Raw genomic sequence first — 288,358 nt, 5'->3', positions numbered from 1 at the left:
TATGTCTACATAAACATCGAGTTTGACGATGCGGCATGTACCTTCCATGGGATTTGACTGACCGGTTCTGAAGTGAAATGAAGTCGAACCTAACACCCACAAAGGTATCTTGAGAATAGACAGAGATAAATAAATATGGTTACATAAAATGTCATTTCTACAGAGGCAGAATCACGCTTCATGATGGTGAATGTCTCTTCATAATATTTAGCAGAGGGTTAACTGTCAGCAGGATAATTCAAGAACGGAGTAAGCTATAGTTTAGAATTTACTATCACTTGTGGGTTTGGCTAAAAATTCTCATCTGTTTGTCTTTCACTTGATATCTAAAGAACGGAGGAATACAAGGATGCCTCTCCATAAAAAACTATTGTCAAGCTTTGTTTTAATGTTGTACAATTCCTGAGATACGAACTTAGGTTTGTCTGAAAACTAGAAAAAAAGTATCTTATATATTTATGCTTTAGTGCTGTTGGTATAATATCTGGAGAACGAAATGAGCAAGATTTGTATTTTATATGAAACTACAGCGAAGTCTGTTTTGCACCAGGCGGTCTGGCGCTGTCCCACCTTGTTATGTATTATCAATAATGATTTTATCCAAAAATGGTTTTTGTAAATATTAACTTTAAAAAGTAAGATTCGTTGTTGAATCCAGCATGTTGACAAATTTCTACAGTTTTTAATTTAACTTTAATACAGTAAAACTTATTTAACGAAGAGTTACATTTTATCAGACAAGAGTAGGGTTAAGATGCCCACTTAAATACAAGCTTGAGATCAAAAGATGACTATAAAATAAAGATGAGTTCCCAACCATCTCTAACGGCCCGGGATGGAGTTGTTTGTAAGGATAGGATCGCTCAGTAACGAATAACATCGTTATATCTCTATATCAATATCTCCATACGTTTCAACTAAATTCCATGTAATTATACAGTAGACGTTATCAAAGATGATCTAAAGTTAAAAACCAACTCAGGGATACTAGCTTTTACAGAAGGGGCAGGTGTAATGGGAATATACGTAGTAATAAATACGTTGTATATAAAGATTAAATTAAACAACATAATATTTAGTAGTAATTGAGTAGTATCTTTGAATTGTGTTGATGTCTTTTTATTGAACACTATTGGCTTGCTTTAAAATAATTTTTATCTAGTTCTTTTAACCAGTACGTGTGATAATTATAGATATAAGTAATTTCACGGCCCAGGAAAATTTTTTGGAGTCATATTTGTTTGCAAAATTATATGGCATTTAAAAACATTTCATATTAAGGAAATGTGATTTACCTATATATAAATATTTTCTTTCATAGATTTATTATATGAATTAAACAACATAATACTTAGTAGTAATTTAGTAGTATCTTTGAATTGTGTTGATTTATTGAACACTATTGGCTTGCTTTAAAATAATTTTTATCTAGTTCTTTTAACCCGTACGTGTGATAATTATAGATACAAGTAATTTCACGGCCCAAGAAAATTCTTTGGAGTCATATTTGTTTGCAAAACTATATGGCATTTTATAAAATTTCATATTAAGGAAATGTGATTTACCTATATATAAATATTGTCTTTCATACTTTACTATTATGATTTATTATATGAATTAAACAACATAATACTTAGTAGTAATTTAGTAGTATCTTTTAATTATATATATATATATATATATATATATATATATATATATATATATATATATAAAACGGTGAAAGTAAAGCAGATACGGTTGCAAAGTAAGAAGTGAAGGTTTCCAATATCTCTAACTACACGTGTGTGGATAAGTTTCCCTTTTCTACTGTTATTACAATGTTTTGAAGAATCTAATAACACTTTCTATGAAACTAATATGTGACGTGTCTGATACTTTTTTCTACATAACATGTCAAGTACCTGTGTAAATACTAGTATAACATTTTCATCGTTCAACGTAATCGAATGTTACTAAGTTTCATTTATTACTAACGTACTAAAGAATTTCATTTTAATGCAAAAACAGACTGTGTGGCAAAGACGTGCAGAAATTACAATTTTCTATTGTTTTACACACCTAGCTGTGATGTATGGCTAATATATTTTTGTAATTTTTTTAATAGAGTAGTGTAATTGCTAAAGCAAACGGCCATTCCGTTTTGTTGCTAGTTCACTTTTGATATCTTTGATACCTGATTGATATCTTTGGTATAGATAGAGATGTGGAAATTATTCTTATTTAGCTTTTCTCTTATTTTTGCCCTATCGCCAGCTGTTAGTGAGATAACTGAAAATCAGAAATTGTAAAAAACACTTTCATCAATGTTTAAACCGAATTATAAATGAGATAAACGGCTTAATTAAAGTTGATTTGAAACCATGACTAACGGGCAGGAAGGGAGACTAGGATTGCTCTACGGTTACCCATCGAAGCAGCAACTACTTTAACTGTTGCTTGACTGAATATAGGGCATTTAAACATCTGTAGCCACTAGCACAAGCACAGTAACCCATTCCCCATTCACTAAATAAAATATTTACAAAATCCTCTTAACCGTTTTAAAATGGTGGACGTTAATCGGTTTTGAGTTATTTTGATGGAATAATTTAAAAGTCCGCTATTTTGAAACGGGTAAAAGGATTTTGTTAATATTTTATTTTCAAAATGGTGTACTAAATTTTTATACAATTCTCAAGTTTCATAACCTTATCTTTACTGTTTCAAAAAATATAATGTTTTAACAAAAAAACATGTAGACAGATAGGCGGAAATCTAAAGGCTTTAGGGCATACCTATAACACTACATGTTTATATGTAGAACTAAATCCCAAAGTATTGGAACACTTTTACTGAATATTACACACTCTGTATATTAGTGTTTGTATTTAACTTATAATATATATCACTTATCAATAGACTGTCACTGATAAATACTGTCTCACTTATTCCCATCGTCCAGAATATATATTCTTAGTTACGAGGAAGGAGTACAATACAAACTTGTCACATAACAGGCTTCGTCAAGATTGAATGCAAAATCTCAAGCCTATAGGTACATGTGTTGCCATGTCAAATAGAACGATCACAAGAACAATTAAAAAATGTTCATGTTAAAGGGGCCAAATCCCGTAGAGTTCCATGCACCATAGCCCTTTATAAAAATTAAGCTTCATGCAAAACTTCAAGTCTATAGGTCAATTAGTTCTCGAGTTATTGTGGGGACAGACAGAAATAAGATATATCCAACCTATTGAGTGTAAGTGCAACTAACGTTCAGCCAATAAAGAGTGTTTTGAGAATTCCGCACGTATGCATTGTATAAAGTTTCTTTCGTGTTGGTTCTATTTTTTTACTTTAATTTAATGTATTAGCCTACTTTATTGCATATGATTGATTAAAGGTTTGTTGTGGGATATTCACAGTGTCACATTATTTAATCGAAGTGTTAAATTGATTAATTTTGCATAATGAAGTCAAACAAGGAAAATTGAAACATAGGGGTCTACTAGAATGTATTTAACATTGAACGATATTGTTATACAGTTTTACGAACAGAAATATATTATCAAATAAACAAAAACGAACAAATATTTTTTAGAAATTACAATTTATACTATTTTAATAAATTTTGTTATTTTAATCTCCTCCTTCAGAAACAAAAGAGCCTTGTTGGATTAAAATAAGCCTAGAAACATTCTTACCAACGATAATGAGTTGCCTTTTAATAAATGTATCTATGGTAACATGGTTTTAAAATGTTATGAACAAAACATGGAACTTATTAAAATTGTATAGGTTTCGAAATTGATTGTTTTATGTCATTTTTAATATTACTTTTTGCTGTGATAAATAAGAAGATTATTAATAAATCAGTCAGATACCTAAAAGTAATTAATATTAACTCAGGATGGAATCTAATATGTAATTGCTTCAAAGCGCGGAGCATCTCAAAGGGAAAACGGTGCTGAGGAGTGATACACAACTAATGACAGATTCCCTGCCACAAAGCGGGTAGTCATGTCTTGTGACTGTTCAACTCGAGTCTGCTCCTTAAACACGGTCAACTACTAGGGTTAGTTGCTTCCATTACTTTGGTTATTATGTATACGACAGCTTGAGAGGCTTGCCTTTCCTCTCTTTGGCTTTAGAGACGCAACGGTGTATCATCAAGCTCATTAAGATGCGAGCGTTTCTTACACACTCGTCAACGTCACACATTTATATTTAGAAAAGTTAACTAAGTTGGAGCTATTTAGTTAACCCAACGCTCTGTAATAAGATCCTAATTAACATAGAATCTTTTTTAAAAATATTTACAAATCTGTTTTTCTGTAGTAACTATTTTTTTGTTAGAATAATTTGTTTTATAATTGAATGTTTATCTATAATACTCAATGGGTTGCCTGCACTGGCTGTGACGTATAACCAGGTTCTTGGACCCTATTGGCGCTCACTCCTGGTCACTTCATTATAGGTCTCCCATGGTTGGCATACCTGATCCCAACCTAAGTGAACTTCTCTCTAACAGGCTGAAGCAGTAGTAGCTCGTCCAGGGTCGCCACAAGCGATTCCGGAAAAGTTGGCGCAGGGAATTCCTACACACCATTCTTAAGCGCGTGAAGTGGTGCTCTTCAACCCCCAACCTTGAAAGAAGGCAACCTTGAACTGATGCAAAAGGACACCCTCTATTCGTCTCTTGCTCGAGTCACCAAGGTCATCCCTGATAGTGACAGTGTATCGCGTCTGGTTAATCCAGGGAGAACCCTTGCCAAACTTGCGGTCAAGGTGTTTCCAGTTCCCCTCAACTAAGCTCTACGCTGTGAAAACCCTTCTGTAAGTGCTTTTAAGTAGCTTTTAAGTGGGTTTGTACTTTTCGTTCTACGTACGTTCATGGGGACCGGTGTATAATATTTACAACTCTGTTCCCTTGTTGTATCATATATAATTTCATTGTTAGAATAATTTGTTCTAAGTTATACTTTTTATCTATAATACTCAGTGGGCTATCTGTAGTGGCTTTAAAGACAATGACATACAACCAAGTGTTTTTGGCACGTTTGCTTTCTTCCTTCGCAATTTTTAACAGATTTATCTCGTGTAATTGGATATTATTTATACATTTTGATGCCGGAGGACTCTGAGTATGAAGTGTTATAGACGGTTTTTCGACCCTGTGACTGACTTTTGGGAGTATTATCTCAGCGTACCACCCTGTGCGTGTGGCTGGTAAAAACAACCTCTGTGAGAGTCTTAGTTCCCTTATTAAACCTTCTTCTCTCTATGTGCACTTTACTGCACTAGTAACCTTAAACCTTGAGAATTTTGAACCATATTTTCCTCTAGTTAATATTAAATAAGTTATTATAATTCCTTCTACAGATACATGTAGAGTGATTTGTTTAAACGTTTCTCTGATTTTCCAAAATATATTCCGTAACCAGGGGTAGTTCCCTACACATTTATGACTTTTATAGACCTAAATAAGAAATTACAGAACTTACACTGCCATTGTGCCTTACCATTAATCCTACTATGTATATTCCATTAATTCATGTATCAAACATTTTACAACAATTTTATCATCAGAATATAAGGTTGGTTAATTTACTAAAAACCGTATTAAATCTTATCCAAACGCAATTACCGCTCTGTCATAGTTTGACATTAACTTTAATTGTTGCTTTCTTACTTGGAGTTTGCATTCAGCGCTTTGTTATATAATTATTCCGTTCAACATTTCGATATGTGTACATATCGAAATGTTGTACATAAAGACGTTTGTAATGTTATAAAATTACAAACGTCTTTATGGAAAGTAATTGGATATATCATTGTGTATTTGAAAGAACATGAATTTCGTACATCTACAATTTCATATAAAAACGCCACAACTTATACATAAATATAGTCCAAACGTACGATCAATCAATATATGATATATCCAGGACTTTAAATAATGAACACTAGTGAAGTAATTGAAGTAAATTTATAATAATAGCCGTAAAAACCATTAGCAAATGTAATGGAGTGGTGAAGGGGTGATAAATGCTAGTAATAGATTCCCTGCTATACCGCCGGGTAGTATATCTTGCCTTGGCTGTGCCGAGTCTGCCTCTTAAACGCGGTCAACTATTCAGGACAGCAGTTACGGTGAATTTAATTATCCTGTGGTATGAAAGCACAACAGTTTTGCAAGGACAGTTTCCTTTTTATACGAAGTGTTACTACATTTGTGAGAAAGTGAGCGAATTCGCAAGATTTGTTTGTGAAAGGATAATTTATTATTCAAATCTATATGCCTCGTTCATTTAAGGTGTCTATAGATGAGGTTTGCTTCTCTTGAATTGCTGAATAAATTATATACATTGAGAACTTGGAATCAAGCTCTAAAGGCAAGCGAGTTACTTGGTTGCCGTGGTAACGCTTGTAGTATTCTCTCTGTAGTATTACAGAATTGTAACAACAAACTCACCCAATAGTCATTTTACTTTGCATGACTTGTTATTTCTTGGAAACAACACTCATTATTTACTCAAAACTTTTATACTGAGAATTTATTTATTTTAATAACTTTATTCCTTAGGGTTGTCACAAATCTTTATTTGGACCATAATTGTGTACTGAATATTAGTTCAGCGTTATATGTGTATTATATTTTGAACCAGAAATAAAGCCTTGATTATTATTACCAGACATTTGTTAGTTGAACTTTAAATCTTAAAGCTTTTGCTACTATTATTCAAGGCTAACAAAAATCAATGTAGAAGTAGTTACTAAAATATATTATTAAGAAATTTAATATTTACGAAATTTTTACAGCAAAAGAATGCTATTATTTCTTATGCTAAACTTTATGCCTAAGTAATTTTATGTGTCTAGTAATAAAAAGTTTGCTTATCCTGAATAACTGAAATCAAAATGTATAGAACAAGGAAGGAGTACGCCAAACCAGGTATTGCGTAACAGATTTTGCTTTGTTTGTATGCAAAAGTGTATATCTCATTTCATTCTTGAGGTGCTCTGCGAATAAGTATACATACATAAAAAATATATTTACATCCTCCAGCGTAAAAAGAAAATAGAATAATGGGCTTCAATGATGCTAAGCAAATTTCCATAGTTTTGACATGTATCGTCGAAGAACTCATTCTTGACAATGCAGAAATTAAATTTCATGCAAAATTAAACTTCTACATAAAGAAATATTTCTCTAGATGTCTTGTCACTGGATACTCTCACATTTCTTTTCTTTAAGGTGGTTTTCGTAGTATTGATAAAATTGGACAATTTTTTTTACTTTCACCAAGTGACGAAAGCTTATGTATGTATGTCTGTTTTGAGGTAGTTAGACTCTATATTTTGTTAATATGTCAGATATTAGGATATAATATGATTTGTTTGTGTGAAAATATACTTATTCTTTTATTTTATCGTTGCCATAATGGTTACCCATAAAACCAGTTTAAAAAAAATAAGGCTCGCCAAATCTCATGAAGTTAAATGCAAAATCATCGAACTCAGAGTTGCGCATATATTATCAAAATTTCTAGTCTTTAGGTCAGTTCGTTTTCAAGATATCGCGTAAAAAGAGAGACAGAATGAAATATTTCGATACCATCGAGTGATACGCTTCACTATCACAATATATACGCTAAATATCTCGTTTGCAACAGTTATTACATACATTTCAATACATAATGTCAGACAAATAAAAAAACAATATTGCCTGTCTATCAATTGTCGTGACTGTCTTAAAGTACACTAATCCTTCTATTCGTATTGCCTTTTTATATCCTTGATTATCGTATTAGATTTTTCATACTTTCTGTCTGTCTAAAGACAGCAACACTCCTAAACTCGAATCATGTGTGTGGGTAAAAGGAGTAAAAATTAGAATGAAATCTATGAGTCTTCTATAAGAGCAATTAAACTATTAGAGATAAAGAAAACAATATATCAGTTAACATGGAAAACTGCAATTATTTTTAAATTCTCCAAAGTAAATCTGACCCGTAGTAAGTCGTGACTACCATAAATGTTTATGTGCTTGTCCTTTATGGAACCGTACACTATTTGACCGATCGTTATGAAAATTTGAATGTATATGTACTTTTCGACGGAGAAGGTTTATATGCTATACTCATTTATAAAACTCACTACGAGTTGGCGCTGCAAAATATAAAAGTTTTCAAAGCGCCTGCACATTATAAACTGCAATTACGAGACAGTTACGTATATTAATTTGCCAAAGACTATTTGAAGGCACTAAGTTAGAATATATGTTTGTCTTTATGATAAATATATGGTTGAACTTAAAGCTTGACTGTAGACCGCTTTATAATAAAGTACATGTACGTGTATAATAATGGCTATATAATAAGCATACAGAGATTTTCTTGATCGTGACAACAAGGCAAACTCTACATCGGTGTTAGAAATATAATGCACTTGAACCAGAAGTGCAAATGCATGGCCAAGGCTTACGTAAAGCGTGCGAAACCGCGGGAAACAGCTAGTATTTAATATTTATGCTTACCTAATTACGAAACATAGAATATCATAAACAAATTTTATGTTGATACAATACAGTGAGGATACTCATCTTTGTCATGCGATGATTCTGTAGCAATTAATTAATTTCGTACGATTGTAATTGTGACAACTCTGCTCTAATTAGTTCTGATGCTGCCGGTATGGATTATATTATAGCAGATTTAACTACTTGATTGTTAAATTTCCACGAACAGAAATTATGTCAATATTTTATACACGTAACATATTTATTTAACTGTATTTAGCTAATTTAAATTGAATATTTAATACTAGCAAGAAAGATTAATCTATTACCGCTAGTAATATAAACGCTCAGCCAGGTACGAATAAACAAACTCCATTTTTTTTGTCTGTCTGTACACGGGATAACTGTGGACCGAGTTGACCTAGAGAGTTAAAGTTTGATGTGAAACTCTACCTCTACTACCTCTACATCGCTATTCAAACTAATAAACATCGGTCTATCGATAGTTTTGATTACTGATTGTGAAAAAGTCACTCTTTTAGTTGTTCTTATTGGTGGTTTATTTGGTGCTTTACCTTGGCATCGAGAAAATACAGAATAAACAAATTAATAAACAGAGTATATTTTGAAGGTTATGTAACACTTATATAACATTGATTAAGTTGGTTTGGTTTTTTTTGTAACAGAGGGCCAGGTTTCCTAGGCCTGGTAGTTGCCTCTCAGCCATCCGGCTTATTGTGCACCCTCTCCCAGGTTTAAGCTGTATCAAATCCCAGGCCTTTACAAAACCATGAGATCTTCTGAACAATGCTTTCCTGTTCCAACCCCTCTTCTGTATACATAATAACACCTAGGGATCTTGAGCGTTTGCTCTGTAATGCCGGACATTCAAATATAACGTGCTTGGCTGTTTCGTCAGCCTCGCCACATTTCCTGCACAGTGTTTCCTGAACTGGAATACCTATTCTGTTCAGGTGACTTCGGAATATCCAATGACCTGTAATAAAACCAGTCACCTTTCGGATCTCCGTTCTACTCATTCTAAGGGCATCTGCTGCAATGTTCCTTGATGGTCCCTTGAGCATCCGCTTTGCTTGTACATTCCCCTCAGTATTTCTCCAATGTTGTAGGTGTTTGTTAACCATCCACTTGGTAACTGATCTACGTGCTAAGTTATATGAGACCCCACACGTTGGTTCAGGACCGGTAAGAGGACAGTTGGCTCCCAAGTTAGCGCAACTGTCTGCCCCTTCATTACCTGTGATTCCTCTATGTCCAGGCACCCAAGTTAGAATAACTTTATTGGTTTTCGCCAGCAATTTCATGACCTTATGGCATTCCCAGACTGTCTTCGAATTACAGTCATGGTTGGCCAAGGCCTGCAGAGCAGCCCTGCTGTCCGAGTTAATGTAGATGGTTTTGCCTTTGTAGTCCCTTTACACATTAACTCTTGCACATTCTGCAAGGGCTGTAACTTCAGCCTGAAAGACAGTTGCCAGTTTACCTAGGCTAAAGCTTAAGTTAACCCTAGGTCTGGCTCCCCAGACCCCTGCCCCAGTACCCTTCAGAGTCTTTGACCCGTCCGTATACCAGGTTAGAGCCTTCTTCATGTAGTCAGGCTCACCTTTTGACCATTCCTTCCTTTCAACAGTGTTGACTTGAAATGGTTTTCCCAGTCCGTAACCTTTGCCATTCTGTCAGACATCATTTCTAGAATATCCAGTTTGAGAATGTCAACGATCTTGGAGTGCTTACTAGCATGGTGATGATGCCAGTTCCCATTGCACTTCAGTCTGTAGGCAGCCATCCTAGCCTCTCCTATGACGAATATGTCTAGGGGTGGGAGGTTTAGCACTACTTCCATAGCAGCGGTTGGTGTTCCTCTCATGGCGCCCATTGTCCCCAAGCATGCCAACCGCTGTACCTTTGACAGGTTTTTTGCGGCAGTCACCTGTTGGACTTTTGGCCACCATACCACTGAGCCACACACCATCATTGGTCTGATGACTCTGGTGTACAGCCAATGTGACATGTCGGGTCTAAGCCCCCATGTGCATCCTACCGCACGTCTCACCATCATCAATGTAGTCTGAGATCGGCTGATTATGTATTCCAGATGACAAATGACAATTCCAGTGAGTTTTATCATCTAGTTTGGCTCCTAGATATTTGAACTCCCTGCTTATCTGTATCTGGCCCCCACATAGGACTGGCTGTGTGATTTCCAGTTTCCTCCTACTTGTAAATGGTATCATGACGGTCTTCGAAGGATTCACTGCAAATCCTTCTTCTTCACACCATCGCTCCACAACGGCCAATGCTCTCTGCATCATTTCCAGACACGTAACCATATGCTTGCCTCTTATGAGTATGACAACATCATCTGCATAGCCTTGAGTATACATACCCCTGTTCATTCAGAGTCCAGAGTAAGTCATCCACAACTATGTTCCACAGGCTTGGTGATAATACACTTCCTTGTGGACATCCTCGCTGCGTTTTGACCTCTCTTGTGACTCCGCACAGAGATGCATGTGCTCTTCTGCTCTTAAGCATGTTATTTATCCATCTAACAACAGTTTTCTCCGTACCCCTGGATTTAAGCTTAGACACTATAGAGTGAGTACTCGTATTATCAAAAGCTCCTTCTACATCCAGGAATACTGCTAAAGCTATTTCCTTTTGTTTAATAGCTTGCTCAATCTTGCCAACCAGACAGTGTAGGGCTGTTTCACAAGATTTACCTTTCTGATAGGCATGTTGATTTGGATGTAAGGGACGGTTGATGAGGACTGTGTCCCTTAAATGCCTATCCAGAACCTTCTCCATGGTCTTGACGAAGAAGGATGTTAGGCTTATTGGTCTATAAGCCTTTGCAACCTCATAGGAGGGTTTACCTGGCTTCGGGATAAATATAACCCTAGAGGTCCTCCAGGATGAGGGTATGACTCCTGTCGCTAGACTAGTTCTAAACAGTCGTAGAAGCAGAGGTATCACCAAGTCCCCACTTTCCTGCAGTAAAGCAGGGAAAATTCCATCGGTACCTGGTGATTTGAACGGCTTAAAAGACTCCAGGGCCCTCCCTAAGTAGTTGTTAACGGTCTTTGCACAGTTCCAGTCCTCCTTAGACGAGCTATCTCTAGGTTCTCGCCGCCATTCACTAACAACTGTTTCACTGGTTTGAAAAGATCCTGGGAAGTGTGTATTCAGTAAACACTGAAGAGTCTCCTCAGGATCCTTGGTGTGAGTCCCATCTTCCCTAAGTATAGTACCCACCACATTTATGGGGCTTCGAGCTAGGACTTTTTGGAGTTTTACACAGTCAGGTACCTTATCAATACTCTGACAGAATTCTCTCCACGAGTTTCTCTTAGGTCTTCTCACCTCTTTATTGTACTCTGTTAGGGCAGCAGAGTACCTATCTCAGTTCCCTGCACGTTTGCATGTATTATATGCTCTGCGAAGGTTTTTCCTCAAGGTTTCCAGCCCCTGCTTCCACCAACATGCTTTTTTCCTTGAGTTCTTTTCTATCACGGGGCAGGCTTTGTGGTACGATTCTTTCATGGCGTTTTGCAAAGAGTTCGCCATATCCTCGACTCCTTGCCCCTGATACCCATTTTCCCTTACTAGATTGCTTTTTAGCTCTGCATTGAAAGCTACCCAATCTGTTTTCTTTGGGTTTCTATAGGTCTCATTTATTTTGTACGACCTCATGTCAAAGGAGATATACCTATGATCTGAAGCAGATGCTTCATCTAGCACACTCCAGTTTAAAACTTTAGTTGCAATATAGTTGCTAGCCAGAGTTATATCTAAGACCTCTTCTCTTACCCCTGTACCTCTTCTTTGTACAAAAGTTGGTTTATAATTCATAATAACTAAGTTAGGTTCTACTATAAAATTCAAGAGGCACTCACCCCGATTGTTGATTTTGCTGCTCCCCCAAGCGGTGTGGTGGCATTCGCATCACAACCGACAATCAGGTGCCTCCGCGTAAGAGTTCCGAACTCCACAATCCGCCTCATCTCCGCAGTTGGTGGTGGTTCTGGAGAATCGTATGGGAGGTAAACCGCTGCAAACAGGATTCTGATGTTGCCATTACCTGTCTGCAAGTGAACCTCTGTCACGGCTGTGTCTCTTTAGCGGTGCTCATCCCCATCACACGACTGCCAACGGTCCATGGTTCTTGGATCAGGACCACGCCTATGTCGTCAGCCAGGATCTTCTGGCAGAGTGTTGCCGTTGCTGCTCTGCTGTGGTGTAGGTTTATCTGGAGCACCGCTGTCATCCTCTATTGGTCGTTACCTCCCTGCAGCTTGAAGGAGATCCTGTCGCTGCCCAAAAATGGGCGCATCGCCAGAGTCTTCAGCTTCTTCAGGGAGTCTTCGTCCACATGAAGGACCAGGAATTCGCCGTTGGTGCTAGATTTCCCTCCGACAGCAGTCCATTGGTCCGTGTCAAGGTCATTTTGGTTTTTGAGGGCTTCGAACAACTCTTGCTTGCTGTCCACCTCGATGTCCTTAGGGATGAAAAATAACACTTTAAAAATCTTTACCAGGCTTTTAGCTGGACCCATTTTCAGCTGAACTCCTTCAAAAGGACTCAGCTCCTGGACCTGCTTCTCCTGCCACTCCTTAGTTTCTGTTTTTACACAGCCAACCACAATCGCTCCACCTTCAACATGACAGCTGACATCCTAACGTTTTTGCCCTTAAAGGCGCGTTTGCCAAGCACTTTCTTCAGGTTGTTGGCTTATTCCATCGATACTTTTACTTCTGGGTGTTCGAGCCGGACAATAGCCAGCTTCTCCACAGAGATCTTTTCGGCACATGTTTCGGGTGTCTTCTTAGTGACACCTCCATCATGCCCCTTCCTTCTTTTCTCCCCTCCCTTTGCTTGTTCTTCAGGTGTCAGCTGCGATCGCAGCCTCTTCACACCTGTATAGCTTGGGGTTTGTTGTTTTTGGGCTGGTACGGAATGAGTTTTCCCTTGCTCTGGGGCCCCGACAACAACCAAGTTCCCTTTTGAGGAACCGGCTTCGTTGTGTGGTTTTATCAGAGCTCGGTTTTTCTCTTCCCACCTCTTCTGCCTTTCTTTCCGGGGGATTATCGGCTCACCTCTAGCGACAGCCTCTTCAATCCTCCGCTTTCGTAGTTCGCCTCTCGAGAGTCGCTTCTTTTTTGGCTCTTCCGGCCGAACTTCGCCTTCTGACAAGAGAAGTCTGTCTTCCTCCATTGGGGTCATCTCAGACACTCTTAATTGCTCAATCGGTAGCTCTTCTGGTTGAGTTTCGCTTACCTCTTGAGTTTCAGTTTTGTTTTTATTTTCTTTTTCATTCTCCATTCTGTTCCCACGAGAACCGGGTGTTTGCAGTCCATCTTCCCAGTGACCCGATTAGGAAGATAAGGGTAATTACGACTGGGTGTCCCCTGGTTCCCAGAAGGCTCCGTTGAAGACACTGAATATACCCCCAGTGCCACGAGACTCTCAGCACGGGTCGCATAACACCTTAGTCTGGGGTTGTTGGTAAAGTAGGGGTAGGAACATCAGGAAAGGAAGGGATATGTAACTACTCTCAATTTCAGGGCCAAACCAAGAGGGGGGAAAGGTTTTCTACCCTTGTCGGAATAATGACAAGGGAAGGTGGCTTCCTCCCCTTGCCCTGCTACTCCCTTAGAACTTGCAGCACACAACGAGGATGGTACATCACCCACGATCCCATTTGGGACAGTGGCTGATGCCGATGAGGATGCTAGTCTCCCACGGGTAAGTTGGTTTGGTTGGTCTCACATAAAGTTTGCACATTTTAACTTAACCTGCAATGTCATCTATATAGCAAGCTAAACGGCATAGATCTTATTTATGTTCAAAAGTTTTTTTAATTCGCTTTTTATTAGTTAATTACAAATATTTTATTACCTTTATATAATAAATACTTATAGTCTTTACATTTAAACATAGCTCAAAATGGATATCAGTGCCATAACATAAATTTAACGATTTTATAGTAGACATTCGTACATAATTATACGAGTATTTTCATATTTATATGATAATATCTGTGTAACAGAGAGAAGAGGGGATGTCGCCACTGGATAATAAAGTTTTTATTTATTTACATGGTTTAGCAGACGAAATGAACTCGGTATATGTATGTTTGTGTATTGAAAATGTAGAAGGAAATGTTGTAACAAATTTATTAAATATGAAATCTACGTTATCTGTATAGTTAAAAATAATTTAAATTGAACTACCACGAAATTTAATTGGCTGAGTGGTTAACGTAGTCTCTTCCACCAGTTTATATCATAGAGTCATAAAACTCGTCATAAATTCAATCTCTAAGAGTGATACAATTTATACACATGCCATTTATACAATTTATATATAAACTATTTATTTAAAAAAAATAAAACGATTTCTTGTACGTGTTGGTAACATTGCATATATATATATATATATATATATATATATATATACAATTTTTATATATATATATACAATTTATATATATATATATGCTAAAAGTTTTACACCAACGCCTAATGTTGCCAACACGTACAAGAAATCGTTTTATTTTTTTACATAAATAGTTTTGATCATTGAAACACTTCTTGAGTCTTAGTATTTTAAATGTGACGAGAATATAATTTATATTAGACGGACAACTTACTAATGAATAGTATAAATGTATTATACTAAATAACCTATAGTGTTCAAGGAAAGTGGTCACTTCATCCGTTTCATACTTTTGTGTAATTTCGAGTCACTATTTTGTTGATAAAGTATCCTCTATTCACATAGTACGTGAACTTTGAACTTGATGGAGCAGTTGATTGTGGAAACAGTCATCCCACTGAAACAATCTGTTTAACATGGCGATGGCGTATTACATGGCTGTGCCACCATTATTGCCGACCTAATACCACCTACTACAGAGGTACTGTGTCCAATTTGGTAATGAACATAAGAGCTTCATCAGCGAACTTTATACATTTTAAGAAGATTTTCAGACAAATAGATTATTTTCACTCCTTGCTATTGTTTCGTTTATTAAATGTAAGCCGAGTTTGATTCAAATAATTACCTGCATAAATATTAATTATTCAATTACTTTTACACTAAACTAAAAACATATATTTTACACCAACCATTTTGAAACTAATATCAACTCTTTAAATATGGATTTATAAATAATTGTTGTGTCGTTTTCATACTTTCAAGTTCGTGTTGACAATAAAGCAACAGGATTATTGAAGCGAGAAAAATCTGAAACTCTTTTAATATCTTAAACGCGTATAACTAAATGGTGAATTTTATAAATTAATTTCATACACGTAAAAATAATTTTTAAATTTCCCATATTAAATCTTAAAAACCATATTATGCTTTCACTAGCGCGTGTATCCCGCCTTCTTTCTGTTGTGATGGACCTAATTTGTAATTTTGTTTAATATTTTATTAATAAAACTAAAGATAGTCAACACAAAGTCTCTTATAAATAACAGAACAGCTTATTTGATATGACGAAAAAATATGGTACAATCACCTTAATGAAGTATTATTTTCAAAACTTTAAATATTTGAAAAAAAAAGTTAAACATCAACTGTGACTGTTAGTGTATTGTAACCCGAATTTGTGGTATATCCAACAGCTTACAAGTTCTTATTTTAATTTTTATGAGATGGATTTCATGAGGATTTTACATTAGAGATCTATTTTACAGCAGGTTCACTACTTATTAAAAAGTCCATTAAGTCCGAAAATTATAAAAGGAACAATCAATTCAGAAAGTGTTTACCTCTTTTCAGACCAGCTTAAAAATTCTCAGATTTTAATTGAAACCGTAGAAGGATAAAACTGACAAACCCCTTAGAATTCATAACAAATCCATAGCTCTTGCTTGATAAAGAAAATAATTAAAATTAAATTAATTGAAAAACTGTAACGATTTCCTCCGCACGCATGTTTAAAAAGAATCTGTTCAAGAATTGAGAAGTTAGAAGTCAATATTGTAATCAGGAGTCACTGATTTATTAGATTTATAACACATTTAATTAGTGAGCTTTAGAATCGTGATAGCAACATTGCAAGTACAATACAGCATTGTTTTAATCAAAATCGTGGCTCGACTTCCAAATGACAGACCATACATTGAATGCATTTCAACCGATACTTCAGACCTCCAATTACTGTTGTAAATGTTTGAAAACTGCGATGGCCAATTAAAGTAAATGAGTAAAATAAGATTATTAAACAGTGTACATTTCCTCTATTTCTCAATAATAAAACATATTTCATGAAATGTTAATAAAAAAAGATTTAAAAAGAGCTTCTCTAGACATGGTAAAAGATAATGACTAAGAACAGACAGAGAGAGGGTGGTGGCACTCAGCTGTGTTACTATGTGTACAGGATCTTTAATTCCTCAGAGATCACGAATCTCCAAACAGAGTAATTTGGATTTAGGTATTAATTATGTGTGTTTGGTTACAGTACCTGCTAACCAGAGTTAATTAGGCTATTATTGGTAAATATACCAATATAACAATTATAGAAAGTGAATTTTGTTATAACTTATCTTTTTAAAGGTTTTGAATATTTCTCCTAAAATATTTACTCTGTCTACAGCACTAATTATTGTAAAACACAACTATGAATAATGTATGTTCTCACTGCAAAAGATTTGGATTTATAGAAATGTTTTCGCAATTATCAAGAATGTATTTAAGTGTTAAATGTTATATATACATTTGGGATGGGTCCTTTTTACAACACAACTTTTTAAATTTCAAAGATTTTTGTTATGTTTAAATGAAGTCGATGATGACGACGAGGTTCTCCTAATAAAACACGTACCTGGATACTGATGGTCTTGTAATATTTCAAATTTTTGATGCACTGCCCATCTAATGTCGCCTCAGCAAACTATAATGAGTTATTTACAGTAATGTTGCCATTTAGATGCAGATCCCAAGGGATCATGCCTCGTCTGGAGTAATGAGTATTATTAAACTACTGCAATGATAGTTTACCACCAAGTTTGCAGACGATATTTCACGCGACTGATAGAAGTAGCCAAATCTTCTAGAAAAGGCATTCCATATTTTTGTATATTCATCATATTTTAACAAAATCATCGAATATTTTATAAAAGTAGTTGCATATTGAAGTAGAGTCATCGGAAACTTCAGCAAAGTCATTTCCCTATTAATGTATTAATATAAAGTATTATTAAATATATACTGTATGCAAATCTAAAGATGCCTCTGTGTGTGTACACGTAAAAACTACTTAGTCGATAGAAGTGAAATTTACATGAACGTATTGAGAGAACCTGGTTAACAAACAGCCTATTTCTATTTCGAAAATCCATGTTAAAGGTCAATATTATTCATCTATTAGCTCAACTATACTAGCTGCCACCCTAAACATGTGAAAAATTACATTAATATTGGAGCTAAAAATCATTGTAACAATGAGCCGGATTTCAAGTTATTAATATTGCAATTTTATATAAGGATTAGTTAGAATTATAAAAACATTTTACAATAAACTAACCTAAGTTTATTACCAAATTTTACCCTTATTAACTAAATAAACCCTATAATAAAAGCTACTTTTCTTTTCTCTTTTTATATTCTAGACATTTTTTAAAACACCTACATAATATTTAAAATGCCAACAAATCTTAAAAATATTTTAGTCCAAATCAGTTTTTAAAACACAAAAATCGTGGAAAATAATTTAACGGTTGTAAACACTATCACAAATGATGTTACGGTACGTCCACACTACTGGCTACACTGCTTGCGAAAGTGGCCAGTCAATTAAAAAAAATATACTGTTCATAATTTTGTTTATATTCATTGGAAATAAAATAAATTCATTCATTTATGTGCAACATCATGCAATGTATTCAAAATTTTAGCAGTAACTTAACTAATAAAGTATATCGAATTAACGAGATTATTGATTGCAACGTAATATGGCAGGTCAATAAGGTATAAATAATGTAGCATTCCACATCAGTAAAAATTAAAATAACTGAAAGTTTTATATATTTTGAATATTGACCTTAGCTCCATTTCACCAAGCGTCGTTTACTGCAACGTGTAAAATCTGCCACTGTCACTGACTGGAGTCCTGGAGTCTGGAGTCCACGTCCGTAAGTCAGATCCAACAAGACCACGACAATAGGGTACCTCAGTAATACTACTTAACACTATATAAAAAATAAAGGTGATTCCTAAACCTAAAGGTGATAAAAAATAATTTTCTACGATCTCATAAATGCCTTAAAATGAAAAATTGAGTAATAGGTATTTGCAGTTAATGAAGAGATAGGAAATGTTAAAAATCTGGCACCACAATCATTTGGAAAATGATAAAAAAATTAAACCACAATACGATAGTACAATGTGCGCTAGGTATATTACTTAATTTAAAACTAAATTTTTTACGAAAGTTAAATTGAAGAAAAGTTTTTTTCTCTATTTTTAATATAACTTTAAATTAATACTAACTACTGCTAGTACTAAAAAAAATTACGTTTTGTTCAAAGGCAACGAGATTGTCGTCAACAAAGCATGGCTATAAATGTTGGTGTTGTAATTTAAATAAAAAAATATACACGCAATAATTTAAGATAATGTAAAATGCCGTAATGATTAAAGAAGTTATTTTAAGTAGGTTTTTAAATTTAATATTTTGGAATAACCATTCTACAAACATTTTCACTATAATAGCAAAAGAAGATTACCGTAGCTTAACAATAAAAAATAAGATGGTACTTGGAGGGTACCAATAAGGTAATTTAAATTGCTAATCATAATACAAAAACAAATTTTTAAAAACGCTTACCTCTGAGAGCTTCTTGAAAAATGAAACAAGCACTTCTTTAAAGTTTCATCAGATCAGTTACAAAAACACGCTTTACAACCCTTTACTTTCAATGGCACTTTTTAAGTTTTAGTTAGACGAAATATTGTATATTTATAGTTCTTTTTATTTAAATGTTGTTAATTTCTATACTTTGGATACATTTGATTTACTAACGGTAGCAGTTACTATCAATGTGTATTATAAAAGTAAGGTACTAAACAATATGAAGATTTGACATTAAAATGTAAATATAAATGTTATCGTTCATTAGACGACATCTGTAAAAATGTAAATATTTTTATTATTAGTTTTTAATAACTGATGTGAGTAAACCGGAATTATATCATATGACTAGCCCTCCTTTGTGTGAGTTACCCACAGCGCGTGTACTTAAGTGTACAATGTCACTCGTAAAACATGTGATGTTGTTTTGTAAACAAATAAACAGGGGTTAGGAATCAATGTAGAATGAAATTTCTGAGGGTGTTTTACATGTATATTACATGGATAAAGATCTTCTTCTAAGAATTTTGTTTTGGCTCATCATAGTCGGTGCAATAGTGTTCTTCTGGTTATTGTTCTACCTCGTGTCATGTCTCTGTCGGGGTGACAATCCATCCACCAGCCAAATCTCGGAAATTCCATCACAGGCGCAAGGGAGTCGACACGGGCGGAGAAGGCGAAGACGAGAGGATCCAGAAACTGAACAGTCGAGTTCAGAACAAGGAGAAGAGGTGCCAAGGGAAAACAGAAAACAGAAGAAAAAGAGGAAAATTGCTTGGAAAAAGGATGCTGAGGAAGGGGAGGCAGATAGTGAGGCAGTTAGAGTTGTGTTGCCACAAACAGAACCGAGTAGGACAGCAGTGCATATGACCTTTCTGAATTTATGAATACTGCCAGTGACTTATGTAGTATTTATCGTATTAGTAATTTATTCTTCATAAAATGTGAACAACCTATTATTATTTAACCTATCGATAAACTCCTTTTAGTAATTATCTGTTTTTCATTACTTACTTTAATGTACACTTGTCCTTCAGTATTCATTCATTATTTCGTTTTACGGCTGCAGCATAACAAAACTATCTGTTATGTGTATCTATAAAATGTAACAAACAAAGCAGTTTAATATTTAGTTATTTTTTACTGTTTTTAAGGGTATACTATGATTCTACTGTGGTGGTGGCCTCTTATTATACTGCAGCCCGTTTTACAAATTTCTTGATTGTTTGAGCCTAATTAATTGCAAACATTTCTATCCTTAATTTCACAACAGTTTAAACCTCAGTATCTTAAAATTGTCTTAGAATATTTTATCTCAGGTATGCTGAACAAACAACAAAACTGCCATTTTACATTTTAAATCAGAGGTTTTAAAACAGCTTCTGACACCTATAGGTACATTAAGTCTGACCGAATAAACTACCAAGGCATTAGTTATGCGGTATATAAAGTAAGTTATTATTGGCAGACTGGCCTTTTTGAAAAAATACACTTGATTTGAAATCAATGGATTTATTTCAAGGTACGTTACTGCCCTCTAATTTGTAATAGTGTTTGTTGACGTTCACTAGCGACAGTTGCAGCTTGTCCTTGGTCCTGCAGTTAGGATCCTTCTCCTCAGCGACAGTGGTACGATGACAAACACCGACACTACACGGTATGAGCGCAAAGACCGGGCACATCTCAGGACACGTGCTCATGAAGCACTGTATCACTCGGTACAGAACCATCAACAAGATGACCGCAGCCATCGTGATCAGAAAGTACACAAACCAAGGGAAAAAATAGTACCATAAAACATACGATTCGCTGGCTTCCTCCACACTCGGGTTTGTGGCACCACCTTGGTTGCCGTCATTGTCCTGCTGACTTTTGTCAGCACTACCTTCTGTCGGAATATTCTCGTTATCACCCTGTCCAATAGTGTTCTCGTTATCTTGTCCATTACTGTGGTCACTTATTTTAGTAGTGATCTTCGTTTCATGAACGACCAAATCATCACAGGTTGTTGTGGTTTTGTGTGTAGACTCATCCTCACAGTCGTTGTAATTGACAATATGCATCGATCGTCCAACTGTTCTGCCTACCGTACAAACACTGAGACAAAGGATAAAAAATTTTATGACCATTTTAATAATTTTCAATTTGTCATAGGAATTTTCATTTCTCGGTTTTATTTTCAATATTTAAGATGGTATCCATAGCTACTTTGTGATTTAGAACAAACTCACAAAATTATAAACTAATTTTTTGTTTATAAGGCGGAAAGCTTAGAGGACTTTGCAAACTGCCAGAAACTGCCTGGAGTTTCTTGCTGCATAAAAATTGGAAATTTAAGCACATATAAGCTAGTTACAGTGCACTAACACGTCTAATCCATACAAACCTTAGACCTAAAAGACTTTACAAGCCACTAGTAACTTTCTGGAGTTCCCAACCACCCCAATATTAGAGCTATTGGCTTATAACATTTGAGTTAAAGTACGTAAAGTGAAATCTTGAAGTCGAACATTCTAAGTTGTAGAGAATACTGGGATGGCTTAGATATAATAAAGGTGTGCCATTATTTGGTTTATAAACAGTTTTGAGTTACAGTAACTTAACAAAAGTCATTAACTTTTGATAATGTTTATTCAATCATAACTAAAGCGGATAATGAAGGGCCACAGACTATACATTAGCTTTTCCCTGTCCAAACCAATACCATTCTGCCATACGATAGTTTTTTTTTTTTTTTCTAAAATTATTAATATTTAAGTTACCAAATATTTAAGTCCCCTTATACAAGATGTTAAGATCCAAGCACAAAACCACTACATTTTCAAATTCATACACTGTTATTTCTCGCAATAAATAAGCGGAAGATTTATCTCCTTAATTTAGCATTTCGAGTATCTTACTTATTTTCCAAAATTTATTAGTTTTTTTACTCTTTTACAATATAAGCATAATTTTAAGGCGCACTCACATTGATCTGAATGATAAAATACAGAACTCGAGAACTAGCGTGTTCTGTCAAAGTGACGAGCATAAAGGCATTTAATTTTTATCGGTTACCAAAGTTGTCTGCAACAGAAAGGATGAAATAATAGAGATGACTGCACCAAGAGAGTTGAGCACGAAACACCGAGCAGGTCTGTCTGTCTGTCTGTCTGCATGTGACAGCTGCTGACAGATTACTGAATCGCAGATACCGTCCTCCACTGTTACTGCTATCTTCTTCTTGCCAACTCAATGGTGGCACAATACAAACATTATTTTCTTGTTTCAACTCTTTTAGCTGTACGAAATTCATTATTTTCATACATAAATTTAATTAATATTAAATAAAAAACACACTTAAATACACGACTTTATTAAACAATTTAAATAGTTATACGTTTAAGTTGTCACCAACTTAAAATTTAGAAATGATCTAAAATCCTTAACTGTGTTTCTTTCAATTTCCAGTGTTCGTTTTAGCATTATTCCCATATCTCTTCTTCGATCAAAGACTGTTATATCTCCACAGAATATTTCATTAAGGTTATTTAGCCCTAAAACAGTTCCACACGTTATTCTACAAACCAAACTATACAGCAGGAAGCGTGGCGCGGGATGGATGACAGTCTTCCCACAACCTCACGCAAATAGAACAAGCTCTCGCGGGTACAGTCCGCTTCAAAATCCAGGCGCTATTGTCATTACTAGTAATACTCGCTCCTAACAGCATTACTTTTGTACCATATAATTTCATGTGAACTGGAGGGGAAAGTATGGCCCGTGCGCATTGGCCTTGCTTCAAGCCACGTGGTTCGGTCTATACATTGTTAACGACTAGTAGTGTTATCAGCGTTATCAGTGATACTATCAAAGTTCCATTCTATATGTACAAGAAAAGGTAACGATAACTAGTCAGTCGGTCCTGGAACTGTACAAGTAACTGTAGGTTGGTTATAAACAAAGGAGTCAGGATTGTAGCGGCAGCCCTCTATCTTCAAGCATGTTATCAGTCAATTCCTCATGAGTTTCAGTTGATATTTATATATTCTAAAAATACATAAATTGCACTTTTAAGGACCTGACAGTTCATTTTTTTAAATCATGAGGTTGGTTGTCTGTCCGACAAGCTTGTCGTCCGACGGTTGTTCGAGCGACAACTTTTGATAGCATATTAAATAGGTGGTTCTTGGTTCAAGGAAACCTATTGACTTGTGGGTCAAAAGATATTAATTACAAATAAACTCCAATATGTTTACATTGTCTTATGGGTAACGATGATTGGAACGAGAAAATCGCACAATAGACAAATGTTTATAACTGAGGACAATTAATGTAGGTGGGAATGGTTGATTCAATGTGAGTGTTGATATTAGCTCCAATTCACCTTCCTCCAATTGTGCACCTGGTGAGTTTCTTCGTCGCCGAAATGTTATGAATCTCTTCAGACTAGCATAATTCCAGATTCCACGAGTTAAGTTTGTGAAAGCGTCGGACCCCAGACGCTGCACTAAGAGTAAAGCCAATTGGAGCTAATCTCAACATTCACATTGCGTACAGTTATATGACATTTTATCGTGTCACGTAGTGCTCACGTGTGATGAGGTTACTTCGTCGGATTGGCGGTACGACTTTCGTTACGTTCTGTCGAGTGTATCCGTGTGTTTATACATAAAATGTTATAAACATCAATTATATTATTGTTATTAAAAACTACAACGTAATTAAAGAAAATCGTGTTCAATGTTATTATATGTTGATCTTAAAAATAAATAAGTTTAAAAAAGAGTTCAAGACGAAATGAATGAACGTTAAACTAGTATAATTCTATAACTTCTGTAAAGCATGGCTTGGTTCTGTGGTGACGGGTATAAACTGCCAGTGACAGCTTCCTGCTACACAGATAGTTTCATCTTCTGACGGTTTACTCGAGTTCCCGCTTAAACACAATCAGTTACTCGGCTCAAAAACTTTAATTGCCTTATTAATAAGATGCACTACATATAACAGCAGTTGAAATATACTGATTTATATGTAAATAAATTTCCTCGTGCAGTGCAGAATCACGTACAAATGTAATGTAACTCTTATTTTTGTTATTTTGTTAAAAAAACACAATTGTAATTAAGCAACTGTTTAGTTTTAAAGTTAAACATTTACATTGGTATATATAAGCACCTCATTTTTGTGCTTAATTATTCTGTCCATTGTAATGAAGTTCTAACTACTACTAACAACTAAAAATTATAATAATGATATTAATAATAGTAACAACACGTTTTTACAGTCGTATAATAATTTTAAATTGTATGTCAAGCGTCAGGATAAAATATTTATTAAATTATATAAAATACTCGATTGATACAGGCTCCAATGAATATTACAAAAATACAATTCAAGCTTAAGTATCGCTAGAGTATTATATTAACCATTCATAACAACAACGAAAACATAATCAAATATTTCACTCCCCTACTATTCATATACTCACCACACACTGTACAATACTTTAAAAAAATAATGTTTAACACTTTTTAGAGTGTTTTGGAGCAGCTATAAGCTTAGTGTGGTCAGGAAATTTGTTGACAAAATTCACGCCTTAACCTACTCGTTCTTATACACAGCCTTGAAAGTCCAGCTGGTCCCTGTACCTTCGTCTTTGTCACAATGTGCATTGATTGTAAGTTTTGTCAATTCTTATATGTTTTTTGAATGAAATATTCAAACCAAATAAAGAAAACTATTCCAAATAAGATGTACTTTGATAATAGCGAAGCTACCATTTATATATATATATATATATATATATATATATATATATATATATATATATATATATATATATATATACTTTTTTCGGTTCGACAAATACTTTTACTTAATGTAATGTACTTTTATTTGAATGATTTTTATATATTGGGTCACACTGTTTTTCCTTAAATAAAGATATTCAGTACAATAAATTCTAATACGACTGGCTGAATGTAAATAAAAGTCCTTTGACAGGTATTTGGTCTTCCGATCATATGTTAGTTTGGTTATTTAAACGCATATGTGACAGATACGGCCAAATACATAATATTTGAATCGTAAAAAGTGAGGGCTTTGTGGTGTAATGGTAGCACATGCACCCGTCAAGTGAGAGATCCGGGTTCGAGTCCCGGCGGAGCAAGTACTTTTTGCGATTCAATGTTTATTGAAATTAAATAAGGCTACTGCCATTTATACAAATTTAATGTATATACATATATATATATATATATATATATATATATATATATATATATATATATTAAACCTTTTTTGACTATACTAAATTCTTCATTCCATTACCTTATCATATTTATGCCAAATATGGAATATTTTAATTTTTTGACAAAGGTAAAATAATTTATAGAATTACGTCAATAATTAAAAAGCTAATAATAATTGTTGGCTATATTATTAGAGCAGCTCTCATAAAAGTAACCCGTTGATGGTTGGTACGTCTGAACCCCCTCTACCCCTCACACCCATTTATGTTGTCAGTTATACGTGACCGAAATTCACTAATTCGTATTAATATCTGCTACAATAAATAAACATCATATACTGTTCCGATAAATATATAATTAATTAAATTCATCTATTTCGCAGAAAACATGTAAATCTAGCCGGCGCTATGAGACCACACTCACGTCATAGCGGAAACAGCTAGTGGTTAACAGCGAGCGATATGGCAACTTCGTATTGTGTGTTATAATAATACAAAGATTATTTATTTAATAGAAAAATTATATCTTTATAAAATTTAAAAAAATTTTATTTGGATGATTTTATATATTAGGTCACACTGTTTTTCCTTAAATAAAGATATTTAGTACAATAAAGTCTAATACGACTGACTTACATTAAAAACGTAAAAAATGCAGTTAATTTTATAATGAAATTTTAAAACTTAATTTTTATAATCGAATAGGTGAGGATTTTGTGAATTTTAACGTTACAATTTTAACACGCCACCATCTTTAACATCATTTTCAATTACTGTATATGATCAAAATTTCACTCTTAGGGATTTTATCCTTAACGAGAACATTTAAAAACACTACTACTATGTGAAAAATTCAAACTGATATATAGACAGTAAAACAAGTACTTTACACCATTAGAACATGAATTTATATTAACCTTTTTTAATGTGCTAACTACTCGTATTTCTCGAAGGCTGGTGTCCTGTATTATGACAAATATATATATATATATATATATATATATATATATATATATAATGTATAGCAAACATGTTATCTTCTTCTGTCATATTCCATGCACATAATAAATTACAGTTATGATGTTAACCTGATTTAAATATTCCCCATTCACTACCATAAGCGTTAACAATTCTTTGAAAAACCAAAATAGTGATATACTATTTTTCCTTCGATCAGAAAATATATCATAATTGGTCCCTACAACTTAAATGTTATAAAAAACTACTTTACCGAAAATTAATTGCACTACGTTAAAGGAAGTTTCAGCATTTGGCCTCCAAACAAACAAAATTCCTGTCTCTACAGCATTATCTTCTGGGAGATTCCAGCTTCCAGAATCTCTAGGCTTTCAGAGCATCCAGTCTTTACGGGCTCCAGGTCTGTCTAAACTTCCACCTTCTGGAAGTTTCTTACTTCTGAAAGTCGTGACTTCTGGGAGAAGCCACGAGCTAAACAACTTTCTATACTCTTGAATCATCAGGCCTCTATGTGCTCCTACCACTCATTATTCTTGCCGACTTCTTAGTTCTTAGCCCTTGCTTAAGATCTCTAGAAGCTTCTTCTGATCAGGAAGATTTAACCTATAGAAATTTGTAGATCTTTAGAGGTTATTTTATGGATCGAGGGTCAGGCTTCTCGGTAATGTGCTCGCGGTTTCTGCGATCTAACCTCAAACATAATTCCGTTTTTTTTTTTAAAGCTCATCGTTCATGTATGTTTTTAATCACCACATTTTGAAGTTTTGCGAACTTCCAGCCCCTAAGAACTTCCAATCTCTGGAGTACCCGAACACTGGAACCTTCCATCTAAGTAGAGCACACGTTTCTGTTAGCATCCTCATAGTCTAGAAGCTGTATAGCTTTAGAAGGTTGTGGGGCTAGGAGGCTCCTGGCATCAGGAAGATTACAGATACTATATGGTACTGCTCGTATTAAATGTAATGTTAATTCTGCTATCATAATGTACCAAGCCTTCACTTAAACGAAATTTTTACGTAAAAACACATTTCTGAACCTGGTAGCTCATAATTATTACCAAGAATATTCTCTTTATGTACAATTTCGTTGATGGAGAGAGAGATCTGGATTCCGCTAAAACCGTTTAATGGCCTTTAATCAAAATGTTAAACAAGCTAAATCCACCTTAATGTGTTCTTTTAACACAAATCTCGTGTAATATTTTCTAACGAAACGTCTGGTATCCATTGGCAATTTCCTTTAAGCATTAGTTTTGCTAACGATTATACAAGCTGTCATCGATTCAAAGACGTGGAGTAGTTATTATTATGAAACTTTGAAAATACGCTTTAGAAAGGTCGCACATTATTAATTCGAATCAGTAGAGGTGTATGATAACTATTAATCATAAGAAATCGTCTCACATCATCCTAACTGTCTGTAATGTGTCAAACAAATTCACTGCATCTGAAAGAGATGTCATTGGAACGATTTCCACAAGGCCTATTGAGATTTTTCCACCATAAATTTGGCTACTAATTTCTATCTCCGTTATACATACTTTCTCATGGTATTCGGCCTATGTACACTAACTTGTACAAGCCATTGGTCCTGGTGCAGGATGTCTTCAAGCATTTTTGACATTCCTTGGCAGGAACTCTAACCTGTAAAACCCAGCCTGTCATGCTGTATCAGTCCCGTGGATTGTGTTATCATGTCCTTAGAGGGGTGTTACAAAGAACCCCATACTTTGTCTACAATTGTATTTTCGTTTAGGTACCAAGTACACTTGAGGAAGTCGCGTGTCCAGTTGCGTAAATCTCTGTATTACTCATCTCTAATTTTGTACACTAACGCTTATTTGGAGCTATAACAGGAGCGCTCTTCGAAAGGTCGCAAAAACTATAAATTTAATTTAAAATTAATCCTTTCTTCTGTAAGTTGAAAACTAACTTCAAACCACCAGCGAACCTAATAAGTCTTTTGCGTTGTACTTAACATAACATTGAACTGTTAATGTATTTCATTTCACAAGTCATTAATATTATAGAACCAAATATTCATATTATAGTATTTTATTATTTCCCCCCATCTATTGTTGCCTTTTAATTGACTTTTTCTTACATAGTAAACTTAATTTAAAAAGAAAGTTTTTGCTAAAAATAAATAATTAAAAAAACATTCTAACAAACTTATATTGAATACTCCATTATTCTTTGACATTATGTCGCCCACTGCCTGCAACAGGAACGTTACTCATACTATTACTATGAACAACGATATGTTTCCTAGAATTTATCATGTAATGTGTGGGCATTCTGAGAAAACTACATCTCGTCATCTTATTCCTTCTCGTTACTCTGTACCGTTGGACGATAACACATGGGGGTGGTGACTTCTGAGGTCGTAGTAATAAATACTAGAAATGCAAAGTTTACTTATAAGTTCAGTTTAATTACGAAAACTTACAAGCACCACTTTTAGATAGTAAAGGAAAAGTATGTAATACCACGTTGCTGCCAATTAGAACACAAGAACTAAAAACGAATATCTTCTAAGTGGGCCTAAAATATCCAATGTTCTCTGGAATTACGCCTACGACGTTCTACTTTATAAAGCAATAAGATTTCACTTCCCTTCGCAATATGTAGACTCACAACCCGGGTGTCGGCGTTATGGCACGAGACATTGAAGCTGCAGTCTAAGAACGGTTATTTCTAGAAGAGGAGTAGAAGTTGGGAAACTGGTAGCCATCTACTCAAACAACACGTGAGATACATCAGGTACGTGGGCTAAGTGAACTCGCCTAAAACAAATTCGCGACGGTATTAGCCATTTAATGATACAAATTACTTATTTTCACAACGTGTTCGCCATTAAGGACGACGCCACAACTTTTATCTATCTCAATCAAGCAAATAAAAGATTTTCAAGGGTAAGTAACTTTACGTTACATTCATTTTTATATGTTTGGCATCAAAGGGCTAATTTAATAATACGAAAAGATAAATTTTACTTACGGACAAAGCGCGCGAGGTCTGATCGGTCACGTTGTTGGGCTGCTACAAAGGGTAGAAGAAAATATTCATCCGCGTGCCAATTAGGTAGTTACTCCCCCGATAATTTAGTTCCGGAACATTGGATAAAAATAATATTAAATTATACTGGCTGACTAGGTTGCGAAATTTACATTATATGAAATTTATTTAACTAATTTACGGTACAACTCCATGTCTTGTTTCATTTAAAAGACTCCTACAGGAGTATTATCTGGAGCCTAATTTAGAATTGGAAACTTGAAGTGTCTTAAAATTATTTGGACAAAAACCGCAGTTCCAAAGTGATTTCATTGTAGAAATACTGATCCAATCTTAAATAAGTGGGACCAATCTGGGCTAAAAAAAACCTTTAATGAAAATCGGTTCAGTAGTTTCGGAAATATCTGTGGAGATACATAAAAAGGCACGTAGAAACAGGCCAAATTTATAAACTCCTCATTTATGAAGTCAGTCAATTGTACCGAATGGACGAAATACATGGAGTTGGATATAACTGAGGTCATAGTAATAAATACTCGATTCGCAAAGTTTTAATTGTGGCAATTAAATCCTACAAGCACCAATTCTAGATGTTAAAATAAAATAACATATCGTCACGTTGCTGCCAAAATAGACTAATAATTAACTTATATCGTATCTTGGGGGTAGGCCTAATGTTTCCAATGGTTTTTGGAATTTTGCCTACGGACTTAATAATTTACCAAAACTTTAAAATTGACTTCCCTTCACGTCGATGTCGACTCACACGCGCGGCGTCAGCATCCTGGCTCAACATTGCAACTGTAGTCAGAAAAAAGTGAAGATTAGTAGACTATAAGTCTAAAACGTTAATACTGGAAGTACTCGAAGTTGTACTCATGGTTAAAGAGCACTCATAAACTCGCTTAAAAGAAAATCACGACGGCACTGGCCATTTATCGAGACGTAGCCATTTAACGGTAACTTATAATTACTACAACGTCGTCTCGTCAGAAGGTCATCACTATAACTACTATCCGTATTAATCTTCCAAAAAACATCATCATAGGTAAATTACTTTACCATTTACAATTTTACTTTATATTACATTCAAATTAGATATCGCATGTAAGGACTAGTTTATTGAACGAAAATATAAATTTTACTTATGGACTAGGCGCGCTAGGTGTTGATTAGCGACAAGATGTCCAGCAACAAAGTTCGAAAGAGAAAAGATTAATTACGCATGATAATTATGTTATTAATCCACTAAGGATTTAGTTCCAAGAACATCAGATTAAACTTAGCTAACTAGTAATGAGTAACAGGGTTGCGAAAATATGTATTATATAAAATGAAATCAAATAAGGGTACACAATAAAATAGCATTACGTTCACTCAGGGTTGGTTATACTGTGTATCATGTAACAGACTGAGTTGTCAGTTACTCAATTACATTAATGTTGACCGCTGAGAGGAAATATAATTACTCCCTTTAATTACTCTCAGGTAGCCTTCCCCAGATGTTTGAATGTTGTTTAGAAACGCTTCTCTCGTTTGAGTTTAACGCATCCAGTTAGTCTTAAGTAGCAGCTGTGTAGTTAATTCAGTTTTAATTTGAAAGAAATTTCTTTCACGCTGTTATACAAATTATAAATAATATAAATGAAATTAAACATGCATTTTTACCATAGTAGCCATAAAATTAAATTTAAATCACAACAAGTTTTAGCTAAAGACTAAAAACTTATTGAGAAATAAATTTGAAACGCGCGGTCTAATTTGGACTTACCTTTTTATGCAAGAAAATAAAACAGATAAAGGTGCATTTAAAATTGAATGGCTTTGACTATTTTGTGTTACGACCAATGGGGCATAATATAACCGTAAATATCTGTATGTAAAGAGGGTTAAAATTACTAGATAACCTCATTAAAGGTTTATTTTTTCATGTGGTATTTTTTGAAGACCAAAGTGTAAACCCATTTTCGTTTATACTTTTTTAAAAATAGAGGTTTCTCAACTTCCATCCGTTTACTAATACATAATTACGTACAACACAATTTCTTTCATTTTACATCTACAAAATGAGGTTCAACTGTCCTCATGTTTGAACGTAAACAAACAAATGCAAGCCAATATCAGCATTCAGATTAACTAACTAATTTTCTGGTGCACACAACGTCAAAACTTTGCTTTACAAATAATTACAATCTTGAAATAGTTTAATTCGCTATGGAAAGTCAACATCAATCAACATATTTTTACTGAAACAACATTTGCAACAACAAATGCCTGAAACAATCTTAAATGCCTGGGCGGATATAAACTATCGGTTTCAAGTGTGCAGGCAAAAGTTTCATACATACTAAAGTGTCCTCGCCTATAAAAAACAACAGGAACTCACAAATTTAATAGTTTGGGAAGCTTCAAATTTGACAGTTAAAAATAAGTATGAACGGTGGCCGCAAAGGCCCTTGTACAACTAAATGCAAGGTTTTAACTCAACACTCAGGTAAAATAACTCTAATATCAAAACGTATAAAAGGTTTATTAATATAAATATGTGTTTATTACTACATACAACGCAATATACCATCTGTAGTAATCATTTAAGTTTTATAGAGTTATCGTTCAATCTTTTTCTGTGACATTTGTTTAATTTGGTCTCTTCCTGCATTTGCGGTTCAATTTTGTTTAGCTTTAATGCAACTTGTATGCGCTGAAAAACGTACAAGCAAAGGTTTTTCAACAAAAACAAGTTATAATATTTTCCCATGCACTTCTGTCTGGATGTCTGTTATACCAAGTCTCGTAGAATTCAAGAGAATTTTAAATAAAGTCTCTGGAGTAAATTTTTAGAGCGAGATCAAGCTCTCAAGCTCAAACTGAGAAAGCTGTAACACAGCGATAACTAAAATCTGTAGCCTATCTGTGTCTGAAGGGATGAAACTACGTCGAAATAATCTACTCTTTTCCTTTTACATGCACCGGTGGTTCACGGAATGCGCTCATCTCGTAGTGACGATGCCAACCGAAATCCATGTCAAAGGTAAGACGTTCATGCACAGTAGAGTTCACAGTCACATCTCTGGTCCAGTACATCCGTTTACCAGTCGAGTATTCTCCTGGCTGACTCCTTGTATGAACAAATGGTGGAGGGCGATCCCTTTTAATAGTTGGCGGGGGAGAGGACAATGCAACGATTGCTGGCACGACCTTACATCAAGTGGTTACACAAAAGCTAACCCTCTAAGTATGAGGTAAAACTATGCCGTCTTGCACGGGTAGTAGTGCAATTCACCGTTTCAGCTGCAATCGCAGCCGGCTCGGTGGCCAGGCACTATACTGAGCAAGGACTCAGATGGGTCGCCGCATTTCTATTTGTTTCAAGACGGCTGTTTCTCGCCAGGTGCGCGAACAAGTACACGACGCTGTACTCACGCTTGTTTTGTCTCAAAAGTCTCATTTCAACAACAGGTCAAGGTTTTACTGAAGTCAATTTTAAGGTTCTATTTATACATAATGTCTTTTTTTATCCGAGCAGAATGTCCAAGTCACTGATTTTGCGACAGTTATATTTCACTTATATTACAAGCTTTACCCATTCGCGTAACAGTTACAATTTCATATTTAAAACTGTGTTGTACTAATACAGTTAAGGCTACCGATTTCATTTATACTACACTCAAGTTATAATTAGTCGCTTACGTAGGTAACTGATTTAATTTTTAAAATTTAATTAGATCTGTTGAAAATGACGATTGAACTGAAATGTTCATTAGCAAATAGGACGACAAGACAAACAATACCTGTGTAGTCGGTATTAAGTTGGCAACAATGGTGACACAACCATACAATACGCAATGTCAGACTGTTGTCACATTTGAATGAGTACACGCTATAATTAACTGATTGATTTGTCACAGTTGAGTTCAAAGTTTCAAGTGCTATATTGTACTGCCTATTTTGAAATGAGTAGTTTATTGTAACGAGTTATTTTTTTTTAAGAAAATTACTTAAATTTAACAAAAAATATTAAGTTATAATATTATGTAAATGCCTGTTGAAGTAAGAGTCTAATATACTGAAATACAATATAACAAACAATTAAAAGCTATAGGGAGCAATACAAATTTCAAACTAGCCAAAATTTTTAAATATGAAGATTTATTATATTTATAATTTTACTATATTTAACCGGAAAGTCTCGGGACCGGAAGAAACGTTCAAAGTATCTAAACATTTTAATTAATAATCATCAAAAAACGACTGAATAAGGTTTGAAACAATAAAAAATTACTCTCTAAAACTCTTATGGCAATACAACCAGATCTGATCAATAGACGTTTCATGGATGAACATTAACTTGTATTGGTACAATGGTGGTTAATGTTTGATTTTCAAACTATAGATTTTATTTTGTATAAATGAATAACCATTTAAGTTAAGAAACCAGGGTTCGATACCTCAGTGGATCGAATTTAGTGTTAGCATGTTCAACAGAGTTGTCCGGAAGCAACCCATTTGCACCTTGTCTTTTGTGAAAAAATACAGGAATTTTCCCTATAAGTGAAATAAATCGTCAAATGAAAAATGTTTAAATAAAGGTAAAAATACCAACTTTAAAGACGGGTCACATAATTTTTTCCTTTACATGTTCAAAGTATAATTTTTTATATAGAATGTACTACTTTAGTTGCAAGAGTTTAATATTGAGGTCTGACTTTCTGGTGGGTGTGCGCCGGGATACGCTTTGCATTTAGATACCAATGGATATTTGGATGTACGAGTACATAAGTGGTATACTGATCGAAAAATTCATATCTCAAATACATTTGAATGTCTAGTACAAACATTGCAGATACCACACTGCCATGATTATGATGCTCGGAGGTACTTTCACAATGATTGCACTGATTTAATTGAAATTGGCTTGTAAACATTCCAGTAATTAGCTGTATTTACAGTGCACATATAGCTTCTCGACTAATGAAGTGCAAGATTGTCGAACTCTTTGTTTAACAGTAGTTTTCATCACTGGAAACAAAAGTGGTTATTTACGGTGCGTAATCGTGTTTTACGAACGAGGGGAAGGCGAGGTCAGATATACGATTAAACGTATAAACAGACTTTAAGCTCCTTACCATGAACAAAGATTTTCATTAGACGGGAAACAAAATTATAACTTACAGGTTTTATTTAATTTTTATTACATGACACCTCAACATAGTAAAAACATATGTGTCTATATATGTACTGAAACAATAACAATGTTGGAGGTCAGCGCACTGAAAAACTTGAATTGTGGACCAGCAGATTTTCCGGATCCCTGTTTTAAGATGACGGGAAACAATCATAGATCTACTTAAACAGCAATTATTAGCGCAATGTGATAAACATGTGTTATTGGCGATGAGTAATTGAGAGAAGATTTCGGACGTTTCCTGTCGTTATTTTACAATAATCCGTAACATTAGAAACGTTTCGATAATTTTAATACTTCTCTAGGTTTCCAAAACCCTAATAAATAAAGTTAAGGGAGCATAATCAACATGGCGTAGTATTTTTTACGATAAACGTTTTTTATGAAACCCCTCACACTTTAATCATTAACTTAATTAACCTTAATTTTTTACAGTTCAAGGATTGTTTAAAATCATTTGTTTTTAAACCAGCACATCAACCAATTTAATTATTAAGGTGAATGATATGTATAACGGGCTCTTATGTGAGTGTTCACACTGCACAAATGTGTTTATGATGTAGTGACTGAAATATGTTTCTCACTGTGTTAATCTATGGTGACACTCAAGATAATTTTAACATAACAAAGTTACAAACAGTAAAATGAATTGCCATATACTGAACAGATGAATTAATTAGTCAGCTGTAACGTATCTGCTATAAGAAACAAGGCGAGAAACGAGTCGGTAAATCCACAGTGAGACCTCGCTGCAACTGTTACCATGGAAACCAAGTAACTCGCTTTTCAACGTTCTGGTTTGGATAATTAATTACAACTCAATCTATAAACTTAACTTAGCATTTCGAGAAAATCAAATTCTACCTGTCACTTTTAATGAATGATTTCAAAACTAAATCACATTGTAAACTTAACATATGCCACAACCCAATTTTACACATCATTATGCAAATATTTTAAAAGTTATACGTCTAAACTTACTTAATTTGCTTTGAGGTTGAGGCATGGTAAGGGAGTAGTAAATTCTTTTGTTGCGAGTTTAAAATGCTTTGAGAAAATCTTGAACCCTTATAAAGTATACGTCACGTAAATTATTTAAAATATTAAAACAAAAATTATGAACTCAGTTTATTATATTAGTATTTACGCTCGAACAGATCAGTTCTTAAATTATAAAGGATTCGAAAGTCTTTATTAAAATTGTAGTATGTCTATCATTTGTGCGAGACCTCTTGATAGAAATGTCCTAGTATAAACTTGTATTGCAATTCGCTTGACTTGTATTTCTTAATTTCTTTTTGCTTTATTTTAATGTCTTTTGTTTTAATTTTATTAATCTTATTTTCGATAATTATTTTAACTTGAAGAATTTTGAAGGTATGTAAACTATCGATTTTAATGTGTTGCGGTTTATGTGTGGTTTCTTATGCGGTCATTTTTAATCGTGTAGATATTTTTATCAGCACTAATAACTCTGTAATACACAAATAATTGATACAATCTTTAACCACAGCTTTTTAAACTGATCGTTCCATGTGTGTATTCAAATATTTAATTATTGCGTTTAAAAACATTCCTTCAATCCATTATTTATGTTTCTGTTGTAAGAGAACTATAGCATCCATATCCAGTTATTCCATCAATGAATAATAATCAATGGGTTGCACTGTCAAGTGGAATATAGCTTTGGAACACGATCTATATTGCTCAGCTCACTACGGTTTACAGCGGTCACAGACTAATAATCATTGGATGAGTGCAATCTAGTGTTAGATTTCTCAGCACAATTTATGGTAAAATCTCTCCCTTTAATTTACTAATTCTAAGCTTCTCACTCTGATAGTGACTACAGAGCAGCTATTATGCACCGATGGTAATACCTCTCCCTGGAATCTCCAAATTCAAAACCCCTCACTCTGATAGTGACTATACAGTAATTATTATACACCGATGGTAATAAATATTTGTAATCTCCCAATTATAAGCTCATCACTCTGATAGTTACTACAGAGTGATTATACACCGAGTATAATATCTCTCACTGTAATCTCCAAAATGCAATCTCCTGTCTCTGATAGTGACTATACAGTAATTACTATACGCCGATGCGAGTAGCTAACTCTGTGATCCCCCAACTTTAATTCCTTTCTTTGATAGTGATTCTAAACTCATCTCTCTAACAGTGACTATACAATATTTATTGTATAGCCACTATATATGGTGTATACCCATGGTAATAACTCTCCGGAATCCCTCAACTTTAAACTTATTTCGCTAGTAGTTACTATACAATAATTATTATACACCAATGGTGTAATAACTCTTGGTAATCCCCAAATTCTAAACTCATCCCTCTAATAATGATTATACAATAATTATTGTACATCCATGGTAATAACTCTCGGTAATCTCTCAATTCTAAACTCATCTCTCGAATAGTGACTATACAGTAGTTATTATACATTCATAGTAATAACTCTTAGCAATCCCCCAATTTTAAACTTATTTCTCTGATAGTGACTATACAATATTTATTATACACCCATGGTAATATCTCTCCGTAATCCCCAAATTTTAAACTCATTTCGCTAATAGTTACTATACAATAATTATTATACACCAATGGTGTAATAACTCTTGGTAATCCTCAAATTCTAAACTCATCTCTCTAATAGTGATTATACAATAATTATTATACACCCATGGTAATAACTTTTGGTAATCCCCCAATTCTAAACTCATCTCTCTAATAGAGACTATACAATAACTATTATACACCTATGGTAATAACTCTCGGTAATGAAATGAAATGAAAAATGTCTTTATTGAATACAACGTAAAACATACTCAATTGGCGAGGTTAGGCTTATTAAGTCCTTTCTTACACCTAACCATAAATTAATAAACTATAGTATTACTGTAAAACAAGAGCCACAATACAGTTTACATTACTATTTTACATTCAAAAATTACAATCTATATTTAAATAAAGTAAAAAATGAAATGAAGGTTTTCTATGAAACTAAAAATAAATAAATAGAATAAAACTTACAAGGAAATTAACAGACATTCACCCATCACCATTCATACAAAACCACCGTCCCATACCCTATGCCACGATATCGTCAACCCGACGAGGCCCGAAACAGATGGTCCCTAAGGACCCCCCCCTTCCGAAACCGTTCCCGACTACGAATACCTCTGATATGATCCGGGAGATTATTCTAGAGTCGACAAGCAGAGACTGTGAATGATTTACTGTAAATAGAGGATCTATGAACAGGAATAGATAACAGAGAGGCTCCACGTCGAGTATTACAATTGCTTGTTTCAGAAATGAACGAAAAGCGTTCAGACAGATAAGAAGGGGAATAATCGTTATACAAAATAGAATGTAACATACTAAGAATGTGGAACTGACGGAGTAGATTCAACTTTAACAGATGTAACTGATTGATGAAGGGTGATTTATAGTCATATCGTCTAAGGTTGAACCCAATAATTTTGAGCACGTTGCAATCTGTCCGAAAGCTCAACCGTCATGTCATTTATAACTTCGCTACAGTAATTGAAATGGCAGAAAATTAGGGTCTTCTTTTTCAAATTCAAGGGTAAATAAATAGCAAATTGCTTAAGACTATGAATACCAGCAAATACCCTGCCACAAGTCTCAGTAACATTATCGGCCCAACGAGAAAGTGACTGTAAATTTGCAAATCGTCGGCATACAGGTGAAAAAATGAGTGTTTGATCATAGCAGTCAAACTGTCGATGTAAATTGAAAAAGAAGAGGGCCAAGGACAGAGCCTTGTGCACCGAGATTCACAGGTTTAAAGTAGGAGTCTTTGTCGTTGAACCTAACACACTGCTGACGATCTGACAGTACGACCCAAACCACTCCACACAGCCATCAGAGAATCCGATTTTAGATAATTTCAAAAGAAGCAATGGGTGGTAAACGCAGTTGAAATCTTTAGAAAAATCAAAAAGCGTTAAAATGGTAACAAGCCTTTTGTACATTGCCGAACTTATATCTTCATTGATTTTTAAAAGAGCACTGGTTGTACTGTGATTAGTACGAAACCCTGATTGAAAGTTGGACAAAATTTTATTAGGTAATCTCCGAATTCTAAGCTTCTCTCTCTGATCGTGACAGATAGTATTATGATAATCATGTGATTGCAGCGTTATGTGATCTTAATTTAGAATTCACTACATCACCGTGATGTGTTGAAAAAAGTCCATCAGTTGTAAAGAGTAACGTTACGTGTAGATTTAAGTAACAATACAAAATAAAATCTAAGTTTTAAAAACATACATAAATATCCTGCCGATAAGTATAAATTAAATTGTCTTACAATCGAAATAAATGATTAAAAGTGAACTTTTCTTTTTAAAATACTGGTAAATAACTGTCAAGCTATAATACTTGTGTTTAAATTGCTTTACTTTTGAGTCCTCGAGCACTGGCTTTGAAGCAAGCATTAGTTGCCAATATCAAAGGCCAATAAGTTTCCATTTGCAGCATGTAAATAAAAATACAGGTTGTAAAATGTTGTGATAGCATTTTAATATGAATATGACAGCCGTGTAACAGGCTCAACCACTGTAGTGTTTGCAGATCACTGTTACAAAGGTTACCATGGAAACCTCCTTCTTCCCCCCACCAACGACTTTGCTACCACCCACTAACCCCTCCCTCCCCCTCCAAACAGCACTGTGTCACTGAACCATAAAAGCTTTCGTTCAGTTATTCGTATCTTTAATGTTTACTTTAATTTTGACAATGAGTTCAGAAAATAGTTTGATAAAATGTACTAAATGTAAATGGATTTTTAACCGTGCATGTGAAATATGTCAATTAGAGCCTTGGTGACTGAGATATACAGTTACTGTTTCTAAAACGTATCCATTCAGATAATAAATTAATTTAAATCCAAAGTAATCTCGCAGAGGTCAATAAAACTTATCAAGTGGAATATTGGAACTTTTCCTTCAAAAACGTTTAGTGTAATGAGTTAAAATTCTATTGGTGTAAAACATCTTCAGAACCATAGAACCATTCAATAAATTTAATCATTGAATGGACGAAAGTATAGAAAAGTATAAAGTGCAATAGTTCATCTATTTCTTTCTGCAGTTTGCTATCTAACCGATATTGGATAAAGAAAATTGAAATTAAATTGTGAATAAGGAAACTTTTGACTGTTCAAGCTTTTCTTCTATTTAAATCGATTATTCGATTACTTTAAGATTTTACTGATTTAACAACTTATAATAGGTTCTTAATGTAACATATCATACGCCAGTTGTTAAGGAAACAGGATTTTTTCAGACATTTGCCAAAGTTCAGTGATACAAAATATCAGTAACACTATGTTTCAATATCTGCAATCTGATCTCTTCCTCAGATGAATAACTAACCTAACACACTACAATTTAGTTTAGTAAGATCCGGGAAATCCTACGTTTTATGTCCTGAAAAATCCTGTTTCTTTCTCAATCCTTCTATCGTCTATAGCAAACTACAAACAAAGACTCAATTCAGTGCAAATGAAGTCACTTATTATCTTAATTATAAATAGCTGTATATTTAATTCCCTGATTGTATATTTTTGGAGAATTTAACAAACTCACTTTTGCGCTACATTGATTGAAGGTTTCCATTCCTCTTATTCTGCATATACAAAGTGTGTTTTGTATATACAGTCAAATATATAAAAAAGCAATCTGAATAGTTTAAATCTATATACTGTATATAATCTTGTGTATAGATTTAATAGATTGCCATACACAGTGTATATAGTAGTTAATATGTAAGTAAATGAAATTGTATCGTAAGCAACGATAAGTTTGGAAAAATCGTTTATGCAAGAGACTTATGATAAACGTTTAGCCTAATTTAGAAATGTTAAAAATATTATACAGAAAACTAAAAAGATTCCGCTTAGTACGTTTCCCCCACAAGACTAAGTGCATAAAGACATAAGAACTATGCAGAGGTTATTTACTTCCAATTAATACATGTTATCTATAGGCTATTGATAAAGACGCCGACTCCACAAAAGTAATTCTAATGATAAACACACCAAATCAAAAAGATGTTTATAAGTACAAAACACGAAAGAAGTATTGTTAGTTTTAAAAAAACTAGTTGAATTCAACGGTTATAATTCATTGAGAATTCTTTATCAGAATTTTAACGGCCTCAGAAGCAAGCTGTGTGATCTAAATATCTCTTTAGGTACTTGTCACGCTGACATTGTTGTACGTACAGAGACTAACTTACTTTTTATTCTATTAATTATATTACTTATAATTATTAATGATTTATTATGTTGTTCTTCATATTTATGGTAAAGTATGCATTAACGTAAATCACACCTTGTTATTTGTTTTTATCATCTCACTGTGCATGTTATATAATGTAGCAAGTATTGTACCATTTCTCAGACTATTCTCTTATAATGGCTTGTGAAAATGGTTATGACCGTTGAATAAATAAATAAAGTATGTAATTTTATAAACACTAAAGATTATACAACTTGGAAAGTAAAAGTAAAGGTGATAACTTCTTCAACGTTAAGGCAAGATTTAACGTCTGAACTCCCCAGATTGCAGGCATTATTAAAGCCCAGGAAGTGATTAACGAGTCATGCGATTGAACGCCTTCAATTTACTTTACGGCAATATCGTTTCCTCTTGTTGACAGATTGTCAATTTACAAAGAGTTATTTAAGTTTGTTGTTAAGATTTATTCAAAGACAATTTATGCCCTTAAAATATTGGAGGATATTATTGTACTATAATGTTAATTTTGCTGGATTTAATAAATTTGTATGTAATGATGTCTTTTATTTTAGTCGTGAAACGATATTATGTATTTACTACTCCTTTGTTAAGAATAATACTTAGTGTGAGTCAAAACAATCTGTTTCACAAATATGCACACTGGATGAAATCGGTTCGTAAAATAAATAGGTACATTTTAATCACCCTAGTTAAAACGTTACTTATAATATATGTTATCTTCGTGTTGTTTTAGACTCATACGGCCACGAAACAAAAAGATATGAAATATATTTTTAGATTGTCATTGCTCCATGACAGTATGTATAATTCCTTTTAAATGTATTTTAAAGACTGGATTTTATTTCATACGTAATTATTACTTTTTCAAGAAACAAAAATACTGCATAACATAGTTTTTTTGTATAAATTAAATGTTTTATGTTCGGTATGTAAAACTATTTTTTCAGTTTTTGTATTTGATAACACACTAAATTTACATAACAATTTCTTAAATCTTTGATTCAAATGAAAATAAAAGAAACCGTTAATAGCCAGACGTATTACAAAATTCTTCCAGAATTCCGAATTAAACCAATTCATATCAGGTATGTATAGGAAGTGGGTTGGTGCTAATAAAGTGTGTTAAACACTTTAACCAAACTGTACCATAAATTATGGTTTCATTTTTAAAGAAATATTTTTTCACAACTCATAAGAATTTTCTTAAACCTAACACGAATTATAGGCCTATAGTTAAGCGTATTTTCGTATATCAGTTTTTGAGCATATTCTGATATATCGGTTGTTGCCCTTATTATGGTATATCAGCTTTTGACCGTATTCTAGTATATCAAGTGTTTAGAGTGTTCTGGTATATCAGTTGTTGAGCCGTAAGAAGACAAAATCAGACTCAGTAAAAACTAAGACTATAGTCTTTGGTATTGTATCAGGTTATGTGAATATTTTACATCCAATGCAAAAGTCTTTTGCCATTTGAAACGTTATACGTGTGCGCTATTATTGGCAAAGGAAAGAAACTGCAATTATAAATATATGATAGAAAGATATGAAAAACATGGTATATTGAGTAATCAAAAATTCATTATTTAAACTAACAATTAAATTAATTACTATACGATGTAAATGCATTAAAGTTCGAGCTATCTATGGTTTAAAGAACAAAACTAACTTTACCGAACAAAATTTTCGCCTCAAATTCCGATATGGATGTAAAGTATATTCGCTGGAAAGTAAAAGCCATAGTAGATTACTAGAGGATTTTATTTGGCCTTTTATTGGTATTTAAAACTACATTGTTATTAATAGAACTCTCTGTATTATATTATTATGTTATACTATTTCAAACATTTTAACGTATAAAATCATGTGCAAAACCAAAGAGCACTTGCATAGAAATGTAATACTAAATTAAAAAGCATTGGTACATTCAAAATATTGTAGGTCATTGTGTAAACGGTTTCTCTTTAACCGTTGATGAAATTGAATTAAACACAGTTAAGAGATGAACAGCAGCACGGTGAAAGCTTTTATGTGTCAGTGACAGAGCGGTGGGGTGGGGTGGGGCAGATGGGTGGTTGGTAGATTGTGTGTTGGAGTGGTGGGGGGAAGAAGGAGGTTTCCATGGTAACCTTTGTAACAGTGATCTGTAAACACTACAGTGGTTGAGCCTGTTACACGGCTGTCATATTGTTATTATATGGTATCACAACATTTCACCACATGTCAGTGTGTTGGCGTGTTTCATATGGTAATTTATTTAAACATTAATATTCGTAACATAATGTTAGTTTTCAAATCCCAGTCATATATTACAAGAATCTTCTAAGTCTGATCGTGCAATGTAAATTTATTATTATTTTTAAATTATACTAAATAATGTTGGTTCAGTATTACAAATTAGCATGTTTTTGAGCATGCTCGCAATCAGCAAGTTTTGTGTGTCACGAATCAAAATACCCATATCAAATACTAAAAAATGTACTTTTAGTTAACTAAATACGTTTTTAAAATAAACTAAATAAATTTATGAAGCTCCTACACGAGAAACTGTCACTTACTTTTTATTATACAAATTGTTAAATACAAGTTATAGCATTCATAAAGGAATACTCCCTAAGTTATCATCAATTCCTTTAAAAAAATAGAATCTATGTTTCTACTTAAAACAAGTCAAATTTAATCAGAGTAAATTCTACAAATTGGAGAAAGGCAGTAAATAAGATACAAGCATGTTTACGTCTGTGCATTTGGAAATATTGTTTAAGAGATCTGCACTAGCTTTAGCTTGATTGGCATTAGAAGATTTGAGGACCAGTCCTTGAAAATCGTATAGCTCGTTATTCAGCCAGTTTGACCGTTCCATGCGCAAACTAGTATGAGAAAACCCGGGTTGCCAGTTGTAAGTTTGTTAAATATTGGTTAGATACATTGGGTTCATTCAAGATTGTAGCCTGGAATTTAGTCTATTAATAAACATTGCAGTTTGGATCTTGAAAATGAATTTGTATTGTAAGAAAAATACTTTATGACATATTAATTAAGGTTTAATTGAGAGATGAAACTGAAGATATAGATATTAACTGAGTTTTCAAGATGATATTACTTCGTTCATATTGAAGTCAGTATAAGTGAATGTTTAATATTTTAAATATTTTAGACTTGTGTACATTTTTCAACCGCACATGTACAGAATAGCCTGTTCGAACTATAACCGGTCTGAAACAGTATTTTTTATTTATTAATAAAAATTATTATGTTTGTTTATAATTATATCATAAAAGGAACAATCTAATTTATGTATTGCCAGAATAGTATAAAAGTAATATTAAAACATTACTTTTGACCATTGTAGGTTAAGTTAAAATATTCCATCTTTATAAGATACCAACCACTCCAACAAAGTAAATTCATCACATTTGTAGGTAAAATACTGCAAAATGGCATATGACTGTACTGTACTAGCCATATTCCTGTACAGTATGCTTTGTTTCTTTACTAATTTCTTTATTCTCGAAACGATCTTGGTTACTCCAGAACTACTGTAAAAATGTTAGAATTTTTCCCTTTACTTTTTTATCCTTTAGCCTATAACAAAGCAAACCATAGCATTTTGTCTTGTACTAAGAGGAACTTATATATCAAGTTAAAGAAACACTAAGGCCTTTCTATCAAGAATCATCACACTGACGGACGAACATGATTTGAAGAATAACCTGCAAGTTCTTAATAAAAAAATTTGTATATGAAGGGAAATAGTTTATTGATTGTACTTATTCCTGGAGCTTGGATTAGAAAACAGTATTTAAGGTACATGGTAATATAATACCCAGGTATAAATAAAATTAGATTTTTTATGAAAATATTTAGGAGTATTTATATGAGTAACAATGAATTACTCAAATTTCCCTACACACTTCCATAGTTTGAATGAATGATCTAACAATTTATTGCATAACTCATTTGTGAAAAAATAATTCCAAGATCTCCAACTGTATTTGCAGTTATAATAAAACACAAAGAACTCCATCATTGCAGAGTATAGAGTACGATATTGTTGCACTGCATAAAGGCAACTGCAGGCCATCGGCAGAGCGGCAGCTGCTGCTGGCTAAAATAAACAATAGAATGGCAATTGGATGGAGTTAACTAAAGAAAGTTGGTTTATTTAATCCTTTCCACCACACTATTAATGCTTACTTATAAATATAAAGTTTTCGATCTTTATCCTCATATAAACCTTCCTTGGAATTTAAAGAATGTTAGGAAAGTTGATTCAGTTATTCTCGATATTAGCACTTAGCCACTCATTTAGTGATTCATTTTATTTATATAAATATTTTAAAATATATCTTTTCAATTATATTTAATTAAAAAGTATAACTTTCTTAATCTAAAATTGAATAAAAAACAAGACATCTCCTGAAGCCATAACTCATGACTAACAGAAGCTTTCAAATGATTAATGGTGATTTTAAACAAAACAAGTCCTATTACCGATCCTTGGAGAACTCCTTGTAACACAGGGATGTTGCAAAAACTGAACCGATCAGAGTGACTGACACAGCCAGAGCCCCCAGAAAATGTCCGTTTTATCAACCATGCGACACCTTCCCCTGAACCTCCAACCACACGGAAAACACCCTAGTTACTACTGGTAAAATCAACCTGTTCACTTGTCAAATTATTATTACAAATCAAGTAATCTCATAGATAATTTAAAAAATAATTTAATACTTTCTATAAACACTTGAGATGATTAAAATTGGTTGCTAACAGGCAAATGATGAAATGTCACCTACTTGAAATACTGGTACCAAACTGGTTTTTATCTACGATGATATCCGGAAACAAAGAAGTAATAATTGTATACAAAAGTTTATGAATGGCGAAGAGATATATAATTGCTATAATTTGTTGGAAATATCTCCATCTTAACATGAATGTTTTCCTAAGTATCTAATAACATTATAACCTCAAACTAACTCAGAGTACGTAACAAGACAGGATATTCTGTTCTCACAAAGGAGTGGCGGCAGTAAGCGGATTTGTATTCACCTTCAACTTAGGTTATTCACAAACGCTGCAAAATAGGTATTCAGAACTTCACATACTTGATATCCGTCAGTTACTGTTTCTCTGTTGGTATTTAAACACATATTAGTTTCCTTCACGTATTAGTACTAGACTGTTGAGGTGTTTTAAAATTAATTACTTTTCGTAGTTATTCATTAGAGTTAACATTCTTCTTTTTCCTTTTCTTCCTTGATTATAGCTGAAATTTAACTAAGAAATGTAAATTTTTATGGTTTAACTATAACTATTACATTGTTTTTATCCATTTCTGAGAATGAATATTCAGTTGTCACGATTCATCGCTGAAAACTTCCGGCCCTTGTGTGAACACATTGCACATGCTTGAATCGTGTATGTTTGGAATGTCCTTTCGAGACATTTTATCCCCAACTTAGGTACTTTATTTGCCAACTACTAAATGGTGAGTAGAGAGCTCCACTCCACTTGGCAAACGGGTTTAAAGCCATGGAAAGTAAAAAACGTCTCAACATGGTAAATTTTACTCTTTCAGGAATTCTAAACTGGGAAAAGATAAAAAGAATACGGTAGTTTGCCACCGTTATTTATTACAAAACCAGCAGTTACCCCAACTCTGCACGCAATTTCTTAGGCTTTGTAAGTGTATGAGCACTTTTGGTTGGAGTGATTATATTTCCAACACCAATGTTACGTTTGCCTTGTCAAAAAGTGTTTATTTATTGTCACTGTAATTTACTTCGGTCTTGGTATTTTTTTCTATAGTTGATTTTACTTTGTTTCCCGATCAAGAAAATAATTATACTGTCTTACATTGACAATTAAGATGGGTTTTATAACAGTCTTTAAACTTATAGCGAAAGTTAGATAGTACCATTACCTTTTATATGTGCATTACATCACGGACAAAGCAATGCGTACTTAATATTTGCTCAAATGTGCAGTTAAAATTATATTTTTACCATAACTTTTAATTTTATTTTCTTACTCTGTGCTCAACCGCGGTTGAAGAAAAGGTTGGAATAAGAAGTGTTGTTACTATCAAGCTTAGTCTATACTTTCATGGTATAAATGTAAAAAGAATTGAAAATAGTGGATGAAGTAATTAAACGTATGACGGTGCTGTCATAAAACAGTTTTTACACAGAACAGTTGATTACGTATAACAGGCTCATACAATTAATAATATTTGTTCACTGTAAAGCAAAGTTATGGGATTTTCGCTACTTTAGAAATCAGTTTGGCATAGCCCGGAAGTATTTTCGACATAGGCTACTATACCTATATTCCTACCATGGATCATAAGTATATCCATGTAAAAATTTTAGTGATTGCGGTTGAACAATTTACACGAAAGCGTAACAACCAAACAAACTCACTTTCGCATTTATACTGTTACTTAGATAATGCAGGATATGACATCGGGATTGCTGATGACCAAACGGTCTGACAAGTACGACTATGGATCTGAGCTAGAGATAGCGCAAGTTTAAATCCTGTCTGTGACCGTAGCTCTTTTATCAATACAATTGGTCTTGTTCTGTATCGACTCTCCCATTTATTCTCCTTGATAAGAGCCTCGGAGAGGCCACTGGTTCTTATAGTCAGTTGGTAATTGCTGATGACCAAACGGTCTGACACGTACGACTATGGATGTGAGCTAGAGATAGCGCAAGTTTAAATCCTGTCTGTGACCGTAGCTCTTTTATCAATACAATTGGTCTTGTTCTGTATCGACTCTCCCATTTATTCGCCTTGATAAGAGCCTCGGAGAGGCCACTGGTTCTTATAGTCAGTTGGTAATTGCTGATGACCAAACGGTCTGACACGTACGACTATGGATCTGAGCTAGAGATAGCGCAAGTTTAAATCCTGTCTGTGACCGTAGCTCTTTTATCAATACAATTGGTCTTGTTCTGTATCGACTCTCCCATTTATTCTCCTTGATAAGAGCCTCGGAGAGGCCACTGGTTCTTATAGTCAGTCGGTAATGTATACAGCCAATTAAAAAAAAACGTTAAAGCCATGAGCTCTATAAAAGTACTACATGCAAAACTACGTCTTATTCCGAGATCATTTGCCGTCGAGTTTTAATTTTAAAGGTCAACCCTAAGAGTGTTACTTCAAAGATTTCGAATGTAACGTTTAAAAAGAGGCTAATTGCTACTAGGCCGGTTGTTAGTTGTTGGTTATTAAGTGCAGCTATTTGTACTTTAGTTCAATTGATAGTAATGAGTGTTTGTTTTACTTAAGTATATATCTTAAAGATAGTAAGCATGGAGCTGACTGACATACGATGCGTATATCATAATCGTTGTGTGGATATCAGAACATTTTAGTATAATTTGTTTATTTTAAACACTACTTATCAGTTAGGTGATTTGTGGACCTGAAGAAGACGTCATATTGCAGATCTCGAAACATAGCGTTACTAATTTTTATATCATTGAAAGATGACAAATGTTCGAAAACTTTTGTTATCTTCACAATTCTTCCATTTCAAATAATGAGCTTACAACAAAAGAAAGAGATTGCCTGTTAGTCTAAGAGGAAATACCTATACAAACCCTCAGTCAATAGCATGTTTAGTTTTTAGAGCCAGTAAATTTATATTTAATAATAATCATTGTAACATTGTTCAACTTACAGCTTAAGTTTATTATAAATAAATAATAATCTATCTGTACCATATTGATCGAATGTAAGTTTTATACACCAAGTTGTAAAATGAGTAATGAATGCGCATACATTAAAAGTCCAATACATATTGTTTTACAGTATACAAGCTAAGTGTGCTGTAAATCAAACTACCATATGACTATATAATATTACCATACAACTACGACAGCCGTGTAATTATATGAATATGACAGCCGTGTAACTGGTTCAACTACGCATTGTTTACATGTCACTGTTACAAAGGTAACCATGGAAACTTCATACCCCATCAATCTCGCCTCGTTATATCTGTGACTGACATATAAAAGCTTTCATCGTATTGTTTATTCATTTGATTATTCTAATTAAACTGTATCAATGAGTCAATCCTTTATCTTTCTTCCTTTAAGAAAGAAGTTTTATTATATAATAATCCCTGAATAATCATGTTGGTTTTAGTTTACGAGTAGAGTTGTATAAATATTATGTTTTGTTTTGTGTGTGTAAATTATGTGAATCCTTAAAAAGGTTTCTATAAAATTTAAATCTCGTGAAAATGTTTATGTTAGATATTAATGATGTGTTCTCAATTTTACAATCATTAAGTGTCAAGTAAAAAAAATATAAAATTTTGAAATTGCTGTGTTCCCTTAAACCCTGTAATCCATCATTGAAAAAAATAGTAGAAATAACATATTACTGCAGATAGTTTTTTTACACCACACCATTGTTAAACTACAGTATTTTAAAAATGTATTTTACATTTTATATCTTTTTATTAAACAAAGTAGTATAAAACAAAAGTAGTATATTTTCTAAAAACCTTTCTCTATATTGTAATGAATCATTAGCAATCTCATAATGAAACACAAATAGAATTTGTTGCTTTTTTTAACGTATATTAATAGAGTCTACAAGTTCTTTCAACCTTTTGAATAAATTATTACAACTTTATTATAATCATCAGCAGATTCTATCAGAGTATATGATAGAGTATAACACAGTGAACCTTCTCTTCAGAAAACAGGACGCTGATGTTTATTTAAATCCTCCGAGGTTAATGACAAAGTTTATTGCTGCCGAGAACTTCAGCTCTGTTATAAAGATAAAATTTAGAGAGAGACAACGACTACATCAACAAATTATATCGTTATGTGGGGTATCCATCATGAGTTTGATTTCGAAACCAACGTACTTAATGCATTATTACGTAGTGAATTTGTAAAAAATAGGTTCATTCTGTATCTAGCCAGCGTTCACTTGTCTGTGCCTCATTGGATGTGTTATTTCTTGTGTAACTAATACAATCAAAGGTTTCACTTCACGACCAAACATAGGATATTTGCTTTCAGTACCAAAATACAAAAACACTTTGATAGGCAGCATACAAACAAAGTGGCAGGAAGTGAAATGGAGTTGTAACACCGTATTGTATCAATATGACAGCCGTGTAACAGGCTCGACTGTAGTTGTGGATCACTGCTGCAAACTCCCCTCCCCACCATCCCCTCTATCAACCTCCCACCACCCACAACCCCCTTAAAGCACTGTGTCATTGAAACATAAAAGCTTTCACCGTGCTGTTCATCTCTTTAATGTTTTAATTCAATTTCATCAACAAATTAAAAAAGACTGTTTACACAAGGTACTAGAGGAAACTCTTATAATTTAGTAAAGCACTTATGTACAAAACTGGTTTCATTTTATACCCAATTACGGCTTGCAATCTCAACTGTTTAATTTGGTCTTAATTAAGTATTACTGACAAAATACATGTTGAACTCAGCAAGTGTTACCATCGCGTAGCTGTGTGTTCATTTATTAATGTGGTTTTTATGGGACTTTGGTACATTATAATTTATTTAACTACTATCACTAAAAGTTTTTAATGAATTTTTATACAAGGAAAACTCGCTGATAATGTTTAGCTGGGCGTTAGCGAAGCCTTTCGCTAGGGTGTTTCGCATATTTTCACATCTGTCTGTCTGTATGTCTTACGATATCTCGAAAAATAATTGAGGTATAGACTTGAAATTGTGCATATTATGCTATCACTCAATCTACTTACAACAATTCTTATCTGTCCATCTATCCTTTCTCACGATATCTCAAATATGAAAAGAGCTATAGACTTTACATTTTAAATGAAGCTTCATTTCTAAATACAAACATGATCTAGATTAATTATGTGCATTTTCGTCCAATGAATTTGACTGAGCGTTAGCGAAGCTTATCATTCAAGAGCAACATACTTAAAATTTTAGATGATCTTAATTTCTATACAAGGTAAGTCAGATCACCCGTACGGTATGTATACTTATTATACCATTTAAATGTACTTAATATTTTTTTATTCAGTATACTCTCTTCTGAGCCCAGAGAAGTCAATAAAATTATTTTCAACTTTATAATTAACCCAGAATGAACCAATATGGGATTTTAGGATGATTTCTGAAACAATTTTAAAAGAATACATGTGTTGTGTGATGCACAATTTGAAATGTCTCATTGCAATGAATATTTCAGTGAAAACCAAATGTAATGATCGTAAAAAGTATTTATAGAATGTAACAATACTTCTTAATAATATTGAATTTTTTAAATATTGCATTATCCTCACTGCGAAATAACTGCTAATGAAATTGATATATTGTATTAATTATTAAACTGCAAATATTCTCCTCTACTTTACACTTTAGCCATATAATTTCCTACAATTTCCAAAACCTGAAAATCTCCTTGAGGTATTTACTACAATCTGGCCAAAGTCCACAGTTAAGAAACGCCAAAATTCTGAAAAATAACAAAAATATATATTACATAAAAATTTCTTTCATCCCTGATTTTTACTTTATAGTCATTGGAGTATGTTATCTAATAAACAGATTGCTCTTCTGTAGTCAACAGTATATAACATTAAAAACCTTCTAACTGTTACATGTATTAGTATGATGGTAAACTACAAAGTTTTCATTTAGATAGGGTCAAGCAATATTTTAAAATCTGAAATCTATACAAACCACACTACTTCCGTAAATAAGTTTAAGTTAGGGCCAAAATAAGTTTATTTGGAGCCCTTAGTTAATTATTAAGTGATAACAGTTTCTATTTACTACTCAGTTATATAAGGTAACAACATTTAAACAAACTAAAACTATTACCCATATCTTAAATTATTTTATTTTGGTACGAAATGTTACTACTTCATCACTCGTTGATTTTCCCACGTAATATATCGATAGAAACGTTGTAAAATGGAAAGAAAAAAAAAAAAAAAACAAAAAAAAAAAAACAAGTAATTACAGATGTCAGTAATCATAAGAGAACCAGTTAAGAGTTTTCATGAATATCCAGGTACAAAAAATAATTTATTGTAAAATGCTTCAAATGAAAATGTAATTACTCAGTACACATTGGCTTAGTTAAAATCTTATCCTGATATACAGAGTATCCAGTAACTCTCTGGACAAAGGTATACCACGTTATTGCTCAGGTCAGACTAACGTATTTCACCATATGAATATGTGTCGCCAATGCTTAGTTTCCTATCTGCCTGTTTGTATGTGTTTCTTATAAAAAATTAATATCTCAAAATATAATTAAAATATATCAAATTTGGCTTAAATGTTTATGATAAGAAGAGAAGTTAGAGAAAACAATATCATTAAATTATCTTTGGTATTTTCAAAATAGCGGCCATTAAAACTTTTAAACTTTGAATATTTAAAAAAAAGTCAGTTTTCCTCAAGAATTACAATAAAAATAGTTTTTTAGAGGATTTTATCACAAATCTAACCGACATTGACAGCTACCGTTTATTCCGTTTTTGTGTTGTTGGCTATTCGCTGAGAACCTTAATGTGGACCATGTCTTGCCAAAGTAAATTTGCTCCAAATCGGTTATTTTGAACTAACTTTAGTGTCATTAGATTTGTGATAAAACCCTCTAAAAACTATTATACTTGTAATTCTTGAGAAAAACTGCTGTATTTTAGATATTCAAAATTAGAAGTTTTAATGGCCGCCATTTTGAAAATACTTAAGATATTTTTGTATTTTCACTAAGTGACCTTGTCATCATAAAGATTTGAGCCCAATTTGGTATAATTTAGTTTATTGGTTTTTAAGATATTAATTTTTTAATAAAAAACACTTTCAGACACACAAATGGGAAACTAAGCATTTGGAAACCCATGTTCATGTCATGAAATATGTTTGTTTTGAACTGAGCAATAACGTGGAATACCTTTATCCAGAGAGTAAGGGACACCCAATATATACAGGATTAAATTGTTAACAGCTTTTTTTCCATTTTAGAAAATATGTTATATTATGTATAAACAAACTCATAACCAGAGAGCGTACAAGCTGTGTGTACTAACTACATACTAATTATTACTTCTTTCCTTCTTAAAATAGGTTTTTACGTTCAAATAAGCTGGAAATTTTGAATACATTTTTTACATAGTTACCTTATACCTGTGTAAAAATATTTACAATAAACAACACCAATAAACTAGTTATGACTGGTTCAGAAATGTCATCTGTCAGGAATTGGATTTTCAAGTGTAACAGACAACATGGAAAATAATTCAACTGATCTTTGACGCTAAGGAAAGATTTAACGCCTAAATTCACCCGATTACAGACATTATTAAAGAGCGGGAAGTGATTAAACCGTTAAGTGACTGAACGTCTTCAATTTACTTGGCGGAAATACCACTCGGCCTTGTTAAAAGATGAGCACGCTTGTTGTATTGCTGTTAAATTTACTCCAGTTCAACTGTTTAACTGTTTGTTAAACATCTACATTAAAATCGATTATATTTCAAATACGAGAAATTAGGTCAGCACAGTTCTTCTTACAACATTATTACTATGCTTGTTTATAAAGACATATGTGAACAGCAGGTGTTATAATATAAAAGTAATGTATATCGGTTCTGAGAGTACCCTTTTATAATATGTAAAGCACTTAGTATGATGGATAATTATACGCTCTTAATGAGTAATCGGTTTTCTGGCACAAAAATAGATCTTGCCTCTACTCGTGTAGTAGGATTAGTCACACTGTTCGCCATTGTTGGAGTAATTCTAGAGACATAAGACAAACATGTACAATTATCATCAAAAATAGATAGATTAGGGAGAGAGTGGGAAGCGAGGGAGATTGAGATGGCGGAGAGTGAGAGAGGGATGCGACGGAGATTGAGAGGACGATGAGAGAGAGAGAGAGTGGGGGGAGGGAGAGAAACAGGGGGAGGGAGATAGAGAGAGAGAGAGAGAGAGAGTGTGTGTGTGTGTGTGTGTGTGTGTGTGTGTGTGTGTGTGTGTGTGTGTTGTGTGTGTGTGTGTGTGTGTGTGTACATTTTTTTTCTCCTGTCCTGGTTTAGACCTCAGGTCCACTCTTGCACCAGGACAGGCCCAAAACTTCACAAATGATTATACATAAAGTTGTGGCTTTATACGTAATTATAATCACGGAAGGAAGTGTCCCTGTTAACCTTAATTTCGTTAGTTGTTTTATAGATAATAAAGATGTCCAAGACCGCTTATGAGATGCTGACAGATTTTAATCAATACAATGAGAATACTAACTTGAAATAACATTTGTCTAGTTATTTGTTCGTGGAGCGCATGAGAACTCGACTAAACAACCTACGGCCAGGTAAAAAAAGGAAAATATGGCGCAAATCTTTTATCGGCTAGAAGTTTACCTTACTAAATGTTACTAATTTGCTCTGTAATGGCCCAGTCGTTAGACTCTGACTGCTGAATGATTGATTGTTTTAGCAGATATAGAGATGTACAAAATAACTAAGATGCATACCAATCACCAAAAATGAGCACTTACAATGCAGACTCCATATGTTTTTGAATTAGGATCATGACGTCTAAAAACAATAACGGTAAAAGTTGCTGGGAACCATAAAAATATGAAGTGAGAGGTAACAATTCATTGCGAGGGGTCACACATGTTGGGACAATCCTGCTGGCAGTGAAAAATATAAAATGATGGATGTACATAGGTCGTGAGCTTCTCGAGCTGTCACCGGGGCGCTTCGGATCATTAATACTGCTCTCACCAGACAATTTATTTATGCGCACTTTTATTTAATTTCATTGAATTGATCATTTTATATTATTAGTTTAATATCGCTTTAAAGTTTGTTGTAAGTTGCCAGGGCTGCTATATTTATAAATGCCAAAAAATACGGATATTTTTATCTGTATTAATATGTAAAAAGCACAGCCATCACAATAGAGAATTTTTTGTTACATCCTTCCATGACTACAAGACCAATGAATCTCACACTGGGCGGGGGGGGGGGGAGTTAATGTACCTCCTTTAGGGGAAAGAGTCATGCCGAGAGGGAATAGAGAAAGTTTGCAACTTTTATGTTACAGATGTGAATTTTCCAATTGCTATCATAAAGATCGTTGGTTAAGATAATTGTGCCAGAAATAATAATCATAGCAAAACATCCATCAGAATATTGAGCATAACCAATTCTGAAAAAAATGTGTTATTTACGTTTCATAATCAAAACCTATCCGGAAATAAACATCTGTTTACACTTTCAGATGAAGTTCGACAAATAGGCTAAAACATCTGTTTACATTTAAAGTTTATAAAATGTTAGTTGTAAAATGTTTGATCATTGATGTAATGCAAATAGCAATACAAAGTTAATATTTAACTTTTATTCCAGATTGCACTCATGACGAATTCAATATATCTAGTGTATTGTAACTATTGTTTAAATACTGTTATAAGCCGACCTTAACGAACAACGCTGTGATTTATTTTACGACCGTTACTACAAACAGATGACCTTTCTTGAAATATGACATTTTAACAGTGGAGAAATTAAAACTTACATACTTCGATGGTCCATACTTCAGTCCAAAAACAACAAGACTTCACAGCGCAAAATCTTATATGTGATTATTTGGTAAACATACATGAACTTAATAAGAATTGTTTCCTACACCGGAAGTAGATAGGATTTTCCCCAGACCATTATAATCTCCTCAGTCTTACGAATGTATGTACATTTCCTTCAACGGTACATGACAAACTCAACTAAGGCACTGGAAATACCTTAGATCAAAAAGTAGATTACAAGAGCCGGAAGTAGTCGATTTATGGCCGAAGTAGATTTCATACATACGTATATGATATAGTTTTATCAGAACGATAAAGTAATTGGAATGGCTGGATTTACGCACCATTTTACCGAAGTTAGCTTCTCAGCCTTTCGCATTTATGTATGTTTTCTTCGTCGGGATACGAATACAAACTCTACTATGGCACTAAAAATATCTTAGACCAGAAGTGTATGACAAGGATTGAAATAAACGTTTCTTGGAAGTAGGTTTCCGAGATCTAAGTATTACAAACATTTAATTTATCATTGCATTCGACATACTCAACTGTGCCACCAGAAATTTAATTAATGCCAACCAGAAATGAATGATACTGTACTCTTGAATATGAACCAGTACAAACTTTATCTAACTTTTGAATCCTAAAAATTCACACTGAAATAATAAGTACCAGATATACATCCCTATTTCTGTTGGAAACCTTCATAGGGTTTACATTATATTAAAATATCACATTATATTATAAATGCTTTCTCTTAAAATAACTAACGAAGTGTCTGTTCTCAACGTTTAAAATCACTTCTAGCCATATATTTACAGTATCACAATTAGGTTTGCCTTGTTACTCTGATCAATAAAATGTATTCATATTTTGGTTTTCAAGCCGTACTTCAGTCAAAAAGCGTCTTATATCGACTCTTATAATTTACTTTCCTTTTATTATATTGCTGGTGCTATAATTGATATTAAATTTTACCTCGATCAAAAAAATGTACATACGTAAGCTTCAAAAGACTACTTCAGTCAAAAAGAGTCTTAGTTTTATCGCTTCTGGTATGCTTCCAATAAAAGAGGAGGAGTGGAAATAATTTAAACTAAGTTCATTCAACATTTCAAAATAATCATTTATAATACATTTTGGGTAATACAAGTATATTCTAAGGATTGTAATATGGAAAAATGTCTCGTTGAAGCATTTTAGTGTCCATCATCCTGTTTTTCCTTAAGCCACTGTATAAATTTATGTATTATGTTCAAATATTCACAGCTTTCTTGATTAAGGTTGATTTGAAAACTTCATCTTTGCAATCTGCATTATACTAATAATGAAGCACTACATGTTTAATAGTTTCTGAAATTTAAAAACATTTCATTATATAATGAAATGTTTTTGCCTCGTTGACGAGCTTCAGATAAAGTTTCAAAATCCGTTTACTATAAGTAAAATTTGGATCATATCTTGTAAACACTAGCATTATTTTCCAAATATATTCCGAGAAAATTTTCATATGTTTCTCCCTATAGCAACCTATTTTGGTATTCTTACACCAATAATTAACAGAATTTGGTCCAGCCGTTCTCGAAATTCGCGCTCAGAAACCGCTATTTCGTATTTATAAGATTTTATCAATCGTCTGCAGAAACTCAATTTTTTGTAAGCATATGAAGTCGAATGTTTGTTTACAACAGAATTGAGGTAATTGTAAATACCATATAAAAATGACTGCCAAACATATGATCGACAAAACTCTACTAATTTAAAGTGGAGAATCCCTTTACGGCTCCCTAACTGAGAGATCACGGGTTCAAATCCCGGAGAGGTCCTATTACACAGGAATAGCAGCCACAGTGAATTAAAACAAGCCAGTATAGCCGAGAGCTGAGACTTTAAATAGATTTTTAAAAAATCATAAAGAGGTAATAAAAACCTGAAAAACACCGCTTTAAAAATTTTGATATTATAAATATAGAAAAAGTCCAATATATTAGTATTCATGTACTATATATTTTGCATTACGCTTCATCAGGTACAAATTTAGCAAAATTAAATACATAAAATAACAAAAATTTACAAACAGATAAATAAATGAATAAACATAATATTTTTTAAATATAAAACACATGTTCAAACTATGGTTGTACAGATGTGACGAGTATTCAGATGATTTAAAATAATTATTGAAGATTCAGTCCATAAGGAAGTTTTGATTTTGTGACAATTTGATATGTTTGTTCTAAATTTCTTAATTTTGACGTATTTGAATGATTATTAATTGTTCGTAGGCCTATTGGTTTCATTGAGCTGTAACTTTTCATTCAATAGTTTCTCAGTATAGCCCCGTTTTAAAAACTCAGTATATATGTCACTACAGTAATTTTTATGATCTTCACTATCGCTGCATAATTTTTTTGCTCGTGTAATCAGACATTTAGGAAATAATATTTTTACGTATACAGGATTACAACTGTTGTAGTGAAGATATTGAAAAGTTTTATAAGATATATTATATATCTTATATTTATACAATTATATATATATATATATATATAAACACACATAAAATTAGTAGATATGTATAATTTCGCAAACATAATGAAAAACATATTGTTTTTGAATGGTCTCTTTTCACCGTTCAAACTTGTGACAATAGCCCTAATATAACAGTTATGAGGTGATTATGATATTTAACAGGTTGATGAGGATGTTGGCCGCTGTTAATCAGCAGCCGGTGTACATGGGTGGGCGAGTTAATTAGCAATTACTGACAGAAGCTCTGTCGTTAGTAGTTGTGATGGCGAACAATTCTGAACTGGCAACACTTCATATCAATTATATACACTTTGAACATTATCGGCTAATTGGTTTATAAATATATATATATATATATATATATATATATATATAGACCATATACAATATATAAAATAGATCGTGTAGATTACAAATACTGCCTTGCTAATAGAGTTAATTTCAACCTGTAAAAATAAAAAATATACTACATTTCATAAATTTCAATTTTACCGTCGATTTATTACGATGTATTTTATTTTCGGCTTAGGAAATAACTTCGCAAACGCTTTTTATACTTGGCTATTGAAATTAATTCAGATATTATAATAAAAGGCAAACCATTTAATCCAAGAGATTTCAAAGTCACAAGCTCGGACATACTTATTTTATACATGCGTTAAAGCCTAATGTGTCTAAACTAATGTGGCTTTAAAACATCCCTTAAATCTGATACTGGTATGTTTGAAAAATAAACATAAATTTACAAAACTTCATGCACCGAAATCTGTTTCCCATTATTACAAATGTTTTTATTTCTCTTTTTATGTATTTAAATTTCATATATTTTAATGAACAAAATCTCAAAGAGTAAAATATATTTCTTTAATGAATGTTAAATTGAAAATTAGTAAATTTATGTAATCGCTTCATCATATTTTAAAACTAGTAAAATTAATAAAATATAACATAAAAATAGTATTCCAGTTTTGAAAATAATGGGGCATAGAAAAAAGCGTTCGCAGGTAATGTATGAAGCTTTCTGTACAGTTGATAAAATAAACTCACCGAAGTAAACTCTCAGTGTTGCCGCGGTAGGTTCTGCTAATTAAATCATTTAAAGTTTCCTTGAACTACTAAAGTTTCGTTGTTTACAGGAAGTATTTCTCCAGTTCTTGTAAACAAAACCGTTGATTCTTGTGTCGTATTAACTTTTGGTTTTATATGTTTGTTATTATGGTGCACAGTTTTACTTTATACACTTTTCAATCGGTTAAGTAAATATGATAGGATGTTAAAGAGAGATAAGTAAAGATTTATCAGCAATAGAGAAGAGCCACTGTGTAGGCGTTGCCATGGCAACCAAGTAACTCGCCCTTCAGCGTCACGAGCTTGGCGGAATAATTACAACTTCTCAATCTAAACTTTACTCGGCAATTCAAGAGGAGCAAATTCCTTTTCTTTAAGTCAGATATTCATCTTGTATACTTTCAGAATACGGAGTGTAAATATCCTCTATAGGAATATGTTACATTAGTGAATTGTTACATTATTACATTTAGAAGTCATTAATTTTCTTATGGATCAGTTTTTTGGTTACTAAAGCGGAACACATGAAAACCCCTCGAGTATGGTAATTACTGTTAGCACGGGTTAGGATATTTACCATCCTTGATAACAAAATCCGGGCTAGAATCATAGATTGAAGGTGAGAAGATTAAGCAGTGTTTCCAGTAGTATAATATGCGTCATGTATCACAGACATATATATTAATTTGCAATGAGGTTCCTATCCACAAGGTTAACTATCAGAAAAATAAACAACGAAAAAGAGAAAATGTGGAAAGAATCATGTTTTCCATGTTTGGACTGCCCTCAACATTTTGGATAACAAGTGACGCAGTCACCTGGCACGTGCCACATAGTGACAGCGTCACGTACGGACGACATGGTGCCGTAACAGCTTGTGCAACATTATATTTAGAACGTGTTTAAATGCCTAATAACAACGTTTTTAGGCATATAGTAAATATGGCAGTCTATTCGTATGCCCGCTACCCAATTACTTAATCCTAGTTACGCCTGTGGATGACCCACATGTAAACAAATAAACTTAGGAATTTAACATATTTTATGGCGTAAAATGCTAAACTTTCTTAACATTATTCTCTCAAAAACTTTAATTTATTAAAAGTTTTGACTAATTGAATGAAAAAATTCACTACTTCCCTCTTGGCAGTACGTATCTTTTTCTTTCCCTCACCTTTTCCTCAAGTCCCTACTTTCCCTCTTACCATCACTTCCTTTCCCTATTTCTCCTATTACCCCTAATTTTCTTCTTCTCATATTTCCTCCCTTTACCCCTCCAGTGTTCAATTCTAGGCAGTCATATAGAGTCAGAAGCAGTTAGGATGTTATGAGGTGAGATAGTGTGTCTCTGTTGCGTCCAAGTATATATTATATGATAGTTTCTTGTAACGATATTTTTGTATAAACGGTTGTCAAATTTGACTAGAGCTACACATATTGGTTATTTCAACTTACAAAGTTTAAAACTTAAGCTTTCTTATAGGCTACTTACGTCGCAAATACTTATAACATGAAATACTTAAGTAAAAACGTTTCTGATTGACTTACAAATATTTATCTCCCAACTTTCTCGACGAAACCAAAAACTAATATACTTAAATAACTTAAGAAAAGTATTCGATGTCTACAAATGTTTAAAATACTCTTGTAATATCTTTATGCAGTCCGCAATTCAACGATGATGAGGTCTGTATCAAGTGCGCAAACGATACTTACGTTTCTAAACAGAAGAGAACGAGGTAAAGCCGTACGAAATCCCCTCTGACCTTTAGTTAAACATTCCTCCTGAGTTATTTAAATGAGATGCTTTGTTTTGGTACAAGAATAATAAATCGTTCTGGAATATCTTTGTAGATTTTCTCCTCTAGAAAATCTGTTATCGACGAAATCTTGAATAAGAAATCTCCCGAAGGACCGAAATGAAAATCGTAGTGGCTCTCTCTCTACTTTAATACATCATAAAGATTATTTCCAAAAATATATTCTGTATGAATTTATTTCATAAGCTATTGAGTTATTAACGACAATGAGAAAAGAGAACCTTCTTTCTGTCATTGATCTACTATTAGTAGATTGGTATGAAAGTTACTTTAGTAACAACAAGAATAACCGGAATCCATCAGATCCATCCTAAACAATGGGCGCTGATTCTGCGTATGATTAGTGTAACCCTCCATTCAAGTCACTAAAAGCACTGACATAGTCAACCAAATGCGTACAGCCAGGACATGACTGTGTCCTTCTACAGGAAGAAGTCTCTTTTTGGTTCTGAAGAAGCCTTTATACTAAAGAATTTTTATACTGAACAGTTCATTAAAGTAAGGTATAAAGGAGAGAGAACGTAATATTTTTTATTTTGATCTATCACATTAAAACGTTACATACATTGTTTGGTGCTTTAAATTGTTAGGATCAACGCCACTAAACTATTCTCCGTGTTGGAAAACGGTAATAATAAATATGGCAGTCTATTTATATGCCATCAATCATTATCATTAGTATTATTAATTACTAGTAATCACTTTAATACCACAACGTTACAATGACTTACATCAATGGTTGGTGAAATCAAATTATATATAGCACCTTAGTGTACAACTAATGGATGTTTGTTGAATTTTATAAAAATAATTAATTACAGATATTTTGAGAATCTATGTACGTAACAAGGTAGAAGTACGCCAAACAACATGTAACAGGCTTTACTGAGGTTGAATGGAAAAGTTCAAATCTGTAGCTCATTTCAGATGTTCTGCGGATTGATAGACAGACAGACAATAATAAAAATATGTTGACAAAAAATACGACAAAATCAATCGCAATCACTTTCTAATCGGTCTTGTAGAAATGAAGTTTCGTGTAAAACTTAAGGTTTACATATGAACGATTACTCCATATATCTTGCCACATGATACATTCAGGTTTTTTCTCATTAAATTGGGATTCACATCAGTGTTTAAATAATAAAATTCTACACACCAAGTCACTTAAAGTTATGTTGCATGTGTGGAATAGTTAGGCTACATGTGTTAAATATGTCACATGTTTGAATTTATTGTGGGTGTATTGATTTTTCATATTTCCCTACGCTACTATATCCTCGTTGCCATCATGGTTAAACAAAAACACTTTAACAAACATTTTCGCTAACGCTCAGCCAAATCCTATGGAGTGATATGTACCATTATCTAACTCAATGTTCCTCATACATATATGAAGCTTCATCCACAATTTCAAGCGTATAGGTAAGTTCGTTTTAGAGATATCCTGCGGTCAGACAAACAGACAAAATGAAATTTCTCTAGCCCCACGAGTAGGCTAATAGTCTTCGTTAAAGCTTAAACAATAGATGTATCAATGGTGTGAGCTATATAGCTGAAGATAAACTATGGCATTTAATAACGAAACCTGATATAACAGAGTATCGAAGGACTCGGAACAATGTAACAACGTTGCAGGATAAGTTAACATGGTACTTCTTTATATAAAATCAAATATCATAACGAAGTAGATTCATCACAGGTGTTACTAACTTACTGAAAAATTGCATAATTAACTTTACAGTACACTCTATTTGTTTATTCTGAGTATGGGTTTATTATGATTATGGTTACCCAAAAGATTAATGTTAAAATGTTAGAACCTTTTTACTCTGCTGACCTTTGACCTTTTAATCCCAAGATCAATAGTGTTCTACCTTACACCAATACTATGAACGGAAGTTTCAATTCTCTAAGATTTTTATATCAAGAGTTATTGCAGAGACAAGACAGACAGACAACTGCACGATTTCATAACGAACCTTTCGGATTCTTAACGACTGAATTTTTCTGAAAAGGTTGACTAACTTCATATAGCACAGTATAATGTTTTAGTTTTAACACATTATTTTAATCGAATAAATTTTTAATATATATTTAACTGTTAACAAATTTTTCAAAATTAGAGAACTTCGTGGTTGTTGTTCTAAAGAAAACTAAAAAATAATTAATCCTAATGTAAATCATTATAATACTGTAAAGTATGTACAATGTTTCTATTTAATATTGTGAAAGCACGCTTATAAAGGGCAGGAAGCGGTTAAAAGTTGGTGATCACAAGCTGAGGATTGTTGTGTTACTAACTGTTATCAATATGACAGGACTGTGTAACAGGCTCAATCACTGTTACAAAGGTTGCCAAGACAACCATACCCTTTCCTTGCCCCGCCCCACTGTTCCTTATTTTGTAACACAGCACGGTACTCACTGTGTATTCATTTTTATTGGAGATCTTTAATAGAAAAGTAACACTACAAGTATTTAATGCCAGAAATAATATTTTGAATTAGTATGATTACAAACCGATAAATGATTAACTCAAAATAAATTGACTTCTTATTATATATAACATGTACTTTATAGTGAAATATTTTCAAATAATTCTTTAAAGCCGAGATCGACATGATCCTTAAGCTGTTCTGTATACGACATAAAATTATCGTAAATATGATTTTCTACTATTAAGTATTTATTATCTTAACTTAATATTAGTTGTACTTAATACTTAGTATTTTAATAGTTCATTACTTAAACATTCAAATCCTTTTAATAATACATATATGTATTACATATAATACGTATAATGACCATTAAATAATGAAACATGTATGAATGTAAATAATACTTAAACATGTGATTTATTTTCAGTTATAATTGTACTCTTGTCCTTAAAACATACTGTCTTTAAAAATATGGTTCTCTTCTAAGTACATGTAAGTTATATATTTTCTATTATATATTATTTTGAAAGCACTATTATTTTACTGTAATAACTCAGCCAAAATTCCATGGTTGGGCATTCACTACAATAGAACTTATTCTTTTCTATATAGAAATAAAGTTTCATAAAAGATTTTGTCTAAGGATGAAATATTTCTCGAAATTACATTGTTCATATAATAATAGTTCCGCTCAGCTAGCGAAGTTACTGCAACAGATTACCCTGAAATCAAATCGTGTCACCGACTTTTACCATTGGCTTTCCACTCAGTTACTTTTTGTTTTTACTCTATGAATAAAAATGTCACATGTTAAAATCTTATATTATTTTATTCACTTTTGTAGAAATCTATTTATTGAGCATTTTTTGTTGACATCGCGGTTAATAAGACCAATGAAAGATGTTCGTCCTCCTCCGTAGACTAATGGTTAAAGTCTCGGTTCTCTAACTGAGAGATCACGGGTTCAAATCCCGGGGAGGGCCAATAATGTATAGATACAAAACATTATGTGTACTTTGAAAATAAACCAGTGTACATCGAAGCCTACATAGCTGAAGCTGAGGATTAAAAGAGGACCAAAATATATATATATATATATATATATATATATATATATATATATATATTCCCTAACGCTCAGTCAAATCCCACGGAGTGAAATGCACCACTATCGAACTCAGTATTCTATATATATATATATATATATATATATATATATATACTGTATATAAATTTAATTTCATGCAAAATTTTAAGTATATATTTCAGTGCGTTCTCAAGATATCGTGTGGACAGACAGACAGATAGAGACAGAAATTACATTTTTACAGCCTCTCAAGTGATAGGCTTCGCTAACGCTCAGCTCATAATTTGTGTGGGACTTATAGAACTAGTATCACGATTGTTTTAAAGTAAGTATAAAATAACTGTAAGTATATTAGGAATTGTTATTGCCATTACAAACCTGAAAACGCATATTTGAGTATGTTTTTAATTACGAGCAGCCTATAAATCATTAATGTTTATACGCACTACATGCTTGCGACTTGGAGGTCGGACGCACAATAAAAGTAGCCACTAGAAAGATAAACTATTCGTAGTGGCCTAACCACGTTCCAAACGACTGACATCTTCAAGGTCAGTCGACGGTAAATAGAACCGATTCATTGTCAATACCCACGTATTTGGACGCTAACCAAAACTAGCTAACTACTTACGCACAGACTGACACTTCATTCCAAGTACGCTCTCAATCAAGGAGCAGAATATTGCGTAAAAAATAACTAGCTATTCTACATGTAGAACATTTTACCTGAATGTCTTTCGAAGCAAATTATTTTTATACTGTGAGTAAATCTAAATGTGTGTCCAAAGCCTTAAAGGTTTGAGCCAGTATCCGGTTGCTGTTGTAGCATGAATATATTGAGATATAATGCATGTTATAATTGATTTTTGATATTTTCTGTTACTAATAAAAGTTAAATTGATAAGCTACGGAACGTAAGCAAAAGGCGGGAATTAATCGTATATAAGAGTTGTATGCGCTTAATGACGATTATCACAGGCCTATAATCCGAGTGAATACACGATGTTCTGTGGTTCAGTGATACAATACTGTACTTAAAACGGTTAGGAAATATAAATTTTATAGACAATTAAATACCATTTATTAAGAAATTACTGACATTAGAGATAGTTCTTTCTATCTTGCTCCTACCGACTTCGGTGACGTTTGTCCCTCAGTACTTTTTTTGCTCTCTCAACATCGTTATGATGATGATTTTCACAAGTTAATTTTATTTTTATTTATAGGTCCGATTCAAAGCAGTAGCCAGATCAACTTCAATATTTCGAGTGTCTCTTATTCTACCTCTACAGTCTCCTCAGTTATCGCTCTCTTCTTTTCGGTCCTTCTGGGCATTTATTTGCTATTCTCAGTATTTTCCTTCTTTCCCCTCATAGTGCTAGTCCCTTAATCAACTCCTAGACTTAAGTAAAAATCCTCGAGAAACACTTTTATGGTACTTTTCTTTCCTAATCTATTTTTTTTTTTTCACTTATATTTTTTCTCTTTAATAATACAGACTACGTAACTAATAAATCATCAATTATTAACGGTACTATATAGAAGAAGGTGTGTTGTTCATGGGAGCTTTCAGACAATCGCTCAAACATCATCCTCTAGCCTAGACTTTGGAAATCGAACTAGCTCTGCCTTCTAGGACAGTCGTAGGAATTGAAATACCCATAAAGACGTCAGGGTCTTGAGCTTGACTCCAATAATTTAATTGACGATTTTAGAGTAATCATGCTACTCAATATTATTGTAGTCCCGAAATTACCGTCACTAACAGCTACTGCAAGCTTAGCTTACGTCTCCACTGTGCATCACGATCAGAGTACAAGGGGTGTACAAAATACATCGGCAAAGAGGTGGTCCCGGAGAAGGCCTTTTTTCTTTGGGGATTCCCCAATCCACCTTCATGAATCTAAAGGGACAAACCCAAACGCTTATATCGTTTAACTTAAATAACATGTTACACAACATTCAGCTAACCAAGTTCGTTTTCCTGACATGGCGGTGATACTCTTATGCAAGTACGGAATACCTATCACTGTTATCAAAACTGAAAGGGTAACATGTATTGCCCAGGTCTTACAACAAATAAGTTATATTACGTTTCCTTGTTATGACTTTGTATATTGTAAGAATGTGCGTTTGACATTAGATACAGAACTGAAGAACATTAGGGGGTTTGACATTAGGGCATCCTTCACCTGAAGAATATAAGATAAAGTAGAGCAAAGAAGAAGTATGTCTGGGCCAGAGAAAAGATTTTGAACTATTTTCAACCCTTTCTTCTTCCTTTTACATTATGGAGGATGTTAGTAAAAATTATTATAACACCGATCCAACACAGGAGAGGTGAACAGGCATCAGACGGTCAGATATAATAGGCATCTAGATCACAACACATCTATCATTTCTAGACACAAACATCTAGAAGGAAAGATAGATAATATTTTAGATTCTGTGTTTTACCTTCAGACTTAAACGGAAACTGTTATTTTTCTATTTATAATGAATAGCCCAATAAAATCAATGACAAACATATAAATCCAAGTAATAACCAAACCTATCATAAACAACATATTTATATGTCCTACAATGTTGAGAATGTTTGTTGTGTGTTCAAATAAAATACAACATTCCGCCACTCGAGAAGAAAGGCAAACACACAGTAGAGGAGAGGGGAAGAGAACAGTTTACATTAAAGAACCCAGGCAGGTCCTGGCAAGATATTACGGGTCTGAACACGTCCGCTCAACACTGACTTCGTTCCCTTCCTTTGAATATCCTATTATATCCAACCGTAAACGTATATTTATGTAATTTAGTCACTTTTGATACAAACCAAATGTTTTTTTACTTCTTCATTCGGAATATATTTTTCCAATACTACTATATTCCACTATGTTCTCGAATTTTCCTGATTCGTAAAGTAAAAGATATTATTTGGTAGTTTGATGAAATTGATATATTCTCCGTTACACACATGTTTCTTAATCCATGTAGCTGAATTTATGAAATTTCTATATTGATTTGGAAAAAATAAAACAAATTATAAATAATCGAAAAGAGAGTTTCTAAAATAAAAAGAAAAGCGTTTTCAATGCAATTTTATTACCAATAAAAACCCTAATACTGACATAAACAGCATTTTAAGATTACGTACGAGTATTTTGTAACTTAAGTATGAATTTTGTTTTTTTTAGTTTGAGATTGCAATTAAGTAGTTTCCAACGTTTTCTCAGAGGTACAGTGCAGAAGCCGAAAGCCAATGTGAACTGAATAGGCATACATCCTGATTTCCTTAAAATCGATAGAGAAAATTCTCTAAATGTATATTAACAACCATCAGTCAGGCTGGCTTTTTTAGATGTCAAAATATGAATTTATAAAATATTATTAAAAATATAAAATGATATTTTAATTAAATTTTATTCTCAGATCATATTTTTCGCTTGAAAGACATAAAACCTTCTGTCAAAGACGTACGTAAATGTTAAATCAGCGTCATGTGACCATGCACAGACCCTCAAAGTGACGACTTTCAGACTCTTTGTCTGATAGTCTGCCGACGATATAACTATAATTTATGGTCTTTGTTTATACTTTGTATTAACAAACTAAGAGCTGTGAAGGAAACACAACTCTCCTGACATTTTACATTTGTCCACTGATACAAACCATCAGTAACAGTAAGTTTCAAGATCTGCAATCTATCATTGAAACTGCAAAATGAATGAAGAAGGAAACCTAAAATATCAAATAGAATAAATATTTGTAATTACCCAACGCGGAGTCACAATATGGTTTTATTAAGTTCTTCTAGAATGAATCAGCAATTAAAAAGGCCCATCCCGTTTCCTTTTTTGCCACCAACTTCTCTCTGAAGTAACGATCACTATTTACTATTGTTCTCTGGTCAGTTCTTCGTGGTTAGTCGTTCGGTGCACACCTATTGTGATCTGTATTCTGTAGTTCAGTTTTAATAATTGGTGTTTTCTTTTTATTAATTTTGATGTTTTAGAATAGCGTGCGTGCGTTTGACGTAAGAGATGGTTTGTTCCTAACTTACGCGTGTCATGACGCTCTGGTATGATTTGTTTATTTTAACCTATATTTTTGTATTGTGTTAGGTTAGTTATTCACTTGAGAAAGATATCAGATGGCAGATCTCGATACGTAATGTTACTTATTTTTTCATTCACTGAATGATGATAAATTTCCGGGAAAAATCCCGTTTCCTTCATTATTTGTGTATCTTGCTGTTGGTTTTGAAAGTATAAAACTTGGAAAATATAAGTTGAGAAAATATTATTATATATTATTTGTAACCTTTACGAAATCACACATCTCGATCTCCTCCCAAGTTAGCGCGGGTGAAAATCTGTTTCTTTAATAGAAAAATATGTATAACGATTTAAAGAAACATTATATAATGTGCTTATACAATGCAAACTGGCTCCCTACTCTTAGGCTAGAATATTATAGGTCTGTGGTTTTATTCAATTTTAAAGGATCGATTTTGTTAACTGATTTTGTGTCAGCAAAACAGCTGATTACTAAAACACACGTGTTACTCCGCTAAACAACTAAACATCAGCTCATTCCTTTATGATGGTTTACACTCATTTTTATTACTGTTATTTTGCAGTGACAATTGAATTATTTCAATTTAATGTATCACCTTAAAACCTTTAACCTTTAGGTAAACCTTAAAATATGTATCCAAGACATCCTTGAGAGATTTATACTTTTAGATTTTATATGCGTTGGTTGTATATACGATCGATAAAGTGTATTCAGGTTAAAGTGGATTAGGCAATAACCTGGCAACACAGAACATATACGTCTGCTTCTGTATTTTAATGGTGTATTAACTAACGATCCTGAGGCACAGGTGGGGAAATCATACAATGAAGTTAGATATTTTTATGATAATCATTTTCTTGGTATAATCGACAGGATACGTCTTGCTTAGGATCTTAACAGAAATAGACGTTAAAAAAATGTTTCAAATTGAAAATTTTTCATTAGATAGAATACAAAATGTCGATAAGTGTCAAAGTGTGTCCAAGTGAAATGCTTTGATGAATCGGGGAAAGTATCACGGATTTTATACGTGATACTATGAGTTTCCCGCGGTTTCGTACGCGATTTCGTAAGCTTAGTACGTGGACGAGCACTGCTGGATCGAGTGAATTATATCTCCAACGAAAATGTTGTGTTATAAAATATCTAAAAAAAGTGTACATGTATGGCCATTGTAAATTACTCTGGCCCTAGTATTTTTTATGCCATAGTAGATTTTACATTGTTTCCCCGATCAAGAAAATATATGTGTGTTGTAGAAACCTACTTCTGTTAAAAACAACTAAGATGGGTTTAAATTTATAGTAAAAGTTAGATAGTAACTTTCTCTTTTATATCTGCATTATAGTACTGACCAAGCACTCCATACTTAATACTTGCTATAATGTACAGCTAAGAGTATATTTTTCTTACTATGTGCTTAACAAGTGCAGAAAAAGTTCTAATAAGAAGTGTTGTTACTATCATGATTACTCTATGCTTTCAAATATATGTACTAGATTTAGATTTCCTAGTAAGACATAATATAGATGTTGCATGTGTCACTGAAACTCACTTCCTGCCCAATGATAAATTTAAAATAAGTGGCTATTCTATTTACAGACAGGACCGAGTGGCTCCTCATGCCTCTGGGGTGGGTGTCGCAATTTTTGATCAAAAGAAACATAAAACACCACGAATTTCTTGCTCCCAGTTACAAAGTTTTAGAAGCTGTTTCCATAAAAAATAATTTTACAAAATGGACTCAACTTTTTCATTAGTATCAGCATACTTACCTCCTAACAAACGTTTTGTTGATGAGGATTTTAATAGGATTCTCTATAATAAATAGTCCTACTATTTTAATGGGAGATCTAAACAGTAAAAACACTTTATGGGGATGTCGCACTAATAACCCAAAGGGTAATAAATTGAATGACTACTTGATGCGTACAACTATTAATATATCTGCTCCTGTAGAACCAACATTTTATCCGTGGCAGAGAAACCAGCAACCTGGACATATTAGATATTGTTTTGTTTAATAATTTCAATGAACCGATAGTACAGCAAACCTTATGCGAGTTAACGTCTGACCACTTACCAGTAATTGTAACTTTTTTCAATTAAACCCGATTTTACCAATCCTCCATTGAAAACTAATAAATGGTAAAGTTGACTGGGCTGTATTTCATAACGAATTAGAAACTAATATTATCTTGCCGAATTGTTTACAGTCTTTCGAAGATATTGACAACTGTGTATACTACAATTCACTGAGCTGATTAAAAATTCGGTTAAAAAAGCAGAGTCGCAAAACAATCACAAACCATGTTTTGTCCTAATCGCCCTCCGCAAAGAATTCTTAATTTAATTAAAGAAAAACATGTTTTTAGGAGACGGTGGCAGAGACACAGGCATCCAGAAGATCGCATGCAGCTTAACAGGCTCATCAGGAAAATAAAATCAGAATTAGATATTTTCAAAATTAATTGACTATCAGAAATATTTGAGTGAAATAAACCCAGGCGATAGTTTCAATGTGGCTGGCAACCAAAAGAATTCTCAGAACGCCTTCTACGATCCCTCCCCTTCAACAAGGCCAGGAGACGTACCAGAGTGGACTCTGAAAAATGTGAGGTTTTTGCGAATTATTTTGAAAATGCTTTTTCCCCTAACCCTACTGTTAATTTGCAAACTGAAGATGAAGTCAACAGGTTTTTAAATAGCACAATCTTATCTGCTGAGCTTCCCACTCAGTATATCTCAACATCTGAAATTAGAAATGTTATCCAATACCTACCGTTGAGGAAAGCTCCTGGGTATGACTTGATAACAAACTTAATATTAAAGGAACTCCCGCCAACAGCCCATCAGCTATTAAAAACTTTATTTAATGCATGCCTACACGTTGGTTACTTTCCTAAATCCTGGAAACATGCTGAAGTTATTGTTATCCACAAGCCGGTAAGCCTGTTAGAAATCCCTCTAGTTTACAGACCCATCAGCCTACTACCCACTCTGGCAAAAAGTATTTGAAAAGCTAATACAGAAGAGACTATGCAGATTCATTGAAGATGCTCAATGTATTCCTCCCCACCAATTCGGTTTTAGGGCAAAACATTCTACTACGCAGCAACTTGCGAGGTTAACACAAACACATAGTGCAAGGGTTTGAAAATAAAAGACACTCTGCTGCTTTGTTTCTGGATGTTGCTCAGGCCTTTGACAAAGTATGGCACAAAGGCCTTCTGTATAAAGCTATTTCAAACTGGACTTCCAAATTACTTGCAAAACATCATCGAATCATTTTTAGAAAACCGGACTTTTTTCAGTAAAAATAAATTCTACTCATTCCACTGTTCGACAGATCCGGGCTGGTGTGCCACAAGGCTCAATTTTAGGACCTATCCTGTTTAATATGTTCATGCATGACCTACCCATTCCAGCTCATTCTACGCTTGCTCTTTTCGCTGATGACACTGCCTTGATTTCCCAACATCAAGACATTGACACAGCAGTTGACATGCTTCAGACTGATACAGACCTACTGTTGGATTGGTTCGTTTAATTGGAAAAATCGCACTTAACCCTCTAAAATGTGAAGCGAAAATATTTTCGCTAAGAAAATTCAATCCCTTAAGGAATATAGAAGAAATTCAAGGATAACATCATACCATGGAATGAAAATGACAGAAACTGTTAAATATTTGGGTGTCTTATTAGACTCTAAACTTACTTATAAACAGCACATAAATTCAAAATTAAATCAAGCAAACACAAGATTGGCACAAATGTACCCAATTTATCAATAGAAGTTCATCTCTTAAACTTAAATGCGCTCTTTTAATCTACCAAGGAATATTCAGACCCCTCTTAACTTATGCTTGTCCAGTTTGGGGTCCTTGCCTCCATAAATCAAAAATGAACAAACTTCAAGTATTCCAAAACAAAGTTTTTTGAGAATAGCAACAAATTCTCCATGGTTTGTTAGAAACCGACAGATTCATAATGAATTAGAAATTCCGACCATCTGTGACTACATCCGAAAACTAAGTGCTACATTTCTAGAAACTCTGGACCAATCAACAGGTGCTGTCCATTTTAACATTGGCCAAAGAACTGTCAACAGAAGACTGAAAGCACGTCTTGTTCAAGACATTTTATTATAATTTGAAACTTACATTGTTTGTCAAGTACTAATTTTATTGTTTATTTTCTGTTAACTGTATTATGTTATAGGGTGTCTCCATTGGAGCAAACCCACTAATGTTAATATTTCTATTGTTCTTCTGTTCTCTATGATTCAAAAACTTCTGTGTATAATTATTTACTTGTAGTAATTGAACCAGAAATAAAGCTTTTGAAAAAAAAAAAAAAAAGATTTAGCATAATAGTTGAGTTAATTAAACATACGGTTGTGTTGTCATAAAACAATGTATACACTGAACAGGTGATTATAACAGGCTTTTTAAAATGATAAGATTTGTTTTCTGTAATGCAACTTTACAGGCCAAGATTGGAATATCTGCAACTTTAGAGGCAGTGGGGCATAGCTCGGAGGGATTTTCGAAATACCAATAGGCCGAAATGTTAACCAGGAACCTGATGTCCATGTAATATTTTAGTATCATCGGTTGAATATTTTACGTGTGAAAGTTCAAAAATAAATTAACTTTCGTATTTATAACATTAGTAAGGATGATTACCTGTAATGGTTTGAAGGTGTTTTGTTGAAACCAAACATAGCACAACTAGTGAACTAAGTAAACATGTCGTATTAAGTGTTGTGAAACCATGATGTATAGTATTGATAAACTCCAACTTATTTTATAATATTATCGCATTTTATAATGAAGCTTCAATAGGTAAGCGTTAGCGAAGCCTATCACTTGAGAGGCTGTAAAAATGTAATATCTGCCTCTATCCGTCTGCCTGTCCACACGATGACTCGAGAACGAACTGAACTATACACTTGAAATTTTGCATGAAATATAATTTCTATATATGAAATACTGTGTTCGATAATGGTGCATTTCACTCCGTGGGATTTGACTGAGCGTTAGCGAATATCTTTCATTAGTCTTATGGGTAACCGTGATGGCAACGAGAAAATAGCTGAATAAATACAAACTGAATAAAATCATATAATATTTTAACACGTGATATTTTTATTCATAGAGTAAAAACAAAAAGTAACTGAGTGGAAAGCCAATGGTAAAAGTCGGTGACAAGATTTGATTTCAGCGTATTTTGTTGCAGTACCTTCGCTAGTTCACCGCAACTTTTATTATATGAAAACTGCAATTTCGAGAAATATTTCATCCTTAGACTTCAAATCTTTTATGAAACTTTATTTCTATATAGATAAGAATAAGTTCTATTGAGGTGCATGACCAACCATGCAATGTGGCTGAGCGTAATGTTTGTCTGTCTGTCTATTTGTACGCAGGACATCTCAAGAATAAATTGAACTTCAGAATGAATTTGAAATTTTTGTACAACCCTATGTGCTACGAGTTATTGCAATAAAATAAAAGTGCTTTCAAAATAATATATAATTGAAATATATTACTTACATCTACTTAGAAGAGAACCATATTGTTAAAGACACAATGTTTATAAAGACAATATTATAACTATGCCAGAAAATGAATTAAATCTTTAAGTATTGTTTACATTCATAATTGTTAAATACATGTATACATAAATGCATTAAAAAAAGAATTTGAATTTTAAGCAATTAATTATTTAAAATACACATTTTGTATAGTAAATACTTAATAGTACACAAATCATATTTATGATAATTTTAAGTCATACACAGAACAGCTTAAGGATCATGCTGATTTCGGGTTTAAAGAATTATTTGAGAATATTTTACTATAAAGTACATGTTTCAGTAATTATTATAAGTATTGTTAAGTAAATAAGTTAATTTATTCTGTGTGAATCATTTATCGGTTTTTAATCAGACTAATTCATTAATATTTCAAATATTATTTAGGGCATTAAATACTTGTAGTGTTACTTTTCTATTAAAGATCTCCAATAAAAATGAATACACTGTGAGTACATGATATTTCGAGAACAGACTGACGTATAGACTTTAAAATTTGCACGAAGCTTCATTTCTAAATAGGCAATATGAAGCTTGGTGGTACATCATGTTATTCCATGGGATTTGGCTGGGTGTTTATTTTTATATTGGCCTTATGAGTAATCACGATGGCAATTACAAAATTACTGAATAAATATATTTTTGAACAGAATACTTACAATTGTATAACATTTAAGCATGTCACGTTGTAACACGTGTAGCAATAGACTTGTAGTTTTACACGCAGCCTCAACAAAGCCTGTTACGCGACACGTTGTGTGGCGTACTCCTTCCTTGTTTGTTTTAAACCAACCAAAGCTAATAGGCATAATTATTGCTATTGACATGACAGGAAACTTATCATATATTGAATCATAAAAAGTGAATGGGTGTGCGATAATCGTTCAGGATCAAATAGTGGAACCATGCTTATTAATGGCAACTTGGACGGTGATCCACATCGAGCTTTATTACAAAATGAGACAATTCCAGCATCAACAGTTGATTTGGTCGATATTTCTAAAACATTCTTTAAGCAAGACGAAGCACCACTACGTTCCAAAGGTGCCCAACCGGGAAAATAAGTCCGGCAGTTTTCCCTGGGAAGTGGATCTGAAGATGAAGAGCCATATTGGCTTTCCTCTTGTTCCATAATTGCCTTAATTGTCACTAGTTAAATTTCTTTAGAAATACGTAAAGGCAAAGCTTATCACACTCAGTCATAAGATATGAATGTCCTCATTAATCAAATTCTATAAGAAGATTGTGGAATTTCTCGCACCTATATACAACACGTAGTGAGCAGCTTTCATAACCGCTTACCAAATTTCCAAGGAACCAAAATGGAATATTTCAGCATTTATGATAAATTCTACTAACTTTAATTATTAATAAATATTTAAATTGTATGCAGGAAATGTACGTTAGATTTGATATTAACTTAATCATTAGTTTGTTGTTAATCAAATGCCGCCATTTCAGATAATCGTCGGCTATTTCTCTCTCTCTCTGTTAGTTAATTGGTTTGTAATTAGAAATTAACGTCATACTTTCAATATGGGTATTTTTATCTCAGTTGATCGAGTCGTGTTTGTGCCTGTTTTATTCAACTATAATTGGGTTTAATTTGATGTGCATATAAAGATAACCTCTTATATAATTTTCTTCTAATTTCATGTGGGCTGTCTCTCTGAGAAGGCAGCGATCCACACAACGTGTGGAGTGTTAAAATAGGTTTTATCGCTCAACAAATATACTCTGAGGTTTTATGGCTCCATCTAGAACGGTTACTAAAGTTTATTTTATTCAAAAACGTCTTTATAATAGCCAGTTATTAATCAAGGTTAATACTGAGCAATATAAAGTGACTAATAAAGAACTCTTATTAACCAACGAATATTTATTTTATTAATAACAATATATTTTCAACGTAGTATTATAGAGTGTTGTCATCTCAAGAAAGATAAATCCGTGTAACGCGTTTGAAACATCCACACAGATAATATGGCAAATACATTGTTTTTAAAATATTTTAGTCAAGTTCTTGCCACTTTGTATTATAGTATAGCCATGAAAGAAAATATTGGAATGGAGCCAAAGTGGTACTTCTGTTTGATTGTAAAGGCCACAGAAATAGTTTCCTTCCCCGTTGTAATATACGAGCCAAATGTTGCCAACATAATACCATTTATTTAGTTTGCTTATACGATTCTCTATATTTAACTTGTGACCAATGAATGAAGTAGTTCTCAACTGACCTATTTACGGTTTGAGTAAATTTGATCAAAGTGCAGAAGTTTTATTTTTGAATGTTCTTATCTCTTTTTGTACACTTGTTAAGCGGGATCGATGTTCTTTCTTGGAGGGATATACGGCTTTAAAAATAATGATGAAATCATGAACCACCTACCTTTGGATTTTTCACTAAAAACGTACAAAGTATATTTGAGTGAAAAAACCAAATCGATCTCAATGTCTAAATAGTATATTTTATAGCTAGTACCGAAAGTTTTATTTTCCGGTACGCGTTAGTGTGTCCTTACGAGGTGAGAACGATGTGCGCATATTCTTTTCATTGTTAGCTATGTACATTTCTTGCTGTTTCATTTATTCTTTGGGATCTGAAGAGTTCTTCATATGGCCTGGTTAACCCAAATATGATGACTACCACGTAATTAAATTATTTTTCTTCAGGTATGAGCGCTGTTGGATAGACTATAAAGAGCTTTAGTCAATGTACCTAGTATTATTAACTGATAGTATTTCACTCCTAAAGTCAAATTATTAGCTGAGCTGATTAATAGAATGAATGATTATTGAAGTGTTTATAGTTAATGAAACTGCTGGTAGCTTGATTTATTCAGTTTGCTATAACTATACCAAATTTTGTGTAACTTATAGTACACTTCGTGTTTGTATTACATAAATTATTTGTCGCAGTTTTATCTATCTGACAATTTTATTCTATGTGTTGATAAAGGGAAGTGAAGTTGAAAATGACTAACCATTTGTAGCAAAATGTCTGTGAACAAAAATAAACAGAATTTATTAATTTGTAAATACAACAAAATATAATATTCATGAATCTTGAATGGCACCACGTTGACAAATAGCGGAAACTAGGGCCAAACGTTTCCGGTGAGCGGGGAAGATACAACAACGTGAGAGCGCGTCGTAATACAACTTTGGAATATACTTTTAACACGGTCTTCCTTCTGTATAAGTTTTATCCTTTACCGTATGGTTTATACTGATAAGTGTATGACAAGAGTTAAACCACATTATTCTAGTGGTACATATGGTATCTATGTGACACTATATGGTATCTTGTGTTAACAGGTTTTAATAATAATGATAGTAAGAACATCTCATTTCGGTTATTTCAAGTACACATTTTAGCTTAATAAAATGACAAATTTCGATATATCGTAAAGAAATTTATGTTTTTTTTTATTTTATCAAAATTGTATTATGTTTTATTTAGTATTATGGAGTTTGCTTTATTTCTTTAATTTGAAAGTGTTCTTACAAATGAGTTTTTTAGTATGTATTCTAAAGGTCACAAAAATCCAATGGAAGCGTTTTGCTTAGAGTACTGAAATTGGGATTCTGCGGTCTCAGAACTCTATTGAACAATCCAAGTAATCACTTATTTTATAACTAAAGGAATGTTTTAAAATAATTACATTGGTGTAATAGATAACCGAGATGACAAAGAGAAAATGCGAAATAAACAATTTATTAGACAGAGTATAATGTAAAAGGAAATCTTATGACTTATTTAAAATTATAGTAATTCAAACATTATAAAAAGTAAAATAATATTAATAATAAGTCACTTTAATAACAACACTTTATGGAGAAACTTTTTGTGTTTAGTTGGTTTCATAAAAAGTTAGGACATTTGTGTTTAATATTAAATTCGTTCACACCATTTTATTTTTAGTAATGCTGGGGGGGGGGGGGGGTGGGGGGGGGGGGGGGTGGGGGGGGGGGGGGGTGGGGGGGGGGGGGGGTGGGGGGGGGGGGGGGTGGGGGGGGGGGGGGGTGGGGAAAAACCAAGCATAGTTAGATTTTATTAGTTTTATAATAAAAAATATACATTACAAATTAAAAATAACTCCGTAACATGATTTTATATTTCGTAAATGAAAAGTTTACAGTAACGTTGTTTAGAAAGTACGATCCAGTTATGAAACTGTATATAAATTATAGTTTGGAAATTATAAGTAACATCTAAGCTCCCTAGTGCACATCAAACTGGAACATTGTCACCCCTATTGAGTTCTTAAAATGTTTAGGTCTTGCTTTGGAAAGCATTATTAAATCAACAGATGTTAAACCTACACATCTTTGTTTCGAAGCTTTGTGAACAGAAAACATAAATGTTAGTCATGACAACTGACCGTATAAACCTAAGAACTAATATTGGAAGTTGCTTTCCCAACTTTTGGTCCCTTAACCCAAGATCCTATTTACAAAAAGTAACGTTTCCCCTTACCCCTCAACAAAGTGTAATTATAAAAAACTAAAACCAAAAAAACGTGCACAGTAAAAACGTATTTGTCCATAAAAGCAGTAAAAAAATGTAAAAATGTACAATTCGGTTCGTGATTTTACAATATTTACATAAAAATACAATTATTACAGTTTAAAACATCAGTAGATGTCATGGAAGGGGAGTCCGTAGTGATTGTACGGACTAGCGACATGTCCGTAGAGACCAGGGCCGTAGCTGTCCAGGGTATTCGGCGGGTATCCGACACCTGTATCCAGGTAGCTGATCTCGCCGTACGCTAGGGGATGGGGCTCCTCTACCAGAGGCCCATACGGTACTGCCGGCACTGGAATATCTGTAATACAGTATAGTTACTTTTTTTACCAAGTGTACCATATGACAATACAAGAAACCTAAGGTTCTAAGTTAACAGTGAGAGGCACTGTTGGTTAACTGAGGGTAATTAACAGATTTTTTTTCTGGATGAAGTACTTCTTCCGAGATATTATATTTCTACGGTCTGCAGTCTTTCATGCAGTTCCCTTTCCGTAATCCCATGCTGCCTTTACCACCTTTACAGTCCTAATTGCAACAAAATCGTACCTTTTGTAATCCCGAAAGTTGATGTCGCTTAAAATTAATGTTACACGTTTAATTTTGAAAACTAAATAATTCTTTAACAATATTCATGACGCATATGCTGCGTAGTGAAACAGATACTGGAAACGGTAGCCCAGTCATCATGATTTACCATCATTTAAGACAGACATCCGTCACCTTCCGAGCAACGACGGAACTCACACTATGTCAATGTCTGAAATAAACCTACCAGGGAGATGGGCCGGGGCCAGAGCCGGGGCCAGGGCCGGAGCTGCTACAGTGTAGACAGGGGCCACAGGCTCCGGTTTGGCGGCGACCACGGCTGGGGGGTGGACACCCGGAGATTTGCTGACCACGGCGTTAAACCCGTTGACAGGATCTGCCGTGTAGTCCACCGTGCGCACGGACCCGTCCGGCTCCACCAGACTGTACTGGCCCTTGACCACGTCACCCTCCCGTGTCTCGTGCTGCTGCTTCACATCCCCCGTGGCCGGGTCGTGCACCCCGTACTTGAAGGAGTAGTGGGCTGGACTCTGTAAATAGCGTGTGAACTGTAGCTAACTAATTAATATTTGGAAAGTTACTCCTATTCAAGCTGAGCCCCATCTTGCTCATTGTCAACAATGTAAGTTTGTAGGTTAATTAATTCTGTAAGTACACGATTCAGTTTGGCAATTATGAGGTTAAAGACCGACCTGGCAAATCACGATTTTGACGTTATCACGTATTCTGCTCATCCTCCTGAACATAAAATATGGTTTTTAGGGGTGGAAATAACAAATAACATGGTTTTAGGGGGTATATTCATAAATAGTTAAGTTTTTAATGTCTTAATCTGCTGTTTGTGTCCTGTGTCTGGATAACTGTAAATATTATGTGTGGCTGAAACTGATAGCGGATCTGTTATCTGAGCGCTCGGAGTCAGAAGTCAGTGACTTACAAGATATCGTGTACTCTAGGTTGAATCGAGTGAGTGCGTGACAATCATGGATCAACCATAAACTAGTTCGACCAATCGTAGTGAATTGGTGTGTCGGAGTGTTTTGTCGGGCATGTTAAGAGTTTACGTTTCGACCGAAACGACATAATTTCCTTTTTAATAGAGCATGGAGTTTTTAATAATGAGTGTATTTGTTCGTCGTGCGGTCACGTATTGTTTTTTTAACCGGGAGACTTTGTTCTTTCGATGCGACAGAAAAATTCGTAAAAGTAGTAAACAAGGTTTAAATGTTGTAATTTTTAAAAATTGGCCCAGGCAGGTTCCTTTTTGAAAGAATGCGCTTAGACATAGAGACATATTTTGGTTTGGTGACCACGTAGTTGCATTTGAAGCCACCGAGACAACGTTATATTTCTTTGGAGTTTGGCTTTCTGCACATTCTGTGGAACACACTAATGGTAAGTGTTCTCTATTATTGTCCATTTATATATTTTATATTAGGGGTTTTTCATAATTTATTAAGTTTTTTTACACTTTATATAATTGTCTTAGCATTAAATTTCAATTTATATTTCTGATCAGCCCCTCTAGAATTTGATATTTTACTGATAGGTACTATCTCGAGGGATGTTTTTCTTTCGTTGACATCAGCACGGGCTGCGTCAGCACCTCGTCTCAACCCGATAGCAACTAATTAATTTGTAGCTCGAAATAAAGAAAAAGAATTGTTCATTTGGGTCAAAAGTCTGCTCATTTCAGTATTATTTTTCATTTACTTTTCCAAAGATGGCGTCGCATCCGATGACGTCATCACGGGGTTGAATCACGGTCACAAAAGGTCACGTGACGCCCGACGCGGATGTACAACATGGAAATATTGGTCCGCGCGTTATCAGTTATTTCTTATTTCCACCCCGTATAACCTTATATTGTTTTGTTTTGTAGAACGTTCCAATAAGTTAATAACGCAAAACTCGCATTTTGCCGCTCCAGCCGTTACTTTCACAATTACCCAAACATTATTACTGTTATTAATATTGGATAATCGAGTAGTAAATGTGCCCATATAGGCATAAAACTCAACAGGATACTTAGGTAATATTATTTATGGCTATTAATATAACCAGAACCAGCCACTCACATAATAATCAACAACGTGTTTAGGAGCAGTGTAACCTGAGGGCTTGGAGAATGTAGGTACTGCTAGAGTGATACAGCTCAAAAATGCCTGGAACAATAGAGAACGATTCTTTTTCACATAGAATTAACGTGTTTGGGAGCAGTATAACCTGAGGGCTTGGAGAATGTAGGTACCGCTAGAGTGATACAGCTCAGAAATGCCTGGAACAATAGAGAACGATTCTTTTTCACATAGAATTAACGTGTTTGGGAGCAGTATAACCTGAGGGCTTGGAGAATGTAGGTACCGCTAGAGTGATACAGCTCAAAAATGCCTGGAACAATAGAGAACGATTCTTTTTCACATAGAATTAACGTGTTTGGGAGCAGTATAACCTGAGGGCTTGGAGAATGTAGGTACCGCTAGAGTGATACAGCTCAGAAATGCCTGGAACAATAGAGAACGATTCTTTTTCACATAGAATTAACGTGTTTGGGAGCAGTATAACCTGAGGGCTTGGAGAATGTAGGTACCGCTAGAGTGATACAGCTCAGAAATGCCTGGAACAATAGAGAACGATTCTTTTTCACATAGAATTAACGTGTTTGGGAGCAGTATAACCTGAGGGCTTGGAGAATGTAGGTACCGCTAGAGTGATACAGCTCAGAAATGCCTGGAACAATAGAGAACGATTCTTTTTCACACAGAATTAACGTGTTTGGGAGCAGTATAACCTGAGGGCTTGGAGAATGTAGGTACCGCTAGAGTGATACAGCTCAGAAATGCCTGGAACAATATAGAACGATTCGTTTTCACATAGAATTATCGTGTTTGGGAGCAGTATAACCTGAGGGCTTGGAGAATGTAGGTACCGCTAGAGTGATACAACTCAGAAATGCCTGGAACAATAGAGAACGATTCGTTTTCACATAGAATTATCGTGTATGGGAGTATTATAACCTGAGGGCCTTGGAGAATGTAGGTACCGCTAGAGTGATACAGCTCAGAAATGCCTGGAACAATAGAGAACGATTCTTTTTCACGTAGAATTAACGTGTTTGGGAGCAGTATAACCTGAGGGCTTGGAGAATGTAGGTACCGCTAGAGTGATACAGCTCAGAAATGCCTGGAACAATAGAGAACGATTCTTTTTCACATAGAATTAACGTGTTTGGGAGCAGTATAACCTGAGGGCTTGGAGGAGGTTCATACCGCTAGAGCACAGTAGGATCTTTATAACATAGAAATATCGTATTAAAAGTATTGTTATACACAAAATACTTCTTGGTTAGGACTTTGCTTTGCTCGATTACTGTCAGCCTTTATTACAATATTATTGATATGGTAAATTTTGATTTTGAAACAAAATAAACACAAAAGGCAAGAAATTAAATATGAAAGACTAAGCCGCAAAAGTAAAATGTTACTTGATTAAGAAAGTTTCCCGTGGCTTCGCACGCAATTTCCTGCTTAATAATATGACGTCTATAGCATATACTTTTTAAATTGTATACATAAAGCTGTAGAGATAAAGAAATGGCGACTGAAAAATATTCCAATCTCCTGAGCCGTAACTGAATAGTTGGACTTTTAAGTTTGTAGAGCTGTAGTTTGGGACCCAGAATTGTCAGAGGGAAACAAATGTTATAAATAGCCTACCAACCAAATAATAAATCGAATTTCTCTGCGTTCCATGTGTTTAATTGGGTAGCTCCAACGATTTCAGTAATACTAAAACTATTTTAAACCAATGTGGAGTAATCAAATGTTCTTAGCTTTCCTTGCTTGATTAATCCTGCTTCATTCCCGTAAAGCGGTTAAGTAATTCTAGAGGATGTTAAATTCCCTCTGATGAGTCTAAGTAGATAGGAGAGATTGAGAAAATACCTTTCCTATTCGCATTTCATACTATATAAAAGTGTATTCTGAAATTTTGAATATCATTGAATCGCGAGGTGTGTCGTGACTCTAGCCGGGATGTCTTGGTGGGGAATATAAGCCTAAGTGAATTTAAGAGACTCACTTTTTTTACAAGTTGTACGGAGGTAAAATCAAATCATTTAATGCATTCATAGTACTAGAGTAATTAAACATTTCCATCAAACCAAATTTTACAAAAGTTATTCCTATGTGCATGTAAGACACTCGTAATTGGGTTCACTAAACTTAATTGAAAGAGTTGATTTGATTTGTTGTTTCATTTTACGTACTGATTAAAGTATCTATTTGCATATACTATAATGTTTGTAAACGATAATATTAAGTTATTTACTATACTTTCTCTGATGTATGTTGAATGTAAAAAATAATAGGATTGGGAGAGAAACTATAGTGGAACTTTTGGGGTCACTCAAATTAAAAATACTGGTAAACATTGCTCGATTTTGAGCAACGAGTACCCTAATTATTGCTGTGGGTAAAATGGTAACCCATATGTCATAACTGGTGTCATAAGCTCGTTATTGGGTAGTAAAACACGTATGATAATCAGCAATATTTTAAGTGGTGTCCAAATTGTAGAACTTACCCTACATAGATTTGATACACAATTGTTTCAGTTAAATATTAAAGTATACAATTTCTATTAATGAAAAACGCTTGTGTCAGTTGTTAGTTTGTTAAGAAGAAATAATTTGGTTCGTAACAGTCCAAAAAAACTAAGAAAACTCAATACAATAAATCAATAATTAAAGTTATTACCACATATTTTCTACTGTTGATACCGGACATAATAAAAAAGCTGAAATAATTCATTTAAACTTTAAATGACTTAAAATAGTAAAAAGTAAAATTTTTATAGCATTTACAAAATTTATATAATTCGCTTGGAATTAAAAAAAAAATGGAACTAATAACACATTAACTTAATTTTAATATTTATATTTTTATGAATAAATTAAACACTTTCAAGTAAAGAAATAGTCGAAATGAGGTGAATTGGACAAAATATCAGGTAACTGTAAGAAAAATTGAAGAAAAACTATAGTTCCTTCCAACTGCAATAATTTTTAGAAGTACTTTGATGTGTAACATGTGAATTCTTAGATAATTAATATAATATAAATTTGTCCCAAACCCCCTTGTTCCGACTATTTCTTCACTAAAAATGTCCACTTTATCTAGAAAAAAAATATAAATAGATAAAAAATATGTAAGTGTTTTATTAGTTCGATTTATTCATAAACTTTAAACTATTTTTCCTTTCCTTTATTCTGTTAGACTGATGTAAAATATTTAATATCGTGATGTCATTTAAAAGTTTAAGTTAGAGGCTTAACAAAATTTATAAAATACATATAAAATAACATAACAATGATTAATAAAGTTATTTATAAATAATATTTATAATAATAATAAGTTAGATGTATAGTGGTATTAAGCGTTTTTGCTCAAGCTCTACTCTCCTGAGTACTAAAATATGGTTACATTCGATATCCAAAGATAATATTATAAAGTTAATTTTGAATTTTACCATTGATAAAATTAACGTCTTTTAATTATCAGTTGAGTAATATTTAAGCAATAAAATAGTTATTTTTCATCTAGAATTGTGTAAGGGCAAACATTTTTATGGCAAAATGGTTAAATATAGAAACATAATAATTACAGAATATAGATACACTATATTACTGTGGTACACTAATTACATAACTGTTGGATCAGTCTAATGTTTAATGTATAACATGTAATACAAAATAATATTATTCAAGTATATACTGTATTGTAGTATGAAGTAATTAATTTTCCAATATACATATTTGTTTTTAAAATTGTTTGTTGAACTTTACAAAATTTCCTAATTTTGTTATTTTTATTCAAGTACATTGTGTTTTCCACCAAAACCATTGACTTCTGAGTCTCCATATAAGTAATATGCTGTTGTCTACACACAAAAACTAATAATAGCAATTATAATATGTAAAAAATGTATTTCTTGAAATCACAAGAGAATTGTTCCGAATACGTACAGTCGCTATGTATCACAACAAACGTTTAATACAATCACTATTTAGGAAAATAACTAAAAAGACTTTAAAAAGCCTTCAATAAATTGTTGAAACAGTTTTAGTTATAAAAATAAGTATCTTCACAAACTTTACTCTTATAAAAATAAAATTACTTTAGATTGCATGAAAGATCAATTTGATTACACAATCATGGTCAATGACTAAGCCTACCTCCAGATACATAATATTGTAAATAAACTATGCAAATACGTCGTCACGATCACTTGGATTACACTGTTACACAGACACCAGAGAACAACACTGGACCGAGAGACTAACCTTGAGGAGCACCATGACTACTGAGAGATGCAGCACTACTCCCGGTCATCCCATGCGTCCACCGCTTATATCCCATGACCTCCACTACGCACATAGTGCGCTCCGTACTTATGTCTTAAGTAAAACTAACTACGGCATAAAATATTAAATTTAATGTAAATATTGCTTTTGTATGTTATAACTTTTTTTTCCAGAGATCCGTGTAGGGTCTCCTTTACGTTAGAGAGGAATTTCGATCTGTTAATTTCTTTCTTTCACAGAACACATTTTAAAATATATCCAAATACAGCGAAATAAAAATAATGTAGTCATTGTAATAAAGCATGAAATTAAACTATTATCTTGTTTTTACAATACAGTTTTATTAAACAATACGTATTAAAACTTACCTCAACAGAAAGTTTTAATGGAGTAACTACGGTAATTTTATAAATTTTGGTTTATTGAAAATATTAAAAAAAATTAATGAAATATTAACTTTACAGCTATAACATATACATATATTTAAAAAATTATGTTTATTGGTATAGAACAATCCCGCCAATTCGTCATTAGATATACCAAAGTGGATTCAAACGTTATTCAATATTATACTAGTCAGGTATTATCTTGTAATGCATCAGTAGTCCCATTCTAAGCCCAAAACTTGTAGCCCTCTTTTGTTTGATTTTCCTATAATTTCAATTTTTTTCTTAACAGTTCCTTTGTGTGGTGAATATTAACACCATTAAAGTAATTTGCCGAGATTGCAATGCCTTATATTCATGGTGCAGTTCAGCTCTTGGGTTTACGGGAAGTGAGTAGATTAAAGATGAATGAATGGCCTTTATAAGCAACGGCTTCATCAAGGTTGCCTTTGGTTAGATATTTCCATTATCTAAAAACTCTTTCTTGAACAGCTGAAATTACATGGCTAGCTAACATCGGTATTTGCAAGTATGGTAAATCCCCATACACGTACACCTACCTATATTGACATTTCGAAAATTGCTTGAAAACTTTTTCAACATTCAACCTGCGTTTTCTATATCAAGGCAAAATATTGAAAACTATCTTTGATAGAAAGTCCTTATTACATTTGTCGGTCTGAAAAGGTTTTCTCCCTCCAGGTAAGCATATATTTAGTGTGTCAGGGCATACACCCTAAAAGAGAGTTGGCAAGAGGCAACCAACGAGAACTTCTGTAGAATAAAACACAAATAGTCAGATCCTGTGATCTTGAACATTTTCCAAGGATCTTACCTTTTTAGAATTGATTTTAATGTAGTTGATTGCACCGATCGCAATCATAAGCCTTCTCTGTAGATCACGCAATGGGCCCGAATTGTATTGCTCCATTTGCACGAACGAGAGTTTGAGGCCTTTTTTCGACCCGTAATTGAACTGCAATCATAAGTACATAGTCAAGGAGGTTTTTTGTGAGTCCCACCTGTGTGCATAAATTCATTTCCCTGCCTCTAAGTAAAAAAGAAAAAAAAATTCTTACCAGTCATTGTAATTAAGACTCATAAAATAACCTAAAATATTAAACAGATATTGGCCTGTAACATCTCTTGATTTGTTTACAGAATAAAGGATCTTGAATAAAGTATCCATATTAAATGGGTCTTTGTTACTGTCAGTAACCTCGTCCAACTGCAATGCATACTCCTTTTTTTATAGAAATAAAAACAGCTGATCACCAATGTTCTCTGCCATGTCACCTGTCTTAAGCTGATTGAACTGTTTGACAAGGGTACACTGTCGCTCAACCACGGCATCCCTGGCAAGAATTTGTGGCACTCCAGGGTGCCGCGGTGCACACTTTGAGAAGCACTGCCATGTTTAAGCTAAGTAAGCCCGATATGTACTGGAGCATGTGATAATCTGGTAAAGGTCTGGTGGATGATGGGTGCCCGTAAATAGAGCAGTGAGCCCATATGAGTTAAACTGATGGTATACTACTACATATCACCCATGTAAGCCCAATATGTGCTATTGTAACCCGCACGAAAGAAGTCATATGAAATTTGAGGCGGTGTTGCCATATTGCTGCTGACCATGTGTTCCCGCTGTGACGTAGCCTTGGTCACATCCTGCCTGCTTGATTGTCATATTGTCTGCAGAACAGATGAATTAAATGAATTGTACGTAAACTTGTTTACGGTAATAGCGGATGATTGTCTACCGTAACAGATATTGAAAATATTAATTTTCAATAAACGTACAACTAGCTTTTATAGACAAGTGAATGAGGGGGGATGTGTAGAGGGAGGATTCAGCCACCGTCGGGCTACTTTTGTGCGGCCTGCTCTGGAGCAAAGAATGCTCTTGTCACTCTGAAGGATACTGGGAGCATTTGAAACTGTGGTAAACAGATTACATACCTCTTAGTAGTAAAGATGACATTGTTGTTGGAACACATGGCCATTACATAGTGATATATCATCCATTTTGATATTGTATAAATATTGTGAAATACTAATTTCAGCAAAGATTGGATGTTCATGCGAGAAAAGTCGTAGATAATCAAAGGAAGGACAGTTGACGAAGTTGTAATTGACGACATTATACTTACATCTGATACACGGTTACAATAGAGAGACTAAACATTGTTTAATTTCCCCCATATCAGATCCAAGAACAATGGTCTATTTTCACTGTGGAAGTGTTGATAAATCTGTACAATTCCGTCGCTGACGAAGAAATTTCACTTGACAAGGTCTCCGGTTTTGGCGACACTCTTTCATGATGTAGGAAATAACTTTCTTAAGGTACACGCCACTTGTTGAAATCATAATAAAAGACTGTAACAATAATGTCTGAACATTGTCAGATTTCAGACGTTGCACTAAGCGAAGGTGAATCGGAGATTCACCTTTTAAGGTTAGGTGGACGTTCATCGGATAGAATCAACCCTTCCCACCATAGCTATGTTTTGTGAAGAAATCTCGATTGCTCCGAAGTGTTTTGGGATCGTGTCTAAACCATAGCAGAGCACTCAATTGTGTACCTGATGAAGCAGTCAATCTCTTTATCTCTCCTACACTGGACACCTCTTTATCTACATTACACTGGATAGCTGCTGGGTAAAGACATGCAGAGGTCCTTTCTAGTCTAAGTGTCTCTGATGTCGAATGAAGCAAACGTTTGTTTTGAACGTCTTCGTCGCCGACTTTTTTGTATTTCTGCAGACGGAAGTAGACTCCAGATTCCATGAGTCAAGCCTGTGATAGTATCAGATTTCAGACGCTGCTTTAATCGGAAGGTGAGATGGAGCTTAACTTAATATTCGCATGTGAAGGCTGTTAGACGATTGATCTAAAACAGTGTAGTTAAATACCATCGATCAGTTAAATAGTCTTATATTGCATTATTTTACAAGATTTATAAAGTCATAATTTGGTACTAGTAATTATTCGTATGAGTAAGCTTGGAAATATTATATTATATCTTTTCATGTTAAATTTAAATTTGAAATTCTACAATGTAAGTAAAAAATACCATGTACAATGAATAATATGTTTTATACCAGTAGCTGAAAGTAATTGCTGCTTGTAAAGAGTTCCACAATATATGTTATTTAGCTATATAAAATTAATGCTTGCATGAGTAGGAATATAAAAGAGATAAAACCAAACCCATAAATTGAAAAAAGAGTCTGCCTATTAACAAAGACCACACTATAAGTTAAGTTTAATATTCTAAATTCAAATAAACATTGGAATATGGATATGAATACTCAACATTTGATATACAAATATTAAATGTTGCAGTGTTGCAAAGAAATCGTCTTTCTCGAAATCTATACGCGAGCAAAGCTAATGAAACATGGCATGCATAAATATATTTTACAATAAAAAACATTTCCTGTGGCCCGAACGTTTGCTGTACTAATTTTGACACAAACAATGTTAGCTAAGCTACGTTATAAGTTTTTAAAACATTGACTATATGAACACTGATAAACCGTCAGGTATTTAGAAACACGCAATAATAAAAAGTTTACCAGTATATTATGTCAACGTCATGGTGGAATTTATGAGTTTGCCATTTCATTCCTCAATGTTGTATTTACAATAAATTTGCTCCCTTTCTCAATAACTGTTGCCATAAATCTCGTTACGTTATGTGAACACGAGTTATTTTTCAATAACCGGTTACCAGGTTAACGGATTCCGCGAGAGTGGACAGTAGCTATTAGCGGTGTTAACGGAATTGGTGGCGGGACAAAAGACTAATAATTGAGCTGTCAGAGGCTAATAGTCAGTATTGTCCGAGACAGTGAGGTGGTGGACGGCGGCAGTTGACATGCAGTCCAGGACCGCGAGCGTAACACATAACAATGCTGCGGTCAGCTTGTGCAACACCTTGTACAATCTTGCACAAACTTCAACCTAGTTAGGCATAGTACTTGCAGCGGAAGAACAATTTGTCGGATGTTGGGTTAGCGTGGTCGTGAAAGGAAAGCGTTGTCTTCTATCGATACAATAAAGTGTGTGTAAATTTGAAGATCATAGGTATATACGAAGCATATACGTATATACGTATTTAAAAATAAATGAACAGTGCTATTTTCATTTGCGTGGATAGAAAACAACAGTGGGCCTAACATAGATCCTTGCGGTACAATGTATCGCGAACTTCCACTAGAGTGTGCTATGGTTATGACACATACTGTTTCCTGCAATCCAAATAAGAAATGGAGCTTTAAGAATGTCGTCTATTAGACGAACAGAAAACATCGTATATTTGTTGAAATGTCCTATCGAAAGTTAGTTACGACTCAATATAACAGCTTGATTATAAGGATTAATTGAAACTAGAAAATTCGTGTAAATTCTTTACGAACCTTTTGGTTTGATAGTTGACGAACTTCCGGAGACAAGTTACAAGTGTGTTAACGACTAAGTGCAACATTTTATTACAAATTTTATTTGAAAATTTATCTTTTTCAATCTGGTATGAGTATATATTTGTCTAATCCAGGGAATTAATCTGAATGTGAAATTCTACGACTGCATTGTTCTCTAGGTTCGCTATAAATAAAATAGCCATGCACGTATACGCAGCGGTTAGTTTTTGTTTGAAGTATAACGTTTCATTCAGGTGAACACAAAGGTTCTTATTAACTATACGTATTAAAAAATAATAATACTTTGTGAATATTTACACTGTTTTGAAGTATTAGCTTTGCCCTGTATAAGCTTTGTTAAAAAAGGAATAGGCTACAGTTTGAGGTTGAGTTCCGATGACAATTATTTTCTTGTATTAATAAGTAGTAACATAGCATTTAAATTATGTATTTAATGATTATAGCCCTTTATCTTAATAAATAGTAAAAGATATTTGATATAAAATTAGCAAGTTGTTTTATTCATGGGTGCCTTGAGTTGTAGAAATGGGTCTTCAGTAGCTTGAGAAGTCTAAGATGACATAAATCTAGAGAGAAGATTGAAAGAAACAAACAGAGACAGTCACTGTAACAGTACCTAGTTAGCAAACATCCGGGAGTCATGGGAGATGACAATGGTGGGAAACAGTTGGCGGCCCTGACCCCCTGATCGTATCTGATCACTTTGGCAACGCAGGATGTGCTGACCAGGAGTACAGGAGGTCTCACAGTTTAGTCTGCTCACTGCTCAGTCTCACACGCCAACATCACAACAAATATGTCAAGAGTATATGTCAAATAATGACAGGACAAGTCTCATTATTTCAAGTTTCCTGTTCGAGATCTCATAAATCCGAACTGTCAAAATTGTTATGAGTAATTTTTTTGATTTTTGGGTTCGTAGACGTGGAGTGTTTGGGTAAAGTCTCACCCCTGTATGCATGTGAATGCATTCATTCAAGTAAAGGATAAAAACTTTAGATTTTACTTGTGGGCCGATTAATTATTTTTTCCTATATACAGAAGAAACTACATTGATGGTGCTGAAAATAGATTTTGAGATTTCTTTAGTATCTAGGAAGTATCTACTTCAGGTTCTCTGAATCGAAAAACTGTCTCCGTCGCTAAGTATTCTCTGCAACAGAGACTCATGGATGACCCAGTTTTCAATTGTATATGGAATTATGTGAAACTGTGAACATCTCCAGATAATTTTTTCATAATTCCTCAATCCAAGTTTTTTAATTCCAATCCTATATTTTTAGCATCAAACTTAAAGCCAGTTTCATGCCTAATAAAATAGTACAAAGTGACAAAAATGGTTCAAAAGCTGTGTGGGATTTAATCCCAGTTCTGGGTGAAGGTATAGATTCAACCATAGAACAAATTAGACTGGTGGTACAACTTTGTGGAAATTTGGTTTCCATTTCTAACTGTTGAATATATCCACGAAAAAATGTCAAGTTTCAAACTCTAAATTCAGAAAAATAAATTCGCTATGACTTAAAAAACATTGTTTTTTTGTAAAATAGTGAATTTTTTCCAACAAGTCTTCTTATGATTTTGATAAAATAAACATCCTGGAGCAATACTAATTGCTGAATATTATGTTTATCGTGGGACTACACCCCTGCTTCTTAGTGGAGTGAATAACAAACTTAAGTATTATATTTACAAGAGAAAATCAAAAACATCAAACATAAATGCGGGCTTTAAAGTGATTACAGACAAACTGCCAAAAATTTCCTGCGTCTCACTACATTAGTACTCACAGAGTTCAGCCAAAATATGGTATTTAGGTAATTCCTTCACATCATGTATCACAAAACGTATAAATCGAATAGAAATTATTAAATATAGTTTTTAAACCCAGTAGAATTCATGGATTTCTGTAATTCATGTTCTGGATGAAGAAGAGTGGCGTGTCAGCGCTGGGGGTGATTGTGTCATATGACAATACCGGAATAAAAAACCATTTTATTGCAAGTTCATCTGTCTAAAAAATTGTAAATGTTATGGCTGTTTGTGTCTAACCCAGTGATGTCAGTTTGAGAGTTTTCAGTTTTGTGTAGTTGTGAAGACTGTTCGTCGATGTTTTAGAATTTAGTGAAGGGGATAGGAAAAAATGCACCCACTCATAATTTTCACCTCTGTTACAAGCTCTTCCATCACTTTTTCTCAACATTTGTATTTTTCTCTTATTTATGTATTCGATTATTCATGTTGTTTTGTTAGCAATAAAGAGATCAACATAAATTTTTAAGTTGAAAAAGTACTTTAAACATTTATTTTATTTATTAAGCAGTACTGTTGACATATTAAATCAAAGTAACAGAAACGTTAACTAAATAATATCCAAGTAGTGTCAAATATGTAGCATGAAAAATTACCACTAGTTCGTGTTTTCTGTACTTAAGTGATAGTTTTCTACTATCATAACTTTTACAATTCACAGTGACTACTATTTTAGAATTTTTAACAATACAGCAATACGAACTTTATAGGTTTATAATTATTTTGTTATTAATACTACCAGAAATTAATCTGCAAATAGTACAAATGGTAGCCGTATAATCTGAGTAATAGGGTTACACTTCAAAGGGTTGTGGCTATGTGCTTTGACAAGAGGGCTTAATTAAGCTAGCTAATAGTGTAACGGGTTTACGGTAACCAATCCGAGCAGCTTCATGCAAGTTCCTCATACATATCCAAACAATGTTAATATCAGCGGTAACTTTGTCACAAGTTGAGTAATTTCTGTACTGAGTAGGGGTGGCTGCAAAGTCGAGTTATAGGTAGGGAGGATGGGAGAGGGGCGATGTGCATGCTTCAAAATTATGTGTATATCGATATGTATATTTGTAAAATTCAAATTCAAGTTGGGACCGTAGAAGGATGGTGAGAATTTATTTTTGTTTTTAAACCTATAAAGAGGCTCCATTAAAACCTCGGCAACATTTTCAAATATTGAGCTTTTCTCTTTCCTTGGTAATTGGTAGAGTCTGAACAATCTAGATCGCGTCTTTGTTTGTGCTTTTCCATATATTAGGATGAACACAGCAGTTGTTTCTGTTTTTCAATTAGGATCGATTAGTACAGTGCTACGACGCTCTTGATTCTACAACATTTGAATTAGCTTTCATCGAGTTTAGAGACTGATGCCTCGCCCACAGCGCGGCCTCTGGGTTGTGACCAATTAGGGAAGGGAAAAATTTGCGTTTTTTCCTTGGACCTGGACAGAAAATTGTCCACAATTCGTATTTGAAATGACTATATATATATATATATATATATATTCGTATATATATATATATATATATATATATATATATATATATATATGTATAGTTACAGGTTTGTAAATTATATTTGTAAAAAGCGACACATTTAACACATTAATTGAGATGGACGCATTCTCGACTACCCTGACTGTCCTATATGACTCATGTACATAATGAATGTGTTATATGAGTTATTATTTAAGATGGTGTTATGTTAAATACATAACATAAAATAATAATAAATACATAAAGCATGAAACTTTACTTTTATATATAAATATTAATATTAATTCATTATTTCAGCTGTTGCTCTGTGATATTGATTGTAAGACCTCCCAACAATACTTTAAATCCTCGTAGTATGATATAATAAATTGTTTTAATTAATTCTTTCTGTCCTCAAAAAGTATCTTGAATGGCAACGGCTGAAATGCATTAAGACATTAATCCAACCGAAACACCTAAATCAAAATCTTAATAAAGGTTTTTAATCACTAAATGACATAATAGAATTAAAGGAAGCGGCACTCCGTGGCGATTTAGATGCTCTTTCCGGAATGTAGTTAAGAGTTAAATATGAAACACTCGGGTTATGAGAATAATAAACAAGCTGAATAAGAGCTCACCCTGAATAAACAAATCTAATATCTGTCTTGATTAAATATTCTATTAATACTATTCAGTCCTCACCATTGTTCTTTTCTTTGTCCTTAATCCCAGTTTATGTTCAAGTGATCCCTTCCTGTTGTAAAAACAGCCAATGTGTAAATTTATATTACATAAATATTAATCTATCACCCTATCCCGTTCCTAATCTTATAAATAATGTAATTTTATAAACATACGCATTAAAAATACATTAGTTCAATTGTAGGGCCTAATTATTACAGGGACCTTCGTGCGAGAAAACCTCAATTGGTCTAATTACGCATGATTCGCTGTGTTTATGTGAAGAGGGTGCAACATAGTTTACAGTTATATTTACATATATTTAATTTCAATTAACCAATAGTAACGTAATAACTTGAAGATAGTCGGTATGCTGTTTAATTTGTGTTGAGATCATTAGGACAAATTAAACTTAAGTGCACTGAAAATTGTTTATATTCAAATGTACACTTCTTTATATCACCAGTTAAGCCACACGTATCACTGGATACTTTCTTTTGTGGCCACAATACATATTCAGTGATTCATGTAGCTTTACCGATGATAGAAAGATCCTCGGAAGACTGATATATGTGATATATCTCAAGAACATATAGCATTCCATTTGAATTGGGGTTGCGTATAAAACTCATATTACATGACGAGGAATTGCGTATGAAGCCGCGGGCAACAAATAATGTTCAGGAATTCGTTACAATCTCGTCAACGCATCTCAGATGGGAGGAGTATAATATAACACATTAAACGTTCTATCTACAGCATTTTTTTAATTTTAAAGACAAGGGAACACAGAAAATGGAGTATGTTGTGTGTTGATCAATATAATGAGAAATAGTTATCTATCATTTTAAGAAAGAATTACCATTTTTTACCTGACTAATATTATAGTGGTACCATAAATTTGTATAACTTGAAGGAATATTGATTTATACGCTAACTAAATGAGCTGTGCTGAATCCATAAAAAAGAAATAACGCATCAAATGCCTGCAAATTTTAAAGATAAATACCAATCTATCTAATAATTTGGCTTACAGTGTTTCAGCCATTATTAAATGAATACTGTAGCATTAAAAAAAGAAATTTTTTACGGTTTTACAAAAATATTTCAATCGTAAAATTATGAAAGAATAGTAAAGGATAGTCCAAGGTAGCATTAATTATATTGAGATCCGAACTGCTCAAAACATTTTAATGGTTTCACATATTTTACAAAAATTTTGCATTTTATAAGTACGTGCGTAAAAGTAATGTAATCTCAAACAGAATGTTTGACAATACTCATACACTGTTTAAAAATGTGTTAGTAAGAAAATCGGTACTAGTTTTATTGAAGCGTTTAAATTGTTTACCTTCTTCGTTAAAACTATTTTACTCCTTTAAGTACTTTAAGGCTTTTATCAAATTTTTACTGTATGAGACGAACTGTTTATTCAGTTCAAAAATTTTTAAATTAAGCTTCCAACCTAATATTTAAATAATGTTTTTAATTGAAAATAACGTTAAGCTTATGAAATTAAAATGTATTAAATCCCTAATGAAGTTTCAGTTCGTTTTGACAGATCATTTGAGCCATTAATTTTATCAGTGAAGAAATTAAAAATTCAAATTGTCGTAGTGTTTAAATATTGTTATACAGTATTATTAAAATTCATTATGAATTCAGTCTTATCAAAATCATTATACTCTTAGTTAGTATCTGTGACAAATTATTAGTTTATATAAGCTATGGTTTAAAAATTTCAACTATTTGATGAAATAATTAAAATGAGATTGTTACACTCATCGCAACTAGATGAAATACGCGGGTTCAGTTTTGTACATTCGGAAGGAATGGAGACGAAGAGATTGAGAATAATAGTTTGTACAAGAGAAAAAGATAATGTTGAAGTGGTACTTGGACAAATCATATGAACATAGAAGCAATGGCACTAATCGTAGCAAGATGATTTTTTATTAAATGTTTAACATGATGTTCTTAGGTTGCCAAAAAGCCATTTTCCCTGAACAAATTAGTTATAAAAACACCTTCATCTTATTTGGTTTCATTACCTTTGACTTTACATTATTGTTAAATAATCACAAAACCTCTCGTCAATATTTTACAAAACTTTACGTATGTTTATAATACGCCGTTTAAAATGCACGTAAGGATCTTTAGTGACACATACTAGAAAAGAAAATAATTGTATTAATAATTATTCATATCATAATAATTTGTAAAATAGGCTTTAAGAATACAACGTTATGAATGAAAAGACTCAAACAGCATTAATGAGAATGATTTATTTAAGAAGAACGACGTATTCTGTTTCAAGAATAATGTACATGCAACTTATTATAGTTGCAAGAACAAGATTAAATTTGAATACTTATTTGAAGAATGTATTATTCTGTAATATATTATCGTCTGATTTGTTTATTTTAAAACAGTAAACTGTTTACGGACTTTAACTACTTCAATTTTTCAGATCTTATCTCGAAAACATTGGTTTTATATATTTTATAGAATTTGTATTTAAATTTATAAAAAAAACTTTCATTAACTCTGTTGAAAACAATTGCCTATTGCCAGCACTGAAAATAACTCGTAACCTTTTCCGTATTTATAACACAAAATATCTCTAAAATATTTTAATCCCACAATTTTATCAAATCATTTTCTCTTTTACCTTCGTATAAATTCATCATTAATACATTCTTGTTAGTTGTTAAAGAGCAAATAAAGTTTATTTTGTTATTTATTTACATACCTTACCAATCATTTCACATATAAATCAAGAGCTTCTTTTAATAACATAGACAGGTACAGAATGACATTGTTTGAAATTAATGTTCTCTTTTCAGTTACGTGTAGATGTAGTTCGCTTTGCCTCCGACAGGTTGTGTAGCGCACCGGTTTCCAGATGCAATCATAACAACGGTCGGGTAGATCTCGTTATTCCACAATCCAATTTACTATGTTTTCAATTCAATAAAATACCGATTTTATTCTGTAATCTGAACAGAAACCCATTGAGATTGACTGACAAATTGTTTAAACAGATTTAAAACACAAACTGCTTACATTATTACTGTATTCTAGTAAATTCTGCGAAAGTAATCCGAGACGTGTTTTAAGGTTGCGTATTTAAGGTTTTAAGAACGTATGTCTTGAATTATAACTACGAGAAGAAAAATCTCATCTTTAAAATCTGTAAGAATCTTAAAAGAACACAATACATAGTAACTATATGAAATATTGTCATAAGTAGGATTACCAATAAATACATTTTAAATTTAATAAACAAATTTTCATCTATAGAGAGATGATGTTTAGTACACCCTTTATGTCAGAATCAAACAAAAGGAAAAAGAATTGTAACATATTTTTTGGCTATGTTATTTCGATGTCTAATGGATGAATTCAGAAAATGCTAGATATTCGTGTTAGATATGTAATCAATAACTTCTAATTCAACATTAGTGAATACCTTAATAAATCCAAGCAATTTAGTTATAACAAAGATAGGTCTAGATTCTGTAAGAATTCTAAATTGTTATCTAAAGCGGTGCCTAAACGTTTTACTGTACATGCCTGTAATTTCAACTTTATCTGTCTCCAGGGAAATGATCTTACATGTATATGACATAAAAAAAAACATTTTCCAAACTAAAAATTGATTGCCCATACTTAACTTCGTCTCACTTCCAGATGCTTAGGGGAACCATCACAACCTTTCCATCAATTCCAGTTAAATTTGGTGAATTAAAACCTTTCATTGTATTATAAATACCAGCGGCTTTCCTATTAATTCATTTTTTCTAGTATTATTATATTTCTTTTTTGTCGCTGAAATTTTAAATAATATTGCAATTGTTTTGTACTAGTAGAAATATGTACAAAATTGTTCACTGGTGACCTAACAACGGTATCACACGTGAGGGTGACGTGTTACGCAGCTATTTTTTCCCACCGTCTAGACACCCTACTCTATTTTTATATCGGCAGTGCCTTGACACGTCAGCCACCGTAGTGATTGCGTGTTTTCAAGGTGTTTAGTGTTTGATAAGTCTTTGCTTTGTTGATTTCTTATCAGTGACACGTAAACTCTACGTAATGCTGAAAATTCGTGAAAATGTTTAGCACGTCTCTATAACGTAGTGCTAGTTAAAATTCACGATTTTGCCCCTGCATTGCAATATGAAGCGTTTAAATAGTTTCACTGTTTTCACTGGGCATCGTTATAACTGATAAAACAAGGTAGAAATAAGCCACAAAGTTTACAAAAGTCTATAGCTTATTCATAAAAAAAATATCCTGCGGAAGTTATACAGGCTGCCGTTTATATATAATACATTTTTACATACAAATTACATCAGCCTACTAAGTAATATGCCTTATTCCTCAGCCTAATTCCATGGTTGGACATTTGGAGATGCACCATCGTAGAATTCATTCACGTCTATGTAGAAATAAAGTCTTACGATGAAATATTTCTCGAGACACCACGATACATTTACATTTTTCATTAGGTTAGGTTTTATAACACTGTTAAAATATAAAAGCTCCGGAGTGTACTACGACGCAGGAGTGCGCTGAATTCAAATCTTGCCACCGACTTTGAAAATTGATTTTCCACTGTATAATTTTTCGTTTAATTCCACGAATAAAATGTCAAATGTGAAAATGTCAAAAACTCACATCAATGTGCTTCCAATTTATGTATCTGCTGTGTTCTCGTTTTCGTCATGTTTACCCGTAAAACTAAAATAATTACTTTCAAGGGTATTTACTGAGCGTTATCGAATATTTGCACATTGTTACTATGGGTAACTATATTGGCAACAAGAAAGTAGAAGAATACATCAATTTTAAAACAAGCTGAACACTGTCATATGAGATTTTAACATGTGATATTAACACATTTAGTTCATTCATGCAGTAAAAAGAAAAAGAAAATAGGATGGAAAGTAAACTTTAAAATTTGGTTTCAGCGCACTTTTGCGTTTTTGGAACCCTCCATAACTCACCTTTTATTAACACTGCTATAAATCCCAATTAAATTTTAGAAAGCTTATTATTCAGCAGACCTACAAATTGTTTTAGTTATCTGAATTGATAATCAAAATATGAAGACACTTTCTTAATACATTTTATTTTCAAAACATTGTACTCGTGTAACTGAGCTAAGCATGCATTTTTTATCGTTAAAAGGATACTATCTGATTTGAACATTGCCACAGTTAACTCATATTCGCAGCACATATGTTTATATTTGGCTAAAGAAATATATTTACATGAATAAAAGATTCAGTTGATACATAAAAGTAAATTCATGTTAGCTTCTGAATTATTAAGTATTATGATAAATAGGTATCTCATTTAATCCAAGGACTAGGTGTTGGGTAAGTTACCTATTTATTATATGAAAAGAAGTTAAAAGATCGTCGACAACATGTGTGATTATGTGTGTTGTACGTTTAACATAGGTCATCTTCAACTTCATGGCTGTCATCAACTCAAACTCCTGCATTTGAGACCTTAGAAAGCCACAAGAAAATCAGGAAAAATAATGCACCTACCAAAAATTACTATCGTTAATTTAATTTGTTGGACAAGGAGGTACGCTCAATTTGAACTTTATTTGGACGTGTTAACAATTATATTTGGTACATCTGGAGATCCACGAGGATACTAATGATGGTACTGATTTGGAAGATTTGTGGTTTCATCAAGACAGGGCTATTTGTCACACGTCTCCAGAAACAATACAGCTGTTGCACAAAGTTTCTCGGCCGCTTAATTTCTCATTTCAGCGATCAAAATAGGCTACCAAGATCGTGAGAACTCACAAAATTGCGATATTATCCTTAGGAACACTTGAAACAGAAACTGCTGACCTCTAAGATGTCTTAGAAAACATATTAAATTAATTAAAGCAGAGTGTTTAATTTTAAACTAGGAATTTTTAAATCTTCCACTAACTCCATTGTTTATTACATATTTTCAGACATGATAACTTCAAAAACTACAATATGAGGTTTTATATAATATACAGAGATTGTGGATATGCTGAGTAGATGTTTATGGGTGAGATGAAGAAGATGGAGGAGAGAGGTTGATTTATATCAAAGTACAAGGTTATGCCGACTTTCAGGATTTATGATTTGTCCATAAACTCTACATTCTTCAATTCTATACTTCCGATTATTCTTTATGCACTAGCGTTATTAGGTACTGTGGTAAATTCTTTGCGTTGGGTTGGCACAATTTATACTCATCAATTATGTTAATGTCTGTAAATATTTTTCAGAGTGTGGTATCCTATTTTAAAATCACCATGTAATTTCTTTTTTTTTTTGCTAACAGATTAATGAGAAAAACATTCCGTTGAATATTCATGTAAATCATAATCATTACACATTCTTGATTATGACGAATGTGAGATAAATACAAATATAAACTTCGGAGAAGGATTCAATAACAAATTAGATATATGATATAACAAAATCTGTATTAGTTTACCCTTTTTTTAAATTAAAAAATATCCAAAACTTGTACTATAAAAAGACAGATAGTAATAATAAAACATAGAATACAAAAATAGTTTTCGTGAATTATGCTTAGCTATAGTTAAGTAACAATTTTGTTTTAACAAATGGCAGAAAAGAATTTAACACATTTTATCGTTCAAATCTTCGGGAAATTCGTGTTTAAGTTGAGAGAAACTAAGTTTGTCATTTTGTTACGCCATGCAAATCTGGAAACTTTGAAGATCAAGAAGTTAGCAAGTAACTACACAACTCAACTTGGAGTTAATGTACCTTTGACACACGCTAACAGTAAACAGGGTCCGTAACAGGCTAGTGAGCACTGCTCAGTTCCTGAACCAACTTTGGAGATCATGAAGGTAGCATTTTAGTACAAAACTTAACTCGGAGATAAAGAAGGTAACATTCATTTAGCTACAGAAAAAACTTACTTGTAGCTTTGTTACATGCTAACAGTAAACAGGGTCCGTAACAGGCTAGTGAGCACTGCTCAGTTCCTGAACCAACTTTGGAGTTCATGAAGGTAGCATTTTACTACAAAACTTGGAGATAAAGAAGGTAACATTCATTTAGCTACAGAAAAAACTTACTTGTAGCTTTGATACATGCTAACAGTAAACAGGGTCCGTAACAGGCTAGTGAGCACTGCTCAGTTCCTGAACCAACTTTGGAGATCATGAAGGTAGCATTTTACTACAAAACTTGGAGATAAAGAAGGTAACATTCATTTAGCTACAGAAAAAACTTACTTGTACCTTTGACACACGCTAACAGTAAACAGGGTCCGTAACAGGCTAGTGAGCACTGCTCAGTTCCTGAACCAACTTTGGAGGTCATGAAGGTAGCATTTTACTACAAAACTTGGAGATAAAGAAGGTAAACATTCATTTAGCTACAGAAAAAGCTTACTTGTAGCTTTGACACACGCTAACAGTAAACAGGGTCCGTAACAGGCTAGTGAGCACTGCTCAGTTTTGAACCAACTTTGGAGATCATGAAGGTAGCATTTTAGTACAAAACTTAACTCGGAGATCAGGAAGGTAACATTCATTTAGCTACAGAAAAAACTTACTTGTACCTTTGACACACGCTAACAGTAAACAGGGTCCGTAACAGGCTAGTGAGCACTGCTCAGTTCCTGAACCAACTTTGGAGATCATGAAGGTAGCATTTTACTACAAAACTTAACTTGGAGATAAAGAAGGTAACATTCATTTAGCTACAGAAAAAAACTTACTTGTAGTTTTGAAACATGCTAACAGTAAACAGGGTCCGTAATAGACTAGTGAGCTTTGCTCAGTTAGTTGCTTTGGAGATTATGAATCATTTTACTACAGAACTTAAGTTAGAGATCACAAATACCGTACCTGCATCTTTAACACGCTAACAGTAAACAGGGTCTGTAACTGCCTAGTAATCACTAACTGTTCCTGTACCAACTTTTGAGATCTTCAAGTTAGCGTTGTACTACTAAACATAACTTGTACCAGCAAGGTAAAATTTAGCTACACAAAAACTTACTTACCATAGAGATCAAGAAGTTATCAAGTAATTACACAACTTAAGTTGGATTCAATGTTCCTTTGCTACGCTCTTATTTCTGTTCCAAGATTTATGGATGTCTCATGATTAATGCACACCCAGATACTAATTAGTTTTCTTGTGTTTTTGAACATTTGAAGTTTGAGGTACAAAGAAATGTATATATATATATATATATATATATATATATATATGTATATATAGTCAAAATAATATATAAAACAATAAAAATGTCTAAGAATTAAAAAGTGTTTGGGTGCGTGTTTATAATTTATCTTTAAAACGATACACCTCTTACAATTCTACTAAAAGAATAAATTTATCACACAAAGTTATTTGAGGTTTAATATTGTCGTTATGGCTCTTAAACCATCCATAAAAATACACAACGAGAACATAATGTCATAATCGGTATCCATATTTAAATCATCCCGTGACAGAGATCGCACAATATTTTGCCCACTAAGTTCAAGCAAATTAACGGTCTCTTTAGTAACACAATCAAAACAGAATTCGTAACAACGTAATCTACTGTTGATGAAGTAATTGAGCAGTGTCTATTGCTGGTACACAATCAGAGCTGTTTAAAGCTACACAAAATCCTAAATAAATGTTATATCTGTTAAATATAATATATAATGTTTAGTAACGCAAATTTAATACAGTGTTTACACAATTCGTAATATTTTATAAGTGTTATATTTTATCTACTACTAATATTAGGCATCCTAAAACTGTCTACTTTAGCTAGTTTAGTATTGCTATTTAATATTATGTACTTTAGTTATTGATATTTAAATCTTCTTTTAGAGGAATGTATGCTTTCATTTATCAGTTATAATTAGTGAAGGTACTTCCATTACCAAGTTGTAGCTATGATAGGAATACCCCTTATAAGAGATTAAACTTCTTTAAAAAAATATTTAAAACAATTTTATTCCAGCCTTTTACTGAACATCGGGTTTTCAAATTTATCGTCTCACACTGTGTCTTGTACTACATTTTAAAATAGACTTTAATGGAATTTCTCTATAATACCAACTTCTGTTTCAAGTTATTAGTTGGTTGTCCACAACCTAATGTATCTTGAAACCAGTAGAAGAATTTCCTGTAAGAAAGGGATTGAACGCCAGCCGCGATAGTTTAGGTGGAGGTCTAGAAGGTTATTGAAAAGGTAAAGAATACTAAGTGATTATTTTTCTCAAATGATATTTTTGTTAGCTTGACGAACTTAAAAGTAACAGTAAGACGTGTTAATTCAGTTTTAACTAACCATACAACCCTTAAATTGGCAACATTCTGTCTTTTTATCTAGTTGCCTGACGATTATAGAACTATTATTTATGTGTTGACGGTCGGTTTTAAATGTTTCACGTTAGCAAAATTAAAATCTGTGATAAAATATTCATATTTTTAACCCTTACGATACCTTTCATACATAAGATTTCTAATTCTACTAAAATTAGCACGGCCGACGATCGAGTGGTTCCTTATGGAAAGTTTCTCAATCGATCTAAAGAAAACATGTTAAGTGCTTTATTCAGTGAAAATTGGCTCTCGACTAATAAATAATCACCATTAGTCACCTGTTAGTGAGTGTGATGAAAGTTTGATCACTTAGTTCGAGAAAATGTTGCCAGTTTGGTCAAAAGCAAGTCTAAGGATGTTGTCCTCACCGAGACCAACAGGCAGCGCCAACTTAAAGCGCCACAAAATAACGCCGTTCGCCATGATTAATAAAGGAGTCGAGAGTTAGCTGGATGTATTTCCAAGATCCCTCTTACTTGTTGGATATTCTTACACTGTACAGATACAGTGGTTGGCGGTAATTACAAAGTTTTACTTGCTTTCAAAAGATTAAAACGTTTACTTAACTTCATTACTTTTTTATGTCAATTTAACGTTAAAGTAAAGAAAACTGGAGGAGGGATTACACTTTACGCTTACATTTTAATATTGAGAATTTCGTGTATTTTACCACTCTGTTTATTAATTAAAATTTTAAATTAATAATTTTAAAATAAAATGTCTTTACGTGTACTTTTTACTTCTCTCTGTAATATAGTGCAGTGATGAGTTTTACTTTATGTAATTACAATGATCTACTTGCATTCAAAGATTAAAACGTGTTTAGTTGTTTTGTGATCAGTTTAACGTTTAATTACATTTATTTGATAAAGGAATTGCTTAAGTATTGTAATTTACTTTAAGTTTTAATATTGAACTTGTAATGTTAATTAACGCTAGTTTAACAATTAACGATTTCATATTTTTAAATTCGTCTTTACATTTACTGTTTACTTTTTCTATAGTGTATAAAATAGTGATGAGTTTTACTTTAAAACACTTTATTACTTTTTCTGATATTATTCTTAAACAGTGTTCAGGTATCAGGACGAATACATATTGTGCATGTATGTGGTTGTATTTGGATTGTGTACACAGTCTATTACTAAGCAGACAACCGTTGTACCTTACTGTTGGAACTGCACGCTTATTACATTGATCGATTTAAACCTGTCAAAGTAATTATCTCAAAATAACACTTTTACTAGTTTGGAGTTTCAGTTGAATGTTTTATGAAAGTAGTGAACAGATAATTTCGGTTACAACGCAACAGTGAACGCAGTCACGTATGGTATTAAAACCATGTTTTGCATTAATCACAATAATTAGTGCAAATAGGCTACAGAGAGCCCGGAGTAATCAGCAGGATGGATTTCTGTGATGGTAATACTGTACATGATTAACGTAATCATGGTAATGTAGTGATGTGATGTTGGTTGAACAGTGCCTGGTAAAAGTTCACACTCGGCGTCCGAATTGTCCATATCCCGCCAAATATAATTATATCGCAACTTAATAACACAACTATTGTTTTTATCCTTAAAATAATTACATTGAATTTACTTTAAGATTGTCAAATGATTCTTTATAGGTTTTACAACAAAAGTGAATGAAAAATGAAATTAACCAGAATAAAACAGTAGTAAGTTTTTAAATAATATGTATTTATGTTTCGTTTTTTATCAGGTATTAGTATTTAATAGGTTTACTTCCAAAAAGAGGAAAAAATAAGGGAATCGTTTTATAATTTCCAGAAAAAAAACAAAAATATGTACTACTATACTCGTATGTACTATATATGACCAGAATGGTTTATGGCAAAGTGTACAAAATAGGTCCAAAGGTACATTATTTGAATTTATCAAACTTTTCCAAGTTTTAAATAATACAGGTCTAGTGATATTGGGCTCAATTTGTAATTAATTAAAACATCCCTATATAAATTATTTTGAGAACCACTTTAAATTGTAAAATGAATAAAACACACATAAAATCAAAGTCTTTATTTGTATACACTAAATAAAACTAGTCATCAAAATAATTTACTCAAAAATAACTGTAAGGAATAAAATGTTGTGGAACTCCGCGTTGGATGAAATGATGCTGTTTAAGAGAGTATCTGCAACTCTAAAGACTGATGTATTGAGTGGGGGGAGGGAGGGGGTGAGATGGAAGAGGGAAGGTTTGATTTATAGCAAAGTATCGGCTTTTGTGGGTGTGCAGGATTTATGTTGCGTACACAGCTACCGTCCTCAAATCTTCTTGTATAACCCTTATGTTATTGTATTATAAACTTTCCTACTCATATAGATTTTATTTATTTGTGTATTTATTTGATTAATGTTAAACGTTTTTACTTCTGTATTATTAGGAGTTGAAACTATTGTTTGAATAAAAATAATAAAATTGACGTTCCTATGTTTGGAATTTACACCATTCTATAAAAATATATTAAAAAAATAATATAGTTTTTATTTACTGTTAGTTAAGTCAAGCAATAAAAGCCTTGTATTTAAATTTGTGTTGGTTTGTATAAAACGTTTATACAATAATCTGTAAAAAGAAAATTTTAAAGTTTAACAATTCCAAACCATAAACGTTAAATAGATGGTTCTTAAATAAAATAAAATGAATTGAATGTTGAACTTTGATGACAATTAATGTTTAAATTTAATAAGAAATGTAAAATAAAGTTTTTACCTCTAGATTGTATTTATATAATAAGGATTTCAAACTTTTTAATAAATTTCAGTAAATATAAACACACGTAATGATTAAAAGAAGAATTTGAATTACAAATATATTAATTAAATAATGTTTTAATTAATTTCATATTAGTTATTGATAGTTTATTATTCAGGCATTTCAAGTTTATTGTTTAACTTAAACCACGCAGTCAACACAAATTAATTAACATTATATAAGTGCAAAAAAATATACATTGAACAATTAGTGTTAAACAATATGAACCGTAGTGTTTAATCACAATACAATAGGGGACATTGTTTGCATACAGTGTAACAATCTGTTAGTGTATCCCAAGTGTGAGATATAAGCTGGGCGATCACTGTGTTGCCATGGCAACCAACCTCTCCCGCCCCTCCCCACCCCTTGCACCTGAGTTACTGCGGACATGTGCCTAGATATTGTTACATTCAGACACTACTGGAACAAAGGGCTGCTGGGTGACGTCACTAGATGCACGTGTCTGTCATCTGTTACTGTCATCTCGTTTAAACGTTTGTTCTTTGTACATCCTCTCTCTAAGGGACTTTATCAGCTTACGCTAGTGTTCGTATTGCTGTAAAAATGTAGGTTACATGTTCTTTGTGACAACTCCGAAAGCAACCTCTGCTCACTTTAAAGTTAAACTCTTAAAGTTACTATTTCTAATGTGGCGTCCGAATGACTGATTGTTCGAGCATCTTATACTTCGAATTTGACAATTTGATAAATTTGAATATAACAAGTTAGGGTAGGCCTCAACGGGTATATGGTAAAAGGCATCACTAAAACTATATACAAAGTTTTGTCTACAGCTATATGTTAAAAAATCTTTTAATTGTGTTCTATTTGCAAATATATTTAGTCTGTAATTTATTTAGTGACATCATGCTGAACCATAATAAGACTGTGTAAAAATTGTTTACTAACGCTCAGCCAAGTCCCATGGAGTGACAGGCAAAATCAGCAATCTTGTTGTTGATTATTAGTAAATGAAGGTTCATACAAAATGTTAAGTTTATGGACCAGTTCGTTTTCAAGATATCGTGTGGGCGGACAAGCAGACAGAAATGAAAATTGTCCAGATCCTCGAGTGATACACTTTGCTTACGCTCATCCAATAATCGTCGATAGTAATTTTTTGCAAAGGTAATGAAAATTCTAATATTAATTATAATCGCCCAGAAGAGCCTTTGAATTACTTATAGGAAGTGGACGCACTCTATAATGTTTAGTGATAACGCAGATTGATATTCTGTTTGTGACCGGATCAAGCTATTTAAGGTCTCATGCGAACATCTGAACTCTGAATAGCACGAAAGTAGTAGCCATGAAAGATTTGTGTTGGGAGGGGGGGGGGTCCATACAACTGATATTTTCCCGTAGTGGACAGAGAGTAAGGCCTCATTTTGTTCCTTAAAAAGTTATTGACCCGTGTATTTGCTGAGAACGATCTTTCAGCAGTACATGTCAGTAATACCGAATTATTTAAATAATAATAATTCTTTACTAAAAACGTAATTGAAAAAATTGATAATTTGGTGGTATCCGGACCCCTTAGATCCCCTCGCTGGCTACGTCCTAGAGAGGTAGACTGACAGAGATAATCATACAAATAAGACATTGAGAAAAACATTACATTAAGCCAAATTCCATGGTTTGACATCCACTATTGTAGAACACATTCTTGTCTAAGAAGGAATGAAATTTTGTGCAAAATATAAATTCTATGGATAAAGTGTTTTACGAGATACATTAATGTTTGTTCATTAGGTTAGATTTAATTGCAATTTTCAAATAATAAACGTTCCGATTAAATAGAGAGGGAAGTGCAACGCAAGATTAAGCAAATTGATCGACTTTCCGCTCTAATATATTTGTCGTTTTATTCTATGAATAAAAATGTCTTATGCTCAAATAACATTATACTGTACGCAGTTTGTTTACACATCTTTTTATTCTGAAAATATCTCGTTGCCACATGGTTACCAATAATACCAATGTGAAATATTCGCTAACGCTCAGCCAAATCTCATGGAGTTACATGCACCGTAACCGAACTCATAGAAATGAAGCTGCGTGCAAAATTTCAAACCTTTAGGTCACTTACTTTAGAGATGTCATGCGGACAGACAGACAGATAGATAGATAGACAGAGAGACAGAAACGGAATTTTTCTAGCCTCTTGAGTGAAAGGGTTGGCTAAGGCTCAGCCAATAAACAATTGGAAAGCAACAAGCAGTGCACATTATAACGAGACAAACCTTAATTATTTCAGGCTTGTGCTTGTGCACCGATATCAGCTTAGGTGAATGGACAAGGAAATGACGTTCTTTACGACGTCGTTTCTTTGAATGGCATGACTAATGAAACTAAATTGTTATGACGTGATGTTGATATTATTCACAAGTTATTTCTTAAGTTTCTATCAGTTTGTAGAGAATATGATGAAGAAAAAGTAACTCAATCCTTGAATAGACTGACTCTGCAGAACATCTAATTTTACATCCGAACCTGAACAGTATGAAGAAGGAATCGTCGTATTTGGTTAACTTTTGTCACTATTTCTTTCTTTTTATGGTATTTTTTCTATTTAAATATATTCTAAATGAATGCTGAATGGCAATAAACGTTGTAAATTTTAATTGGTAGACAGAACTTTGTAAAAACCAATTTTATTGAATTAGTTCAAGTACGAGCACATCGGTTTCACAAAGTTTTTCATGATGCATGGTTAAAACATTTAGCAGAGTTTTTGAAACTGTGTTTTATTCGTTATAGAAAAGCTTTAAAATTCCACGAACTATGTTAAACCAGAAGTTACTATGATATGTATATTTATACAATGTTTATATCATTTGAATATTGAGTAAATGATTGTTAAAACGAGTATGACTATGTATTATAAATAAAACTATACCATAGAATAAACTATATATGTATAATTGGTTTATTTCCAAACAGAAGATGAATAGATTCTGAAACATAATGTCTCATATTTAATTTAGTTTGAGTCGTGTGAATACTGAAAGAGCGAAATAAAAGCTCCGCAAAGTTGGAGTTGTTACCATGATTAATACAGCGGTCGGGAGCTAAGCTTCTCCAACAGTAGCTGACTTTATCCTTAGCGAACCATCTATTTGTCGATTATAATTTTCTTAAAAGAGACAACTATATCACCACTACTTGATTTTGAAATGACGTTTAATGCATTAATACATTAGTTTACCTGACAATGTATGTCATTAAGGAATTATTTAACTATGTATCAATTATAGTTATATAACACCTGTGTACTTTGCAACGCACACAGTATAATATTATTAGTAATTAATTAGTTTAACTAAAATGGAATATAATTCTAGATAATCAAACGGCTTTTCAAATTGCATGCATAATGATTTGCTAATTAGCTAGGTAAATAGGACAAACCTATGATCTCGCATTATTGTACAATGTAAGCCACTGTATCATGGATTAAACAATCTGGATACGTGTGTTAATATGTGTGTTATTTGTTGTATCACAAACATGCAATGCTCTGTACTCACGTAATTAATTACGCTTATCTCGAAACATTCCCAATAGAAACACTATTACTTTAATGTTTGAATAATCTGTTGCACTACATGTTTTGTATAAGAGTTTTTTTTCTTATATTTTTAATCAGTTTTTAAAATATTCAAGTAATCGATTATTTAGAAATGATTGTTTCTGTATGTTAGAAGCAGAACACAGTTTTCATTAATTTTTAGAAGGAAAAGCTTGTAGATTTTTTTAGGTAAAAATAATCAATCTTTTGCAAAACATTATTAAAAAATGACATTATCATTGACATTATTATTAACATTATTATGTTATGTTCTTATCATACGTTTATAATTATATCTGACTAATTGGTCCGATTTGGTTCCAACTTTAGGAACGACAGAAACCTTATGGTTTTTATAAACCTGTTCCTAAACATCACTAAAATCTGTGATAGTCATTAGAGTAAGTCACCTTATCCCACCTCGACTCTCCCCACTGCAGCTGCCCGCAATATTATGGGTCAAAAGAGAGATGTTATCGAGCAGCATTACATTCATAACTGAAAGCAACAGTTTTCATATTTGAAGCCCCATTATCGAATATTTTACGAAGAGTGTTGAGTTCACGTGAGTGATAACGCGATTTTCCACGAGATCTCGCGATTGGTTATGAAAACATGAAAAAAACTTGTCTTGAGCGCATGTGTAAGACTCATGTGGTACACTAATGGTAATTTTTATGTTTTCTAAATGTGATAAACATTGTCATTAAAAGTACCACGGTTTTCGTAGATTTCTATGGTTAGGTTTTGGGACCTCAAAACCTACGTTTTTATAAGTGAGTACTTAAGATTTAAGATCAACGTGTGTACAAAGTTCCACATAAATATGTTTTGTAGGTTTGGAGATTTCATGAGGAGTCGATGGCTTGTATACATATAAATAAATTGTAAACGATTAACAGATTACATAAAGCAGTTGTCATCGTTATTTGTTACAAATATTGGAGGTTTGAAATCTATCCCATTCACCAGTTGAAAGATTACACATTTATGAAAGAAATTCCTCCTGTTGAAGAGGCTAGATTTCAACCCATGAAACGTTGTGTTATAATTTTGTAACAAATAACGATGGAAAATGTCCAAGATCCTACCATCCTTTTAAACTTTCCATCGTCAATAACAAACTTGAAAAGAAAAACAAAAATACTTTTTTAGTTACATATGATGAATTTTGATTTTGATAAGTAGCGATATGGCTTACCTATAAGATGAAAAGCAACCATTGTTTTCAATATACAAAAATTTACAACATGAGTCTCTAATGAAAAGCATAAGCGATTTTAAAAAAATTAAACTTATTTTATAAAGCTTTGGGAAAATAGAACATAAAAGGATAATAGTTTAGGTTCAGAAGAGCCCAATTAGAAAATGAAAATTACAATTTAAATGTATGTAAATTAGGAAATGGAATTAGTCACAAGCAATTAATCGAGTAAAATAAAGATTTCAGGATAAAAATGAAAGTTAATTTTTCATATTTGGCGCAAATCGTGTAACAAAGATCCGATGAAGTGGAGCACATTTCGCTGCACAATGGTGAACTTATCAGTGACGGGAGCCAGCTGGATTAAATCCACTGAACCACGAAACCAATCATTGCAACAAAGAGTTGACAGATGTGCCATGGACTTGTGAGCTCAAACAATAGTCATTTTTAATGAAGCGCAAAGTGAAATTGAGGGAATTAATTCTTCTGTATAATTACCACTTACGATTTAAACTAACTTTTACAAAAGCTGTATAATATATTAATGTCAAATATAACATATTTATCGTGGGATTATGAATAGTACTTGTATACCATGTAAGTATAAAATGCGAAGGCCAATTAAAATTAGTTTGATTTTCATATTAATTTATTAACAAATATTATAGAATATTGTGAGTTATTAATAGACTTAAATTATATTTGATACGTTTGAGCACGTTGACATTTTTTTCTATAATACCTGGATTGATATAAACATTTTCCGAAACCTATGGAATAATATACAGAGGTTTAAAATTTGATTATAATAAAAATTGACTTAGATCTTAAAATTACATCAAACAACTTAAGTAAATATTACATTTTTAAAGAGAAAGCAGCTGTCACCCTCAGCATCTGAAGATAAAAATCTAATTATTTACTCTTATAAATAGCATTTCCCCTTTGTAACTTTGGATCTTTGAATAAGATCTGTGATCTATGTTTTTTCTATGGTATTGTTTATTAGAAACAACAAATACTTGGTAAAAGTTAGAAAGAGCCAAAATAAACTGATACAGCGGAGTATTGAAGGGTGGAGAAAATAAAAACGTTATCGCATACACGGATAAATAAACGGACGGACTGTGGTTTGACCTTTTGACAAAAAATCTACAAGATTATTCCTTTGACCAAGAGAAAACTATGTATCAACTTTCAAGTTTTTTTATCGTTTCATTCAGATTTATCGCATAAACATATACATAAAACGGACGGACTGTGGATTGACCTTTTGACAAAAATATCTACAGGGAGTTTTTTGACCGAGAGAAAATTATGTACCGAGTACAAGTCTCTAGGACGTTTCTATCAGAGTGATCTGAACGTATAATCAAACGAACGGACTTTGGATTGACCTTTTGACAAAAATATCTACAGGGAGGACTAACCGAGTACAAGTCTCTAGGACGTTTCTATCAGAGTGATCTGATTTGGATTGACCTTTTGACATATCTACAGGGAGTTTTTTGACCGAGAGAAAATTACAAGTCTCTAGGACGTTTCTATCAGAGTGATCTGAACGTATAATCAAACGAACGGACTTTGGATTGACCTTTTGACAAAATATCTACAGGGAGTTTTTTGACTAAGAAAAATTATGTACCGAGTACAAGTCTCTAGGACGTTTCTATCAGAGTGATCTGAACGTATAATCGAACGGACTTTGGATTGACCTTTTGACAAAAATATCTACAGGGAGTTTTTTGACCAAGAGAAAATTATGTACCGAGTACAAGTCTCTAGGACGTTTCTATCAGAGTGATCTGAACGTATAATCAAACGAACGGACTTTGGATTGACCTTTTGACAAAAATATCTACAGGGAGTTTTTTTGACTAAGAGAAAATTATGTACCGAGTACAAGTCTCTAGGACGTTTCTATCAGAGTGATCTGAACGTATAAACAAACGAACGGACTTTGGATTGACCTTTTTGACAAAAATATCTACAGGGAGTTTTTTGACCAAGAGAAAATTATGTACCGAGTAGAAGTCTCTAGGACGTTTCTATCAGAGTGATCTGAACGTATAAACAAACGAACGGACTTTGGATTGACCTTTTTGACAAAAATATCTACAGGGAGTTTTTTTGACCAAGAGAAAATTATGTACCGAGTACAAGTCTCTAGGACGTTTCTATCAGAGTGATCTGAACGTATAAACAAACGAACGGACTTTGGATTGACCTTTTGACAAAAATATCTACAGGGAGTTTTTTGACCAAGAGAAAATTATGTACCGAGTACAAGTCTCTAGGACGTTTCTATCAGAGTGATCTGAACGTATAAACAAACGAACGGACTTTGGATTGACCTTTTGACAAAAAATATCTACAGGGAGTTTTTTGACCAAGAGAAAATTATGTACCGAGTACAAGTCTCTAGGACGTTTCTATCAGAGTGATCTGAACGTATAAACAAACGAACGGACTTTGGATTGACCTTTTGACAAAAATATCTACAGGGAGTTTTTTGACCAAGAGAAAATTATGTACCGAGTACAAGTCTCTAGGACGTTTCTATCAGAGTGATCTGACGTATAAACAAACGAACGGACTTTGGATTGACCTTTTGACAAAAATATCTACAGGGAGTTTTTTGACCAAGAGAAAATTATGTACCGAGTACAAGTCTCTAGGACGTTTCTATCAGAGTGATCTGAACGTATAAACAAACGAACGGACTTTGGATTGACCTTTTGACAAAAATATCTACAGGGAGTTTTTTGACCAAGAGAAAATTATGTACCGAGTACAAGTCTCTAGGACGTTTCTATCAGAGTGATCTGAACGTATAAACAAACGGACGGACTGTGGATTGACCTTTTGACAAAAATCAGTAGGATGCTTCCTTTGACTAAGAGAAAATATGTATCAAGTTTCAAGTCTCTAGGACCTTTCTATCAAGATTTATCGCTCAGAAGGAAAGATAGTAGGCAGGAAGAGAAACGCAGTACTCTTTTATAAACATATTAACAATATTGTTCTTCATTGAATCAAGAAGAAGCTAAATTCCTAGTTTCAAGTCTCTAGGACATTTCTATCAAAAGGCATTAGCACAGACAGACGGACGATGTGACTAATAAGGACACGAATTTAAGAAGGTTTTGACGGTTTTTTTTAAATAAAACGAATAGTCTGATTGGTAGAACCAATGCTGCATGGAGTGATACAACTCAACTCAGTAGACATCCTGACAAAAGGTGCTAAAGGTCAAAAGAATCTTTTTTTAGTTACCTCATAAGGATTAATAATTATTTTATTATTATTAATAATCAGTATTATTAAAATAAATGATAAAAATAGTTATTCTGTATTTTATTTCATTTTTGGGATTTATTGGTAAGGAATCAACATTGTTTTGATCATTGGAGTTTAAAAACACAATGAAAAGTGTCATTGTAAATATGACATATTACCAAGATCTTTCATTACAACGCTTCAATTCCACTGCTTTCCTGCTTTCCCTGTTCTGCGGTCGACACTATTCACTAAACAATGGATCTAGCACATGGTCGAATGTACTTAGTATTACATCTTCAGTTTATCGCAAAGTGTACATATTTTAATGCACTAAAAAGTTCTGATGTCTAAAGGAAATGTTCTTTCTATTAAAATAGTTTGTTTCCATGCATATTTACATATGTATATTATATACATATTTAGTACCATTCACTACCTCTGACCATCGAAGAGTTCATGAGAAGATATGCTGCTCCTAATATCAAAATCCGACAACACTGGAGACGCCTTATGATCTAGCAGAAAATTACACAAACGGAGGCCATACATATATTTTATAGGTTATCGGTTCTTTAGACTAATATTTATACAAATGACGTGGGCTTTTCGGTACCACCCACTAGATTAAAAATGCAAATAGATGACATTACCATAAGGTTTTGTTAAACCACGATAGACAAAATGGAAACGGAAAGTTACGCTTATTTACCTCCAATTGTTAAATTTATAAGAAATTAAATTTACATTAAAATTTGTACAAAATTATGTTTGCTGACATTAAAAAAATGTAACACACAAAATCCTTATATTGTTGGAATAAATGTTTGAGTGTAAATCCTTATACATGTGTCGAACAAAGTTAATAAAATATTTAGAGATTCTAGTGGATGATGGTTTATCTTGGAGGTAGATTTGTCTCTTGTGCCAAATTGTAAAATGTCAATCTACTCACTTTTAAAAATCTTGCTGTTCGAGTCTAATAAATAGACAGTCATGTAGATCTGCATTTAAAACTTTTAATATAATATACTTATACATATTTGAGATTGCGACGCTTACTAAATTTATCATTGTATTTTTAGCGGATAGATGGTGTATACTTCGCACACATACACTACAGATGCTCTACACTGGATATGTGGAAGACGGCTTCCTTTTGCTGCCGGCCTGCCGAACAACGTTCGTATCATCTGTTTCTGGGAGCTGCCTCAACACAGAAGAGAAGCCTGCCTTTGGGAGAAAGCTGAAAAACACTTGGTAGATGGTTAATTTTACTCGGAGGGAGAAATTTTATTCTCCAAGCTATGAGTTTGCTGCGCTAGTCAGGAAAAATGTGCTGTGTAATATTAAAAATGAGTTAATTACTATAATATTCAAATGGAAACAACTCTAAACAAACGAATAAAGTAGCGCTATCTAAGCGACTCCGAACAGAACTAGCTTTAACGAACAAAATGTCTGCTACACTATCCCCACATGAATGCAATTTCTATTCTTTTTTTTAAGCTAAAGCCACTTTTTCCTTGAAAGTACAACCGAAAAGGATAAAGATGAGAGAAAATCGCCCATCACAGCAACTGGAAGCAAAGACTAACATTATTTTTATGCCTATTATCATTGATTGTATACGATAAATCGTATAATATCGAATATCCAAGGACCTTGTGTAGTCAAAGATAACCGGGTCAAGCAACAACGAGACTATAACTCTACAGTGAGTAACAGCTGAGATGTGCTGTCTCTGCATGTGACTGCCTATCCCGTCTTTGCTTGTGTCTCGAAAGCACCGTTAGCCTACAGTACATGTTTAATAAAGTCGAATTATCCTGTTAATTGAAAGCAATTCTGATAATTTAGGTTTCAATAACTGGTGTTCATCATGTTAAAGATATTTGATGTCTGCCTCCTCTTACCTATTGCTTGTAAATGTTAATTATCTTGTGTATGTAAATCGAAAGAAAAATGAAACAAACAATCATACCTTAGAGGTAATAAATATTCGATTATATGTCTGGATAAAAAGGTATGCAAAGATACCAAATTTATAAGTATGAGACAATATAAGAAAATATCATTAGTTCACCGTTCTACTGTAGTTCTGTCACGCTTTTACAAGAAAAAAAGGCAAGATAACACGCACACGACGTGACGTAGGGTAATTTTCCATTGAATAGCATAGTGAAGTCAGTACTAATTTATGAAATTTTAGTTCCGAAATAAATGATAACAATGTATAAATCCAATATAGGATGTTACGCATACATTTTAATTCATTTTCCTCACAAAAAATAAAGGGAACGTTTCCGGAACTTAAAGCGCTTTTCAGTAAAATTAAAACTGCCGAAAGTGCACGAATAACACATTTCCATCAAAATCAATACTTGGATGGAAATGAATACCTTTTCTATTTCAGACGTAAATTATTTTATGTAAACCGGATATGCGAGAAATGGGCTTTACTTTGTGCTATAAATAGTTCCAACGTGTTTATTAAATTAAATTAAATCCAATAATTACAACATATAAATAGTTGATAATAGCATTAAAACAGTACGTGTATATTTAAACTAAAATTTAAGAAAGTTAGTACATACTTTGACATTAAATAAATGCCCGAAATGGAGGTTACAATGGAAACACAATGGTGTCAGATCAGCTTCCTATTAGTGTTTTGTATCAGGATCAAACAGAACCAAACAACCCCGCAAACAAAGAAGAGGTTGACAGAATATTAATCGAATTGAACTAAAACCATATTAATTTCGTATGTGAGCAATGTTAAATTAAATATGAAAATCTATATCGCTTTAAACTTCATTTTTAAACATTTCAGTGCTTCCAATTTATCTTAAAGAAATAGTTTTGGCTACTAAAGAAAGATTATATACAATTTTATAAATGTGCAAACGGTATGAAACTAGGGTCCGGAACAATTCTTTTTGACGTCGACAGAAATCTAACCAACGGTTTTGAACTGTGACTAATTAAAATTTAAGTCTGTCTTGGTTGCATTAATTTGTTTTCTTTTTATACAATATATAAATGGATATGAGCCAAAAAGTGCCAGATCTACAAATTTGGAAATTGGAATTTAGTTCTTCATGACTTATTTTGGAATTTGAATCCACAAAGGAGTTTTTTGATCATTATTTGTTCTAATCGTAATTTTTAATAGGCAGATAAACGAAAGTAACAAACAACAATGCAAAACCCATAAGAAGTTTATTGTTTTATTTTAATAAATAACCGGGAAAACAAAGTTAAAACAATCTATTTGTGAAGATTCAGTAGTAAAACAAATATTATAGATAAAGCTGCGACTTCAACTGCTCTGTGAAAAATTACAGATGGTATTTTAATTACAGGCTCTATAAATACTTTAAGCGTATACCATTGCCTTATTTGGTACTATTTATCGTGTATAATTAAAAAGCTTTGTATTTTGATAATTATTTCTTTTTGGATTTCCTACAACACATTGGTTGATTACAGTAGATCGCTCAATGAACTAAAATTACAGTGTAATTGTTACGCTAGGTTGTAAATCAACACGAGTTAACTATGCAGACTTCCAATGAATAAAAGCATGAATAGATTCAGAGTAATAAGCGAAAATAAAGCTCCGCCAATGTTCGCACCACTCCAAGCCGCGCCGGGTTGAGAGAGCAATGATTATTAAACACTCAGTTGAGAGTTGGGTCTATGTTGGAGTCGACCTCAAACTGATCCTCCGGGAGGAACAACCACTCCAATTCCTTCTGGACCTTACACTTTGATTTATGAACTGTCAGGAGTCAGTAAGCCCCTCATTACATTAAACTATTGACGTAGTATTTCCAATAATAAGTAACTGCTTAATATTGTTTTAAAACCACTTATTTACGTCTAATGCCAGTATTAATTGGGGTGATCGCAAGCGAAGCCTCTTTTACAGGTTGGTTAAAAAAGTTGACAAGTATTAGTTTTATTTTTTCTCTGCCTACAAGATAATGTATTGAGCTACGCACTTAAAGTCTTACGCTTACGTTTTAGTTTTAAACGTTTTTTTCACGTGAGAAAACACCAATACATTTTGATGAACAAAACTTAAGAGGAAAACCACTCTTTAGAGATAAACATAAAAGGTCAACTTTTTGACCGTGACTCTCTTAAGGTAAGATTACTTTTGAATGTTCCCTTCACGTTGTATGAAACATCAAAAATATTGTACAATACTTTTTAAGCTACAGACTGTATTGCATAACTAAACTTGTAATTAATTTATAAGAAATTCTTTCTTTAAAACAATTAACAATATTTATTAATTATAAACATTAATTTATGGAGATAAACAATATGTACTAAAGATTGTAAGGAAGGTATAGCTCCAGAAATAAGAATTAATAAAAAATAACAGAATTAAGTTTCTAAGTGAAGAGTAACGGATTTATCATTCCATTTATACTTAATAAAGTATTAACATTGCTTGTAAATTTAACTCTGTACCAAAATATTTGGCGTTGAATTTGTTTGAATACACTAAACATAACATTAGTGGAAACAATTATTTTTGAAATTGAATTAACCTTAAATGTGTAGCTATTGGATAATAATTAATTATCGAACGTTTCTTATAAACTATATGAACATCTTGTTAAAATGCATGATTACTTTTTCGAGATATGGCTGAAATTAATAAACATAATCCAGTAGTACTCATTGTGTGGTATAAGCACAAGCATCCAAACTTTCACTTTTTATAGGGGTTACCTAACTTTATAATATTTAGGATTAGGATTACCCCTTATAGGAGAACTGCTCTACGGGACCATCTTGGCTCCCAGTGTTTATTTTATCCTAATATTTCGATCTAGGGAGTATTTTTTTAAAATATATGATGCAAAAAGTCCATGTCCTTTCTTTCCTATTCACATTATTCTCCATTATCTTAAATTCCGTTACTTAGAACAAACTACCGTCTTAAAAATATATTATTTATCTGTACGAGTCCTCATAACTGCAATGCGGTATGTGTACAGCCCACTTTGTGCCTGTGTACATTAATATTAATAGAATGGATTGAAATAATACTTTCAGGACTGTAAACAAATGTTTCATCTATCCTCGGTATTTTCAAAGCATCTTTGAATTTAAATAAGGTATTTAAATTTCAATGGGATGGAATTCTATTGTAATTTTGGTACGTAACTTTGCCTTTATTAATCGAGTGTGTAAGATAAGTTAATGCAAAACTCAAACTCAATTATTTCAGTAGTGTTTGTGTAGTGAAAAGACAAAATATCGTTATATACACCTACCCATTCAAATATTTATCATATTATTAGATTTATTATAACAAAACTATATTAATAAATGCAATTGATGAATTTTTACAGTCATAACTCCAATGAGTAGTTATAATTATATATAATTAATGATTTTTATTTTAATCACTATTAGTTTGCTTGTTAAGTTGATAGACTACACTAATCTATTTGTCAGTAGTTAACCAAATGTTTAAATAAATATATGTAATTTGTCCCAGAAGTATTCGCTACTTCAGTATTATAGTTTGTAAACGTTAATTATTTATAGTAGCGCAACAAGTTGAAGGAAAGATAACAGTCCAGGGATATCCATTGTTAAAATATCTTTACATATTTGTTTATATTATTTCGTGCTATATCAAACATGTTGAATGTACTTTTAAGAGCACTACATAATGTATAGTATTAAAATACCTCTAAAGAGCGTCATTAAATTATAAGCGATTAAAAGGCTGAAAATAAAGTTATCTTTTAGGTTAATACACCCATCTACATTTAAATAATATCCGTTACTCCTCTACAAATACGAAGAGAAACTAAAAGATACCGATAAGTTAAAGTTAAGCTCATTAAATAAAAGTCATTAAAATGAAGTAAGAAGCAGAAAGGTAGAGTTAACAAGGCTCTTTGAAATGCAGACTTAGCCGGGAGCTCTTGTCATTTTATTACTCGATGCAAATCTGGCGAACTTTGAAAGAGATCAAAGAGCGTTTATTCTGAAACTACGTTGAAAGAGGAAAGGGGGTGAAGAGGGTGAGACAAAAATGTCAATACCTTATTTATTGGTTTTGACACCTTTTCATTACAATAAGTGTTTTAGTAAGGTTTAAAACTCTTTAATGGTTACCTTTTATATTGGATTTTCTGCTTCGTATATACAAATTATCAAGGTTATATGTAAAAATAAAATTTAACGATTGCAACAAATGAGATTACGGTATGTGATATGATTTTGGAATTTGACATCGTAATGGGTGAACCTTAAAAGAATATACACTACTATATTAAATACATTGCTGATTGCTCTAATATGTACATACAACCTATTCGTATACAAAAAAGAGTAATACATGAAGGTACATTTTGATTTAAATTGGGATTTATGAACCTATGAACACCACAAGCACAAGAAATGTTCGAATCTGCAGATGTTTTTGTAAGGGCAAAATACAGTATGTATATAAAAGTTCTGATAGTAAAATGTATTGATCCGTAACATCCTATTGTAGCCATATGGACAAAGTAGAACGAGCTAGCGCATATCTACAATGTGTCTACAAAGTCATGTAACACTTTAAAGTGTCTATATACGTACACTTAAGAGTACATAAAGCTGAAGAATGAAATTAACATAATATTAAAGAGTACTTTAAAAAGTGTTACATCAGCTGATGAATGGCGTGCTCGACATTCCAATCCTCCTCTTCCAAGTGGATTTCCGTACTACATCAAGGTCAATTGATCTGTTCGGCACGCGTCACACGTGGTTATGATTTCCATGGCCCACTTGCGAGAATGATGAGGCTGGGGAACAGTTTCTGCCATATCATTGATTTCTTCAATGAAGGTGCCTCAACAATTCGAAGAAGAGTACTGGCTGTCTTCCAACATGCTTCTGGATAAACATTTTAATTATATGAAATGTATATTCTTTTTTATTTTTAAATATTGTAATCCATTGGTATGTATTGTTGTTTATCGTTTGTTATTAGTATACTTAATGGTTTTGCCGTTGCACTGAATAAAATACGTTAATCTGAGGTCGAAATGAGCAATATGAAGCATCCTGCAGAGAGGTTCATGCACACTTTGAACTCTTGACATACTTTGATCAGGAATTCTGGTATAACTCATTCAATCGTAGCTCTGATTCGTTGCTTTAAGTGTTCAATTTTCGAATATTTTCACTATAAACTTGACTTTTAACAAGACCCCATAAATAAAAATCCGTTCTAAATTTGTGAAAGAGTACAGTGTTTCTACGTGTCAAAAAAACATAAATCTGTTTAAACGTTTATTTCAGGAGGCGTGATATTCTACAATGAAAGAGAATTCTTACTTCCCCCATATACGAACGCAATGATGATGTACCTATTGGACGATGGAGTTAAATTCAACATAGCCTCATCACTAAAACAATACTGTTTATAAAATTTGGATACAGTTAATTTTCATACAAAATATCATCTGAAAAGTCTTTAATTTCCTTTCAGGTAAGTATGCAATACTTTGCACGTAAGTATTGTCTTCAAAACTCTGAACTTCAAACCTAGGAACGTTAAACTTACAACCAAATTGCCACGCAGACTTTTTGGTCGCCTTAAAACTTATAAACGTTGACAGTTTCATTTCCTGTTTTTGGCCTACCTGTGATAAATGCGTGTCTTTCAGAAGAACTGTCATGAAACACTCGATGATACGTTGCACTGAAATCACAAATGTAAACTTTGTTAACCACAAGACACACATAACATTTTTTAACAAATTTTATGCTATGACTGTTTTCGTAAAACAGGATTACTAGATGATTAACAATGGTAACAGAATAAATAAAAGCAAAACTTTATGAACAATTATTTTAATTTACATCTGATTCATAAACCTGTGATCGATACTGTGAGTAGTTATATACAGTTAAAAGTTTAAAAATGACTGTGGACAAATTATATTGTTAAACCCGTAACAGATTAGTGTAACCATTTCAAATATTTGTGTGCGCAAATACTTACACATATTGTAGTTGTCTGACGGTTTAATACTGTAGTACAAATACTGTGTCGGTTTAATATTTTTAAATAATTTTGATTAAAAGTTTGATTATAACTTAGGAGCAATAAGGACGGTTATATCGTCGCCTAATTCTGTGACTATAGGATTATGTTTTACCTGTATAGTGGGTTGACCTGTATAAGAACGAGGAGGTAACAATACTTATCTGAATAAACAAATCATAATGAAAATTCTTAAATTGCAATCAAACAGAGGAGAAGAATTTCAATCAAGGATGGAAATAAGAAGTATCGTATCAACGTTAGTTATATCGTATCAAGTTAGTATTGTTAACATCAGCTAACAATATTAACGTTATGTTCAACTTCGCAGATGCTAGTAAAATTTCAAAATTTCTGACTCAGAGATCCGTCCGTAATCTTGCTGAAAAGTGGGTACGAGTTGGTTCATAAAAATGTTCAGAAATAATCTCAAAGAGATATTAATTCAGGAATCGAACGAAACATTTCTGTAAAGAAATCTATATCTTAGAAGCGTACCATGCTTAATCTCCGTTCCAGTTGAAGCCCTTCTTGTCCACGAAACTTCTCATTTACATTATCCGCTTGTGCTCTTAGATAATTATCCTCATCAATAGTACTTTCCAACGTCCGTAGGAAGTTCGAAGACTCAAACTCGTCATGGTGTACTGGGCAAAAACGGGAATTTAAGGATGTATTTAATTGAGAAGCATGCTGTGAAGAGACCTGCAATATTTAGGCCAATATAATATGTTTTTGACATTGCTATATGTAAATGCAACAATAGAATGGATAAAAATTGTAATCATACATTTTAACTTGAAACCTCATCATAAAATAATGGCATATACATTTTCATTGCATAAATATGTTACGAAAACTTATAACTGTGTATAACAATGGTTTTACATTGTTAGAGGAACATGTTACAAAGGACAGAGCTGTAGCCAGTATTAAGCCAAAGCGCTTGGTTCCGATACTCATACATTTTGCAATGTCTTGTGTCTAGTTTTGACGTACTTTTATTTTCGCGGCCTAATTTTGTTCTACATCCCTTGCTGTACTTTATTTTCCTTGGTCACGTATTGTAATTAAAGAAACCTTTTCTATACTCGATCAATGTTTTTAACACTAGTTCAAAGAGTATTGAATACATTAGTTCATTTTATAGTTGTATCTTTTCTATGAATCAACAGTTTGTTTTTAAAACTATAGTTAAATAAGAAACTTGGAAAGGTTCAATTTTTAGTAGAAAGTTATTGGCTGAACACGAGCAAAGTCTATGTTTCGAGGTCTGGAAAAATTTCATTTCCATCTGTTTCTCTGTTTGTCCTCATTATATATAATAAAAGAACTGATCTACAGACTTAAAATTTTGCATGAGGCTTCATTTCTGTGTAAACAAGACTGAGTTCGATGGTAGTGCATATCACTCCATGGGAATTGGTTGAGCTTTAGCCAATATGTTTTAAATGTTCTTAAGGTAACGATGAAATAGTAAAATAAATTTATAAACAAATTAAGTACAATCATATGAGAATTGAACATGCGTAATTTTTATTTACAGAGAAACAGAAAAAGAATTGAGTGAAAAGTTAATGTTATAAGTTAGTAACAAGGTTTGCGCACTCTTGCGTTGCAGTGCCCTCACTAGCTCAATGGAACTTTTGTTAATTGAAAACTGACTTAATGAAATGTAATTAAAACTAAATTAACAAAATGTGAACATATCGTGTAGTGATATATATTGAGAAAGATTCCATCTGTACACTTTAAACTTCATTTGTACATAGGCACGAATCAGTGCTATGATGTTGCAGCTGGTCTATGGAACTATGGAATTTTACTGAGCGTCAAAGAAGCATAACTCGGTAGGCTGACACTATTTCAATTTTATCTGCTGAGAGGATGTAAACATTCCTTCTTGTGTGATTGTTAGTTTACCTGTCCACAGAAGATATCGAGAATTAAATGAGCTATCGATTTGAAATTTTGCAAGCAACCTCAGAGAAGCCTGTTAAGTGAAATGTGGCGTTGCGTCTCAAAACAAAACAGATTTCTTACTAAAGTCAATAAGAGAAAATCACAACTCCCTTACCCATTTCTTCAGTTGCTAGCAATGAATGACCTGGTCTCCAGAGTTAATGGCTTTGAAGTGGGGTGTCTTTGGAAGAATATCTGGGTAGCAATGTGTTCTGAAGAATATTCTGAAGTCAGTGAGGGGAGGGATATCCAAATATATATTCATCATCTCGATATTTAAGCACCTCTTAATAGCTTGAATATTAAACGATTGAGATCGCTGTATCAGACGAACTATTGCAATATATTATAGAAGAGTGAACAATGCGTGAACCTGTTAATTGTAATGTTACGGAAAGATATTCTTTGAATTATACTATTATTGGCATGAGAAAAATTATTTTCAAATGTAACATATCACTACAATTAACTTTATTTGTACTCTGACATTATTCTTTTGTATTGGAGTTCGAGACTAACCGTCTGGGGCTATTGCTGTACAGGCCCCCTCTTAGTTACTGCGCTAAAGCCTCTTTAACTATTTTACATTAGTTCTGGAACTATCAACTTATCAAGATCTAAAATTTTCGTGACTTTTAAATAGGAACGTCCTTGTGTCCTGCACACAGTTCATAACTTATTTACGACTTCGTCAGTAGCAGGAATATCATTTTTAATATGGGTAGTAAAAAAGAAATGTATGAAATTGGAACAGATTTATATTTTACACGTGGTTTAACAAGATCGTTCATCATTATGTATCACGAATTTGTGTTTTATTTACGTCTAGTCTTCTAGTTTTATACAAGTTCATCAAATACATAATATGAAAAACATAAAACAGAAGATGTTAGAGACAACATTATGATGAGACCTCTTAATTATGATATAAAACGTTTCTGTTGTTGAGTTGATACACCAATATTACTTATAGAGATAGAATAGTGCACTAGTAATGGTTTGATAACCAGTGGAGTAATAACAGCAATAATAGCCAATCACTGGAGTATCCATGATAACCACCCCCGCCATCACCCCCCCCCCCTACCCGTGAGAGTCACCGGACCCGTTCCCTTTGTACTCAATCATGTCTGGGACTACTGATGTATAGACCGCCTCTTTGTTACTGTACCAAAGCCTCTTTAACTATTTACAGTAGTTCTAAAATGGAACTGAAATTGGTGTTTCCATTGAAAGATATTGAATTAAAAAAACGATTGTTCAAAAATAAAAGTTAGTGACCCACCTCCCTAGTAAAATTAAAACTGTAAAAATAACCGTATAGTAAATATAATAAATTCCTGGAATTTCCCCATATTATTCTTGTACAATTTAAACCTGGAAAATTCAAGCAATAGTAAGTTGTCTAAACTCCCTGTGTACTGAACTCTGTGTTCTGTTATACACTGGGAAATACTCTTCCTGTTGTACATAAATTCATTAAATTCAGTACCTTGAGTAAAATATTCTGTTGCGCAATCGAAACAGATGGATTGAGAACCTTACCTTCACTTCTACTACAACAATTTAACAATACTTCCCCTTCAACTTACATTCTTGATTAACTTATATCTCAGACCATTGAAGTCCTTAGGCAACACATGACCATTCATAATGCACTGTGCAAAATTTACAAATATATCAACGAGTGTCAAACATCACATGTGATGCGACGAATTAACGGTCGTGCGATTAATATGTCAACACGTGTTGGATAGATAAACATTATTCATTCAATAACACCCATAGAAATCCTTTGAATGTTTCATTCCTAAACTAAATTAATTTTTCATATTTTGTAATATAATGTAATTGTTTATTTAATTAATTAAGAATAATTGTAAACATTGATATCAGTTTGATTTCAAATTAATGTAACTATGTGTTGCTAAGCAAATAGTTAAAGAGGTTTTGGCACAGTAACAAAGGAGGTTTGTACAGCAATAGCCTCAGACATACTTGAGTACAAAGGAATGGGTCCGGTGAAACTCACGGGGGGTGGGGTGGGGGGCAGTGGCGGGGGTGGTTACCATGGATACTCCAGTGATTGGCTATTATTGCTGTTATTACTCCACTGGTGATCAAACCATTACTAGTGTACCGTTTTGCTTCAATGAGTAATATCGGTGTATTAGATCAACAGGAGAAAATTTGTTATATCAGAGTTAAGTGAAATGTTATCGACTTAGCCATCAATTCCACCTACTAAATTCTCTTTTAAACATATTTTAAGCACATTTATAATATTTGACGAACATTAAATACAATAAACTTAAGACACTAGATCAAGGCATAGCAAATAAACATGGGGACAGACGCATGAACAACTACACGAATTTAAGAGGGCCCTGTCAATTCCTTAATGGTACCAATAAACACACGAATCAAATATAATATAGTAAGAAAGTAATAAAAAGTATTGTTTCTACTTCAGTACCAAACACAATCTTCTCTTGTTCAGTTTGATTTATAAACAAATACATTTGGGGAGTCAATATTATTCAGTACTAAATATCAGATTTCCACCAATTGCCCTGTGTAGCTAAATCAAGAAGTAACTTTGAACTTATTACAACTTCAAATTCAGTGTTTCAGTATAGAATTCATTGTTAGAATCAAAATTATGTTGATAATGCCGATACGTCAAAAAGTATTATTACTGATATGGTCTTAAATCCATCCTCAAGAACCTTACTTGAATATAGTTCTACAGGACACGGAGTAATTATGCATACATAACAAATATTCTTGTTTTATTTATGTTGATATTTATTTATTCATACGCAATACGTTAAACGTTATTATTGAGTAAAGTTAAAAGTTATATCTTTAGAGTTGTTCCTTTCCAGTTTTGAAAGATATTGAAGTAGGTTTTAGACTTTATGACCTGATAAAACGCTTCTGTTATGAGAATAACGCGAGGTAATTGTGCACACAAACATGTGCAAACTGTATCATTGATTAAAGAGGCTGTGTCAGCCGCGCATGTTAGCGACAGTTAATTAACTGAAAACACCAATAAAACAATACCGAAGGCTAGTCCGCGAAATTAAATCCCCACAAATACTCTGAGTGTTCAGTAACTGCAGTGAGAATGGTTGGAGAACCTGCCACCAGTTGATCAACTGCCTGATAGCTAAGACTTATTCCTACTCCAACCAGACATTGCTTATTCATAGAATATCTTAGCAGATTCTCCACATGAGAATATATACCTATGTGACTAGAACTTCAGGCTGATTATTTTAGCGTACATATTTTACTGTTTGGCGGTCTATTATATACGAGCAGATGATATCAAACACGGCTCACGAGGAATAACTAGAATATTTAATGACATGGTAGTTCAATCTTCTCAACATTTTCAAGGTCTTGATGAAAAAGGATAAATTAAATTTTGGCAGATCTTGACTATCTATTTAAATCAAAAGTGGATGTCGTCTATAGGCTAAGCCTTAGCGAAGTTTATATCTATAGAGGCTAGAAAAATCATTTTTATCCGTCTATCTCTCCGAATGATATCTCGAAAAAGTGTGTCTTATAGACTTGAAATTTTGCATAAAGCTTCATTTCTATATAGACATCACTGAGTGCGAAGATGAAGCACGTTACGCTATGGGACTTTACTGAGCGTTGGCGAATATTTTTACACTTTTCTTATAACATGACGTAACGAGAAAAATAAATAAATTGTCTTACTTTATTGCTTTCTTCCAGTATGTATCGCTATATCAACTGCTGACATTTTGTAGTCCCGGCGTGGGCTTCTTAATATCTTGTCGTGTTCTCTCCGTGTCCATCCATGCAGTAACTCTTGATGAAAAGGTCCTAGATACTTCAAACTTGGCACATAGGTTTGTTAAGCGCGAATTTTACTGATTTGGAATCAAAAGGTCAAAATTAGAGCCAAAGTCTATCATTTTTACATCGGTCTCATGGGTAACCATGATGACAGTGTGAAAATCGCACAGTTTTGAAAAAGCTGAACACAATAATACGTTGTTTCTCATGTGGCATAGTAACACATGGGATGCAATTATTGTCTTGGTAAGAGTTTAGTTTCGTTTTGTCCGTCGATGTTCCGTCATATCTGTTTGTTCATGGATATCAGAAGAACGAAGTATTTTTGTCCTAAACAGTTAAAATAATTGGTGTTTTAATGAGGAAAAGAGGTGGTTTTAGTTTTAATTTTTATTTGATTTTTTTATTTTGAGATAATTCTACTTTGATGTTGCTTATTTGTTGGGTATAAATCTTTTTAGTATATTCTAAATGAAAATATAATGGCTATGTTTGACCGCTTTCAAAAAAGGTTAATTAAAAGTTCTATTTAGAACCGCAAAAACAATTAAAGTAGTTTAGACAGATAGAATAAAGTTTGGTATAAAAAACACATTAAATAGAAAAATAACTACAAAAAAACTAAATGTTTTGACATGTAAGATAGGACAGGTATTTATAGCCGATTATGTGTCTTTATAAGATGATAATTTTGTCTGTTCTTCAAGTTGTAAACAGGTGAATTATATAAACTTAAGAAAAAAATAAACTTGAAAATACTAAGAGCAGCATTTTTTTTTTTGATAGATTAGTCAACGAGACGATACATAAAAAAAGATATGATTAATACATCTAGTAGCGTTGGATGATATCATGAGTTTAAAACAGTGCGTATGTTATGTAATGTTTTATTTTATTAGAATGTCCGAGACAGAAGTCTAAGCAATATCGAATTAGGAAAATTTTAGGGCTATTAGCAACGGGATAATATTATATTTAACAAAATTGTAGTCAAGTTATCAACACATATTGGGAGTCACTACACACTTGATATACAACAATGAGGTCTGGGCAATTTCCTTTTAGTTTAATAATGAGTGTAATGCAGCCATTGCATACCGTAAGTCAGAAAAGAAGCAGTTAGCAGATACAATTGTTGACCAATAATGATTCTGCCTGCTTTACCTGAAATATTGGGAAAAAACTGACTACTAAATAACCAACTATATTCAAAGAAACCATATATTGTGCTGCTTGAACTGCGATTTGGCTTCAAGTTACAGTAAAGAACAACGCGTATTCAGCCAATTTGGAGATTTACTTTCCAAGGCCGCTCTAAAGGCAATGTTGAGCCCCCTGTGCTGGCGGCCATCTTAAATTGTATAACATTGAAACAATTTTTATGTCCTTATTTGTGGGCGTAGAGTTATTGGAGAATTTTCGTTTTATACATGTGATTAATACTCAAGCAAACGCTTTTCAGTGATTTTTTGCGCATCAGAAGAAAATTGTAAGCTTTAAGTACTTGCTCGTTTTAATATAAGAAAAGTATACACTTTAAAAGAAACGAAAAAAATAATGTGGATGCTTAATAACTATTTTTTAAACGACCCAATCCTTGTATTTATAACGTCTAAAATAAGGGCGTAAAAGTATTGAAGTTTAATATTGTTCTTATGGGGCAACACTCACAACCCAGGTTGTTTTACCAAAGCCTACTCTTAAAACAGATGGTTGGGGCATATATTGCTTAACTTTTACACGTCTTTTTATTTTAAATCAGAAGATGTTTTCATCATCACTGCAAAATTATTCATTTGAGAATGTTTTCACTGGTGAGGGGATTATCACTTATACGTGGTAAACAGAAAAAGTGAATAGAAAATAATTTTTATAGAGATTAAAATATAATTTATAACTGACTTAATATTAATTATAAAATATAAATATAAAGTATGATGTAGGAAAGTATGGTTTACAGTTTAAAATATTGACTGGATTTAATATACAAATACAAATTAACAAATTTTGCAAATATATATACGAGTAATTGCAAAAAAATTTAACTTAGAAAAGAAATTATATATCAAAATGCTATATTTTCATATTTTAGAGCAAATATCATCATATGAGGATTTATAACAACAACATTATCAAAGAATCTATGCCTAATGATTGTGAAAATAAAGATTTAAAATATTTTGAAATTTTAAATCCAAAATTTACTCAAAATATTCCAAATTTTAGTCACATTATATCAAAATATAACACAAAATGTTATATAACAGAATTAATAAAACAAATGGATATAATTATCTGATTTCAATAATGATAAATATATGCATTATTCAGTAAATTCTGATTATTAATATGAGTTCAAAGATGATAAACTGAGAAAATGTAGTTAAAAATATTACCTAGAAGAAGGAATGATTTTGTAACATGTTAATAGAGTATTGTTAGAATTATTATTTAACATTCTCTATTATGAAGAATAAAGGTTTTGAATAATACAAAAAATATTTCTATAAGTTAACAAACGGGACTGATGAATAAAAGCTAGTATTAGCTAAAACTAACCTGTTTCCAAGTGTATTCTAGGTTTTTGTGAATAAAAATGTTAGAAAATACTATCCCTAGTATAGTCTAATGATTTCCGGACGGCTAGTATTTAATAAACAGAACAGATGAATAAACGTTAGTTTGAATTAGAAGCGTTTTAGAATATTCTTAATTTTTACCTATCCTGTGAAAAGGATGCTAGTTTTATATTTTAGATGATAAGATGCCGACGTTCATGGCAGTTCATAAAAGGAAGACGTATTCCGAACGTAAGATTATTGGCAATTGCAAACAATTACTAAGATTTGACGGCCATAACATTGAATTTTTGACTAACGAGTGGATGGAATGGACACTCCAGGAGAGGCAATATGTTCACGACAGAGAATGGAAATTATACTACGTTTCCCGGTAAAGCTAAACCCACTTTTACTCTTAATGTCCCGATCTATATGTATCTTAACGCTGCTCAGATATTACTATGTAACGCCCTTTTAATGATACCACAAATACTGTACAACTCCTTTATCTTGCTCAAGTACACTTATCCAATTAGCTACTAATGGTAAATTAACAAAACATAAATGTTTTCCCGGATTCCAAAGTGGAGTTGCTAATAACGCTGGTGTTCACCGTAGCACATTTGGTCACACTAAAACTGGACATTATGTGCAATGAATAAAATCCCCCCCCATATCGGAGAGTAAAGCAGTTTTTATAAATTCCACAAAATAACTTTAATTTGCCTCCAATATTTTACGATAAATGATTTCAACAACTAACAGGCCAGCGTGAAGCATTGCTAAAGTCGCAGTTCTTGGCTTCAGTCAACACACTTATAATATAATAAATTATGGGGCTTTCCGTCATTTTGAAACGGAAGTTGATTTAGTTACGTCTCGCTATGTTCTGATCAAAAATATGCATATGTCTGAGAAGCATATTTCGGTCAATAAGTGTACACCTTTACCCATTCCATTTGATCTTGATTTAAGGTGTATATGGTGCCATAGCTGAGTTTGTCTAAAAAGCATACTTCAGTCAAAAATAAATTAAAAATGTTTTATAAAAGTTAGGTAGTGGCTTTTTCTTTGATGTCTGTATTACACTAATGATCAAGCACAGCATAGTAAGTATGGTTATTGGTTATGTAGCAAAATTAAAGTTAAAAGTACATTTTAATAAAACTTCCTATTTTGTTATCTGAATACCCTCTATGCTCATCAGTGATTACAGAGAAGGTGAAAATGGTTCCTTTACAACGAAATGGTAGATTAATTTAGTTACGTCTCGCTATGTCGTAATTCTATTAGTGAAAGGTCGCGTATATTGGATTTGCTTAATTTTAAAATGTGTCTAAGTTATAATGCATACCAAATTAATGATATGTGGTTCAAATAAGAAGTTTTGTAATTTTTCAGCATACTCTTTGCTTTTAATACTATAGACGTAAAGAAATTTTAAAATTGGTAAAAAAATAAACATATGATTGTGTTGTCACATTATATCGTTTACAAAGAAATATTGGTTATGAAAAGACATCCCTTGCGCATAAACATCTGACGGCTCTAACAAAATTTTATAAAAATCGTCCAGCTGTTTCGAAAAAAAAAACGAGGTTGAATAAATTTGATACACGTGGCTATCCAAAATACCAGGAGTGTTTTCATAGTAAAAACAAAAAGAATTGTAGAAAAAAATTAAAGGTGAATTCAATAGTAAAATTTAGCAGAACTTTGTGGATATAAATTGAAAATGTATTCATATAAATATACAAATTCCAATCCCGTTAGACGTAAAGAAATGAAGAAGAGTATTTTAAATACAACGATAAATATGGATAAATATATAATATATTTATTCATGATCAAGAGGAATTTCGAGAAACGAAATGTATTAGAAACTATAATCATCAATACATGTACGGCCACTATAAACAAATTAGTATTGAGTTCAAAATGGTAAATAATTGAGTTAAATAATAAAGTTGAAACAGAAATTTATCGATATAAAAATGAAATAAAATTTGATGTTTAAAAATGTTTAAATAAAATACGTAACATTCAAAATTAAATATATTAAATGGAAGATAATAATTAATTTAATACATTGTCATTGTCATGAATATGAAAAAGTAAACATTGTAATTTTAGTAAACTTTTTCTATGTAAATGGAGATTTAGAAGAAATGTTCATGGTGTAAAGAATAAAAATATTTAACACAATATAATAATGATAAGAGTAAAAAACGGATTGTGTTAGAAACGCTTGTAAGCATTTTAAGTATTAATTATTATTATCATACAGTACGTATAAAAGAACATGAAAACCAAAAACACTACATAATATAAACAAGAGTTTTTGTAAAATGACGTTACTATAAACGTTTGTATATTCCAAAAAAGTACAATGAAGAATAAACTGTCATTCAATTAACAAAGTAAATCATTTAGAGTTTGTTTGAGCTGTAGAAAAAGAGATAATGGAGAATATACGTGACGTACTTATATAAAGTACATTAGCAAACCTCTCGCAGCTGAATATCGCTGTGATGAAATCAGCCCAATTAAAACACATGCAGATGAGAGGTTCATTATAAAACGTTGTCGGGAGTACAGTGAGCTAAAACATACTTTCAGGGATTGCTTGCATGAATGAACCTTGTAGAGAACCTTCACTCACCGAGTCTACACTTCTCATGAGAGAGACCCTCACTTGCCAACTTTAATGTGATTGTTTTCATGTGATTAAAGCATGAAAAGCACATAGTATATATAATGCTTTAGACTGTTGTTTTCCGCTAGATTGAACTTCCAATGATCGTAACGTTACATACAGTCTGGAGCCATTAGGATTTTAACAATAGGACTATCATTTAATTAGGGGATACCCTTGCTCTATTCGTGGATTAACATGAAAAGCACATAGTATATATAAGGCTTTAGACTGTTGTTTTCTGCTAGATTGAACTTTCAATGATCGTAACGTTATACATAGTCTGGAGCCATTAGGATTTTAACAATAGGGATTATCATTTAATTAAGGGATACCCTTTCACTATTCGTTGGATTAACATGAAAAAGCACATAGTATATTATAACGCTTTAGACTGTTGTTTTCTGCTAGATTGAACTTTCAACGCTCGAAACGTTATAAATTATATAGTCTGGAGCCATTAAGATTTTAACTTTAGGATTGTCATTTAATTAGGGGATACCCTTGCTCTATTCGTGGATTAACATGAAAAGCACATAGTATATATAAGGCTTTAGACTGTTTGTTTTTCTGCTAGATTGAACTTTCAACGATCGAAACGTTATATATATAGTCTAGAGCCATTAGGATTTTTAACAATAGGATTATCATTTAATTAAGGGATACCCTTGCACTATTCGTTGATTAACATGAAAAGCACATAGTATATATAAGGCTTTAGACTGTTTTCTGCTAGATTGAACTTTCAACGATCGAAACGTTTTATATATATATATATATATAATTTCAATAAACATTGAATCGCAAAAAGTACTTGCTCCGCCGGGAGTCGAACCCGGATCTCTCACTTGCCGGGTGAATGTGCTACCATTTACACCACAGAGCGCTTACTTTTTCCGATTCAATTATTTTGTATTTGGCCGTATCTGTCACATATGCGTTTAAATAAGCAAACTAACATATGATCGAAAAGACCAAATACCTGTCAAACGACTTTTATTTACATTAAATTGTATAAATGGCAATTGCCTTATTTAATTTCAATAAACATTGAATCGCAAAAGTACTTGCTCCGCCGGGAGTCGAACCCGGATCTCTCACTTGCCGGGTGAATGTGCTACCATTACACCACAGAGCGCTTACTTTTTCCGATTCAATTATTTTGTATTTGGCCGTATCTGTCACATATGCGTTTAAATAAGCAAACTAACATATGATCGAAAGACCAAATACCTGGTCAAACGACTTTTATTTACATAAATTGTATAAATGGCAATTGCCTTATTTAATTTCAATAAACATTGAATCGCAAAAAGTACTTGCTCCGCCGGGAGTCGAACCCGGATCTCTCACTTGCCGGGTGAATTGTGCTACCATTACACCACAGAGCGCTTACTTTTTCCGATTCAATTATTTTGTATTTGGCCGTATCTGTCACTTATGCGTTTAAATAAGCAAACTAACATATGATCGAAAGACCAAATACCTGTCAAACGACTTTTATTTACATTAAATTGTATAAATGGCAAATTGCCTTATTTAATTTCAATAAACATTGAATCGCAAAAAGTACTTGCTCCGCCGGGAGTCGAACCCGGATCTCTCACTTGCCGGGTGAATGTGCTACCATTACACCACAGAGCGCTTTACTTTTTCCGATTCAATTATTTTGTATTTGGCCGTATCTGTCACATATGCGTTTAAATAAGCAAACTAACATATGATCGAAAAGACCAAATACCTGTCAAACGACTTTTAATTTACATTAAATTGTATAAATGGCAATTGCCTTATTTAATTTCAATAAACATTGAATCGCAAAAAGTACTTGCTCCGCCGGGAGTCGAACCCGGATCTCTCACTTGCCGGGTGAATGTGCTACCATTACACCACAGAGCGCTTACTTTTTCCGATTCAATTATTTTGTATTTGGCCGTATCTGTCACATATGCGTTTAAATAAGCAAACTAACATATGATCGAAAAGACCAAATACCTGTCAAACGAACTTTTATTTACATTAAATTGTAATAAATGGCAATTGCCTTATTTAATTTCAATAAACATTGAATCGCAAAAAGTACTTGCTCCGCCGGGAGTCGAACCCGGATCTCTCACTTGACGGGTGAATGTGCTACCATTACACCACAGAGCGCTTACTTTTTCCGATTCAATTATTTTGTATTTGGCCGTATCTGTCACATATGCGTTTAGATAAGCAAACTAACATATGATCGAAAGACCAAATACCTGTCAAACGACTTTTATTTACATTAAATTGTATAAATGGCAATTGCCTTATTTAATTTCAATAAACATTGAATCGCAAAAAGTACTTGCTCCGCCGGGAGTCGAACCCGGATCTCTCACTTGCCGGGTGAATGTGCTACCATTACACCACAGAGCGCTTACTTTTTCCGATTCAATTATTTTGTATTTGGCCGTATCTGTCACATATGCGTTTAAATAAGCAAACTAACAGAATATATATATATATATTCTGGAGCTATTAGGATTTTAACAATAGGATTATCATTTAATTAGGGGATACCCTTGCTCTATTCGTGGATTAACGCATGTATTACCGAAATTCAACTGAAATTGTAACAGTACGGCTTATGAGCTGTCATTATAGTTGTGGAAGAATAAACTGATACAAGGAGTATCAGACGGACTAAACGATACAATGGAGTATCAGGCGGACTAAACTGATACAATGGAGTATCAGAGGGACTAAAACGACTGTACGGAATATCAGACGGACGAAAGATCCTACCGTATTGTAACGAAAATATTACAAACCAATTCATAAAAGTCCGAGTAACTTAATCATAATTATTATGAGTTACTATATCGCATTATAAAATTTCAATTAAGATTGACCAATGTAAACATGTTAGAATTGTAGTTTTTTATTCCCAAAATTCAATGGTCGATAGAACTACCTGTATCAATTTTTATACCTCTCGGATCTTTCTGTCAAGAGTTACCGCACGGGCGAACAGAGGGACATAAGAAAACAATGACACAATTATAATAAGGCCTCGTCAGCTTCTCAGTAACAACCTTGATTATGAATCTTTCTGAGGGATTCATCTCAGAAGGGTTCATAATCAAGGGTAACAATTAGTGAGATGCGAATATGGAGTACAGTTCCATTTCAACTTCTGCTTAGTGCAGCGTCTGAAATCTCCTGGAATGTGGAGTCCACATCCAACAGTAAAGATTCAGAACAAAAGTCAATGACGAAAAGCTCAAAACAAACTCCCAGAATAGTTTCGACATCAGAGACACCTAGATTAAAACATTAAGTAGTCTAGATGGAGAGGAATTCTTAGTCTCATCAGGTGCCTAATATTATTTACGATGTCCACTATGTTTTCGACACAATCACAAAACACGGGGGAGCAACGGAGTCTTCGATACATAGCATAACTGTGGTTTGAAGTTTTGATTATTTCATAGAAAATGGAGCATTATACACAATATACATTAAATTGCATTACACAAATCAATTTCGATAGATTTAAAAACCTCAGAGAATCTCTCTAAACTACTATATAAAATATACTATACAAAATTAAGAAATTAAATAACAACAATAATTAGAGTTTAATATTCAGTAACTCCATATTCCCAAAATGAATTTCCTGATCAATATCAATCACATTATTTTTCAACATTATTTTGAAAATATTTTCCATCTGTTTACAATACACAATACATAGAATTGGAACACATAAATTCGCAAAACATCTCAAATATGGATGTAAAAATGAAAAAAAAAAAAAAAAAAAACAAAACAAAACATCAATGACATATTATGATATATAATTAAAATTGAAATAGTTGAAAATTATAATTGTATCAGGTTTGCGACGATCATTGAAGGACATTGAGGGATAGTCAACCTAGCGTCACGATATGTCCTGTAGTAGATGGGAATCCGTAAAACCTTTTGAATTGCCAACAACACAACAGAGAAGAAGTATCGAAAGATTTACTTCCAACTGGCGAAGGACCTACGCATGAGAGGAGAGAAGTAGGCTTTGGTACTCACAGTAAAAATCTTTTTTAAATCCTCCACCACTCTCTGGTGGGGTTATTGGTTAAATTACGAGACCCTTACATCACTAGCAGCTTTGATGAACATCTCATTCCAAACGATAAGTTCATATGATTGCCTCAGAGAATCGTAAACGCCATTACCCATGCTACAAGGTGTCGCTCAATTTCAGTAGGAGCTCACTTCTCCGAATCTTCCGTATATTGCGCCAAGTAGTTAGTACGAAGATAAAAAGCGATGCTGATGTTATAAACACTGTCTGTTTCATACAGACCCAACGCTTTGACTGATTATCTTGATATCTGCTCCTTTCAGTCACCTAACATAATCACTGCTACACTTAAGAGTCATTTACACAGGTCCCATTATTACAGATATTAACAGCTGCCTTACCACGCTTTAATCATTATCGTCAATAAACTTTCCCCTAAATTATATAGTCGTGAACTCACGCCTCTGATATTTTACTAATTCGCTAATTAATTTTTCAAATTTTTTCTCACGGGCCCATTATTAAAACTCCTAGGCTAACTACATGAGTCACATCTTTAACCATCATCGTGACAAATAAAAGTACACTTCAGGAGCCATTGTGAAAAATTGGAAGCAATTCAGAGAAGATACTGTATATTCGTTGGTGTTAAAACTTGGTATTCCATTGTTGGGTGCTCCAGTTGTTGAGATTGCCTCTTGGCTGGGATCTTGAGACTCGTAACTGACCTTTGTCTCTTATACAAACCATTGAGTAGAAACTCAGATCACATCGATAGAGCTGCGAGTTCCTTGTCGGACAAGATCGCGTGACCTATTCTTCAGCAAACTCCATGGCACAGATTACCTATGCCATTTTCCTCTTCCAAGAATGATCAGGATGATGGAGAACGACGTGTCCTCGTGACAGGTTTTCCTTTGCGTATTCTATCCTTCACGAAAATCTGCTGGTCTCGAGTCTGCGATGACGCCTAATTCTCCCTTTCCATCACGTATGGACCACTGATAAATGGTTGCGTGACGATAAAGTTTAGCGCATGCAAAGGTGAATACATTTGAAATTAAAAGCAAGTGTTATTATTTTCGTTACCGTCACGTTTAATATTAGTAATATCTCCACAAGTTTACGTTTATATCAGAGTTTTCCTCTCTTTTTCTTACACTCTTTTATGCGGCTGTTTTATTGCTGTAATGCATTGTATACAGATGAAGTGAATCTTGTTTTGTTCTGTCCCTATCTTTACTTTTGTTATGTAAAGTTATGAGTTAAGTAGATGACATTGTACAACTGCATATTGCGTTATTTATACCTGACGAACATAGTAGTTTAGTTTCCATTTTCTTTGTAGATAGTTAGTAAAGTTTTGTAGCAAAACTAGCACACTAATGCGTGCGAGATTGATTGCATGTCATTATCATATTGCATAGTTATTCTTTAATTTTCATCTGGCAGGGACAGCAAACATTGCTTGCTCTTTGTATGTTTCATTTTCTGTGACAATCATTTTGCATATGTATGTTATATCCCGAAAATGAATTGTTCATGTTACCGTGTGTGTTAAATAAATCAATAATATGCATTGTTGAGCTGACGCTCTAAATTGTGCTTTCGACTAGATAAAACTGAGAAGTACTGAATGCTCAGCACCCATCTTTTGTACCTGAAGTAATAGATGCAAGTAGAAGAACAGATTTTATAATGGCGGTCGGATGTCAGCTGGCGGAGAAGTGATGAAGTTTTTGGGAATAAAAAGATTGAAATAACTACACGATTGTTAGGGAAACGATCCGAGCCAAAAATTAGGTTGAAGAAATGCTACGCAACATAGGTGGTATTGCTCAAATTATTATTTATTCAATTTTTAATATTAGGGCCACTTGTAAAAGAGAGCTTTGGGGACGGTCTGGTAAGCCACCCAAATCCTCGCTTTAGCCTAGGATGGCTTCCATTATCAAGGTAAAATATTACATGTCCAGTTTTAATGTAGATATAACCCCTATAGACTTCAAAGCGCAAATATAAGCACATGTTGGTAAAAACCCAACATTCGCCTCCAATATAGTTCTTCCCTTCTAGCCGAAGAAATTCGTCAGGCTCAATCCTTAAACATGTTGAAATCCAAATCAGCCATGCGATCTACGTATTACTTTATATTTACAGTTTTACACCGAAATGCAAACAAATTCCTTACTTTTAAAATTTATATATTTGTCTGTCTAGTGATAGTGTCACATTATGCATTCTAATTCCATACATATATACATTTAAAATTATGTTTGATCCAATTTGTAAAATATTAAAATATTACTGCAGGTCATTGTAAATTTACAACAGGGATGCGCTCATGCCACGTGGTCACAAAGCAGTCGACCAATCCCGAGAGGATCACTTCGTACCAGAAGAGTTCGCACCGTGAATTGTACTTGTGGCAGACACTGGCCTGAGTCATTGTTATCAGTAAGCAGCATAGAAGAAATATATACAGATAACAAACGTATTTTCTAACTATTGTGCAAAATCTGTAAACAGGCAGACATGACAGTTAGATAATTACATAAAATAAGAAAATATCGGGTTGTTAATACAAAGTTACAATGATTTAATACATAAATATCTCTCGTTCATTTAGGTAAAATGTCGTTCATTCCACTTAATCATATAAAAGACTTTTGTACTCCTTGCGGAGTGACAGGATATTCATGATTGGTAAGGTTGGAGGTATGGTCTGCCTCCAACCGAGATCCCAAGAGGAGAGATCACAGGCTTACCTCCTTGGAAGAAGGGAAGGATATCTCTGTTTTAGACTCTTCCAGTCAAAGTGGGTATGGAAATCAACACCCTCAATGTGTAGGCATGAAGAATCATTTGACATTAAGGGAGCTCTACCCACTCCAATAGTCGTCCTCCGCAGTATACTAGACTTTATCCACCACCCTTTTTTTAACCAATCACGTATAATGTGGTTAGATATGTGCCACTCCTGGACGTCTATTTGGTTACCAGATTTAAGTGGCACATACGTTTTTCATGTACCCAGTTTAAGTTCGATTGGTAGGTTATAAACAAGTCAGAAGTGAAAATTATTGGGAATCTTTTATTAGAGACCTAGGTAAATTGGAAAGATGAAAACCCCTGTTATGTTCAATTGCACTGGACTTTAATGCAGTACCTAAAACTCTATTTAATTTATAAACGTCAGAGACAACCCTCTTTTTAAAGAAATATTTGGAACAGTAAAATTATCCTTAGTCTTGTTAGCTACTAAATTGATACAAAACAAATAATAACTATTTAAAACGACCATATACTACTATTATTTTCGCAATTTAATCTGCAATCTGTATGAATCACAAAATAAAACCACTAAATTTCATTGGATGTAACCTTGTCTTAATGAAATTTTAAGTAATTTAGCCACCTAACTTACAAATTATCATGCGTAAAATGAGACTTTCTGATTCTTCATTCGTTGGTTTGAAAAGATATAAAAATGTACTCCTACCTCACCTTTTACACGTAGTTACTTCATTTTGAATTTTAAACTCTTTGGTTCTCTGTTCAACTTGTTCGTCAATAAGTGAAGTTATCTTATGTCTCTTATCTGTAATTTTCTTCCACTCCTGTTTTAAGTGTATGTCAGGGGGTTCTACGATAGTTACATTCTTCTCTCCTTTTGTAGCGGACGGAGTATTTTTAACTATTATTCCCGTAGTACTGCATACAATCATATTCCTCTCACATTCCATGGAATATCACCCCTTCTACATTGTCACGGTCAAGGTGTATTTGTTGTTGTTTACGTTTTCACGCATCACTGTCAAAAACAGTTATATCGTTCTGTTTCTAATACTCAACTTGCTGAGCGCAATCGTTACTCTGTAAGCCATTCGAAGAGTTTATTTTTATGAGAACATAGAGTAATCCTGTTCTTTCCGTACTTGAGTGATAAACGACGTAGATCTATATTGTTAATAATAACTAGATTACCTGCATGTGTTGGATGACTGTATTGAATATACTTGTAGATATAAAGCTTGCCATTTCTTGTTATAAGTTCTTCATTAGATTATCACTAATCCTTCACTATTAGGAATTCAATGGCCGGACTTACGAAAATGCCAGATTACTAAAGAAAATTAGATGATGCGCGAGACATACAAGTGATGAGACGCGTAGCTGGCCCTAGATTGTGTATTATCATTTGCTTCTTTTTAAATATAACACACGAGTAAAACTATTTAAAAAGGAAATTAAAAATATTTGTTACCTATAAAGTGCAGGAACATTAATTCAGTATTGTAATCAAAATAACATGCAGCACTAATGGTGAAACGTTTAACGCTGTCATTCTGGGAGTAACTGACGGCACATTGACACAAAATGACGGTGTTTTCAGCCAGATCTTCATCGTCTCAGAGGCCATTTACGAATACACTCAAACTCTGGCGGAACAGTACGATTGCTATAGAGAGCAACACTTGAATAACTCTTACTTTTAGTCACAAAGTTTTGGTCAAATTTTAGTTTTATAAGTTCAATTCGTACTAATAAATGTTTTTGTTGTATGTACACAAATGTTCACGATTGGACATTTCAAGAAAGACTTACGAATAACGCTGTTTTAACATATATTTATAAGTTTTGCGTAATTGCTGTTTTTATTTCATAATAAAATATTTAATATGAAACTAAATTTTTTTATCATAAAAGCCTGTGAAGATGAAAACTGTTGCCCTGTAGGATCCTCTCTAGATCACTCAAACAATGCATTTTTTGGGTGGAAACCGTATAGTGTTATTCGATTTGAATTTTTGACAATATCCAGCGTGGATGATGCTGGAGAATGAAGGTTTTTCCCCTTCATAACTGCGTAAGCACAGCAGCTGATAGATTGAGTTGTGACGTTGAAAATAGAGTTGTGAAGCAGTTGTATTTTTTATATGTTACACAAATTGTACAGAGAGGCTAACAGATTTTTGTTACTCGTGGATACTGAATTTTCCAATATTTTGGGCTATTCAGAAAATTGTGGTTCAGGAAATAAAATTAATGCCAGCAATATACACAATTTTAAAAATGTTTTCTGCATTAAAGAGTTTTTTTTCAATAACGAACCTATTTTCCCAAAATTTTTGGGGGGGGGGGGTGGGGGGGGGGGGGGGTGGGGGGGGGGGGGGGTGGGGGGGGGGGGGGGTGGGGGGGGGGGGGGGTGGGGGGGGGGGGGGGTGGGGGGGCCAAACTAATTAAACAATGCAAACACGAAATCATCATCCCACTGACAATAGTTGTCAATAAATCACTCTCTCAAGGAACATTTCCCAGTGATCTGAAACTCTCAAGAATTTACCCAAAGTATAAAAGCGGAGCAGCAAATGAAGCCACCAGTTACAGGCCAATCTCTCTCATATCAACATTTTCTAAAATTTTGGAACATGTAGTACAAAGTAGACTTCTGGGACATCTCAAACAGCATAATCTCCTTACATCTAGACAACATGGCTTTGTGAAAGACAGATCTACCTCAACAGCAATAGCCCAACTAATAGAAGCCATAATCGACAAACTGGAAAAAGGACAGATCGCCTCAAGTATATTGTTGGACTTCAGTAAGGCATTCGACTATCTGGATCACAAACTTATCCTACAAAAGCTGCAGTATCTGGGAGTCACTAACAAGGAACTAGACTGGTTCAAGAGCTATTTAAGCAACAGGAAGCAGGTAGTCGAAATCACTCATATGGAGAACAATACTGTGAAGAAAGTAAAATCCGAACAACTACCAGTGAGCAGAGGAGTACCTCAAGGCTCCGTACTTGGACCTGTTTTGTACATTCTAGTAACTAATGACTTCTCAGACTATCTTAAGGACTACTGCAAAATAGTAATGTACGCTGATGACACAGCTCTGATTTTAGCAAATAAGGACAAGGACCAACTCGACATAGACTCTTTTATTGCATATAACCAGGCAAAACAATACTGCTATCTCAACGATCTGGTTTTAAATGACTTGAAGACACAGCAATTAATTTTCACAGCTAGACCAAACAACTTCCATGGCGTCCCAGAAATAACAACAATAGAAACAGGAAAATACCTTGGAATAATCTTAGATCAAAATCTCTCTTGGGAACCCCATATAAACCAACTCTGTCACAAACTTAACAGCAGCCTATATGCAGTACGGAGAATGAAACAAATCAGCAGTACCCGAGTAGCTTTAACAGCTTACTACTCCCTGTTAGAATCTCACCTGAGATATGGTCTGATCGTCTGGGGAAGCACGACAATCGCAAACCTTCAACGGGTACTTATTATCCAAAAACGGGCTATTAGGATTCTAAAAGAACTAGGACCACTAGACTCGTGTCGAGCAGCCTTCAGGGAGTTGGGAATCTTGACTGTGGTAAACATCTACATCCAAGAAACAATCCTCTTTGCAATAAGAACAGGCCAAGCAAGAACTGGTGACAATCATCCCTACAGCACCAGAAACAGGAGCAACTTCCTCCTCAATCAGCACCATCTGAGCTTGTTTGAGAAAAAACCGTCGTACAGAGGAGCGCTGTTTTTCAACAAACTGCCCGAATCCTTGAGGAAGCTTCCAGAGAAGAACTTCAAATCTTCCCTAAAATGCTGGCTTCTGGAGCGTCCACACTACACCGTACAAGAGTTCACCCAATGGAGAACCAGCATCTTGTAATAACAGACACTGAATTGAACACAAATTGTAACACTAACACAAGTGACCTTTGCTCTGTTCTCTATGATATGAATATGTGCAATAAAAAAAAAAGAACAAATATTTCAGATTCAAAGGGACATACAATTTGAAACAAACAATTAGCACTGTAATATTTATTAGTAATTTTATGAATGAAATATTTGGATTATTATTGTATTATATTCAATTATTGAACTATATATTTACCTATTAAGTCAGCAAAGCCATAGAGTTCTCCCCTTCTCATGGCTATAAAATCAGGGTCCTTGAAATATACATACAAAAAGTTCACAGAAATGTTCCTGTAACAAGCAGCTAAAATTTTAGTACAAATTGTAAATCCATGAAAACTTTTACTAATATTAAAACTTACTATGTAGATATATTGAGCAATGTAAATATTTATATGAATATCTCAAAACCAAAATTATTTGATGAGGAATTTTTAAATATTGTTTCAAGGTTTTTCTCTTTACTTTTTAAATATAATTTTAAAACTTCTCAGATATTGCTTTGTTGTTCAGGCAGATAAGATATATAACAATACTGAATAATTTGCAGATACTCAAAAACAAAATAATTAGTTTTAAAATGTTTTCTCCAATCATTTAAAACTTGTTGAATGTTGCTTTCCTGTTTGAATTGAAATTTGTTGAAAACATTGGATATATTAGAGAAGAAAATCTACTGTCACTTGTTTGTGTGAGTATAGTTAGTTCTGACTTTTTGTTATTCACAAAACTATGTCATACTGCTTTTACAACATTAATTGTTCTAAGGGCTTTTATTGATTGATTTTGAGAATAGGATAATTTAAATTGCTGAATTAAAATAAATTATATTTTTTTAATTAGTGGTATACAATTTTTATTACTGGTGACTATTGTAGAATTTAACCAACATAGAGAAGTATACAGGGTTTGTCCGGAAAGTAATAGGACTGAATCGAGTAAAAAAAAAATTATTGAGCAAATCGTTACAATTCTTTAAAACCTTTCAAAATAGGCTTCTTCTGCGTCGATGCAGCGCTGCCAGCACGAATAGCTTCTCCGGAATAGCGTTGAGAGCCGCGGTGCAAGCTGCTTGGATCCCCTCTGTCGTCTCAAAATGCTTGCCTTTTCAGGCGAGGAAACAAAAAAAAGTCTGGGGGGGCTACATCAGGGCTGTAGGGCGGCTGTGGGAGAGTTGGGATGCCGGCCTTGGTCAGGTAGCTGTTCACAAAAATGGCGGTGTGAGCCCCAATTTCTGGTCGCCAGTGAGCACTTTTGGGACCATCTTCGCACACACCTTGCGCATGTTCAAATGCTCCGTCACAATTTCATGAACCACAGATTTTGGTAAATGTAACATCTGGGCAATTAAACGAATACTTAGTCGACGGTCTGAGTTCAAAACTTTGCGCACATGAGTCACATTGTCGAAGTCGAAGGTCTTCCAGCACGGTCTTCATCAGCGACCTCTTCCCGGCCCTCCAAAAAGGCCTGGTGCCACCGAAAGACACCACTTCTTCCTAAAGCAACATCTGGGTAAGGCTGCTTGATTATATCAAATGTCTGTGTCGCAGATTTACCGAGTTTCACACTGAATCTAATCGTGTACTTCTTCTATAACGAACGTTGCATTTTCGGCTTGCACCACTCACAGAAACATGTCACGTGAAAATGCCTGTCCTGACTCTTCAGGTGCTCGGAGACAACTGACCATCTGCTTGTTCGTTAGCTAGGAACGCCCTCTACCAAATCCAGTCGGTGCGCGCACGCTCCGAAGTACAGTCTCGGCGAAAGAAAATCAGTCCTATTACTTTCCGAACAAACCCTGTATAAGCCACGAGGAAATAAAGGCATATAATAATTCAGATATAATTTTTAAGTTATGATTATTGCAGCTCAGTTGAAGTAATAGGAAGATATTTAACAACTGAAATGTTAATTATTTTATTTCATGTGGGTTTTGGTAATTAATATCTAAAAAGCTAATGGAGATACAAAAAAAAATATTTAAGAAAAAGTTTAGGAAATGTTGTGTGCATTCCAAACACTTTTTTCATTTTTTCTGGGTCATAAATAACAGAGTTTAGAATTTTTTTAAGAGAAAAGTTTTAATGCCCGTTATATTTAAATGAATTGCATACCAAGTGGGCCAACAAATGTAGTCAAAATATTTATAAGATCAATTTTAACTGTACCAAGTTTTAGCTTGTTTGGGCTTTTTATGGGATTGTTATTGTTTCCACAATCTGTGTTTTCTTTGAAACGGGTTGTGGGCTCTGGGTACCACGTTGAGTGAAGTTATGCAGAAGTTTTTTATTAAGTACTACCATGAGGACAACTGCAATGGGGCGATTTTTTATACAACATCTACCTAATACAAGGAAGGAATATACAACACCATGTTCCGCATAACAGGCTTCACTGAGGTTCAATACAAAATTTAAGTCCTCTAGCTGATTTTATTATTGACAGACAACAGTTAATCATACAGAAAAAAATGTTTGTACGTCCCCAGAAAACAAAGCTAAATTGTGTCAGTCTACTTGAGTGATAGGCTTTTAATGACGATCAGCCAAATTCTATGGTGAGACATCCACTATCATAGAACTAACTTTTGTCTATGTAAAAATGAAGTTTCATGGGAAATTTCAAGTGTGTAGATAAAATCTTTCTCAATACATCTTGCTACATGATACATTCACATTCTTATTCATTAATTTGGGTTTTATATTTGTGTTTAAATAATAAAATGCTACATACTAAGTCAATCATAAAATGAAGTTTAATGTGTTCGGATGGTTAGGCGTTGTGTTAAAATGTCACATTATTATCTCTTGTAAGTGTACTTTGTTTACAAATTAATTTATTCAGCCATCATGGTTACCCAGAAGACCAATGTAAAAACATTGGAAAATCCCATAGAGTGACATGTACCATCACCAAACTCATTGTTCCTCATAAAGAAATGAAGCTTCATGGACAACTTCAAGTCTATAGGTCAGTTAGTTTTCAGACAGACCGACAGAAATGAAACTTTTTCTAGCCCCTCAAATGAAAGGCTTCGCTAACGGTCATCCAATGAAATAAAGTAGTAAAGTACTGACCAATTAATTGTATATTAATTAACAAGTATGAATGTCTTTAATATTGCTCAATTTAAAATAATTTATATAATCCATGAATTGTAATACTACCTGTAACATGTATCAGGTAGTCTACTATTCCCTAATATGTAATATACATTAATCTCATGAAATCAGATATGTTGTGTTTATTTGTAGATAGTGCCATTGCATATATTTTTTGTGCATTCTTACATTTGAATTATCCTATTGTGATTTACAAAGTATTAGTTAGTAATGAAGAAAGATTCTCACCTATATTCTTCTGAATCTGTTTCTATTACTTGTAATATCTCATTCAATTCCACATTACTCTGAGATAGATCTGCCTTGTAGTGAATAGTTTTACATGATGGAAGACAGTTGCAGTCATTTTCACCTTTGATTTTCTTTATTCTCTGTCGCATAAATTCTCTTGTTAGTGTCACTAAAAGAAATTAGTTTCTCTTATTACAATATATAAAAATTATTTACCCAATAAAGATTTGTTTAACTGGTATTAAGTCATGTAGAATTGTAAGTCCAATTAATAGAGGGATCTAGATCACTCACTTGTAAAATGTGGAATGTATGTAGTTTAAAACAATGTTTTTTGTGTTCTGAGGTGCAGTTGAAAATTTTCCGTATGAACCAAAAGTGCTTGTATTTTCAAAGAGAGGTAGTGAAATGCTATTTCAGTTAATTTCCCCTTAAATTGACCACTATATATATATACAGAGTGTAAATTAAGTCCTGATACACGTGGATATATTCCAAACAGATTGAGATATCTATGTACAACATTCACCATACTTATTATATTACTTTGAACGCTTGAAATTTAATTTGATTCCTTACGTTGAAACTGAACAATAATATTGAAAATACGTTTTGGAAAGAGTGTTTGCTGTTTGTGAAAAAGCTGGCAAGCAGAGGACGTCCGTTTCGACAATTTGATGAGATATTTGGGTCGCTACACAACGGCGAGTATATGATTAGAATTAATAGACGAGTTCGACCCTTACCTTGGTGAACATATAAGTGAACATAACATTTGGTAATCCAGGTTCAGGGAGAACGTCTTATCTTTCATCATCATTTGCAATGAAGTAATTAAATTGTTATCATTTACTCCATAATAGTGGACTTAAACCCTGACATAAGTCACATTGATTAATTGTCATTAGTTTTGAGGTTTGTAAAAGAAAATGGCATTCCTCTTGAACGATTTCTCTTGTTTTCACCAGATACAGGGCACAAATCCAAGGAAATAACCAGAGCTCTAATGTCTGTATTAATTTCAAACTCCATAGATTTAGCCAACTGTAGAGGGCAGTTGTACGATAATACAAGCAATATATCAGGGGTGTACAGCAACTTGCAAGCTAGAATAAAGATGGAAATTCTACAGCATCGTTTGTCCCTTGCTTGGCTCATTCACTGAATCTTGTGGGTACATGTATTGCACATGTTGCTGTCCGGAAGCATGTGCCTTCTTTAACCTAATTCATAACATTTCCATCTACTAAGAGATGGAAACCTCTACTTTGCATTACTCAAGATAAAATTAAAACACCCAAGGGTTTGTCAAAACAAGGTGGGGTGCTCGTGAAATTAATTAATAATAATAATATTTATTGTCATATTAAGTTTTTGCACTCATCGACAAAGTCACTTTACAGCCAGTAGCCAAGTCAATAAATAAATACATGTTTACATACTAAAATATAAGTCATATGTAAACACATTTATGAAAATATAAACAATTATCCTTAGTTAGCTTTAGATATAATTATAAATTAATATGGGATACAGCAAAAACTTCATCTACAGAATAAAAAAGGATTGTTTAGAAGCCAATTATAAAATTTATTGCAAAACACTTTTTTAGGGTATATATTTATTAAATTACGTAATTTGTTGTAAATTTTTAGTGAAACAACCTGGTGACTATTAATAGTTTTATTTAGTCTGCAGAAATTGATTGTAGTAAGCCTACTAGCCTTACTCCTAGTATTGTAGATATGATCAGCATACTTAACACTTTCAGCCCCATATGTATAAATATGATTACACGTTGCACTATGAGCTCACGCCCACGTGCATCATTTTGATACACTGCAAAACCCAGCCAAAAAAGTGTAAAAGTTTATCCCCAGCCCAAGGCTTTACTAACGTGTGGAATCATTCCTCTGATTGCCTTCATGCATAAAAAAATCAAAACAACTGAATAATAACATTTTTAGAGCATTTTTTAGACTGTGCATCATTATGATGCATATGGGCCATAATGTATGTTTTTGTTTTCTTTTTTACCACAATGGCCCACTGTGAGTCAATTTGATGCACATTTTCAAATTTCAACATGTGCATCATTTTGGCTCACGGAGCTGAAAAGTATAAAAAATCCTATTATCATGGCCTATTCTTTTATTTCTAGCTAAATGAAATCAACTTTCTTTGACAGTAAGTGTTTTTGGTAGGTTAGGCCAGGTAAAGTTTGTTTGGTAATACATATTAGGTTAGGTTATGTCTCAATAGAAATACATAAAAATGGTTTGTCCATTATACGGCTTCCATCTAAAGTTATGTTGGGATATGAATAATCCCATAAAGTTCCATATTTACCTAACCTATTTACATAATGTACCCTAACCTAAAGGATGGATTGTATGATATAATATTAGATAAGTTGCTAACAAATTTGTTTTGATTGGGCAAACGTTTTAGCAAAAAAACATCATAGATTTACTATGAACATATTTTTATTTTACAATCTGGATATTACTATTCAGGTAGGCTACTACATCTTATTTTTTTACACATCGGTGTTTTTTGAAAAAGCAGGTCCATACACATGTACTTCTGCTCTGGACAACCAGGACACATTGTTCTAACTTTAGGTGTTTTCTTTGCAGGCTTGTAACCGACCCACACGGGATTGGTAACGTTCGTAGCAAGATGTACATCTCCCCCTAGGCCTGTCTTCAACGGTTTTTTTCAGTACATGATCAAAACGTAAATTGTCATCCTCCCTGTTTAGTCCTAAGCGTGTCACCAGCAAATACTTCACCAGCTCCTCTCTGAACGCTACAATGTCCATTGGTGCAAGTACAAGTAGATTTATAGATTGAGTGGGCATTTACAACAGCTGTATTTGTCAAAATCTCAAACAATACCTTTTCTGTACCATTTCAATCCTCTACGTACAGATGTTCCATAAGAGGCAAGTTGATCTGAAACATTTATAAATGATTTTCCTGCATTATACTGCAAAACAGTAGACGGCTTGTTTGTCACATTACCTCTTTTGTTCCTAGTTTCTGTCAGTTTAGGAACATCTTTAGTTGTAAGGAACATAACATCCCGCTTGTCCTTCCATTTCCCCATTATTACCCCTGTGTTGCTTTCCTTGGTAACCATTTCTCCTTTGTCTAGCAACGTTTTCTCAACTATGGTAGAGTTGAATTTCCTCTTTTTGCGTAGTGTCCCAACTAGATGTGTTTTTATTATCATTTAGCTTGTGGGCCAGTTGGACACTCGTGTAATAATTGTCTGTACATAAGGTACGTCCTTCTCCCCAATAACGGCTCTACCAATTCCATGACTGTGTTAGTCGAAGCTAACTGACCACGGATAATGGCTTCTTTTTCCACTATATACTTTCAAATTCCAGGTGTAAAACCACCTGCTAGGCATAATTTTAAATAACTTGATGCCATATCGGTGTCGCTTACTTGGCACATACTGACGAAACTTCAACCTCCCACGGAACGGAACCATTGTTTCATCAATGCAAATTTCCTCAAAAGGATTCATTGCATTTTGAAATTTAGCATTTAGTATATTGATCAGCGGTCTTATTTTTTTCAGACGGTCATTTGGATCAAAAAATTTCATTGTTGGAAATGTGTATATATCCAAGGATAGCTTCAAATCGGTTACGAGACATAGATTTTGATAAAGCGCTGTTGTACAATTCGTTTTTGGACCAATAGTTTCTTAGTTTAGGCTTTCTATCAAGGCCCATCCATAACACTATGCCCCAAAAACGTCAGTAATTCTTCCTTGGTTATGTCTGTCCATTTTTTCTAAAGTGTAACTATTATTTCCTTTCAATATACTCATAATTGAACACTGCTCAGCGTACCGATTTGTTTTCATTTACAATCATATCCAAGACTTCATCATCAATGAACAGAGAGTAGAACTCAAAAGGTGAATTATCTCTTAATTTAGCCTTTGCAGCATCAGTTACACCAGGAGGCTGCCTAGGTGAAAATCCAAAGTTATTTAAATTACCTTTAACTTTGTGCCATATCACAACATCACCTTCTTTACTTACTAATATTTCATCATCTACTTCATCACAATTATTTGTTATACGGTTTACTAAAGGTTCTTCATTTCTGGTAAGTCTATTTCCATTTGATTGAGGTTAGGTTGCTCCATCCTGCTGTCATCACTTTCATATTTAATGTCTGTTAAATGCACTGATGGATCATCTGGATCACTTAAATTTTGAAATAAACTTGGTACACTATCACTACTGCTTTCATTGTCATAAAATGACATGTTAAGTTGGTCTCTATGTCTTCAGAATTCATATTTCATAAAGAAATTATCCAAGCAACACAAACACTCCAAGCCAAGATCTGGGCAAAACAGCAGTTTTTGTAAACAATGCAGTGTTGCCAACCGCCAACCAATTTATGACCCATCACTGCCCTGTGGTCCCACAGTCCCACACAAACACAGTATGCTATACAGTTTTAATGTAAGTGTGCATAAAAAAGGCTCCACAGCTTGGATTAAAACAGTAGTTTTGTGTGAAGCAATATGATGCACACGGGGCTCAGTGCAAAACATAGTGTGAATCAAATATATACACATGGGGCTGGGGCTCACAGTAATAAAAATATCGTGGGCTGGGAGTAAACTAGTCTACTTTTTGCTTGGGGCTGAAAGTGTTAATATTTGAATTTTTAAGTTTATAAATAAAGGTTTACAATGTTCCAAAAAAACTAACACCACATATGATCCTGATTGCTCTTTTTTGTAAAATTAATATTTCATCTATCCTGCTGCAGTTTCCATAAAATATTAAACCATATCTAAAAATTGATTGGAAATAAGAAAAATAAGCGGATCTAATATAATTTGTTTCAATACAATTAGTAAGCTTTTTAATTAGAAAAATAACCCTAGATAATTTTTGAGCTAATGTAATCAATATGAGAACCCCATGTTAAATTTTTATCAAAACAAACTCCTAGAAATTTTACTTGATTTGAATATTTATCTAAATTATTAACAATACCAATAGCTCTTAAAGTAAAAATTATGTTTGGGTTTTATTCTTCATTTAAAAGAAAACCGTTTGCTTTAAACCAATCCGATGCCTTATCCAGAGCACTTTGTGCCAAGATATTAAGCTCATCAATGTTTGAATGAATGTTGAGGAAAGTGGTATCATCTGCATACAATATTGATTTACAGTCAGGAAGGTCATTTATACTAATTAAAAAGAGAAGAGAGGACCTAAAGCCGATCCCTGGGGGACACCATATTTAATTGTAACTACTTGTGACCAATCACTATTCACTAGAACCTTCTGCTTCCGCTCAAAAAGGTAAGATTTAAAAAATTCAAGTTGCAAATTTTGAACACCATAGTATTTAAGTTTTAACAATAATTCCGAGTGATTTACACAATCAAAGGCTTTTGCTCAGGTCACAAAAGGTAGCCTGAGCAAAAAACCTTATTTTCAAATGCTAGTAGCACTTCGTGCACCAGCTTATTGCACGTAAAGCTCTATGTGAAAATCTAGAAAGTTGTATTCTGATTTTGGAGACATATGATGAGGACATTAATGAGAAACCTCTAGCTAAGAGTGAAGAAAAGGGGCCCTGAAATACTTGAATAGATTGTAATCAATGATTATGGTGGAACTTTGTACCGATATATTAGACAGATTTGTACAAGGTAATCAAATTTGACAAAAAGTGGGCATAGAGAGAATAGTCAAATTGTATTACTTTTTAGTAATAGTAAAGAAGTCATCCTTGCAGGCCGTGATACATTTAGAGTAGAAATATTTTCTGTTGTTCTTGACGAACTCATCAGCTTCACAAAGAGCAAAAATGCTTATGACGTTGTTGCAGTTCTCAGTTTTTAACAATCTATCGTCGTCTTCAGCTGAAACTATTGTTGATCTTGCTGGAAAACTGAGCTCTTCATATGTAATTGTGCTCAGATGTTTCAAATTGCTCAACAAAACATTCATTGTTTTAAGAATAGAATCTTGCCTTAGATCTAGAATGAATGAAGATAAAATAAACTAGTTGGGGTTAAACTTTTGAACTGTGATCAAATATAAGTTAAAGACTTAATAGAAGAGTGCATAATGGATAAAAGTAGGAGGAAACTAATATAAGGAAACATAATAAAGACTTCCCAAAGTAGAAAACATTGATATGTTAGTTTATTTTTTATACTTTTACTTTTTGTTCAGATATTTGAACAATAATGTAGTTTTTAGTTTGTAAAAGTATGTACCTTTTCACATGTACTGTAATTAAAATATAAAACAATAACTCTTGATGTTCTTATAAACTCTCGTTTATGGACTCACTGGATTTAGATTTTTATTTAAATAATGCCTTTTGCACAGATGTAGCATGTTTCAGTGCTGCCAAGACGTCTGAATTGGGCCATATGATTAAAAGATCCCAACTGGAACTGAATATATCTATGATCTGATAGAGAAGGTTCGTCAGAGATTTTCTATCAGATCTATTAATAATGCCGAATAACCAAAAGGTAATACTGATGACCTGTGTTTAATCCTATTAGCAAAGGTAGGTCCTGACATTAACTAAGAGAGATTACATGACAAGATAAAATTTAATAATGACAGCTCTGTGCTGTCGTCGCTCTCGATCAGACGTCTCAACAAGCTAGTTGGAGGGATTGCCTCAGAGTTGTTGGGAAAATAAGCGTAGCTGACAACCAGGCCGTTCCTAATATCCTTGTCGACAGTTCTGCTCATCACTAGCAGGAACTTATGTTATTGCAGTGTGAGCTAATCTTTCCAGTTTTTAAAATAGCCATGAAGATGTTTAGAATTGTTCCAATGGGAACTGGCTTAAAAGTATTATTGTATTGACGAAATAATACACTATTACTGAAAGTAGGTTTTACATTTATTCAAACTTTAGGGATAATTTGGAATTGTTTTAGTTTTTAAAATAAGCCTTTAACCCATTAGCTTATACATATTTTTACCATCAGCTCAGCTGGAGTTATCCTATTAAAAATGCTAAAAATGTAAGAGTTTTGTTATATGTTTATAAAAAATTTATTTTTCAAGTTATTTGGTTATATTTTATATCTTATTGGATTAACATGAAATGGGCTTTAATAATAAATAGATAGCGATATATTTGGTCATAATTTAAAAATAATAATGCTGTACAAACTAAAAAAGTTTTGGAATATTTTAAATTAAAAAAACTTTTTACTCAAATAATATAAAATAAAATACCCCATTGTTGCTTTTATTTTATTTGAAATGTATTTCTCTACCTAGCAGTACTAGAATATAGGAGTATATATATATATATTCTAGTACTGCTAGGTATATATATATACCGAATAACCAATATATGGATTATATTGCATATATATTGCAATTATATGCATATATATATGCATAGTTTGTCAGAATAAATGTTTCTTCTAAATACTGAAAATTCCAAGAATATTGATTTTTTTCTCTTGTAGTACACTAACATTCTTATAGTAACTTATTATTCATTTAAATTTCAATTAACTGTAGTATTGCAGTTTTTTTTATACTAACAATTGGTTGAAAAATGAGTTTTAAAAAAAATTATTTAGATGGCGCTGTATTTGTCACGGAACGGTTCCGTGATATAAATTTTGAGCCCAGACTAGCTGTCACGGAACCATTCCGTGATACAAGGCCAATGGGTTAAAAATTAGCATAACATTTAAGTTAGTTCAGATAGTTTGAAAAGCAATAAAAGTATTAACATTAATTCATTATAATTCATACGCTTGCAACAATAAAAACTATGTCGTACTCAGATAGCAATTTTCAAGCAAAAAAGTGCATGAATATAAAATTATTAGTTTTTAGTGAATATTTAAAAAAAATTAGCTTTACAACTAACAATTGTAATAAACTGTGCTTTGTTAGTTTCGTTCAGTAGCAATTATATAATATTGGAATAACCCTTTCAAATATACCTTCTGCATTGAATACGCAGCTAGTAGAACCAATGTCGCAAACTAGGGTTGTCTCGTTTCCTAAAAAGAAAAATTATATGATTTAAACATATATATGATCAATAAAGTACCATTGCTAATTTCTAGTTTTAGACAGCTGTTTTCTTGTATTCAAACTCGTTGAATGGTCATTGATCATGAAGCAATCTGTTGATCTCTTGACTGTTGAGAATCAGCAACTTCAGGTGCTTGTTTTGTACTGTAAGGTAAAAATATTAATACAGGGAATGTGGGATATAATATTGTTACTAGCTAAGATCTGCTGTCTCTTAGCAAGTGTCACTGTGTGTTTCTTATTTCAATAACTATTACCAACCAGAATGTCATACTGTTTTACATGGAGTCTGAACCACGCTGACTCTGATGGTTTAGAATGTACAAGGCAGAGTCAAAAAGTTTCCCAGAATTGTTACATATTATCTCCGATAATTCAACACATATGAGACCAGAACCCTGTCAAATTAGAGAGGATTATGAATTACTGGAGATATTATTATGAAATTGTTAAATAACCTCTTAATAAAGACTAAAATGAGATAGAAACGGTTTAAATGTATTACAAAAATCAGATATTTGTGTTTCACATTCCCTTTGTTGGTATAACCGAGCGTAAAGAGCTTCTTTTACTTTTGAATTTATCTTCTGGTTTAAGACTTTTCCAGTTCCCATGTTCGGTTCTGACCATTATCTGTAAATTTTTAATCTTATCTTTTATTTGAAATATCTTAAATAATTGGTTGTGCAATCCCTTAAATGCTACTTAATTTGCCAGTGAGTTTCTTCCTTCTACTTTCTCAATAATCACGCACTTTCAAGCTACAGTTAAAATTACATAATTGCATTTTTTACAACTAGGGTCCATTGTAAACACAGAACACAGGTTACGCCAATTTTTTTAAAAAAGAAGAGGCCGATCCCCTTTTAAGCCTTATTCTGCCAGTCCTCATGGGTCACTGGCCTGTTTACAAAGAGAATAAGGGGTAGAGTCAATACAGTACAAAGTCGATAGTACTAATAAAAGGTCACAGACAGGATTTGAACCTGTGCAATCTCTAACTCAGATCAAAGTTGAATGTTTTTGACCAACACAATTCACAATTCAATACACTATAAGGAATAATAATTTTCTATTACTGCAAAAATGCAGTGTAACTATAAACAGATTTTGGTTCAAGTTCTTACAGCAAAGGTGACTAATCACTGTCACTCCCAGTCTTGCATATAGTATACGCTCTCTATTGTGGTCATAAGAGATATTGCCGCTGAATCATTAGAATGTGTTGGACCACAGAATGTTAGATTACCGAGAGTCTACTCTATATTCAAATAGTGGATCACTAAAGGTGAAATTCCCCTTCTTGAAGTTGACAGCACTGCTGGTAAAAGTACCAAACACTTTGCTGCTTCTTCTCTATACTTCTGTCAAACGCTATGGATCGATCTGACAAGTGTGCTATTGTTGATTTTTCAGAATTTGAAATATTGTCTTTGGAGCACTTATTTTTTGTAAGAGCCATCATGTCCCAGTACAAGACATAATTGTCTTTAAGAAGATCATCTTCATAAGGCATGTCAATAACATATCTTCTTTATCCTCAAGAAATTATGTGTTCAAAAAATGCAAAAGAGAAACATATTTAAATTATTATAATAGTGCTATGAACAATCACTTGTGAAATCCTAAATTTGTAATCAATTAGAAAGATTAAAGTTCAGATGGAATAACATCAATAGTTCTCTGACTATTTGTGCATGTAATACCTTAAATGCGGTCAACACAATTATCATCTGTAGTGGATATGGAAGAGTATTCACTTTTTGACCTTCTGGAAAGTGTTATAGCACTCATGAACTACCGCTTTTTACTATAACATATTCTCTATATACTTATTTCAACACCTCAAGGACCTCAGATAGTGTTTTTTACAAGAACAATTTAATGTTGGCATGCTGTTCTAAAAACAATATTTCAAAATCCGATAAAGAAACACTTTTTGACTCTACTGTATTTATTAGTAAACTTTTCTAATTCAGTTCCTGAAGCCAAATTCCATCCCCTCATATCACAAACTTTTCTGAGTCTCCATGGTATCCCAAGAGTTATTTAGTACAGATATTAGGTAACTTACAGACAACCACATTACAAGTTTTATTATCCTTGTTTTATAATCTTTTACAGGCTTAACTATATGCTAAACTTCTGAAAAAATTATGAATATACAAGTATAACTGTAATACAATAATAATTAGATTGAAAATATTGGATTGCTTCATTATTGTCATAAAAGCAGTACAATTTTGAAGTTAATGAAAATGTTTTTAAACTGCTTGAAAAAAAAAATAATTTTATAATCCATTATTGATAATGAGGAATTGAAAGAATATCATAACTCTAGTGGAGAATTATTTTAGTTGTGAGTTACAATAATTAAAAAGCCAAATCCACTCAAAGATATTTTGTTAATACAGTACAAGCGTTCTTAAGATGTTAAGATGTCTTATTCCTATTTATTGCAAATCTTTCTGTAACATATCATGATATATAACACAAGTATATAATCTCGTACTTTAACAAAAGTTGTTAACAGGCAACACTACTTGGGTTGCAAAAATGCATTTTAGTAACAACAGGGTTAGTGATGGTAAAAGTACACCTACATCCCATTGTGACCTAATGTACTAGACTAAACATTTTTTTGACTTAGAAAGTGTTGTGGACATATAACTTGGGTGAAAGATAGTTCCTAACATCTCTGAAGTTACATCTACTTTGTTCTTTTCAATATTTAAATATAGTTTAGTATGTAAATAATACATTATAATAAATAACCTTATCTCATATTAAGTGAATCTAGTACATAATACAATTAACCAACTTGTTATATACAAAATTGATAATTAATTATAACTAATTAAATATTTTTCATTGTTGTGATATAATAAATAATTTTAAAATAAAACAATATTGATTGTTAGGAGATTAGAATCAATAGATTTTTACGATACATTGTTATTGACAAAACATCTTTATTGAGAGAAGAATTATTACTTACACTAATGGGTGGCCCATGACAGAAAAAGTACGAGTATATTGTTAAATTCTTGTTCATAAGACAAACTTAAAACTTGTGGTAATACTATGCTGTAATTTGAAAATACTAGACATACAAAAATTTAAAATATCACTGCAAAATATTGATTTTAAATAACAGTACCAGTAATTTTGGGAGTGCCGAGTGACCGAGCCTTAGGTGTCAGACTTACAATCTGAGTTAGAGATAATGCAGGTTAAAATCCTGTCTGTGACAGCTGCAATTTCTGTCAGGTTCTGTTGACCTTGTACTGTATCGACCCTTCCCCTTGTTCTCTTTGATAAGACCCTTGCACAGTCCTGTGAACCATGAAGACAAGTAGAACAAGACTCCAGAGAGGATCAGCATCTGCCTTAAAAATAATACTAATAAAAAGTAAATATAACTCACTTGGCATGTAAAATTCAACACAGTTACAACTGCGGAGAGTGAAGTTGGTGAGGCACTCAAGCTCGCAGTTGCTTTGTGTGTAGGTGCTGAAGTAGGTCAGCCTCCGCTCTGAGGGGAAGAAGCAGTGACGTTTGTACGGTGAGTAAAATCGCAAACCCTCACTGGTGTCCATCACTTTAGGCTCTATAGCCATCAGCGTCAGCCCACTTGTTGGCAAATAGTAGAAGCTGTTGTCTGCTGGGATTTCAGCAGGATTCGTCAGAGAGACCTAAATTCATCATAAAATATTATTTTTGTTTCCTATTTTTATTGTTTACAATACAATATTTTTATTCATAATGTGACAACCATTTGAATAAATATTAAATAAGTATATTGTTAAAAAAATATTAATTTACATTTTATTTACTAATATAGAATCACAGATTGACTGTTCATGCTCAGATTGATTGAGTGTACAATGTTAGAAATGTAACAAATGTTAAATGCTTCTAGAGGCCCTAGTTATTTTTGAAAATATTTCTTTTAAGTTACGAGTGTTTTTGTTTTAATTTTATTTACTAGAATGTTACATTTTTATTTAAGTTTGCTCATTAGGTTTGTACATTGTGTATACATTTGGTTGTTTAGGTTACTTTATTGATGTATTACATTGTGTATACCAATGTATATAATGTGTTATTATAATATTTTCAAAAATAAATTCTATTCTATTCTATTCTATTCTAAACATTTAGTGCATAATGTTTTCAATTGACCTGATTGGAGGTGTGTGTAGGGCTGGCTGGGATTAGTACTTCGGCTGCATATAATCTCTCTGGATAGAAAGAGATGAATAACATAATTTATATCTGGTGGTGTATATAGAAATTTATTTCGGATGGGGCTGACACACAGAGTTGTTTAGGAGGTATAAAATACCTTCCGAAAAAAAGGAAATCTTAACCAGAAAAATTGTTGAAATTTAAGATTTCACAAATGTATTCTAGCTTAAAACAAACTACTAGGTGAAATTTTAATTTTGTTTTCCAAATGTTGATGGCTTTAACCCCCTGAATTTCTCCTTATATATTGTGGGTACTACTGACTATAGCTTACCCTGAATCCTTGTGTTCTCCTGCATTCGTAGTCAAGTTCACTCATATTAGTCTTCAGAACAAAGGCAACACCACGTTTCAAACCAGTGCCCACAGCTCGTATCGGTTGGCGAGTGATTCCTGCACCTCCCACGTACCCCTTCTCCAGGGACCAGATTGGAGGTTTTGAGTTGTTGAACTCTTGAGCGTATTGTACACTGAACTCCAAGTAATAATTAATAATAATATAAAGAAATATGGTTTTTTTAGGTACAAATAAGATAGGTACAAAAAATAACATTGATAAAATATTAATAGTACAAAAAAACACTATAAAGATTATGCTTGGTTTAGAATTTAATCAATCAGTTAAAAATTCTTTCAAAAATTTAGAAATACCCACAGTGTACGATTTATACATCATAGAAACACTTAAATACTGTCACCAAAACAATTTGATTAACATCAATCAAGGCATCAATAGGCAAGAGCGTAATCATGGATATAATACAAGAAGTTTAGTAACTACTGAAAGACAAAATCTTGAGATGTACAAAAAAAGACCTCTTATGCTCGATTAAAGTTTTTTCAATATCTTAAAACAAAAAAAGCTTATGAAGTTAGGAATAGTCGTTTTATATCAAAAGTAAAATCTTATTTATTAGAAATTAACTGTCATTCAATAGAAGAGATTTTTGAATTTAGAAATCAGGATAGTTTAACTAAATAAATTATGTATTTATCAGCAGAACCATGTTAGCTGTTAAAATTATATGTAATTATGCAAATACTGTAAATGACTGTACTTTATAATTATTAAATAGTAGGTTGTCTACCTATGTTTATTTTAGATTTTCACCTTTTTGAAACAAGTTTGTCATTTAATTAAAAATATAGGAATCAAATTGGTTATACATATAGTTTTAAGCAACAAAGTGTGAAGCAATTCTGTATATATACTTGTATGGAAAAAGAATATTTGAATCTTGAATAGGTAGTATTGTTGTTGTTGTTGTTTTTAATCCTCATATTTAAATCATCCAGCCATTCTAGTGAAAGAAACCAAGCGATAATTTTATTTCTTAAATACATTTGTTCAACATTCAAATAAAAAAACGTTATTTTACAGACAATGCTTTTGCTACATTTACAAATTTAATGCAGGCGGAGAGATGGACAAAGTTTTATAATGCTACTGACACAAATGAAAAATTTGCTACATTCTCAAGAATTTTTAAGTATTATTTTGATATTGCTTAGCTTTCCCGCTTAAAACAAAAAAAATCAATTGTTAGAAAGAAACAGCCACAGAGATGGATAACTCCGGATTTTAAAACGTGACCATGAGAACATTCGTTTTTTACTCTCCTTATCACGGACACCTGAAATCGAACAAACAATTAATGAGAGGAAACGTGAGTACAAAATTGAGGTTGACAAAGCAAAGCGATCTTTTTCATGATAATCGAATCATAGATTCAAAAAAAATCGTTCAAAATCAATTTGGAAAACAGTCAATGATACCTTGAAATTGAGGCCACAAAAAGTTAAGAAAAATATTGAACTAAGTGTCAATGACAAACGAATAAGAATTGCAATGTAGCAGAGTATTTAACAGTTTTTTTTTCAGGACTGGGGCGGCAATCCCAATCACAGCCTAGTGGGGCTTACAACCCTGTGGATGGTATCACCGCACGCTTTGAATAGTAATGTATCTTTCTGAGGTGTCAGTTTCAGAGGTTGAGACGGGCGGTGAGACGGCTGAGGAGTACAAATGCCGCTGGAGTGGATGAGATTCCTTGCACAGTGTTAAAGAAAATTTTTTCCTTCTATAAGTGTTGTATTCTCTCACATTTGTAATTCCAGTTTATCTTCAGGTATATTTCCAAACCTCTTAAAAATCAGTAAAATCATTCCAGTCTACAAATCTCACAGTAAACAACTACCAGAAAACTATAGACCGATTTCAATTCTATCGTCCTTCTCAAAAATTCTTGAATCAATAGTCTGTCAAAAACTTGTGGCTTTCCTAGAAATCAACAACATTCTCTCTAATCAGCAGCATGGCTTCCGCCAAGGAAATCCACTACATCAGCCATCTTCAATTTTATAAACGAACTATCGCTTTCTTTGGACAATAGACTTCATTCCCTTGGTGTTTTCTGTGATTTAAGCAAAGCGTTTGATTTTCCGTTGATCATAATATTCTCCTTGGAAAACTAGAAAAATATGGAGTTAGAGTCAACTCTTTTCAATTCATGAAGTCGTATTTGTCTGATAGGAATCAAACCGTTCCAAATCCATGATGGCCAAAATAAAGTTTTTCTCATCATATAGAGCCATTACTTGTGGTGTTCCTCAAGGCTCTATTCTTGGTCCTGTATTATTTCTCATTTATGTAAAACGATCTTCCAAAAATTTCAACAGACCTCAAAGTTACGATGTTTGCTGATGATTGTTCTTTTCTTGTTTCCAATAAATCCCCACATTTGGCTATATCGAATTCAAACATCCAGTTGCAAAGTTTTAAATCAGGTTCAATTTAAATAAACTTAAATTAAACATCAGCAAAACTAATATCAATCCAGTTTCATCTAGGGAACACAAACCAGTTTAAGTTTAATATCCAGGGTCTTATCAAACTAGGAAGCGAGGAAGCCAAGCAAGAAATCTCAGTTAAAATTTCTGGGTTTATATATCAATAATAGGCTCACATGGGGGCGGCCACGTGGAACATCGAACCATGGAACTCTCAGCGTCTCGCCAGGTCTGTAGCCAAGAGGTTTCTAACGAACAGTATATTTTTTCTCACGTTCAATCGATTTTGAGGTACGGGTTAATGTTCTGGGGTCCATCCAGTGTAGTAAATTTTAATAGAGTATTTGTCCTCCAGAAATGGTGTTTGCGAATCATCTCAGGACGTAGGAGATTCGAAACTTGTAAACCTCTTTTCGGTGAATTAAAAATACTTACTCTGGTGGGTCTGGTGGGGTACGAGCTATGCTCTTTTGTTAAGGGCAATCCAAAGCTTTTTGTAAGCAATGGATACTACCATCAGTATCCGACCAATCAAGAGGGCTGATATCTGTGGCTGCACATAGTACTAGCGCATTTGAGAGGGTCCATACCACTTGGGTGCAAAAGCTTTCAATGCATTGCCATTGAATATTAAAAATAGCAAAATCTACGTTTATTTAAAAAAAAAACTAAAGACACACTTTGTTGATAAATGTTTTTACTGTGTAAGAGATTTGTTAAGTTAGATATAGTTTTAGTATTTTGACGTGTAATGTAAAAATGTATTTTGCATTTACGAATGAAAGATCTTGAATCTTGAATCTTGAAACTCTTCTTAACTGTGCAGTTGTAAACTGTATAAAAATAGGCCACAGCACCCAAGGTGCTTAAAAATCTCCTAAACCACTTTTTAAGCATCACAAGCATTTTACAATGTAAACAAGTTTTGGACTAAAAGACTGGCCAATTGGGAGATTGATTTTATCGTTTGAGGTGAAAAATTGGTGAATGAATGCTAAACTGTATGTATGACTGTTGATTTTGATGTGGTGTGAATGGAAAAAAATTAAATTAAACAATATTTGCTATACATGTTAACCATGACTTTGCAATAAAGAGCTTAATTTGTCTATCGACTATTGGTGAGTCACGATAGTGATAAGAGCTGTAAACAGACACATTTTAATCAAAGTAGGCAACCCGTTGACTTGAAGTAGGTTACAAAAGCAAGAAGTATACATTTTTAGACCGAAGTAGTCTTATCAGAAATAAAGTGTATTTCTCATATATACAGGTAGGGTAATGTATCTAAATGGTATGTAAAGGGATAAGAGAAGAAATTAATCTAAAATTAATCTATATTTTTTGGGGTTTTAGGCAGTTTGTTAGTAAAGTACAAAAGTTAGCTAAAAAATAAATTTAGTACATTTTGAAATCTTTGCTGCATGATATTTCAATCTGAAGCCAACAGAACAGTTATTTTTTAAATTCTTCCAAACACAAGAATTCATAATCCATATCTGTTATAGACACATATTTGAATTTTTAATCATACCTCTTTAATCTTAGATAGTGATTATGAGTGTTACTGCTCATCAAATGAAAGATCTCAAAATAATGTACTTTACAACTTTTTTCTACCTTTAACTATTAAGGATGACAACTTAATAATTGTACTGAGAGTTGTTTTCTGTTTAACCAATTCCTTCAATATGCATTGTAAATAACACTAGATTAAGAAATAAAGTCCTGGATTTTTCTTAACAATGATACACGCACGTGCGCGTGCGCACACACACACACACAAACACACACACACGCTGATAACATTCATCTAGTTCTTCAATAATAGTTTTTCATTCATCTATCAGCTCTATCAATGAGTGTGGAAACTCTTAAGAAAGTTTATACAATCAAAGGAATTTTGTTCTACTTACGTGGTCGGAGAGAAGAGTGTCCTGTTAGGTAAGAGATTGAAGGAGAAACATACTCCTTCTGCTGTAATTAGTACCTGAAATAATCTTTCACAACTGTTGTTGGCGCCGAACAAGAGTGAGCACTCTATTGTATCAAAATACGAGGGAGAAACCTGTAAAAGGCAGAGGTTTTAATTTACAATTTAGTATATAACTATTATGGTTACAAAGTGATATTAGAATTTACAATATGTGATGTGGAAAACAAAAAGCCATAAAACCACTTGTCTAAAAATTAAAAATTTAGTAAATTAAATGAATATTATTCCTTAGTATAGGATTAAATTGAGAATATTTTGTTATAAAAATAAAGTTTATCTCTTAAATACCACTTTAAAGAAAGGTAGATTTCACAAGAACGAACATTATTATAAATGACCTGAGAATTATAAAGCATCATTATATACACAAGATTTTGAGATTTTCTCTTCTTTTTTTACTTTCCAAACTTATATTTTGTGATGATGGCCTGTGTGTAAAACTAGAGATTAAAATCAAATCATGCGTGCCTGACTTCTAACAATGCAATTCAGCTTTGATGTAGTGGTAGATAAAGTAGTGTGCTTTGTATTTCTCAGGATATATATAGTACCCAGATTGATGTATCCAATTTATTGGGTTTTATTGGCCTCCTATTTCTTAAAAACATGTTTTTATTCATTTAGGATAAGAAGCTAAAGAAACCCATGAAACCCATCATAGTACTTACCACTATAAGGAGGAATAGTTTGGCACTATCTCAATTATGTCACCTTGAAAGAAGAAGGGAGGCTTTCTTTGTTTCCGCTCCTACCTATCAAAGTGGGCAAAGAAAACTCCCTAATGTTTAGGCTTGTGAAACTTTGAACTCTTAAGGAAACCTCATCCACTCCAACAGTAAACTAATCCTCTGCGGTAAACTAGACCTCTAAATTATTCCACCTTGGAAGAAGTGAGATTTCCTCCTTTTATTTGCTTCTACTTGTCAAAGCGAGCAAGGAAGACTCCCTAATGTTTAGGCTTGAGAAACTTTAAACTCTTAAGGAAATCTCATCCATTCTAAAAGTAAACTCATCCTCTGCAGTAAACTAGACCTCTACATTTTTCCACCTTGAAAGAAGTGAGATTTCCTCTTTTTTGGCTTCTACCAGTCAAAGCAGGCAGGGAAGATAATACTTCCCCTAATATTTAGGCTTATGAAAATTTGAACTCTTAAGGAAACCTCATCCACTCCAACAGTGAACTCATCCTCTGCAGTAAGCTAGACCCCATGAAAAATTTTTGGGGGGTTAAGACAACTGATATTTTCCGTAGTAGACAGAAAGTAAGGCAAGTGCCTCTGATTCTCCATTTTGTTCCTTAAAAAGTTCTTGACCCATTTCAAATTTGAAAACGACTTTCAGCAGTACATGTCAGTAATACTGAATTATTTAAATAATAATAATTGTTTGCTAAAACAAGTTATTGAAAAAATTTAAAATTTGAGAGAGGCTCGGACCCCTTGGACCCCCTTGCTGGATACGTCCTTGCTCCAGGAGTCATTAATATTGCACTCATCTCATAATTATACCAAGATGTGAAGATTGTATAACATGAGAATATCACCACATACTGTATACATATATTTCAAAATGAAATCTCCATGTAAAGACTTCCAAACACAAATTATTCTGCAGAAACTGATTTATTGTATGCAGGAAATACAAAATTTAAATTACTATTATCACAGTTTTAGAACAAGACAAAAAAACATTAGAAAATAATTTTTCTGAATTTAACACCCAAAATTTAAGATGTATGCACTATTTTCCCATCTTTCAAGGTGTCCAACATAACAAAAGAGGATTGTCTAAAAATCCTACCCAATTAGGAAATACAGTTTTTCAAATACAGTGCAGTAATCAATTTGGAATTTTATCCTTTGATGATGATTTAAATGATGAAGAAAATACTACTAAATCTAGCCTCAGTGAAAATAGTAATAAAAATAGACATAAGAAAAACTTCAGAGACTGAATCAAAATTTCCTGAGTGCTCAATTCTTAAATAGTCCTCCAATGCAACAGTAAATAAGCCTGATAAAACTCATAATAAGATTTTGTTTTGTGCTGATAGTCATGGACATGGTTTGACTTGGAATCTAAATAATTTTGATTAGGACTCATCAGACAGTTGTTTTTGTGACCCCTAGAGGTAAAGCTAAACACATTCTGAACCCAGTAAATATACATGGTGAGAGAAACTGGAGGGTAATGACATTTTGCTGTTGATCTGTGGTACTAATGATGTCTCAAGAAATGAATCAGAAGAAGCAATAAGTACGATCAGAAGTACGCTTGAAGAACATTCAAAACCAAAATATAATTTTAGTAAATATTCCACATCGATATGATCTAGCACAGTGGTCATGTGTCAATGAGGAAATCAAAAAGACTAATGGTGTTTTGAATGACTTTAGTGAGCAATATGCTAATGTCAAGTTAGTGAATGTATATGATGCTGAAAGAAAGCTCCATACCCGGCATGGCCTGCATCTCAATTATAAGGGAAAACTGTGGCTTGCGGATAAAAATTAGTGAGGCAGTGAAGACCTTCAGAACCCGGGGGAATGAGCAACAGGAGGAGGAGACAGCATCAAGTAAAGGAGAAGCAGCCACGGCATCGGGAAACTTGTCACTAATACTTCTAGATCCGCTAAAGTAGCATATAATGATGATCAATTTAAGTCTTTCAATGTTCAATTTGAATGTTCAATCAATTAGGAAAAAATTGAAGTGTTAGAGCTTTTTTTAGATTCAATTAGTTGTAGTATTTTAACAATAAATGAACATTGGTTAGTTTTTGAGGAAGGTCAGCTCTACATTCCTCAAGTATATAGTCTAGCTAACCATACACCAGCCTAGCTAGCGTAGTGTAGTCTAGTGGTGGTTTTGATTTACTGTAGAAAACCACCTTTAACCAGAGGAGGATGTAGTATTTTTGTAAAAATATGGAATTGATTACCAACCCATTGATGTCATCAAATTTTGTATTGACACTGTATTTGAAGTAACTGCTGTTTTAATGACTAAGACTAATATAATTATAGCTACTATTACAGGGTGTTGTACATAGTGTAAGTCCCTGCACAGGTATAATATTTTCTGAATGATAACAGATAAATCAACAAGATTTGGTACCATCAACACTACAGCTAAAAATCTACTTTTTGAAGGAACAATCAGTTTTCTGTAATATCATGGGGAGGTCCGCAAGGAGTCAGAAGGAAATCTTAAATAGGAGCATAGGTCAATATGCACATAATTTTAAAGGGCTTATCTAGCAGAGTTTAATGCCGCAAACCGCACTCAAAAAGATTGATCCAGTACAAAATGGCAGCTGTTCAAAGGTTTTACTTGGTTACATTTTATTAGTAGCCATAAACCCCAGTAAAGCAAAACTGCAACAAAACGAATACTGCAGCTAAATACTACCTTATGCTTGTCAGTTGTACAGAAGTGAATTATGACGTTAGTTATCCTCAAGGGTTACAAAATTTTGGTCCTAATATATTGATAACGGGGAAAACCTGATAAACAGTAACAATTAATTAAAAAGCTCTTATCTTTGGGTCGCAGTTTGGACTTTCCTATTAGCCAGTCTGTTCATAGTAGGCTATTCTAGTTTTCTTGTTTTTTAGTAGTGCTGTCCAACCTTTCTATCAGTGCGCTTTAGTACAAAAGAGTTTGTCGTATTGCTTGTAGTTCTTCAACTACACTATGTCGCTTGAACGAACGTGAACGTATAACACTTCTTATGATGGTTGGTTGGGGAAACAACAGACGATCACACGAGGAAGCATGCCATTTATTTAATGACTACCTTCACGAGAGGCAGCCAATTTCTAGAACAACTGTAGGGAGAACTGTTCAACGCTTTATGGAAACAGGAAGTGTTTCCGATCGTCATAGGTCAGGAAGGCCGTTACTACGACAACCGAAGACAACTCTTTAGATGTATTGCAGTCATTTATTGAGAACCCGCAAGAGTCCCTACGCTCAGCAGCAGAAACTCATGACATCTCTGTTACGTCTGTTAAAAAAATTCTGAAAGGGTCTAATTTTTAAGCCTTATAAAGTTCATTTGGTGCACGAACTCAACGAAGATGATTTCGATCGACATATAGAATTTTGTGAAACTATGATAGCCAAAATAGATCGCAATGAAATTGATGTAAACAATACTGTGTTTTCAGACGAGTGTTCATTTATGCTGAATGGAAGCGTAAACAGGCACAATTGCCGTTACTGGAGTAGCGAAAATCCTCACTGGATGCGGGAGGCACATACGCAGTATCCACTAAAGGTGAATGTCTGGCTTGGTGTGATAGGTACCCAGTTGGTAGGTCCTTTCTTTATTGAAGGAAATTTAAATGCAATATCATAACAACGTTTGCTGGAAAATGAACATTACATCAGCAACTTCGAAACATGTTTGGAGAGAACATTTCCAGAATATCTGGTTTCAACGGGACGGAGCAACCTCACACTACGGCATCCATGTAAGAGCCTATTTAAACACTGTTTTTGGGCAACAGTGGATTGGAAGGCGGGGGACTGTAGAATGGCCAGCGTGTTCACCAGATCTGTCTCCATTAGACTATTTTGTTTGGGGTTACCTTAAGGACAGCGTCTACAAAACAAAGCCTCAAAATTTAAATGATCTGAGACAAAGAATACTTCAAGAATATCAGACAATTCCTCAAGTTTTTTGAGTACATACACTTCTAATTTGAATATTAGAAATAATATTTTCCACTGGAGACAGATATATTCAAATGATGTGCTTGAGTGTGTCTCTAGATTGAGCTCATCACAAAGTGAAGATGTTTATGGTTTCTCCAACCATAATAAATATTAAAGAAATAGTTAAAAGAAATAATAAATATTATACTTGAGCCCTTAACTTTTCTTTTTAATTTGATACTTGAGAAGAGTATTTTTTCCAGATATTCTTAAAGTGGTCAAAGTTTATACCGGTTTACAAAAAAGGAGATAAATCATGCCCCTCTAGTTATTGCCCGATTTCACTAGTACCTATATTTAGTAAGATTCTTGATTATTGTATGAAAGAGCAATTATATAATTACTTTTTGGAGAGCAAACTTCTGTTTAAAGAGCAGTTTGGTTTTTTGCCTGGTAAAAAACACTATAACAGTGGCTGAATTGGTTGTTGAAAAAATCTTGAGAAGCTTCGAAAATAAGGAAACATTATCTGCCACTTTAGTTGACCTGTCTAAAGCATTTGACAATATATATCTCATGATTTGCTTTTAAGAAAACTTCAATGTTATGGTATACAAGGTAGAGAGTTACAATTAATGACATCCTATTTAAATAATAGAAGGCAAATTGTAGCTCAAGACTCTCATGTATCTGAGTTTAAAACTGTTTAAAATAGGTAATCCCTCAAGGCTCTGTCATTGGGCCTTTTTTTGTTTATTGTAGCCGTAAATGATTTTGCATTTAATGTACCCTGTATGTCTGTCTTATATGCAGATGATACAACCTTACTCAATTTTGGAAAAGATTTAACTAACCTAGACATTGTACAGAGTAATGTTATGAGGGTTGCTTTTGAATGGTTTAGGGAAAAATTATCTAAATATAAACATTAATAAAACTGAAAACATTTATTTTCGTTTAAGCTCTGGTGTAACAAATATAAATAGCTCAGTTAAGTTGTTGGGGGTTCATTTGGATGACAGGCTTAGTTGGGATACTAACACAAGTAGTTTATGTACGGTACAAAGTTATCTAGGGTTACTTATTTATTGCGTAGGTTAAGTTTATGTGTAAATAGATATATATATATTATTAACATAATATTTGGCCTTTTTCCACTCACTTCTGTCATATGGTATAATTCTGGTGGGGTAACAGTAGTAGAGCCCAAAGAGTTTTTCCTGTGGCAGAAGCAAGCTTTACGACTGATCAAGAATGTGAAGGGTAAAGAACCTTGTAGACCAATTTTTAAAGAGTTTTTAATAATGACTGTACCATCTATGTATATATATTATTGTTTAGTTAAAGTTAAAGAAAATCTGAATGAGTATGAGATGCGTCACGACATTCATAACTACAACACAAGGGCCAAGCATATGTTGAATTTAATTCCTTTAAGACTTGAGAAATTAAAAAAAGTCACTGCTTTATGGAGGTTCAGCTTTTCAATAAGTTACCTGATAATTGCAAAGACAACAACTATCAATAAATTTAAAATTGTTCTTAAGAATTGGCTTAAGATAACTCCCTTATACACTGTTGATGAATTCTTTGCCTGTGATACAAGTACCTTAATATTTTAACTGTTAACTTTGTTGTTTTTAAATTTCTTTTATTATCTTTCTGTAACTTTGTTTTTGTTATTTATTAATATTGTTTAAGTGATCATTTTAATTGTTTAAATTTTAAGTGTTAACGTTGAAGCTTTCTAGTGACACTGATAGTACTGAATTGTTTTATTTTCCTCTTTTGTGCATTTTTATTTAATAAATTATGTATTTTATTTGATACAATTTTAATTTCTATCACTAGATTAATGTTTTTCTTCAGATTATAAATTTGTTAATAATTTAAAAGAAAACATTTTAGTGTAATCTAGTTTATATTAGTATTATAGTATATGCTTACTATGTATATGACTATGTCTATTATGCAATTTTTCTATTTAATGACAATAAAGCTTCTTGACTCTTGAAAATGTAATATTTCCCTCATCTTTGGTGCCAGTGCTGGATACTTAGAATCAAGAAGTCTAATTACTGTTGTTGGATCCTAATAATCTATTGAAGTTGATTCTGTTGTGGTTTTCCATTTACAATTTATTAATATAACCTTACATGGAAAAGCAATACTATTTTAACAATATTAATATTTAAATACACCCTTTTCTCTAATGTTTTTAATTTGTATGGAAAAATCAAGTTATGAAACCTGACTGACCAATTGTTGAATACGATTAATGACATTGCCACCAAACCGAGGATAGAAGTCATCATCAAATTCTGTTGCATCTGTAGAGCGACATAGGAGCAACACAGCATTGATGACAGCTTGTCTGAAAAAAAAAAATAAAATGTCAGATCTTGTTATATTTTTATTATTTTAAGATAAAGGAATCCAAGTAATATTTCTTTACAAATAAATCTAGAGAAAACAAATACATTATATTTATATTTATACAATTAGATTATTGTAAGCAGTAAGTTATGAAGAGACATTTCACTTTTTTTTTGTTCTCTGCTTCTAAATTGCACTTAGTCCTATAAGAACCTTAGCGCTGCTTCCAGAGTAACAGGATATTCAAGATAGGTAAGGTTAGGGGGTAGGGGCCGCCTCCTATCGAGATCCATGAGGAAGAATTACGGCACCAATCTAAAAGTCATGTCCTCTGGAAGAAGAGGAGGCCAGCTCTGAACCAGCCTCTCCAGTTAAAGAAGGCAAGGAGTGGCACACCCTTGTTGAGGCTAGCAAGAACCTCTGATTCTTAAGGAATGAACCCCACCACCTCCAACAGTCATCTCCTGCAGTAGACTAGACCTATCAAATTACCCTTGCACCCCAGAATCTCAACATTTGCGGTTAGTGATGTGCCGCTCCTGGATCCATAAGATTGCCTAGATTTAAGTGACACATCGGTTTTTGTTGTGCCCAGTGGTAGGTTTGACTATAAGGTATAAAACAGCCAGAAGTGATCCCTGCTGAGTCTAATCACATCACTTATCCCTCCAATAAATCTGTACTTATTAAGTTTTTAACATTTTTAGTTAATTTTTGTTAAAAATTAATACTATCTCTGGACTTACAGTCAGGGCCGGTGTATGAAAAATGTTAGGACCATGCGGAGTGCTGATTTGGCGTCCTCCAACACAATTTTAAACAACAACCAACAAGCCTCTTTTTGTTGTTTGTATTATAACAATCACTAAAATAAAAGCCACACTTTTAATAAGTTTATTGATTCTAAGTTATAGATAAATTAAATATATAAATTACATTTTAGTGTGTGTGGATGCATGCATGTGTGTGTGTGTGAGAGATTTAATTCTTAAGGGCAAGTCATATTCTTGGCCTGTATTTCTAATTTTGCCCAGAACTAAAACTGTAACATGTTCAGCTCTCCGTTTTTTATCCAGTATTGTAAAAATAATACTTTTTTAGAATACATTTCTTAAGGCTAGTAAATCCTTAAAAAATCCCTTTTAACAAAATTTAAATCTATGTTAGGATTTATATGTATGATAATTTCATCCTATGTAATTGGTTACAGGTTTTACAGAAACCATCTTCTCCTTAATTTTTAAATATTTAATATCCACTTAAATAGTTATAATTACAAATATATACAAAACCTAATATGTAGATAGCAAAATCGCATTAAAAAAAATTAACTTTTCTTGTGATATTTTTGATAGGTGAAATTAAAAACTATTTTGGTGTTCATGAATTTCTTATTTCGTTTTCTATTGCTAGTGTTACCAATACTCAGTCATTCCTGTGAGGTGGTCAACCTTAAATAATTCTTAACCAGTAATTCAGTAATCACAGTAATGAGAATTCTTAAGCTAATAAATATGTTAGGAAACAGGTCAACATATCAATTCACTTTTAGATGAGACAATGTCTGTTCGATTGTGCTTTTTTGGTAGCATAGGAGATAGAAGTAGAAGCTCTTCCACTAGCTCATCTATGCTGCACTCATTCTGATCATTCAGAAGTAACTGGAGATTTTAACAGTCAACTCTAAGTTTTTTTTCCATGTGTTGACTTTCCATTTATTCTAATCTTTCTGTCTAGAAGTCGATTGCTGCATCTAGGATGACAAAACAGTCAACTGTAAGAGAGTTCTTTTCTACTTCAGTAGTTTCATCTTCTCCTTCATGACAAAACTGTCATCACTTTTCTTAGCCTGATATTAGGTTCACTAGTGAACTTTGGGATTATCTACAATTGTTCAGCCAGCTCTTTGACATTGTTAATGATACTGTTTAAGTAATTCTTTTATGTCATGTCTTCCAAAAATGACAACATTTTCAACCAGGTCAATAGCAACCTGTACGGTAAGTTAATATTTTGCTTCTGACCTTCTTTTTCAACTAAGTTTATTTTGAAAGGTACGTATGTACTACCCTGTAACTAAACAGCACAAAAATTTGAAATCATTAAATTTCTTTGCAAATCCCGCAGTGGTACTTTTTTGAAATGCATCTATTTTTGGATGAATTGTGCTTCATATACTGTATAAATAAATAATTTTTAACAGTGTCCATCAAAATGCTCCACCTGTGTATAGAGTTAGAAAAATATTTAAGATCTCTTGAACAATTCTGCAAAATTGGATAGCTATTCAACATAAGAGAACAGCATCACTGATGACTAAATTTATGGAATGGCTTCCACATGGATGTTGATGCTCATTTTGGATGTTTTAACTCAAGCAGTGAATTCAAGTTTCATGAAGAGCTACTCCCCTCAGATGCTCAGCCAGTACAAAATCAACTTTGGAAATATGATCTGCAAGTTTAATCATGAAAGGCCAGTCCTTGAGTGCTCAAATATTGAACAATAATTAGAAGTACTTTCAAAATTTTGTACCAGTGGTCATTTTCCGCTTTAATTAGTCTCTGATTTTCATAATTTATGGTTTTACCTAAACATAATCTTTGAGAAAGTTTCCACCATGATTGAAAATATTTTACATCAGATAGTGACTTTTTGTGCTGAGGTATTGTTACTGTAACTTGTTTTGCCAATCATTAAACCCACTTGTTGCAAATCAAATATTTATTTCTCATTTGGATACAATGCAGTACATAGAGGATTGTAATTAGCTTATGGATTAGTTTCATATTTTTGCTTAAAATATTTAAAATAAGTCATAAGTTTTAAAATAAATCCAACTATTTGAAGGCAAAACTGAATGATGTCAATTTATAATATGTTAACATCAGAAAAAAGTCATTAACAGAGTAATAGGTTTTGTTTATTAGTATATGTTGGATGTTCTTTATGCTTTTTGTATTTATTTCAACATACTTATTTTAAATATTATCATATTATATATAATATTTATTATATTGTATTTATATAGTATTATCAACACAAACATATATACAAAGACAGAGGCTGAGAGGTGCAAATGGTTGAAGGTCCTAGAGGCTATTTGCTCCGAAAACCCAGGAATTGCCTAAGCTGGTGAGCTACCAATGCCCAGCGGCTCCTGAAGGCCAGGATTTGCTAGGAGCACGGGAGGTCCTAGAGGCTGAGAGCTTCCAGAGAATAAGGGGTGTCAGAGGCCATAGCCTGCTAGAGAATGGGGCCTACCAGAGGCCCGTAGTACCTACAGGCTAAGAGCTTCCAGAGACCGAGAGGTGCTAAAGGCCTAAGCCTTCAAGAGACCGGGATCTGTCAGAGGTTAGGGGCTCTTAGAGGCTAAGAGCTCTTGGGGCCTGAGAATTCCCAAAATAATATACATGAAATAGGTCTCAGAAGCACTCAGGAGACTTATAGTGTTTCAGAATTAGTTTAATGTATGTTCTTGTAACTTTTATGACTAAGGTAAGGTAAGGTGGCTCAGTGACATATTTTTCATTGAACCAGGCTCAACATTTGCTCTGTGTTGCAGCTGTAGGAGAAACTATTTCAGAAAATTACCCCCAATCATTACAAAATCTTGAGAGATATATAATTAAACCTGACCATAAACAACTGAAGATGATTAAAACTGTCAAATCTAGATAAAGAAATTGAAAATCACCACTTTTGGCCAAATAGCCAACCTGTATATATGGTAAGCTGATACTGATTTAACATTTATTTACTTATAAGTTTGAATTACTTGTACTAGTTGAATTACTTGTAGTAGTTTATCAAGATAAAAATATATGATCTAAGAAAATGTATTTTTAAATTTACACATTAAATTTAAAGTTGAGATGGCGAGACCAGATCAGAAGAGACATAAGAAAACTGGGAAGAAGGGAAGAAGAGGCAATGGATAGAGAGATCTGGAGGCAGTGTGTTGGCGAGGCAAAGTACCACCTTGGGTACCAAGAGCCACGGCAGTAAGTAAGTAAGTACATATTAAATACATTTTATATATTTAACCCTTTTGATACCCTCATATTTCAGCCTCTACCAAAATTAGTGAGGCTGATAATTGACTTCTTTCTTAGTTAGAAATCAGGTTGTCTGCTCATACAGTACAAATTGGTTCTCAGCTCTGTACTATAACTAGTGTTTTTTCTAAGTATTTGTTAAAATTAGAATTAGAATCATTAAAATGAATATTGATTAAAAAATGAAATTAATAAAATGATAAGTGAACTCTTAAACATGACCAGGGGTTTTTATGACTAATGGTCAGCAAACAGTACAAACTCTATGTATCAGATGTTGCATGCATGAATATCTCACTGGCTGTGTTTATTTTTTCCAATCTACCGATCTTTAGAATTATTAATTTATAGTTATTTGCCCAGTGGCTATACTTCCTATGCCCTACTGAACAATATCGTTGATATATTTGTCACTCATAAGTTTTACTACTTTTTCTTTCATGACTTTTAGTAAATATTCTATTATACTAATTATTCTAAAGTCGTGGCAGAGTCTAAAAGAAACTCATCGAAGCTAACAGGGCTAGGAGGTTCGGCTCTTCTGCCTTATGCCTACCGATCAACAAGAAAATCTCAACATTGTTCAATAGCTCTAAATGTATTTTATTTAAATATAAAATCAATTCAAAAATCTGTTAGGCTTAGTCATATGTGTTAAAATTATTCTAGTTAGATCAGTATGAATGTAATATAATTACTTTAAGTGAAAACTTGTTTTATGTTAAAGAATTTAATTCATTTATCCATATTAATTATATATGTAAACATAGATATTTAAGTACAGATGGGCCAAGGGATCTGAGTGTACAGCCAAGGCTCTACTAGCCATCTATGAAACTTTGACCTCACCTACGCGCTGTGATTGAATTTGATTTAAAAGAACTGAACTATCAGAACACCTTTTATTGGATTATAATCACAATGCAACTGAATAAATCAGTAAATATTCCAGTTCTTGCCTCTTGGGTCACGAGAATACCAAAGAATGGGCTCTAAGGGATAGCCCAAAACATATTAAAGAATGAAAGTTTGTATACATTATTGCATATGATACAACAAAATTTATTTCTTAGTAGTTTTGAACTATGATGTTTTAAAATAATTCCAATCTTTCATAAATGATCCTGTACTTAAATTATCAGAAGGTTAATATTGCAGATTGGATGGGTGGATTCTATAAATACTGGTGCAGATCTGTTCCAAATTCATGCTGCTACAGAATACAATTCAGGTCGTGGTAAAACTCAGTATTGAGGAACTTGATCTGGATTTAGCTTCCTCAACTGTAATCACTCTTAATGAGAAGTTTGCAAAAATTAGTTAGTGATAGTTCATCAAAGTTTACATTGACTTTTAATTTAAAAAAATTTAGGATCAGTACTTACGTATCAGCATCTATAAGGCTTTCATTCACCTCGCGGTAGTAGTAAGAAAAGTCAAACACTTTCTTGACATATTTGTTGGAGGGACAGAGGGTGACAGTGGGGAAAGGAAGTTCCCAAATGGGTGTGGGATTGTCTGCAAAGGTCACAAGCACTGGAGTTGTTGTCCACTTGTGCCAGACTCGCAGAATCAGCAGGGAGCCGCACGTCAGACTGGCCAGAATCACCACTACCCACCACAATCTGATACACATAAACGTTATTTAATAATATGTAATGAGTTTTTCCTTCCTTTTGGATTTACGTTTCTGCAAAAGGACATTTTTTGTCATGCATTCACTGTATAATATGTTAACAGTACTAGATTTACTATTATTTATTTATTAGAAGCAACCAAGAAAATCCTGCATGTTTCAGTCACTTGTTACATGGAAGACAAAATCACATTCATAAATAGTACAGGACATAAAAAGGAAGTAACATAGCAGCCAGAGTAAAAAAAATCAGACTCAAAGTAAAAAAACCCTCCCTGCATATTACTATAGCTACTGCTAGGGTGCTAGTGCTTGGCTATTCCAGTGCTGAAAGTACACACAACATTTAACCAAAGTTGAAATTCCCAGATTGTTCCAGTAACAAATTTCTTAGACCATTCAAATTTATTCACTTAATTCACTAATCAATTAATTAATTTAGTTTTGTGTGAAATTTTAAAACATAAATTTTAAATGTTTAAAGGCTTTTTAAATTTAACAAGAGTATCAACCCTTATGTCCAACCAGCCAAATCTTTTACATGTTGATTTCATTTTACTAAATATTTAAAAATATCTGAACTCTAATAAAATAAATTAAGATTTGTTTTCTATTAACTGTTGTACTGACATTTATATTATAAACAATTTTACATCAGATGTTGATGAAAGAATATAACGATTCCTACAAACCATGTTACAACCTGAAAAAATGTAATTTAAAAAATGGAGTTTAACATATACAATTAAAATTTAATTTGATGGAACTAGTACGATACAGAGGGTACCATAACTATGGGGAAAATAACTATGAGGAGCAAATTATGATGTCTTGTCTAGGAAATATGCTGGTTACATATAGTATTTAGGAGATCAGAGGGTAAATAATAATTTCTGCTATAAAATCAAGGTCAGATAAGAAAGAACTCAATAAAATTTCTTTGCCTAAGTGGGTCTGATTAGCTGACATTTAAAGAATCAAAATTATTAAGAATACAGGTAATCTATTAGGCATAATCTGATGGTAATTATAGCCTTGAAAGTAATAAAGAAAGTGTTCAGTATTATATGTTTTGGGTTGATATTGATTCATAAAATAAAATTTTCAAAAATAAATTATTAATACTTTCTTTTAGAAAAGTAGCACTGTCAATCAAATTTATTTAGAAGAAAATGAGCATTTAATAATCATTTGATTAATTGATAATAGATTATGTAAAATATACAATATACTTACTTCTCTGACCAGGGTCGACCACTCTCTCCCAGATACCGTATCCCATGCAGCCCAGAATTGGAGCAATACTCCTGTAGTGTGTCCTTCAACAGAGGCTTATTCTGGTAGGCACTTAGAGGCCTTATTCTTCTGTTCAATAAAACAACAAACAGCTGTTACTCTAAGTGTTACAGAGTACTGATGTAATATCTGTATGATATTAATTTATTTTAATGTTTGGGGAGCTATCACGACTTATTAGACAGTTGGTAACAATGGGTAGAATAGTCAGTTTTGAAACATGGATAAAAATGAAGCAATAATGCCCACTCTATAATTTACTGCATTATTAGAAACAGCATAAATAATAATAATGAAAGCATGAGGAGTTTTACATTTTGATCATACTCACTGAAATGAAATTGATATACTGGTAATGTATACAAAACAGGCATTTTCAATTAATATTTTATTCCATTCTTTATACTATTGCTCAATTGTAACTTTCAAAACTGTATTACTGATCCCCAAATTTTTTTATATAACAGTGTATAACTACTGAGATGTTTAGCTTTATGCTGATAGCATTAAGGTCTTTCTTTGGATCACTTGAGTGACAGACCATTTATTATTTAGCATTGCTATAAGCCGTTAATTTTGCTTTAGTGTGATTTGAATTAACGACATGCCTATAAACTCAACAAAATTATTTTTACTTTAGAAACTAATCCTTCATTCTTTTTTACGAGATTAGGGCCAACGGTATCATACAGATAATTTTGTTGTTCTCATGGATTCCAAGATAAATCTTCTTTGAATATGCAAACAATTCAGTCTTGAAAGCTAAATAAACTTGGATTTTGTGATATAGAAATTATTAGAGGCTTTACATATCCCTGTTCTGAACCTTAAGTAGTACTGTCCAGAATGGAGATCAAGTCAAGTAGTATTATCTGGGATAGAGATCAAGACAAGTAATACTGTCTGGAATTAGGATCAAGCAAGTAGTACTGTCTGGAATGGAGATCAAGACAAGTAATACTGTCTGAAATTGGGATCAAGCAAGTAGTACTGTCTGGAATGGAGATCAAGGCAAGTGGTAAAGCCAAAAAGATAAAGAAAAACAACATACCCCAGAGAAAACCAACACGAAGAGAAACAGATTTATAATGGCTCATGAAGCCTACCTCCACACAGCAAGCCCAGAACTAAAAGCAGAAGCTGCAAGACAAGTAGTACTATCTGGAATGTGGATCAAGACAAGTAGTACTATCTGGAATTGAAATCAAAGCAAGTAGTACTGGCTGGAATGTAGATCAAGCGTAGTATCACTGTCTGGAATGGAGATCAAGACAACTCAGATTTAGCAATCAATGAATTTTCTGTTATGGATGGTCTGGAAATTGCCCGATCTCTTAGAACGATATGGGAAGGGAGCTTCAATTTTCACTTCTTTCATCTCATTGTACCGTGGTAGACTTTTTGTTTTTCTATCAAGCTTTACATGTTTATGTTCTATCTGGAGAAAATACAAGATTAAGTCTAGGAGTTCCAAGGCATAAATTTGAGATAGGTTTGTTAGTCCCTATTTTAGGGCATATATTTACTAGATACACTAGTAATTGTAAACACTTTGGAATATTTAGATATTTTTTGATGACAACTTGGAAAAGTTTTTAACATGAAAATAACATGTAACGTGTGACTGTGACTTATTCTCTTACACAGATTTTTTCAAGGTACTATCTTATTTTACTACTATGACATACTTGAGTCTTAACTCTATTTTTCACAGTTAGTTTTTAGAATTCAATCAATCAATCAATCAATAATACTTTAATCATAATCATAAAGAACAGATATAAGCGTCAAGTTACAGTAAGAAAGACAGGTAGAATAGAAAACCAGAATAAGATGGTTTACAAAGTGTTTCTTCCGGTATTTTGTAGTCAATGCTGAGGAGTCCCTGAAGCATGTGTCATGAACTCGTCCATTGTGTAAATTGATTTATTGATTAGCCATTCTCGAAGTTGTCTTCTCATTGTAGCTGAATCTTGAGTCTTCAACTCGACAGGTAGAACATTAAATAGTTTTGCCCCTGCATATGAAGGCTTTTTTTTCAAACAAGGCAGTCCGGTGGGATTGAAGGATGAAATCGTCGGCATGGCGAGTTTGTCGCCCATGTATGTCTTTGTTTTTTGGTAACTTGAGTCTGCAGGCAAATAAAACAACTTCTAAAATATACAGGGATGTCATAGTTAAAATATTAAAGTTCTTAAAGACTTCACGACAGCTGTCAAGGGGTTGAAGGCTAGCCATTGTTCTAAGGGCTCTTTTTTGAAGGACCAAAATCCTATTTAAATTACTGCATGAACTGTTTCCCCATAAGATTATGCCATATCTGATCTTTGATTCAAAGAGTGCAAAATAAGTGATCCTTGTTGCCTCAAATGTACTTGTAGCTTTCACTCTTTTTATGGCAAAAATAGCCGAGCTAAGTTGGTGGCACATCTCGTCAATGTGGTGGCTCCAAGACAGTTTTTTCATCTAGAGTGACACCAAGGTGTTTAGTTGATAAGACACGTTCCAACCCTGGAGTTTCGCAAACTGCATCGTCATGTCTTCCTAGAATTAACTGTTTTGTTTTGCACTCGTTGAAAACTAGATCATTGTTCAGACAGTACTGTTGAGCCATATTAACAGATATGAAGGTGCTTATTTCAAGTTGCTCTATTAATTTGTTGCTAGATACAAGAACTGTGTCATCAGCATATATGACAGGATAACTAAAGTGGTTTATATGGGATGGAAGATCTGATATAAATAAAAGAAACAGTACTGGGCCCATTACAGCTTTTCAATTGTGATAGAGGATTAGTGAGTTGTCTATTCACTGTTGTGGGTGCAAAATTCATAAAATTACAATATTTAAAGCATTTATGTTTGTTTCAGTAACTAACAAAACTAAAAAAATATATATGAAAAATATAATACTAAAAAATATATATGATGACATCAAACGTTTTTTGTAACTAAAACATAGAAATTTATTTTGTCTTAAAAACCAAATTCTAAAAAATAATCACTGTACATAAAAAAATAACAGAATTGTTGTAAGTAATCATAACACTTATTAATATCTGGACTAAAATGTTCAAGCATTTCAGAATAATTTGGCTTATTTTAAATATTTTAAAACTAAAATTGAAATAAATTTTACCAACCTGTCAAAATTAAATAAAAAAACAAACTCAGGTAGTTGCTTTGTAAACATTTAACTATAGTATTTACAATAAAGCACAGTGTAGTGATCAAGCCAAAACTTGCTATTAATTAAATTGTATTAGGAATAGTATAAAGTTTGTAAGTATATACCTGGTTCGCCTAATTTGGACAGGAGAAAGAATCACCATAGTTAACAACAACAACTGTCAACTGTCACCTCAGTTCTGTTGTTGCTACTGAGGAAACATATTAATAGTTACAGTATCTGACAACATACCCTGGTCGCATGTTGCATGTAACATTCCACAGAAAATATGGCACAACACACAGATGATAACAGTAATTTAAATTAATTAAACATTCATAGTGGACCTATTTACCATAACATGGGGCAATAGATTGTACAATAATTGAACTGAAATTAACTGTGCATAAATGTTTATAAATTTAATGTATGTTTTTCACTTATCTTGCAATAGTTGACATATTTATGTTGGAATACAGTCACTATAAGAGCTGGTCATATCAGATAAAATAAATTCCTTGTTTGTATGAGGTTAAAAACAAAATGACAAATTAAAATTTATAAAGCTTATTGAAGATATCTCTGTTTAAGAAATTTAGGCTGTAGGTTGCGTAAGTGCTAAGTTTGAAATCTAAATGCAGAGAAATGTGTACTCCAGCTATTTACAAAACAGATGCATCACTAGTCTAAGTTAAAGTGGTAAATGTTGTGATGGGGGGGGGGGAGGAAGAAGTTGAGCAACAACTGTGTAGCAAATCTTTTGGCTCTCTGTAGATATCTGGAGACCTGCCAGAAGTATCTATTGCCAACTACTGTTACTACACACATGTTGTCAACACAAATTGAATTTTGCAGAGATTATTCGTGTTTTAGTGTGTCAATTATAAAACAAAGAAATGAATTATAGCAAATCAAAACATCTCATTATAATGATAATAATTTTCACATCAAAGAGTTAACAAATACTTTCCATGTAACCTGTTTTAGCAAAATGTTTCTACTATACTTTGTTAATCCCAATGTTCTTTATTTTATGCACATTCTATACTACAAAAAGCCTCTATTAACATCAAGTGGAAAGAAACTTGAAGAAGAAATTTAAGAATTTTAAAGAAAAGACTACATCTTAAGCAGAAAGAATTTCGCTTGAACTACATGGCATGTTTATCTATCAAGCATAAATGGAAATAATCCTTTTATGACAAAAGAGGCTTTAAACTAATTTCCTTTCCTATTTTTAATACAATTCCAAACTACAATAATATTTTACTTAAAGTAATGACCATTACACTTCAATTACTAACGTTAATGTAAAATCTGTGTTCTATAAATACTAAAGGTATTTCTTCAGTTAACAAGACTGTAGCTCATTATGCTTAAAATTCCATCACAGTAAACCTAATCACATTTTTAGATAGATTTTCCAGTCTTAACTAGTGGTGCTGTGTTCTTGTAAAAAGTTCTTCGACTCAACATGATTAACCAGTATGTCATAACAGATCTTAATGAAAATTAGCATGAGTTTTCTTCAATTATAGTAAAAATTATTATTGGTGAGGCCAATCTGAGCCAAGGGCTAAAACTATTTACCACTCAACTAAACACCTATATGTTAATTGGTTTTAACCCAAATTGACTTGAAGAGGTACTGGATGGTTTGTCCTGAGAATAGAAAATTTATCCTATAGTTACAGGTGTAATGGATAAGCATTGATACCATTTATTAGCTATCCTAGAGTTTGCTTAAGCTTTGGAGTCATCATTTACTCTTTTTCTAGAATCCGGTGACTAGTGAGGAGGTTCTGACAACCATAATATCTTTCTTTCCTGTATTTAGAACTGATGATATTAATCCTTGGCAGTGCAATGTAGTTTCAGCTTCTATTCTAACTCTTTAGTTACTTCGTTTTGACTCAGTTGATAATCTTTGACAATCCTTTGGTTAGAAGGACAATCTCTACTTTCAACCCACAAGTATGATCTCAGTTGTCATCAACCATTCCATAAAATACATTCTCTGATAAAGATAAAAGTGAATATTCAACCATATTGGTTCAGCTTATTCATAACCTGGGTACAAGTTATAATAAAACTGGACTCTTCCTATCCATCTACATAAAATACAGGTGTATGGATCCCTCCAAATTTTTTTTCTGGCTACATTCTTGACTATTATCTTTGTGTCTGATGATTGATTTTAAGGGTATCAATCTAGAAAAAATATAATCGAGAAAAAAAAATAATTTTATTTTTTTAAACCCTTTAATATCTTATTATAACCTCCACCAAAATTAGTGCGGCTGACGACCAATTTCTTTCTTAGAAATAATTCCTGTATTGATGTCAAGCAAAATCAGATGGCGTTCTTATAAGTGAAAATTGGCTCTCAGCTTCTAGACTATGATGCATTAATTGTTTCTGATTCTCTTTTGCTTGATTTGAAGGATGTTTCATGATATTTGGATTTGAGATTGAGAACTATCAAATAACATCTTAGGCTTTTACTGAAGTTATTCTCTTTTTTTAATAAAAATTTTGTCAGATTACTCAGTATTGAGAGTAGCAAGCAGCATGAGCTGAGTACAGTTCTGGATTCTCACTTATAAATTATTGAAAGAAAAGATTTTAAACAGCTTCCACATTTACCTTGGTGGAAGAAACGTGTTACCAAGATGTCTGCTTATAGTGAATTGTGTTTCCTCAATATGGACTTGAACGTGGAATCTGTAAAAAGGTTGAGATATTTACTTTCATCTTTATCAGAGAATGAAAAAGTTTCTTTTGAATACTAACAGCACTTAAAATGTACGCACTTATTTCTTTGGTTTTTTCCTAAAGATTTTTTTCTTGTATGTGGAATCTACATGAGATTTTGAGAAAACTTTTAATTAGAATAGACAGTGGGGGGCAGGGCAGAGCACTGGATCAGAGCACTATTTTTTTAGCAAGATAAAGGTAAGTTACACTCAATGTTTAGATTCAAATAGAGTGTATTTATCTTTCAGATGTCTGCATCTGAGGAAAGATGTTACTCGGTATAGACTTCAAAGTCAATCACTAGTTTATTGACACAATAATCTAGGGCGGTTTCTTGAACCTCAGCAGCTCTTGACAATTTTTTGGTCCTTTTTCCTTCCTTGTATTTAACTCACTTCTGTGCTTTGTATAATAACAATAAAAAATTGAGATTGGTATTAGATCACTCAGTTTATGCAATAAGTACGGCTGCTCAAATATGCGACTACTAGCATTTCCCTTGCTACAGTGCATGATGCGTCTTCTCTCTGGCTACCAGCATCCCTTGTTTGATGGCTGTGAAAGCCAGTTTCCTATTTTAAATGGGTTGGGAAGCTAACCATGGTTGGTCTCATAATGAAAATACTTAAGATGGTAAGAACAACTATTTTCATAGAATCTGCGGGAATTGGCGTGCCAGAGTACTTCACAGTTTGATAAATGTGTTTAAACTCAGGGAAGCTCCAAATATAGTGATATATTGACACAATCGCTATATTTCATATCCCCAAACATAACCCCAAAGTCAGGATTATGTTCAGATTGTCCATATTCAAATTAGCTGTTTCCCTATAAGAATATAAACTACATAGAGAAGATATTTTTAAGGAGATGCCTTTCTTCTTGAGCCACTGGTCTGTATGAGGATATTATCAAACAGATTAAGGGGGAGAGTCACTACAGTACAAGCTCGATGCTACTATAAAAAGTGCTACTAGTCATAGACAGAATTTGAACCTGTGCTATCTTTAACTCAGAACCAATCCACAACATCATAAACCGCCCAGCAACCTGAATTCATATGGTATTTAGGTTTTCAGTGCCATGACAGTTGCTGTGCATCACAGAAAGCTGTGTACATAATACAAAGCAACATTGTCACATTAAGTGTAATGATGTTGAATGTAACTCTGTGACAGTGACTCTATCACATTTAAGTTGTCTGTGACAAAATATAAGTTGTTTGATAGCCATGAAGATGTTGCTGACACATACGAAGTGAGTGGTGATCCTGCATCAAGTGGTTTGCATGCCACAAAGTTATCAATATAGGTAATCAGTTCTTGAGGCTAGTTCTGTCTCAGAAATAAACCATTTCCCCAAGAGGATTATCTCCTGGCTGGATTATATCGGCTAGTTAAACCTAGATTTGAAACAGTGAAAACTGATGTATAGTAGGTTATTTAGTCTTGAAACAGTTTGCACATGTAGGGGTGAGGGAGTTGAGTGGAAGTGTGGGTTGTGTGGGGTAAGAAGAGCAGGATGGTAGGTGGTAGCTCGTAGGATATTAGCACTATTGCAGATATTGGGCTGATGCGTGCCTAGAGTTTCATTTACTCCATTAACATTGCGCGACTCTTAGACATTGCTCGTTAAGAAAATAAAATATTTCTAAGAATAAATTATTTCTGAGTTGTATATTCCGCAACTACCTTAATCATCCACTAAAAGAGTAATCCCAATCATGCAGTCGACATCATCAGTGATTTGGTGTTCAAAACTGCTAGGGCAATCAGCATCACTGCCTTCGCTGTCACTGACACTGAACAGATGATCCTTTCACGTGTAAATAATCTTCCTCCACCTTATTCACACGTTCAAAGCAGGTTTTCTATTTATCTTGACTAATTGAATAAAACTATTCTGTAACTATTTCAACACTTTATGTTGAAAATCTAGTATTTTCTATTTTTATGTACTCCTTTACCATGGTCCACATCAATTCTATTGGGTTGAGGTCAGGATAGTATGGGGGTAAACTTACAACATGGTGGCCAGCTACTTGTTATGTATTATCAATTTTATAACTTTTAAACAATGGCTTGTTAATTTTTATTAGGTTATACAGTTCAGGTTTCAACTAACTGAGTTTTGACAAATATTTTTCTCAGCTAACCATTTTTTGTTTTCTTAGGACAAGAAGCTGAGAAAATACACCTAATCCTACAAGGACATTTGCGCTGCTTCAGGAGTGACAGGATATTCTGGATAGGTAAGATGGGGTAGGGATCCTTAAGATCCTTCAGTAAGAATTTAGGGCACTAATCTCAAGTCATGTTCCCTCGGAAGAAGGAGAAGCTAGCTCTAAACCAGCCTCTCCAGTTAAAGCAGGAGGTGGCACACCCTTATGTCTAGGCTAGCAAGAACCTTTGACTCTTAGGGAACGAACTCCACCAACTCCAACAGTCATCTCTCACAGTAGACTAGACCTATCGAATTACCCTTGCACCCCAGAATCTCAACATTTGCGTTTAGTGATGTGCTGCTCTTGGCTATCCATAAGGTTACCCAGATTTAAGTGACAGATCGGTTTTTGCTGAGCCAAGTTTGGGTTCAACTGGATGGTATAAACCAGCAAGAACTGAACCCTCCTGGGTCTCAGCAAACCATTTGATCATACTATTTTTTTAAACTTGTTGGTGCCAGATTTAACTGTACATTATGGTAGAATGCGTTGTCAAAAACAAAACTTTGTATCTTCAGATTTGAGATGAGTTTTTCTTCTACCCATTTCTTATAGTTCTTAAAATTCGCTTCTTGGTGATAATCACTCGTATTCATTCCAGATTCAAACATACTAAGGCGTTAGGGATGAATCCCATCCATCTTCACCTCACCATGGAGAAAAATCACTTGTTTCCCTTTACTAACTGGGTTCTTTAAACCCCTTAGTTACACTATCTGTGCAAGTTAAAGATACCACAGAAGAGCTGAGAAATTATGTTTCATCCATATATGTTATGACCTAGTTCACAAAACTCTTGTATGTTCCTTAAATAATTCAATCTCATATTGCGCATATCTGATTTTGCTATTAGAAGTTTCCTGTTATTTTCTGCGCTTTTCAACTTGAAACCCAGTTGCAAAATAATCTTTTGTCAACTAGATACACTCCCTTCATATTGTAATCTGTTTTAATGTTACCCTTTCCTATTTTGTTACGTGAAAGTCGTTATTACTGTTCTCAGGAAACATTTATTAAAAACATTGGAAATCTCTCTTTGTAGTGCATTTCTTTGTTTCTACTGGCGGATTTTTACTTTCTTTTAAAACTCTGTACACGGTACTTGATTTCCCACAAGCATGTGCTACCTTGCATCTTAGCTGCTTTCCTGACAATCTGGGATACTGTTTCTCCATATAATTATAGACGTATATTATTTAGCACGCTTAACTATGAATAACTGGTCCTTTACAGTTTTCTAAACCAAAGCACTTGCGGTGTCCATTGTAATCACTGAGATTTATGATTTTAGCCACGCTAATATGCACTTCCCTCATGGAGCAGACAGAATCAAGATCAGATGAACAGGCTGAGCCGCACAAGCGTGCAGCACCCTAGGTGTATTTCATGTCTAAATAATCTATCTATATCACTTACATCCAGTGAATGTCCCGGAGTTGCACATCACTAACCGCAAATGTTGAGATACTGAGGTGAAAGGGTTGATCAATAGGTGCGGAAGATGACTGTTGGAGTGGTGTGACTACTCCCTTAATGTTAAGGCACCGTCCCCTGTCCACTCTTGACTGTAGAACGCTGGAACAGAGCTAAACTCTCCTTCTTACAAGATAACTTGACTAGGATGTAATGTGTCCACTGCCCCTCCACATGGCATCTTACCCTTTATTCCCAACTTTACCTACCCTGAATATCCTATCACTGTAAAAGCAGCGTAAAGATCTTCTTAGGACTAGGTGCAACAAGATGTTTCCCCAGCTTCTTGTCACAAACAAAAAATAAATTGGCACTAATAACGCAATCAGCAAGGCTTAAGAAATTTATTGGGAACTTTTAAACTGATATGAAACATAAAAGTATTGTTAGGACAGCACAATATTTAATTTTACATTACTATAAGGGTGGACTTTAGATAAAAAATACCAAGAACTTCAAAAAATCTTTTATTGTGGCCTATTTGACACGAAGGTAGGAAAAATTTGAATGCTTATTATTACTTTAATTATAATAATCTAAAAAATGTAGAAAAACTGGCCAAACAGAGGTTGTTATGGAACTAAATGAAAAGGTTGCATCTATTTCTTAATACAACATTTACATATTTTAGAATTTCTTTGTGTTTAATTACATAAAAAGCATTTACTATGTTTTTATAAATTAATAAGAAAACAAATTCATATTTAAAAAATTTACAAATGGTACTATATGTATGTAATATTTTAATATAGAAGTTGAAGTAACAGTTCTAATATGTTTTGTTTATGTATTTTACATGTGGTGTTCATTTCTGAAGCAGTTACAACATGTTTTGTGAAATTTAGATGTTATATTTTATATACAAGAACAATTCACAATTCATTCCAATTGACGGCAACATGCTACAGGAAGTAAATATGTCTACTGCTGAAATGGAAGCTTTCTTCCATGATGATGTTTAGAGGAAATGTGCCAGCAAAGACGCTGAGTGTGATGATGTCACTGGTGAACGTTGTGCAACTGATGATCATCATCGACCATAATCGCAGTCTTGCATGATCCAACTTTGATGTATTTCTAAACTCATGTTTTACTATCGCACTAAAGCAATTGAATTACAATATTAAGTATTCAAATGTATCAAGTATGAATGGGGAGGATCAAATAATTGAAAGCAATATATAAACATTGTAATTCAATATCTTTATTCCAAGAAAAATGCAATTGGTCATTTTACATTAAGAACTAATTAATTATTAATTTGGTTAATGCTTTTAAAGCATCTCTTTTGATAGGTTATCACATTAAAAATATTTTTTTTAGAGAACAATTAATTCTTAAGGAACATTTTTCATGTTTTTTTACATATTTATGGATAAATTATTATAAAAATGTAAAATGTATACATAAACAACAGAGATTATTGTAACACTCATTAAAAAGTTTAATAAATAAAAGCACATTTGACATGTTGAAATTCAAAACACTGGTTGACAGATTCTGAATTGACAGAAACTCTTTGATTGTTATAAAAGTATCATAAAGATTAATGTTAAGTTAGCTGCTTGAATTAGAAGAAATGTAAATGGTGCATCTTTATAATGTAGTAATAATATCTACACAATAAAGAGCAATTTTGGTTAGTATTTATATGGGTATTTATTTTGCTACATTTATCTTGAACAAATCTTAGCAAAATAAAAAAAAAAATTTCTGATGAGATTATTAGTGTAGGTTTTTATACAGTGGGGTCTCGAAGATTCAAGCTAATCAGGGATGTCATTAGCCTAATTATAAAAATCTTGGATTTCATAGAAATGGATGGTATTGGACTTCTGGGAGGCATGTTCTGTAAGGGCGAACATGTAATAGTGCAAGCATTTACTTAGTGAGGGGCAGCACAAACATAGAAAATACAGGTTTTTTGGTTACAAATTCCAAACTATTAATTATATGTATACACATAAGTGCGCAATCACACTGTCTTTGCCATCCATTTGATTGCTGATAGTTTGTGATGTGCGATATCGGAAAGGAGTTGGTTACAGTATGCACTAGTATTTGTTCGCCTGAACGTCAATTAAGTGTGAGGAGGCATCTAATCACAACGGAAGAGAGCAGAGATAAAAAAGCGTAGTACTGTCTGAGGCAGGCAGAATATTTGCTGCGTTATGCAACTCTTGGAATAGCAAACATTCTTTTTTTTTCCAAAATGACCTAAAGTACACAAAACATCAAAGAAACGAGACTTCAATGATTGTAATGTTACTGTGAATAAAAATTACATACCAAAATGAGCTTGTAGCATATTCATAATTAATTACGAACTTACAAAAGTGACACAATGTCTCTTGTCTTTTTTAAAGTGACAGTAAAGGCACTTTTCATTATGCTTATAAAAAAAGTGAAAAAGTAATAGAAAAACCAATACAAAGTAATATAAAAAAGTAGATAAAATCTGCAACAGTCCTCTGTACATATATCTAAAGCAAATTCTCATACACAATTAAAATCAAACATGCGAAATACTAAAACCACTTTCTCAGTTTACTGTATCTGGCGATTTTGCTCTCTCTTCTGAAACCTCTCTTTATTTGGAATGGTTTTGAAAAATATTTGCAAAGTCGAGTTTAATCAAGGAATGTTGTTATTATCAAAGATAAACAATGTCCCAATAATATAGTAATAGTAGTGGCTTACATGTGCTCATGTGCTCAATCTTAACAAGTGAAATACATTTTGGACATTATAATGTAAAGTACCTTTGAAAATAAGACAGTTTTGTCATTTATTATAGATATAATAAAACTATGTGTTAAATTTAAACATCATTTCCATAATAAGGACAAAACATATTTGTCAAATATGGCACAATTATAAACAGTAATTAATACTAATAAAAGTTGATTAACTTGGTATACATCAAATTTATGCTAGTTTTAATTAAAAAAATTTCAATTCTTACAATCAAAATGTTATTTTAAAATAGACTGTCTCTAGTTTAAAATATGGCACTTATTATTTGATTCATCAAATCTAAAAAACCAATTTTCAAAGTTATAGCTCGTAATATTTTTATATTTTGCTCATGAGTTTAGTCAATTCAAAATATATACCCTGTAAAGTCTCATTTTCAGAGAAAGGCACTACTAAGTATTTATAAATACACGGCTTGTTACATTATATCAGCTAACTGATAACAAATACAGTAATAATTTTTAACTGTATATTTTGTAAGCCTTACCCACAATTGTAGCAATCTGTTAGTTATTAGAGAAATAGTATTAGATTATCAATATTTCTGTGTAATAATTCTTATAAAGAAATAGACAAATAATTTTAGAAAGTACCATTAGGAAAATTGTATTTTAATTTGATTAGTTAAAGTCTACTTGTTTTTAACATTTAAATTATCAATTAATTGCATTTAAAATTTGTTGAAATTCTGCATAGGTAACAAAATCTTAAAATAAAAACCCTGTTTTTACAATTTTAATGGTGAGAAATTATCATACCTTGTTTCAATAGATGATGTAATGTTTACATACAATGTTATTCAAACAAAATTAAGTTTTTTTGATAATAATAACAGTCAAACTGTTTATCAAATTATAAAAAAATAATTTTAATTTTGCAATATAAAAATTTCACAGTTTCCACAAATTACAAAATCACACTGTGCTACTAGTATTAAATTGAAGGTACTGTACAGCAGTCACGTTTTAAACAAATGAGCACTTTCATTACAACTTTTGAATCTGCATAACATTAATAATAAAAGGCACAATAACAATTTACAGTGTAATTAAAATCTGTTTTGTAGTTTGATAGCTCATTAAATTTTAGACGAAATACAATTAAAGCCAATAAGCTGTAACCTTGAACTATGTACGTAATATTTAAAACTTGAGATGATTACAATAAAATCTGTAGTAGTTCAAAAAGTCTATACACAAAACAATAATTATTTAGTATCTAAACACAATATTCCATTCAAAATGGCAAACAATATATAAAACTATAACTATAATACATAACAAGACAACATGGAATATGAAAATAGTTCATTTGAACACATTACATAAACTTGTGCTTATAGCTAACGGTGCACCAAGTTCAATACTTAAGTTATCACATTTTAGAAAAAGTAGAACACAGAAGCAGAAATATGGCAAAACAGTCCCACAATTAATTGATAACATATAAATTCATTTCAGTTTACTTATTATTCCAAGAGGAGATTCCAATAACTCTGTTTTTGTTGTGACATAAATTGAAAAAAAACACATAAAAAATATTTAAATCCAACTTGTTTAGTGTTTAAAAAGTGGTCATTTATACCGCTATTTAAAAATATAAAATGTAATTATGCTCTGTTTTTATTATTCAAGCCACTGAACCACTTTTATTTATTTTATAGATATATTTACAAATTTACTTATATTGGTAATTTAAAATTATAAGTAATTAATTCATTCAACAGTGTTTAATACTATTTCTTGAAAAATAAGCAAACCTCTTTGATATGTACAATTGTTTCACTAATTAACTTAAAAAACCAACAAAAAAGAATTAAAAATAAATAAATCCGCTAAAGTGTAAGTACTAATACCAAATTTAAATTAAAATTTAGTTCATATTATTACAAGAGCTTTGGTACATGTACACATAAAAAGCTTATACAAAAATACACAAAGCGGCATTACTCAAAGTGTCCTTTACTGAATTCAGGTACAAGAGTTGGAAAACAATTGGGTTTATCTGCTTCATTTTGTTTGGTTTAAAACTAATAGTATTTTGATTCAGTCACTAAACTGACACAGAAGAAGACATAGAAAATGATGCAGATATAAAAGATCACAAGAAGATCTTAAGGTAACTTATGGCAGCGAGACCACTAACCAATGTCCAAGAGTATTTAAGTGGTTAACTAAACCATCAGCTACCCAGAGAGTTAAGTGATACAACTGCGATCAAGTCCGGTGGGGGAGAACCCACTACTGAACGTGTCACTTTCGTCATCAAATTGCTGGTAAGAGTTTGATGCCAGGTTAGGACTGTTCACATCCTCGTAATTGGGCGACACAGAACTAGGGTCCAAGTTTGAGGGTCGTCCATAGGAAGACACGGGGCTGAAGCCTGCCATCGAGGGTAGTTCAGGCTTTACAAATTGGTCTAAATTGGTCAAATTTTGGCAAGGGTACTGTTCTCCGATCCTTGTAAAGGAAGGTGGGCTCTCAACGCTGCTCACAGTGGACCTACAGTAGGGAACAAGAAGTGGAGCATCCTTCACCTCCTGAGACTCAAAATTGTGGTAGACGTTGGAGTCGAGAGAAGGTCGACTGTACGAAGCGTCTTCAAGAACAGTCTCCATTCTTTGGTAAGGCTCCACGCAAGTGGCACTTGACATTTCTACCCTGCGGTAGGTCATGGTGGTGTCAACTACGGAGGTGCTGCTGCGAGGGAAGGTGTTCATGTTCATCCGTCTGAACATATTATTGCTGGAATCCATGGATCGGTGGAACGTTTGGAAGGTGGTGGTGGGAAAGGCTGTGCTTTCAACTGCAGAGAACGTCTGTTGAGGCTTGGTGCAGCTTGGTCGGTGGATGGACAGCATGTCAACCAGCCTCCGCCTTTGTGTTTCCAACTCTTGAATCTGTGACTTGAGATCATGGTTTTGATTCTCCAAAATTTCTGATTCCTGTAAAAAATCCACACATTTTTAATTTTAGATGTTGATTGCGAAGGATAATAGTTAATTAACACCTACTGTATCTGTATAGTAAGAAATGTGTTTGCTACAATCAATACTGATGATAAAAGCCACAAAATAATATTTCAACCTAAATAACTTGGAAATTTCTTAATGTCAAAATCAGTGAAAATTAAGAAAATGTATTCTGCAAACTTGTCAGATGCTCAATGTTTTTTTTAGCTTCTTGTAGTACATCATAATTATATTAAATTATTATGCTACATTGGTTTTCTTGATTAGGTCTTTGGATAGAAGATGTTGTGCAAAAGCAGGTAACATTTAAAAAGTCTGGAAAATGTGTTGAAAAAACTATAGTTTTCACTAACTTTCAATAATAATAATAATAGATAAATACTTTATAAATAAGATCCTTTTATAAAAAATATACTATAGTATTAATTGTATAACTTAACATAAAATACACAGTAAACAAGATTTACACTTAACCAAACTAATCTTTATATTCATTTAGGTATTTCAACATAAGACCATAAATGAATTAAACAGAAAAAAATTAGTAAAATGTACATAAAATTTAGCTGGAAAATTATATGTGAGTTATGGAAATGGTGACAAAGTACTATCTGAAATGGAATTTGAATAACACTGAAGAGAATGGCAAATATTACAAATTATTGATTAACATAGTTGCCATCCATGTATACTGAAACATGCCTTTTTGCATTTAGGTTTGTCAAAACACAAATTGAAATGTCTATTTATGACAGGAGGATAAAAGAGTTGAGACAAAATGTTTGAAGTAAGTATATTTACCCTAATGTTGGGACAATGTCCGAATTATATAACAATTACATATAATTTAACAGCTGCATTTAACAAGTGTACATAATTTGAAATATCTTATGAAGGTAAGATAAAAACTGATTTGAAGAAAATGAAATTTGGATGGTCCCTAACTCTCCTACTGCCATTCAAAGTTTGATCAATACGAGTAAAACCCTAGTAATTCTAACCAGTCTGGCCCACAAACACTGGGAACAATAACAGTTAAAATAGTGCTAACTGGTTGTTAGTTACAAAGCAACAGCAAATATCCTTTCAAATCTTACTTCCTTTTCAGCTCTGAATATTAAATCCTTCAGTAGCCATCATTCCTGAAAAGCCATGGATGAATATATATAGTTGGGATTTTCTTTATCTTCTTGCTTTACCTGATCACTTAGCAAGGAATCTGATTGTCTCACAGAGCGCAGAGTTTAGCTACGTTCTCTTGGAGAGAGAGCCTCTCAACTATTACTTCACTTAGCCTCTTACTTTCCTCTAAATTCACATGTAACTTTTACAATCATCCCAGAATATTTTTAATGAAACATTAAAATTATCTATACTTTGGAATTTTTAGCAAAGAATCAAAATATTATTTTAGAATACTAGGGGCTTAAGATGATTTATCATCAGTGGGGTTTCTTGGTGATTCTCTAACTTTTCTTAATAAGTATGAAAACCTTTTTTGGATGCTTCGCCAAACACAACATGGGAAAACAAACAATGTTAGCATACCATTTTATAGTAATGCTATTGATTGTATAGATAACAACAATGTCATAGTTTGCACTGAAACTTTGGCTAATTTACGTACCTGTACAAGGTTAACTGTGCGCTCTCGTTTCTTGAGTCGGCATTTGGTCGCTGCAATTTTATTTCTTTCTCGTCTCCGTCTACGCCTTTCTTCATCTTCTGGTGTCAGCTGCACACACAATATGCCTTTCAGATAATATGAAAATGTTTCAGAGACCAGTTTAAAAACAATACAAAACTCTAACACAGTTAACTCACATACTTGACTTACAGAACATCACTACTGCGAAATACTTTTACTGCTGCCTCATTACTTGAGTGATGGGGAAATATATGAATTAAAAAAATCTGCATAACATTATGGAAATTAATCATGTCTTGTTTTGAAGTGATGAAAATTTAACATTAATACGCTACATTTGTATATTTCTAATAAATATGTTCTCTGATTTGTTACACATTTTTAATATAAATTTTTGATGATACATTGCTAGGGCATATTGTTTTGTAATGGATGAAGTCTTTCTGTTTGAAATATCATCAGCCTGAATACAGTTACGGAACCAAGCTTCCTGTTGGTTTGGGGTAAAATTTTAAAACAATATCAAGGAAGAAATCAGAAAATGAGGGTTAGAAGGAGTTAGGGGAGAGGAGCAAATGCTGAAAATTAAACAAACAGATTAAGTTTACATCCTCAATTAACTTTTAAAGTCCTTAAGACATGATTTAAAAAAGCGATGTATTAGAACAAATAATTTATAACTTAATGATCTTTTCTCTTCAAAAACAAATTATTTTTAATTCGTTAGTAACCTTTAATTAAAAATATCCGCGATTATTTCTTTAATGATATCACATCTTCAGTGTTAATTGTTAGAAGGGTCTAATCTAAGGAGTGCTAGATGGAGGGTCTGACAACACCCATCCTTGCCTCGCCACAACCACAGCCACAGCCATTAGTGGTGAGGACAAATTGAGTTATGGCACCACGGCTGCACAACTATATCTATCATTCATTTGTAACTCAGTTAGCACCATCTGTTCTTAATGAAAATGAAATTAGTTCCTGTTACGGATTTGAATGAAAGAAAAACAAAATTGAAACTCACTGGGAGAAAAAGGATTTGTGTAGCAGTTATTTTATCTTTAAATAGCAACAGCTTATTTGAACATTGGATTGTAAATTTTGTTCTGCAGAATTTATAATTTCGTGTGAACTCAATAATTTATATTGAACTTAATAATAAAATTACAGTTTGTAAGTGTTTATTGATCTCTATTATTCTTAATGTAAATGATGACATCAGAATGAAACTTGATTGAGACTTGATCAAAGTCTAATCAACTTGTAACTTTGATGTAAAGTTGACCAGGTTTTGGTTTGAATGGTTGAAGTTTTTATTTAAGACGTCAAAAAAGATCACCTTTGATTTTTAAAAGGCATTCTTTTAACATAACTCTGTTTAGAAGAAAATATGATTTTGTATAGAATTAAGAATAAATTCGTTATTGATTCCATATAAGATTTTGTACAGGTGGAGAAATTCCAAAGGGCAATAACAGCGGAAAACGAAAAAAGCTGAGAGAAAAGCCACCAGCATAAGTTATAAGTGAGCTTGCAGTTGTGTTATACTTGCATACTAGCAATCCAACTGTTAGCGATGATTAACTTCCAAGCAGGAGTAAAGTTAACACCCTGTTAGCTGTTTTAAGTTATGTCAGCTCCTATCAAGCAAAGCTAGTCTGTTGGATAAATTAAACAATTTATTAATACCTGTTCAATTGAACTTATTGTTTTCTGGTTTGCTTGATTGTATATGTTAACAATAATTTCTAATGAAATTTAGATTAAAATTTACATTTATTTTATTTAGCAAAACTAATATGTATACAATAAGTATATAATATATACAGCACACAGTACATAATAATTTTTATTTCGTTGATTTCTTATTTGAAATAGGTTAATAAATAAATATTGTATATATTATAAATAATAATATGTAAATAATTAAATATGTTATTTAATAAATTATTAATGTTAATTATTTTGTTGCTGCAGGTATTATTTTTTTTAAACTTCAACGTTAATTTATTATTATTATTATATAATAAGTTACAACACTGAATAATATAATTCAGAAATTCCACCAATATTTAAATACAAAGTCAAACAAATTACTTTATGTTATAGAATTAAAAGAATTGTTCCATTTTTTAAATAATTACTACAACTAATATAAACAACAGTTTAAAAATAATTAGAAACCATTAAGTGATTTCTTAAAATTGGTGGTTTTATTTAAAACTAGCACATAATAGCTCATCAATGCTTATTAAATATTTGAAATTATTTTTAGTAAATTAAAGAGAAAAGCTAAAGCGGCTTAGAAAGAGAGATAGAGAGAAGCACTTACCCCATCCCCTGAATAGGGTTCATCATCGTCATCATCCCCAAGGCCGTCGCAACTCACCTCGTCTCTCCGAGGCAGCTTGGTGGGGTCCTCCATGTTGGGGTCGCGCTGGCTCTGACGCCGTTTGCTCTGTATGGTCAGCTTGAGGCCTTCTTTGATCAGCTGAGAGCAGGTGTGTTGGACACTCGGAGGTGAGATACATCCGGGCGATCCTGCACATAACCTCACTTTTCAGAACTTCCGTTAATTACATTATTTTTGAAAAGTTAATATAAAACAGTAAGCATGCTTCAATTTTAGTAAGTGGTATGCATTCGATCGAAATACCTGTATTAACTAAATGTTTGTGTGCTTATTAATGCGATAAAGTGATACGGTAAAAGAAAAAAAATCTCATTTTAAAGAGGATTATGGTACAAGGGAGTTGGTAATAAATAGTTAAATACTAATAAACTATCATGCGCCACTAAGTCAGTCTGCAAACTCAGATTCTGAAGAATATTGAAGATGTACTGGATAAATAACTTAAAATCCAGTATCGGAATCCATAATAATATTATCTATATCATTAAATGCACATGTTTGCAAAAATAATGAAAGTTGACTAAATAAAGTCTCTCCCGTTGCAAAAGAGTTAGCCTCTACAAGTCTCCAACGAGAGAAAGGCTTTAAAGCAACATTATCAATCCAGCAAATAAAGTGAGCCCAGACCAGCATTGTGTCGGCCTGATTATGTATTGTCTAAGCAGTTTCAATTCGTGTGTTACCTGAAGATGAGGTGGACGTGTCGGAGCCACCTGGGGGCGAGGAGGCGAGTCGTGGAGCATGCGCACGATAGGAAGAGTCGAAGGGGTTCGTCATAGCGATGAGGGAGTTGAGGATTTCGGGCGTGCGAGGAGTGGTGGAGTTCTCCCCCTGGGGGAGAGACAGCAGGCCGCTCCCCCCCACTCCTGGACCGCTTACATTCAGGTTGTACATGGCGGTTATCACAGTTCACATTATAACTAACAGGTACTTTTTATAGTATCACGTATCACTTTAGCAGTCTTTGTTTCAATGTAGGTGGCGCTGACTGTGGCGTCGATCAGCTGATGCGTAACTGTGGATGGGGCGCGCTCAGCTGGCCTTTCGTCTTGCAGTTCGCTGATCTCTGAAACAAAACCAATTATCCATTTAATAAACAGTTATAAACTAATCATATACAAGAAATAAAATTCTGACAGAAGCAAATTTCTATATTAATGGTAAAACCATGTTTCACAACAGGTTCAAAGTTACGATCTACCAAGTTAATTAAAATTCAAGTCGACTTTGTCGGCGAGTTCGCTTATCATTCGGCACTTACACGCCCCTTCAGTTAAACGAGTCTCTTATCAGTGAACTGTTTTGTCTCGACAGCTCAGAACTGGCGTCGTTATCAGAGCGTGGGTTACGAGCTTCGCACTTTCTTGGCAAGAAGGAGGCTGCGGCGAGCTGACAGAACAGCCTATAAATAATGACAATACTTTAACAACATGCTCGAAGAAATTTCTTTGAGACTACTGCACTGTGTATTGTATAACAGTGGCTTGTAGCGATAAGTGTAGAAGATCTGAGGCACAGCCCAGAACTGTGTATCGTGTTCGCGACTGGGCTCATATGATGATTTGTTAGCTTGCGAAAATACCGTGCTAAAACTAGGTTCGAACCCGGGTCCCTGTGATGACAATGTCATGCGATAACCAGATCTACCAGATCCAGAAGTGATAACGTTAAGTGCTAATAATAATAATAATAAAATGATAGAATGATTGATCAAAACTCTTTATAAGCTTTTATTTCAACGCATTCATGAAATAAATGTATTGTATAATGTTAACGCTCTTTTAAAACACTATAGCCTATATAATTCTTAATTATTGTCTACAAAGTTAGTAAAGCTTATGAGTGCACTTTAATGTACATGTGTCGTGAACACGATACAATACATATGTTAACTTAACGAAATGTAAACATACTGTAACGTAGACGTGTAAGTTTAAACATCTGATAGTGGGATTTGGACGTTGAATTATGAAAAATCAAACTGAAAATAAAGATTACTATTGGACAAGCGATTCGTTATTTTAATGTCGGTATTAAGCCGAGCGAAGTTCTGGAAAAATTGTTTAAAATCACTTAAATAACATTTGAAGAACTCAACTGGCCGACGATTAAACAAACAGTAACTCAATTTGGGTGTAGAAAAAAAGACGAATCCGAAATACCGAAAATAATGTAATATTCGTAATAATTCATTCTTCCAAAATAATCCAATGAATCGATTAAACAAGGAGACGTGCCGGCCAGACAAGCTAAATCCATTGCGGCTGTGAAGAGAGCCGATAAGCCATTGGTGAGTACTGGGCTTCTGCCAAGTGAATCGTGTGTCCACGTCCACAGATTCATACACTAAGCCATACAATCTTTCTTCCTAGCTAAACCTGTGGCGGTTGTAAAGAATGTCGATAGGAATGTACTGGCTCTGGGCTTCTGCCAAGTGAATCGTGTGTCCACGTCCACAGATTCATACACTAAGCCATACAATCTTTCTTCCTAGCTAAACCTGTGGTGGCTGTAAAGAGTGTCGATAGGAATGCACTGGGCTTCTGCCAAGTGAATCGTGTGTCCACGTCCACAGATTCATACACTAAGCCATACAATCTTTCTTCCTAGCTAAACCTGTGGCGGTTGTGAAGAGTGTCGATAGGAATGCACTGGGCTTCTGCCAAGTGAATCGTGTGTCCACGTCCACAGATTCATACACTAAGCCATACAATCTTTCTTCCTAGCTAAACCTGTGGCGGTTGTGAAGAGTGTCGATAGGAATGCACTGGGCTTCTGCCAAGTGAATCGTGTGTCCACGTCCACAGATTCATACACTAAGCCATACAATCTTTCTTCCTAGCTAAACCTGTGGCGGTTGTAAAGAATGTCGATAGGAATGTACTGGGCTTCTGCCAAGTGAATCGTGTGTCCACGTCCACAGATTCATACACTAAGCCATACAATCTTTCTTCCTAGCTAAACCTGTGGTGGCTGTAAAGAGTGTCGATAGGAATGCACTGGGCTTCTGCCAAGTGAATCGTGTGTCCACGTCCACAGATTCATACACTAAGCCATACAATCTTTCTTCCTAGCTAAACCTGTGGTGGCTGTAAAGAGTGTCGATAGGAATGCACTGGGCTTCTGCCAAGTGAATCGTGTGTCCACGTCCACAGATTCATACACTAAGCCATACAATCTTTCTTCCTAGCTAAACCTGTGGCGGTTGTAAAGAATGTCGATAGGAATGTACTGGGCTTCTGCCAAGTGAATCGTGTGTCCACGTCCACAGATTCATACACTAAGCCATACAATCTTTCTTCCTAGCTAAACCTGTGGCGGTTGTAAAGAGTGTCGATAGGAATTCACTGGGCTTCTGCCAAGTGAATCGTGTGTCCACGTCCACAGATTCATACACTAAGCCATACAATCTTTCTTCCTAGCTAAACCTGTGGCGGTTGTGAAGAGTGTCGATAGGAATGCACTGGGCTTCTGCCAAGTGAATCGTGTGTCCACGTCCACAGATTCATACACTAAGCCATACAATCTTTCTTCCTAGCTAAACCTGTGGCGGTTGTGAAGAGTGTCGATAGGAATGCACTGGGCTTCTGCCAAATGAATCGTGTGTCCACGTCCACAGATTCATACACTAAGCCATACAATCTTTCTTCCTAGCTAAACCTGCGGCGGTTGTGAAGAGTGTCGATAGGAATGCACTGGGCTTCTGCCAAGTGAATCGTGTGTCCACGTCCACAGATTCATACACTAAGCCATACAATCTTTCTTCCTAGCTAAACCTGTGGCGGTTGTAAAGAATGTCGATAGGAATGCACTGGGCTTCTGCCAAGTGAATCGTGTGTCCACGTCCACATATTCATACACTAAGCCATACAATCTTTCTTCCTAGCTAAACCTGTGGCGGTTGTAAAGAGTGTCGATAGGAATTCACTGGGCTTCTGCCAAGTGAATCGTGTGTCCACGTCCACAGATTCATACACTAAGCCATACAATCTTTCTTCCTAGCTAAACCTGTGGCGGTTGTAAAGAGTGTCGAGAGGAATGCACTGGGCTTCTGCCAAGTGAATCGTGTATTTACATACTTCTATAAGACTTTGTAACCTCTCCTCCAAGCTAGACCATCGTCTGATGTGAAAATTGCTGATAGGAATGCAATAAATATCTCTTCTAAACTAAAACTGTGGCGGATGTGAAGTGTCGATAAATCTCAGGAATGTAGTGAGTATCTCCGAAATGAATCGTGTGTCCATGTCGTAATACACGATTTGATCCTCACAGCTTATAAAATATTGTGGGACACTGACAGTATTAGACTATAGTATATTGAAGTCAAATGTTCAACTATATTTAAAAAATTTCAAATACTTAAACACGCCACATACCTTATCACTTTTATCAAAGCATTAAAGAGCAGGTACTATTGATTCGTGGATTTTAGGGCGCTTAATCTTTAATCTCGCGTTATATTTTTTATTCATTTTCGAAAATCGTTGGTGTGTTTTATGAAAAACGAATCTACCTTATCCTTACGTAAGAGACTCCTGCATAATATAGTAGACACCATATAGTCATCGGGGACCTGACAAGGATTTAGGAGTGTGATTGTAAGGGTTAACTAATTTTACTTTAAAGAAAGTCATGGAAAGGTTGTTGTTTCTATAAAGTAAATCTAATTCACTGGAGTATTTCGAATAAATTTTCGTTAATTTTAAATGTGGAGTAGATGACAAAAGTTGAAGGACATGTTTGCAGATTTTGAAGTTTGGCAATAGTCTTACCATAGAGTTGGAAATTAAGACGACAAATTCTGTTATTTCCGCTACAACAATGGGATGAGAATAGCAAACAAAAGAATTAGCTGAGATAATTGAAGTGTTTGTAGCTGCACTGTGGCCGTAGTATTCATTAACACGTTTGCTCAGTTGACTGTGGCTCTGAATCATTTTGAGTCGAGGTGGAAGACAGGGAGTGAGTTGTAGCATAACGTGAGTCTTAAATATTGTCCTCTAATTAATACATTCAAAAATACACGTTTATATATAATTATCGTGAATTAATACGGGAACTCGTAGTATATGTTTAAGACCGGCGAATGACGAAACAGATAAACTAAAATCGAAACCTTTGACTATAATTTGAACCTTTGGCTAAACAAATTCAAAACACGCAGTCTTGAAAACCCAAGTAAATCCAGAAGTGAAAAACCCGATTGTTTAAATACATTATAGACATTACATCCGTAGAAATAGAATGTAAAACATAACGATAAAGTAGAAAAGAAACAACGTGTTCCGGCTATAAAATACTGAAACATACCTGTATAAATGTAATTACTTTTAAACCAGAATAATATTAAATTAATCTGACCGAGAAAGGAGTTTTTACTACTTTAAAACATTAGTAGATATTTTCCTGGATTATTAAGTATTACCAGCTGTTATATCATCACTGTAGATGACATTTATTATAGTATTGATGACTATACAGTGTGTAAATTAAGTCCTGATACGCCTGGATATATTCCAAACGGATTAAAATCCATTACATACCGTGGAAAAGACAGCTTTTACCAAAACTATGCACACCAGAAACATTAGATACTACGTAAAGGGATAAGCTGACCCGCTCAAAGTCTTACTAAAATATATCACGCACGTATTATATTAATATGCGCAAGACATTGGCATTGTCCTTAAAGATTATTATTGCTAAAAAGGGCGTAGATGTGTTTTTTAGTGCCATTGACCTTTAATATGACATGTCACAAGAAAGGGGTTGCAAATTGAAAATGACAAGTTACTCCCTTCTACCCCATTTTCAGAGGGGGGGGGGGTGACATATTTTTACCCACTAAAAATCCAAAAAAGTAATTTATAAGTATGGTGAAGGTTGTACATTAATATTTCAATCAGTTTGGAATATAACCAGGCGTATCAGGACGTAAGTTACAACCTGTATAACGAATTCATCATTAAAGGATTAATATAAAAGGTAAAGAGAGACTTTAAAATATCATTTGAAGGCCGTTGGATAAGCGTTTCCCACATATTATAATACTATAAAATTACAAAATTATCTACAGCAGTAATTAAAGTTTTTTGAAAACAAAACAAACTTAATTGCGACAAGCTCTTCATTTTCTACACAATGGAAGCAAAAAAAAAAACAAGCTATTACTTGAACGCGCCTACATTATTACCGCTGTTACAAATTCTGTCATAAAGTTACATGTTATTTATATATGTAAAAGGGAACTATTAGCGTACAAGAGATTCGCACAGTCAAAAAAGTGGATTGTCAATGTTTTACGCCTATAAAATTATCGGTTTACGAGCACTTACGCAGGTGGTGACTTGCACCACCAACGCTGTGTAAACCTGTGTCCATGGCCATTATTATAAAGAACTTAGAGATCGTGCAATAAGTGTTACTAACGTTTCATAAAAAGGTTGAAAGGTGTGTTGGTAAAGTAAAATTGACTAAGGTGAAAAGTTGATTAGTTCAAACAAGATGTTCTGAGTTCCTGAGTACATCATCGTTTAGGGGGAATATGTTTGACACATCTTTTGTATTTCATGGCTACGTTTTAAACATTATAGAAATATTTTTTAATTTTTAAAAAATATTATGACATTATAAAAATCAGTATACACACATAATGTGCTCAAGTACATAAATAAGTACAACGTGAACTCAAACTTTCATCATATGAATAAGTGGTAATGTACGTATTTATTACCTTAATACCGTATATACACGTATTACACGATTGAATATGAAACCCTTCAGATGCAGGTGGATCTATGGATATTGAAACTGCTAACTGTTTAGTTGCCATAATACTTCTGAACCGATTTTGATGATTCCTTCTTGTTTGAAAGAACTATTCTTTTCACGGGACAAGTTTTAAATAAGTTAATGTAATGCTTTAATCGTTAGTTCCATGTACAATTATGTGTCACTGTACACATCCCTCATTGTGATTATCACGTTACAGATTATACACTTTACAAAACCCAAACATTACTAAGAATTACACTATCGTTATCTTGTTAAAGATACCGATGGCTTGTTCAAAATTAAGTAGTGCTGTACATTCAATTACAGTGAACTAGAGGTTTTCCGAAATATTTGGCATTCCCATCACCGAGAGAGTTGTTTCTACGACTTACAAAATATTTGTGTCATTTCTATACTAAGCGCTTTTTGAAGTTGGTTTCAGTGTTGTGAAAAAGTTACTTTATTAGCCAATTCGCTGGTTCCCACAGCAGCCGCTGTCATGAGGAGCGCTAGTGTTGCGGCGCGTCCGGAATACTAAAGAGGAAATTCCATTTAATCGTTGCCTCCACTTTTTACAATTCCCCTAATTTATCGAATGTCGGCCTCAATTATTTATGAATGTGACAACGACGGCTGCAGCAGACGCTGTGATCTTCATCATGTTCTGGGTTCTCGTAAGGATGTTGACATGGCGTTAACACTTTTTTTGTGTTAAGTAGTTGGATGCTACAATTGACAAAAAAAGGATCGGTTTCCTTAAAACACTCCTTAAAAAACGGGTTTTGTGCTTAAATCATTTTTAAAATATAAAAACAGCACCTGAGTTCGAGATTTAGTTGAATTAAGTTTTAGTCTATATGTGTAACTCAAAATAGTTTCAATTATTCAGGAACATGTTGGTACATACTTAAAACTGTATAAATTAAGAACTATTTTCAAGATGACTCAACTTTAAAAGGAAATGTTTAATTCGCGTTCAGGAATTTCTCACAATGTTACTCAGACGTGGCGATTTATGCTCGCGCGTTTCGAAAGTCGCGCGTGCGGGAATTCTAAGCATTATTGCAAGTTCCTATAAGGGCTAACACATTTTAAACATTTATAGGATTACCTGCATGTTATTTTCCGTTTATCGTCATATATCAAATTTTAAACGATACAAAACTTTTATTGCGACAACTCTTTGAACAGGAAATAAAAAAATTTTGCAAAATTAAAAAATGAAAATACTTTTACATCAGTTTGTTTATAGAACCTTGTATTCATGTCTTACTACAATTTTATTTGAATAATGTAAACTATTTTTCAGTAAGTATTGTCGTCAATAAATTATACATACATATATGATAAGTAATATTAATACATATGTAACAAATACATGTAACCTCTTATTTTTATTTACTTACTTATTTATTGTAAAGGAGAGGAGGTACAAACTACCGAGTTCTGTGGGAGAGGCGACTGAAGATTAGTAAGAAGGAAATTATTAGATGTTGAAAAGCAATACGATAAACGTAATACGTCAAATAAAAAAGCACACACAATTATTCACCAAAGTTGAAATTTTTTACATCTAATTTGATTTTAAAGTCAATGAATGTGCCCCCGCTCTTACAGGACAAACGTCCGTTGCGATCTCAAGTCTCTCTCTCTCTCTCTCTGACCCCCTCCCCTCCCCCACACAATCACACCATAGGTTCCCTGATAAAACCAGTCCCCATTTTCCAAATGGCTGTCTTAAAACGTCCATTAATTCGCAAAGTGTGCCATTAAGCCATTACCGGCGGATTTAACGGCGAACGCACTCCTTTGTCATCGTCCACTTAAACCTCCTGAGTCATTCTAGCTCGGCGACGTTGCTTTCGTGGTTTTTCATTGACATATTTCTTGCCATAACGATTGGTTTAACTGGCGTGCTTTATTGCACCCAGAGAGATTCTGTTGCAATCATACCTCAGAAACACGATGCATAGGCTACTCAATAAAAGATATTCAGTAGTTATTGATGTAACAGAAGGAAAATTAACTGTCGTTGTGTCCGATGCAATAAAAAGCGTTTATTGTAACACTTCACGATAGTAAATGCCTGATATCCTTTGATATCTTCAACTTTTTCATCGTTAATCACTAATGAATGTCAAACTAAGACTTTGAATGTATCTATGTAGGTATCGTTGATCACAAGTATAAATAGAAAGAATTCTTGATCACAATCTTTACACTCTTTTGGTACAATATCGTTTCATTAAATCTATAACTATATCATACATGTTAAACAAAATTTAACTTTGTTTCCTCTTTCAAAAATTACTAAATTACAAATACTAAGAGGTTTATTACACAAATAACAACTGTATTTTACACTGTTGTGTTGAAAACCGTGTATTTTAAAATTTTAACTTTTATTGAAAAATATGGTATTTTAATAGTATAGCAAAAGCCAGATACTGGTTACAAAATACACCAACCCACCGCAATAGTGCAACGATATTTTTGCACTTTATAATCTGCAATTTAACGTTAGGCCTATGCGAACGACGAAGATATCTTTTTCCATTCATTGATACATTACTCAAACACAAAATCTCGCCAACCATATGTAAAGATAGATTAGCCTCCACTACAGAACCTAATCTGTTTACCAACAACCAGATAGACAGACAGACAGTGGGGCGAGTGTAGAGAGGTGGTATTTAGAGCATGACCGGACTGTTGGCGGAGGTGGGGAGGGAGGAGGGAGGACGGCTTATTAAACACACAAGGAATGCCATCAGAGATGGGAAAAACATGTGCCATGTGGGTCTCAGATGCCGCCTACACAGCCTTGTGTGGGAGCGCCGGGACCGCTTCTCGTCCATGTACTATAATAAGTATTAATTGATTTACATTTCAGTTTTTTCTTGCCATTAGCAATGTACTTGAGAGAGATATTACGGTGTAAGAAATCCATTTATTGTAATCGCCATTCTAGGATTTTGACAAGGAGTGAATTTTGATTTAAGACGAAAGTTAAAAACTCTGTAGGTGAAATGTAAAAAATATTAAAATTTTATATTACTATTGGGTGAATTGTTTGAGTTAAGTATTTAAAGACATGGTTCTTTTCTGGTGTGATATTTAAACCAAAAATATTTAAACCACATATTCTTTTACATATGGTTCTTTTCACTATATGTGTGACACTCGTAATTAATTAAAGCACTGTATAATACGTATGATGATTCTTTTAATTTATAAGTTGTGGTATTTTTATGTTAAAAATAACATGAAAAACCAAATGGACATCTTGCATTTAAATGTGTATGCATACAAAAATATAATACAAGGAAAACAGTGAAAATAATACCAAATAGGCAATTTCCTCATTCTTGAAATACTAATGGTTGTTAAAACATGCTAAAGGTATGTAATTTTCAGTCAAGGCCGTTTTAAAGATAGCTTTGTACTTCGACTCATCGAACGTGAACATTACACTGATTCCTCTGTAACTTACTTTGAACAAATGAAACGAGTTCGATGCAAGTGCAAAAGCGCACGAACAGGCGTTACAATGGTTACTGTGGTGGACAGCTGTTACTGTGTTTACTTGCCAGGTCTGATGTAAACATATGACTGGGCGACGGCGACGCGCTCGCACATGCGCATTAAGACCAGGCACACTTATACTTTGCAGCTGACCACGGGCTCGCCTCGACTGTGACTACAATTCACTGCAACTGATCTTCAGGCTGGCTGGCAAACACTACTTGCTGATAGACCTGATTTGTTCCAACGATGTCCACTCTCCTGGCGATACTAATAAGATACTTAAGTACTTAAGAGTAGGCCTACTTAAGAGCCGGATGTACTGGAGGTAATCTTGATTATAGTCCTATAAGAACAATGTTGACAAATCAGCGCTTTCTAGTTGTTTCCGTTTTGTGGTTGGTTTCTCAGACAATATCCTTAGCCTTTCTATCTATAAATGAGTATTAAAAAATATACAGTTAGCACTAAAAGCTAAAAGAGTCTGCCTGTGTACTAATTATACCTTTAAAGGAGACATCTACGATACTAGAGTAAAAATAACGGCGTAAAATGGTAGTTCAACGAAGTAAACACAATGAGTAATTTAAATAATAATAAATCCACACTTGTTGAAGAAACATTAATATTTTATTTTAAAGATAATGCAAACGTATTTGTTCTTCAAGTGCAAATTCCTATCTCTTGTCTAGAGTGGTTAAACATGACCGTGGCGTTTCTTTTCTAAAAGAACGTTACAGTTAATGAAAATCTATCTTATTTGTTCGTTATGCAAATTAAAAATGGTGAACGTCCCACGGATTAATGTAATGAGTATACGGGTACGTTGACAATATGGCCGCACTGCGAGTTTAATGCTGGTATAAACCGTGGTCAACTCGGTATAATTGGTAATCGCTGGACGGTCGCTCGCAGTGTTGGCTCGACCCGGGTTATCAATTTGCCGCAATGATGGCCGGGTTGGCGGCACCGACACGATCATGTAGGCTTTGCATTCGTTCCGGCCGCGCAGCGGCTTGTGCGTGCGTACGTGCGTGCGCGCGAGTCAGGTTATAAATATACCGACACCACGACCGCGCCACTTGTTGAGTGTTGAACAGAGCAACAGCGCACCGTACCGGTCGTCACTGTGGTCTCGAGTGAAATTCTCGCTTGCTAAGCGTTGTGCCCACCTGTCGCTAAGTCAGAGAGATTAGACGTTTCAAACCCAAAAAAAAGGACAACATGACACTTAAAACATGCTAAGTGTAGAAAACGTTCAGTAAATCCATAAATATTAACCACATTTTAGTATTCTGGCTCACACATGGTTTTCAGATCTTTCAGCCTCGAGAGAGATGTTTGAATTCAACATTGCTTGACCAGAAAATGTAGGAAAGCAAGAACTGACTCATACATAAGCCAAATTTCCTATAGGTACGTTCCTTGATAATCATTAATCAACAAGATGCCATCCAAGAGTTTTGTAAGGAAGAAACGTTGTTGAAATCATGATGACCAAAATGTTCAGAAGGAATACGCAGTGGTGTTATAAAATGTGTTGTACGTCAGATGTTATTTATAACTTTGTTGAGATGAACGAGTTTACCCAGCTTGTTGAAACAAGGCTACCTGAACAAAGTATATAAAGTGTTGTTTCGAACCAAGCTGTTTTGAATGAAATTCTTGGATTACGAATCTTTTTTTGTTTTAAATTGATTTAAAACACCGTACACCTTCACATCCTTACATTCCTCTCGTATACGTTGGAATTCTACGTTTAAATGGCGTCTGCATCCTTTCAGAAAATGAGGGGTGTTCAAGAACTACATTGTACTACAGAGGAGAAGAAATTATAAAATTAACTCAGTTTTGTCACACATTTTTTCAAAATCCAATTAAAATAAATGTGCCAATAAAATAGTAGGCGAACAGTATTTCTTTCAGATATAGCAGTATGTTTAAACCAATGCAAAGGACTTATGGGTAAAGTAGACCAAACCCTAACAAGAGCTGCGGACAGACGCCCGCACGCACAGTCCCACTCATCGCCCACAGCCGCGGCTGTCCATCCACGGAATATAATTGGAATGGAATTGCCATCACTGACGCACACACTCGGATATGTCTTGGCTGTGTGGCTTACAATACATCATGTTTCATAAAAAGTGGATGCAATCCCGTTTTCGTGTAAGCGTGGGATGCATGGTGTGCAGACGAGGTCGGAGTCGTCTTGTCCGCTGCTCTGTCCGTTCTTGAGCTTTCAAGCGCTGAGCTTCGTTGTACAGCACTGCTGGCGCAGTGCCACAAGCATCAGCTTAAGCGTTATCAGCGACCTCCTCCCACTTAATGGAACTGCTGAGGGCTCCCAGTACATTGGTACAGAAGTTAGCTTCCGACAGCAGAATCTGTTGATTTTCGTTTCAACAAACCTTCCTAAATATTTTGGCGAACATGTAATTTCTTTGGTGAGATACACTATATCTTTGGTGAGTACAATCTTAGCGAGTAAAAGATGTCGCCGAGGTCCACGGCAAAATTTCAAATGTATAGGTCATTTCATTATTGAAAGATAGAACGACAAACAATCATACAGCAAATAACTTCTTACACTCTCCATCAAACAAAAGAGAAGTTGTGTCAGCCTACTGAGCGATAGGCTTCAACGAAGTTCACCCAAATTCCATGGTTGGACATGCCCATCATAGAAGTCATTCTTGTACATGTAGAAATGAAGGTACGTGGCAAATTTAAGTCTACAGGTGAAATTTTTTCGAAAAGTCTTGTTGCATGACTTGTTACATGTTCGTAAATTTGGATTTATGATAAGCGTTTAAAGAATAAAAGTCTACACACCAAGTCACCATAAAATGTTGAGATAATTAGGGTACATGTGTTAATATATCCCAAGTTAAATAATGTATGGGTAGACTAAGTTTGTTTACAAATTTATTTATTCTGCTATTTTATCTTTGCCACCATAGTTACTTTAAGACTTCATGCTTAATTTCAAGTCTACAGGTCAGTTCGTTTTCGAGATATAGTGCGGACAGATAGACAGGCAGAAATAAAGATTTTCCAGCCCCAAGAGTGAAAATTCGCTAAAGCTAACAAACAACTTTTAATAAACTACTGCAACATCTTCATAACATGAATTTCACCAATTTAAAACCAATGTTTAAACGTTATTTCATTTTGTTTTTAACATATACACATTACTAACGCGTTTTGAATAACACGTTTCACGACTAACACGACTCCCAGGGATAAAATACTTAAATACATGAATCGTTTAACAGAGAGATTCAACATTTACGACGTTTCACAATACAATAACTTACGTTATAGCCTAGGAGTGGAGACGCAATAATTTACATCGTATAGGCACATAAATAGGTTTTTCTTTAACTGGATAGAGAAATTTATCTTAACAAATAAACCGTTCATGCAAGCTATTCCACTTTGTGGCGGTCAAAATGTGAGTGTATCGGAAGGGTTTCAAACATAAAACGATAACTATTTGAGCGTCGTGAACGCCAACTTTAAGAAGTTTTGTCCATTATTAAAACGTTAATGTCAAATTATAAATCCCAACGCAATTCCTCATAATTGAGTTGATTCAGCCATCTGAAGTCATAAATGACCAGTACATCACTTATTTGTCGATATTTGAAATACGCGAATGCTCATATATTTTTCATTTTACAGCTTAAAACATATATTTTATTTTCACATGGTTGCGTACAACACTAATATCTTTCTTTATGTAAATAAAAATATATATTGTGATAGCTTACACAAAGTTGTGTGGGAAAGTTTCAACACCTTTGCAAATATGACATTTAAAACCTTTTCATTCACTTTTCAAGAAGCTCTTTTCATCACAGTAAGAACTTTTCCATTGAGCAAATAAGTGCGTTCAATCAAATTTCAAGCTATCGCTAACAATGATAGCTCAACCGCTTTAGACGCTATCGAGTGCACATAACAAAACTTTAAAATACGCCAACTTTTCAAACAAACTTCGCTTACGCTAAGGAAATAAAAACAAATAAATACTGAAGATTCAATGAAGTTTTTTTAATTAACAGTTTGACTTATATTCCTGGCCAAATAATTCATCTGCACCTAGTTCAATTCTTAATAATGTCAAAATCTTTAAATGCTTGGGAAAATGACATGACTGCTCCCAAGTTGCAATATTTGGAAAAAACGCTGTTATAAAGACTTAATTGTGCTATGCTTGGTTTCTTGCCAAGTGAAAATATTAATGGGTAAATCTAGAAAAGAAATTGCGGTTCACATATAAAATGAAATAAAGTCTGTTGGAAATTATATTTTCTGTTGTGTACAATTATTATTTACACGAAACGTAATAACTAATTAAAGAAATGTGTTTATTTTCAGGGCAGGACAAGTACACTAACGTTATCTCGAAAGTCCTCCACACCACTTATCCAGCCTTGGAATGCTTTTCACGCAAAACCTCGTTATTGACAAAGATATTCACCTCGTTGCCGTGTTTACGCCGATTGGCCGCCTTCGGCCGGTCCTTGGCCCTGGAGAGGTGCTCGAGGTAAAGACAAAGTCTCAAGTCCCGATTCATTCCAGGTTCCGTAGAGCATGTGACCGAGGGAGGGGGGTATTGTGCGCGGGACTGCGGCTCCGGGATTTGAGCCACTGTTCCTCGAGAGCCCTCGGCCGAGATTATGCTCTCGAGAGTTGTGCAAGCGGGTGTCGAGCAGGCGCAGGCGCAGGTGGGAGCTTTCACAACAGCAGGCTCGGGTCGGGGGTCGGCGTGGCGACCTTGGGTGACCCAGGGTCTCACAACCCTGCGGCAATGAGAGATTGATCGATCCTCAAGAGCTTCAGCAGAAAGGTCTAAGCTCATTGCTAAACGTTAGGCCCATAATATGACGAAAATAACTAAGCATCTTATTTTAAACGTGAATAATATGAGTAATGAGGTTTTTTTTTATTTAAAGGTTAGCCCAGAGAGATCAGATCATTGTTAAGTAAGTCCATGGCATTACCCCTCCATGGGTTTTGGAGCTGTTTTTGGTGAATACAGTACAAGTTAGAGTAAATCTAACGATTTAACAAAAAACATGTCCTCCTCCGTGGTAGACTAATGGTTTTAGTCTCGGCTCTCTAACTGACAGATTATGGATTCAAATCCCGGGGAGGGCCAATAATGTATAGACATGAAACAGTGTGTGTACTTTGAAAATAAACCAGTGAACATCGAAGCCTACATAGCTGAAACTTAGGCTTAAAAGAGAGAGAGAAAAAAAACACCTGTACATTGTCCAGTGGAGATTCTTAAGACAAACCGATTTCACTGCCAATCAGCTGATTTAAAGTGGGAAGGTAGACAATTTCTGAAGTAATTAATACATAAAAATATTTAATTGCTCGACTTTATGCAACTCTTCGTGAAGAACATCAAACTGTGAATAAGAAACGATAAAAATGTTTTTAGAGCAAACCTCTTGTTTGCACACTTGCGGCAAAAATATAAGTAAGTTGTATAATCTGTGTCATCGGATGTTTAAGACCCAAAAACATATTCAGACCTGTATTGTATGATGTGTGTAGGTATTATATAACATGACAAGATCGTGTGGTTTATAGCCATAAGTGTAGCCAGCTCGTAACCTCTGGTCAGGGACACTCGACTGCCTCTCAACCTCCAATACGCGCAACGATAAAAATATTTTAGAGCAAACCTCTTGTTTGCACACTTGCGGCAAAAATATAAGTAAGTTGTATAATCTGTGTCATCGGATGTTTAAGACCCAAAAACATATTCAGACCTGTATTGTATGATGTGTGTATAGGTATTATATAACATGACAAGATCGTGTGGTTTATAGCTATAAGTGTAGCCAGCTCGTAACCTCCGGTCAGGGACACTCGACTGCCTCTCAACCTCCAATACGCGCAACGATAAAAATATTTTAGAGCAAACCTCTTGTTTGCACACTTGCGGCAAAAATATAAGTAAGTTGTATAATCTGTGTCATCGGATGTTTAAGACCCAAAAACATATTCAGACCTGTATTGTATGATGTGTGTAGGTATTATATAACATGACAAGATCGTGTGGTTTATAGCCATAAGTGTAGCCAGCTCGTAACCTCTGGTCAGGGACACTCGACTGTCTCTCAACATCACCATCTCAAAGTTTCCTTGTCCGACCAACTTTTAAATTAAATACTTACACAAGAGTCTGCTTTTGCTGAATACCTTATCTATATTCCAATAAATAGCATTCAACATAATACACTTTTTTATCCAAAAAATACGTACTTATTGATTTAGTCTTGAGATACGTAAAACGGTACGGTACTATCATAATCACTAACACCGAGTATCCGGTTTCTTTAAGTATAATAAGTACGGTACCAAATTGATAAAATAAACAATGAATAATATTGATCCATCATCTGAACTAAACCAGGGATTGCATTTAGTTCATCCATTTAAACGTTTCACAATCTGAATCATTACAAAAATAATTTCACCATGTTCTGCATATTGACGATATATATATATATATATATATATATATATATGTGTGTGTGTGTGTGTGTGTGTGTGTGTGTGTGTGTGTGTGTGTGTGTGTGTGTGTGTGTGTGTGTGTGTGTGTGTGTGTGTGTGTGTGTGTGTGTGTTTGTAACTCGTAAATATATACCGATATATACCGTAAATTATATAGTCCTCCCATCCGCGAATTTTTGAAAAATTGCAAACAGAAAACTGAAATCAGAGGATCATTTCTCAGTGTACCTATCAACACTTAACTTATAAAAACTTACGTGACAGTGATATTTTGATTTACGTACGAGTGAGTAAAGGTTGGGAATGGAGCAATTGTACAATATTATTTGGATTTATTTCTTTTACAATGAAGTATCACAAGTGAATTGAGGAAGAGGAAAAACTTAAGGTAGTAAGAATATCCCCTATGTAATTGTGAATATTAAAACAGCGGGTTACGTTTACCTGGGAAGTATTTATGCAATTGTTCAAAACTAGTACAAAGGTGGACACTTCATAATCCTATACAATACATAATGTAGTGTGTTATGAGTGATAAATAATGCATTTGGGCGAAATAAGAAGCTTTGCTACAAGTTACAGTGTACAGTAATACCGACACCTATTTCCCTAAAAAGGCAGAATACCTCAACATTTAGCAGGAATAGCCCAAGCCCGACTTTCACTGGTAGCGCTCCGTATCGGGCTAGAATGGTTCGACATTTTTAAGTAAATAAGGCAGCCTCGTGGGAATTTCGTGGCGAAATTAGAATCAGCTGTTTCATAATGAGCGAACTAAACAGGTCCCATTAGAGGCAAACTGGTCATTTTGGAGGCAAAAATGATCAACATCAGCATCATCAGCGCCGTGTGAATACAGAAACCATATAATCCACTTCAAAATAGAAAATCTGTTTACAAAACGGTAGATGATTTTCAACTTTAATTATATAGTGATTATACTATAATTTTAAGATTCACGACTTTTTCAAAAGTATAATTGAGTTATAAAAATTATCTAGTCACGTTTTTGTATTAGTTACGAAAATGATTCTGCTTTAAGATAACTCTAATTCTTCAATAATGACAATTTTAAATTTACGGATACAGATCGACAGTTTTCACATAGTGTACCCAGAAAAACTCTTACGCGAGATCTGTTTGAGATAACGGTCATGAACGATGATTTGATAATCGTGAATATCGATGATTCGATTGTCATGGTGGTTGTTAATTATACTGCGGCCCTACATAACAGTATAAATAACAATTAATCGGTTTCCTTTTTAAGGTGGTGCAATTAGTTTTTGCTTGGAATAGGTGGGGGTTATTATTTAATGATAAAGATTTATAGGATACAATTTTTAAAAACAATAAAATATAATTTTTGTTATTCCACGAGGAGAAGTAGGAATTTTGGAACGTCTAAGCATTATCATACCCAGAGAAAAACGAGTATACACTTTTAACTTTATATAAATAAAAGATTACTAAGGAGTAATAGGTTTTTATAAATAAAAATCCAAGCTGTTAAAAACTATTACAAGCATGTAATTTCCTTGAATGTCTATGTCACTCCTTAAAGCTATATATCTTATGCACATAATGCAAAAATTTCAAATTTTTATCTTATTAGAGGCCGATTATAACATAGCCTAAATGGTTTCCTTTAAATGCCAGTAATGTTTTGGTGGGGTGATAACATTTTTTACACTTTATATCTTCAGGAAAGTTATCCCAAACGACTTTTAAGTTTAAAATAAAAAGATATTTTCTCAGCCAAAAAGGAACTTTTGGCTCGAATTAGAGATCGAGAAACTTTACTAAGAACACTGTAGCTAACGTTGAATGTTCACCAAAATTTTCGACAGATCATCACATTTCCAATTACTTTTAAACGGTTACAAAGGACATTTAACAATAATTGCAGAACATTAAAACACTCAAGAGCGAGTCGCGGTCGATGTTCCGGAAGCGGGCGGGACATGCAAGGATCTGCTTGGAGCCCAGACCGCATCCTTGCGGTGGGGAGATCCCTTCCCAGTAATTACTTTAAAATGGCTTCCTCAACACCGCCTTATTCTATTATTGTTGCACTCTACTTGGATAACCAAGTTTTCTGATTCACAATACGTCGAAACTTTTGTTTACACAATAATATTCTTGAATATTATGGCCTCGCTGTTTAGAGCCATTTTTGGTCATCAGATGTTTAACTGAAACATCGGTTAATTATAATCAAGAATATTTCAAGAGTTGTGTAACAAATTGTGACGCAGTGTGGATCGACAAACTAAGATGTCAGCCATGATACCGGCGTGTAAGTCTGCTATCATTTTGATAAATAAGTCGAATAGCAAAATGCACTTGTTGTGGTGCTCGAACTAAATTTAATAGTACTTACAACAAATATAATTTTGTTATTATATAAAATCTATATTTTCAGAAAAGTGTAATTTATTTTCGAGCCCAATGACCAAAAGACAACCATGGAATGGGAAACAACCTAAAATATGACGAGTATGACTCCATTCTTGTCTATACTGATAGATTGCCGGTTAACTATTTTGACGAATGTCAAGGATCCGTGTTATCCAGGAGTTAGTGCAGAAGTCAGTGATGACAAAAAGATCAGTTTCATCCTCAAAATACTAAATTGCAGGACCACAGTAAGTAAGTAAGTTTATATTCGTGACCTATGTAACTAATACGCACCAGAGGTCTTCCTGTTCAAATTGAATTCAACTGCGAAACTTCTCACCCAGAGGCCTCACACATCCAGGTAATACATAAATCTTCATAATGGGCGCTTCATGATAGCGGCAGACCGTAGCCGGACTTGCTGCCTGACCAGCCCTTCCGGAGCCTCACTATTGTATGGTGGCTGGAGACATGTTGCGTGGCGGGCGCTTCGTAATAGCGGCAGGCCGTAGCCGGACTTGCGGCCTGACCAGCCCTTCCGGAGCCTCACTATTGTCTGGTAGCTGGAGACATGTTGCGTGGCGGGCGCTTCGTAATAGCGGCAGGCCGTAGCCGGACTTGCGGCCTGACCAGCCCTTCCGGAGCCTCACTATTGTCTGGTGGCTGGAGACATGTTGCGTGGCGGGCGCTTCGTACAGTTGGAGGAATTTAGCTGTGCTCGTAGGGCCCTAATACTACCCTTTCAACAAATAAACGCTATCTGTGTGGCGGGTTGCGTTTACGTGCTAGCCGCTGAGATGAAGGCGCGACAATCTCTTTAACGTCTTAAACTCACGGTTTTGATTTGCAGATTAGTATTGACAAATGCGTTATTTTCAAAAACACATTAAACAACACTATAACAACTGAAAAACAAGGATAAGTCCTATTATTGCTATTATTTGGTATTCTCATATTTTTAATTCCACCACAATCAGCACTGTCACAAAACAAACTGATTTTAGCGAGTGTGATGAGTTATTTGGGCCAATACGATTCCTGAAAGGAGGGTTTTACCTATGTGTCTCAGGAAATGTTTTCGGGGCGCAGCGCATAATAATACCCCGCCACCCCTCCCGCCTATCACCACACACTCAAGGTCACGCGCACAGCTAAAGTCCTCGAACTGTAATAGCGGCAGACCGAAGCCGGACTTGCGGCCTGACTAGCCCTTCCGGAGCCTCACTATTGTCTGGTGTCTGACGAAATGTTGCACCCGTTGCTTCATGTTAGCGACAGATCGTAGCAACAACATCCCCCCCCTGGTCTGGGGAGGGGGGTAGTTGTTGACCTACCCTGCTGGAATCTTACTATTTTCTGCTGGAGACATATCAACGCGGCGGTTTCGGTGAAATACAGAATAAGCGCAGTCTAAGTAGCGTGATATTTTTATTTTTGTGCATATGACACAATAATATTTATCGATTGTTCTGCTGCATTAGTCTGTATAGTTAAAATATTATACTTTCATTGGTATTGGAACCTTAACGCAAAATAATAGTTCAATAATATTATTTGGAAAATTAACAATCTAAACAGTTAAACTACAATAAGAAGTATTATTACACATCTAGCGATGTCTTATATTTTTACACTTTTAAACTTGAAATTCAATAAATAAAAACTATTATTAATGTCAATAAATAGGTAATAAAATTCTGCAAAATAATATAGATACTACACAGCGAAACGGTATACCAAATGCTTCATTAACGAATCGTACAAACTTAATATTATGCAGATACTTTTTTCTACCAAGAATTCAATTTCTTAAACATAATCATTTCCTGACATCAAATGGCATATCATACAACATAGTGTTCACATTTTCAACAAAATAATTGATTAAGGTTTTGCTTGTCCCAAACTAAGTATTAACACAAATGGTAGTGTGTTAAATTGTTCGACAAACTAAACATGACGTAATTCTAAAATATTGTACCACTTACATAAATGTACAATTGTACAGGAACTACATACCACCCGAGTAAAGTTAGTTTTACTGCAGCTTATGTTATTAAGGGGTAGGTAGGCAAATTCGATACTGCATTAAGATTGCATATCCACCCCTTGCAGAAAATCCCTGCTTAGACAAACGTAACTTACAAATACGTGATTCCTTCCTTGAAAATCGTATTATTTTCCATTGATCAAGCACTAACTCATGTCTTTTATTTTTTAAGCTACTGTATCAACCTAGAGAGTATATTGAAACTTAAAGTACGGTAACTGGGTTTGTTGGCTAATTTTAAAATCCTCCTGTGAATGATTATCGTAAAGATCAAACGAATTGCCGTGAATCCAATTTTGCAATTTAATGACTGAATGTCCAACGCATGCCAGTGAACATTCAGTGTGATTTCACAAAGAAAGGTACGTTTGACTTATTAGTTTTTATACTACTTGTTAAAAGGGCAGATAAATGAATAAACTTCCTAAGTTAAAAATTGGAAATTGAAAAGAATAGACAGGATGAAAGTGGAAATGCAAAGTAAACCCCAAGGTTCACAGACAGTTCTTAAATCATAAGTCCAAGGAAACTCAGAGCCGTAACATCGATAATTCGGTAAATATGCATGTCGTGATGGCGGGACGGCATGGATCTGCGTGTTAACTAACGGCCATCTCAGGCACGACGCGGCGCAGCGCGGCTCCGAGCTCGCGATTTTGCGGATAGCCTTGCCGTACATCTGTATTGCGTCTGGGCTCCATGTCGGGGCCTGGGGCTCGCCTTTGCATGGAAAACCAGTTTTTGATATTTGCTGCGCTATCATAGCTTCCAATAAGTTTAGAAGACCGTATTGATATGAGACATATGTGCGGTATCTTCCAAACAGTTTATAAGAACCATATTTGGATACGAATTTGCTTAGATGTTTAGATATGATATACAAAGAAAACCATAAACATCTCGTGATATCATCAACAAAATCTGCTTACCTGGACTGTAAAAGTTTATTAAGATTATAACATAAAGATATATCCAGTCACTTTTCAATTTTTTGAAATATTTTGGAAAAATATCTTCAACTTTTTTGTGTAAATTGTTAAAATATTAAAAAAGTATACACTTTAAAGAGAAAAATAACGAAGTGTTTGGGTGTGTTTTAATGATATCTTTAAAATGTAGTAGTTTACATTTATTCTAAGGGGGACCAAAAATAAAGGTATGAAAGCATTTTGACTTTAAAATTGTCTAATGGAGAATGAAGGCGATTCACAAGAGCATATAAACACCTCGCTTCAGGAACCTATGTCATGATTACTTTTATATTCAGAGGTCACTTCATTGCCAGCAATGTGCATATAAATGACGGTCGAAAATGATGTTAATAGGAGAGAAATATAATAGTAAGAACGAACCCGGATTGTCCTACGTATCGCCGAGGGTAACAATCATTATCTGCGAACCTCTTTTACAACTCACAGCAAGGGTACGTTACCAGAAATAGCCTACATTGGTGTCGATATATCGTACGCCTAGCTGAGATGGGCGATTGGTCAAACGCTGGGGTAACGTTCTTTCCCATAACGTTACATCCAGGTTATAGATCTTATGGCTTCAAATATGAGTATCATAAGTAATCCACGTTCGTATTGACGATGTACGGTTAATCAGTTGATCGGTTAATCAGTTGTACGGTTAATCAGTTGTTCGGTTAATCAGTTGTTCGGTTAATCAGTTGTACGGTTAATCAGTTGTTCGGTTAATCAGTTGTTCGGTTAATCAGTTGTACGGTTAATCAGTTGTACGGTTAATCAGTTGTACGGTTAATCAGTTGTACGGTTAATCGGTTGTACGTTTAATCAGTTGTACAGTTTATCAGTTATTCGGTTAATCAAGATGAAGTAAATTTGCACAAAGGGTATCCGTGTGTTTCGCTTCACTCCACCTGGAAAAGTTCCAGTGTTCTGGAACTTTTCCATTTCTTTTCTCGAATTATTAAATATCTAGGCCCACAATAAGAATTTCATCGAATACTGTTTTCTAAACGTGAAACTATCTTCAAATTCTATCTTGAGTCCATTGGAAAAATTACCATCTACGTATCACACCTCTTGTGCTACACAGAATCCGGACGCAGCAGTCACGGAGTATGAGGCGTTATTGCCGTTATATTATTAATAGCCCTGTCGTGTTCATAGCATTTCAATATCGTGTGATTAATTAAAATAAACATGAGTAATGTAAATATATACAACGTCTCGAGACGTCTCATCTGCATGTCTCATCACCATTATTAATTTCTGCGGTTTACAATGTAAATGAGACATGAAAACGTCAACATGTCAACACTTTAAAACTACCCAGTTATAATCAGCTGTTATATTGTTTGCATAACTTTTTTAAGATAGGTGTGCAACATTTTTTACCCCGTATACGTACGTTTGGCTTCCGGCGTCTTAAGATTAAATAAATAAACACAAATTGTGTATTACTGGTAATTACTGTTAATTTAGGATTTTAAAATTTCGCTGTCACCATTGTACTTGATCTTCACAGATAATATGAAAATAATACAAAAGCTGATACTAACAATATTTTGAAATTTCAACAAGCCACCATTTGGTTAGGGTCAACCTTCTGAGGTCGGGTTTGTGACATTATTCGACAAATGCTTCCATTAAAATCTTTCCTTTGACTCCTTGCGGACCGTCGCCCAGGGAGTAGGCCTAAAGCAAACCTCTGAATACATATTGGAATAGTTTTTCATGTGCACTATCAACATGTTAAGTTTTGTAGCTTTATTTGTAATAGTTAAAATAATATTAAACCGTACAATGACTTATTTGCACCCTGTATATTTATTTAAAAAGATTAATTCATTTAATTTTAGCATTTTGTAACATAAAATTGCACATTATATAACAGAGGATTTAACTAATAATTTAGTTATAACAAATTACTTACTAACACCAAAGATGTACAGAAAGTAAATCTCAACGGAGTAGAATTACTTTTCCTCCAACTTATTTATAAGCATAACGGGTAGCTAGGCAAACTCAATACAGCACAAAGATTGCATATACATCCCTAGCAAAAAACACCAACTAATTGTATTTTATTCTTTTATTAAATAAACACTTTTTCTAATCCGTAATCTGAAATATTTGAAATTATCGGTCAAAAACTTTTCTAACGTTTGAATAGACTTATATTAATGACAAAGCTTTTGTCACCATAAATACAATATAAGAATAAAATATTTTCAGTCCAAAATCACATTTGCTGTTACCTCAAATACTCAATCGGTTAGAAATAAGACCTAAGCTACGGTACACCTTGAGTCGAAGGCATTTAGTTTAGTTCCTGTTGAAATTCTCTAACTTAACACCTCCATTCTGCACAAGAACCTGACAAATCAGTTATACAATGTTCTAAAAGGAAGTACAAGTTGTACACGGATGTAGGATGCTGGATGGGGAGGGGCGGATGACCCGAGGAGGTGAGGTATGGCATGTGGCTGTCGGTGATGAAGCCATGAGTACTGGGTACGTGAGACGAATGCTTATAGGTCTCGAGCACGCACACGCGCACACACACGCGCACACTCACACACATGACCGGGTGTGCATTGGGCGCGGGCGGTTCTATACTGTTGTTGTACGTTTCTGTAATACAATCTTAGATACGTGAGAAAATATGATTGGCACATCCGATAATGAGTAGCTCTATATTTACCAAGTACACTGGAATACTACCATACATCTCACAGCAAGTACTTTGTGTGTACTTCAATTCATAAATATAATTAATTTGACTATTGCCACGTACACAAATTTAATAAATAAGTTTTTCGTCTTCCGATAACATATTACTTTCGTTATAAAAACATGCGTGACAGAAACAGCCAAATATATAATAACTGAATTAATTAAAAGGGAGGATCTGTTGCGTAGTGGTAGCATGCTCGCCAGGTCAAGTAATACATCCGGGTTCGTGTCCCAGCGGAGCAAGTACTTTTTGTGAATCACTGTTTATTGAAATGTAGTTAAGCTATTACTACGAATACAAATTGTATTTATATTTATATACACCGATACACATTATTTTTTTATTTTTTGTTGTAAAATTATTAATATATTAATAACTTCTTCTCTAAAGAGACGGCTGTAGTGGAACGACCTAAATATTTCCCCCATAGGAACAATGTTTAAACTAGGAGGAGAGGTTTAAGGGGAGAAGAGAGCTCCCTTGACAGTTGTAATGAGCCATCCTCTCATTGAGGTTTCAAGTCTGAACACTGGATATCTCTACTTAACCGAGATAAACCCTGGATAGCAAACACTATATCCATAAAAGAAGTCAATAAAGGTATTCAAGAAGAATTAAAAAGAAAAACTAGGTTTTCCAAATATCAACTCAAGGAGAAGAGAACTCATCTATCAGTTGTATTGAACCATCCCCTAATTGAAGTTTTGAATCTAAGCCATTGGATATCTCTACATAATTGAGATAAACCTTGAAAAGCAAATCTTATATCCATGTAAAAGAAGTCAGGAAAGTCATCACAGAAGAATTGGAAAGGGAGAAGGGTGGAAATGTGCCGTATTACCTCTGTATAAGTACAAAGTTAACAAGAGCTGGTTTACAACATCCTTCAACTAGATTTTTCTGGTTTGTTACCTGAAAAGGTGGAAGTTAATTTTTTCAATTTGGAAGGATAGAATAATTAAATAACAAAAATGCTGTAGCTCTAGCAAAATACTATTATGTAAACAAATGTTTTGCTCAAATAAAGGAAAAAGTTCTCATCACGTTAACAATTCTTAAAAATATTTAACAACTTTTTACAGATTATTATATCAAAATAATAAAAATTACCCGTATTCAACATACACAAGAATTGATTTAGAGGAGTGTTACAAAAATAAATAGATAAAATTTATATTTAAAGTGGACTATATTTTAATTTCAATACGGGTACTATTTTAAATTTAAACTCCATGGATACAGTTTTTTGTATTAGGATTTAAAGTAAATGACAACAAAAACACGGTACATAGTATTTAAATTCATTCGTTAAAATCTAATTACAATAAAACTAATTAATTTATTAGACAATAAATTAGTAAAAACTAAAAATTAAAATACTGAATTAATGACGTACCGTACTAATCGCCTGATACGCCTCACAGCGTCATCTTTGCAGCACATAAATCCCCACACAACCCTGATTCTGTAGTCGAGCACGATAAAAATTTTGTTCCCAAGGTCGAGGTATGCGCGACCGTGTGAAGAAGAACTCGAGTCAAAGACGTTCCCTTGACTCACCGGCTATTATATCCTCCTCATGCATGTAAACTGATAATTACGCGCATGCGCGAGACACAGACAGCAATACTCCAAGGATTATCGCCTAATTGACATCGAGCCGTTATCGACTATGAATGGTTGCACCTCACCACAGCGACTACAGCGTCACTTCCGTGGGTCGCTGATAAGTGATAAGCTATCACACGCTCTCCCGGTTGTCACAGCCGCACTGCTCGTACATCACAGATTATCTCCTGGTGGGCACAAGTTTATATCGTGATTCGCTAAAATGTTGTCTCGTCGAGAAGAATCTTATTTTTAGTATCAGTGGTAATGTTTCACATGATTGTTCTCGTGTGCTCGGCTTCGATGGAAAACATCCGCTGGAGATACCAGATGTAGATGATATCAGACGTTATTATAAATAACATATTTCACAACAGTATTAAAAACAGCCCTAATGAAACAATACGACTGGCCTTTTTATGTTCGGCAAATTTGGTAACTGGTCTCCCATCTAGAATAATTTGTACAACTCCAGGATGCGAAGTTCAGTCCAGATGTTCAACATTGGAGCAGATACGGAAACATTGCGATTAGGATGCAAGGTGGAATTGAGTCTATAAGCCAATGGGTTAAGAATTAATATAGTAGGATAGTTTAAAAGCTCTAAGAACGACTAAATTTTCACAATATTTTAACATTACCATGATGTTTCTTTACCAGTTTACACAGAGTTGCATGTTAGCTATTAGATTTACATTAATTTTTAACTATAGTATTAGCAAATAGTGAATACGACTTTGCCTAGGTAGTTTTACACCCACACACACACGCACACCCCCGGCCTCCACACACTCAAGTGCAGGGGATTAGGACCGGCCGCATTTCCGGCATGTTATGTAAAACAGGACAATTGGTTACCTAGTGCACTTCTCCAATCAAACCCAGATTTTTGTTATTTGTAAGTTTTTACTACAGTGATTATTGTGTACCAGTGATTGTAAACCACATAACAAGAAAATGATGCAAACCCGGAACGGTAAACAGAAGGCCCCAACTCTATGCGCTCGTGAGTGTAAGGGTGCGTGCGTGCGTACGAGGCGACTACCTGGCTCTTCAGGTGCTCTCCCTAATTGGTAATACTATACATTCTTTATCACTTTACAGAGTTGCATATACACCATTAAAACTCATTCATTCTAGGAGTACCTTGCCATAATTTAAGGAGTTCGATTAAGAAATCCCTCCACACCACCTGCTAGGCATGTCGAGGATTTGTCCGGTGATGCGCAAGAAAGAACCTGATGGTACTAACCTTAACTGATACAATAAAAATAAATTCCTCCAACTAACCGGCCAATTATAAGCTCTAATTGTCTGGTCCTGAGCATTCTGGTTTAACGCGTAACAAAAATGTTTTCTAAGGAATATTATAGTTCTCCAAGCTATCAAAAGTTGGAGAGAGAAAGAAGATGAAATTGTGTCTTGTTATACTCCACATAAACAAAACTGCCCATCACCATTTTATACTGTCAATATTTGCCATTCCAACACGTTGGGTTATGCTGGAAGAATTGATAGAAAAGCGTTATTTTGTTCACCTCGTGTTGTAATGCTTTTACCAAACGCACACCTTGTATTTTATGACCACGTAAGTACAAAACACATAATTGTATTTATACAAATCAAAGACCCAGATAATTAATATTTATGATCGGATTAAAAATTAGAACCAATATAAAATTTTTAATACATAAAGTGAACCTTTTCGTCGAGTACAAACTAAGAAAAGTAAAATTTAATTTTAAATAAACTTTTACACGATATGACATTTATATTGCTTAATAAGTAAGTGTTGTTGGAAGTAGAAAAAAGGTAGTATTTAACTTTTATGAAATGTATTAAAAACTTTAATAGTTTGCAACAAAACACGCTACTAAAATATATGAATAATTCATTGACCTTGAGGGAAGTTATTACTCGATGTATAATTAGTATTTTTGGATTAAAAGTGGTCAAATTGTTGTTGGCCAGCTCACATGTTTTAAAACAAATCAATCTTAAGGTTGTTTATTTATGTAATACACGAGTAAAATAACTGGTATAATGTTTTGGTGAAGAAATTAGTATATTCAAAAAACATTACGTAAGGATGGCAACACGATGTTAAGGGAATTTCGTCCTTCACCAAGTGCCTTATAAGAAAGATACATTTTAGATAGAAATACATGTACTGATCTTTATGTGAGCCAGAGTCAGACTATAAAATACATTCCAAGACAAAGAACTGCGTGTGAATCAGAGATTGGGCAAAATATCCTTGAAGCTGTCAATTAGAAGTGATTGTGACGGGTCGTGTGCGTGTGTGTGTCTTCTGCTCATTGACACTCGGGACACATCTCAGCTGGGAAACCCCCGCCTGCCGTTATTGTGCTTCCAGTCCCAGCCCACATTCCTGCCTACTGCCAGCCGATTCCGATTGTCATGTTAGTTTACTGGACAAGCTACCACATCAATAGCAATTACCCGAGTAAAAACCTGAAATTTGTATAAATCACAATAAATTGACTCGTTTACCGAGATTCCAATCACTTTATATAATGAGTTTATATATTACCACTTGTATGTGTAGAATAAAACAAATATTTTAAAATTCAGGAATGCTAAAATGTTATACATGCCCACCATTTGAAGAATAGTCTGTTTTATTTACTATTTGGAACCTATTGAATACAGCTATCTGGTTATTTTGCCAAAACAACCTTGTAGTATACAAAATATTCTCAAAATACGAAACGTCAAAATTAGCGCCTCCGGTTCTTATGCACTTTTCGTACCGTCAAAATTAGCAACGCTGTGGCACTCAAAGGGTTAATCTTTTTAATGTGTGTCAAAGCTCAAAACAAACTTTTAAATCCAAGTCCAAAAATTTTAAACGCTCAGCAACACTCTATTTTAAGGAATGTTATATATTTTTATACATGAAGTAGAATCTAGGAGTTGAAAGCCAATTTTGTATTGTATAAGCACGAAACCTTGTTTTTTAAACCGATAAAGGAACTTCCCCTAAGTTACAAATTCTTAATAGCCATAATACTTATGGTGGAGGTTAAAATGGGAGGGTAGCGAAAGGGTTAAACATATCAAACATTTTTTCTTAGATTAAATTTTTCTCATATAGAACCAACACTTAAAACAAGAAAAGAATATAAAAAATAGTTATAGGCTTTTACTTAAAAAAACTCAATACATAGATTGAATCGCCATTTTCCGTCACATAGTTGGTATGTTTATGGTTAGCTGAAGTTGATTTAACATTTATTTATACGTTATCGGTTGCTTTCTAGTTTAGAAATGTAAATGAAATGTGATAAAAGAAAAATTATAGTTTAGTATTTTTAACCATTTTAATATTCCCATTCGACCTTCATCAAAACTACATTATTGTAGCTGACAATCGATTTATTTCTCAGGTAGAATTTCAATAAACACCAGGTTGTGTACTTAAACAATGTAAATCGGCTATTGGCTTCTAAACTAGTATTTTGTAAGTTATAAAACGAGCCTATGACTCTCGTGTCGAGTGTGTAGCGCAGCTGCCAGAGCAGCGCGGGCCGATTTGGGCGTGAGATATGGGGGCTGGCAAGGCGAGAACAGTATCCGCTTTCTCAATTAATCTGGACTTGTAGATGCGCACAAGGGGAGGAGCTAGAGGGCCGTCACTACGGCAACAGCCTCGGCGAAACAGTCGGAAATAAATAACTCGCTTGTACCCGTGGGCGAAGCAATTCCCGCGGGATAATGCAATGTCAAATGTAAATAAAGGGAAGTCGAGGACTTGCAATAAATTTCGAAGTACGCGGACCACGATGATGAGTGTCTGACTAGGATTGTTTCGGAAGTCGGACTGAGCAGTGCGTTTACTAATGTTAAATGTCAAGGTCTCGTCAGTCACGTTTGTTATTTTCGGCTCTCTCCCTCTCGCTCTAGCAGTAACAGAGCTCATGTGTGTTATATAACGCTGTCTTTGTCCGTACGTAACGTCCGAGTTGTACCATTATTTGGGCGAAATATACGTTATTGTGTGAATATACTGTAAACAGGTAACCTGTAAGTGGAAAGAATCTTCTGACTGGAGGCCAAAAGAGGATCACAATTTTTATTAGTTCTTTCGCTAACTCAAGAGTACACCGGCATAGGAAATGAGGGAAAAAGGATGTAAAACGAATTAGAAAATTAAAAACTCCATAACTATGCATGGCATTGAAGCCACTTGGTCTACTTCCAAGTTTTAATCCTGAACCTAAATTCTAGAACACCTTCAACCCCAGTGTCCGCAGTACCTAAAACTCCTTCCATGGTAAAGCACGCAATTGTCCCAGTTGATAAAATTCATACAGTAGCCACGATATAATCCACAGTGAAAACCAAGTACAAAAGAGATAAGTACTCCCATTACCAATATCGTACTTGGGACAATACAGGCTATTCATAAAAGATGTTAACCCCCCGGGAGTATATACTTGTATGGGAGTTAATGTGAGTGTAAGACTTCATTTCGTTAAATATAGGTTCGCAAACACTTCCTTACGGAGCTACAAGACCTTGCAGTTTGCCCACATTACATTACCATGACTAAACTGATAGAGTGAATATTATAATTTAAATGCATTAAATATAATAGTTTTGCAATTTTCTCTTGTAGGGATTACGGGATGTAGTCTTTACTATAAAGGGAGAACATTACAGGATTAGTTAAAGAAATTAACACAAACATATTGTATTTGTTATTTTTGGAATGAAAAATAACACATTTGCTATATTATTTTTGCCACGAAAAACCTTTCTTGAGAAAATTCATTTACTTTGAAAAGCTCTACCCTTACATATAGTGAAAGGCTGGCATGTGCGTAATGAGACCATGTACTGTATTTATTATAGTTTTTCTTACAAGGAATCGGGAAATCTCCAAGGCAGGGAGTTTCTAAGAAATATTCCCAATGTCTGCAGGCCAATAAATCAGGAAAACTCATGTTATTAAAATAAATTTGTAAAGTAAATATTATTTGTGTAATAAAAATGAATAATAACCACGTTAATATTAATTATTAATCTTGTCTCAAAGTGTAATAATTTCTAAATAAAAAAAATTTGTGCTAGGAAATGATTTATTATCAAAATCCAGCAGATTCTAGAGTACTGGAGAAGAGTGTAATGTTTATTACAGATGCTCCCGTTCCGATAGAATAATTCCTAACCGACTGACACTGGGGTCATTCAGGACCAACGCTACGACACAAGGTGTTTATGAATGGTTATCGGAAGGGGAGGTAGGCTACACGTTATTAAGTCAACAGTATAGTTTTGCGCGTAAAAACTTTCTCTGAATAACATTTCTTAGCATTTCAATGATCAGTTGGTCACAGTACCATACACACGAGTTAGTGCAGTAACCCATAGCCTAATGGAAGCGTATTCATTGGGAACCACTTTCTATTGAATTACAAATCGCTCGACACCTACCCAAGTCGGGTAGGAAGTGAATTTATTTCCGTCTATATTGATGAGTTCCCATGATTAGAGGCTTAAACTAAACACAATTCGGCACTGTGGTATAATTACCCCTCGAATAGAATGCCCACAGCGTCGTATTTGAATCGGTATATTTATAACTGTGATTGTATATTTAATTAATTCAAACGTATGTGGCGAGGTTCGTTTAACCTCGAAGAGAATATGGGGTCTTGCTCACAATTATTTTTCAAAGCCCGCAAAGACGTAGGCAAACATCTTCGTGGCGGGATCGACCTTAAATTATAAAACTCAACAGAGGAAAGCAGCACAATGTCGCATAAATCAGCGGTAACTAGGGGTGACCTTGAGAGGGGCGGCACCTCCCGGGGGAGCCACGATGATAACCGGATCCTCTTTATTTTTAGCGATCTTCAATAAAAGATGAGTTCGTGCGCGAGGCCCGAGTGGGCGAGGATGTTCCTTTCACGCGAGCGCGCGCCGCACGAACTCGGGGGCGGTATCGTGTCGTGAGAGTGGCAGGTGTGTCGACGCGACGGGGGCGGGGGCGGCTGACGGTCCGGAGGTGGCACCGGTGGACATGTACACCTACACCTAATTATAAGAAGCGTGCTAGGATGGTACTCACGATCTGAGTATTCTAGTAAATTGCGTAAATCGTTAGTACTAATGCTTCAGCGTGGGAATGTCCCTAGCCAAGGGTATTCATCGCCATGGTGTTGTTGACTTGTTAACTTACATATATACTTGACAATATATCAAACTTTATACATGAATCTTAAAAACGGATTCTGTCTGTACTCCTATTCGAATACTAAGCATAATAGCTGGGGTCTAACCCCAATCACTCCTTCCTCTTCATTCTTCTTTTCAAATTCGTTACATGTTAACCAAAATGATCAATATTTTTAAAACTATTTAATGGCCGAGAGGGCTATTTTACAGGGTGTAAAGCAATCGAGTTTCGGTCCAACATCATTATTTCATAGAAAAGTGTAAAATTCTACATTCTTTACAGGTTTGAACATTTTTTATTTAATTCGTCAAATTGCCTACCATGTGTTGCACATTAAGTACATGTGTAGGCCTAATCACTAAATTTCACGTAGTTGGTTTGATATAAATAAATAACCTTATGTTCCCCAGAATTTAAAACTTCGTAATCATTTTTACGAAGGCAATAAGATTTTCTTTTTTTTTAAATAGGCGATAAAACCTAATATGGGGTTTGAGACTCTTATTGTAAGTTAGTGGACTGCCACCACTTTATTGTATAATTATGGATAGTTCCAATTTCCACCCTCCACAAAAAACAATAATTTGTTACGTCTAACCCAATTTATACTATTTTTTTGCATAAGAATTGTTATATACATAACTCTTTATTAATAAAAGAATTTTTCACTAGTTATCTTCAGACGTTTACGAAATATTTTTTTGAAGTAAAATACAATATTCAGGCTTGAAGTTTAATGTACTGTAACCAAAAACTATTTAGCACCGTTCTGTTTTATATTATAACTATACATCCGTTATAGAATAACTGCAAGTAGGAGCTCATTAGAATGCCATCTTCAGCGTGTTCTAATATTTGCAAAAACGTGCAATACAAATTATGGCTGACCTTACACCCCGTGATTGCTCTAGAGAGATATTAAAGACCCAACGGATATTTATGGGATGTTCCATTTACAGAGGTAAGGCAAAAAGTCAGGACGAATAACATTAATGTTGCATTTTAAGTTATTACCAATAAAGTTACTCTGCAAAATAAAAAGGGTTTAACACCATTACAACAACAAAATTAGAAGTCCAAAGAGATACAGATAAAGCCTACGTGTAGTGTAGCTCGAGGCATCTCCTCCCTTAACTGCATGGAAAACATGCTTCTACTAACTTTAGAACCGTATTAAATCATATTTCATACGGTTACATTTTTAAATCCCAAATAAGAAACAAAGTATTGTTTAAGAAGTGACACACTATTTTCACTGGTTACAACCGCCAAAACATACCTAGAAACTACAAATTTATTGCACTAGCAAATTATGTTTAAATATCGTAGTACTAACGTTCGTGAGCTGTATACTCTTGGATTGTCTTTGACCCAAAAACTAATCTACCCTACATGTTTTATATCAAAGAAAGATTCTTTTACTAATTGCAGGATTCTGATTTTAAATTCACTAGTTGTTTACCCGAGGTATTCATTCTGAGTTTCATATAAAAATGTGTTTCTTTATCGGTTTTGATAAACCTTCCTCATTACTTTTACGGGGGACACCAATAAGGGGTTGTTGCAAACCAATGTTATAGAAAAATCGAGATTAAAAATAATTTAATTTCCAATTAAATAACTATTACTTTTAAATAACTCGTAAAATGAACTTTATACTTTATTCTCGTGCGTACGTTCTCGCTCAACATCAGTATTTACGACTCTTTAGAGTCGCCCTCCATCCACATCCACCAAGAAGTAGAAATGTACTGTATAATCAATGGTATCTAATTTTATTCGAACAAATGATATGATACTTTTTTGTTAGAGTAATTAGTCGTCAAGGTTTACTAACAATTGCTTCTTGGTGAATAAGTTAGGTTCTTACTAGTTTTCTAAATAAAACTTCCTGTGGTTATAACTCTACACTAAACAAGGTTTAAATGATTTGATATTTGACTTATGAAACATTTTATCGACATTGAGCAGAACAGGAAACCATTATGTACGTAACTGTTAATACACAACACAGACAGGCACTCTAACATATCGCCATTTGCGTCGATGAATCTTAATTTTCATTTGTTTCGTGAAGGCCGTACGAAACAAATTGAAGAGGCCTTCGACAAAATTAAGGATGTCTCTTGCCTGCCCTCAATTGGCCCCAAACTAATCTCTCAGAGACTGCCATTTTCACGTCATTAATTAACGCCCCATCAGCCGGTGTCATCAATCAAGATAACTTCGTCTTCTTATCTCTTTCCCAGCGATTAAGGAGGCATCCGATCGTACACCGATGTTTCCACAGCCATATCAATAACATTACCATAATCGCACGGCGTTTGCGTGAAGGTGTCAGGGGAAGACGACCTAAACGATTTTAACCTTCGACAGTTCAAAATCTATACATTTGCCGCGCGATGGCGCAACCGCGGAGTCGTGAGGCACGTGACCTTGATTCTCGCGCCAGCCCGCGCCAAGCGGTCTCGCGGACCTGGGCACCGGCATTGTTTGGATATCTGCGCCGACTAGCCCACTCGCGCTCACTGGAAAATTGCGGCCCTAGACAAAGGTAATTGTGGTGCTATTGAAATAAATTTAGCACACGACCTCTTACAACACGCCCTCCACACTGTGTGGCATATTACAATAAATTATGTTCAAGACATTATAGAGTTGAATACTTGAAAAATGTGCAACTAACTAAGCTGCGATATATACAAATATAAATAATACAACAGTCGCACGAAAAATATGTAACGTTACAATGAAAAATACATTTAGATAAACAGACTAATCATTGGAAGAAAACCTAATCCGTGACGCTAATGCAAAATTTTCGTTTCTCCAAATGGGTAATGTCTCTTTGAATGGTTTATACCAACTAAATGTACAGGGCGAAAAAAACAAGACATACGTTTAAAGTACACGACTACGTAAATAAAAGCCCTATTTAGTAAAGATAAGAAACTCAAAATAGAATTAATTTTGAATAAATAAAAAAAATATATACAAAGAGCAATAACGAATACGTATTAATAAATATATTTTACTATAATGCACACTATTTTATTAAAATAATTGTAACCAATATAATGTTTTCTCTAATCTAAACCATTTGTTTCTAATGTTATGTAAACATTTTATTTTGTTTTATCTAAAATACTGAATGAATATAGAATGCAGAGCTTTTCCGCTTTGAGATTTTGTAAGTTCACAATCTATACTCATAAATCATCAATGTAGGTTATAATGTTAAATAATTTATGTTGCAGGTATATCTGTCCTCCGACTAAACATATCCTATACTGAGTGACATATTTAAAACAAATGCCTCTAAATCCAATTTTAGGATTTTTCTTTGACACCAGTAGACAAAAATGATGGCCCAACTGTCGTGTTAGAAGATACCATACTGGAAGAAGTATACTGTTCGTAATTTCTGAGAATGTACCTTGATTAAAGATTAACCTGGAATGATCACACTGATCATGTTTGCTCAAAATTGTCGTCAGGAATTTATATTTTGAAATCCGTAGCCAAATACTTCATAAATTCAGGTTCTGATGACGCTGTACTATGGCTTGATTTACCCCCACATCACCTACGAGTTGGTGCTGTGGGGAGCTTGTGCGAATAACCAATCCCTGAGAGCATTTAAACTTCAAAAACAAGCGATTCGCATAATCACACAGTTGAAACACAGAGCTTCTTGTAAGGGAACCTTTAAAAAGTTGACACTTTTTACTCTTTTTAACTCTGCCTTGCCTCTATATCTTGGAAACAACGTTGCTTTGTGAGTCTAAATGCTGTGAAACGTAGCCAAGAGATGACTACCGAACTGGGAGACACAACGGTAGTTGTAAACACTTCCTCTAGTATGTTCATAAATCTTGTATTTCCAATTCCATCCCTACGTAAAAGTAAAGCAATGGCCACGTTGTTATACAACGTTGCAGACCGAAGTGCAACATGATATGGCCTAATTCCATCCCTACGTAAAAGTATATATTGGTAACGTTGTTAGACAATGTTGCAGGTCGAAGTGCAACATGATATGGCCTAAATTCCATCCCTACGTAGTAGTATATATTGGTAACGTTGTTAGACACTGTTGCAGGCCGAAGTGAAACATGGTGTGGCCTAATTCCATCCCTACGTAGTAGTATATATTGGTAACGTTGTTAGACACTGTTGCAGGCCGAAGTGAAACATTATGTGGCCTAATTCCATCCCTACGTAAAAGTATATATTGGTAACGTTGTTAGACAATGTTGCAGGTCGAAGTGCAACATGATATGGCCTAAATTCCATCCCTACGTAGTAGTATATATTGGTAACGTTGTTAGACACTGTTGCAGGCCGAAGTGCAACATGGTGTGGCCTAATTCCATCCCTACGTAAAAGTATATATTGGTAACGTTGTTAGACACTGTTGCAGGCCGAAGTGAAACATGGTGTGGCCTAATTCCATCCCTACGTAGTAGTATATATTGGTAACGTTGTTAGACACTGTTGCAGGCCGAAGTGCAACATGGTGTGGCCTAATTCCATCCCTACGTAAAAGTATATATTGGTAACGTTGTTAGACAATGTTGCAGGTCGAAGTGCAACATGATATGGCCTAAATTCCATCCCTACGTAGTAGTATATATTGGTAACGTTGTTAGACACTGTTGCAGGCCGAAGTGAAACATGGTGTGGCCTAATTCCATCCCTACGTAGTAGTATATATTGGTAACGTTGTTAGACACTGTTGCAGGCCGAAGTGAAACATGATGTGGCCTAATTCCATCCCTACGTAGTAGTATATATTGGTAACGTTGTTAGACACTGTTGCAGGCCGAAGTGCAACATGATATGGCCGATGCCTGCTGCCGACATCCGGCGAGTTTGGGGGTATTTGTGGATCCATGGGAATTGTTTACTCTCCAAGGTTGGCTGCTGTTTGATTCTTTACTTTGGCAGCCTTTGTTGGCACACAAGTTGGACGTTAAAGCGACACATTTCTCGCCTCGCGGTGCAAATTATTAGCAGACGTCTGCAAATGTTAGCTATTACTGTATTTCAGCTGAGATGGCTGTCGAGTGTTGTGGGAGGTGCGGCCGGTTTTCAGTTGGAATAACGTTTCTAACCCGTAAATGAAATTCTGACCACAACCCTTAAAAATGCCGTTTCTAAATGCAATATAAATAGAAAACAATTTGTATTATTTCAGAATTGTTAGGAGTTCAAAGCCGAATTTTGGAACTGAAACGGAAAAAGTGTTCAACTTAAGATATTTAAACGATATGAACTTCTACAGTATGTACATAAAAGATTATTGTAAGGAGTGGCGTTATTTATTTATAGAAATTGATTTATTCGAGAAAGAAATATTTAAAAAAGATTATTTAATTAAATTATGCTCAGTTGAGTTACTACTAATGTATAGTATATTAATAAATCAAATGTACTAATGAAGATGGAAAGTTAATTTAAAGAGTTATTTATACATTACAAATTAAGAAAATATACTTTTACAAGCAAAAATCGATTGGACCACCTTAACCCTTATAGATGGTCCGGTATCATATGAAATGTGACGATAATCTAGATAGTGTCAAGGAGTGTGTTACGTTGGCACTCAAAGGGTTAATAAACATACTTATATGGATGCGGATTGCGATGTATTACTAAGATGTAATAAACTACAAAATCATAATTTTGTTATGTTTCTTTTAGATAAAGCGCTATAATTCAAAACGTAAATTAGTTTACATGTGATACAAACACTGGATGCCAAGAAATACGCATATGAGTGTTTCTCAGATTAGATAAAGAAACGTCGCAATAATCAGATTGTCTCAATTATATGAACAAAACAAATGAATGGCGGCAGGTAAAGTTTGTCTTTGATCGCAGAACGCATTGTTCTACCTCAATTCGAAAACCTAAACAATTCGTAATTAGAATTAGGCATACTTACGACAAATATTTACAAGTAATCATTTTCGTAAGTACTGTAATGACAGTTTACTGTTAATGCGAGTACTGCGTAGATTTTCCATTAATTGTTAAAGGTAGCAGTGACATCTCAATATATTTCGGAATTTTTCTTCATTTGTAGAAAGAAAATATGCAAACTTAACTTATTTTCTCTCCATTAAGTAGTAATGCTGAGTGCAAGCAGTGTGTAGAAAGCTGTGATATAAAATGTTTACGACTCATTGCTCCATTCTGGTCGGTGTCCGGTTGAGAGCGCATTGCTGTAACTTAAGTCAACCTTAAAGATTTATTGTAAAGAGCCTGGAAGTGAATAGTAACGTAGTGGGAATTTCCGAAGAAGATCAACCACAGTACAGTCCGTGACAAACGAGAAAAGAAGCAAGCTTGTGTGGTCCCGCTGCAGCCATTCTGTTGTGTCTGAACAAGATCAACCACAGTACAGCCCGTGACAAACGAGAAAAGAAGCAAGCTTGTGTGGTCCCGCTGCAGCCATTCTGTTGTGTCTGAACAAGATCAACCACAGTACAGCCCGTGACAAACGAGAAAAGAAGCAAGCTTGTGTGGTCCCGCTGCAGCCATTCTGTTGTGTCTAAACAAAATCAACCACAGTACAGTCCGTGACAAACGAGAAAAGAAGCAAGCTTGTGTGGTCTCGCTGCAGCCATTCTTAGAATTGTCAGTCGCAGCGTCCATGTGGTAACTGAGGCTTTGTTGTTACTTTAGAGATAAGATTTCCGCTATGCAGAGATACAGACTTGCAGGCGCGGTGGGTCACGGTGTTTAGACCGAACTTGCAGCATTCCTGCTAGGAACGCCAACACAAGGTATTAGTTTCAAGATTGCTTAGTCGATTTTTGGCGGGAAAAGCATTATTTCTTGAAAACCCATAGCCTTTTAAGAAAAAAACTTCCTTCAGGACAGAACATTGTTATAACTCAACGAGGAATTAAAAGCTGGTGGTGAAAATATTTAGGGTTTTACATGATTTTATTAATTTGTGACTTAAGGAAGTTAATTTTTAATATATTAATATAATTTATGAGACATGTTTTTTCATTTATATTTTTAAAGAATTGCTTTTTATAAATAAAAAACATGTATTTTACCCCTTGCCCTTTTATTTCTATGTAATCTGTCAGAACAGATTTTTGTGAACCACAAGCGTACATTATTTTTCAACTGGTTCTGTGGGTGTTTAAAACGAATAAAAGTTGCTATCAGAAGACAAAACATGCAAATGTTCCCAATTGAAAACGATTCTGACAGCACTGTTTTGACAGAAAACGAGATAAAAATATGCGGAGTGGTTCAAATTACAGTTGCCCAATAATGGAACGCAAACAAGGCGGCCACGACGAGACAGTAACAAATCTACACAGCAGCAGGACACGGCTGAACAATGAGCACGTTAAACAATGCCAATCATTAAATCATATTGGCCAACAGCGCTGTGCCAGATAGCCCATTAAATCCCATTAGTAAAAGAGGATGTTCGGGACGGTTTGTTTAGTATTGAAAGGGCAAAGAGAGAACGGGCGACGCAGGGAAGTTCACACGGACTGCCTACGCAGTTTATGACAAAACACGCCATTGTTCCCATCTTGGCGTTAATTCCGAGCGGCGTAAAAGTCTCATAATGAAACTGTTTGCATAATGAAATGGGTACGGCAAGGTCGTGGTTAGCCCTCTCTGACGGGCAGTCGGCCAAACACGGCTGTAAACTAGGCAGGACTTGCGCCGCTGACCTTCCTGTCGAAATCCCATTAAAGAAGTTTTGGTTTGTGTCAATCCGACTGTGGGAGCGCGGTACGTCGAAAGGTCAAGCGTCGGGTCCCCTTATCTTGGTCTAGCGTTGATTAAATAAATTGTAATTCCGATACGTGTTTACTACCTTGCAACCTTGGCAGATAACCTTTGAGTGGCGAAACACACCAGGTGTTTCAAAAGATTCCATCTCTCCCCTACCAGACCTCTTTTGGAAGTAATATTTGTGGCATATCCCTCTACAGAATGGGATGCTGGGAGGCAGCTCCAAGATTTTATTTATAGTTTACGCGGAAAATACAGAAAAATAATTTCCATTCGAACACGACTACGAATTGAATCTTGCTTTGATGGCACAAAATCAATGGTACTAAAGAAGAAAATGTCGAGCCCTTTATCAAAATGGCAACAGTTTAAGTCACAAACGAAATGGTGGAGAGCGGGACTAACAGTAAAGTTTAGTCGATTGACTTATCACGTACACGTCAAGTGAAAGGTATTGAGGATACCCCTCCCCGATTACTTAAGTAAAACCGCGGGCGACTAAAATTGTTATCTGTATTTCAACTAATTACATAGGGTTTAGCCGACTAGATTTGCCACAAAAAGGAAAATGATAATTTATAGGAATTCTAGCATATTCAAATTAGTCTATATGTCTTGGTTGCCACCCAAATGTAAAACTTTTCAAAGTTACTAAAACTGCCTTAATTTAGAGCATAAATAAGCAGAGCGATAGAAAGACACCCCAGTCCACCAGACATAAGTGTGTCATGCTGCATGCTGCATAGGCAGCATGAATTGTGAAGACGATAGATGTACTCGATAGTTGCCGGGTATGACAGGCACGAGTGAATAACAAGTGCTTCTGATAAATGTACCGTATAAATCGTGCCTCTGGGTATTTGACATTCAATGTCATATCGTGTCATGTCAAGACATGGAGATTGTTACTACCATACAACTCTACAAGACGAATGGCAGGCCTGTGAGTTAAGGTTTAAGTACATACCATTCTGTACTTAATAAATAAATAAACTAGTATCGAAAATTAGACCTGAAATATAAAAAAGTATGATACCGCACATATAAGGATTCCTGAGTAAATTTCAAAGAAATACAAGAACTCGACATCGCCTCTTTTTATGGCAGAAGAAAATTATTATTGAAAAAGAACACAGGAAAGATGGGGACTGCGCATTTGAAGCTTTACTTGCACGGGAATTAAGTTTAAAACTTCTTATAAATGGAAAACTGTCTCAAAACCACATGATTCGCTTGAGAAACTTATATTTCATTGTTTCATTGCTAATGAACTGTTATAAATACGTTTATCTGTTCATAATATATAGTCTGTCATGGGGAAATCTATAGTGCATATAAATGTTATATCTCTCTTTTAAATCACAGCTTCTTAAGAAACTGCAATGATTTCTGTTTTATCATATGAATATCGATTCTAAAAGGGACTTGATACCGCTTCATAAATGCATGTTATCTACGTTGTTTTTTAAATTAATACAACAAAGTAATTTCAATATTTCCATTTGTGTTTCCATAGAGTTGTAATAAAGTACGATCCCTCAATTTGTGAGTCTGAATATGAGGGAAAACTGTTTGATGAATAAAGTGCATTTCTCCAACAAGGAAGACGGCTCAACTCTTTATTTCCTTGCGGATGTTCGGGATTTCCTAAATGATCAATTCTGCATGCCAGTTGGGTCGTGCAGAGCCGACTGAATGATTACTTAGCTTCCCTGACTTGACATCCATGGAGATTGTTCCTCCGGCCGGCGAGTGAACTTTCCACTTCATCGTAGAAACCTTGCAGCATGAGATATGAAATATATACCGCCGTTGCAGAAGTAACAGGTTTGTTGGAACAAGTAAGGCGAGAAATATTTCTGATGACATGCTGAGATCTAACCGCTATAAAACTGTTGCGAAAAATATAAATATATCGCTACAACATGGTCGTTGTCAATGTAATCTAATCCAAATGAAGCTTTTGATCCACTCTGTCTACAAGATTTGTCTAAATACACAATTTGATACATAATCACATCCAACATATTCCTCAATTTACGAGCCAGACATTCTTCACTTACAATAGAAACACTAAATATTTATCTCAAGTTTTCTCATAATCGATAAGTCGATTAATGTATGTTAGTAGTGTAATGTATGCCTCGCTAACATTCAGGTTTCCATGAACATATGTTTAACAGATTAATCAACACTTAAAATAACTTCAAAAACTGTTATGGTACAACAATTACGTACACTGAGTTACCAATTCTTATCACTGTAGATAAATTATACTCGGGTTTTATAAGAATTTGAGTGAGTCTTTTACATTCTTCTCATAAACAAAAAATCATGGCCCGTTACGTCTTATAACCATGGTCCAAGGAGCGAAATAAATTTATATCCAACAATAAAATTAAAGTAAGAGAAATTTACTGAAATAAATAAATATGACAATTATAAGGGATTATTCATTAATGTAGACCTCGGACCATGATTGGACGTAATGGGGGACAGCTGAAACCACTGTTCAATGCTTTCATTCCAAAACTTCATGATTCCCATTACATGATTCCAATTCCATGATTTAATTCCATGTTCCAATTTAATTATTAAAATTCCACGATTCCAATCCATGATTCTAATTCCACTTAATCACTCCCCCCTAGAAAGTCTTAACCATTGTTCTTAGTACAAGGTTGGATGTTCTTCAAGTAACATAAGCGTTAGGTTATACAGTAAGACCGATTCAAAACATTATAATCTCAAACAATATTTTAAGTCCGACATCTAAGCAGCAATATCCAAGAATTTATCATTAAGGTTCCAGTCAAAGTATCCAGAAATGATATATGCGTTGTCTGTACCAATATCAACAAGTAGGTAGAACTCTCATCACTGTGCTATGTAGAATGCGCTATCTGCAACGCGGATGCTATAGAACACTGGAACATTCCCCTATGATGATGGATGTACCGTAGATGAATCAGGGACACAACAGACTGTTGTAAACGACATGGCCATATATCGCAGTTAGCCAGCGCGTCCACACACCGCGGTACTTCATCTGAGCGGGTGATGAACGATGGATGCGGGCACTTGAGACGGTCTCTTCTGCATATCAAGAGCTCTGGCACGAACATGACGTGAAGCTTACTGGAACTCCGCACATTCCACGCACGTGTCGCTGGACCTTTGTTTTCATAGTGTCAAATTTGTATCCTACAATCGACTGTCGTGAACCAAGTTCAGCAATCTTACCGACTGTACGTCAATTAGGACCCACCTTGAAATCGTACTGTTGTCCGTCCATCTGTGCGAGAGCTCTTCATAGAAAGGTCCTAGAGACTTGGCCATCTTGGTTCAATACTTTATTGATAGTAAGGTCACAAAGTAAAAGGGCAGCCTATACGCCCATTTGTGCACTAGGTCTTGTTACGTTCCGTCTGGACATTCGACAATCCTAGTGTCAGTTTTAATAATATTGGATTCAGATTTGTGCAAAAATTACAAATACAACATCATTAAAAAAAAAAACTACTGAAAAAGGTCTATTGTGATATTCACCGTTAACCCGTTCTCATATAAATGCAGGAGTAAAGAAAAAAAGTTCCTAAAACAAGAACTTTCCACGAGTTCAACGAGATCTTACGAATTAAGAAAATAATTTTAAACAACGAATAATGTGCCTTTAATAGTTGCTAAAACACATATAGAAGTAAAAAACGAAAATGGATTTGACTAACAAATAATTTCTAAAAAGTTGTTGTAACTTATTTTTCCTATAGATTAAACTAATAAGAGAAACTTATTGACATTGCATAATAAATTACTTATAAAGGAAATGCCAGATTAAAACCACATGTTTTTATTTAAGATTTGTTTACTTACGAATATAGATTTAGAGCTGTATTATGTTCTCACCTGTAACAATAAACGTTCATTAGTATAGATAGACAACACCAACTAATGTTTAAATTAGTACAAGTTTATTACAGTAATAGGTAGGCAATTTAATTCAATAGGTACAAACGTAAATCAACACCAAAACTGTTTCAAATTCACAAGTTTATAGTGGTTAGTTGAAAAGTCTACTAATACAAATCATTAACTATAAATAAGATGACTAAAAGACTAAAGGACGGCCTTCTTCGTAGACTGATCACATAATGAATTATCCCGATATCGAGATCTGTTCTAATTTTAACAGTTATTGGGCAATAGCGGAACGAAATAAGGGAGAGGAGGCAAAAAAAGAGAAGGGAGAAATTTATTACCACGAATTCAGTTTCTGACTTTAAACGCCACAAAAACGTCAGTTAGGCAATTCATGCCGTAGTTAAAAACAGACCAGCGTCGGTGTGCGTGGCGCTTGAAAAGGCTATATTTCCTAGCGCCAAGATTTACTCAAGGGCGGGTCAAAATATGGGCGGCCGGCCAAGATATTGACTATTCCATTGTTTTGGCTGCGAGTTTTACAATACTCAAGACGTGGTTTATATTTCCGGCGGCTTTCCTCGCTGGCTGGACTACGTAGTGCGGCGCGGCTCACAGACCTCTGGAATAATAATGGTAACAGCTGACAGATGTATTGCCAACTTTGCAAACCAAAAGATAACGTCGGCGTGGCCGCGCTGCCCTGAGATGCCATCTGCAGCCGGACTGTAAATAGCCGGGACATGTTTATAAACAGACTAGGAGCGAGATGAAGAGCTCAGGAACGCAGGGTCCGGAGAGTTAATCCAGGGGAAGCCAGGAATTATAGCGTAGTTCCAGCTTTAACACGTGGCGATCCCTGCTGGAGTAAAATATCCTGAGTAATCATCAATGGTCCCTTGATTGGTAGACTAGACCTATTCACCTTAACTATTCCCTGCCTCCTCATACTTCTGAATAAAATTATATTACAATGTCATGAAATACGACTCTCATGAAAGCCTTGGTAGGTATCCCACCGCACAAAGTCAACGTACTAAATACTGGATGGAGGTTGTACAGTGTTTCTGGCACAACCTGGTGTAGAGTAATCACAGAAACTCGCACACGCACACGCACATGGCGCACAGACCGCGCACACACGCACAAGAATGTGGTTCCTGAAACTGCACCGCTCGACCTCGCCTCAGCACAGTCACGTCCATCAACTCCTGGGTGGCGGCTGTCACGGGCGAGAAACTATGAGTGACCGATAAAAATCCGGTCTTAGTACGCAAATTTAACTCGCCAAGTATTATTATACTTTACCGAAACACTGATTGTACGAATGCATATTAGATTCACGCACACAGCCAGTAAATGCGTTCTTGGACATTTATGAGTTATCCAACGACACGACCTCCTTCTTAAAAAAAAAATCACTTCAATTATATGTTTGTAATTACTGTTTTATTAAAAACCCGAATAAAAGCTTGTATCCAAACAGATTTATTTCTTTGAGAACCGCTTCTCTAAATAGGTCATACTCGCTAAATATGTCTACTACTAGTTTGACTAAAATATTGAGATATCTTCCTGGATGAACTCAAACTCGGATACTTTTATTATTCCATATGTTACATTATACAGCAAGACTCAATAGCAAGAAGTAAATTTAGTAATTAGGCTCGTACCAACCTAATATACAGGTTTATTTTAGCATTAATATCTATTTCAAAGCAATTAAACAAATAATGATCTTATAAATTGTTGATCCATCATATTTAGTGCTATTTTCTCAAACGCAGGGTTACTTTATTTTGAATAGGAACAATCAAACGTTAATAACTAAATAATACATACAGGAAGAAGATATATTTAACAGATCCCTTCCAAGATAATAATATTATCAGATACCTAGGTATTTCTTTTGCTTAAGTTCGTTTTTGACGTAAAATAATTCTTCAGACATTTATCATAGTTCAGTGGTACAAGTAATTAGTAACAGAACGAATCTAAATATGCTATATGATATTTTCCTCAAGTGGATAACTAATCTAAAATATCCCTAACCTTTTACAATCTAGGTTAAAAACGTCATATTGTACCTCAAAGCGTTGTGACACGATAAATCAGGAACACAACAATCGTGTGCAAACACCATGCTCATTATCTCTAACGCATGAACATATCAAACAAACACTAATTATTACATTAACATTAAACTAAGAATATAGGTCATAATAAGTGATATATACTCAATGACCAACCAACAAGTAACCTAATAACGAAGAAAGAGATCACATTGCAAATTTCAAAATGTATGATTATTTCTTCTGTCACTGAACGATGAAAAAATAGTTATATATATGTATATATATATATATATATATATATATATATATATATATATATATATATATAGAAAATAGATATGAAGTAATCACACATGGAAATTTATATTTATTATATGAATATTTATTGAAAAGTTTCATAAATAAATATCTCAATTAAATACTTTTATGTATATAATTTTACGTAAGGAGATGTAAAGGCAAAACCATGCGGATATGTTTAATGAAAAGCTTTAATCAATATCGATTTAAGAACTAAACAACAATGAAAACATCACGTTATATACTCGTAATAATTTTAGCTATAGAGGCATATATGGTCACTAATAGTTGCACTGAAAAAATGTTTAAAAAAACTTAAATAGATTACGATAACGACCCGTTTAGTATAGCGGGGATAATGAATATTATTCAGGTTTGATATTGTTGCCAACTCATGTTTCCCGTTTATATACTGGAAATAGGTGGCCCAAGATTTGACCCGCCATTGGGCGAAATTCCAAGTAATTTCTCACTGGAATGCGTCCGGTTGTAAAATTTTATATCATTAATAAAGTAAATAGACATTATCTAAATTGGCTTAATTCGCAGTGAGGAAGCTGGTGTTCCGGGGAACTGGAAATGGTTATTTGGGGGGGGGGGGGGTTATCATCATTCCACACTAATAAATGACAAGCGTCCGAGGCGTGCGTGGTGATGATTATAAACATTAGGTCAAAAGTTCCGTAGCCAATGTTCCACAGTCCCGCCTTCCCCTCGGGAGCAGACCTTACCAGGAAAAACGTTCCACTTTCTATTTTATCGATCACAGGTAATTATTTAGCGATCAGGACTTTGCATCAAAACCGGGCAAACTTTCGCCGCCGATGTCTAATTTGTCGACAGGTGGCCGGATCGCAATCGTATCTGGATCGCTATCGGGCCCCTAAAGGCCGTGGTATGCGCGCGTGCGTGTGCGTGTGCGTCAGTTTCGCTGATTGATGGCCCAGTCAGGTAATTGTGCAGTGTTGTTGGCCGAACCGTTGCGAATTTGAATAACAAATCAGTGCGAATTCTTTGTACCCGGTGCCGACATGGCCGCGCGGTCGCTGTAGCATGTGACTTGTTGCTCACCTGTAAACATGGGGTATTTATTGCCCTTCTCCCCATCAAGGTGCAGATGAGGTGCTTCGTCCACATGATGGGACGTTCAAACACATGTAACATTCGGTATGGTAGCCACAAAGTACCAAAACACTGCGCATGGTGTGCTGTTTACTACTATACCCCATCATTATAGTGCCTTTCTCACGCTATCCTTGGAAATTTATTTCCAGAAAACCATATAAAATATAAACACGTTTATTAATTTTATTGATAATGTTTAATGGTAACTTAGTTACAGGTCTTCGCAATGATCGCAAGAAATGTAACGAATAACCGAACAATACCATTATACAATTAAGGTGTTTTGTAAAAAAAAAATCATCTCATCTTTTAGTCTTATCCACATATGTAGTGAGTTGACACTTTTACTTGTACAACATTATTTTTATTATAATAGGCAGTCTGAGAATTCAAAAGGACATTAGCGTCTGTTTTCGTAGTGTCTCAAACTATAGAGGTGTTGGCAGGCTGACTCTTTGGCTCTCGAATCACTATTGGCAATAGATGACCATTTCGACATTTCAGAGAATTGTTTTACCAATCAAATAATTGTGAATTATATTGAGCCATTGGTAATTTATTATTATTTTATGTTATTGATCACTGATAATGCAACATACTTTGAAAATTACGTCGCGCATAACATAAAAGTCAGTAAATATTAAAAGTTTTATAAGATATAATTATAACTAAATGCTACAACATCGTAATCTTTAGAATATTATCAATGCGAAAGTGACTTTGATGGAACCAAGCATAAACTATTGAACAAATTATTCTGAAATTGTACATGGGCATTCTTAGCATTCCTTTTTGGATATAGGCCTATTATTATTTCGAAAATCCCTACTATCTACGGTCGACTGAATTCTAAAGTTATATTAGAGCAAACAAATATTAGTAACTGATAGTACCTGTTTAATGGAATCAACTATTTGTGTAAATATTTTTTATGACAACACAACCATTGCTTGATTAATTTAACTACTATTTTCAATTACTTACATTTATGGCATTTAAAGCATTGTAGCTTGATAGTAAAAATAATTCTTATTTCAACCTTTTCTGCAACTACTGTTGAACACAGTGCAAGAAAAAATCTAGTTAGGAAAACTAAAATATTTACTAAATATACAAACCAGATGAGAAAATGTTACTATCCAACTTTTACTAAATGCTGTTTTTACAATAAAGGCTAGGATCGGAGTAAATTACATTGGCCATAAATATACACATTTTGGCAGATTTCCTAGAGCATGGCAACTAGGAAAACTCAACATTGCCCTCGGAAATATAATTTACTCGGCTAGAAGGGCTCATACATGTGCAAAGCCTACAAAATTTCGTGTAAAACCGAGGATAACTACAAATAAAATCACAATGCTATACACCAGACACTAAATGCAATTTTTTAATGACGTAAAATCGTCCAAGGACATTGCGTCCAATTTTTACTCCATAGTATTACATTATTCATTGTATGTTATAGTATATCCCATTATTATTATTATTTACTGGAATTAAGTAATAATAACGAAATATAACTAATAAATGCTTTCGCTAAGAAAACTGAGAACTTTAACTTTGGGGTTATCAAGTTCAATAATATCAATATTATTTTGTAACATATATAACATGTTATAATTTTATTGTTAGTAATACGCAACCTAATAATACTTAAAATCGATTAAAATTTTGTAATATAGCTTATACGAGATGTAAGTACAAATAAAAATACTCGAATGTAATAGATTTACTGAAAATAAGTAATAACAAAAATAAACTAATAATTTGTACCGAACATTTAAACCATAAACACACACTTTAAAAGCCAACGTTTCTTACGTTAAACAATGTGAGTAAAACACGAGTAAAATGTGTCCGTGATTAAAATAGTGAATGACAAAAGTTTAATCCACATTATCCTACTGGTATCTCAAAATGGAGTGTTAACTGTCTTTAGTCATCACGTTAGCAATACTCTACAGGCAAATGTGAGTTACTGTCATAAAATTAACGCATGCAAAAGTAGATATTACGTAACTTTTAAATAAATCAAACACTGCACGAAAAAATAAGTAAACATGGTAGAAAACGTAAATACATCACGAAACATTGTAACTGTGGTCAAGAATAGTACGAATTGTCAAGATGATGTAGGACTACAGTTGCTAAGATATCTGAATATGATTTAGCGCAACATTTAGAATTAATTTTAATCTGTTATTTATCGCCAGTAGTGTAATTAATATGTCAGAAGATGTTAAATTAAATACAATGCAATATTTTATAGCATCAAACATGTTAAATTAGTAAAAATTACAAATAATACAGTTGAGTAAAATTTAATTTGTTAATGTCGTAAAACCGTGTTTAGTAGGTAATAAAATAATACTACTACGGATATTAAAAACCAAGGATATTACCGAGTTGTAAACGCATCACAAGTAGCTTGTTTTATTGCCAACTCGTAAACTTGTCGTTGGCCCATGTGAAGAGATGAGGCAATCACTAACGGGCAAATCAAAACGATGAACTCTCAAAGATGAAAGAGAGTTTCGGGGCGTAAAAATTTTACTACGACATTAACATTAAGTTTGGACCTAACAGTGAAACTCATTTACGAGTGACGTAAAATAAGATTTATTGTAATGTTAGACTGGAACACCACATGGACCTGACTTAGGACCAGAGCTGTTCCAGATAAATGTGGCAATCAACTAATTTCTCGTTGTTCAGGATCATTACATGCATTAGGATCAGAGTTGTCCCGGAAGAATGTAGCAATCGTTGAACTTATCTGTTGTTCAAGGTCATCATAGAGAACATAGCACCATAGTTTTTCCGAGAAATGTGGCAATCATTGGATTTTTCTATTGTCCAGGGTTATCATAGAGGCATGTCTTAGAAACAGACTTGTTCCGGATAGATACACTCGTAATAATCAACATATTTCTATATTGTTCAGGGTCATTACAGAGACGTAGCTTAGAAAAAGAATTCTTCACGATAAACTTGGTAATCAACGAACTCCTCTGTTGTTCAGGGCCATCACAGGGACCTGTCTTAGAAAAAGAGTTGTTCTCGATAAACTTGGCAATCAACGAACTCCTCTGTTGTTCAGGGCCATCACAGGGTACAAATGCACTGACAGCGACGCGACACGATGCGACGGGACGCGTCTCGATGCGACACGACGCTATCAAACAGATCTGAACAAGTTCACTGATTTGATATATCACGTCCTGCCTATGTATTCGTACCTTTACAGCCAAAGTTGTTTCCGATAATCTATCAACAAATTTTACTGTCGTTCAAAACTCCACAGGGACATGTCTTAGGACCATAGTTCTTCCGAAAAATGCGGTAACCAACAACTTATAATATTTTCTTAGAACCGTAACTCTTAATTAAATACAGGCGTTTAAAGGGGCTACTCGTGGATCATGGTTATCAGACTTTTGATATGTGTACAGTTAATTTTTTATTCCATTTCCTGAATGTCACATCCGTCGGTTTCTAATATTTCCGTAGGAAAAGTGATACCAACAGTTCTTTAACAATAATTGGATTTACTTGAGTATTTCATGTGCCTGGCTACGGTCTTATCATTGAACGCGACTTTCAAGAATACTGAACTTTAAAGGGAGAGTAAACATGCATGAACCCGTTAATAAGAACTAATGGAAGGGTTTGGCTAAAATGGAAACAAAACGGTTTAACAGTTGGAGAAGTCCGTGCTTGCACATGAAACATGCTTAATTATGTCTAATAGAGGCGTACGTGACTTGGAGCGCCTGCAAAGTTTAAGACTGCGGAATATACGAGCAAAGAGCTTGGAACGTCTATTTTAACAGCCACCAGGATAGTTCCGCTTTTCCTGCAAGGTTCTTATGTACTAACACCATTATAGCTTATTACTCAACTTCTTGCATTTTATAAAAAAGTGCATAGATTATAATATTTTAAAACTGTGCTATAAAAGTATAAAAATATTAAAGATGTAGATCTACAAATGTCAGAGGATCATTTTATTGCATGATATTTATAAGAATATTTAAGTGGTGTTTAAAGATTAAAAATTGTAGTATTACAAATATCTACCAATCAAAACAGTAAAAATACAATCTTTAAAAAATAATTGTTTTCTTTGAATAGTTGTCAAAATGATTAACCACAGTAGTAAAATATTTTGGATTAAATAAGAATATTCAGTCATATACAGTATTTTACCAATTAAACAGAGTTATAAATCAATTTGACCAGTTTGAAATCCGATTACAATTCATCAATTATCAGTGGTCAATTTATCTAGTACTAAATGGCTTTTATCATAACTAAACCATTTTATACCAGTAAAACCCTGATTTAAACTCTTATGAATAATGCATATTTTACCTCGCTGCACTACAACGAGTAGACTTCCAGTGTGGAATAATCAATTTGTTAAACCAATGTTGAAAAATATATATTTCACTACACGTTTTGGTGTACTGTAAGAAACACTTTTATAAGTAGATTTAACACTTACCATGCCAATTTAAGCAAAGAGTTTTTAGATTATGTGATGTGAAGATGTGGCGTTGGGGCGGCTCGGAATGCGGCCGGAATGTGTGAGCAAATCAGCGGAATGTAGCGGACAGGGGCCGCGGCGCCAGCACCAATACATTACTGACGCAGGATAGTGTATTGACTCCCCTGATTGGCCAGCTTGCGACCAATCACGTAGCTGCCAGCTGTCACCTGATATTCGATATCAATGTCAGCGTGAGCGAGGATGGCAGTCCGGTCTGTACTACAGCCTCACGTCCATTACTGCAGAACTTTCCAAACATCCTGCCTCATGTGTGCCACAGCTGGGCTTGCCGAGTTGTGAGCGTTAGCAAGTCTCAAACTGTTTGAGATGATGTAACACTGGGTTTTTTATGGATGACGATCTCAAGAAGTAATATTTTTGAATGCGAACTAAATGTACCAAACCATTCCTAGATAAGCTACTGTATTATGGTTATAAATTTGTCAGTAGCCCAAAACATTGAGAAAATTTGGATGTAAATGTTCCAAAACAAAGCAACTCAAATCCAAATCAAAAAGGCTTAGAATTGTTCCAAAGCTTAATCGTACATTCACAATTTAGTTAACTTGTAATTACGAAGAGTACGTGTAGATGTATTTTGAGTATCTGTGTGTGCAGGTTTTCGTCTAAGTAAATTTAATATGGAAAGTAAACAATTCAATATGTGCGTTTTCCATTGTTATTGGGCTACCATTATATGGCTGACATAGTTATATCCCTTTTGTGACATAAGTACAATAATACAAATGAACAAAAGAAAATATTATACGAGAACATATAATAATATTCACCGTGGATCAGACAAATACGAAAGTTAAAAAAGAAGCAGAAATTAAAAAGTAATCAAAACAAACTTTTAATTGTTATGGTAAGTTTACGATATAAAAATAATACAACAATAATAATAAAACAATGTAATGGCAGTTTACACATTGTTAAAATTACAAAACAATCACATTAACGATAACTGCACCCACTTGTGAGTGAGCACTCAATGTAGAAAGCGCTAATAATCAGTGAACAAGGGTAAACGTTACCTACCGATGGAAACAATGGACGTGCTCAGGACAAAAAAGGAAATCATTACCACAAGACAACCGCAGGTGACGAAGGTGCAGGCAGGACTGAGCCTGGCGTCTCTCCCATATACGGCTTACGTTATCACGGCCTTATCACAGTATCTCGGCACCCAGGCCCCGCCATTCTTTCCCAAACGCCGCGCCACGCCGCGTCTCGATTTTAATTACGTTTATCTAAAGGAGGTTTATCTTTTTATCAACCTTAAGGAGGTATTTTTGTTCCGTCAATAAATTATAATGCCTCTTCAATTGTCGGTCCGTTTAAACCGCAGTTTAAAGGCGATTGTTGGAGATATACGAGTAATTGGCTCGTGTATTTGTCTCCGCGTTCAAAAGTCTCTAATGTTTATTGGTTCCGCGTTATCTCGAGCTAAGAACTTGATTGTTGTTGTTTTCGCAACAATGTTCACAATGAGTATTTTGTGCCGAATTGATAACTACTAGACATTTGACTATTAACGCACCATAATTCTTAAATAAGTTTTGAATATTATTTGTAGCATTTATTTTAAACTATTGCAATCTATTAAGCAGTAACATATAAGAGTTTATTATTAAAATTTGGACAAAACTAGGGTTATCAAATTGTGTCAGCTGAAACCGTAAATTAAAATGAACTAATGTTTGGCAAAGCAGTCAAAGAAAATCAAAACCCAAATGTCTTACTAAGGTTAATAAATAATGGCCAGTCAACATAATTCGATAGTGATGCTCTATATGTTGTCAATGGTAGTTCCTAGGCGTGGCCATCGGATCGCGCTTCAAATTGTATTCCAGCGGGAATTCACTATTTTATCTTTTCTATGATAGCGGTCATTGTACAAATGATGTATTGCGGTATAAAGGAAAACTTTTCAAATTGGCAATGTATCAAGCAAAATTAATTTACAAGCAACATGATTATGACTATAACACTTGAACGGCGAAGCGGTTAAACTATAAGTTCATAGTTAAATACCAAATCACATCGTAACAATTTTATATTTCCCCCGGATATTTCTTGAGTCCTTGTAGGCAACACAAATACGGAGTACAAGTGTAGTGAATGTAAACATAATTAAAATACAGATAAACAAGGACCGACTCCGCGCCGCGCCGCGCCGCCTGGGGTGGAAGAGGCTGATGACTTGAATGTCTACAATAACATCTCCTCATGAATGGAGTGTTTGTCCAGCCTCCATATTGAAAGTTGATACAATGCCTCTCCATTGAGTCTCCGGCTAACATCTCACATCCACTCCACTCTTTTGCTTCCTTATTTGAGTCGAATTTGTTTGTATTTCAGAACAACGCACATCAGTGTGCTTGGGATATAAAACAATTGAACTACACATCTTCAAGAGTCTATGAGGACTCAGGTTTGTGTGTTTAACGCCAAAATATTGCTCACATATGAAAATTCAGCATAAACAATGTTCATCACAAAACTGCTTGGGTGGAAGCTAGTTATATAGTGCAATCAGTTTGTAGTTGGAACACATTTTTCAACTTTAAAGATAATGTTTGTTACATGTCCTTTAAAATACTATTACTAAAACGTGGAGAATTTTATCAATCTACGAGGAGTAGTAGGAGTTAATAAACTCCGTATGTTGGCTACCGGAATTTTAATCAAAAACAAATCGAGTATCCTTAAATGTAACACGAGATATCTTCAGAGATTCGTAAGGTGGCCACTTTTAGAAATCTCTAGCGACGTACCTAACATGTCTAGCTAGTCCATCCTGATCTCGCAACAAAAAGATAAAAATCACTTACATTTCCCTACTTAGTTAATATCAATTTTAAAGATCCACCTGTACAATTCATTAAAATTTGATAGCTATACTCACCTTAGCGAGTGAAACAATATAATTATGTTGTCATGATGACAGTTTTAATGAGTACATTTCAGTACGATAATAGCGAAATATTACTCAATATCCTTTAATGGGCACGAACAGGAGAATTAGCCATATATGTGTTTATATCTCAGCGTTCAAAAATACCTGTATGTCGAATGAGTAGTCAAATGGCCAATAGTAACTTCGGTGGAGAAAATAGTACTAGTATACACCGTGTGCTGCTGGCTCACGCTGCCAGCGGGCCCAGGCAGTGGCGGTAATCACATTTCTAATGTAATGTCCAACTTGACCCCGGGTCACAGAGACCCATTGCTCTTACTTAGCTGCCTGCCTCGGCCGCCTAGATCTCCCATCTTTGTGTTCTAGGGAGAAGCGTTTCACTCACACACCGTGGTGCACTGAACTTTGTATTCAACATACTGAGCAGTACAAATTTGTGCAAGTCTAAGTATAATTTAAAGATGTAGTTTGCATATGTAAACAATAGGTTTACTCCGATACTGAAATAAGTACTTTTCGAAAATAATCACAACCTATTGGCAATCTATTTATTTCAAGACAATAAAGAGGTTAATTATAGTTTTAGGTTAAAGGGAGTTATTATTTCAAAAAGTTATTGTTTTTATTTGTTTCTACAGCGTACTTAAAAGTTTCATAGTACTACCATACTTATGAGACCTTATGGTTCCGAAACGTTCTAATGTACTTCTAGCTAAGTTGGTGACTCTTTAATTCTTTTTTTTTTTTAGAAAAACTCAGTTTTTACAATTAAAGGTACTTTTTTCTGAAACACTGCTTTAAAACACTGTACTAACATTTTTACCACTTACAGGATAGAATGTTATGAAAGAGTGGTAGCAAAATAAAGGTTGTAACCTTTTCAGAAAATCGGTGTTTTTATTTTGAAAACTTCATAATATTCAATTGCTATGTTATCTCACTGATAGTGGTAGGGATGGTTTATAAGTGCAGGAAATCTAGATAGTAAATTTTTCTGGTTGACAGGTCGTATTGTTCCAAAAATAAATCACTTAAACTTAGTTAAATTAATATGTGAAGGTATGCTCAGTGCTTACCTTAAAGCCAAGGATGATATAAGTACAGTCTATCAAAAGTGGAACACGTGTGCTTCACACATGTGTCAAGCACATCGATTTAAAAATGAAATCTTCGAATTTTCTTGGTCATTGGACTTGATCAGCAGGTCAGTTCTAAAAGACGCCGACGCAGCCCCCCCCCCCACCCAGAACCACCGAAAGACTTTCGAACGAGATATATAGGAATGGGTTCACATTTTACTCGGAACATTATAACTAAAACTAGAGCCAGCAATAAACTGCTTTTATTTAAATGTGCTCAATAATATTAATGATGTTTTCAACTGCATGTCTAACGAGTATACACTTGCAGCATCAAATCAACGAGATTTAAATGCCTGAATCTATAACATCCTCATAACGGAATTGCTTCTAACGAGAAACAGGTTTTATACCGGCGGAAAGCAACTTGGCAATACAATTCAATAATAATCCTTACAGATTTATTTCAGTACGTCAAACGTTAGTTAAGTTATAACGCAAATTGTACAATGAATTGATTAAGGCTATCTGTGACTTTAATTAAAGTCATTATCCACTTTCTAAGTCAATTATTTATAAACGGTTGAAGTTCTTTATTAAGATAAAATGTTGTAAATATGTATTGTATCTGTACTGTAGTTGAGAAAGTGGCAATTTTGTGTTGCAATCCTACTTAGAATGAATGTTACTAAAACAATCTATATAGACCGTTATTACTGAGTATCAAAGGACCCAGCAGAACTTAACGAGTCTATACGGAACTTTCTCCCGGATAAGTAAACATTGATGATCGATAGCTTCCGAAAAATTCCTTTTTAGCCTATGCTTATTAATTGTGCAAAGTTTCAGGTTGTGCCCATGAAAGGAACACAAACCGTTATGAGGCTGACTGGTAGTGGTAGTAGCTTGTCCTGACTAACCTAACTCTAACAAAAACGGACTATAACCTTACAGCCCTTTGACATTTTTTACCCTAAAATCAACATAGTTGAAAGGAACACAAACCGTTATGAGGCTGACTGGTAGTGGTAGTAGCTTGTTCTGACTAACCTAACTCTAACAAAAACGGACTATAACCTTACAGCCCTTTGACATTTTTTACCCTAAAATCAACATAGTTGAAAGGAACACAAACCGTTATGAGGCTGACTGGTAGTGGTAGTAGCTTGTCCTGACTAATCTAACTCTGACAAAAACGGACTATAACCTTACAGCCCTTTGACATTTTTTACCCTAAAATACCAACATAGTTGAAAGGAACACAAACCGTTATGAGGCTGACTGGTAGTGGTAGTAGCTTGTCCTGACTAACCTAACTCTAACAAAAACGGACTATAACCTTACAGCCCTTTGACATTTTTTACCCTAAAACCAACATAGTTGAAAGGAACACAAACCGTTATGAGGCTGACTGGTAGTGGTAGTAGCTTGACCTGACTAACCTAACTCTAATAAAAACGGACTATAACCTTACAGCCCTTTGACACTTTTTACCCTAAAATCAACATAGTTGAAAGGAACACAAACCGTTATGAGGCTGACTGGTAGTGGTAGTAGCTTGTCCTGACTAACCTAACTCTAACAAAAACGGACTATAACCTTACAGCCCTTTGACATTTTTTTACCCTAAAATCAACATAGTTGAAAGGAACACTAACAATTATTATGAGACTGACCTGTAGTGGTGGTTACATGTTCTGACTTACCTAATTTCTAACAAAAACGGACTATACTTTGCTGCCCTTTGACCTTTTGACCTTAAAACCAATAGAGTTTCAAGTATCTAGTTATCGCACATACGGATAGACAGACAAAGACACGATTGTCGGGTTGTTTATAAATGTGGCCTCACACATCAGCGATTGTATCAGTAGTACTGACTACTGACTACTGACTACTGAGTATTCTCGCCAACTACCGACTGTGGGCCGCATACGCTCTGTGGGGGGTCAGTCAGGGGACTCGGCCATTTGGCTCCCAACTCCCGGCGCTACCCTTGAAACCATTCGTTTAATGCAGATTGTTCTTTTATTGCCCGACAGAGAGCGCTTGCCAAGTAGTACATCGGCGTCCTCTCTCCCCGTCTCTCTCTGTACATCCTCGGGTTTACAACTGCCGGTTTATGGCTGTCGTTACCTGTACACGACACTCGGTCGTGGGCGGGGGCTCGCACAATCTTACCGGTCGATTTATTGTCAAGAGTGAGCCGATCTGCATAGTAACGAACGCGAGTTGCCGCAATGTTACTATAACTACCAGATCCTGCTCGATCTTAAACATAACAAGTAATCAAAGTGATCTTGTATTATTTCAATACACGTTGTAGCCAACAATAGTGCCGCTAAAACCCAAAATAACGATACTGAAGTAACTCATGTGTTAGAAATAGTTGCTAAGTTAATTTCTTAATAATACAATTTAAATACACATCTAATACATTTTAAAATTATTGAAAAAATAAAAGATTAATCTAAATCTTCTATTTTTAATACATTATAGACCCTTAAAGAGAATAAAATATAAAGTTTATTTTATAATGGACCGAGGGAAGAAGAACCTGTTAGAGACTTAGTTTTATAATTTGTGTCTTAATTTACTAATTTTATTCGTATTCATAATAATATGTTTTACCTATTCATGTATTAAATAGTTATCCACTTGAAGACAAGATCAGGTTGCAGATCTCGAAACGTAGTGTTACTGACTTCTTGTACCACTAAACGATAGTAAATGTCCGAAATAGTATACCTGTTCATAACTAATTCAGAAAGTGGCATTTTACGGGACATGATAAGCGTAGTTTTAAAATATACAAGGGAATATTACAAGGGATGACAGATACTTTTCACAACACTGCAAACATAATAATAATACGAGTAGTATAGTTTTAGGTATCGTCCATTTAATATATGTTACAAAATAATGACTAAAGTTACAATTACGTTGTATTTTTACTAATACATTTTGTATTAATACAGCTACCTTAGAACAGCGGATTCCATACTTACTAATACAGATACAAGCAATAGGTACAGAACTACGATTAAGCCCCAAAGAAAATTTGCTCCGTGTAGTCAACAACGGATTTTATCCTTCGAAAATTAAAACTAAAAAAATGTATTTAATTTTTATTAGTAACGTAACGTAGTAAAACTGTCATGTTCCAGCTCCGTTTTTTACATGTAGTATAGTACTGAAACATAAAAAAGGTTTGAGGTTTATGCACTGAAAAAATTACATTATGTATCAGCTGATTTTTTTTAAAGATCTCTGTTACAAGTTCGAATAAGATAACAAAAACAATCACTTTACGGACCAACTAAGTATAAAAGACAGCTGTTATTTGTCAATGTTGTCACACAATGTTATCAAACAAGTTATCAAACAATGATTGATAAAAAGTAATTGTTTGATTTTTTTGCTACAGTTGTTGTTGATACAGTTTAAGCGTGGGAACAAATTACAATCGACAAACAGTGTACCTGTATATTATCACATTTAATTCTACTAGAAATATATTTCTATAATTACAGAAAAAATAAAAGTACAAATCAAGCCAGACTGCACCACAGCACAATGTTTGTGGTTCATCAACTACAAGTATAACTAGTGGTAACTGTAGGATTTTTTAGATAACTAAAAGACGTAAGATGTGAAAACCGTAAATTTATTAAAATTTATGTACTATATAAATCAGGACTATAATTTAATAGAGTAGAGGACGTTCTTAGAAGTTGATAAAGTTATTTAGGACAACACAGGATAAACTTCACGTGGTGTTAGTTCTTTGGAATAAACCTTGTCAGCTTGTTATCCTTTCAACATAAAATTATGAGCCATGATAAGAAATATGTGTAATTTATTGCGGCCTCACACAGAAAATGTTGACACAGACAGTTCTCTCACGTGGCTAAATATTTATTATTGCAAACTTTATAAATGCGGTACTCAATTAATAACGTGTCCTTTTTAAAACTGCTAATGTGAAATGTAATTAGTTTTTAACAAAATAAACTATGCAAACAAATAAATCGATCCATACACAGTAATAAATATTATAACTATACAATACCAATACGTATTGATATTGTAGAACTAGAATCAACTAACTCGAATGCTATTGGCCTGCTCCTATTGGCCAGATGAAAAATAAGAAATAATTATTTTTTATGTTGATATATATATAAGAATCCCATGTAAATTTATATTATTAAAACAGGAAGGTAAGATCGACAAAATTGTATTCCATCCACTACTGCCAAAAAGATTGTAATAGTTAGGATGTCGTATAAAATGTTTCAATTAATAAATGTCATATCACAGTTAATGGTATTCAAAATTATTGGACAAAGTTATAATTTATAAAATAAATATACATATTAGGGCTAAATACATTATTTAACTTGACCAATTATGGGGCAACTGATTTTTAAAACGTAAAACAAATGCATGAGTATGTCAAACGAGGAAATTTATTATATTTTTCTAGTTATTATTAAAGTAGATACTTATGAACATTTTAATTATAAGACACTATAAACAATACCAAAAAGGTGTTTGGCATACATGTATAGTACGTTAGATTTTATACGTTTAAAATCTGGTGTTTAAATTGACAGTTATCATTGTAAAAAAGTAAAAAATTACTATACTGGTTAAATCGACATGCAAATATTTAAAAAAAATATGTTTTAAAGCTTTTACTGTTACGAAATAAGCAATAATGAATATATTGGAATAATTATAACAGCTAATGTTGGTTAGGCTTTTCTGGGGGTCTGAATTGTTTGAAATGTTAATGTAATGTTTTTATTTCGAATACTTGTTCGAACAGTTTTTGCGGTATTCGAATGTTAATCAAGGGATGTATTATTCACTAGGAATAATTCAAACTACGTAGTTTATTCAATATTATCATCAATTAACATGAACTATTTCCTATCATTGAGAATAACTGAAAATTCGATTATTCAATTACCATAGTAAACATTCCATACCAATACAATTATTGTCATACAATATGCTACATATAAAGTCTATTTATGATTATTTTACTTTACAATAAACAAAATTAACAATTTTACTAATACAAATAATTAATTTTTGCACAAATGATTTCTATTCTTACATTAGAATGGTACGAGTATGTGTACTGTAGATGAAATAGATCAATTTTGTGGAATAAACCAGTAAATTGCCCTAATTTAGTCTAAAAAGAACTCAGAGCGAAAAAATGCGTCGTCAGCAGCCGAGAGCTTTTAGAACCCAGTCAGTACACACTCACGCTAGCGTGACTAAATGCCGAGATGTAAATGATATTTCAGAGTACGAGTTTTACTCTGATTATTTAATGCAAATTAAATTTCAGTGCAGTTTTCTAACCGTTGGTCGTAACGTAAATAAAGAACTCGCACGGAAGTTAATTATTAGTGAAACGCGTGTGCAATTCACGTACCGATAGACACTTTCCCGCGAGTGCTAACTCTTATGATTATCTTTGGAATTACGCTCTGCAGTAATATCCTTAGAGCTTATTACACTGCTGGCCTCAATAACCTCACAGCTGGTTCAATATATTCTAGTGGTGTTACAGACGTTCCCTGCCAACTATATACCTATATGGAATCAACCTATCGTTTTGTATCCTGAATGTAAGTGACAGTTATATCAAGTCAACAACACCCTTTTTTGAAGAAAAATTCTACAATAAATAGATTGAAATAATTTATAAGATTATATGCCACAAAACTAACTTTAATTATTAAATAAAAATAGATTACGCAGTGATACAAAATTTTAATGGGTTGTCAGGCAACTAATATGTAATGTGATAATTATTTCACTGAATACCATTTAAGATAGTTAAATAAATATGTATTAATTTATCAGTTTATAAAATCCAAACTAAACTGCTTCAGTCAGTGTAGCCAGGATTAATGAACCGGTTTCATCAGCTAAAAAATCAAGCTTGTTTTAATAAAAACTATAATTTGTAATTGACTAGTTTGGTCAGTTAATCCAGTTAGGATTAACGGTTTTTTTTTCAAGAAATTCAATCATGTTTAACGTGTTTGACTAGGAAATATAACACACAATTACATTTTTATCAGTCAGTTCAACCAAACGTAACTGGTTTTGTCAGGGAATCCAATCAGGTTTAACCTGTTTTACCAAGAAATGTAACCCATGATTAAATTTGTATCATTTAGTTCAACCAAAATGAACTGGTTTCATCCAAGTCTAACAAATATTGACAGGTTTTATAAGACAATCCAATCAGGTTTAACCTGTTTTAGCAAAAAGTATAACCCATAATTGATTTTTTTATAAGTCAATTCAACTAAACTGAACTTATTCATCGGTCAGTCTAACCAGTAATGACTGGTTGTATCAGGGGATTCAATGAATTTTATTTTTTTTACCAGGAAATATAACCCACAATTGACGTTTTATCAGTCAATTCAACCGAACAATTGGTTTCATCGGTCAGTCTAACCAACACTGACTGGTTTTATCAGGAAATCCAATCAGGTTTAACCTGTTATACCAAGAAATGTAACCCATGATTAAATTTGTATCAGTTAGTTCAACCAAAATGAACTGGTTTCATCGGTCAGTCTAACAAATATTGACAGGTTTTATTAGAAAATCCAATCAGGTTTAACCTGTTTTAAACAAAAAGTATAACCCATAATTGACTTTTTATCAGTCAATTCAACCGAACAATTGGTTTCATCGTTCAGTCTAACCAATAATGACTGGTTTTATCAGGGGATTCAATGAGTTTTATTTTTGTTACCAGGAAATATAACCCATACAGGAATTGACTTTTTATCAGTCAATTCAACCGAACAATTGGTTTCATCGGTCAGTCTAACCAACACTGACTGGTTTTATCAGGAAATCCAATCAGGTTTAACTTGTTTTACCAGGAAATATAACCCACATAACTGGTTTCATCGGTCACTTTCTGGTTTCTGGTCGGTTAACTCACAATTCCACTGACGCTACAAAATCTTGAAATATTTCGGTCTTGTTATGAGAGCCATCTTCAGTTAGCAATCACGTTCTATTTTCAGACTTAATCTACCACAGTCCTAAAATACACACATAGCGTCCTTGAGACATTGCATTTATTTTACTTGCAATCAACTCCGTGTGTGCCACGAATTTGTTTGTAATGTACAGGTGATCTAGAAACTTTGCACTGCTAACGGTGCTGGTTTAGGCCTGGATTTCCGGTACACCAGAATAAACAATAACAACAGTGAGTAGACCGCCTGCTGCTGGCATGCCGGTATAAAGGCCGGATGCCGCCTCTCGTTGTTATCGCTATCAGGTCAGGTCGAGAGTGTGATAGCGTGGCGCGGCGGCGGCCTCTGTCATCACAGCTGGGACACCACTCATCGTGGATCGCTACACCGTTTACTTTATTATTATTATTTTATTTCTAATATAGTGCAGTGTTTCACACACTAAAGTAACTGTTGACATTTCACAATAAACCAATTTAATGAACAAGTGTAATACGTTTAAATATTGTGGTGTTTGAAGAAAATTATGGTTACATTAAATTGAAATTTTTATTCATTACAATATATATCATATATATATATATATATATATATATATATATATATCACGCAATGAAATTATCGTTTGACATTTTTAGATAGCATTTTAAGCATTTTAATTAACTTTACCAAGAGATTTTAAAGTTTGTTAATGCCGATGGAAGGCTTGAAAGGATAATAGACTTTCGGAAATTTGCCAGAATGGAAACCTTATTAACCTTTCAAGATACCTAATTTAAGGAATCCTTAATTCATAAAAAGTGAATTTTAATGTATAGCTTTACCTAATCCAAGAAGGTTTTGGTTTGCGGATGCCTGCGCCACCAAAATTCTTCGATACTTCACAATTTAAAAAATAAGTAGAAACAACTACTTTTAATTGCGATTCTAACATAAAAATATTTGAAATACAAATCATTAGGTATATGTTTAAGGCTTAAATACAAACAACATAATTATAGCAAATTTTTGTAAGGTTTTCATTGGCGCGCTTACACATATTCAACTTCTGTGACTAAACATTAATTCCTAGCAACCAAAAAGGAAATGTGTGTATCTGGTATAAATTTGAATACATTAATTACACTGCACTGGCAGTTAGAACTTCTGAGCGCGTCTGAAGACAACATGTCAATATTACAGTTTTACGACTAACGCATTTATATACTTTGATTGCAAATTTCTTTCAGCGATTGCCTTTCATCACAATGTGCAGTAAATTTTTATTTTACACAAAAATAATAAAATACCTTTAATCTGTTGCAAACACAGTTTTCCAATTGTAGCCAAACTGCAAATCCTAATTTTTTCCAAATATCTGTTCTGACACAAGGTTGACTAGAAGTAAATAAGAATATATCCAAGCACTAATATCGTTGCCATTTGTACAATTTCCGTTTAGGAGTCCTGCTCCTTATTACAAACTAAGTTCAGGTTGCAGTAAATGTGTGTGGTAACACTACCAATATTGGAGATAGAGTAATTTGGCACACGTACACATTTGCTACCATTACAGTGTAATCACTGGCTGCGACAAATGATTCACTCCTTGATTTGGCACTAAACCACAACAGTATTTATTGCTGCGCGGTTTACAGCTTTAAAATTACATTTTATCAATATTTATTTTTATCGATGTATGGAAAAGGTTATGCCTCAGATATTTATTGACACTTATAACGGCCATGTATCAAAAAAATGTTAAAATGTATGAATGACTTTAATATTGGATTAATGAACTTTCCATTTGATTGCATGCATTTTAGTTTTAACGTTTGATATACTGTATTCTAATTGGTTGAACGTCAGCGCTTAGCCTGTCACTTCAGGAGACGGAAAAGGTTCATTGCTATCTGTCTATCTGTTTGTCCGCTAGATAATTCGAGAACGAACTGACCTAGAGACTTGAAGCCTTCAACGAAGCTTCATTTTTACATAGGCAAAGATGAGCTCTATGCGGTTATATATATAGACATCGACGAATTAGATGGGCATGCCACTCCATGGGATTTGGCCAAGTGGTAGTGAACATTTTAAAATTGGCCGTATGAGTAACTAAGTGGACAACAAGAAAATTGCAGAATAAATTTCAAAAACTGAGAACAATCATATGCGATTTGAACAAGCAACATGGTACATGTACGTGTAGTCTAACTACCCCTACACATACATCATAACTCGGTGTGTAGACTTTTATTACTTGAATACTATTATGAATCTCAACTGAATGAACAAAAATGGGAGTTTCTCATGTGGGAAAATCGCAATTTAAAGAGGCGCGTAGACTTTAAATTCTGCATGAACCTTTAACGCTACATAGACAAGAATGAATTCTATGATGTCCGACCACAAGACATAGTAAAAAATGTAACCATAAACTTAAAATTTTGCATGTAGCCTCGCGAAGCATGTTACGCAACCCTACCTGGCTGTATGCACAACTACAGGGATCTTGAAAACCACAAGACTTACAGTTTAATTTAAGGTAGTGCATTAGATCAAAAATTTGAAGTGCACTGCAAAAATTTTCAAACTACCATATCTATTAACTGCCGTGCTGCCCGTAATGGGTGTTTTAAAAATTAACGATTAACGGTTTCGTCACGCTAATTATTAATGCATGTGAGCTATCTGAATTGGCTTATTCTAATGCATAGTTGACATTTTACCTGTGTTATGTCAACAGCAGCCCAATTATTTTATAAACGGGCTACAGCTGTTTTCCTTATCTTAAGCTTGTTTATAAACCAGATCATCATTGGCTTACAATTCCAAGTACGATATTTACTACAGAAGACCCTTCTCTGATGCCCATAGACATACGTCTTTGAACATAATTACTAACATTGATAGTTACATTTACAAATTAATAGCATAAATAATTAGTATAAACTATTGTTTAAAACTTGTCTGTTAACTCATTCTTGTATTTAAATGACTATATATTTCTGTAACTTAATCAACACCTTCAATAGTAAACTTTCATATGAACTCAATATTAGAGAACAATTTAGAATCTATCGATGAATTGTAAACGGTTTTTACAAATGCGTTATATTTATAAGTTAAATTTATTCTAAATGTAAATATTCCAAAACAGATAATTAGATATACTTGGACTATCGAAACACGTGTAACTTTATTAGCATTAGATAACAAATATTGCTTCAAATGTTTAACAGTTAATGGTAACATGTTATGTCACGTAAATGTTATATTTTTTAAATATCGCAATTTTCCAAGGAAAACATATCAAGTTTATATAAATATATTTTCTCAATTAGTCTATTTTAATTTCTACTGTTCCATTCATTTAGTAAGATAATATTAATTGATCCAAATATTTCAGTTGCAAAGTTAAAGAATCGTATACTAAGGTAATTAAACCGCTAATTAACGTATTGTGCACGTAGGCTATTGTTCAATAACCACATAAAAAGGCATTAGTAGTAAAACAAAACGTGACGAATCTCTTGGTGGTTTTTACCATTATTACTCAGCTGATCGTAAAACCAGCTGCAGTTTTTCAGTGTGATAACCAATCAGTGTAAAACCATCAGATATTTTAACAACTAATTGCTCGTACTAACCTTTAAACTAACAAAACAAATTATTAGCACTCGGTCTTTTTAGCACATATACTTTTGTAAAATTAGTACGAAGAAAAATAGGGCATCTTATTTAAGAAAATTGACTTTAACCTTAAAACTCTTTTTTATTGTACACTATTAAAAAACTATACAAAATATCCAGCAGATTTTAAACAAATACTTTGTTTTGTAAGTTTAAAATTTTATAAAAGTTTCTGTAAACCATTTTATTGAGTGCTGCGTTGAATGACGTAACAAACTTTACAAAATTACACAAAATAGATGGTCCTGTTATTCCGCGCTACTTTTATTTTTTTTTTTTTTTTAACTGCATTCTGTGGTAATAAAGTTATTTAAGTGTGCCCAAAATATGGAACATAAAGTATACACACTGACAAAACAATGTTGTATAATTTAAGAAAAATTTCTAAATTTAGTAGCCTAACTTTTATACTTTACGCATCGCATTCAAGCATTATTATAGCAAGTGTACTGCTTTTTTTATATTTCGGGAAATGTGTGCATTTTGACGGATGATACTGTTAGGTAGTTAAAAATTACTAAAACTTAAATGAGCATTATTAAATATCGTGATTATAAGAGTCCATGTACAGCACCCCACGCGCAGATATCCCGTAGACTTGGGCAATAACTTAAGCGATTTACTCGCATTTCAATTAGATAATATTTCACAAGCATCATTTATATAATTTATCACACTCATTTTATGGGCTTGGCTTCTGATGGCAAACACCTATGCGTTAAGTACAATCTTTTTCAATTTGTAAACATGGAATGCGAATGTATTAAACTGTAGACATTGGTAGCTTTTTTGTACTCTAAAAACATTAACTAATCATTAGTAAGCTTTGTAGTTGAGTTTAATTGAAGTTTAAGATTCAAATTCATACATTCCGAGGCATCTCCCGCGAGACATAGTAGAATATTTCCGCACCAGCCACGCCGCAGCGCTCTGTGGAACAAAATCTATGGCTTCTCGCATGCTTCGTACATCAACCTGCGCTCGCTATGCTCGCTGGTCTCTGTTTTCGACAGTGCAAAGTAAAAATGAATACCATCAAAGGCTATTCGATTATTTTACATTTTAGTCAACGCTCACACACAATAGTACCTTACTCCACCACCCGCTCTGAGAAACTGTGCCACTTCTCTTTTCCTGTTCATTTCACAATTAAACTATTAAAGAAGAAACACTATACAATACATAATAATAAATTCCGGTTCAGGTTTATGACCCATCACATTAGCTTCCCATTCTTTTGGACATATCATTACCAAAAGCACTGATAACCCCATACTTTCTCTTTCAAAGTGCAGGCAGGCAAAGGTCACTCACGATGGTTTTGAGAACGAATTTACACTCTATTAAATATACAGTGTAAAATGTTCAATTATATTTCTAATAATATTATATATGTTTTAAATATTCAATCTACGCCTCTTTTCAAATTTTTTCTGCCTTTTTCAAACAAAAATAATTTCTGTAATTTTTATTTTGATAAGAAATATGTTTATAAATTATTTTAACTCGTTTATTATTTTAAGAATTATTTATTACTGAATTAATGTAATTAACATTTATGTAAAACAATAAGCATGTAAACTATCTTTAATATAATACAAAAACGTTTTGTTAATCCAATTTTCTTCCTCGATTAGCAATCCTAGAGGGTTACATGTAGTTATAAATACACTGTAAGGTAATCAATGCTTTTATAAAAATAAATGAATTTTGAATTTGAATATGAAGCAGCACAAATATCTGAGAAAAAACAATTTTTTTAGTTCAGGATAAAGGTTGTTTGAATAATATCGCTAAATGTAATTCTATAAAATGTATCTTAACGGAATTTCCGTGGTAGGATTATATATATACATTTTTAGGATAAAGGTTTGTAGAGTTAAAAAAATATTGAAGTGATCTTTATCCAATGAAAAATATATTTTAATAACATTAATTCTTAGACTTACGCGACCGGTGTCATGGCAATCGTCTAAGTTTTCCAGTTCTAGATGCTTCGAAAAAATTGTTATCTTTAAGTCAGATCTCGAAATATATTGGCATTACTGTGGAGTGCCATATTCGTTTTGATCTATCATTTGTAGTCTGACGCTGGATCTCTACTGTGAAGTCAAGACCTGAATTGTGTTAGCAATTTTCGAACGCGATTTGAACCGGGGTTCTTGAAAATACTCTTTATTAATAATAACGTTAATTACAAAACTGGTAATCGTGTTGTCATTGAAAAAGCGTGAAAGAAACATACAAGTAAATAAACATAACATATGGCATTTTGGTAAAAATAATAGGATATACAGGAAGTAGTACTTGATTTTTTCTTAACTATAAAAAATGGATATACAAATATTAGTTTTTAAATTTTCCGTGATTAAGTTATTAATTGCCATTTCCCTTTTCAATAAAAAAATTGAAATGTAACGATTACACATCGAACTAACCCTAAAATGTGAATGTTTGAGTTTCAATAATAAAAAAAGTTCAAGTGATTTTTGGGAAAACTTTAGATTAGATGGGTGTGTATCAAACATTTTACGTTATGAACCATTTAAATATTGGTTTCACAGAACTTGAATTGATTTATTGCTATCCAGAGTCAGCTTTTTTAATTGACTGACCGTTAGCAAAGCCAAACTTTCAAGGAACAGAAAAATTTCCATTTTTGTCTTCCTATTTGTCTGTTTCTATTTCTTTTTCTATATTCACCTGCTCACCCCAGGAGCAGGAAAATATACATTTTTGTCTTTCTATCTGTCTGTCTGTCTGTCAGTACGTCTACACGATATCTCGAGAACGAACTGACCTAAAGATTTAAATTTGTTTGTAAAGCTTCATTACTATTGAAGCACCACCGATGACGATGAGAAGGTTCATTTCACTCTTGGCAATGAAGTAGCCAGCGGAGAGTCAGTGCACCAGGCCCCCAAATTTTAAATGTTACTTACTTTTTTTAGCGAACGATTATTATTATTTAAATAATACAGTATTAGTGACATGTACTACTGAAAGATCGCTCTCAACAAAGAAACGGGTCAAGAAACTTTTAAGGGACAAAATGATGAATGAGCGGTGGACTGCGTTCTATCCACAAAGGGAAAATATCAGTTTCTCTTCGAGCAAGTACTAGATACGATAACTAAGAAGTCTAGAGGAATTTTACTTTTGTAAAAGTTCTTGTGCATATTATCATTTCTCAATGTGGATTTTTATACTATGTAGTGTGTTTTTAGACAATAAAAACATATCTTTTGTAAATAAATTACTACATAAGTCTATTTAAATTACTAATCCTACACCACCTACTAAAGTAGTGTCTCTAAAAATATGAATATCAATTGTCAATACAACCTATTCAAGGACGTAACAAATTTTTACAAAATTCACTATTTTGCTTCTTAAATCTGATAGTTTCAAAAGTTTGAATGCTTTCGAGGAAGGTCCTCGAATTTTGTCTTAACATCCTCCCCCCAATTTTTACTGGATACGTCCTTGCTCCGTGGGGTTTGGCTGAGTTAGAGAACATTTTTACATTTACCTCATGGGACTTTTTTTTAAATTACCATGATGGCAACAAGAAAATCACAAAATATAAATTTTTAAACAAAATCGTATGGGATTTTGACAAATTACATGAGATCCATGTAGCCGAACACATTGGCTTCACCATTGACTTGGAATGTAGAATTTTATTATTTAGATACTGCTATGAGTTCCAACTTAATGAACAAAAATGTGAGTGTATCTGTGGCAAGATATATCGAGATTTAAGCAGGCAAGTGAACTTAAAATTTGGTTAAGTGTGCATGTCTATCCATAGAATTTTGCAGAGGGTCATTTAAACCTATTATTCAGTAGGCCGACACAATTTCTGTTTATTTACTGGAGTGATGTAATGATGGAGTGATGGTGGAATGATGTCTTTTCTGCATGGTTTTTTGTGTACGTTTGTCTGCAAGACTTCGCAAGACTGAAATGAGCTATAGACTCAAAAACTAGTAACTTAAGACACGTGGTGTTGTGTAGGGGTATTTTTAGAGTTTAAGCAAGTGTGTAACCAGTGGCTCTCTCAATATAGTACTACAATGAAGGAATTGTACTTGATGTAGTACACGGGCTGATGTCAAGGCACGATAATTCGCTAAGATACTGAGTACAAACAATAGTTCTCACGTTGGGTGGACCTTCCTAGACTACAGGAAACAATTTGCTGCTAGTGAGCCTACCGCTGTAGATTACGATATAACAAATAAATAAGCGCCTCTGGATCACGTTAATCAGTAGGTAATTTGATGCGGCTACTATTTACTGATATCATTCAAGGATAAATTAATAAACAACACCGGACACTTATATAGCTCAAGTATCTCATACTCATATCCGTTTCTTTAAATATTTACAAAACATAAAGTAGCTTAGTTCAAATCATAAAGTATTCTCTAAAAATAAACGTTCTTATTCTCTGTTGTTTGGGATTAATAAATGAGGCCTTTGGAGGCACTGTAACGTTGTAAAGTAGTAACATTTTATCTATGAAGGAAAACTACTGCTTAAATACCTGTTACTTTAAGTGATTGGCGTTGAAGCTTCATATATACCAGCTAGAATATCACTTGTCTAACCCATGTTAATTGTTTAACTGCCTAGTGTAGCCATATTATGGACATACTAGTAATGTACAGTACTCACATAATACACTTTGTAATTTTGGCTGATACGGGTTAATTTGTGAAAACTTCACCGTTAAATTAATACTCATTGTTTTGATATTAGGATATTATTTAGGATAGTTGCGTGACATTTAAATATGTTATCTTATACACATTTGTGCTGCTGGTTTTTGTTATATTTTTGAAATCGGCTGTGTTTAAGAGATAGTTATTCACGTGCCAGATAAATTAATGGAACTTTACATTTTAAATATTTATTGGCAATGATAATTAAGAAAATAATCCAATTTTTAATTAGAGATTTTGTTATTAAAATAAAATAATGTACTTTGTATTTGCGCTTGAGGCTGTGAAAAGTGTTTTAATAATATCTCATTTATTTAATTAATATAATTTTATAAAAATAAGCGAAATAAACAAAAATAAAAAAATAAACGATGTACTGGTATATTTTGTTAACGAGAACTAGTTCTTCGAAAACTAGGATACCGGAAACTATGAAACTGTTACTATTGTAAAATTTATCGATAACAATAATTTTTGAAAATTCTATATAGAAGTTTTCCATGTGAATATAATAATATATTTCTTCCCCACAATATTTTAAACGTTACCTGTTGAAATTATCGGTTTTTTATATTCATTTTATTCTTCGATTTATTAAATACTACTGTATTATTAACTTTATTACTAATTTATATTGGCAAAGACTGTTTTAGTAACTAAAATTTGTGTTTATTTGCAATTGTTTTAGCAACAGCTTACATACTAGATGAAAGCGACTTATCTTAATTTATACAAACATTAACTATGAAATCAAAAACTTGGATAACATATCCGTAGCAATAAAAAATTGTATTATTATAAATAAAGAAATCAAAAGAGTTATAAAAATTTTAGAACAATGATTATAACTGAAAATTGTTTAATATTTCAGTATGTGCAAAGGGTATAACATTTTGCCACTAAGGGGATATTTAAAAAGTAATCTGTTGTACTTCATACATTAATGTAAAATAAAAAATAATATCACTAATATAAATTCATGTAAAACGACACAATAATTAATAATGGTTTAAATGTATATTAATTTCGGGTAAATATGATTGACCTATATCCAGGAAAATAAAGTACACCAATATCAAAATCATATTTATATTGAGACATTCTAATTTAGTTTTTAACACTTATTTTTACATAATATGTATACACAATATTGTTTCAAAACCAAACTTAATATTTATGGCTAAGAATTGAAATACTACATGCGTTTCAATCCGAATATTTCAATATCAATATTACTATTGATACATGTATATATTTAAACGTGAAGCTATTATTAGTAATACAGTATATAAATAATTGTGAAATAGGCAATTTGTATTTGAATTCGGGCGCTTATTTAATTGTAATTCATTTTCCCAGCGGTCTACATCCTTTGCCGGCAAGTGTGCATATTATTGGTGTTAGATAAGCAAACAGCAGTAATTTGAGGTTAGGTAAAAATCACCTGTGATCTATCAGCTGACAGTTGGAGCAGAAGCCACTGCCTCCTGAATTGAGTATTGTTGTCACAACACTCGCGATCACGACACCACATCGCATGCCAAAACAACCTGAACTAACCTCACTTCACACCACAGCACTACTGCGCAGACCGAGCCGCGCGATCTGCCCGCGCTCTCTTATATACCGGCTAAAAATACACACTGATGTCACAGCCTAGCCGCGCCATTGGCTAGCGGTGACGTAATGCCGGTCTCCGATTGGTCCGCTGGCGAGCCCACCGAGATATCAGTGCTCCCGTGATAACGTCGAGGGAGTAAGTGAGCATCTGGGGAGTAAAATATAGCGGGGGGCGTGATAATTACCTGATACCTGCCCGATTATCGGCCGATTTTCGATTTTGATAGCCTAATAGGCTTTAAAACTGTCGGATTTTTAACGAATTGCAGTCGTGATCGGGTTTTAATTAATTGGAGTTTTATTACTGGATATGCCTTGTCCAATCTGCTTTGATAGCAGGCGCTATTGTTTTTTTGACGAACCTTTAATTAAATTTGCCTCTCACTTTCAGTTTTTTGTTCATTAACGATTCAAGGATAATTTGTTGATACGTATAATTTAATTTAAGAGTAATACAAAGCGAAAGGGTAATGTTCAACTTTGGACATTAAAACACTACCTACATGGTTTAATATGAGTTCAGAATATTGTGTTTTGAATGCAAATTACTTATTGATTTATCAGTATAAACAATCTTCTGTTCACAACTTAAACCTGTACACACATGTGACTAATAGTATGTTTGAATTATTATTGTCAGTCATAAACAAGTTAGGCAATTCGAAATAACTTTTAGCCTATAGGATAAGTAGGATTAAGATCACGCTCTTCGGTGGGAAAGGACCAGGTTCGATCACGAAACAAATTTGCTATATTATTTCAAGGCGTTAACCTATTATATATGGTCAACAAAAGTGTTATTATCTTATTTCCACCTCCCTTAACAGTTCACAGAAAAAAATAATTAAAGGATCTATAATTAGTTATTAGGTTGTATAATAACTTATTATTGTCCCATACAAATACATTACAACCTGTTTCTGTGGATTACCCAAGCTCTACACAGTTTCCGAGCTGTTCTGCGCTTATCACATTATTCCAGACAAGGCTCTATGGTTGTGAACATGGCTTGTCCACCATTATCCTTGAGATTAGCTGTTGATTAGCTAATCACTCTGATTCCAGGAACAGCACTTCAAACGTTGATATAATTAATTGTAGCTGTATTAATGTCACACGTTTGTATCCATCAGCTATATTATACGCCAAGACATAGTTTACAAAGTATCAAGTGTGCATAAATAAAGAACTTTTACGTATTTTAAATAATAAGTACATAAATAAGTAGGTATTAAAATAAAAATGTCATAGATTTATATCATAATTCTTAAGTAATAATAAGTAAGTATAGGGGATATTTTGTAATGTAAATAATATTACTTTGAAAACCATTTTAAAAAAACTATAAATAACGTTAATTGTCTTGTTACATTTTCATTTGACGAATTAATCACTACTTGATATTAATACAAGTAAAATTCAGAATTACCTTTCTCATCACATAGACAGAGGCCAACAGTCATCTGTTTTTGTGATTTTAGAAAAAAAGAACAGCATTTTTTGAAGATAAAAAATATGTTATTCAAGCTAAATATGAGCATGTTCAAATGTATAGTTTTGGAGTTAAAACATTTCTCTAAAATACAGATATATATAAAAGCGCAATCAATGTTTATAAAATGTTTGGCTTATAGGCCTATGAACATAAATCTGCATAAACACTATTCAAAACAGAATTAAATAAAGGAACAGTTGAATAAAAGTGTATATAGTGTCGCGCATTACAGAGTAAGTAAACATTTGATTAAGTAACAGTCTACAGAAAGGTCAAAGTTTAAACTAATTAGTCAGTTAATTAAATCGCACATCCATGGCCATCATGTGATCAGCTCGACTAACAACTATAGTACGTTTAATCTATGGTATATATTAAACTTAATTAACGCAGATATTGCCAGTGAACTGAAGTGGGAACGGGGTTAGACATTTTGTTATAGAAAATCTGTGCATTCGTCGAGCACTGATAAATCAGGTAATGTATGTTTCACAGTTTCCACCTAATTCTACAAACGCTAAATTGAACATGTTCTTGAATACTCGGAAATGTTTTGTTTTAAATCACAAACCAGCAGATCCCAAGAAAAATAGGTAATATAACCAATTTCAAGGCATGTTTGAATCATTGTTCTACAGTTGTACTGCTAAATATTAGTCACTGATACTTAGTTAGTAATTAGTGTTACATTCTTTAGGTGCGAAGGTATCGTACCAGAGCGATATATTTGTTACACAACGTCTTATTTATTTTGTTAAGATAGTTTAAAATGAAAATGTTAATATATGCTACCTACTTATGTGTTTGTTGTAGATATTGAACTCGAAACGGCTTCATTGAAACGTTTCCTTTAAAGTTGGAAATGTCCAGTGTCGGATTTGCTACTAGGCCGACTAGGCTTTGCGGAGTGGGTGTCACATGTATTCGGAGTTTAAATTTCATGGTCTACCGGGAGTGGCTTCTCCCCCCACTATCTCCATGACACATTCTAAATTTTCTTCAAAATTATTTAAAAGACGTATTTGTTGGTGAAAATTTGATTGTATTGTAGCTCAAGCGTAAGAGTACTCAATCGAAAATTGAGAAACAAGACTCAAAGAACACCGACCACAAGTTTTTGTACTGTTGAATAATTTTTTTTATAATTTAAGTTCTCAAACCCAAGATTATCGAAAGACGTTTCATGAAAGTCAATATCGTTAGAAGTGAACGATCACGACACAGCCAACGACAAACAGCCCTGGAAAGTCTGGCGGTTTGCCCTTCCAAACGAGTAGGCCTCCGCAAATTAACAAATCCTTTAAACAATCTGTTTCAAAAATAAAATGTTTTGAATGTGGTTTACAAAATTACACGCCCAAGGTAATGCCTAAGAGCTCCATACCGTGACGAATGGCTTGAACAGCCCTGTCAAGAATAAATGTTAACATGGTAATTTAATAATAACTTTTTTGAAATAAATAAAAAACCTAAATCTATAAACTCATCAAAAGTACACTCGCAACTGTGTTGTATAACATTTGTTCTCAATCAGATTGCACGTGTCCGTAAAGCTGCAGTAAACACTGTATCCTTGTTCGTTGTTATCTACGTAACAACCGGAAGTTGATTTGCCTTATATGTCTAAACGCAGAAATAACAATAGTTTATTTATTGCTTGTAAATGTTTTGTCTTATATTCCTAAACATTAAATTGCGTATAAATCAATATATACATATAGAATTCCAAGACTATTAGTGTCGTATGTCATGTTTTGGGTGGACTGGATTTGGAGTTGTAGAAGGTAGTATCCAATCAAAATGTACATTAAGATTTAGTTAGTTTTATGCACCAAATTATGTTAGGTTTTGAGTTATCAGGATTTAAGTGACACGTAAGTAAATAAAAAGTCATATTCTCATACAACCGTATTACTCTCATTAAATGTATTACAATTACATTTTGTGATTTTTCAAAAGGTTTTATTTAAGATTTTTTATAATTTATTATTGTAGAGTTATTAACGTTAAATTTATAGTACCTAATACAATTTTAATAAATAGATAGTTCATAAAACTACAACACTATTACTAACCAAAAGCGGTATCCAAAACTAGATATATAAAATTTAAACTTTAAAATTTGAATTCCTCATCGCATACAACCATAGTACTCTCTCTCTCGGCTAAAGATAGCCTATGCTATATTTAAATGTAAAGGAAATACCAAATTTTATTTTTAGGTTTAAATTGTATTATTAAAAAATCTACTATTAAAATGTATATTACAAGTGAAATGTTGTAATTAATTATCGCTATGTGATTTCATCGAATTTTATTAAAATTAAAATGTTTTTAAAATTCTAAACTGATTTTAAACTGATCAATACATCGTCATGAAATCTTCTAATTTATCATAACATTTCACTTATAATACAGATTTCAATAGTTTTTCGAATTAAATAAAACTTTTAAAATGTTAATATAATTCATTGAAAGCAAGCATATAATGATAATTTATTAATAATACGTATTACTGCACTAGGTATGTAATATATATCGTAAGGTTTAAAACTTTTTTTCAATTTAAAACTAACGATAATAATTTTATTTTCTATTTATTTTTATTTTCTGTCGTTTATTATCAAATGAAGTTTCTTTTTCAACGTTTAGTAAAATAATTAGTTATAACATAATACTATTGTTCTTAATATTTTTGGGGGCATAAATAGCTGTCACCACCTTTCTGATAAATAGGATTTTCATTCAGATGTTTCTTCACTGATGTACTTTTCCGCGGGTCTTTCATTTGCTTTCTTCAATAACGTTGTAATGAAAATATCTCTACTTATATCCTGTTTATAATAAGATTTGAACTATTTGGTATAAAAATTCAAATAGTACTCGATAAAAATGTTACCTTTATAATCCTTTGGAGTATTTGAGAAGTCACGAATAAATTGAACATATTACTTAAAAATTAATATACGAAATCAGTGATGGTCACAACTATGAACTCATTATACACCAGAATTAACGGCATTAAAGATAACAAATTGGCCAGTTTTATGTTCCGTGAATTAAGTTCATTACTGATGGATGATGATTTGAAAAGATAACAGGATTTTATATGTTAAAACAACAAAACACATAGTTTCAAGAGCTGATATCAGCCTTTAAATTGTTTACTGCCGTAGATAACATCTATTTTACATAAAGTGAATTTTAAAATGGTTTGATCTTTAGAACTTACATATGTATAGATATGGCTTATTATTTAATGTTCATAATAGATATACAAATTAAGCTGTGATAATGTATAACAATTAATTAATACTTTAAAGAAAAAAGAATTACACGGAAGATACGGGCGGTAACATGTTCAGTACAAAAATAGTTAATATTATTCCATACAATGTTACACTTTCATTTTTTGTAAACCCCAAAAAATCACGATATTAACATTGTCAACAATTTTCAAAAGTATTTTCTGTCCTACACTTATGAAAATTATTTATCAAACAAATAAATGAGCTACGGGGGAAATTTTATAAATTTATGCTGTATTATGCCAATAGCCGAACAATATTAGAGACTTAAGAGCTTATTTCTAGGTTTAAAGATCCGGCTGTAGTTAAACAGTGTTGAGACTTTCTCCATAAGAACAATGTTAAACCTCATGCACTATTGAGACTTTATTTTAAATCGTATAACTATGAGAGATGTCTAAAAAGTTTTTGAATTTAATAAGGATTCAAACGTTTTATTATTTTTTTATTTATTTTTACATATCAACGGTCATATCTCCATTTTTACAAACATTAGACAAAGAATTAGATAATTCTACTCAAGATGCTAAACTAAAATAAAGAAAACGTTAGACCATTACAGCGATTTGCAAAACGTACACTTTTTTTGTATTTAAACAATGAAGATAGACTTTTAATATAATATAATCAATAAAAATATATACAAACTAAAAAGCTATTGGCAGATTATTAATTATATCTTTGAAATACAACATCTCTCATAGTTTTACAGCTTTAAATATTGTCATAAAAGCGCGTGGTAACAATGAAGTTTAACAATGTTGGGACTAACATCTAGGTGGCCGCCAATTACAGCAGTTTTTAATGCGATTCGTCACAAACGTAACTACACACAAATGGGAACAATTTTGCAATTTATAATCTAAATCAAGGAGAGTAGGAATGAAAATTAGTTCCCTACTAATAATAAATTTGAATACTCTAATAATAACAGTGAACAACAAAATGCAGGGTTTAAACCTGTTTTGTGTGGTTGGAATTGAATTGCACATAAAAAAAAACTCTTTCCATCTTATTATAAAGAAGCAGGTAAATTTTAAGACAGTTGAAATATTAATGTGAGTACTAGAAATACAGGATTCCAACAACATTTATATCAAAGCAATTTTTCTATAGTCCCATAAATAACGGAATCGTGATTTTTTAATTGAACGGTCGTTATATTGGAACGAAATGGCCTGCCAAGCTGACCAACGACCTTGCCAATATATTTACAAGATCAATGTTACTACCAAGCCTGAACTTGTTTCAGCATTTCATTTGCCAGTTCTTGGTGATCGCAATATTCTCACGAGGTTTACTTGTAATCGATATCTTAAAGGTTATATGGAAGAGAAGACTAACTTCGCCTGTACAAATAAAGACATTAAATTTTTCATTTCATTTCATACTTCTAAATCCATTAGAGATACGTAACAAAAACGTGTACGAAATATTAAAAACAATCCAAAACACTTTTTTCTGTTTCCTCTAGATTCTTGAATAACGGATGTGTAATTTATTTTCAATTTTTAGTATTTGTACCAAACATATAACTTGTATGACCTCATTGTATTAATTGATGTATTGTACCAATTAATCGTAATTCTAGAAAAGTAAAGATAAACGCAAAAAATAAAAAATTAAAACCATGGATAACTATTGGTTTGTTAAAATCTATTCGATATAGGGATAAACTCAGTAAATCGTTAATAAAAGAGCCATTTAATAACTCAACTGCGAAAATAAATTTATTCGGTACCGTAACACGTTACACTCGACCATAAAGCGAGCTAAATTTGTTTATTACAATAATAAAATTGCTGAAACTGCAGGTAGCATGAAAAAAGTTCTGGTCCGTGGTTTAATGAGGTGGCTGGTAGGACATCTGATAAGGAGCGATTTCCTGTTGAGGCATTCTGTGATCCGGAAAGCTCTGATACATCGCCATCTGTGGAAAATGTCTGCGATTCATTTAATAACTTTTTTGCCTCTGTGGGACCGATGCTGGCGGGAGCTTTGCACCCCAGCGTCCCTGCGGTGGTGGACGACGCGGACCACGCCCGCGAGTGCTGTGTTTGATTTCCGCCCGGTTACTCGGCAGGAAATTTTTAATATAGTGGCTGGTCTAAGAGGAAGCTCTTCACCAGGATGGGATAACATTCCTACAAAATTAATTAAAGATAATATTCAAGCACTGTCGGAACCCCTTTATCATATCATTAACTGTAGTATCAGAACAGGAGAATTCCCCAATGCGTTTAAAGTTACCAAAGTTGTTCCCATTTATAAGTCAGGTGTTAAATCAGCAATGAATAATTTTAGGCCGATCTCTTTGCTTGCTGTTGTATCAAAGCTACTAGAAAAATGTATCAAAGTCCAATTGATGAATTATCTAGAGATGAATTTATTCCTTTCAAATAACCAATATGGCTTTAGGAGTGGTAAAAATACATCAGATGCTCTCTATGACATAACTAAATTCATATCGTCAGAAATTGGTTCTAAAAAAGCGAGTCCTAGTCACCTTTCTTGATCTTGCTAAAGCTTTTGACTCTTTAGATAGGCGGAAACTACTATCAAAATTAGAATATGCTGGAGTAAAAAACGTTACGCTCAATTGGTTTGCCAGTTATTTTAATAATCGTGAGCAATTTGTTTCAATTAATGGAGTTAAGAGTAACCAAACAAATGTGGACTACGGAGTGGTGCAGGGAAGCACCCTTGGGCCATTGTTGTTCTTATTCTATATAAATAAATATAACAAACATTGACATAAATAGTAAGTTGTTTCTGTTTGCTGATGACACAGCTGTGGTGTCATCTGGCAGTACGTGGGAGGAGGCATTTGAACAAGCTTCCTTAGATCTGTCAAAAATAAAAAATTGGTGTGGATCACAATACTCTGACTATTAACTTAACAAAAACAAAATATTTACCATTTGTTTCTAGAATAGATTTTAATCCGGGTCAGAGATGCCTCAGACTGCACTCCTGCGGTGATCCTTACTCCGAGTCCTGCGGTTGTGGTATCATTTGGTCGTGTGGAGTAATTTTTGACACTAAATTGAATTGGGTACCTCAAATCCAGTACGTCAAGAAAAAAGTTAGAAAATTGTTATTTGCATTTAAATCAGCTCAGCGGGTTATTGAGTGGGGATCGCATTAGGTCAGTTTATTTTGCCTACGTGCAGTCGGTTCTGCAGTATGGTATTCTCGCGTGGGGAGGAGTGTCGTCTGCTGTACTGGAACCACTTGCGGTCACACAAAAGAAGTATATTAAGGATCATTTTGAGGAAAAGCCGCAGATATCCTTCTAATCTGTTATATAATGAGTTTTCCTGTTTTAAGTGTAAGGCAATTATATATAAAATCTCTTTTACTGCATATACAAAAAATACAAAGATTTTATTTTTATAGCGCTTCACCACAACTATACTACCAGAAATAGAATACAGTTTTGGATATCAGATACCAAGACCAAATTGTTCCATAGAAAAATTTAACTCTTTTTACATAGCTCATGTGCTTTATAAAAATCTACCAGAGCACATATTGGAGGCAGAGGGTGGAAGTGTAGTCGAGTACAAGCGTAGGGTGGGTCGGTGGTTGCTCAGCCTGGGTGATGCTGCTGCAGAGGCACTGATTCGTTCCAGTTACCAATAAACTACGAAGAAGCCTGTTAATAGCAAATTATTTAGGAATTTTGTGTAAGTAGGAATTATTATTGTGGATGTGGTTTGGTAGTGCTGTTGGATTGTTTTTCATCCATCTATAGTAATATGGTGGTTAAGCGGTGCCTAAACTGTATAGAGATGGGTGTGTGTGTGTGTGGTGTGCGTGCGTGCGTGCGTATCATGTATGTAAGTATATGTATATACAATTTTTACAATAATTTATTTTGTACTACTTAAACAGATTCTTTGGTAAATCTTTATGTTAAACTATGGTACACAATTACAATTATGATTACAATTAAGAACAATTACGTACAATTAAGAAAAGACTGATTGATGGACTCTTCCCTTACACAGACTTATAGTCTATATGGGGAATTATTCATTTAAATTATGGAAGTGTATATGTTATTGTTTTTGTTGTGTATGAATAAAAAGATTTTGATTTGATTTGATTGTGGAATAATTTTCGTTACCACAATTTGCGTTATGTAGCATATGTAAACTTTGGAACTGGGGGTGGTTTAGGGCTCTGGGGATCGTATTCGGTGAAGTTATGAAGAACATTTCCCGTAAGTCCTATCGCGAGAACAATACAATATAAACACATAGTTAGTTTTTTTCCAACGGATTTGGTAAATCCCATAGTATTTGAAGCTAAAAATTCACATACAAACTTTACTGAACTTAAGTACGAGACTTTCGTCTGTGACTAGCTCTAGTAGATAAGCGAAAGTTTGACTCCGGGAAGGTCGCTAAATTGTTCATGTTATTAGGAAACCAGTGAATTCAATTACATAATTGCTTAAGTCCGAGACATTTCAGTGTGCGACACTGTACTCTATTTGTTATGGAAATACCAAGAAGGACAATTTTTTAAACTGAACTTTAAGTGAAATTGTATTTAAAATCTTGAGTGAACGAAGTACTAAGTGGTGATACGTTCTGCAGTCAATCTGTTGTAGCGTTCGCCACAACCACTCAACATGCTTGTGATTAGGTTATATTGCGTATAATAAAAAAAGCGTCTTAGCGGTATCCATTAAGCATTAAGCAGTGCTAACAACCTATAATTATTATGTAGTGGTGGCCTGAACGTTCAGGTAGACAAAAACTTTTCGTATATTTCACATATAAACCAATGCAATAGAGTATCGAAGGAACCACAGAACGTGACGAAAGGATCAAAAAGTGTAACACTGCATTTCAAGGGTTTACCCTCTTTTTCAGGTGTCAAAACCCCTTATACATAAAAGGTAACAAAAAAGTGTGGTAATGGACTGTACTCAAAGGTGATGTAACTGATGTTTATGCTCTTAGCTCATATGCATGTGAATTGATGTCGCTTGGGCTTATTCTCTTCTGTCTGGACTTCATGCTGTTGGTGTATCGGTCAGGTATCACGTGAACCTTTGAGTGCAAGCCCATTACCTCTGAAGACGAGGGTAGATTTCAATGCTCGAAAGGTAGTGTTATACTTTCTGTAAAATATAAGGATGGAAAATATCCGAAATCCTTTTATCCTTTCCAATCATCCACTGTCCATAACACACTTTAAACCAAGAAGTAACGAAGGAGTTACCATACAAATGGTCACACAGACCGACATACATAAATTCTTCTTAAAACCAACAGTATTCTATACAACAAGTTTCAAGTTTATAAGCTCTTCTATCAATAGGTCCCGTACAAACGGACAGATGAAAGGACAAAGAGACGATTTAAAAAGTTATATCAAGTTCTTAATAACGAAACCAACAGAACCAACGATGAATGGAAACTTTATACAAACCAGAAACTACTTTCTATGTTTTTTCTGAAGGGATTTAAGGCAGTTTCAAATAGTACAATACTTTACCTATAATTATTGTTTATTACTCAAGGACTTCTTGTGGACGGTCTTCCTTAAATTCCAATTCCACTTCCAAAGGTGGAAATGCAGCAAATGGTTAACAGTTTAAATACGGTTTTGCCAGAAGCAGACTAACATCGAGCATTGTAACTCAAACATCGCACTAGCTGTACACATATATTTGTCTACCACCTGGTTGAGTGGTTTGAATAAGGCACGATTAAGCCGCGACCAAAGGGAGATGAGTGTGTTACGTTGTTTGCCCTCCCACAGCAGTAGTTCATCAGGCAAGCTTGTGTTACTGCCGGGACACGTGCGGGAGTCTCCGGTTCACGGTAACAGGGGACACAGTACACCTTCCTCTCTCTTCCGTGCTGCGAGAGACCCCAGAGCGGACCTGGTATTTCTACCAGGAACTTCAGTCGTCAAGATGAGAGGCAGTGGTACTAAAATATGCGTACAATATATTCTTCCCAGAAAGCCTGAGCATTTTATGTTATCCTTGGTCGAATCGCCTTAACTCTTCATTTTAACCTGCGAGCAAGGATATAAAATGTAGTTTATCAGTTTTATACATACTTTGTTACGCTAGGATGGTTAGCCGGATGGAAGCGAAATATATTTGTCCTTTTTGGGATTAAATCACAAATAATATCTTTAAACTTTTAGAAGTCCCATTATCCGAGTTACGATTATCCGAGCCACCAGTTTAACCGAGGCCATTTTATTAAATTAATAACTCTATGACGGTGAGTACGGATGTCCGGCGAAGTATATTTGACCTTTTTGGGATTTAATTGTAAATATTATTTTTATACTTTTAGAAGCTTTATTGGTATCCGAGTTACGATCATCCGAGCCATTTTATTAAATTAATAACTCTAGGATAAAATTTGACTGAAGATAACAGGTCTGCTTTTCATGCCTGGGGGCGTCGAAGACTTACTCCTGTGGCGTTACATGTCTCAAACAATAACTCTACGAGAGATGAACGAGAACCCCTATTGTTTTTAGCCGTAAGTTACGTAATTTATTGTATAAATAAACTATTTTTATTATTTTCTATTAAGATATCTGTATTTGTGTATAGTTTATTGGAATCTTCGAATTATCCGAGTTTGTGTATATTCAAGGTAGTCCCGGCCCCGCTTACCTTGGCAAATCGGACTTCTACTGTATAAGTGGTAGAATAATTGGATTTCGAACATTTACCATCGTTATGCGTGAGTACAAAAACGTATTATATTCCATTAGTATTGATTAAATGACATCAACAAATTTCCTAAATCCTGATATACTATCGTTCACTGTCGATAACAAACTTTGAACAAATAATGGACGTAATAGTTTGGTTATTTATGTTTCTGTCACGAAAAAGCCACACTATACACGACTGTGATAAAATTTTGCATCGAAATAATATGTGACACAAATACAACTACTTAAGTTTTAAAAGTAGCTTAGGCTTACGTCATATTGTATCATGAGTTGTCCCAGTCAGAATGTTATAGACTCCAACTATAGTATCGCTCCTCACTAGCCTAAAATAGATCAAGTGCTACTGAAATCTTTGGAATTATTCAATCAGATATCTTGGAACATTACAGAAATATACCTTTAGTGTTTTATTCATGCTTATACATCGTTTTCTTCAGATTTAAGATCTGAAAAATGGAATATCTTCCAGTGATCATAGGCTATATCATGCGTGTTTTGTATGCAATTAAAAAAGGTTTTGCCCAAGACTTCCCTGTTATTTGGCAAGCAAGAGATTGGTTGTCAATCCCGAGTAATTTCTAGTTTATTTATATAACTGAGGCAATATGAATAATAAAATGAAACATTTACGATTTACAGAGTCCATAAATTACACCATTGTCCTGTGAGTGGAATATCCTTGCAAACAATCATTCGAACTGGATATCACTCAACCGCAAGAACCCGTGACAGCACGTCATATCACGTCGCGTCGCGTTGTAGGCGCAGACGCGCATTGCGGAATCACATCCAGTGTGGGTGGAACGCTCTGCGATGTGTGTGCGGCTCACAGTATATAGCCTCAACAATGGATTTCTTCTTGGAACCGAGAATTCTTGGTTTGCGGAATTCTTGCTCGTCTCAGATTTCTGCTGGTGCTGCCAAACTGCTGCGGTACTAGACACATTAATTTCAAAAGTAATGCTTTGGAGCAAACCGAACATCTTGTAAACGTCCTTATTCGCAAGGTAAATAAAGCAACAAAACAAGTTCAGTGACCTGTTTCGATGTAAAAGTCACAAATTTAGTTACTTCTCATGAACAGACTATTTGACCATTTACTTTGCATTAATCCATTTAGATACATCATCTTACTGTTACTACTCTCCTTGTCACACACTGGCTAGTAAATTAGCTGGGTAACCTTTACTTAGCATGTATCCATTTACACATCATCCTAACCTCTACTACTCTTCATATAATCACACACTAATACATACTGCAAAGAGTTAATTTTACGCAATTAAATGGATAGTCTCATGTAATATGGACGTTTAATCCATTTTTATTTTAAATAATTTTCGTTAACTGTTTTATACAAGGTAATGCCAAATTGAAACTAATACGTAATACACTTTTGGTAACGTTGATTTGAGGTCTTTTAGACTATTTGGGGTTTTTGTATTGTAAGGTTGACAAATTGGGTCATACTCCCCTATTGTGCATGACACTTGGAATGTTACAATTTTACTTTTTTTGATAAATTTAGTATTTTTGCATTTTATTCCAGTTGTAAAAGATCGTATCGTAAGGTAAAAGATCGTAGTAAAAGATGTAGGTAGTTACCTACGATGTAAAAGATCGTAGGTAGTTATACGGTAATTAAACTAAACATCTCGATAAATGCACCAAGAAAGCACCTATTCAAAAAATGTCACACATATATATGTCACACAATAATTCAGAATCCAGACGACCTAATCTTCGTGATCTAATCCAGATGACCTAATTTAACAGAAGTTCAATTAAAAGATTCTTCGTGAACAACGCAGGGAAATTATTATACAAACCCTCACTATAAATGTTTGTTTTAAAAATGTTACAGATGTGTAATTATCTCATATAGTCGTGTTGTACTGTATTACAGACTGGAACTATGCAAAGTATACGGTTAAAAGCATAAAACGTCTCGAGAAAGTTTTGTTTACCTAACACCTTTCTAAGAGTACGTAGCGTTTCAAAAGGTTGTTTTATGTCGAACACATTTACTTTTCCTCGGACTGTAGAGAGGTTTATTTATATTATGTTGTTGTTTATTTAGTGTTATTGTTACCCATTTATGACTACTTACAATGTGTAGTAAAGATAATAGTACTAATCTGGATACAAAGGCGAGACATTGAACTAGTTACCAGTGGTTTGACCGTGCTGGACAATTGTGGTGAAATATTTATTTACCCTTCACCACAATAGCCACGAGGCTGGGGCCGGGATTTGTTCCCAGACCTTGGGCCGACAGACGGTTCTTGTGTTCTGAAAAATAATTTCTTATAAAAAATATAGTACACTGAAATATCCTTACAGAATAGTTTTGTTGTAATTGCATTAAAACTTTCAAATCATTAAAATAAAAAGTGTATGTAATTGTTTGTAATAAAAAAAGCAAAAAATGAAACCAAGAAATTTCTCACTATCAAGTGTACGTTTTGTAAGGTAACAATGAATACGGTTATACATCCCATCGCTGTTGAACAATGCTTTGGTTTCATTCAGTAAGAATTCGATTTAGGAAGCCTGTACTTCTTATAATGTGTATAGTTTTTTAGTATCTAAACGGTAAAATATACAAGTTTTTGATTAACTAGTAAAAATATTAAAAATCTGGCTTTTTAAAATGAGACTTCTCCCACAATTCTACGATAAACAATAGGGGCATAAAGTGTTTGAAGTTTAACATTGTTATTATAAAAATAAAATTATGAGAACTGCCAGTAGCCGCCCGTACAAAGATAGACGCTGTTTTAATCCTATAACCCGTTTTAATGAATGCAATGTTAACGTTTGATACAATTAGTTTCACAGTAGTTATTACATTCAAAACTAAATTATGAGTAATTTTTGTTGTATGCAGTCTACTGCTTTATTGTTATTATATAAGTACTTTATAACTACAATTCGCTCTGTAAAATTTAACCCCTTGTTCATGATATTCATTTGCTCTTCAATCTTTTTTATTTGATTATGTACTATAGTAATTTTTCTTTATAAAATTGAGCGGAAATGTTTGAAATTGCTGTAAAACCCAATGGTTTGAGCCAATAATTTCGTTAACCTTATGGGGATGTCTTACTTTATTAAAACGCGTTTTCAGCCGTAAAAATTTCCAAGTCATAGAAATTACAGAGTTACAAGAATTGCATAGATCCGATTAATGAATACGATGGTGAGCTCTATAGCGATGCACTATACTTGGCTGAGCGTCCGCGAAGCGTGTTACTAGAGAGGTTGGACAATTTTCATTTCCGTCTGTCTGTCTGTCCGCAGGAGATCTCACAATGAGATCACCCCAGCGAAGCCAGTTACGCGACATTGTGGTGTGACACTCTCCTTTTAGTAAGAGTGACGTAATCGGTTCAAAATTAAAACAGAAACAAAGGACTGTGGAAAAGCACTGTTAAAATTACACTGTTCAAGGAGAGATTTTAATAAACATTCTGAGTATGGAAATTATTCCAATACGACGTCTTCATAGCAGCTTCTCAGACGTTTAATGTACAGGTACAAATGTGCGGGGAACATTCAGGGCCGTAATAACAGCCGTCTCCATCCAGAGCACGCCTTGGGGGCCCCTTGGGAACGTTTTCAATCCAAATTTTAGTACGCAAGCTTACCCGGTCATTTGACTGCCTCTGCTTTTAGCGGCATTTAGATCTCGGTTGCAGATCACGATCGTCCTACCAGCTCCAAGATACGCTTATGAATTGATCGCGACAAGATAAGAGTGCAACGAGGCCTTTAAGAGTGAGACGCGGAGTGCTGTTCGCGTTTTACTACTTACGCCGGTGGCCATACACTTAGTCTTCTGGAACGGTTCCAAATAACAGTACTGTTCATTTTCACTATTTGGAGAGGATTAACTTGGAGATACTATTATGGAGGGGGTTTAATACTGTATTGTTAATTATTAATTTTATATGGATAAAAACAGTAGAGCCTGCCTATCTGTACGGTTTGATTATATGCAATGACTCTTTTAGTGGAATTCATATTATTAAATAATAACGTAACTTCATCAATAAACTTAATTTTTGTTTTTAATGTCTTTCGATTATTATAAGGATATTGATTCATCCATACGTAAATATTTATTAGAGTCTATTTATAAAACTATATGTCGTAAAAAGAAGACAATCATGCAAAGTTTCGGAAGTATCTTTCTTGTACAAGAACTACGTTTTAGAATTTAGCATTAGGTGTGGTTTTCAAACAATTTAGAATATTTATAAAAACTTACATGACTGCATTCAACTAACTATTGGCCATCCGTGGTTCTGTTTAAGAGCAGTTAGTTCTAAGTTATCTGTGAGATAAAACGAAAGATATAATTGAAATAACTTAAAGAATTATTCCTCTATGTATACTTAGTCGTATTTTCATGGTTGCTCATATATTAGTTACAGTTCGTTTAAAATGTAACGTGTTAAAGACAGATCAACGAAAGATTACCGTTTTACTTTTAAATGTATATATACAACTACGAGAACTTAAAAATTAACATGGGAGATAGC

The 288,358-nt window shown here is 33.8% G+C and overlaps 4 protein-coding genes across 6 annotated transcripts; all 4 read right to left on the bottom strand.

Annotated features, from left to right (window-relative positions):
* Positions 1–78,366: 78,366 nt before the first annotated feature.
* Positions 78,367–85,848, bottom strand: LOC124358439 (cuticle protein 8-like). The gene is made up of 5 exons (XM_046810736.1): positions 85,755–85,848; positions 82,429–82,481; positions 81,490–81,576; positions 79,638–79,941; positions 78,367–79,163 (listed from the first exon to the last, which is right to left on the bottom strand). The coding sequence occupies exons 1-5, from the start codon at positions 85,846–85,848 to the stop codon at positions 78,970–78,972; spliced, it is 732 nt and encodes a 243-aa protein (XP_046666692.1). The 3' UTR covers positions 78,367–78,969.
* Positions 85,849–140,183: 54,335 nt separating this feature from the next.
* On the bottom strand, positions 140,184–141,817 carry LOC124358767. Its single transcript, XM_046811063.1, has 2 exons — positions 141,504–141,817; positions 140,184–140,515 (listed from the first exon to the last, which is right to left on the bottom strand). Exons 1-2 carry the CDS (start codon positions 141,740–141,742, stop codon positions 140,311–140,313), a joined length of 444 nt encoding a protein of 147 aa, XP_046667019.1. The 5' UTR covers positions 141,743–141,817; the 3' UTR covers positions 140,184–140,310.
* Positions 141,818–144,838: 3,021 nt separating this feature from the next.
* LOC124358438 (pickpocket protein 28-like) lies at positions 144,839–182,676 on the bottom strand. Its single transcript, XM_046810735.1, has 10 exons — positions 182,666–182,676; positions 179,185–179,313; positions 177,698–177,937; positions 172,138–172,252; positions 165,137–165,288; positions 160,705–160,900; positions 159,607–159,874; positions 156,086–156,145; positions 148,088–148,259; positions 144,839–145,022 (listed from the first exon to the last, which is right to left on the bottom strand). Exons 1-10 carry the CDS (start codon positions 182,674–182,676, stop codon positions 144,908–144,910), a joined length of 1,458 nt encoding a protein of 485 aa, XP_046666691.1. The 3' UTR covers positions 144,839–144,907.
* Positions 182,677–190,049: 7,373 nt separating this feature from the next.
* LOC124357744 (activating transcription factor 3) lies at positions 190,050–272,247 on the bottom strand. Of its 3 annotated transcripts, none has more exons than XM_046809770.1 (5): positions 272,107–272,247; positions 199,343–199,725; positions 198,579–198,787; positions 196,223–196,330; positions 190,050–194,568 (listed from the first exon to the last, which is right to left on the bottom strand). In XM_046809770.1, exons 2-5 carry the CDS (start codon positions 199,551–199,553, stop codon positions 193,822–193,824), a joined length of 1,275 nt encoding a protein of 424 aa, XP_046665726.1. In that variant the 5' UTR covers positions 199,554–199,725; positions 272,107–272,247; the 3' UTR covers positions 190,050–193,821. The 3 variants fall into 3 exon arrangements, with proteins under 3 accessions (XP_046665726.1, XP_046665728.1, XP_046665727.1); XM_046809772.1 differs by having other exon boundaries at positions 198,636–198,787; XM_046809771.1 differs by lacking the exon at positions 272,107–272,247 and adding an exon at positions 252,266–252,318.
* Positions 272,248–288,358: the final 16,111 nt, after the last annotated feature.

Source organism: Homalodisca vitripennis, chromosome 3 (assembly GCF_021130785.1).
Source record: "Homalodisca vitripennis isolate AUS2020 chromosome 3, UT_GWSS_2.1, whole genome shotgun sequence".
Taxonomy (NCBI): Eukaryota; Metazoa; Arthropoda; class Insecta; order Hemiptera; family Cicadellidae; genus Homalodisca; species Homalodisca vitripennis.
The sequence above is the reverse complement of the archived record's forward strand: the minus strand, read 5'-3'. Positions and strand labels throughout refer to the sequence as shown.

Coding starts and splice junctions, on each gene's coding strand:
- LOC124358767 (XM_046811063.1), bottom strand. CDS start 141,742: ATGGAATGTGAGAGGAATATGATTGTATGCAGTACTACGGGAATAATA. Junction 140,516..141,503: donor GAAGTAACTACGTGTAAAAG/GTGAGGTAGGAG, acceptor GCCTGTTTACAG/ATTTTGCACAATAGTTAGAA.
- LOC124357744 (XM_046809770.1), bottom strand. CDS start 199,553: ATGTACAACCTGAATGTAAGCGGTCCAGGAGTGGGGGGGAGCGGCCTG. Junction 198,788..199,342: donor CACGTCCACCTCATCTTCAG/GTAACACACGAA, acceptor GGTTATGTGCAG/GATCGCCCGGATGTATCTCA. Junction 194,569..196,222: donor GCACAGTTAACCTTGTACAG/GTACGTAAATTA, acceptor GATTTTTTACAG/GAATCAGAAATTTTGGAGAA.
- LOC124358439 (XM_046810736.1), bottom strand. CDS start 85,848: ATGTGCGTAGTGGAGGTCATGGGATATAAGCGGTGGACGCATGGGATG. Junction 82,482..85,754: donor TAGTCATGGTGCTCCTCAAG/GTTAGTCTCTCG, acceptor CTATTGTTCCAG/GCATTTCTGAGCTGTATCAC. Junction 79,942..81,489: donor AACACGTTGTTGATTATTAT/GTGAGTGGCTGG, acceptor CGCTATTTACAG/AGTCCAGCCCACTACTCCTT.
- LOC124358438 (XM_046810735.1), bottom strand. Junction 156,146..159,606: donor TGTTGAATTTTACATGCCAA/GTGAGTTATATT, acceptor TTTTCTTTTTAG/GAAACGAGACAACCCTAGTT. Junction 148,260..156,085: donor CTGCGTATTCAATGCAGAAG/GTATATTTGAAA, acceptor AATTTCTTTTAG/TGACACTAACAAGAGAATTT.